The sequence below is a fragment of the Eleginops maclovinus genome, chromosome 13, assembly GCF_036324505.1.
Source record: "Eleginops maclovinus isolate JMC-PN-2008 ecotype Puerto Natales chromosome 13, JC_Emac_rtc_rv5, whole genome shotgun sequence".
Lineage (NCBI taxonomy): Eukaryota > Metazoa > Chordata > Actinopteri > Perciformes > Eleginopidae > Eleginops > Eleginops maclovinus.
The window spans coordinates 18,263,174-18,551,531 of record NC_086361.1 but is presented as its reverse complement, the minus strand read 5'-3'; the positions used below and the strand labels follow the sequence as shown (position 1 = coordinate 18,551,531).

At 41.0% G+C, this 288,358-nt stretch overlaps 4 protein-coding genes across 5 annotated transcripts in view; 1 reads left to right on the top strand and 3 right to left on the bottom strand.

The window, feature by feature from the left end:
• Positions 1-12,689, bottom strand: part of angpt2b (angiopoietin 2b) — a 25,799-nt gene extending 13,110 nt beyond the window's left edge. Inside the window, exons 1-4 of one of the 2 annotated variants that reach the window (XM_063900027.1) lie at positions 12,476-12,689; positions 5,403-5,577; positions 4,708-5,293; positions 44-199 (exon numbers count right to left, since the gene is read on the bottom strand). In XM_063900027.1, coding sequence (XP_063756097.1) covers positions 44-199; positions 4,708-5,028 — 477 coding nt within the window. In that variant the 5' untranslated portion in view covers positions 5,029-5,293; positions 5,403-5,577; positions 12,476-12,689. Of the gene's footprint in view, positions 1-43; positions 200-4,707; positions 5,578-12,475 lie in introns of both variants that reach the window. The other variant, XM_063900026.1, reaches the window with a different exon arrangement.
• An 11,141-nt stretch (positions 12,690-23,830) lies between these two features.
• col9a2 (procollagen, type IX, alpha 2) lies at positions 23,831-40,321 on the top strand. Its single transcript, XM_063900025.1, has 32 exons — positions 23,831-24,024; positions 25,075-25,149; positions 26,347-26,382; positions 26,492-26,554; positions 28,226-28,279; positions 28,473-28,508; positions 29,948-29,971; positions 30,070-30,123; positions 30,229-30,282; positions 31,309-31,359; positions 31,440-31,496; positions 31,591-31,644; positions 33,092-33,145; positions 33,236-33,289; positions 33,744-33,797; positions 33,884-33,937; positions 34,028-34,081; positions 34,174-34,227; positions 34,320-34,373; positions 35,174-35,218; positions 35,306-35,359; positions 35,451-35,504; positions 35,584-35,637; positions 35,721-35,792; positions 36,161-36,196; positions 36,327-36,371; positions 36,759-36,791; positions 36,930-37,076; positions 37,160-37,214; positions 37,306-37,494; positions 38,000-38,077; positions 39,126-40,321. Exons 1-32 carry the CDS (start codon positions 23,953-23,955, stop codon positions 39,329-39,331), a joined length of 2,076 nt encoding a protein of 691 aa, XP_063756095.1. The 5' UTR covers positions 23,831-23,952; the 3' UTR covers positions 39,332-40,321.
• A 1,037-nt stretch (positions 40,322-41,358) lies between these two features.
• col16a1 (collagen, type XVI, alpha 1) lies at positions 41,359-101,586 on the bottom strand. Its single transcript, XM_063899410.1, is given in 72 exon segments — positions 41,359-42,611; positions 43,289-43,366; positions 43,451-43,624; positions 43,761-43,824; positions 44,060-44,254; positions 45,999-46,043; positions 46,128-46,163; positions 46,291-46,380; positions 46,982-47,032; positions 47,118-47,171; positions 47,321-47,374; positions 47,583-47,627; positions 48,857-48,901; positions 49,012-49,065; positions 49,167-49,238; positions 49,319-49,381; positions 49,465-49,500; positions 49,583-49,636; positions 49,754-49,798; positions 49,884-49,937; positions 50,043-50,096; positions 50,174-50,227; positions 52,175-52,219; positions 52,811-52,855; positions 52,969-52,991; positions 52,994-53,033; positions 53,120-53,161; positions 53,355-53,480; positions 53,609-53,659; positions 56,994-57,044; positions 57,753-57,815; positions 57,956-58,000; positions 58,335-58,391; positions 59,175-59,201; positions 59,662-59,706; positions 59,804-59,872; positions 59,987-60,040; positions 60,121-60,156; positions 60,436-60,477; positions 60,589-60,642; positions 60,751-60,873; positions 61,743-61,850; positions 62,813-62,848; positions 63,769-63,912; positions 63,995-64,045; positions 64,353-64,385; positions 64,387-64,407; positions 64,488-64,523; positions 64,875-64,919; positions 65,139-65,267; positions 65,510-65,545; positions 66,545-66,580; positions 67,225-67,347; positions 67,438-67,473; positions 67,565-67,609; positions 67,904-67,930; positions 68,191-68,286; positions 68,383-68,427; positions 69,358-69,420; positions 69,553-69,591; positions 70,193-70,237; positions 70,383-70,415; positions 70,724-70,759; positions 73,626-73,658; positions 75,788-75,856; positions 78,745-78,825; positions 79,685-79,966; positions 80,612-80,735; positions 87,937-88,054; positions 88,139-88,207; positions 95,960-96,079; positions 101,310-101,586. Coding segments are annotated over 71 exon segments (4,764 nt in total). The 5' UTR covers positions 96,036-96,079; positions 101,310-101,586; the 3' UTR covers positions 41,359-42,417.
• A 45,494-nt stretch (positions 101,587-147,080) lies between these two features.
• Positions 147,081-280,492, bottom strand: adgrb2 (adhesion G protein-coupled receptor B2). The gene is made up of 35 exons (XM_063899841.1): positions 279,595-280,492; positions 245,394-245,477; positions 243,499-243,687; positions 234,721-234,882; positions 228,783-228,947; positions 228,206-228,370; positions 226,206-226,307; positions 224,707-224,813; positions 223,588-223,782; positions 223,043-223,111; positions 222,388-222,496; positions 222,090-222,236; positions 217,722-217,809; positions 216,859-216,961; positions 212,310-212,353; positions 199,332-199,458; positions 190,208-190,311; positions 189,792-189,894; positions 189,205-189,355; positions 187,076-187,145; positions 185,079-185,145; positions 182,172-182,257; positions 179,602-179,700; positions 177,022-177,121; positions 175,140-175,211; positions 172,835-172,927; positions 171,355-171,627; positions 169,243-169,282; positions 168,824-168,838; positions 166,766-166,929; positions 165,958-166,677; positions 163,608-163,643; positions 161,375-161,488; positions 151,976-152,029; positions 147,081-150,238 (listed from the first exon to the last, which is right to left on the bottom strand). Exons 1-35 carry the CDS (start codon positions 280,481-280,483, stop codon positions 150,062-150,064), a joined length of 5,283 nt encoding a protein of 1,760 aa, XP_063755911.1. The 5' UTR covers positions 280,484-280,492; the 3' UTR covers positions 147,081-150,061.
• Between the last annotated feature and the right edge of the window lie 7,866 nt (positions 280,493-288,358).

Sequence of the window (288,358 nt, the reverse complement as noted above, 5' to 3'; positions counted from 1 at the left end):
ATGCAAACAAGTGGCCCACTCAAATGCTTCCTGATGGTCTCACCTGGGTCTCAACGTCTGTCAGTTTGCGGGTCTGCTCCGCTGATTGGCTGAGAAGGTTGGTTCCCATTTCCAGCATGGCAGCAGTCTGCGTGTGTACCGCGGTTCTTTTCATTTCCTCCATCCCAGAGCGCACATTTTCCTGGATGAAGTTCTCCAGCTGTACGGAGAAAACAGCAGACTTTGAGAATATTATACGGCCTGTGCGATTCTCTAGTTTCATTGAGGTGATAATCATATTTAAGGAGGTAATATATCCACTGACAGCTTGATGCATTGTGAAAGAAGCAACCTTGGAGTGATCGGTCTTTTTCACCTCAATCTTTTCCGTTACTGTCATTCACTCGTGGAATATTGTACCTTTAGGGCACTCGCCAACCATCTATCCATCTGCAGGGCTGCCTCAGGCCAATGCCATCCATTATATAATCATATAAAAAATGATGCATTGTTACTGGCCTTTCCATGGGATTTAAAAAAGGCCAGTGATGATATTCACCATAGTTGTACTCAGGACTTCAGGGACAGTCGCCTACACTCTGTAGTCAATCACTTAGTCAGACCGAGAATTATTGGTCATAAGTTGGAGAAAGAGTAAAAATAGGTTGCCATCTATCTTAGCTCCAATAAATCGAGGTTCTTATTAATGTGGTCAGTTTGACCAAACGGCATCTGCGAGACAAATTTGGCTTTCCCTGCTATAAACGATTAAACTTTGTTTGCCGTTTAACAGGCCTGTGCCTTGCAACAAAGCAGCGTATAATATCGAACCGAAACACATTAATATTTATGACTCTTTTGTGGAGAGAAAAGATCAGACTGTGCAATGAAGACTCCACGGAGAAAAGTATTCAATACTATTGGGGTAATGAGTGGCGATTCACAAAAATCGAAATGAATTCAAATGAGACTATGATTGTTTTGGGGGTTATTTTCCAAGCAGATTTACATTTCAGAGAGAAATTGGATTGTAATTATACATTACACCAGGAGAGTGCTTTCTTCATTATATTATGCAGTGCAACAATACTGATCCAAGTGAGCGATACAGAAATAACTGCAATCAAATTGTTTTCCTGCTAATAATCTTCCTCTCTTTGTCTCTTACTTGGTCTTTCTTGCTTGGATTTCTCTCACTTACTCCCTCTTCCTTTAAAATCCCTCACACTTCCTCTGTCTTGCTCTGGAAATCCAATCCCTCACATTTTGCTACTTAAGGACAACTGAGACTGTAGAAAGAATCTTTCCATAGGAAGGTTTTGAAGAGATTACCAAGCGGATTAGAGTCAATTTCAAAAGAAGAATCATAGATCTCTGCATCATAAACAGCCTCATGTTTTGAAGCCGCCATCCTCCGTCTGTCCAGAGTGTCCCTTTCAAAGCCCTTTCTGTGATTGAGCTCAATTCAGAGGTCTTTGTACGCCCATCTCCACTGCCAGTTGCATTAATTGCAGTTCTGAAAGATTAATCACATTTGGGATGTAGCATAATCTGCCTGATTGTCTCTTGGAGGTAGAAGCGATCATTGCTGAGAAAATGACTTGAGTTGATATCTCAATTGTTAAGCGAATAGACACATTTGTTCTCAGATATGATTTCAAAAGAGAAGGATCAACATATGCACGGTGTTCCAGCAAATAACAATGATCAGAAGAACAGAAATGTGTGTACCATTAAATGGTAGCTTGATTCATGTGTCGGGGCTTAACGCCATGTTGATCAACTCTTCACCAGGGCTAGATGCATTCTTGGCCTTGATGATGTATAAATATATTGTGTTTTTACTTCTCCTGGTTTCTAACCATGCAGATAGCTGTGTTAGAAGTCCCGACATTGTTTTTAGAAAAAATAAATTGCAGTAATTCATTAAAGTATGGTTTTCTTGTAAATGTAAAATAAGCTACAGCACTGTATTTTGTACAAATATTCCAGGCTTCTAGTTAATGCCTTTACACCTGATAATGCTGTGAAAATTAAGATGGTTAACATGATCAAAGGTATACATTTTAAACATCAGCATGTTAGTATCTGGACACTACAGTTTAGCTCAAAGCACTGTACAGAAATACAGAGCAATTAGCATAGCGGTAGACTCATTTTTCAATTCTAGCACTGCAAATAAATTCCTTTCCCTGCTGTCATATTAGATGCAGATACCGCTAAACCTTGGCCAAAAAAAAAGCAAACCTATCTCATGCCAAGATACCACTTTTTTGTCTTTCTTATTTATATGAACTGACCTTTAAAGCCACTCCAAGTCACGTAGAAAATGTACAACATGACAAAAAACGGTTTATGTTTAAACCAAATTTGTATTAACGACACCAATGGATCACGTGAGTAATGTGGGTGACATACTTCGAGGGGTAAGGAAATGGGGTCACCTGAGGGTAGCGTAGCCACCTTGATCTATATGCAGTAATTCAGCATTAGCATAATCCAGGAGGCTCTTAAAAGTACTAACACAAGCACGCTCACATCTTTTTTTTGCCAATCCCTCAGGGCTGCAGACGGCCAAGGGACTAGATGTGGGGCCGCGTTGGGAGTTAGAACAAAAGAAAAACAAACAATGGCTTCATCTTGGCAACACCGAAGAAGGATCATTAATACAGTCCTGTTGCACTCAGAGGTTCCTCAGTGGAACATGCTGCATTGGTTTGTGTCTGCTGCTGGGTTTGTGTGTGTGGGTGTGTGTGTGTGTTTTCTTTCAAGGGGTTTGGGTTGAAGGCTCACAGTAAGGGTCATATCATCCCGGGGGAGCTTTGAGTGAGCTCTTACAAAGTTCCACAGAAACACACCGACACACAGTTGCCAGGAGCTCTTCCCCGTGCGTTTCACAAATTTCACCTCAGATTTATGCAGATTAAGCTTAATGAGCTCCACAAGGTGCTGAAAGGGCTTTACCACCTGGGGGTCAACAGTCAGTAATAACCTTGTGCGAGTCTAAAAAGAGGCTCTCTAGGGCTGTGCTGTGTTTATGAGGAAATCTCACCTACGGTACGATCGTTTACGCATCTCTTCGTCCTGGTGGGGGTTACTTGTTGAAAGGTTGGATCTTTGTATTCATTCCAGACCTTATGTTGAGGAAGTTTGGCCACAGAGCAAGGTATATGTCAGCAGAGCTTTTACTGAAGAAGGGGGGGCGGGCTGGGGATTAAAACTGTATGTCCTTCATGGCCACTTAAATCACTGCTCTGGTGGAAAGGGAGTGAACATGCTGCAGAGAATATGCACAAGATGAGAGCAAAATGTGATGCTTTGCAGACTGTACGCATTAATAATATAGTGTGCGCACAAGAGAAAGTGTGTGATCACTAGTTCTTCCTCACACACTGAATGTGGCCCCATGCGGCGTTGATGCTTCCCATCTCCCTTTCATAGACCGAGCATCAGACAGAGTGCACACTGGGGAACTGTGTGTGTGTGTGTGTGTGTGTGTGTGTGTGTGTGTGTGTGTGTGTGTGTGTGTGTGTGTGTGTGTGTGTGTGTGTGTGTGTGTGTGTGTGTGTGTGTGTGTGTGTGTGTGTGTGTGTGTTCTGTGTGTGTTCTGGGTGTTTCTGGGTGTGTGTGTTTCTGGGTGTGTGTCAAGAGAGCTACGAGGGGGATGGAGTTTGAGATCTGGTGGTCGCCAAGTCAATGTGTGAGATGGGACACAGTTGTCATCCCAGAGGAGAAAAACTGTCCAGATAGAAGTAAAGGAGATGGATAGAGAGGGACAGTGTCAAAGAGAATGCAGGAAAAATGGAGACAATCCTACGCTGGGTGAAAGTTGGGAGTGACAGAAGCTCAGGAAGAGCTCTGGCAGTCATAAAACCCCATTTCTAAATCCTGAAATATAATCAACATGTTTACTTTCAGCCAGCCAATCTAAACACTCCACACAAACCCGTATAATCGGCCTCCGGATTAGTGTATACCATAAATATACTGTGTGTGAAGCAGACAAGAATAGAGAGACGGGTGGAGAGTAGAGGCTTGTCAGTCAGTCTGTCCCAAACAATGGCCCAACACTGATTCTATGCCCTGATGACCTTAGCAATGAAAACACTATTGTGAAGCCACTTTTAATCGCATCACTTCATTTTAGTCGGTCATAATCCAGGCTAAATGTGACAGAAAAGGCCAGCGGCAGTGCTGAAATGTGTCTCCAGCAGATAAACAATTTTTGTTTTGTCTGACACTGAGGAACTTATTTTTATGAGTTTGGTGCACAGTTTCCAGCCAACTTTGGCTTACAGTCGGGCAAAAAAACACGGGTCAAAACGGGAAGTGACTGAGCGCTTGTTGCCTGTGGGGGGACGATACTCATTTAGAATCTGTGTGATGCATATTTGGCACTGCCTGATAAAAGCAAACTTATTTCATCTTTTCTTTCTCCTCACATGCAACAGGGAGTTGCTGCATCCCAGTGGTCTTAAATATACACTTGTACAGTACTCCAGACATTGACATTGAGCCAGACATGCATCATAGAGGAAATCCTAGCTAAGCACTGAACTTATCAAAAATGAGAGCTTGTCAACAGATGTTATCAGGTGGTGTGGACACATGCCTTTTCCAGCATTTCCATTGACAGTTAAAACTTGACATGTGAAGAGGAGGGAAGAAGAGTTTGACAGCAAAGAGGGAGAGAGTACTTTGTCTTTGTCAACCATTCAGAGATCTTACCTTCTGCAGCCACTGTGTGTTATTCTCCATGGCACTCTCTAGATTCTCGAGCTTCCTCTCCTGCAAGGAAGGCCTCTCCCTCTCTTGGGCCTTACCTGGCCTGGATTGGCTTGTTCCAGGCCCTGCCTCGGGCGGGGAATCCCTCTGGAGGGTGTTGGTGACCTGGAAGTCCTTTGAGGGTTGGCAGTGCTCCACCTCGGGGAGGACGAAGGTGTAGCTGCAGCGGCCGTGCTGCACGTGATGCTGTTGGCGTTCTGAGCCGATGGCGGTGGCCAGCAGGTGGGCCAGGTAGGCGAGGGTCAGGGCCATCAGGCGGCCCATGTCAGGGGAGAGGGGAAGGGGGAGGGAGGGAGGAGAGGGGAGGAAGGAAGTTAGTAGAGCAGAAGGTGAGTTGCTTGTTTTATCCTTAATATCTCCTTTATCTTTTTGCAGTCATCTCTTTAAACGTCCCTCAAGACTCTTGGCTCTGTCTTCTAAGTCGAACTCCTGCTGCTTCTGTCTCCCACTTTTTGTTCTTCTCTTTTGGCTGGTCCTCCTCTCTGCCGTGGCATCCAGAAGTTCTTCTTCAGCCCACTTTCTGCTCTTGCTGTTCCTCGTCAGGGTGGACAGAAAACACACACAGGAAAAAGGAGATTGCTTCCTATTGCAACTCCAACCATCCAGACCAGGAAACCAACAGCAGGCTTCCCTCTCACCATTTATCTCTCCTCTGGAAACTTGACTTTTCTTACTGCGTTCTTTTCGAGCTGCATGAGCCCATGTGTTGGTCTGCAGCGGAGGGGAGAGGAGGGGTTGGAGTGGAGAGCGGCCCGTTTCAGGATGTTGGCTGAAGTGGTAAAGCTCTTAAAGTAGAGAGAGAGAGAGAGAGTGCTACACACACACACACACACACACACACACACACACACACACACACACACACACCTCTCCTTAGCACATAATCACTCAACCACCCTTCCCTTTTTCACTTTCTCCCTCCCTCCTACGGTACTCCTGTTTGCGGGGGTTAGAAGAACTAAGCTATACAAACACACACAGCTCTCCACAAGAAGTAGAAACTTTCTCTGACAACCCCCCCCCCCCCCCCCCCCCCACCCTCCCACTCACTTTCTTTATCTTTGTCTTTGTATTTGTTTCCATCTGACGGTGACATTCTCTGACATCTGTTGCTGCTTTTGATGCAATGTCCCCTAAGTTGATATTGTTTTGTTGCAGTCTGAGAGTGGGTTGAATCTGAGTTTTATTTTGGAAGAGAACTTGGCTCTTCTGTTTTCACACAGGCTGCAGGGGAGCCCCGTGTCTCTTCCTCTTGTTGCGGGCTGAACCAACACGGGTCTGTTTACTCTGGTTTGTCTGTGTCCACATGGCTGATGTTTTTACCTTGTGTATTTCAGTGATGTTGACATTTAAATCCCTCATTTTGTTCAAGGTAATATAATCATTGTTATACGCAAGGTATTGTTAATGTATGTTATTTAGAAACAAGGAAAATGTTTTAAGAGTATAAACTGTGAGTGGACGTCTCCCATTACAGTGTTGTAATGGCATCTAATGTCTGTGATTAGCATGTATTAATCCCCCCCCCCTCCCATTTCTATCTGATTAACTGTTAAGCCATCTATTAAAAAAATAGTGACCACCTACACAAATGACATCACTAGGACTGATAAAACACACCTTTGTAGAATGAATTGACTCAAATCATTTCACAAAACCACTAGTAACACAAACGATCATGTCTTTGCAATTATACATTTCAGTTCAAGGTTAATGTCATTAATACTTAGTCTGCTAACTCTGTATCTACATCCAAAAGCAATGTTTATCAAATCTACCTTGAGGTTGATGTTCTTGTATGTCTCTTCTCTTTGTTTGTATAGACTTCGGTTGATCCAGACTGTAAGAGGAGATGAGTCTCAATACAGCTGGATGAGCTACACAATGGTAGGAGATGGTTTACCTTTTATAAGTGTGTATAGAGTTGTATTTCTTCTTTATAGATACTAATCACAAGAAACATTGGCCTCATTCAGCTTGGCATCCACTGTGTTCTTTACCAGCTAAAGCTGCCCCTCCATCACTTTCCATTTCCCGCAATCTATGGATTAATTCATTATACTATCACTACACTTTTTCTGATGTATCACAAATGCTCTCCTTGCCTTTTGTCCCGCTGCGCTATAAAAGATTCAATCCACACAACAATACAGACCGTCCTCTAAATCATAGTGTGATTGGACGTACTCACAGCAGGCTGCCAGACTACCTTCCTGCTTCTTTTCAATCCTCTCCTGTGACAGTGATCAAGAACCACAGACGCAATCCAGAGAAATAAAAACTCTCCGAGGATAACAGGAGAGGAAGTTGCCCTGACACACATCCGACATGAAGGCTGTTTGTTCGCTTCCAGTGATCAATACTCCCATTGAGGACCAAACCACTATTAGACTTTCAAATTCACAATGTTCTCTCTTCCTCAGTTTTGGCTCTTTCTTTTTGCACTTTCCCATGTCAATATTGCGTTAGGAGACAGTCTTAATCCTGCGTATGCTTTTCATGCACCGTAGGGTCGTAGCCTTTATCTCTGATGAGCATTCCACACTGCCACTGTTGTGTGGATGCGTAATGAACCTCCAGCTTTGGAGCCCAGTGTGTGGCCCCATCGCTCAGCATACCAGTAACTTTAACCTTTGGAGATATGCATCAGTTCGTATTTTTACATGTACTGTATATACAGCAGCCACCTTGTGAATACAGCACGATTGATTGGTTTTTCTTTAGGTATTTCGATTTTTCCTGTAAAAAAAAAGGAAAAGAAAGAGTGTTGTACGTCAGCAATGTGTGGTTTTCTTTTCATCAATGCATATTTCCTCTGTAGACAATGGTCAGACATCAAATTGACTTGTATGTTAATTTAATTAACTGCCTTCCAACTACTATTTACAGCAGAGACATTTCCCGGTAGTATCTTATTCCTGCCACGTATAATAACCAGATGTCCTTCTTTGTCCGGTGCAGTCCCACAGTTGTGCAAATTTGGAAACCTTGATACCTTGATATGAGCCAAGGAAGATAATTGAAAAAACAACATTTTCCAACAGTGAAGATTTATTCAGGGATGTAAACACGCTGATGTTTTTATGTTTAAAACCCCATTTAAATGTGAGGGTTGTCTGATGTCTACAGCAAGTGTATTGCGTAACAGGACGCAATAGAGTAATGATCTCGTGCAAACTCACTGACACAGTAATTCCCTTGGAGAGAAATGTGAATGTTTTCCCCCTTGTGGCGTCTTTCCGCAGAATTAAAAGAGCACATTTTATTGCGCTTAGCTCTTCATATCATATAAACCAAGAGGAAAGATGGGATTAGATGTTTTTGGCAGAGATGAGAATGGAGCAGAGGTAAAACAAGTGGCAGTCTTATTTTTGGAGATGGCTCGAACAATGAAACTGCCTCAAACCTGTAGTGTCTACAGTGATGCATGTAGCATAGTAGTGTGTTGAATTACAACATGACTGTAAATATTTAGTATCAAACAGCCTGCTTTCACTTACGCAACTTGATGAGAGCGGAAGTGAAGAGTAGTCGTTGCTGAGTGCAGAAAAAGATTTTGACTGCGATCCAATATTCTTTCATGAAAAAAATATCTGCTCATAAACCAGGCCTACCTCCCATTCTGAGCACTCATGCTTATAGTTTCTCGCATAATACATCCATGCATGTCTGTAATGATACATGTAGAGCAAACACTAAAACAGGCCCTTGTCTCTTTCTCACATATTTCACATGCACAGTGCATATCTTCACGCTAAACTTTGGTAAAGACTGAAGAATCTCAACTTCTAACACATGGATTGAGGCCAAATTTGTCATTTTGAGACATGTATGCTTCCCTGACTTCCTCTAGTTAATCTGTGAGGTTTTATGTGATGGATTGCCATGACCTCTATGTCCTCCTGAGGATGGATTTTAATAATTGTATTGACCACTTCACTTCCAATCAAGTCAAAACCTTTTATTTATGAGGAAAATACCTACAAAAACGAGTTCCTATATGCCTCAGCTGTGGTCTGCCATGACTCTTAGTCTTGTTTAACTGCATGGTAAATGTTAAATCTTGAAGTTCTCTTACTTAATGATCATCAATACTAACATATTCAGCAACAAACATACTCAAAGCTCCTTCATGTGATGAGTTATATGCTACAATAAAAGCCAGTCTTGATATATTTTCACATAAGTCATCTCCGCTATTTTAAGGTCTGTTCCAGAATTTGGAAGGAAACATCTCATATACTTGGTTAAGTGCTTTGTTTGTTGAAATGTACATTTCAAAGATAAACACCTTTGCTGCCATATAAAACAAAGTATGATGTAAAAAGAAATTGCCTGAGGCCCGTAATTCATAGTTTGCCGAGGTTTAACACTCTCTCAGGGGAACGCTTGTTGTTTATTTTAGTGTCTCCTGTCAAACCGAGGTATTTCCCGCTGCTCCCTGAAGGCCCTAAATCAATCCGCCGACTGGATTTGAAGGTGACATTTCAGTCTCCCCTCCCCTTTGGTCCGTGTCTAGCGACTGGGTTTCTTTCTCCTTTGCGCCGCTTGTCACCCAACCCTGTCCTCTGGGAAAAGATCTACAAGAGTGACAGCACAAAGTGGAATAAAACTTTAAGGAACAAGAGGGGGAAAAAAACAGTTCTTAAACAATATGTGGTTTTGTTTTTAGAATCCAAACTTGCTGAAAGTTTTTCCCGTTGCTGATCCCATCCATAGCCTCTCGCAGTGGGACCCATCACTCTGCACAGCAATCCAAACTTTCCTCCTGGGCAGGGTGGAAACACCAGAGAGAGAACAGAACTGCCCCAAATTCCACTTAAAAGTTTCCCCTTTTAAGGCCCGTCCGAAACACTTAACATCCTCATCCACTCTCATCTGCTCAGGCTGTCACTCACAAATGACCATCTGTTTAAGATCCTTCTTTTTGCACTGGTTAATGACAGAAATGTAACTGTCCTCTTACTGTCTGCAGTGAGTTAATAATATTTATGATTTGCAGTGTTGACGATGTTAGCATAGTTTTACTGCGTCCCCGGTTTCTGGGAGAACAAGGAATCCAGGCAACACAGAGCCCAGGGGAGCTGTTCTGAAAAGAAAACAGCGCTTAGCTCTGCTAATTTGTACGGGAAATAAGATGAACTTAAATGAACCGAATCTGACAAACCAAAGAATAAAACAAGTCCTACAATAGTCCATTAAAGACATGCAGTGAAGCTAAATCAAACTCCTTGTGGTTCAAATCACTCGGGCAAAGGTGCTTTAAGATGACATAATCACAAACTGACAGGTCCAGAACAAACAAAGCTCCCAATTGAGAGCTGGAGACTGAATCGTAACTCAAAAGCCATGGAGAGTGATTCAACCCGTGGACCCTTTAGATTGTGTACACAATGATACGCATTCATATCCATGGAGACTAAACAAATAGAGCGGTCGGTGTTCTTCTTTCACGATGCACGATAGTTTTTACTCTCTTGACCCCGCCTGTTGAAGCAACCAGGCTATTCCAAAGAGGGCGCCTGTGCACTGGCAAGAGAAATCTAATACTGACCATAAAGCCAGACCTTACTGCAATAAAAATAAAAAATAAATGTAGATGTGTGTAATTGACTGAGGCCAATGCAGACAGAAAGAAAATGCCGTTGACAAATGAGCACTTGGGAATAAACAGTTTCTCAGTCATGCTCCGGCATTCAGTCAAATGTTAAAAGTATGCAGGTAGCGATGGGTGTACATATGGGCCTGCCAACCACTCCAGATAGACAATTTAACAGCCCTCATAAAAACAGAAACATTAAGCAAGGCAGGTCCAGATCCATGTCTGTCTCCCATCGACCTTTCCCATCCGTTCCCCATTTGATCCACTTCTCTTGAATGAAAAACGTCCTGACTTTGCTCTCTCCGGCTGCTCTCCCTTTATAAATTTCACCATTTAAATTGCTATTCCTATCCGTCTGTGACACATACTGTCAGCTATGTGAGATCTGCCTGCTACGCTGCCCAGAGAATCATTATTCATAGCAAGCTGTCTCTTGTAAAACACCACAAGAAGCCTGGGTGTAATTAATTAGAGGAATAGGCAGATGAACACCGTGATGTGACGTGTTTTTACCGCTGTTGCTTCCTGCCCAACTTTTAACTGAATTTAGTTTGATGCCCGTTAAGTGTGTGATGACTGCAATGAAGAGCTACAAATGGTGATGTCACAACGGAGGCCAAACTGTGAGCCAACAGGAACATTGTCCGCTTCACGCAATCACAGGTCATGTCACCCATGCTCCTGCAACATGTCTGTTTCCATTCGTTTCCCTCTCTCTGGTTAGAGAGGTTTTCAGTGGCTCCACACATGATTCAACTTTAAAGACCTATAATGTTCTTCACATGTGATTTTCAAACTGGTGTGTGTATGATTAGGAGGCACCTCTCTCGTTGTGCAGCTAGATTAGGTAATACAAAGTATTTAATGGATAAAAGGCATATTGGAAGCAGCTGCTTTCCCCAAACGGTGTGGTGTTGCAGATCAGGAAGTCCGCCCTGGTGCCCAATAGCCCAACTGCTGCTACCTCACAAGGTATTGAAAAATGTGTACTCAAGGGTGTGCAGACTTTAATCAGTTTGCTGAAAGTGAATTGTGTTGCTGCTGGGTCACGATATGTGTGAGACATGTGTTACTGCTTTGTAAAAGGATCTTATAAGGTCTGTGTGTTAGAGATACATACACGCTGAATATGGCGTTGCATGTCTGTACTTACATTAGGTATCATGTTGAACATGTGCAGTGTAACCTCTTTGACCCCACACACACTCAAGTAGTTAACTTCCTTTTCTCACCTGGGTGCAGTTTCCCACTTTGTACCTTTTCCCCCCAAGGGCGGCCTCCGTGTGTGTGTGTGTGTGTGCGTGGGTGTGTGTGTGTGTGTGTGTGTGTGTGTGTGTGTGTGTGTGTGTGTGTGTGTGTGTGTGTGTGTGTGTGTGTGTGTGTGTGTAGACATATAGCTTTGTGTTGGCATGAACACATACATTATAGGCCCCTAGTGTCCGGTCCTGGGGGTGCTAACATGGTCACTGATTGGACCTCATTAGTGTGTAGCCTTCCAGAGGACTTTTCATCAATAAGTAGTTGTGTGTATGTTTTTGTGACTGTGTGTGTGTTTTTGTGACTGTGTGTGTGTTTTTGTGACTGTGACTGTGTGTGTGTTTTTGTGACTGTGACTGTGTATGTGTTTTTGTGACTGTGTGTGTGTTTTTGTAAATGCATGTCAATGTACATTTTAGCATTAGCGGAGGCTAGTTTGGCCTATGTCAATAACTAGCTTTGACTTCCATTTGCTGTCTGCTCCTGTATTCAAAAGTTATTGCTTTGAGACTAAAAAAGAAAGACATGTGCAGCCTGCAAGCCTCACAGAAAGCAAACACTTGCTGGCACATTTCTGCCTAACTGGTACGGAGCATTTGCAGCTGATCTCACATCCTCTGGTTTATAGTGAGTGTTATGATGCTCAAAATGTCATTTTTTTAATGCCATACTGAACCAAAACTCCAGCCACAACATCCGACTAAGATTCTAACACAGCATCAAGACAAAGTGTTTCCACGCCGGTACCAGAAAACACACAGACTACATTCATGGATGTGTACACGAATATCGATAATCCTACAATCTGACACAAACACACCTGCAGGACCATCTTGACTGGATCTCACTGACCTGTTCAGAACATTATGTCCCCGTGAATTATGGTTTAAATGCTTCATCCGTTCCCATTAGACTATCCATCACACCGAGGCTCGCTTAGTCATGGAGCAGTTTCTTCAAGGGGGGACGAGAGAGGAAGGGAGACAGGGAGACATAAGGAAAAAGAGAAATAGTGAAAGGTTAAAAGCAAATTACAAAGAAAAGGTAAAGAAAATGGAAGTATGCATGTAGAAAAAGAGGGAGGGAGATGTTAATTTGACTCAGGAGGGAGATTTAATGTGTGGGAGCAACAGCAGCAGCGCAGAGACGGGGCAGAGAGAGGAGTCATTTAGACAGATTGATGGTGATGAGGGCGGGCTTGAGATCTCTCCAATACTGATAACTACTCACGACTGCTCTGACTGAGAAAAAGAGCTATGTGCGTTTTATTTTTCCTTCTCATTTGCTCACTGCCTGCTCCCCAGCTCTGGAAAAGTGGACTTGACACCAGGTGGGATCCAAACAATATTAAAACACAACATTGGCCTGTTTAGACTTGCGTAAACTAAAACACCAATTTCAACACTGCCTCTGAATACAATTCTGGGTCCCAGGGTTGTTTAGGAGTCAGTTTGCATTTGCTGGAAGGTAAAAAAAAAGAAAAGAAAAAAGAGCTGCGTCGAGGACAAAATGTCCTACGAGTGCAATGGAGCGTGGGCTGGAAAACACAATGACACACGTGTAAATATGTGCTATAACACATGCTCATTATAATCACCATGGAATTGTCCCGTTACCCCTCAATCAAACGTGTTATTAACCGTTTTCACCGCTGATTAAATATGGAATATCTTAGAACTATTTTCTTCCATGACCAATTTTCCTTCTTTAACATCAGGGACACAATAACTCCTTGCAGTTGATATGGATTTTCTTACTGAAAACTGTTATTATTTACAGCCTTGATTGTAGACCTTGTCATCGTCTTGTTTAAAGAGAAGAACCTCCCACACTATTGTAATGGTTTTCCTGGCAACAACTGGTACAAGGAAATTGAACTTTGTATGTGAATTTCCCCTTTTGTTGCAGCTATTTTGCACAGTTTTAAAATCAACAAATGTCTATGTTCGATTATTGTTTTACTATGCAGCTCAGTGGGATGTTTGAACTAATCGAATTTCAGGAACATGTTGTACCACAGCTTGCTTTTCAATGTCACTGCAGACCAGCCGGGTCTCTATGTGGAGGAAGCGTCATGTCAGATGGAGGTGTTAGAGGAGAATGTTGTCAGCATTATGGATCACTGGCCACAGAGGGTTTCAATCAACCATGCAACATAAGGGGAAAAGGTATGGCAACTCTCACCAAAATGTCAGTGACAAATAGGCAGTGTCGGAGCTCTGAAGGTTGCATGTTATTGGGAGAAGAGGGAGTAATGACAAGGAATGAAAGAGTGGTAGATAAAGAGATGGATGAAGCTGGACAGGGGACCGAAAAGAGGTGGAAATGGTCATAGATAATGAAAATGTAGACAAGGAAGAATGGAGAGAGTTCACCAAGTCCAGAGAAGGAAGAAGTTGGTTGGGGTAAAAGAGGACACAAAGCCATACGTTTAGGGCTTTCTTATTGTACAGGACCAGCCTGAGGGATGGGATTTGAAATCTCAAAAGTTGGGTGGAGGAGGAGATGATCATGGGAATGTTACAGCTGGTGTGTTTCATTAAAAACCTAAAATAAATAGGAGATGCAGCAGGTCATGTACTTTTCATTGAGGCACCTATAGAGAAGCATTACACCCTGGCTTTTGCTCATATAACATAACAATATGTCTGAAGTACGAAAGAAAAAGACAGTGATCTTTAAATATAGAAGTAGTACTTGTGTCTAAGTATAAATAATTATATTTCAGTGTGTGTTGAACATGTTTTAGCTTTCATCACCTTACACTTTAGGAAAAGTCAGCATCTAAACTTAAATACTTCTTGACAGTGAGCTGGTCATGAAGCATCTGGTGTTACTCAAGAGCCTTAATGTGTGCAGAGAAGTTTGGTCATCAACAAGTTTTCTTAGAAATTACAATTCAAACAATGTCAGCATGGGATCTATGGATCACTGAAGACGGGGATTTGATTTGTGTTTAACCAGGTGCATCTGTAAGTTTGTAAGCCATTTAAGTTTGATATATTTTATTATTGTGCACAATGGTTTCCAAATGTGCCCCTTTTTTTAAAGTAGGGCTTAAAATCATACATTTCTTAATAATCATTTCTGATTTATAAGTTTGACCGAACACACCAGTGATTGTAGCAGGTCCAGATGACTGAACCAGACCTATTCTGGCCTCATAATATTCCAGTTCATTGGCAGGCTTTTGTTTTCAATATATTTGATCTTTCCCAATTTGGGTCATACAGATAACAAAAACAGAACTTACTTTCAATGTCATGTGACTCAAATATAGCCAAGTGCAACACACATTCACTGAATGAGACATATAAAGTCCTTTTGGCTTTGTGTTCTCCCGCTTGTAGGGCTTCTGTGGATTGTGCAGAGATAGCAATATTTCTTTTTTAGATATGTCATGCCATTCCCATTGTGAGGTAACCCAACTATCTATCTAACAGCACTTATTGAAAACAACATTTAACACACATGAAAGCAATCAGTAATTACGAAATCATGACAGACACGGTTCATTCGAAACCTTTCATCCGTGTTGGCCAATGTAAGTCCAAATTTTGCTTTGTTTAGCTCTGTGTTTGGTCTCCATCAACTCCTAGAAATACAGTATATCTAGCTCTTTAGCTGCTGAACGTTACCATATGTTTACCAGCTATAGTTGCTGCATTTACTTTGTCTGATGTTTGTTGCTTGGCAGGAAGTGTCTTGTGGGTTTTTCACTTAACATGGCTGTAAATGAGGGTACTAGACTGAATCAATACCAATAACACTTAAAGATGGGATCAGATTTCAGCTATTTCACAAGACAATGTTCTCTATTCATACCTGCTTTGTGTCTGCCTTCTTGAAACCCTCGAACCAAAACAAAGAGCTGAAAGAGGCTAACACGTTTCAAAGAGCTGAAAGGAAATGCATAGTTGGGTGGTAGTTTTCTGTGCTTTGGTAACGTATTACACATATTCATTTGAATTGATATGTAAATGTTGATTGGTGTAGCGTTAATGTTTACCCGAGAGTCAGCCCTTATTACAGCAGATGATTAAATGTGGTGTGTGTGCGATTTTTAGATTGGTTGTGTGTTTTGAGGGAGCCCTGGGCTTCATAGGGATCATGAAACATGCCAGGGATTAGATATTTATTGTGCCAGGTGTATATTAACCTGGCAATTGTGTATGTTTGTCCTTGGATGTACCTTACTATATAATATAAAGCAAAGGCTCAAGCAGCCAGCTGGACGTTTCTGCTGTGTAGCATTGTTAATTTGAGTGATAACCTGGACCATTTTTGGTTTCATTTGTATAACAACGTATATGAAAAAGGGAGGATAAATGGTAGAAAATACATGCTACTACTTGTTCAAATATGAATAACGTTCATGCTTTATTCTTTGCATAATCCACTCAGAGCTGGTGCTGGAAAGTCACAGCAGGCGTTCAATTTAATTACAGTTCCCTTTAACAGTTTGAATGTGGCATTGTTAACAATCCATTGGTGCATGCCATCCAGATGTGATACACTAATTATGATACGTCTCTGCTATTTAACAACTTGATTTTATAATTAATGCAGAAATTGACTCTTGAGATTATCATCTATTTCACCGATAAATGATCCTTGAGGCGTGTTAGAGGATACTTGTATAAAGACATGATTAAAATAGAGAGTTTACTTTGGTACAGTTTCCATCTCAATGCAATGGTTTTCCGATTGAGTGTGGTAATGTTTACACAAACAAACACAGCGGCCCATCTTTGATCTCTGAGGACTGGGTTGAACAGATAAAGCTGAAATAGAGATAGAGCTTGTCTCCCTGTCATGACGGGGAGTTCTTTCTCTTTCTCTCCCTCTGACAGAATATGTAAATTGGCATATTTTTATTCCTGGGAGCCAGCAATAGCCGAGGCCCGCATTCTGTTTGTCCACCCGCTTAATTCTCAAAAATGCCTGGAGGGATTTTTTTTCATATTCAAACTCAAGAATTAAACTGAAGAAACTGATTTGATTTTCGGGGTCTTCTCATTGTCTTTTAAAAAAGTGTTTAACTTAATTCCACCTGTGTCACCAATCTTTACCACTCGGTTGACGCATGTTATGCTGGAAAGGTCCACTAGATGTCCCTGTGTTGTTGGTTTTTTTCAATAGCACAGATAGCAAGTCAGCTTGTTCACAGGAAGTTAGCAACAACAAAATCATTAGGCCTCCGTTTAGAGGGACTTCAAGACAACTCTTTCTTTCAACATAATATATTGTTTAAGGGCTTGCTGGTTATAATTATGTCACTTGATACACAAAAAGAAAGATTAAAAAGGGTGCAATCATTTTCTTAAAACATGCACTATTAAACGGTTGGACGCGTTATGGTAAAGGTAGTGAATTAAGCTTAAGTCATTTAAATAGACTATTTTCTAAAACATGATAAAAGTTCAGATTTTTTATTAAGTTTAAAGTAGGTTTATCAAAGTGTTTTTAAATACTTTTAAATAAAAACAACTAAAAGTTAGGAAAGTGAGACTGAGAGTGAAACATTTGTGTCCATAAACATAAACAATGCTGCCGTTCTCTAGAATGAGTCAACAAATGATATGGTAGATCCCCAAATGGGTTGCCTGGCCATTTTAACAACTTATAATATCATTTATACATTTGTCGTGTGGGAAAGGCTTAACTTTCCTTTATTTTGCTTCTTTTTTTCACATTTCTGATTTTCAATATTCTGCTATTTGAATTATGTATTGCGTGAAAGTTATATTTTCCTTTATTGCATTGCAATTTCTGTTTCCCTGGTCTGTGTGTGCTTGAGAAAGAGTTGGAGAAATTAAATGACAAGTGTAATGGGCTCTTTTGAAAGCTTATTGTACAAAGACCTCCTCAAAGTCTAAATGCAGGAAATGGGGTTGATTACAGCCAAACTGCATGAAATTATCCTGCCTCCTGTTATGTCACGGCACCACTTCATCACAGTTCCATCCCATTCATCATCATACATACGGTAGGTAATAAATGACATCATTTAGACAGCTTTTGAAGGATTTCGCTGACAATAAAGATAACACACATCAACTGTTATCTTAACTCAAAAGAAGGACACACCAGCTTTCTGGATCAACATTATGCTTGGACGATGCCCCCCTTCTGTCCCACATATACATCATTAAAACGGAGACCACTGAATCATGGTGCATTTTTTTTAAAGTCACTCCTTGGGAACATCCAGGGGGGCAGAGAACTGGATAATTCATGCCCCTTGTTTGGTGGTATTTCAGTTCAGGATTTCTGGCCAGCGCTCCATGTGAATTTATTTTTGAATTCCATCGGTGTAATGACAGTTCGCGTAGCTGGACGGTTGTCAACCTCAGCACAACATTTCTCATTTTTCTTGTGGAATGTATTGCAGGTCCAAAAAAAAAACGCCCCAAGCTTATTCTTGTTCTTGGCTGGGTGTGGAAAGCGTTGCAGAAGACAATCAGCGGGGTGTAAGTGCTCTGTTATGCTTCAACAGGGCAGAGGAGAGTGAAGGTTAGCATACTGAGTTTGGCTTCCCTACAAGAGAGTGGCAGTACATATTTGTAAGGAATGAAAAATGGCTGATACTTTATTTTACACTCGAAAGAAAGGGGAGCATAGTTTTGCTGTTGTAGATGTACTGGAACACAAACATGAGGAATACTTGTCAAAAGTGAGATTAGATGATCAATACCACTCATACACACACTTAATATAAGCTAGAGATGGTTAGCTTAGGTTATTACAATGACTGGAGGCAGGAGGGAACAGCCACTTGAGCATATTTCTGTCCAAATACAAAAATATCATCTACGATAACCTTTCAAATAATGTAACTCTGGCCAACAAAGCATTTTGTAATGGTCCATTACCCCCGCAATTGTCAAACTACTCCTTTAAGTGCCACAGAGTGCAGCAACTCAAAATGTGTGACACATGCGTGGCAACCTAATCTCTTAAAAAGCCTGAAAACATCACTACTACATAATCTGCCTCTTTCCACTTTACATCTGCAACCGATATGTTGTGATAATTGGGATTTACTGTTTGTTATTTATGACGTTTTAGGTTTGGAAGTCTCACAATAAAAGCTCAAATAGGATTTAAAGGCCGGAGAGCTTCATGCCAGACCACCTCCACAGGCCAATATATTTCACCAGTTATGTTTGACTTTCATCGCCTGCAATCAAATTCAGAGGAGGCTGGGAAAACTTGTGGAGCATACAACTATAATAATGGCTATCTAGCTACTATAATAGTGTCAGAGGATGACACATGCTTGTGTGTTAGCCAATGCAAACACATGAAAGCAACAGTAACAATCTGCCGCCTTTTCCACATCATCCCTTATCTTTGATGAGCTGGAGTGCATCTCGGGGCTTTGGACTGAGGTAAAATCAGTGTGTTGCCATGCTTTGTTGCTAAGAAACAACTCGCTGAGCTCAGTGTGGGATCAGCTGCTGCTAAACGGTGTGTTTTTTAAATCCTCCCAGCCGCCATCGCATTGTCAGCCTGAGACTCTGGGCCAGTTCTCACCGTAGTTGGGTCTCACCACTACATCAGGTTCAAGTGCGCCATCACGCTTTGGGAGATGCCCAAACTGGCACTCCCTGAATTTATGAATGCCCTTTCAAACATTGGATCTTTCAAAGTGGGTTTGCACAACAGATGAAGATGTTTTCCATGTTTTAGGGTTGAAGTCACTGAAGAATGAGGAATAAAAAGTCTGAAGGCATGTGTGAACATTTATATTCGCTGCACACACCCTTAAGTAAACTGCACATTGTGATGGACAAGCAAATTGCACCACAAAATGTCTTCATTTGCGATAATTTTGCACGTCAAATAAGCTTCAGTGAGATTTTCCCATCGAGAGAATAACCGCTAATGAATGTGTTTCATGCAGATGGACGAATATCCTCAGCCTGTATATCATCAGTGTGTCAGTGTGTACCTCTCCTCCCTCCGCTCTCACTGTAAACTTCTCCTTTTCAATGGAAGGCCTGACACACTGCGGGCCCCGAGGTCAGCCTGAAAAACTCTGCCGTGCTGTTAATGGCCTCCTCTGTTATCACTTTGCCGCTACTCCTCACACCTGCACTCAAGAATAATATTTACCCTGTCTGTCATCATCACATGGTGGGCTTGATTGTGTGTGTGTGTGTGTGTGTGTGTGTGTGTGTGTGTGTGTGTGTGTGTGTGTGTGTGTGTGTGTGTGTGTGTGTGTGTGTGTGTGTGTGTGTGTGTGTGTGTGTGTGTGTGTGTGTGTGTGTGTGTGTGTGTGTGTGTGTGTGTGTGTGTGTGTGTGTGTGTGTGTGTGTGTGTGTGTGTGTGTGTGTGTGTGTGTGTCTTCCTGTCCTTGCGTCAGACTTTAATGATGACTTCCATTCTCCCCCTTTCTCTCGGGCGTCTTATTAGAGGGGGAATGGCCACAGGCTGTCGATGTGAAATGGATCTTTCTCATGAAACAACTGGGAGCAGAGAGCTGAATACCAGCAGAACCAAAACCTCCCTGGTCACTCATAATAATTCAATTAGGCTCTACTTAAATGCATGAGCACGCGTGTGTATTCGTGTGATTGCTTTGCTCTCTTTTTGTGTGGGGGCTAGATAATAACTAGGTGGGCAGAATTATTACTCATTGGTGGAATTTGGTTGGCCTGCATCTCTCCGTAAGCTGTGATAAGTCTGCTCTCTGCTCTTGAAACAAGATGTGATTGCTTTCATTTAGGAAAGTAACATTTAAGCCATACTCCCCTGAGAGTTTAAACATGAGCAGGGAGAAAGACGGAGCGAAACGGGAGAGGCCAATGTTTTTTTTGTCTGTTTTCTAAGTTTGAGCAGGCTGGGGAATCGCTTGTAATGAGAAAGACAACAACTGGATCATGGTTCTTTTCAGCTTTCTACCCGTGAGAAGATCGGCACCACATTACCATGCATTTGATCTCTCAATTTTCCTGATATTCAAATAAAGGAATTAAAGGTACATATTTATATATGTACATATACATATACAGATGCCTTTAAGAATATATTATGCTTTATTAGACCCCCTCTCGAAAAGGCTCAGTATGCGGTGATTGGCCAGCGTTTCTGAGCATTGCAGGGTAAGCCTGTAATGGCACTGGAGCAGCCACTTTATACCTATATCAAGTGATATAGTATAGTCATGACATCACAGCCTTATAAAAGACATGTTGGCTCATTTAAAGGCGCAGCTTCTGGATATGGACTGTGAATTTCTCCAAGGATCTTTGGTACATTGACTGAGTGATTATAAAAGACATGTTAATCTCACATTTACAAAGACCATTGTTCAACATTTTAGGAAGTATTGGTTGTTGCTTTTCTTTGCTGAGTCCTTAATACTCTTCTCTTCAATATGGAGCTAGAGCCAGGCAGAAGCCAATTAGATTAGCATAGAGACTGAACACAGGGGGAAACAGTGAGCTTGGCTCCTTACCAACAAGTCTAAAGCTCAATAACTAACACTTTGTATCTCTTCAGACAGAGAAAGGCTAGCTGTTTCCCCAGGGGTCTTTATGCTAAGCTAAGCTAAGCTAAGCTAAGCAGCTGTTTAGCCTCTTATTTTGCCTACAGGCATTAGAGTGGTATTAAGAGCTCATTTAACACTGCCTGAAGTCAAATAACCAACATCCAAAGCAATGGGAAATATGTGTTTAACAGTGTGTTGATGTTTTCTGATATTTTAATTGTTGCTGTCAGAAATGCCGCCATCAAACAGACAAAAACTGTGCATGCAAACACTATGTAAATGTATATTTGTTTACGTAAGCACAGTATATTAACATAATAAGTACTCACACATTCTAATAGAACAATAATATATGAGATTGTTTTATATCCACTGTTTTCAAATCAGTTTACTTGATCAGTACAGGATGCATCAAATTGTTAATGGATCCAAACCAAGCTCTTCCTTGGTGTTGCAATCTTTAACTGCCTAAAGGACGTGACTCAAAAGGACTACAAGAAATGAATGACTTTTTGCGGAACTTTTCTGATATTGTCTCTTTTGAGATGAACTTGTATGAGAATGGCCAACCGTTCATGGTTCACTGGTGAATGATGAGTTTGGAGATTATTAAAAGCCCCTCCTTTTTGTCCAGCTCTAAAGCTGACTGTCTATATCTTTTAATACTGCTACCCACAGCTCCATTCGTTAGACTGACTTTATGAATGCACAGAAGGAACATACAGTTGCTGGAAAAAACATAAAACTAGCTAAAAAGTCACTGGTTGAATTGAAATATATATCTGCGTTAGCCAATACGCGGACTCACCGTTTTCCATCTTTTACATATTGGTTTTGATGTGCATGCTTTTGTAAATACCTTTTTAAGTCTGTCATTTGTAAAACAGCTTTTGAATTTCCAAACTGCTACAGTGGCTGTGTTGTTACCATATATGTTTTTCTTCGTAATAATAGTTTTGGAGGAGATGCATGGATGGGCTGTTAGTGTTGCCATCTTGGAGACTTTCCCGTCAGATTTGGCAACTTTAAAGTTTGTGTTGCAAACTACTCTCATGAAAAGTACCTTGACAACATTAGGCTGATTTTATTTTGTTGCTTGAATGATTTGGTTCCTCAGTGTTACCTACTCAGACTTTAATGTACCTACGTAAACACAACTGAATGCAAATGCATGCGATTCATATTATTCTACTTAATAACAACCCCTTGTTAAAAATAAAGTGACGTTGGAAAAGAAGTGTTCACTAGGCAATGGCCAATGTTTAATTGTTTTTAGGCAAAATATGAAAAAGGCAAAAACATTACCGAGTTAATGTGATTAATGCAGTGCAAGTGAAAATGCACACACCACATACAGTGCAGGAGCCTCCACGGAGCTGCCTCCTAATTTATTTAATGTGGTCTGCTGAGATTCCCCGTTGTGCGCAATAAATCTCAATTTGCTCATAAATGCAACTCCTCTCAGCATCCTCAGTACTGTCTTTATCATCCCTGAGGAGAACAAATGTGATGCATAATTCCCGGTTAGAGCAGGGGAGGCCTCCATGGCAACCGCACGGCTCTGCAGTTCTGTAAACGTGTATCTGCTGCCATCTAGTGGACACAAGCACCTGATGTATTAGGTGTAATGTGTGGTATGGCCAATAGGGGTCACTGTTCTGTCTTTATTCACATTTCCACGAGTTTGGTTTATTCAGCCTCAAAGGGCCACTTTGGATTACTGTGGGAACTACATGCACTTATTAAAATGACCACTAGATGTCAGTATATTATTTACTCAGAACATGCAGTTGTGATATTATAAAATATATTATATTATATATATAATAATATCATTTTAAATATTTAAATTTACAATAATATTTGTCCCTTTATGTGTACAAGTGACAGCCATACTTTCTGTTTATTTAACGTAATACTCCATATTTCCCATCCTCCCTATCCCTGATCAAATCTGTGTTATGTATTTTATTTTCAGCTTTTTCTCATCTGTACAACACACCCATGGATTGTTTGGGAGGTATTGAAACAATGTTTTAAAAACAATTTTCTCAGAGAAGTTGTAAACGTAAAAGGCAAAAAGGTGTTCTAAAGCCTGTGGTTTTGGTGTTTTACACAGGTTTTACTCATTGGGCCTCTCCTAAATCTTTGTCAAAAAATATGCCGATTATTTAAAAGCAACCACTCAGAGAAAATCTGCCATCCAAGCGCATATTCAGACAGTTTCCCTCAAATGTTATGTGAAAACGTAACTATATATAGGTGTATTGTGGGTATAGTCCTCCTCCAGTGCATTGTGGGTAGAATCCTCCTGCAGTGCATTGTGGGTAGAGCTGCCTTCACTTGTTTTAAATCTTTGTATTTTTTCTTTATATTTTATATTGTGTGTGTGTGTGTGTGTGTGTGTGTGTGTGTGTGTGTGTGTGTGTGTGTGTGTGTGTGTGTGTGTGTGTGTGTGTGTGTGTGTTTGTGTGTGTGTGTGTGTGTGTGTGTGTTCAGTATTTTTCAGAGGCCTGCTGTGAGGCAGGATTACACCTCTCTCTCTGTCCACCTCCACCCCTCCTCATCCATCCCTCTCCACCCTCACTTCTCACTCCCCTTGCTCCTGAGTGGATTTTTTTTCAGGGCTGTGCACATAGCCCCCCCAATACCCCCACCACCCCCCCACCACCACCAACACCACCACCCCCCCCCCCACTCCTGCCTCTCGGACAGCTTTGCTCCACCAGTTTCTGCACTGTGCCGGCCTGGAGAGGAGTAAGAGAGCGGAAAGAGGAGAGAGAAGAGTGGATTTGGTGAACCGAGGAGAGACAGACAGGGGAGAGGGACCATGGCTGCTCTCTCCGACTTGTTGAAGACCTGGGTTATTCTGCAGACCTTGTGCCTGGCTCTGGCCCAAGTGGTGAGTGGCTCAGGCTTTATTCTGGGGTTCAGTGGGGTTCAGGGCCTCTGGAAAGTCTTGTTGTTGTGTTAAAGGTTGTCTTGGTGGAAGTGATCTAAATGCTGCTGGTCTATCTGTGCTGATCATCTTGCTTTGTAACATGCATGTAAAAGAAAGATGCTTGAAATGTGTTTTCTGCTGTGGAGAAAAAATGAAATCGGAATATCTCCCGTGGATTATCATCCTTATCGTGTCTGGACTCTTATCTCTTCTGAAGATTAGACTGAGGAGATACTGTTGAAGGCAAAGATACACCATTACCTGGGTTCCTTTTTTTTCGGCCTTGATGATTTTTGTCTTTGAAGTTCGGAGCGAAACGTTGAAGATTATTTTGGGTTTTCCATGGCCGTGGCAAAGATGGACATCAGTGGGCATTGACACATGCTAACTCTGTTAACTGAGCAAGCCCCTCTGCAAACAGACACCTATGTGAAATCTACTGGACGTCTTTTAAGGATTATTCATGTTTTTATTCACGTTTTTTACTTGAAGAAACGGATTTTAAAAAGCTTGTATCACCTGACAGAATTGGATGATATTCATCAGGCTGTGGAGACATAGGGAGGGGGTGTTTGGTAAGGTGGGGGTTGTGGAGGTAAACAGTGCCAGTCTCATGATCCCTCCTTTCACATTCCTTTGTTTTTACCCCTCTCACTAACCGATTGTATTCAATAATATCCAATGTTTCTGTATGTAGGTTGTGTGTTTGTGTTCTATTAATGTGATAAACACAATAAAGTTACATTAAATCTGCCAAAGTCATATAAGTTAGTTAACTAATATCATTTTCAATTTATTTTTGTGGGTTTTTTTCATTGAGTAAAACATGTTTTCCCTTCTTTCGACTCTTGATATTACCTCTTACAGTGTCACCTTAAAGTTCATGCTGACACAGGTTTATACAGCTTATAATATTGTTACAATATATGTAACACAGTACTTTAAGATTCCCAGTACTGTGCTTTGTTACTAATTACATAGTCTCAACATGTCTTTCTGCCTGTGTTTCAGAGGGGTCCACCTGGACCTCAGGGCCAGTCCGGCCCACCAGGCCCCTCCGGTACCCCCGGGTCAGACGGCATTGATGTGAGTATCCACACAGGTTTGCCCAACAGATCTGTCACAAAGAGCATCATTGTGCCTGAGAAATACCTTCATGTGCTGCCCCGCAGTGCTGCAGTCTTACCAGCAGAGGGCGCTGCAAAGGAAAACACAGCGGCACAAAAGAGCTCTGTTCGCAGCAGAGAGAGGGGTCTTTGAGAAGGGACCCTTGCCTCAATCATGGGTTTGTGTCACAGTAATGTGATACATTTGAGATATTTCAGGGTTAACTACACACAGGCTGTATAAATAGGCCTTTTCCTGCTCTGCTGGGCTAGCAGAGCAGGAAAAAGACTGCCTGTAAAACCCTGATGTTTGTCCTGATCCAGAAGCAATTAGTACTTAATATGTTTACTAAAACAACTCTGTTATTTTAACCTGCATCCTCATTGTCCCATTTGAGTTATCACTGATGTGACTGTTAGCCTCAGTATTTGGTGCCACAAGAATGCAGCTGGGTCAAGTTATCACATGAACACCTCCCACAATGTGGAGCCTTTCCGCCAATACTCTTTAACAAGTTGAGTCTCTTCTTGGATATTACTTTGATAGAAAAATCAGCAAGAAAAATGTGATTAGACCTCATCTAAAGTTTATTTACAACATAATTACCTACATTTTCATCATGTGTCTCTGCCTGGAAGAATCTCTATGGAGTTGAAAATAACAACATAACAAGTTATACAAAAAAAAGTTGGAATCAGAACTTTATTGCTAAGAAGGTGTTCACATATAAGGAATTTGATTTGGTGTATTGGAACATAAAACAGATATAGTCAGATACATTTAAAAAGTATTGCAAAATGTAAAATACAATTAAAAGTAATATATGTTTTTAAATAATATAACAAGTCTTACATTGTACCTGAATGGAAGGTCAAAGAAATGGAAGACAGACGCTTGAATCAATATCAAAAAACAGAGAAGAAGCTCTTAGATTAACTTAAATAAAAAGTTTCTGAGTAATATTTTTGAGAACCTGCATAGTGAACCGCAGGGCATTGAGCCTCGGTCTCCTGTCAGATTTATCAGTGATGAATTACATTGGGGTGATAGTTAGACTCAGATATGGGAAAATTAATGAGTTTTATAAATGACTTTAAAAGGTCTCATCATATTCCTGTACTCTTTTGAATTAACCCCAAATACCCAAACATCAACACCTCCTCTCCGTCTCTGCAGGGAGAAAAAGGACCTCCTGGGCCCCCCGGTCCCCCAGTAAGTTTCTATTGCACTGTTTGTCAGATTTGATATCCCAAACATCTTTTTAGAATTTGATGTGTACAGACTTCCTGGTTGTGTGTGACAATAATGTGTTTAATTGTAGGGTCAAAAGGGAGATTCAGGAGAGCCAGGTCCCAATGGAGTACCAGGAGAGAACGGCATTGATGTAAGTAAACCGACTATAGAGAGAGAAACCATTATTTATTTATTATGTTGTTTAACGATTGAACACTATTGTGTTGTATTGTCTTTTAAAGGAGGTATAATTTGTATTCAGAACCTGAATGTTGCACCTGAAAATGTAATATGTAAATCAGCTGTGAGCTGCCTTGGCAACAAAGTGTTTTTGTTTATGCCAATAAAGCTGGTTGAAAGGAACAGAGAGAGTGCAACACAGAGAGAAATGGCTTTTAAAATGCTAATGCAATTAAAACCAAAAACAGTCTCCCAGTCTCCCAGACGTTCACTGTGAAATTCACTTGATAGGAGGAAACGAAATGTGAGTAAACAAAACTGATAACAATCCCAAAGCAACAGCAAGATCAGCATAACGTTACTGAATTTAACAGAACTCTGGAAATGAACCCGAATGTATATCATTTTTAATTTGAATGAAACGTTACAATGGTTGAAGTTATTTATATACCTTAATAAAATAATCAGCAAGAGAATTTCAGAAAAGGTCCAACATTTAAAGAGGTTTACATTCATATAGGCAGGATGTATTCCAATGATCACAGACCATGGTATCAAACTTAAATGGGGACACTGTTATTACTGGATTGGGGCCGTACAGCAAGGTTTTGATGAAAAGGTCCCTGTGTTATTTGTATCAATGTTTGCCGGTGCATACATGACGATGCACATGTGTTTGGAGTGCCAAAATATACATATGTATCGACTGAGAGGTGTTATTGTGGAGACTTTATTCGTGTCAAAACAGTCCTCCTCAGCAGTGGAGTTTGTGGCTATTTACACGTGAGGATACTGCTGATTTAAACCATAGCATATCTAGGACTTCAAAGTAATTGAGTAAGCAGTATTTGTCAAAATGTCATGTCTACTTTCAAGGAACATTTCTCCTGGATTATAGAGAATGTTTAGCTTTGAAGATGCTTAATGAGGAAGAAGATGTAGTATATATATTTCACTTTAAGCATGCACACAATGGGTTTAATAAGAACTTAGTAATTACAGCTTGTTTTATCATTTTCTTTCCAGAAAGGTGATTTGCAGGACTGAATGAAAGCCTTGTGAACAAATTATAAGCAATGCATGATTAGATTAATATAACAGACTTATGTCAAAGCCATTATCTTGACCTGATTGCTATTAAGTCTGAGGTAATCAACAGGTAGCGAGGAGCTGCAGATGTAGACAAATTATCTGTTAATTATTTTATAGCTTCAGAGCACTTATTGATTTACTTCATATGAACTTAGATTTGTGGTGCAGCTACACTCTGGGTTGAAGGTGAATTTAGTGCCAATTCCTCTTGATCACATGCTTACAGCCCCACACACACACACACACACACACACACACACACACACACACACACACACTCATGCATTCCTCAGAGATTTAGTCGGTAATCCGCCCTGGAATCTCAATCTCAGGTTTGTTTCCAAATTAATCACAACAACAGTGTCAGCTCGGATCAAATTTGTGATTAGCCCTTTGCATAAGGTGAATTCAGGTTTCATATAGCCTGTGGAAAGCACAGTGGTGAATAATAATATCATTTTAAACCTCTTCAATGTCTTTTCCCGCCCATGTTGCCCTCTACATATCTATTGTAACCTGCCTGCTAACATCTCTTTCTGTTTCTCTCCAGGGTCTGATTGGAGCAAAAGGGGATAGAGGTCCTTTTGGAAACCCTGGCCAGAAGGCAAGTGTCCAACCTCCACCTGATAACCTGTTTTACACCAAAAAAAGAGCAACTATAGGGGTCGCACACCCATAAACCTGTTAAATGAATGATGAGCATATTAACCCCTGTTAACCAAAGAGTAAGTAACTATTAATGTGAGGTCCTTGCAGGTCACTGCTGTAGTAATAATGTTGTTGTCGCTTACCTGCAGGGTCAACCTGGACCCACTGGGGAACCTGGTCTTCCTGTAAGTACATTATTTATGTATTTGTCACCTTTTTGCTGTCATCATTAACATAAGTGAATCTCATTCTGTATGTGTCGGAATAAGTACCCAGACTCTTTACTCTAACAGGACCTTGGGTGTTTTTTGCCCTGGATACAATTGTCCCATGCTTTTGAGCCTCAGTGACTAATGGGGGTAACCATTTTTAAACGAGTCCAGTATTGAGAGAGATTGCTGCTAAACAGGCTGCAATCTATCACGTGTTGCACTTTCGTACAGTCAATGTACGTCCTCTGAAAGTGCTTCACTTAGCCACTGACTGTCGGACTACACGTGAAGTACAGAAGGACATATTGTAATGTATTGGCTTTAGCTTCATTCTGTCTGTTATTCTTGCGGAGAGAAGTCTTGTTCATAAACTGCATGTCGATACAACAGCGCCAGTTTTAGCTAAATATTATTATTTTAGCTTCATTTGGGTATTTAAAATCTTTTATCCAGAACTGCTTTCAACTCCTAGTTTTCTAAAACACTACAAAGAACTGCTACTACTGCTTTCTTTTTTACAAGGGGTCACAAGACAAAAAGTGCTGGAAACCACAGGCTTATTGCATCAAATTGTATATATAGATGAAATGTATTATTAGAACATAATTCAGAATAAGAGGGAAGTACAGTACCTGAGTAAAAGGTACAATATGACAAATTATATAACAGTTTATCTTAAGAAATTGTCAAAATACTAAAGGCTAAATTATGCATTTCTTAAGTCACCTCAGTTTTCTAACAAACATATTCTGAACCAACTGGTCTGATAGTGGCAACCTCCTGAGTCTCTGTCTTCATGCATGGATGCCTGACCAGCTGTGCCCGCTTTTGGGCTTAGTCTCCCCAGATGTTTCAGATGCCTTCTACAGCTGACGTAAGCCTCACTTCTACAGAGAGGGATGGTTATGCGTTAGATATCCCTGCAAAAACAAACAATCAATATACCATCCCATCATCTGTAGCACAGCCTAATACCACTAGGTGGAGCTCAGAGTCCATCTCAAACTATCAAACATTAAGTCCAGGTTCATCCAAAGTTACGCTTGAATCCCTTGTTTAGCATTAACAGGCGCACTGTTTGGGGGTGCTGTGCGTGAACATCCAGCTGCCTGCGCAGCTCAGACAGGAGACCCTACCCTATGGGCCGCTCTTCCTCGAAAAAGGCTTACTCACTTAATTACTTTGTTTATAATTAATTCTGAGCAAAACACACAGCGAACATAAAGTGATTGCGCTCTGCGTCTCTGTTCGTCTCGAGCACTGTTTACCCGGCGCTCTGACACTGTACACAGGCATTACTGAATTACTGATGCCATTCATAATTGGCTTTCACTGATGTTAATTGATACTTTGATGGATTGGTTCCACTCGTTATACAGTAGTTTAACCCCTCGTCCATTCTGTCCACGCAGGGACCCGGCCTTCCAGGACTGGCTGTAAGTAGCCCGCTTGGTCTTTATCACTTAATTGCTTTTTGATGTGTGTAAATCATTTTGCGGATGCTGGGATGTTTATGCACTGTGTCTCTGTCTAGGGCGCTCCAGGGCCGATCGGTCTTCCAGGTGAAATTGGAGTAACGGGACCAAAGGTAGGAAACCAACTTCACTTTATTTCACTGCCTATGTCACACATAAAATAAAAAAGTGACTTAACGCTTTAATTTCTACCCTTAATTTCCATCTGTTTCATTTAGGGTGTCATGGGATCATCTGGAGCTTCAGGACTTCCTGGACCTCCTGGCAAGCCAGTAAGTTGTCAAGGGAACATCTTATACGTCCTCTGTCTGATTCATAGCGGAACAAGCATGAGCTTGATGTTAAAATAAAAAAAAGACGAGATAAAGAGGATGGATTGCTATTGAATAACAGAAACAAACAACATAGAACAACATTTCAAAGTGTAACTACTGTATAATTCTCTGCAGGTACAGTATATATGTTTTTTGACCCAGTACAGAACTTTAAATACACTTCTTTGTTTTTCCCTCTGGTGGACACATATGCATATGTCATTACTAATATATGTGCAATAAGCTATTACTGGCTGATGGATAACAGTGAGTAAAACTGTGTTGATTGGACAAACCTAAACCATGTGTCATTGAGGTCGGTGACATCAGGCGGGAAAAGAGTGAGAGCTGAATGAGCTACTAGAAGCCCTTTAAGTTAAATTCACTGTGTAGTTATATTGCAGTCACATTGTCTAGATACCTCTAAATAGGATCACTGTGCCAAGACAAACTCAACATGACATCCACTAAAGCTATATTGATGTGTGCTCTGTTCTCCAAAACCAGCCGCAATGTACGTGCTTTTATAATATGCTCGATGATAGCTTGACAGCTAGCACAGCCACCGTGCTGCTTCATAAGCAGACAGCAGTGGGGGAAATACCTCAAACTGTTATGAGTGGTACACTTTCAAGTCTATTTTTCACCCGTGTGTGTTCTCCCCTGTGTGCATCCCTGTGTGCTTCCAAGGAGTGGGTGTGACTTCACAGAGAATGATGTTCCGAGCCCAGGGGAGTGTATTTGTTTAGCTTTAGTGCTGTCCTAGGGTAAATAAACCCCCATTAGATCAGTGGGCTGTCTCATCTGACTGTAGCAGGAATACATCAGTCCCCTGAACAGATACTTTACTTCCTAATTCAATCTATAAACGGATTGAAGGAAAGATGAAGGGAGAAATAGATAAAGAGAGTGCTGGCTCAGCTCCTGGGAGCAGGGGCCGCCGTGACCAGGTGACTATCTTCATCCATCTGTCTGTCCGTCTAGGGGCCTCCAGGGAAGTTCATCGGTGGAGAGGAGGGAAGTGCAGACTTCCAGGTAAGCCCTCACATCTTACAAATCTATTCTGACACAACCTCGCTTTTCATAATCCATATATTCCCTTCTCCCAACAATAGTGCCCTCTTAACTGTCCGGCTGGACCTAAAGGCCCCCAGGGACTGCAGGGAGTCAAGGTAAGGATTTTGAAGCCGGCATTTATTCAGTGAAAATAATTATGTTACATTACAAAATTGTTATGACACCCTACCTACGTTTTTTGACCTCTAGGGACACAAAGGACGTGCCGGAATTCTCGGAGAGCCTGGCAGCATTGGAAAATCGGTGAGCTCCGGATAATGGATACACACACACATGCACTCAAACACCCTTACATGTACATGTGGCGAACCCCCCTACCATTCAGGACCAGCCAAGGTGAGGATTAGCTCTAATGAAGCCCCCCAGAGGCACATGATTGGCACTTATCTGGCTGCGATTAGTCAGACCCGGGCCTGCAGTCAGCATGCAGCGAGCCAGATGAAAGGAGTGCTGAGGAGCCAGGTACACGGAGAGGAAGATGAGAAAGTCAGGGTTCACGCAGCCCTCTCACTTCGCTGTATTAAGCACAGTTAATGAGCACAGTAGGCTCTAAGGGAACTGCTAGACAGGCCCCAGGAATTAGCCTCTGATCTTCCAACAAATGTAGCCTCTGGTACTCCACCCCAACTCAGGGTTGCAAGGTGGTGTGGCTCCCTCTTTCCAACGCAGCATGAGCTGTTTACATCCCCACTAGCTGTTCAATTCCAAACTCAGATACCTTTTCTACTTCTTATATTACTGATGATATAAGTAAGTAATATAACTAAAGGTGTTACTGGTGAGTAAGACCAGTAACACCTTTATCTTTAAACTGCTGAAAAATAAAACTAGACTAGCTTAAACTAGCTAATGACTGAGGCTTTGTTTTGGAAGGATTTTACCAGATTTATACCGGACAGTCCATGAGGGTAGTAAATGAAGTCACTTTGCTAGTAGACTAGATGAGCTCAGATTATAAATGTTGTATTTTTATGGATAAATAAGAATAAATGGTTTGCCTGTCCCTCTCAAAAGTTACACCGTACATCGACTGAAATGTAAACAAAAAACAGGTTGTATTTTTACAGAGTTATGTATATTCTGTGGATGTTTCTAGCAGGTAACAGGTGCACCGACTTCCAGTGAAAGCAGGTGTCTGTCTTGGCTAGGAAGTAGTTAGAGCCATCTAATCAATGGAAACCACTTCTTGCCATTTTTAAGTGTGAACGTGTGTTTAAGGTGGGCGTATTTTTGTCCAGACCCAAGTGAGCTATTACCCTCATGCTAATCTAAGCTAATCACCATCTGTCTCCAGCTGCTTAAAAAACAGACCTGAGATATTGACTCATCTAAATCCTATGAAGAAGCTAAAAAGGTGTATTTCCAGCTATCCACTATTCTTATAATAACACAAGCATTTAGAACTGGTTTAGCTCCGTCTATGATGGTTAAATGAGCTACAGGTGTGTCTTTCCCCTTTTAAAATTAGATGACCTTTTTTATCAAACTTCAACATGACCATATACCACCATCAATGATCAGTTCAGACATCAGAAGCAACCAGACGCCATCATGAAATGGTTTCAACTGGATTTCCTGTCTGGTTCAGAGTTTCCTGGGTCGAACTTTGTGGACAGTGTCACTAAAATAAAGAGAGCAGCACAGAAAGAGATGAACTAATCAGCCTGTTCTCCTTCCTTTCCTCCACCAGGGTCCCAGGGGAGAAATTGGCATCTCTGGGGAGCAGGGCATTCCAGGACCTCCGGTATGCTAGGAACCTTTTAAAGTCACTTTGCAGAATAACATACATATTGTATGATCTTGATCTGACAGAAGGTCCTTGTTTAATTTTCAGGGTCCGATGGGTCTGAGAGGTTACCCAGGAATGATGGGTCCTAAAGGGGAAGCCGTGAGTAACACCATTCTCTCACACCTAACTTTTTTTTGTCCTCTTTCTCTTTGGTCACGAGGCTGTTCTCGTTCTAAGATGAGCACCAAGAAGGCACACACACAGACCTGCCCCTGCTATACAAACACCATCCATTACCAGCAATGGGGACATATGGAAATGATGCTAACACAAATCTCTCCCCTCCTCTAATGAGTTGGGGTTGTCTGGGTCCACGGTGCCTCCATCTGTAGTTAATGATCCGATGTAGCCATCCGTCTTACTGTTAACATTAGCCACGTTAGCCAAGTTAGCACCCCGGCTTAGTGCCAAAGCAAAAGTGGCTGTGTAGCTCCCATTAGTGAAGTGAGTTAAGCGCTTATTACCCCTTTATCACAATGAATAGTAGGCAACTGTGACTTAGCATCCTCCCTGATTTCAAGTGACAGATTGTGCTTTCTTTGTTTTCCCGTAGGGGCCCAGCGGCTACAAGGGAATCAACGGACCTGTAGGAATCCCCGGGCCTCCTGTAAGAACTCACACCAACATTCTAATGAAATTAAGGAAAAGTACCCCCAGTAAGCCTTAGCTAATCAATCTTTCTTTTGTTTGCAGGGTGAGGAAGGACCCAAGGGACCACCTGGAGAGGCAGGTGACAAGGGAGACAAGGTAGGTGACCCTCTTAGTGTTTCCCCTTGAAATGTACCGTCCAAAAAGAGATGGAATATCTGCTCACGCCGGTTTGGTTATCTTCTGCAGGGCAGCCGAGGTATCCAAGGCCCACAGGGCGCGGTAGGCAAGAAGGGAGAGAATGTGAGTGAACACACTTTTGTTTGTACACTACACAGTCGTGTTCAGAAAGTCTGCCAAATGAGCTCCTCTGACTCCTCTGCCTGCTTTTTCAGGGTCTGCCGGGCATTGACGGAAAGGACGGCACACCTGGTATTCCTGGAATCAAGGTAAGGTTCTGCCAGCCGCGATAATGATGAGAAAACCCCAGTCGCAGCAGAAAGACGGCAATTTAATCTTCCTCTATTCTCCTTTTCTGCAGGGCGGCCCGGGCCTGGCTGGGATGCCTGGCGCTCCCGGTCCTCAGGGGCATGCGGTGAGTGATCCTTCAGTGTTTCTTTGGGGGTTGGGGTCACAAATTTCGCTAAAGGCACCTGTCTGTAAAGGCTTGTTATCATGCAGAACACGTAGCGGGTCGATCTGTTCTCCTCCGTTCAACAAAGCAGCGTGAAGCAGCCTGTAATTTTTGCGATGTTTTGTTTTCTGGGCACTCATCCAGGTAGCAGTGACCCTGTGAACCACGCTGTTTTAGAATTTAAACCACCTTGAAATAGCATTCTACCTCCCAACACGAGTGATTTATCACAATCAGCACTGGGTGTGTGTGTGTGTGTGTGTGTGTGTGTGTGTGTGTGTGTGTGTGTGTGTGTGTGTGTGTGTGTGTGTGTGTGTGTGTGTGTGTGTGTGTGTGGTGTGTGTGGTGTGTGTGTGTGCGCGTCATTCTGACTAAAGGGTAATGGAGCATGAGATGCACACTTTGCTGTGTGGTCACTGCAGTGACACTGAAGCTGCTGCAAACTCAAACACTATAAGTTACCCTGCTTTATGCCCTACTGCAATGTATACCCTCTCTCTACCACACACACACACACACACACACACACACACACTCAAAATCTGTGCAAAATCTGAGCAAGGTAAGGTGTATGCCAAAAGCTGACTCTGCACCTGGACCTATTTCCAATGTTTTTACTCTATTAGACATCAGCATTATCTCCCACATACTAATATCCATATCCATTACCACTTGCATTCTCAGTATAATTTCTTGGATTTCACTCATGTAAAATACAGGTGTAGCTGTTAAATCATTTCTGTGGTTACTTGTGTGTGCAGGGATTACCCGGCAGCCCAGGGACAAAAGGTGGACCCGGAGCTAATGTAAGTAATAATATATTAGCCTTTACTACTTGTCCTGGTTTCCTGTTTCTTCCAATACACACCTCATGATCTCTTTTTGCTCATTAGGGCGAGCCTGGACCTCGGGGTCACGTTGGCATGCAAGGCGCCTCGGGACCTCTGGTAACTCACAAAACATGGATTTCTATCAGATATGTGTGTTTTTGTTTTGTGCATTACGGGGAGTAATTGCTCTTAAACTGTGTTTTCTTAGGGTGAGCCTGGTGTTCCTGGCGAGGCCGGTATGGAAGGCGTTCCCGGACCTAAGGTATAATCCAGAATCGTCACATAAAAGCTCTAAAAACTGCAACTTTGAAAGCGAACTCACCTTTTTTATTTTTGTACAGGGCGACAGAGGCCAGCGGGGAGCAGTGGGTCCACAGGGAGTAGTCGGCAAGCCTGTAAGTCACCTCTTTGCATTTCGTTACATGTTCACTCACCTGTAGCTTCACCTTCCTTTATAAATTCTGATATCTCTTAACAGGGAAGCAAAGGAGAGAGAGGACCAATGGGTATTCCCGGTGCTCAGGGTCTCGGTGGAACCAAGGGAGACAAGGTGTGTGTGTGTGTGTGTGTGTGTGTGTGTGCATAATAAAACACATGTATTGCTTTATGAAACAGGGCAGTCACAGCCAACATTCAAACACACTTTGATTACCCGGATGTGTCCATGGGGGGCAGTGTTTACCCGTGAATAAAAGTCACACCAATCCACAGTAAATCACAGAGCGATATAAATAAGCAATATAAATGATAATCGGAGCATCCTCATCTTCTATGTTTTAGAAATGAGACAACATCTTTCTTACTTTGTGATCTGCGGTGTCACGGCTTGAATCAAAATTTAGTTCTTTCTTTTTTTTGAGCATATTAAGATACAGATTTAACCACATTTACATGTACTAAAACCATCTTTCTTTCCAGGGTTTCCAAGGAAAAGTCGGGTCAAAGGGAGATGATGTGAGTAGCAGTTTTTTAAAACCGGATCGTCTGAAACTTATCTCACTTTGTTGTATTCCAACTCCAGTGCTGACAAATATTTCTCTGAGTCAATCCGTCCTTTTTATCTTTTTCTCTCTGTCGCTTTTAGGGTGACCCCGGTGTTGAAGGATTGGCTGGCGAGAAAGGTGAAAAGGTAAAAGTTGTTTTCGCACAACCTAAAGCTGTTTCAAAACTTTTTGAAGGAAGTCTACAAAAACCTGCCATCTTTGAGAAAGTCTGAAGATATTGACATCAGAGCAGACGAATATATAGAGGAAAATGTACTAACCATACAGATGTTAAGACTAAGAGAGGAAGTCTGTTTGTGAGCTTGTATGCAAATCCCCATAATAGTCCAGATGGCAAATGAGCTATTTACATGACAGTGAGGCACTTATGCACGTTGGCTCTGTACAGCAGCGTTTTACACCTTCATATACCATATTCATTCTTGAATTATGGCTCAATGAGTGTCTCTGATGCGGAAATGATCGATGAAAGTGATGAATGTGAAAATGACAAACTCTGTTTCCTGTCTCAGGGTATGTCTGGTGAACCCGGGCCCAAAGGACAGGTGAGGATGAATTGTGTGCAAAAATTATGTCTTCTCGTAGCATTTATTCCCTCCTTTTCTCCACAGTGGTTCATTTTGACTTTAAATATCATTGCTTTTCATTTAAACTCTCCCATGAATTTGCTCTTCCCTTCACAGCAAGGAATCAGGGGTGACACGGGACACAATGGACCCACTGGAGACTCCGGTAAACCTGGAGACCTAGGGCCCTCAGGACTGCCTGGCCCCAGGGGATTGAACGGAGAGCGCGGAGTACCCGGCATGTCCGGCATTTCAGGGCCACCGGTGAGTTCAGTTCTCTTTCTATCGCTTTTCCGATTCGCGATGCCATTTCTCTGTAACGCTCAACCTCCTCTTCCTCTCTCCAGGGACGCGATGCATCTGACCAGCATATCATCGAGGTGGTGCTGAAGATGTTGCAGGGTGAGTGGCCAGAAATCAGAGGGTTAGATTACTCTCCTCTCCTGTCTTTAAAGGTAATTAAATCATCAATGTGCTGCTGTCTCCGTTACAGAGAGGCTAGCTGCTGTTGCGGTGAGCGCCAAGAGGGCGGTGCTGGGTGGAGCAGGTGTGATGGGACCTCCTGGGCCCCCTGGACCTCCTGGATCACCTGGTTCTCAGGGCCCACATGGCTCACCCGGATCCCGTGGCATTCCAGGCATGATTGGAGGGCCTGGACAGGTCGGAAACACCGGACTCAAAGGTAGAGAGAGACAGCGGAGCATCAATATATTTAAATATGATGCTCACCAGGTTGCAAGTACAGCTTTTATAGCAATTTATTGGTATCAGCTGATGCCTGCGCTCAAATGACAAACACTAGTGAAGGCCGCTACAGCTAATATCATACATTTTTGTTTACACATTTTCATTAAATCTTTATTTGTTTTATTATCTGTAGAAATGTACAAACTTTTTGTTACTTTTTATATATTGTTTTATTTTTATATATTATTATATTCGTATTATTCTGCAGGCAGAGCGCATATAGAGACAAAGCTGACTATAAATAAATATTCATCCATGCTCAGTCATTTTGTTTTATTAAGTTGTTGTATTTAATCAGATGTTACGAGAAAACAAAAATTATATTCAGGCATGAAATATTCATCACCAGCTTTCCTGCTTTCTTAACTTCAGCAACCTTTATTCAAAACCTCATATTGTTCAAACACTTCTTCTGAGCTCTTCCTCCTCTGACTCCCCAGGAAAGAGAGGAGCTAAGGGAGACAGAGGAGATCCTGGTAAACCCCATCCAGGAGCCCCAGGACCCCCAGGAATACCAGGTAAGAGCTGTCACAAACACTCCATTAATGCACACGCACAGAATGTAAAACAGTTCTGCTGACGAAGAGGAGAGTGGGGGTGCGATAACAAAGAGCAGGTATTACCGCTCCTGCCACAGGAGAGGCGGCTCAGAAGCATTTTAAAAGCATCATTAACTCCGGTCATTTAACAGATACTCGAGGAGGAAAATGTAATAGGATTGCAACAGTACACACTTATTCAAACAGAAAACACACTCCCCTGTGCCCGCAACTTAACTATATGCATACATACAAGCAAGAACACAAGGGTAATCAGGAGTGGAGATTTCCAGAGGTGGGAGAAGAAAATCCTATATTGAAGTAGAAGTAGAAGTAACAGAGTGTAGGAATACTTTGTTACAGGTAAAAGTCCTGCAATCAAAATGTTACTCAAGTAAAAGTACAAAAGCATTAGCATCAAAATAAACTGAAACTACCAAAAGTAATGCCATCTGCATAATAAGTACTTTAAGTATATTTAGAATTGTTGTACTTTTACTTGTAACAGATTTCTCCTACACGCTGATAGTTCTTATTTAATTTTAAGTGGGGGAGTACTTCTCCCACTTCTGGAAATCTCCACTCCGGTATATATGTATATAGTTAAGTTTTGGGCACAGGGGAGTGTGCTTACTGTTTGAATACATTTTTACTGTTGCATAATAATTCAAAATACTTTTTTCAGAAAGAATACATTGTATGTTTTGATTGTAATTATTGATGTGTGTATCACGCTGGTGCAGCTAGTTTTAATTTATTGCTAAATGCTAATGTGTAACGTCATATTTAAGTTTTGATCCTTTTGTTTATCGTTAATCTATATCTGCAAAGTAACTAAAGGTATCAAATAAATATAGTGGAGTTTGAGTACAAAGTAGCATAAAACTCAAGTAGTACAAGTACCACAACATAGTACTTAAGTATAGTACTTGAGTAAATATACTTAGTTACTTCCCACCTCCAGATTTCAGTTCCTGAACCTGGAAATCCTCTTAATTCCCTTTCTGATGACCCCTCCCCCCTATAGGTCCTCCTGGTGTTGATGGTGTGGCTCGGGACGGTAGGCACGGCGAGAGAGGACCCCAGGGATCAGCCGGAGAGGCCGGTTACCCCGGTAAGGCGGGTCATCCGGGTCTCCTAGGCTACTGCGAGGCGGCCATGTGCCTCGCTGCATCGGCGTACACCTCCCCGAGACTACAGGAGGCCGGCCGAATCAAAGGACCCAATATTTAGAGACCTGCCTCTCCATCAGCAGCTCAACACCTGGGAGAGAGGGGGCGGAACAAAGAGAGGGAGGGAGACCACAACACCGAGGACAACATCGAGGACATAAATAAAAAAGTGACTGGATGTATAGCCCCCCCCCCCCCCCCCCAGCAGAAGTTTTTGAATGGCGGGACATACTATGATCTTAATCCCCCCCTCCCCCCCACATCACCATGACAACAGCAGCTCACAGTCACCCACAGTGGAAGAAGTCAGTGTCAGTCCCCTCCGAACATCCCAGCCCTGAAGAGGGACAGATCTAAAACCAGGCGTGGTGAAAGGTGCTTCTGTTTCACCGTGGTCACTTTAAATGTTTTAACTCATGCAATATTTTATTTTTGAGACTTGTTTTGAAGTTTAGCTGCGCTGCCTCTTTTGCGACATCCCACCTGATGCCTTAAAGTGTAAAAAAAAAAAAAGGACCAATAAATGATTGAACTCGACCCTCCTTTCTGTACTGTATTGTAAAATGCTTTCTCATCTGTAAGCCAAATCCTTAAATCACCTCGTGTACATTCCCCCCCAACCCCAACCCCGCTTTCGTTTCCGGAGTCTCATTTTTAGAAACTAACGACTAGCTTGATCTCGTCCTCTTGTTGCCTGGCAACAGAATATCCCGATGGACACTCCCATCTCCCACAATGCAGTGCTGTAAATCTTTGTAAATGTGTGTTGATTATAATGTAGGGGAAGAAGGAATGGGTTACGATATGCACCAACAGAAATGCTGTGTTAATAAATTCAGCGAGTAATAAAAAGTTCCGACAGATATTTAACGACTTTTCCTCGAGACGAATCCGCCGAATGTGCTTCCTATGCCACTGTCAGCCTGCACAGGGCGTCAGCTGTTTAATGACTGATTTACTTTTCATCAACAGAAGCTATTTATTGTTCTTCGTATAATCATCTGTAAAGAGGTTGTTTTCTGGCTGTTCAGTTTAACCCAAACCAATAAAGAGGAACCTTTTATAAAATCGAACGCTTTTCTGAATCGTGTGGGGAATGGACACTTTCACTTTCATGTCCTTTTCTGTTTCTCCTATTTAAAATCTTTGATAGTATCAATTCATGCATGTTCTTCCAAAGCTGCAGATGCTCAGCTTTTGTCAACATTCTTCCTTTGGCAGAAGTTCCCACCATACTACAAAACTAGACTTAGGTGTCTAAAAAAAAAGGACCGCAAACGCAAAACATACTAACAGGGAAAACAATCACTTTTATTTTACAAATGCACCTCAAAATGTATGTTCTTTGTCAAAGTTGTCATATTACAACATGTTAGGCACACAACTTATAGACTTGAGAGTTAATTGACACAAGCAGTGAAGTAGATAAGTCCGTTTGTAAAATGTTGAAGTACTTTAATTTACCTGAGTATTTTCAGTTCTTTATAGGCTACTGCTTCTCTTCTACATTTATTTGACAGCTTTAGTAACAAGTTACTTTTTCAATTTGGATAATTAGCTAAAACTAAATATAAATCAATTATTAAATACACTTTATATACTGCTGATGTATAATATTCAGCAGCTGTTTATAAAGCTAACGAGCTCAAGATGTATCGGCTGTGATTGTCATTGAACAATTCTAATGGGCCACTTACTTTTGGTACTTTGTTATTGTATATTTTGGTGCCAGATGCAGGACTTTTTTTACTTGTAACAAAGTAGTTTTGAAGTTTAGTATTGCTACTTTAACTAAAGTGAAACATCAGGGTGCTTCTTTCAGCACTACTAATAATGAACTTAAAACAACAAAAGAAACACCACCTCTGACATGTATGGAAACGGAACAAGGAAAACTATGGAAAGAGACAAACACTACCGGGTCAAAACATCCAAAAAGAATAAGCAAAAGACGATAAAATGATGCTAAACAAAGACAAGTATAACTTCACTTCTAGTCAGGGTCCAGATCTACGCCAAATGTATTAATTCATCTAAAACAATGATTTGGATGTTGATGCGTGTTCACAATGACAACAGGAAACAGCATCTTTTGAAAAGCAATTTAATTCAGTTTAAAAAAATAAAAAACAGAAGACAACCCCAAAATACAGCAACAAGTATACGTACTACAACAAACATGTGTGATGCTTTTCAGAATATGTTCTCTGTCCTTGTGAAAGCTTGGTGCTCAGTGTTGCGTTACAGTATCTCAGGTAAACGGACTCAATAATTGCTCATATTTCTTTAATCAAAAACCTGTAGAAGCAGACGGATGGCTTTTACAGCTACTTGGAATACACAAGGAGATGCTTTTAAATGGCTGTATTTAAAAAAGAATGGAGTTAAATGACACAAACGCAATTTTTCTTTATAAATAATGTTCTTTTGATGAACACAATATTCAATTGACGTTAGAAAAATATCCTTTTGGCTTTTTTGTATTGCTTTATAAAGATTGACAATGACAAAAATAGGGGCTAGCCATGCGTTTGTCTTCCTTTCTGTTGAAAAAGTATAAAAATCCACTTTATATAAATATAAATATATACAAAACAGTCATGCCGATCAAAAAGGGGTATGATTGCAGAGTCAGTTTCTACAGAATTGAAATACTTTTCGGGGGAAATTCTATTACAAGTCAAATTCAAATGTGTGTCACAGCACTGAGACAGAATATTAGAAATGCATAGTATAACTCTGAGTGTGATTCTGTGAGCAGGGAGCAACGATATGAGAGGTGCGAGCAAAGTGCCGCCGTAATTGTGTGTATTCTCCCGCTACACGTTTAGACAAAGAGAGTCGAAGAAACACAAGAGGCCAGAATTAATCAAGGAGAAGAAAAATAGAAATTCTGATTCCTGTCACCTCCCATGGGTTGTTTGAAATTGTACAAAAGGTGTGAAACATAGCGAGAATAAAGAGGCAATGAAAAGAACGGAGAAAGAATGATGCTGGTGTGTCCCTGCAGGCCTCATTCCAGCGGGGCCCTCAGAACGAGATTGTGGATTTTTGTACCATTCAACAACAAAGGAGCTCCTCGTGGTCAGATTAAAAAAAACTTTGGATCAAAGTCTTTGGCTTCCTGTCTACTCCAATACTAGCCATTTACCATGGGCCCTTGACCTGTGGGCCCTTGGGACTGTACTCTACTTGATGGCTCATACAGTCCCCAGGATTACACCGGCCATCGTTTCCTTTATTACCCGTCTGTCCAGGAGAGCCCGAGATCCCAGGAACACCCTGCTGGCCGACGGGGCCTGGGGGGCCCATCTTACCGTAGCCTTGGGGACCAGGTACACCTGCAAGAAGGGAAATAGAGGGATTGGAATGAATGGGCACGATGCTACTTATCAATAACAAGACTAACGTCAAAACACATTTAAAGGTAAGGTAAAAGAACAGTCTGGGTGATACAGACATGTCACACCCTAAATTCCTTATTATTTAGCAACAACAAACAAGTAAATAAACATTATTTTCTCTCCTTTATTAAGTGAGCATGGGGAAACATTGAAGAACACTTCAACATGTTTGATAACTTGATGTGTGCATGGTTGCTTTTTCAACCAAAACCACCTGTTGATCCAAAATAAATAGCTGCTTCATGTAAAGTGATCCAAACTCGAGGATGATTAACAGATTCATAACGATGACACATCACTTTTATAATAGCTGGCATTTAACCAATCAACAACAAATGCAAACTCAGTCATTAGCATAATTGATGTGATGTGAGCCAACTCTGATAGCAGGGTTTGGATCAGGTGTAGGTGGAAGACTATTACAGACATAAGTGCCAAAACAAAACGCGACGGATTAGGCAACTTCTAGAGCACTGCAAAAATAATTGGCAGCACTGGGATTGTTTTTTGGTTGGATAAAAGTAGTTTACTCTGGTTTGCTTCTTCAGAGAGGCTGAAACACAATATGGCTGCCTTTACTACTTCCTGATCCCTGGTCCAGTGGGGTACATTACCTGGAGCTCCTGGAGGTCCTATGTCTCCCATCTCTCCTATGCCCTTATCTCCTTTTACTCCCTGGGGTCCTCGTGGTCCTGTTCAAAGACACATGAGATAAAACGTTTAGCTAATGACGACACCCTGTCACTGTTATGGCGCTACAAAGACTGTCGGTTTACCGGGGAGGCCTTGTCCTCCTGGTCGTCCTTGTCTTCCAAGCTGACCCGGTAGTCCAGGTGACCCCTGGCTCCCAGGAATACCTGGAGTACCGTCTTTCCCTGGGGAACCGGGCCGGCCTGGGGATGCCACCGACTCTGGCATCTGCATGCGAGACAGGTAGTAGGCCATTCTCTCTGGGGAGGGAAAACATGCATTAAAAAACAGTGACTCCACAGAAGCAGTAACTAACAGAGGAGTCCCAGAGGAAACAATCTAGTCTGGAAACCGCAGCATTATAAACAACAACATCAACATAACTCATGACCTCACCATCGAAGATCTTGACGACCTGCTGGCGGATGAAGTTCTTGACTTCATCATAGTTGACTACAGCCTGTTTAAGAACCGAGGACAAAGAGAAAATGGAAAGGGTAAACAATAATCAAGGAAGATAATTAAAAACTGCATTATTTACAAGAGCAGATGGAGCTACTGAGCGCCTCTGGCCCCTGTCCTCTGTGACATCCCCTTTACTCACATCCAAGCTGGGTGTTGCATTATTTGGAGAGGATTAAACATGAAATAAATGTATTTATGCTACAGTGCTGCTTGTGTGATCTGTCTCTTACATCATTTCCTGGTGACCCTGGAGATCCAGGATTTCCAGGGGATCCGTCTGAGCCGGGGCTTCCCCTCTCCCCTCTGGGTCCAGCGGGGCCCATCATGGGCTGAGCATCCTTGGCGTGGTAACCTCCGCCGCCGGGGAGTCCGGGTCTCCCTCTCTCCCCTGGAGCACCCCTCTGGCCCGCAGCCCCAGCTTCACCCTGTGAGACGGACGGTAATGTTGGTAGATAAAACACGATCTCTTTCTCCAACATTCGGGCAGTATTAGTACGCTGGATGAGAAGCACACACCTCTCTTTATCGATTGTTTTCTTTCTATAGGAACATTTTATTGCATTTTTGCTACTGAAATGTCTTGGTTTTTTTATAGCTTCAAGGTCATGTGACCAAGTGACTTTATATCATATATATAAAATATTTTTATTTTCAAATATAACCAATTGGCAACGGAGAGTGCTTTTCACCATGCCCTTTAAAAAAAGAATATTCTAGGTTTTTTAATATATTTTTGACATACGATCCCTTATTGTTTATCTGAGGTCAACATATGTCCAATTTTCTTATAGTTTGGCCATACTATACTGTACATATTGTTTATTTTTTTAAAATAAAGTGTGTTAAAAACCTAGTATAGCAAGTCAAAGAAATATAAAAACACAAAAGGTTTGTGTGTCGAAAATACTCATCGTGTCAAATATATATAAAAAACGACATACTACTAATGTTCTAAAGCCATGGAATAGTAAACAAACAAAGTTAAAGGGTCATAAATATCATGAGAAAAGTCATAGAATAATATTATATGACTTATTGTCTAACTTTAGTCAGAAAATTCATAGTTCATTATGTCACAAAAAAGTACATTATGATATAAAAACCCTCACATAATATATCTATATATGAGTATAGTATGTCAGAACAATATCAGAATATATGATTAGGAGTGGTATAATTCTTCTCACTTAACTCTTAAGTCACAAAGCAAATGATTGACTACTATGTTTTTCCTTACTCCCTATTTCCTAAGCTAAGCTAAGCTAAGCTAAGCTAACTGTTTCCCGACTGTAGCTCATATTGAACAAAGAGATAGTGGGATCACTCGTCTCATAACACTCTCCGCCTTAATTCTTGTCAACTATTGTATCCTTTGTCACTTTGCTCTTTCTGTTAATTATTCCTCGGACTATGAGAAGCATAAAAAGACTATCCTCAACCCTATTCCAGAGCAGCCCTTTCAGACAGCTTTCGGTACGTCTATATCATTTTCCACACAACAGGAGCCCACAATTGGGGTTGTTTGAATACACTGGGGAAAAAAAACCCTCCTGCTACATTAGCGACAGTGATTTATCAAGGACAAAGCAGCCCATAATGGACGTCTAATGTTTACACGTCAGCGACAGACAAGCGGCTCTAGAAATAGAGAGGAGGGAGAAGAATAGAGGAGTCCGTCCTCGTCTCTCTCCTCTTCTGTGCAGCTAAAACCCTGACAATGCTGTCCTGTCAGCGTGACAAATGGCCTCATCTAGCATCTCCCCTCAGGCTTAATAGCATTATCCCAGAGGCAGGGAATAACTTTATCACTGCATCCACCTACAGTACTGTAAGCCAGAGTCTGAGGAGCGGTCCAACAGGCTCTGCTGCTGCTGCTGCACGGGGCCAGAGAGAGGGGTGAAAGGAGGTGAGGAGGAAAGAGGGTGTCTGTGGGAGGGTCGGAGGGTGAGTGAACTGATGGCTGTGTTAAGTGTGGGTGCTTAGTGGGCCGTAATGGAGAGAGGAAACGTGTTCAGCACCATGGTCTGTAGACCTTGAACTAAAGAGAAGAGCAATAGGGGGCATCTTTGTGCATCCAGATTCAGGTCTACGGAGGTAATAGAGGTTGATCAGTTTGACGACACAAAATCGACCGTGTAATAAACTGTACTACCTCAAATTGGCTCCTACCTTTTGACCTGGCTGCCCATTGTCACCTGGTAGGCCTCCGGCTCCCTGTCAAAAATGAAAGATCCATCAGAGGAATGAAAAAAGAAGCAGATCACCAAAACAACTACACCAGATTTAGACAGTACTCACATCTTTTCCAGCTGCACCATCGCTGCCTGGCTCTCCCTGAAAGACAAAGTCAAAGCAGGACAGCAAAACGTGACATATATTGGCATGTTAGCAGCTAATATGCTGTTTAATTTGATTTCTGGAGGAATTATTTTGACGTTAACAAAAGTATAGTGGTACCAACCAGAGGCCCTGGGTGCCCGGGGGGTCCAGGGGCTCCTCCCATCCCTGGAAGACCCCTCTCACCAGCCTGGCCCTTGTCTCCTTTTATACCCTACAGAGGGATAATGGAGAATTTAAAGTCTCAGAAGCACTTCTATCCACACACACACACACACACACACACACACACACACACACACACACACACACACACACACACACACACACACACACACACACACACACACACACACACACACACACACACACACACACACACACACACACACAGGAGGAGTTTTGTTTTGAAACAAAATTTTGAACTGAGCCATGTTGGTTTTCAAAAAGCTGACTTTTCAAAATGAAACAGATCACTTTTGAGTGTCACACACACACACACACACACACACACACACACACACACACACACACACACACACACACACACACACACACACACACACACACACACACAGCTCATAATAAATCATTTTAAAACAATCTTAAGGCAGATTAATTTAAACTTGTGGTTTTTTTTTTTAGTAAGATAGCATATCCTCATTCTGGTCATCATCCGTCATTTTTTCAGTATGCTTAGCCTCTGTAATGATAGCCTGTAATCATAGTTAATGTGCCTCCAACAAACATTAAGCTACTAAAACAACTCATGTACCCCTTTTGCAAAGGTAATCCATTTCCTATCTGTCTCTTACCAATCCTGATGGACCAGGAGGTCCTGGTGGTCCAGCTGGACCTGAGGATCCCTAATGAGGAAAATAAACACACATAATTCAAGTTCAACACACCAACTTACTGGATGTACAGTAAAGGTCAAGGCAGTGAACTTACAATGTGGCCGGAGGGTCCAGGTCGGCCCGGAGGTCCTTGGGTACCAGGGTCACCCTAAAAAGGTCACAGATTGACCTTTAGTAATCTCCAGAGTTGCACCGACTATGATTCTGTTTCTTTAGGCTTGTATGCAGGTTAAACATTTGCTTTTTCATTTTTATTCAAATCCACTTGTGGTAATGATAAGAAATAGGAATACTCACATCATGTCCTGTCCTGCCTGGAGGTCCAGAGGGGCCTGAAGGTCCAGGTTCACCCTAAAGGAATGAGAAAGGAATGAAAAGGCATGAGAGAAATGTACTAGTGGAGACTCAAAACAATGAGGTAGTACAACACTTGTGTCATGACTTAATTATGAGTTTGATAAAACAACTTGGCCCTAATCTACAGGCAGAATACATCAATGACAAGTTGTAATACAGGAAAGACATAGCATGATGGCAAAGCAATGAGTTTTTGGCTCACCTTCTGTCCAGGGAAGCCAGTATGGCCGGTTTTCCCTTTGAATCCCTGAGGGGAGACATCAAAGAGAATTAGATTGGTACAGTATCAAAATTCACAAAGTTGATGATGGCAAAGAACAGGCAGACGTGTCTTTGAAATCCCAAACACCTGCTTTTGGGTGGACCTCAAACTGAGATACAGAGAGTGAGTCACAGAGATTAAATAAAAGAGAAGTTCACTACAGCACGTGTCAGTGTCGGGATAAAAAATGGAAAGATATTATTGGTGATATGAAGCTTCGCAGCTTCAAATGGGGTCACTAGTGACAGCGACCACATTAACAAGACTCCTGATTGATGAGTCACAGTCAAAGCTAATTTGATAAGGTCGCTGTTTTCAAAACTATAAAAGTCAAGAAACAATTGATCACACCTGTCTGGAAACTTTCCTATACATATGTATTCATGATCAATCCAAAATGCAAGTCACAATCTCCACCCATGGTTGGCCATCTCTCCATTAAGAGCTCCAGATAGGTTTCCAATGAAAAAGGTTTTGTCATGCAGGCTGATTTCCATACCAACTTGTGAAACTCAAGGTGAGCCGTGGCAATGCAATTCTAAAGCATTGCATAAAAAAGGTATGCCTACCACAATGTATCCAACAAAACAAGCTGCTGTAGGTGAGACAGACAGAGGGCATTGCTGATGGAATATTGGGACAACATCTGCATTTATCTTTAAATAATTCAATGTTTGCACATAAATAAAAGGCTACATGCTAATGGCTCTGAGAGGATGTATTTAATCCCAAGCATGGTAACACAAAGTATAGCTAGGGTTAAGGTAAGGAAAAGTATATTACTATGAAGGCGTTTGGTAGAGAACATTATATCTGAGCTGATAATGGTGCTTAAGGGTAGGTGAGGTGATAAATTAATTACAAATTAAAACCAGATTCCATGGCAATCCGTCAAATCGTTTTTGAGGAAATGTATTCAAAACGACAAACAGAGAAGTCACACACAAGCAAGGCTAAATTCTCAGTATGCATCACTGCGGAGATGTACTGAATTAAAACCTTTTTGTGTTTGTTTATTTATTACTCTCTAACTGTCAATGCTTGTTTTCATCACACATATTACACAACGTCAAAGGGCAACAAATCACTCATACAGATTGGTGGATAAAATGCATGATTTCTATTAGGATCTGGTTTGAACAGCATTTTTATAATTAGTGATGTTCTATGCACTGGTTACATCAGGGCATGTAGATGTAAGAGGTTATTCTTACTGGGATTCCTCGTGGTCCCACTGGGCCTGGGGGACCTGCCTCTCCCTGACGAAACAAAAGCCAGTGTTAAAGGTCAACTGTTGTATGTATTTAACTAAACCAACTATAGCACGACCTCAGAGTGTGTTTGGACATTCTGCCAGTGTATAACTTACCCGCAGCCCTGGTTTCCCATCTTTTCCATCCAACCCCTCAATGCCAGGGGGGCCCTTTCATTGAGACGGACAGAGAAGGCAAATGAGGATTCAGTTTATGGATTGTTGGAATGAGTCAAACTTGGATAATATGCAGTATTCGATCATGCATATACCATTAGTCCAGGCGAGCCTGGAGAGCCTCGAGATCCAGATGATCCCTGAGAGCCGTGAGCGCCATCATTTCCCTTTGGAAGTAGTGTTTTTGAGTTTAACACATGATCATTTTGGAAGCAAAAATACTGCTTAAAATGTGAAGTGTACTCACTTTTTCACCTTTGAGGCCTGGGAGCCCTTCCCTTCCACTTTTGCCGGCAGGACCTGGTCCACCCTAAAAATACACAGTGGCAAAAAGTTACTCCAACTAATCCAAGGGCCAGAAATTGTCATAAAGGAGGTACAACTTTTACATACTGGTGGTCCTGGGAAGCTTGGTGGTCCTGGGAAACCCTTAAAATGAAAAGAGTAACATATGAGTATGTGATTAATTTCTTTATACAGCTGAATTTTTTCTGTTATGTGTTTTATGTACCGCATCTCCTTTGGGACCGACCGGCCCCGCTTGTCCGGTGTCTCCTTTGATGCCCTGCAGACACGGATAGGATATAAATTACTTTCTGTTTACGATGAAAAAAGGTTTGTGATGATAAATGAGGTAGCCAGGCTTGAAATATTGCTGTGCAAAATGTATGATGAAACTGACCGGTAGGCCGGCTTGTCCTTGGTACCCGGGTACACCAGGCGGACCCTGCAGAGGTGAAGGTAATGTTAGCCACTACCACTAGCTGCAGATTCATTGTGCAATATATGTTATTGATGGTGTAATGGCTTACTGATTCTCCTTTCTGACCAGCGCTTCCGGGGCTCCCACGTTCGGCCTTCATTCCCTGACAAATACATATGGAGAGTAAATCAATTTAACCATTAGAGATGGCAGGTCACTGTCAATCACATCCTTCTTTTATAATGAGGAAGAGGTGAGAGCAACTTACAGGAAGTCCAGGCGGTCCCATGCTTCCCGGATAGCCAGATGTCCCAGGAGGGCCCTGAGGGGAAGATCATATAATCAAAAATTAAAATCTACATGTTATGATTTCAGGGAAATTGATTGGCAGATACTTACCTGTTCGCCCTTCATCCCTGACAAGCCTGCTGACCCCGACTCACCCGGCTGTCCCTGAAAATGATGAGTGAGGAATGATTATAAAATGAGATAAAGGATATGTATGATATGATGTGATATGTATGTTCTCCTGCTGGATATGAGCCAAGGACAAGGCAGGTCAATATCAAAGAGAGGAAACAGCTATTCCTATCATTAATTCACCCAACAGACATTATTGGATTTTTATTTGAAAACATAGGCATTATAGTTACAGCTCATTTCCAACGCCAGTACTTAGAATTGTCTTTCAGAAGTAACGTAGTTAACCATACTCTAGGTATTTTCTTTTCTCCAGAAAAACGTAGTATGAGGGCACTAACGTCACTTCCGGGCAAATTACGGCCCCGCCCACTTTCCAACTAAATAAATGCATTAGAGCGAAGCGGAAAATAATAGTTTCTTTATGTCTTAAAGCTGCTGAGTCATATATTGCACCTCAAACAACAAACAAATCCAGCGTTATGGGTTGTTTAGAAACGATCTAATTCAGGATTCACAGTTTCAGTGTAAGCCTGCTGCCTGTCACTCGTCCACCGGCAGACCCACCGGACATCCATTCCCTATTTATTCGCAGCCCCTTAAAGGAAAGATGTCTCTGCCGTCTGAGAATTGTTTTGACGCAATTTTCATATTTTTGGATTAATCATACCGTTTTCGATGAACAGAAACATTGTTTTCTGGCATTACTTTAAAACATTAACGGGGAAAATCGGCATTTTTGGTATCAGGGCGAACTCCGAAAGTAAGAAAGCACAGCGCCCCTGTTACCCGGTTCAGACAAAACCCTGCTGTACATTTTGTGTACTATTTTACGAGAAACAGAAAGACCTTATTACAATTTTGGCTAGAAGGCTGCACATTCAATACGTTAGCTCTCATTTATTATTTTCCAATAAGTTATACAGTTGTGTTTCCCTCCTCTCTTCCTCAAGTAATTTATCACTTTGAGACACCGAACAAACAACGAAAATATATGGGGTTATTTTTTTACCAAGCCACACAATATTGTCATCATACTGCACAATTTACCTCTGCAATGAAAAACATGTCAATTCTGAGAAAACGCTGCATGTTTGCAAACATTAATATGCACGTGCGAGTGTGATCTGTAGCCTAGCAACAGCTGCTGTATGCGGAAGACAGATGAAGACTGGAAGAAAATAAAAAGTTGTATTTCTGAGTAGATAGAATATCAGTGGGTGCTTTTTTTTTGGTACGAGGGATAGGTAATTACTTGTTTAACTAACTGTGCATTTATAAGAATTGTCCCTTAACAATAAATAACAAAATTAAGTAAACTTGAAATTGTTTTAAGAATTTCCTATTGAGATTCAGTTATTAGAGTGATGGCTGAGGGTTGTAATTTGGAGAAAGTAATTAGTGATTGATCATACTGAGGAGACACTAATTAGTAGCTCATCAGTGAATATGAGTGATACATTCAGCAGCAGCTCACAAACGGCATCCACAGATTCAGCACGGCACACAGCGGACGCTTACACCTGCTATAAAGTGCTACTAAGCCGCAAATGGATTCCATGCAGCGCTCGCACAGCTCCTTCATTTAGCATCTCTCTTCTGCAAAAACAATAAATCTGTATGAGGAGGAGGAAGTGGGGGAGGGCTCTGCCTGCACAGCAGCCCCACTCTCCATCACTTAGATGGCGGAATAATTGAACAACTGGAGAAAGAGACGACCAAATCGCTTCCTCATCTGAAATAAGTTTCATGTAAGAGCCACGAAGAGAGGCAGGGAGAGAAGGCAAATATGGCATAATCAAGGGCTGCTTGACTTAAAAGATGAAGGAAGCACAAAAGACATCCAAAAAGAAGATTTGATTAACATACTAATCGATAATATTTCCACACATTTAGACTTTTACTTTTTCCATTACGGATTTAAGTACAAGAAGAGATTAATTAAATGAAAATGTGTTTTAATGAGTGATTCAAACTTACGGGTGTACCAGGTGGGCCCTGGGGACCTTGGAAACCAGCAGGTCCCTGTTGACAGAAAAATGAAATAATTGGCAAGATGAACTCAGTTATCCAAATAAATGGAATCAATTTTCTCCTTTTAAAGCTTGTTTTAACTTCCAGAAATGCAGTTTTTACTAGAAATATCGATAGTCTCTTATGTTGGGTCACATTGTACCGTACATAATTTCCAGCAGGGGGCTCTCTGAAATCATGAAACATGACAAACACAAACTCTTCTCAATTTTAATCTGAAGCTTTGAAACAAATCCCAGCGGTGCTGTCCTAAAACTTTCAAAGAAAAGAAAGAAATGAAATTGAAAATCTTCCCTGACAGAAGTACTGGCTCACTTATTCAGTGATTAGAAGGCACTTTATAGTTCTCAAATGTCTCAGAGTGACACAAAATAAGTCTTTAAAGTGCTGGAACTGCAGATCTACTTCCCATTAGATGAACATTTTAGAATAAGAATCCACTGCTCTATAGTGTTGCCATAAAGAGGGTGATGTGTTTTGAATTAAACCATGGTAAAATACTTAGCTTTCTCATAAATAAGCTCTGTGGGAGTCATTTCTCTGGAATTTAAAGATAAGAGGAATTCTGTTGCTTAATCTCACCATCATTCCTGGCGATCCAGCTGGGCCTCTCTCTCCTGGTGTACCCTTTAGCAGAGATAAAGAAAGAAAACTGTTGTGAACTCATTTTCAGTTGCATACAAAGGCAAACACAAATACACTATCATGTAAAGCTAAAGGTATGTTTGCGTTAGACTTACTGGCTCTCCTCTCATTCCTTCTGACCAGGCATTCCTGGAACTCCGGGTGTTCCCGATCTGTCGTACTATAGAGTAAAGACATAAATAAGTTAAGAAATGTGCATTTGTTTCTGTGAATGTCCTCAGACTGTGACAAAGACTATTAACTGACCGATGGTTGTGTTGCTTGGTATCGTTGCAGTCGCTGCAAACACTGGAAACACACAAGAGAATCAGAGTAAAGCCTCAGAACTGGAGCTACACGCTGTCAGATGGATAGCTACATGCAATGCACACTCAAATACAAATTAAGGTTTGCATTCATAAAAGCACAAAACAAACACAGTAACACATCTATTAGCGATGCTTTAATGTGATTCTGGAAATGAGGAATCTTCATGTCTCACCTTGTCACAGCTGTCCAGCGGGGTTACACCAGGCTTACCAGTACCCTGGTCAGCTGTATCTTCCTTGAAACTACCTGTGCCTGGCACTCCAGGAGATCCTTGGGAACAGTTCCCTTCACAGCGCTCCTGGGTTGAACACAGATAGTATCATATATGTATATATATATATACACTGTACACAAAGTGAAAACAAAGTCAATGGATACGATAAACGTGAATTCACCAAAATATAATTTTGTTACTCAAGCACTTACATCACCATCTCCTACATCTCCTTGAGGCAGCCGGTGTGAATCAGCCAAGTGCTAGAGCAGGGGCAGGGAAACAAGTACAAATTAATATTTACTTCATGGCATCAGATACAGTAATTAAGGAAAATCCGATCTTTAATAATCAACAAATGCAATAAAGATATCCCAATGTTTTTACAGCAAATACAGTTTAAAGACAGCTTTGAAATGAATCAGTTTCTTTGATGACTTCACAATTGCACAATGACACACACCGTTTTCCAATTTTAGGTAACTCGTGTATAATGGTCTGTTAATAGCACGAGATTGATTTTGAGTTCCCGTACATGTTGAGTGATTCATGCTCATTAAAAACAGGATATATCTTTGCATTCATAAGGACCAAAAACAAGTGGATGATATTTGAGTTCATAAATTTAACTTTTCAACAGCTCCAAAAAAAAAACTGGTACAAAGTCTCACAATCTTTCCAAGCAACATGTCGAGGACCATCTCATTCAGTATTATGTCAAGACAAAATAAAGTACTCGAGATGCAGAACAGGCCTTATTAAAAAAGATACATTTTAAATTGTCAAGAGTATGAAACAAACAGGTGTGTATATAATGAAATGATAATTAGCTGAATTCTGTTTAGCTGACTTGATTTCAGTTTCCTGGTATGACTCATGCTCGCACACGGTCACTCTATCTAGGACTCTTGAATAGAATAGAGCCATCATTAGTGTTAATAATGAAATCTCTGCTTTCCCACCATAACTTTATGAAAAGTCTGCTTTGAAAGGGGTATATTTGAGGACATTCAACCCCTCATTCAGAAAGCTGTACAGTTCTGAAAGTCCTTGCTTCTGTTCGTCCTAACTCGACAATTTCATGGTTGGTTGTATAAATCCTTTTTTCAGACAACCTTACTGAAAATCTAAATATAAAGGGGCCCTATTATACTCATGTTCAGGTTCATATTGGTATTTAGTGCCTCTACTGTGACATGTTTCCATGCTGTAATGTTCAAAAAGCTCTTTATTCGTCTCATACTGCCATTTTTACACAACCTCTGGAACTCTCTCCCAGCGGTAATCTGCAACATCCCCTCTCTTGACGCCTTTAAAAGGCCCCTCAAGTCTCACCTATTTGTCAAAGCTTTCGGCCCCCAGTTTATTTGCTGTTTTTGTTTGTCTGACTGCTTTTTTCTGTTTTTGTTACTCATGTGAAGCGACGTTGGGTCCCCTGAAAGGCGCTATATAAATTAAAGTTATTATTATGATTATTATTATGATGTGCTGCAGCACCTCTTTTCACCCTCTGTCTGAAACCAGAGCCTAGTCTGATCTGATTGGTTAGCTGGCCAGCGCTGTTGTGATTGTTCAACCGCTTAGAAATGTTTCCCTCATAGGCTATCACGTACAATGTGTTGCAGTGCTAGCAAATAAAAGTGTTACATAGTGATGTCACTGTGTAACAGAGTGGGAGAGAATCTCCATCTGGAAGGAACTTTGGGATTTTAGCCTTTGATAGGACCCCTTTAATGTTTTTGAACAAATGAAACGTAAATTTAAAATACAGTGGCCTAACCTTATTCACAGAACTTTAGGTTTATATTTGAAGGATTGTATGTGGTAATTCTGGAGTCAACAACTTTCACTACAACATATGCCAAAACTTGATTCTCATAAAGTGGCACATGTGCACTTTGTAATAAAATAAAAGCAGATATAAAAACAAAAACAAAAAAATCAGAGCCAATTGCCTTGAAGCTGCAATTTAATCTGCCAAAACCTAAAGTCTGTTCCAGAAAACCTTTAAATACAAGAATGTTGCACCAAAAAGTAAGACAGACACATCTATTACCAAACAAACAAACACACACAAACACACACACACACAAACACACACACACACACACACACACACACACACACACACACACACACACACACACACACACACACACACACACACGTTGGATATGTGAAGGTACACATAAGGGAGAAAAAAACGAAAACACTCAAATGCCTCAAGTGCCTGTTTATACGGCGTTCTGAGATAAAACCGGTCACTCAAAAAGCCCAATCACATATACAGTGAAAGGCAGTCTGCTCCCTATGAAAGCAGTGGGAACCTTTCCACTGAGATTCTTTCAAAAGCACCTGGCCTTGTTTCAATGTCATTACAAACCCATTTTACATTTTTCAAGCTGGAGCCATTAGCTAGAAGGCTATTTGATGCCGCGCGCCATTGGCTTTTTTTTTTTTTTTTTTTACGGGCACAAGGATTCGTGCATTAACAGACTTGCTCCAAAAGAAGCTTCTCTATAATTATGTGTCACTGTTCTATGTTCACTTCTGCCACTTAGAGGGATCAGAAAATTGCAAACTTTGTGTTTTTTTCTACGAGCAACTAACTAATATGTTTCAAAGACAAATACATTTGTGAGGTTTTATAGAGATATGCTATAACTCTGAGTGGCATAATACCTGCAGAACCACGGGAAAAAGAGGCATTAATAAGTCTATATACCGACATTAAGGTCAAACTAAGACTGGACATGTCTGTGCATATTGATGTCAGATGGATTCAACTTTTCCACTGAAGTTAAACTCCTTACAAATATGTATTCATTCCGCGAAAGCGCTCTAAGTGCGTCTCTTCCTAACCATGATTCATGGATACTTTTAAATACACACAGATCATGTCCCTCTGCATGCCTGTAGTGATTTTACTAGTCGAGGTGTTGCTTTATAGTGATCAATCAACACCTTTCTGTCGGAGTTTACTTAAGTTCAGTCTCAAATCATTTCCAGAGTGCTCCACGGAGTTTCTAGTCCCTCCCTTCCTGCCGTTAAACTACTACTTTAATTCCTGTTGAAGGTGAGATTCCCCTTGAGTGCTGGCCAGGAATCAGCATCGATGTTCCTTTAATGAAATTAAGCCATCAGCAGACTTGAAAGAAACAAAACTGACACCGTATACAGTTAGAATCCACTGATGACTTCCCAGCACCTCACTTCTCCACTTTGATGCTGTCTTTGCACTTTAAGTAAAGTAGCTTTGGACACATGAGACCTTCGGAGATTTTAGAACAGATCTGACGGTAGATGCACAACAGGTTGAATACACGTAATGTGGTTTTCCAGCATGTTTGAAGTTCTAAAAAATAATAAATACAAGAATATGCGGGAGACTTATGTCCACTCCCAAAGTTATACATTCATTTATACAAATTTTACAAATCATAACCCTGTGTCACTTGCTTTGTTCCCTTAAATGAATGATTGTAGCCTTGAAAAACTTACCACTACCTTCTTTATAATCACCCCTTCCTGACATTTTGTGCCTTTGCATAATTTACTGAGCCTCCTCTCCTTCCTTTACTCTCTAATTTTACTTACGATTCCAGGCAAACCAGGTTTCCCCTGTATCCCGTCGTTTCCAGGGTTACCCTGAAATGAAGGAACTGAGGTTGAACTGGTTTGATGCCAATCAAGAGGCTAGCCACTCCCATCTCCACCAATGGCCAAGGCAGAGTCACAAGGTCATAATAATCACACCTGCTCCCTCTACGCCAGGTCTTATGAAACTTAGTATTTAGCATTCAGCCATTGTTACAAATGTACCCTTGTCAAAGACATGACCTCTTCCATCACCACTCTAGATGTCTTTGTACACCTTTTACTTTCCCACAGATCACAGTAACACCTTATTTGAAGGTCTGCTCGAGTTTAGAAATGAATCATACTTCAGATAACCACCGGCTCTATTTTTTGATATTTATACTTCAGACCTTCAAATAACTCTTCATGTCTTGACATTCCCAAAGCTTGCTCAGTAGCTTCCCACAAAAGTTAGAGCTTTAAGCACCTGACTGGTCAGTATATATCATTTGATCCTGATTTCTAAGCCTATTTTACACCAAGCTGTTGCACCCAATCAGAATTTGATGTTGCTCCATCTCCTACATGCACATTATGAACGTTATGTTCCCCATTAAGTTGCAAAGCATGTCAAAGCATTGCCTTTCTGAAGGACCCCAGTAGCCCAAGCTGAAAGCCTACATCATGAGTAGCATGTAGTTTAATCCAGGCTAAATGACCAGCTGAATTACAGTTAGGTTACACCATCACCTCCCTACTGGCTCTTTTTTCTCTTACCTGTACTCCTTTTAACCCATGAGGCCCAGGGGGGCCAGGGGGGCCAGGAGGTCCTGGTGGGCCCTACAACACATAAAGACATAGCCACACAGCTCAACACAAATTAAGAATTCTGTGAAGAAACTTTGCAAGGTAACAACAGAAACAAAGCCTGCAATCGAAGCCCGAGTTATCAGACATGACAGCTGGCTGACGGATCAGACCTGGGGCCCGGCCTGCCATGTGTTTATTGCTGTTCCTGGAGCTCCCTGGAAGGCAAAAGTAGTCAAAATCAGAGGAGCAGTGGTTCTTGCAAAACATACAGACAGCGCACAGTGTAAATTTAGGAATAACACGACAAATGTCAAAGAACAAAATTATGCAGAAGGGAAATAACCGAGCACAAACATGGGTTTTTCTCAAAATGTCGCCAGTGGAGTCATAATTAACCGTGTGAGTGTGTGTTTAATAAATCAATGTGCATTCAAACTCCTGTTGCAAGCCATCAATCCACTAGATGAAATAAGTGTAGGTCTAGATGTGTTTTCAGTGTGTGTGTGTGTGTGTGTGTGTGTGTGTGTGTGTGTGCCCATTTCTACTCACAGGTCCGCCGACGGCTGTGTGCGAAGGCATTATGCAGTTGCACTCTCCAGGTTCACCCTGAAATATACATCAGGAAAAGAACAATTTAAAAAGGAAAAATGACACTTTTGCAAGATTTTGAGCACATGCTGCAAAACCTCAGTCCTCGTTCCGCATAAAAAATTCAGAACAGTCGCAATTCTTTGAGCTCTAAGGACTATCTGTTCAGTTTTGATATCACAAGAAAGTCCAAACTGCAGGGACAAAATGATTTTTTCATAATACTTTGTGATCTGGAAGTGTTGCATTACATGAAGTGTCCCTGAAACTTTAATGTAGTGAAGAGTAGAATGGGATCTATGAGGAAGAAAGGTGTGATTCACCTAAAATCTGTAACACATAGAGCCAAAGACCTATCTTGCTTATACTATCTCGGAGAGAAGTTTTCTGTTCCCTCCTTCACTGTTTGCTCCTGTCTCACATCTTACAACCCTCCCGACCCTGGAGCACTGCCTCCACCGCTTCTTCATCTCTCCCACCCTCTCAGTGACAGGCTGGACTGGTGGCTCTGATGAATGCAGTAATTAATAGTCTCACACAATTTCTCTCTTAAGGCCCTGAAACTCCTCTTGTCTGCCAGCAACAGTACACTTGTCACCTCCTCTGCTACTCTATCCGTGGCCTGGGGCAGGTGTGGGTTTGTGTGTAAGCGCGCACTTTTCTGTGTTTGTGTGTGTGTGTGTGTGCGTGCGTGACACAAGGAGAACCATCTCTTGCGATTACCATCTGTTCCACCCCCTTATATTCAACCCCACCTCCCCCCACCCCGATCCCTTCATCCAAACAAAACGGTAGACTTACCTTGTCCCCCTTAGCTCCATCATATCCCTGCAAAGGAACACACACACACACACACACACACACACACACACACACACACACACACACACACACACACACACACACACACACACACACACACACACACACACACACACACACACACACACACACACACACACACACACACACGCACACACACACAAGCACTTAGTTACTCTTGCTTTGTTGTTCCAGAAGAAAGCTCACGGGGCAGTGAGCTGAGCGCAGATCAGGGGACAGAGGATGAGATGGGAGCAGACATTGCCTCTGTTATGGATCGAGGCAGACATCCTTGGTTACAAATGACGCCTAAATCAAGGACAATTCCCAAAGAAGCTCACAGAAAAAATGAACACAGGAAACAACTCGAACTTTACCACTTTAATTTCTTCAACGTTTCCTCAAATTGCTGAGAAACAACATGCAAATGAAACAATTAAGACAATGGAGGAACAAAACAACTCACAGGTCTGCCGTCAGCTCCTTGAGGCCCGGGTAATGCATCTCTTCCCTGGAAAAGTACATCAGAATAAGATTAAGTTTGACGATATAACAGAATGACATAATATATTCATATGCATATGTAAAATTATGCATTTATGTCTAACCGGGGGGCCTTGTACTCCAACGCCTGGAGGCCCCTGTGGTCCTTGACGCCCGACTTCACCTCTGGAGCCCTAAGAAAAGGAAACACTTAGTGTCACATAGTTGCATTGCTTCAAACTGAACTCAGTAATTTAACTGCATCTTGCTACAATACATGTGGCTTCCACCTTGCTACTTTATGCTACCTTTTCTGCTGCAGGGCCAACAGGTCCAGTCAATCCTCTGGCTCCAGCAGGTCCCTGTATAAAATAAACAGATTACACCACAGCCTGAAGACACAGAGTAGAAAAAGTATGACTTAAAATATAGCTGCACTTACTACAAGTCCTGAAAGCCCTCTTGGCCCCTCTTCACCCTACGACACAAACAAAAAGGCAGGCAGGGGGTTAAGATGTTAAGGTTGTTCAGGGAGGATACAAAGTATATTTGGTGAGATGGCCAGACTCTGATACAGTGGAGAAGAAGTAAAGACCAACTTCTAAATAACAATAAAGCAAGTAGGATTCACAATACATCAATGGGTGGGAGGGAAAAATTGATATTTGTAACCCTAATGAATGAGTACAATAACATCACATCCACTAGAGGCTGTGTGTATGTGTGTATGACAGAGCGGCAACAGCATCAGTCTTACTTGTGGTCCCTGAAGGCCAACTCCTGCAGCTCCAGAATCTCCCTACAGGGGGCACAAGACAACACAGATAAGAATCCGTCAGTGATTCATGGTCAGGCACAATCCTCCAGATGTATTTATAAACAAGTTAACAGAATAAATGGACATTCACACCTTGCCTCCTTTGGGACCAGCGGGCCCCGGAACACCGCGTAAGCCTGGTTTTCCCTGAATAGAAAAAATGTGCGATGATCAGCTATGTTCATAGAGCCAGAAGCCACTTATATAAATACATAATATGTACATTATACGAAAATAAATATAAAAGTTCCACACATTTTTGCCAGGCTTCCCATCCCGAACAGGACCTGGATCTCCTCTCTCTCCTTTGGGGCCTTGCACAGATACACCACCACCCACGTCAGTGCCCAAAGGAGGACAGCTGGTACACGCTTCGCCCTGGGGAAACAGAACAAATCCAAACCATGATCCAGGGACCTTTTTGAAAACGATCTTATATATAAAAATGCTAGAGCCGCCATTTTGCCATATAGTTTCCATTTAAAACTACTGGACACCATCATAGGTCTAGAAGTGGGACCAGTTATGGATAAGATAAGTAATGGATAATGTGGAGCGAGGCGGTCATAATGGGGAAAAGCACACTCGACAGGCTGATCAGGGAGCCCACGTGAAGCAGAGGGATCTTGATCAGCTTGAAAGGTGTTCTTTTCCTCTTATTACACGGCCAAATACTTTATTTTATTTTTTCAAATATTTTAGTGACTCAAAAATTATCGTAATTCTTCCGCAAAAAAAACCATCTAGAACTGCGACAGCAACAACTTTACTGCAGCACTGATCGAGGATTTCTAACTGTTCAAGTCGGTTTCCAGTTTCTGATCCACTAACAAGTCCTTAAACACTGCAGAGCCCATACGGTGCGTCTGTTGGTGTTTACTTCCTGTCTGTCTTCGTCTGGTGATTTATCTGACGTCCAGCGCTCCGTCTTTTAACCTATTCTCCTTTCTCTTTCTTGATCCTCCTTAGCAACGGTCATTATAGTCCTTGACAGTGCTCTGTTATACTGGATTAACATGTTCTGAATTGACCAATCAGAATCGAGTATTCAACTAAGCCATGTAATAACACCTGTTATTAGAGGTCTGAATGGATGGAGGGCCAAAAGTAAAAACTAAACAGACGCAACTACCTGTAGATCTGTGAGCCATTTACAATCGAAGCAATACATATTATTTATAAAATCTGTTGACAGATACAAAAGAGATGCAAAGTCGACCTAAGTAAACTGTTCAGGTACTCCATACCTTTTCTCCCTTCAAGCCCGTCAGTCCGTCCTGACCGGGCTCTCCAGGCAGTCCTTGGGATCCGGCAGATCCGTCCAGTCCCTTGACTCCTTGATCCCCTTCTTCACCCTGGAAACATTGAAATATGATGACTTACTAGACATTGCTGCTGTATAAAGGCCGCTGTTTAACGACGTCCAGACCCACAGTGATAGCAAGTCAACTTTTAAACATTGTAGGATTAATAATATTAAAAAGTTTTGCAAGAGTTTCATGAGGAAGGAAAGAAACTCAGACCTGTTTGTCAATGTTTTTCGGTGAGAAACAATGAATGTAAACAGAAACTATTTGTTCATAAGTTTGTTTATAAGGAAAACTCCACAGGGTACGATCAATTTTCCTCCGCAATCTGTTCTGCAGCAGCCGCTGATAACAAAGGGAAGCATAACTTTAGTTTTTATAATTGGCTGGTTTGAATTTCTGAGGTTGATTGTGAGATTTCTATTACCGTCGAATAGTGATGTGAGTGGTATCAGCCTTAGAAATCCTCTCATGCCGCTTTGAAGTCGAAGCAAAAGGATTGAGGGAGAGCTTCAAGGTAATTTAAAGTAGACGGTCTCTGTTGATGGCAGATTTATTTACCCAGTTTTTCTTGGGCTTCAGCTATGTGAATGCTCCAAAAAACTTGGGAAGCTGAAAGAGTGCCTGGACTGCTTTGAAAGACTATTCCATACCATGTGTGGTTGTTTTCCTGCACATCCTTTTGGTTCCAGTAGAGGCCAAATTATCAAGTCTGTCTGTTTCTAAAGGCAAGCCGTGACTCTGAAGAGTGTAACTCCTCCAGGTAATGAATTCTGTTATTTAAGGCTGTCTGTATTGGGTGTGTGCGCATGAGTTATTTATAAACCATACAGAATGCCCAAGAGACATTGATTAGTTGGTTTCAATTTCCAAGCTGAAGTGAAGGTTGTTTAATGTGGTGTGAATTTGTTGCAGGGTCATTGACGGAATACACAGTGTGAAAATGCATATACAGTACAGAGCGGCTTTTTACAGACAAGATCTATAATTAGTTTTGACAGCAAAGTTACCTTTTCTCCTTTTGCACCAGCAAGTCCTGGTGGGCCCTGTGTAGGAAAATAGAAAGTGATGTACAAATGAATAAAAATACAATACAAAAACCCCATGAGCAGTCATCAGCAAGTATCGTGCAAGCCTCTATCCGTTCAGGTAAAAATAACTGACAGAAAGATAACCGCAGAGGCGCACGGCAAGTAATTGGGAGGGTGACAGAAGCCAACAGAGATTTATTACTCTTAGTAACAATTCTTGCTGTAGGAGGAGAATTCCTGCATATCCTATTTGTACAATAAGCATTATGGTTGATTCTGCCTCAGGGTGAAATCTTTCAGCATTTAAAAACGTTTCGCTCATCCAGATGCTGCTTAATGGCTTTTATCATGGCAACAAAATGGGAAAGCAAGAAGCTGCTTTGGCTTTTTTTTTATTAAAAGGACTTACGTTTCTATCATTCATTCAGATAAAGTAAATTCAGATAGGTGGAATATATTTCAGTTTTAGTAAAATAAGGATTTGGTTCTATAGGAGCTTGATTTGGAGTTCACCCCCATGTTCTTGAGTCATGAGTATAAAAACCAATACAATGAAATAAAAGCACATAATATAGTATGTGATAACAGAATGCAATGAAACAAACGCAATATTTACAATGTAATTAAAAACTTGAAATGAAGCGAGCAGCAGGATTTAAAGAGAACCTGTTTTTTTGTTTTTGAGCATCATACTCAAAAGGAGGGACAATTTTCTGATCTGAAAATTCATGATGTGTGTTTCTCTGTGTTTGCGGTGTTGTGCATGCTCAGATACCATCACTCCATTTCCTAGCCCCCATTGATCGATCTTGCTAGTTTGCTTCCATTCTAAGCAATGCCACAAAGCAAACACTCCAAACTAAGATTATCTACATCTTTATTTTCAAAAATCAGCTTGTTTGTTTGTATTAATTTCTTAGATTTTGCACCGGTACCTGTTTGCCGTCAGCTCCCTGACCCGGAGGTCCAGCTGGTCCTTGCTGGCCTGGTTCACCTGGGTTGCCTCGAATTGTGTCAGGCATTTTGTAGCTGGCGGGTCCGCTGCCAGCCTCGGCCGGCTGACAGAGACCACACTCGCCCTGGGGAAGGGCCGGGAGTCAGGAAGGTTAGTTTGCATGACAATCGAGCTAAATGAAGCAAAATCGATTATTTGTCTCTTACCTTTTCGCCCTTGGGGCCAGTCTGACTAACACCGGGCGGTCCTTGCTCTCCCTATCACCAGATAAATGTGATATTAAAAACGGATCAAATGAGATGGAAGTATTTAATGGATGTATCATAAAATATGTGCATACAGATAAGATGCTTGTGAATTCAACTGTAAAAGAAACATGTGGAAAATATTCAATATCCTTGAATTTTTTTTTGCTATTAGCTCAGAGTGCATAATGAGCGATTTCCATCTAGCAATCTTCATTTTAGGAAGCTCTGAAAAAGTTCTTGAAAAAGCTGAACTTTACTAACTGATGTTGATCAATGTTCATCCCGCCACAGTCACAGTTTGACACTGCTCTCTTACCTTGTCGCCTTTTTGTCCATCCTTGCCACCAGGGTCCCTTTGGTCCCTGCTTTCCCTGTCACATGGACACATTTCATTTAACAACTCTGAATCAGGAGGTGATATTCTCTTTCAAAGAACTGAATCTGAACTTACCGGCTTACCATCAGCTCCTCTGCTGCCTGCGCTACCCTGCAGACAGGTAAAAAAAATAATCACTAAAGCATTGTAATTGATCAAATGGATGGGTACTTTAAATTGGTAATTCCCATTTCATAGTTAAGGTGCACCCTACAGGCAGCCATGTCAGATGATTTGAGATTTCACAACCTAAGCTTTTCACTAATAAGTTCCCCGCAGAGTAGAATCCCTATGGCAGACAGTTTTGGGCCCTAAAATTAGCGCACTGCTGTGATTATGTTCTTCGTGAAGTCTATTACGAGCCTCTATCCTACTGAGTGAGTTCCCCTTATGTAAGCCTAGACTGCAATTGAGGTCACCGACTCTCAGAGCTGTTTTTTTTTTTTGTGTGACATTACTTACCTTCTCTCCTCCAAGTCCAGGTGATCCTGCGTTTCCTGGCCCCCCCTGTGGAGCGGGAGAAATTAAAACGATACATCATTCTAATGCAGGTGCTTATCGCTGCTAACACATGCAAGCAAACACACTGACGTTAACAAAATCATAAAAACCATTACCCCATCCGTGTTCTCCTACCACGTTATTGCTTCCTTACAATAACAAGATGAAACTGTTTCTTATTGTTTCACCTCATCAGCCCTAAGATCACATGAGGAACAGACTTACTTGTTCTCCTTTCTGTCCGATCCCAGGCTCTCCCTTCTCACCCGTCTGCTTCAGGAATTGGCGCTCGACACCGGGGAGGAGGTTAGCGGGTAACTCTCCGAGAGTGGGGCACACAGCACACTGCTCCCCCTAAAGCACGTAGATAGATGACATGGTGGTGAGAGAACGTCTCCAAAAAGTATCCACATTTCAGCCTCATTAGCTCTGAATCTGAAGAATAAAGCAACACGGTAAGAAAAGTTCTGGTGCAACTACTACAAGAAAAATAACATACCCAACAATAAGCTCACTAATTAGGGTACTCTAAGAGACAGCCGGATAAAGAAGTCTGCACCATAGGTTGTTTAATCTCAAGCCTAATAAAAACTGACCTTTTCTCCTTTGATGCCAGATGATCCTGCTTCCCCCTGCCAACACAAACAGAAACAAAGACATCAAAGATAGCAAATTAGTCCCAGCTCACTCAGGTGAACATCTTTGCTTTGACATGTTGTGTCTTGATGTGGAAGCTGCGGTACATCAGTGTGAGGTAGTTGTGAACTTCACGTCTTGAAAACTAGTAGTTTGAATTGCATTAGTTTGCTGGAAGGTCAACCACATTCATATTTGCATAGTGATTCAAGGAGTTTAGTGACCACTTTATGTAGTAACTCATTAAACTAAAAACAGTTTGAGGCCTTAAAGGAAATGATTGATTTTTAACAGGTTTTGTGACCATTGCTTCTCTGAAAATCTTCGATTCTGCAAGATAGGTTAAGTATTTAGTATGTAAGCTGTTCAAAAAGCGCAGGTTGATCGTTAAAATGTCACTTTACATGATTGGACAAGACACAACATTTTTTCAGTCAGACAAATGCTATATAAAAGTGCAAGTTAAATACGTGTTTTATTAATGTATTACAGTTGGGGTTAGGGTTTTATTTTGGTTTATAAATGACCTGTAAACAGTTAACTCAGCTCTTTCCTTTTTTGATGATTGTACCATTTCAATCATCTATAATACAAACTTGTTCAAACTACTTTTCTAAGTGCGTTTATTTAACCAAACTACTTTGTCAACATTTTAAAAATGAATACCCTGCAAAGCTATACTTTCAAAGTAGCTTTCCTAGCTTCAAGTACAATTACACATACGTGTGAGTGTATCAGCAATGTGAGTGGCTAGGTGTGGGGAGCAGGTTAATGTATACATTTGCATATGAGTATAGACCTACTACATTTGTAGGGGTACTGAATGTTCTTTTTTGGAATTCAGTTCAGCTAGTTTGCTTGCATCTGCTTTATAAGAGCCTTCTGCACTGCTGATGCCAGCATATCTGAATGTGTATGGTTGCAGATGAGTGTGTATAGGTCACGCTTCCACAGAATATGAATGAACCATGAGCTGTAAAAGAAAGACTCCATACCTTCTGTCCTGCCTTGCCATCTGCACCCGTTTGCCCCTGGTAAATATGGGGAAAGAAAAAAAGAAGAGAGGTAGGAGAAGTATTGTCGGTTACACTTTGATAGAGAGAGGTCATACTATAGCTCACTCTCTCTGTTGCTCTACCTCCTTCTCCCTCTGCCCTAACCAGGTATGACAGATGGATGCTGGCATTATTGGAAATCGTTGCACAGAGAATCTCATAAGGCTCTAGATTTATATTCCTTTTTTCCCCTCTACAAATCATTCTCCGTTTCACCTGCTGCGGTAAGTGGGAGGATGCAGAATGAACAGGAAGAGACACACGAAGCACAGTCCAGAGAGAAAGATGCGTTTAGATTGCAGTACTAAAATGATCTGCGCATCGGAAAATAAACCTTTGACAGCACATCATGCTCTTTTTGTCCTTGAACTACAGTGAGAATTACAAGGGCAAATACAACGCCCTCAAGGTGGAAATAAACGCTACATCTTCCCTGAGAACGATAAGGAAAATATAATATGTACACACTATCAAACAAGTGCTCAAGGTTCAATCGTCAGCTACAGCTACGACTCGCTCGTAAAACATGTGGCAAGATCGTAAAAGTGTTCCGCAGAATCAGTCGGGGTTGGTTCGGAATACATTACAGCTCGGCATTACGTTCAAACCGCTGTGCTTACAAGCAGTCCCCTCTCTCCTATCCCCGTCGATCCAGGCTCTCCCTTCGGGCCCGGTTTCCCTTGCAGAGCCAATGTGTTGCCCAGGTCTGAATGCAGCACGGGGCACACTTCGCATGGGTCCCCCTGAAGATTGAGCCAAACACACACAATGAGGAGGAGAGAACACACAGGTATGCAGATTTAGAGATTAAAAGGGACAAAGTTTGCCGGTACCTTGTCTCCTTTAAACCCCCCTGGTCCTCTCGGTCCCTGTGAAAAAATCCAAGTCAAACACTGATTAAGCAGTTCAGTTACTGTATATTGAAAGCTGAATATGAATCAATGTTTAAAAGGTTCTTACTGGATCTCCGGACGATCCATCTATTCCTGGAGGTCCTTCACTCCCCTGTTAACACAAATCACTGCATTTGTCTGAAGAGTATTGTTGGTTATCTTCAAAAACTAGTTTGTAAATATTGGTTTTGTAAGCCTAATGACGACAAGAATCCACAGAATGTCAATAAATCCTTTAATTACAGTCCAAACATAAAATGGAGTTATTTTATTTATATGCATGTCAGGATCGTTGGTTTCACAACATTCCTGAGCTGAGGCATCTTTTCCGTAAAGTTCCAAATATTGTCTTACGAATGGAGGACATAAGTAAGATCTATATCTTATGTCATGTGCCAAAACCTACCGTGTCTCCCTTTGCACCACCAGGGCCCTGAAACAGAAAAATAAAGTGCATAAATCTTTTCAAAAGCCATTTTTAAGATGCTTTATGCTACTATCAAGGATAATGAAGGCTGCACTTAAGAAGGAGTAGTGCCAAGTCCTGCCCTGCACTTTTTAGAGCATCATCTTTAAAAAAAAGTACTGGTCCAACTGAATCCATCTCTAAGTGTAATGATATTAGAATTACACCTTCCAATAAGAGCACATAGAATTAGTTAATTTCTTGAATTGTTAGAAAAACACACTTACTGGTGGGCCTGGCTTTCCAACTCCTGGTGAGCCTGGATGTCCGGTTCTCCCTGGCTCTCCAGCTAACCCCTCAGGACCCACCAAACCTGGGGTACCCTGGGAAAACAAGTTCAACACAGCTTTATTAACACCCAATCCGAACTGAAAGTATTTGACTGACAGGTAGAGCTCCCGGAAGGAATGCAGACAGACCTTCTGTCCCTTGGGGCCGACGACACAGACGGACCCTGCCCGACCCTGGGAGAAGGTGACATACAGAGAGGTTAGAGAAAAAGCATCGGTACGGTAAGAGACATCATCAGTGTCGGCCCAGAATCATTAAGCAAGCTCTGCAGGAATCTTTCGCCAAAACGTCTTCATAAATAAACATTATATAAACACTTGTTGATTCCCCTCATTTGTTTGACATTTTCCAATTGGAAATAGACAGAGGGTGATTGTGTGTGATGTATTATCGTCAGCGGTGCATAAGCAATATTTTCAGGCTGCCTGATTCAAGTCACACCAACAAGCACATTCATATTAATAATGTCAGACAGATGGAGGGCTTAAGAAAAACATCTCCCCTCCAACCAAATCCGTCCGTCCACGGCCAGCACTTAGCCTGCTGAACGGCTAAACGTGAGTGTCTCTTGATGCCGGAAACCGAGGGGAATATCTCTGAGCACACACACGTTGTAATTTGCTCCTCAAAAACTTTTCATGCGTCTACAGGATCACCGCGCTGAACAGGGGAGATTAAAAGGTTTAAGTCGTACTGAATAGGCTCCTGCCTGTGTGTGAGACGAACGGCACAGTCAATGAGGCAGCATTGATTGTGCAAGCTTTGTTGCTCTAGCCTAATCTAGCAGGCATTACAGGCCGACTTAACGCCATGGGAGAGGGGATGGGGGGGAACAGATATCAATGGGAGTCTTAACACCGTATAAGTTTGCTGAATATCCTCTCTTAGCTTGATAAAAGTGGCTGTGTTAAGTGCATGTGTGGGTGTATTAGTGAGGATGCTCATTAAAGCATTTGTGATGAAAATACATATTTCAACACAACCGTTTGAATTAACCTTGAAGCAAATTTAACACCCTTAGTGTTTCTCATTATGGAAACTCTGTAAAACAAAGTAAAAGAGAGCATAACACAGAAATAATACACAATTAAAAATACACCTACATCCCTCCCTGGTGTGCCCGTGAGTCCCTGAACACCGAATTCTCCCTTCTGACCTTTCGCTCCCTACACCAAGTAGGGGAAAAAGAAGAACAGAGACACAAGTTGAAATAATAAGGGCATGGAAATGATCTAGATGAACATGAAAAGGTCATATCTTTATTATTCATCACTGAATGTTTCTTAAAAACCTTTCACCTTGTACCCTGTTGCTTCGCCCCAGTTGGCGGGCAGTGCCTGTGGAGAGGAGGAATGGAGACGAGACCCAGATCAATGACCTGGCTCTAAAGAGACATCACACACACACCACTGGAGCATAGCAAACAACAGTGACCAGCCTGCATTCCGTATGGACTCTCAGCAGGACACATATGCTCCACACACACACAACTGAAAAAAAACAAGCATGCAGATACTTACAGATGCATACTCACTGAAAAACTGCAACGTTGACTTTAATTAAACATATTATGTCAACAAAGTTCATTGAAAGCAATAATATTAAGTTGAAATAACAAATATTATACTTGCTTTCAACTAACCTAATGTGTTAAATTTGTTGACATACTGTAAAATATTTATTTGAGTTTTTTCAGTCGACACAAATCAGTTGCGTCAAATGTATACTTATACGCAGTAAATACTAAAGCGTGCACACACAATGGTTAAACAAACATGCAGAGCACACACGCATTCCCACTCTATTATTAATACTGGGACTGGATGCTTGAAAAGGAGGATTTTTGGGCAAGGATCAAGCTAAATAGCTGAATGGTTGGCGAGGTGGGGAGGCAGTGTGCTGTGGTGCTGTAACCTGTGGCAGAGGATTGGCACTCACCAGCTCGCCTTTCTCTCCCTTCTGGCCCTTGGGTCCTTCTGTGCACTGAGGTTAGAGACACTTGGTTGGCATGTATCATCTCACAACACTTTTTCGCCAATTCTCAGGTTCAAACAGTGACGGATGCCAAACAACAAGACCATTTTTTTCCTGTTAAACAAGAGACGCAGTGGAAAAAAATAATACTTACTGGACCTGAATGGGAGCCAGAACAGCCGTCACCCTAAGATGGAGATGGAGGATGAAAAGAAGAATGATTGCGTGCGGGTGAGAGTAAGAATCAGCCAACGACTAAAGAATGCATATCAGCTCAGTGGTGGATTGGTCCATAGCCAGCGTGATTTTAGACCACGGCAGCATCAAAGTGTGTGTGTGTGTGTGTGTGTGTGTGTGTGTGTGTGTGTGTATGGTTCAGTGCTAGGCATGTTTGAGCATGTAATGACATCACACATTCCCCTGATATTTGTCTGACTACACACATGTATTGGTGTGTCTGTTTGCATTTTGTACATCTTTGTCTTTAACACTCACCCGGTCGCCTTTTTCTCCTTTCAGCACAGAAGCTACCTGCAAAACACACACACACAGTATACTTTATACACGATCTAATAGAAAGAAAAGATCAGGGATTCTTACATACTCTTCCCTGTTCAGACTACAGACGGACAGAGAGACGCTTAGTAGTATACTCTATATAATGTACAGAATTAAAAGGAAGTTTGTGTAATAAAATAGGCTGTAGTTTCTGTATCTGCCAGGTGGTGGCACTGTTACACAAAACTAAACTGTGTTGAAGCCCTGTGTTGCTACAGTGCAGTTAAAAAGGATGGGAGGTGGACAAGTGGGCACACACACACACACACACACACACACACACACACACACACACACACACACACACACACACACACACACACACACACACACACACACACACACACACACACACACACACACACACACACACACACACACACACACACACACACACAGAAAATACAGTCCTACACAGACACACAGACACACAGACACACAGACACACACACAGCTCTCTTGGGAGATGGAGATCAATAGGAATGTCTAATTCCCACAGCACAGGATAGAGGAGACCAGCTGCTTCTCACAGGAGGGCACACATACCCAAAAAAGGGATAGGCATTATAAATAACTGAGGCATTTTTTTGCGGAAGCGAGTAATTAAAGCCAAATCCTCTACCCGCTGTTTCTGGGAGTCATGCTTTCACACACCAGGAAGTTTGCATAGATTGAAGCAGTGACTACAAGCTTGCTCGGACGACGAAGGGGGCTAGTAACAGAGCGGAGACAATGTGTAATTCTCCCTCGTCAATCCCCTCCCCTCCCTCCACCCTCCCTCCTACAAGCTACAGATCTATCAATGGCTGGCTCGGCCGGCTGCGGTGACGAGTCACTCTTTCCCAGCTCCTGTCTGGCTGTGGGCTTAGTGAAGTACTCTTATAGTTTTGTTTATAACATTGATTGTATTGTTTACTGTACATTCTGATTCGAAATGGAACATTGGAATTGCTGTAAAAGGGCAGCGTACTTTCTCTGTGCATTATAAAAATGGCACTAAAGTGACTCAGCCCACATTGACGCCTTTACAACTAACAGACCGGAACAGTATGTTGAATTGGTACGTCCATCAGTTTTTTCTACTTCTACAGTAAAATATGCAGTGGTTATCTCAAAGCATCTCTCTCACCTTTTGTCCGTTTGTTGTCCACAAGTCTCCCCATTTTCTCTGTATTTTCTCCCCCTAGTCCTCCCTTTTTTTATTCGGGCTTATCTGTTGAGTACCATCTGTTATCCTGGGACCCCTCTCCCTCTCTCCCCTCTTTCCAGATGTTTTGGATGTAGATCTCTGTCCTCCAGGAGATTAACCCCTCTTCATATGCATCTCTTATCTGTTTCCTTTCTTATGAGGGGAATTTGTGTTTTGTGATGGAAGGCTACATGAATAAAATGTAGATTTTTTTATCAGCATTTGAGTGCTTTTTTTCCCACACTTTTTTAAACTTATGTCACTAAGTGAAAGTTTCAAATTAATTGGTTGTCTTTATGAATATTAACATATTATGTAGGCAGCACAATTCATAGACTCTAGAGAATGGGTAACAATCCACATTTAGCTGCTAAACGCTCTATTATGTGCGCTCTGTAAAGTCTAGGGGAACTTCTGTTCGTCATCACAAGCAATTATTTTAATGTTTCACATAGCCATTTTATCCATTGGTTATCTATATTATTGATAAGTGGGGTTCAAGTGCAAAACTCAGTATAACTGGCATCCTGGTAGAGTGCCTTATTTAAGTATTTAACATCCAAATAAATACACTGACTTTTTTAAAAGTCAGCTTCCCAATACACAGGATCCTGTTACATCATGCATGCCAACACTTTGCTCGTTGATTAGATTAAACATCTCAAAGGATATTTTGGCACCATCATCCTGTCAGTAAGCCATGTTTTTTTGGTCTTAAACATCCCAATAGGATAATTGTTTGGCATCGTCTCTCTAGCTGCCAGGACTTGACAGAACAAGGGGCCACACCTAGCACATTCATGAGAATATAAAACCAGACCAGGAAGCAATTGATGTAGCGGTAACAAGCTAAAGAGGAATAGCTGAAGCAGCATGCCATGAACACCGGAATAATAATTGGTTTCTGAGTGAGCTTTGCAGGAAAAGCCAACTCTACCCGTTATTCAGACCAGTTATTAGCATAATCCCATTAATAAAAAAGCCTTTTCTCGACATCTTTATCGGCAGTTGTGTCGCAGGGCATTATATCAGGTTTTAGTATCAATGCAATCCTATGGGTAATTTGCCTATTTTTACCCTGGAAAATCCAGCCACCTGTGTAATATGACCAAATTAAATCCACAGAACAGAATAAAAGTCACTTTGCATGTGTTCGCCCCCAGCGGTGAAGCAAGCTGTGCGCTCCAACCCTGGTAATAATCTACATTGAGGAAGTCAAGGGAGGTGGCCAGCCACATTAGTACACACACAGAAGCAACATAATGAAGCATCTAGAGTTTTATGTACTATTTGTGAACAGAACATGCCTATTGTAGGTGAATGACAAAATGAATAGGCAGCAGCAACTCCCCGACTGAGACCCGGCGTATAATGAGGTGTAAATCAGCTGTGTATATGTGAGGGGGGGAAGGAGGAAATGGAGATAGACTTATGCTTTTATCAATCCCTTATGTACAACACGCCTACAAGTGTGTACTTCCTATTTGAATTTCACACGCTTCCTAGACTTTTGGAGTCACTAATTCAAATGAACGTGCCTAGTTTGGACTGTAGCAGCTTGAGGCTTGCTTTGGGGCAACTGCCTTGGTCGAGGTTGTCTCATTAGAAATTCAATACTGTAAAAATGAAGTGTGTGTGAGTGAGGCTTACTTTCTCTGCCAGATCCTTTCTTGCAAAAATATCCTATTGGATAGAAAAGAGGGGAAAATGGGAAGATAGAAAATGTCAGACCTTTCATTTTTCACATCATGAGGAACATGACCTCAATATAACTGGCATTGTTGGCATCACATTGATCCAAAATGGTTTCTTTCCAAGTTTAGTCACTAGTGTTGACAGTTCCACTGCCAAAACCCCTATTCACTTCCGCTGAATCCAATACCTTTGATGAGCATTCACAGAAATATTATTTTGTCTGGTTTTCATCCTTTTGGCAGCACTGTAACCTACTTATTCTTTCAGCCCTAATTCTTCCCTAAATTGTTTGAAGAAATCAATTTACTTGTTGAATCTCAAAACCTTTTAGCACCTTGTATAGTCCAAGTCACTAGCACATGGCGTGCAGCTAATGGTAGTAATATCTTGAAGAGGTTTCCAGGAATGGCAGGAGTTGCACTTGAAAGTCTATATATTATCAACATAATATGACATATTTCACATACGCAAGCTGTGAACTTCCTGTTGCATGTGTGGTGCACCCCTGTAAACCTTGTTTTGATTACATTTAATTGCATCAGATACACAACAAACAGAGGAGAAACAAAGACCATCTTGGTTTCACACACGGGACATTAACAGGTTCCCTTTATTCTCAGTGAATTAAAGAGATGGAAGCAGATGAGCAGAGAGAAGCACTTTATCCAAGAGCCCAAAGGCAATGAAAAGATGGACCCTGCTGTGCACAGACTCACAAATCAGACAAGGAGAAAAAGAAGGAACATGGAGGAAGGACTGGAAAGCTGAACGGAAACAATTTGTTCCAGGCAGCAAGTTAGAAGAGGGAAAAACAACAAGACCTCAACATAAAAACTCAAGTAGAAACACACTGAGAACAGGGATAAAAGACACCAAGAAGCCTGTGGGTCCTCTGAGGAGCAGATGACCTTTTAGCTAGAAGCTGGGCTGAAAGCAAGAAAAAAAAGTAGGTTTACAATCCTGGAAGGTAAGAAACAGTGTGGGTGAGATGTGTCATACCTCAGCAAGGAGGTTAGTGCTGTGACCCACACGAGCACATGAGCAATGGTATACACAACTCTCCAACAAACCTGACTCGACTAGTAAACGAAAAGGTTATTGTTTGACATCACCAGAACATGCAGTTTGCTATGTGTCCAATAAGTAAATGAATCCCATTATGCTCTTTGATCAGCTTGAGGGGGGAGTTATGACTATCTTACTAAACTAATGTTGAACAGGAAACCTTGTTCAAACCAAAATAAGTGGATTTAAAATTCTAGTGGAGATCCCCCAGAAACCAGATGTGGCATATATGAAGAGTTTGACGGGATTGTTTGAGTCTTAGCTTTAATATTTCACTCAGAATGAGCATCATGTTACTTGCATAAAGAGTTAGACGGAATATGCAAGAACATTTCTTTAAAGAAGTCAGCCATTTGGGGGAAATATGCTAATTAGGTTGTATAAATTAGTCTCAAGACACAACTTTCACTGACTTAAGTAGCATCCGTTTAGGGCAGATTTGACAGACTTTGTAATCAGAAATGGAAATTCAACCGCTGACCCCGGTTTACCCTCCTTAGTCATTGGCAATTATGTACGTCACTTTTGCTGCATACAGAACATTCCACATGCTCAAAGTTAAGTATTTGGAATGTCACTCAGTGAGACTTAGCTTAATAAAAATGGCTTTATGGCTCAGGGACATCTGGCCTGCACACTGGAATCTTGGCTTACATTGATCATTTACGGTGTGGAGCTAACAAAAATAGAAACTCCTGTTAGTCAGTGCATGTATGAGCACGTTGAGAAATAGGGCAAAAGAAAGAAGAAAAAAAAAGAGATGGCACCACTAAAGAAAATAGGAAATGAGGACAGAAATTTGTCTGGGCTGCGTTGCACATCTGTGAGGAAGATGTTATAAATAGGCATGGAACAATAAAATAATAAACATCATAATACACAGATTAAAACAGTACGAAAGCTACTGAAAGCAGAGGAGAGCGAGATAAATGATGGCAGGCGAGAGAGCAAAACACAGACTGTCTAGTGTAACTGTGTTTATACTTTTATGAGTTGTTGTGTGACCACATATGATTTGCATCGTTCAAATGTGTTTCTTTGTGTGCATTTACCTGGTTAAAAGTGTTTTCCAACAGGTCATTTTCAGCAGCACGGCGACTCTTTGGAGTTTCTGGTGGGCACTGCCAACAAACAGTAAACATATGTTAAGACCATGAACAAGATAACTGAACCTCATTTTCAAACTGTTCATAAGGAGGACATTTGATATTAAAACCCACTCATGCACTTCTCACAACGACTCTGAAGTGTCCTATTCTCATTTATTATTTTGGGCAATTTATCCTTAGGTAAGAACAGGATCATCCACGCAAACTCAAGAGTACAATTGGGCACATTTGGGAACTAGCATTGTTGTGCTAATTGTATTTCTGCAGTTACCATGGGTGCTATTTGGCTGTTTTAACAGCGTTTGGATTGGAAAGTAACTGGTTCCCACTTTCCCAGGGAGGATTGAAAATGTGTTTGGGACTCAGTAAACTCGCTATTGATGCGTCAACGGAGCACACCCTATTTTTACACTGGTAATAGTTCATTGTGAAACAACAAATCTGTGTTAAAATCGTCAGGAAAGCCAGCTAACATTAGCTGTTAGCATCTGGTGTACTGAGTTTCCATGGTGCATTTAAGCTCTGTTACGTAAAAGTCTGTGTTTGGCAAACGTAATTTATAACGTTATCATGATGTGTTCAATGTAGTCATGTAACTTTTAGTTTTAGGCGACAAACTTAAATCCATACATTTGTTGGCAAAGGATGTTTTCACAGCATTATAGAATATATATTACAAGAAATAAAGCCCTGTAAAACTTAATTTGAAAAACAAAACCAAAAAACAAAACAGTTACTGCTGAAGGAACCACACTTACAGTATAGGAAAACGGGAAATATTATCCAAAAACTATTTAAAATGCATGTTTAAATCTAAACACATGTACAATTCATAATGATCACATCTGAATAGAACACACATACTGTATGTTGAACAGAACCCAACATATATGTAAAAGAGAAAAACATTTCACACGTGTGTACCATGTTATGATGTACGCATTGTAGCAGCAAGGCCATGAATTCAATGCAATTAAAACCCAGCAGTTTTATCTCTTGCCATTATGTTACAAGACGCTATTAACTTCATGGGTGTGTGAGCATGCGGCTGAGAGGCTTAATATGTGCATCCATGCTCTTCAATTTTTAATTTTCAAACTTAAACACAGCTTGCAGGAAGCCCTGCAGCACACATGCCTTGAGCAAAAGGGAAAATATTTTCTTCTATAAACCATCTAATCAAAAATTCTTCAGCATTCATTCCTTCTACCATAGGACTCAGTTTCAAACTTCTTTGGGAACTTCTCACCCTTTTTGTACCTCTCTGAAAAATTCATTTGGTAATAAAAAAGACACAAACGCATGCACACAAACACGCAAGCACAGTCACCCTGGAGAATTCTGAAAAAAAGTTGGCTGAGCATAAAAATACCTTCAGCTTAAAAATAAACCCCAAGAACTGGCTGTTTGCTTTTCTTTCCATACCCGAACAATCACTTGCTCTGTTTTTGTCTGTCTAACAGAAAAATGCTATTGTATTATGGTCCAATGAATCACTTTTCTATTTCTCTGAAGCCTGCAAAAAATAACTGCACAAAAATACACATCAAAAGAAAATGGGAATGGGATAGGGAAAATAAAGAGAAATATAAAGAAAATACATCTAAAAAAGTAGAACATCATATATCTGGCTTGGGTCCAGCAGTGGCTCAGTCAGTAGGGGCTTGGACTGGGAATCGTAGGGTCGCCGGTTCAAGTCCCCGAACAGACTTGAAATATGGAAAGTGGACTGCTACTTGGAGATGTCCCAGTTCACCTCCTGGGCCCTGCTGTGGTGCCCTTGAGCAAGGCATCGGACACCTCCAATCCCTGCTCCCCGGGCGCTCCACGATAGCTGCCCACTGCTCCTACTACTAGGATGGGTTAAATGCAGAGGACTAATTTCACTGTGTGTGCTCTGCTGTGTGCATGTATGTGACAAATAAAGAGGGTTTCATCCTCCGATTCTATCTTTCATCTTCCGATTCTATCTGTGGGTCGAGGACAGAGCAGGTGATACTTTTAATTAGGCTTTGGTCACACCTTTGGAGTACAAACATATTGGCAGTTGATGTGACATAATTGCACACAATGGAATTACTCTAAGCCCCAGTCAATGTGTTACCTAATACTTTAAGTAAAACAAACCCTCAGAGAATATATTATTAACAAACAAAAGACAGGCGTTTGGTAGAAACCTAATTTAAAAATAGTCGTAAATAGAAATGGGCTCTCGATACATTTCAAAAAGTTCATTTTTCTTTGTGCCCACCTAAAATGAGTAATAGGAAAAATTTGGGCCTAAAGCATTATGATGACAAAGTGTTGCTGATTAGAAAGAATAAACCTCCAGAGCAAATGCAGAGTTTATGATAGGATTGTTTATGATTCATTTAAAAAACTCACTCTTTTTTGCAGCAACTGTTGCAAAGAGAGAATAGATCATAAATACATTAGGCTTCACTGAGGTGTATACAAACAGAGTGTCAGGAGCCTGTTGCCTGAAGGTAAGATTTGTGTAAGCCTGAAACCTATAAAGAAATAATTTTAAAGCCACAGGAAAATATTTCTTACTGATAAGGTGGTTGATAATGGGTGTGTTTGAAACGGCATAAGATGTGTAAGAGCCTTGTTGAGAAACATCAGATTAACTGGCTTTCATCTTGATTTTGACTATTCAAGAGTAGAATCTAAAATCTGGGACATAAGAGCTTTAATCCACCTACCTCATCTAAATTGTTGCCAAAAAGCAAATGATGTCCCCAAATGGCTTCTTTAAAAAAGTGAAGTTTTCAATTAACTGTACAATTTTTACCATTCTGGGTCCATGCAGGAAAGAGAGCACATTGAATACTCTCTGCTCCACACAAATTCATTGCGTCTGTTAATCCTTGATCATGAGTTAGGGTTGCATGTCTCACCCGTGCTCCAGGGATCTCACAGCAGGCCTCCTGCAGGGCGAGGAAGGGGTCACAATACAGCATCACCTGCTGAATGTCCATCTAGGGAAGAGAGGCAGAAAACACGTATATTTAGCATCCATTTAACCCTCCATAAGTCCTCTGTTTTGTTTGCCTCATAATGTAAATAAAGTTTAAATTAGGTAGTAAACAAGGCTGAGAGCCAATTAATTTCTCGTTTATATAAAGTATTAGGAAAGCACTTTGTCTAAAAGTCTTTGCATGTGGGGGTAGGTTTAACACTTCATCCCAGCGCTAACAAAATACCTTGCCTGTTTTCTAACTAGGCCGGTTAAATGATCATCAAACTAAGTGCCTGGATTACTGAATCAATTCAGCGTTAATAGTCTAAGCTCACTACGGTTCCATTCTCAGGTAGTATGCTCATTTTTTTTAATTAGTAGTGAAAGAGATTGCCTCTAAACAAAAGGCACCTCAGGGCGATAGCCTATGGTCTTAAAATGCACATAGACAAAGAATTCAACAGCTTTAATGGGAGGATGGTTTACTAGAAATATTTCACTCTGTCCTTCCTGCTGGAAACAGGGAGGTATAGAAAAAGCCTGGTTTGTTCAATTCTTAATGCCAAGGGTAAACTGGATTACATTATGCAACAAAGCACTGCCCCAGCATGCTCTATGGCAGAGGTCCCAATGAGGGAATTTGGTTCATTCAAAACCCTTCTGAAACAGACAAGTAACCATTTAATCTTCGAACAGAGAGGGACTAAAGGTCACCCAATTCCAAAAAGCAAGTTTAGATGACATTTACATTGTAGCTTAATCTTGTTCAAAAGCTCTTCAATAGCAAAGATAGGGCAGACATGCACGGAATATTTTACCAGAAGCTCACACAAAATCTCCTTGCATTTTAAACTATTTATTTTTCCAAAGAGTCGTACCTGCGCAGGCCCAGCATCTGAAGCCCGAATGCCCAGCAGAGTGTGTCCATCAGTGGGGAGGACTCCGCGGGGCTCTATGGGTTTGGTCTCAATGGAGTTGCAATCCACGTGGAGGGAAGCAGCTCCTCGTTGCACGCTGAGGGCCACCTTGTGCCAGCTGAAATCCATCAGGGCCTCTACTCCCTCCCCGGTGAAGACGCAGCTCACCTGGTCAGCTGCTGGGTCTACCCCCCTGGAGCGCAGGGACAGGGTGCCATCGGGGCCGTTGAGGTCTACAGAGAACTGGGTTTTGACAGCAGCGCTAATTAAACACCAAACAATAGGACAATGCATAATAGAACTGAACTCTATCTTAAGATGTAGCTCCCATAAAAGGGTGATAATTAAAAGCTGCGACCTGCTAGCAAAGCTGTAGAACACAGTTACAGAGATGAAGTAAAAGGGAAGACATATTAATTACACACGCATTCAGTACAGCCAATCAATCACTCCTAATGAGGAGACCTGGCCTTCATCCATCATACACATTGAGTATTTAAATCTGGCCTCAGACTCTCGGTGATTATAGGGACTCTGAGGGACTCCAGTGCTTCATCATGGAACACATGTGAATAACAATGAAGGTGAATGAATGAGTAGAGCAAAAGATGATGGAGGGAGGAGCGACGGAGGGACGGGGGAGCGAGAAAGAGGGGACTCGGATGAAGAATAAAGAGAGGACAAAAGACGCAGGGAATGAAAGGGAGAGAGAATTGAAAAGGTGTCACGAGAGAGAGAAGAAATCGAAGGGGAAAGTGGATGACTATGCAAAAGAGCGATGAGAGACAGGAGGAATGAGTAGACAAAATTAATGGTGAGAGCTGGAGGAAGAGGCCAATGGAATATGAGGAAACAGAGGTGGTAGTGGTGGTGGGGGGGGGGGTGCACCTGTGGGTATCCCTGCTGATCAGAGATCTGGAGAAGGTAGATGGTGTCTCTCAGGGCAGCCCTCTTTAACGCCAGGGTGAAGATCAGGGTGAACTCCTCAGGCAGGCCATGTGGAAACACCTGACTGGAAGAGAGAATATCAGAAGTCAGGGACATGTCAGTCCTCTATACAGTGAAAATAATGTCCGAAAAGTTTACAGGGTGCTTCAGATGTGTTCAGCGGGGTTATCTTGGCATGGGCTTGAAGACGGGAGCATAGAGTGTTAATACAGCGGAGATTTTCCAAGCATAAAAAGTCTAAAAAGCTGCTATAATTTACTATATTTATTCATTTAGTTTGGCTTTTAAACTAAGACCTTATACCTCATGAAGCTTTTTCCCTTGAAGACATGTTGGACAAGCCAATATTATTTCTTTATACACAGTGCTTTCGTACTATGCATCTTATTTGGGGTTGTTACCACATTTAGTGACCACCTCTTGCCTGTTTATGACCAGTTTTGTGCATTGTGCTAGCCAGCCTAGCCCAGAGGCTGGGGTTCACATGCAAGCCTAAAAGAAACGCCCACATTTCTGTTTGTAAGGGAGACATTTTAAACATTATGAAACACCTGTTTTTTGGGATTTTTTTTTTGCAAAACGTTCAAGCAGACCTTTTAAAAAAGTGGTAGATGGAATGAATTAAGGAGGCAGTGTTTGCGTGTTTGAACAAGCCTGACACTAATGAAAGACGTCAACGTCAATGGGAGTACGCACGGCTGCATGTAAACAGGTATATTAGTGGAATGTTCATTTTCATCGGGCATTTAAACAGTCTAGGAAGAAATGGCAAAAGTTTAAATCTTGTGCATGTACATATAACACTGATCCCAGCTCCACTCTTTGTATTTATTTATTTTGATTAAAGATACAGACATATAAAGGACACCTGCTGATGTTACTTCTGAAATAGCAACCCTAAATAAAATCCCATGATGTGTACCTAAGTGTATAAGAACAATGCCAGACATGTCAATTTACGAATGTAGTAAAAGTGACTGTATTGGATGTATGTATAGAGGTGCAACAGGGATGCATCATAACTATATACAGTGGGGCAAAAAAGTATTTAGTCAGCCACCAATTGTGCAAGTTCTCCCATTTAAAAAGATGAGAGAGGCCTGTAATTTTCATCATAGGTATACCTCAACTATGAGAGACAGAATGAGAAAAGAAAATCCAGGAAATCACATTGTAGGATTTTTAATGAATTAATTGGTCAATTCCTCTGTAAAATAAGTATTTGGTCACCTACAAACAAGCAAGATTTCTGGCTCTCACAGACCTGTAACTTCTTCTTTAAGAGGCTCCTCTGTCCTCCACTCGTTACCTGTATTAATGGCAGCTTTTAAACTCGTTATCAGTATAAAAGACACCTGTCCACAACCTCAAACAGTCATACTCCAAACTCCACTATGGCCAAGACCAAAGAGCTGTGAAAGGAGACCAGAGACAAAATTGTAGACCTGCACCAGGCTGGGAAAAGTGAATCTGCAATAGGTAAGCAGCTTGGTGTGAAGAAATCAACTGTGGGAGCAATTATTAGAAAATGGAAGACATACAAGACCACTGCTAATCTCCCTCCATCTGGGGCTCCACGCAAGATCTCACCCCGTGGGGTCAAAATGATCACAAGAACGGTGAGCAAAAATCCCAGAACCACACGGGGGGACCTAGTGAATGACCTGCAGAGAGCTGGGACCAAAGTAACAGAGGCTACCATCAGTAACACACTACGCCGCCAGGGACTTAAATCCTGCAGTTCCAGACGTGTCCCCCTGCTTAAGCCAGTACATGTCCAGGCCCGTCTGAAGTTTGCTAGAGGGCATTTGGATGATCCAGAAGAGGATTGGGAGAATGTCATATGGTCAGATGAAACCAAAATCGAACTTTTTGGTAAAAACTCAACTCGTCGTGTTTGGAGGAGAAAGAATGCAGAGTTGCATCCAAAGAACACCATACCTACTGTGAAGCATGGGGGTGGAAACATCATGCTTTGGGGCTGTTTTTCTGCAAAGGGACCAGGACGACTGATCCGTGTAAAGGAAAGAATGAATGGGGCCATGTATCGTGAGATTTTGAGTGAAAACCTCCTTCCATCAGCAAGGGCACTGAAGATGAAGCGTGGCTGGGTCTTTCAGCATGACAATGATCCCAAACACACCGCCAGGGCAACGAAGGAGTGGCTTCGTAAGAAGCATTTCCAGGTCCTGGAGTGGCCTAGCCAGTCTCCAGATCTCAACCCCATAGAAAATCTTTGGAGGGAGTTGAAAGTCTGTGTTGCCCAGCGACAGCCCCAAAACATCACTGCTTTAGAGGAGATCTGCATGGAGGAATGGGCCAAAATACCAGCAACAGTGTGTGAAAACCTTGTGAAGACTTACAGAAAACGTTTGACCTCTGTCATTGCCAACAAAGGGTATATAACAAAGTATTGAGATGAACTTTTGTTATTGACCAAATACTTATTTTCCACAATCATTTGAAAATAAATTCATTAAAAATCCTACAATGTGATTTCCTGGATTTTTTTTTCTCATTCTGTCTCTCATAGTTGAAGTGTACCTATGATAAAAATTACAGGCCTCTCTCATCTTTTTAAATGGGAGAACTTGCACAGTTGGTGGCTGACTAAATACTTTTTTGCCCCACTGTATATGCACTTGAGGAAGTGTATTTGTACATTGTTCAATTAAGACATGTACATATGCAATCAGTGAATACTAATTTGACTCTGGGATAATAACAACAATATGTCAACTTGACATAAAAGCAGTAGCCAAGGAGCTAACATCACATGCAATTACGTTTTTGACAAATTAGGAAAGAAAACGTCTGGTTTCACATATCTTCGACGACCTTGTGAGCACAATGACAAAGTTTGTTTACTGGTGTGAGCATGTTTATATTCTACACAGATTTTCGTTTCCTTATTTCTGTCCTTTTTTACTTTTATCCTCATGTTTTGTGACCACAGCCAGCACTACAATACAATGCAAAGCTGTGTGCTACCCCCAGCCAGCAATAATTTTCCTATCAGATACAGTCCAGCGCGCCTCATCCCTCAGTTTTGGTCAAGGGCATCTAAGCACACAAGTATACGCACAGCAGAATATTCACTGCATGGATGTGTGTAGATGTATTGAGAGTTGAAGGGTCCACAAACAAGCCCAGTGAAATGCATGCTCACTGAGATGGTGGGCACTTTGAAATATTCTCTCTCTCTCTATGCTCCATTTCTCTCTCTCTCTCTCTCTCTCTGCTCACACAGATACACACACACACATGCACTGAATTGTTGATGCTGGCAGCTGGTTTCCCGCTTCTAGAAGTGGGGTGACAGTGATTTATGACTAAGGGATGATCCAAGGGAAAACAGCCAACTACAGGACGTCAAAACAAAGGGAAGATGAGTGGGAGGAAAAATGTGAGGAGGAAAAAAGTTAAACATGGAGACCTGCAGAGAGAGAGAGACAGAGACAGAGAGAGAGAGAGAGAGAGAGAGAGAGAGAGAGAGAGAGAGAGACAAAGAGAGAGAAAGACAAAGAGAGGCAGAGGAGGAGAAAACGATGGTGAGGGAAGAATAAATTCTGCGTATAATATCAAAATCCATGAGAGCTAATCAACCCAGATCACAGTTGGTAAATTGAAGATGGAAAGAGAGAGTGTGTGTGAGAAAAAGTAGATGGACAGACGGATCGAGAAAGAAAACAAGTTAAAGAGTGGAATTGCATTGCTGTTTATTAGTGACATAAGCTGCAGGGCACACAACCACTCTCAAACTGTTGACTTTAAAGTTGGAAGTACCTCACCATGGCCTTTAACATTGAGAGTCCTGGAAAGAAAAAAACACTTACACCCCACAAACACACACACAAACACACACACACATCTCCACAGACATGCAGTGGGGAGATAAATCACTCAGTATGGGCCAGACAGATTCAGATCTAGCCTCGCCTGACTCTGAGAGAAAGTTACTTCTGCTAGTCTTCTTTTTTTTTAAAGGGAGGTAGAAAAAAGTTAGTGTGAGCCAGAGGGACGCAGGGGATGAGGGGTACGGGAAATCTAATGTTGATAAAGCAGATCTCCGGTTTAAGATGGAAATATCACCTAGGGGGTTGTATTGGAGGCACCCTTGTACCGGGTTCTAACTGAGCTGAAATCAATTGCCTACAGTGGAGAGGGTTTCTATCCCTGAATAAATTACACACTCCTCCCTGAAAGGAATTCTAAACAACTAGGAGGTGAGACATAAAAGAAGCTATAGTGGCCAAATGCTGTTACACACATCTTCTATTTGTTGTATTCCCAACAGTATGAATACATAAAGGAAACTGACTGTGCATACAGCGGCGCATATGAGAACTGCAGTCAAAACTACTGACTACCACAGGCATTGAAGCTCTTATGTCCCAGGCTCCTCCTACAATGCACCACACAACTTCATGACTTTTATGTTTCTTACATGTTCCACAGCTTTTAAATTGTGCTGTTGCTTATTTTTACCATTGATGTTTACTTGATTATATTTTCTTAATGTGTGCTTGCCTCTTTATCTAATAAGTTAGTCTAACATATCCCCCATCTTTGTTTAGCATGTTAGCATGCTAACATTAGCTAAATACCTAAACTCAAAGTTAAAAAAGTCAGGGTAGCGCTAAAAGTCATTAGGGTTCATCCTCTGGGAACCATCAATGTTGAAGATTGGCAATTATCCAACTTTAGCGGATGTTAACTGAAATATTTTTGGGAAAAGTACATGACCCTCTCCATATTGACTCATTTCACTGATCTGCCTACTGCATGTACTTTCTAAAATAAGATCACTATTACTATATTTTATTTATATCCCTACTATATGTTTACTCTTTTCAGATCTTTTCATGGTCAAAGAGATATTTCAACAGAATCCGTGCTCTTACCTTTGCCACCTAATCTCTGTTATACTGTATCTGTGTTGAGCTTTCAACAGAAATTACATTTACAGTCGTGGTTATTGGGTTACTCCCTCACAAGAACACCAGCCAAATGCTTAAAGTGTAAATAAATTGTGGCATATTTGCTATGTGATAATTTATCAAATGCATTTTAATTCCGTCATAAATCTGTTGGCCTCGAGCCATCATATCACAGAAATGCCGGCCCTCTCTCCTACTCACTGTAGCCGCATATAAAGCAATAAGCCCGAAGCAATCAAATCATATTTTGCTAAGATTAAAATTCATATGACCAGCTGTGACTGGTGCCCATTTCACTCTCAGCGAAAAGTAGTGAGAGAGGCGAGAGAAGAGTAGCTTCATCTGACTGTCACTCATCTGTGTTAGCTTGGATTAGCTGAATGGATTAGCTTCTGATACAAAGCAAAACGCTGCTTTCCAATTACTATACACCCGCCTCGCACTTCAGTCAACCTCAGTGGCGATGAAAAAGCTGCTTGAGTAAGAGGGAGTCCGTGGTGGATGGGAGCCATGTTTTATACTGTACAGCTTCAGAAATATATACCGTATATACACTGGGCTTGGAAAAAGGGAGGAAACATCATATGAGGCGCTGTACAAACAGAGAGATTTGAAAAGAGGAGCACCATAACACACAAGCACAGCACACACTAACTCATACTATTACTGAGAGAAGAAAGGCATGGAACAAGCCTGAGGGTTTGTTCTGATGCATTCACTTATTGCTTGGATTTAAACCTTTAACCCTCCTGTTCCCTCGCTGCATCTCTCAATCTCCCATCTGTTCTCCGCCTCCACTCTTCTTCTTTAAAAGTGTGAAACTATTCCATGAAAAAAGCCATTTCAGCAGGCAAAAGTTTAAAAAGCAAAAAAAGAAAGAAAGGAAATATTATAACTGGCTGATGGGGATAAACAGTCCTCTGCTTTTCCGTGAGGAGGAATCTCCCCTGATACGGTTTAGTCATTTTGAGACAGCAAGTTCCACATATAATGAGAGGCACAGTTGAAAGCAGCCGACAGGCATGGCTGATGTGCTAACATTGATTATTCTCCATCTGAGTTTAAGAGAAGTCACCCAGCTATCATTCTTTACAGAGAGGGCTGACAGCAGAGCTCTTGATGGCATCCTCAATTGAGTAAACGCTGCACCATAACCTAATCCCAAACCAGCAGCAGAGCAGAGATAGAAAATGGTGTTCCTGTCCTCTCTCTGTATGGTTAGAGGCAATATAAAAACTTCTTGTATTCTCCTTTTTGGCTCTAAAGATGCTGATTTCCTGAGAAGTGACAGGTTTTTTGTGTTCCCCGCTTCTTTTCCTAAGGACAACTTGTCTCTAAGCCTGTGACAAACAATATATGTGACACTTTTAGAACACAATGTCTCTACGGAGTGTTTTGTAGACAGATTTATCGGGTCTTCTAGCAAGTGGAGCTCACTGTGCTGGACAGAGTGATAAAATACTCTGAGCTGACCCAATTGACAGAACAGCTTTATCTGTGGGTAGAAAGAAGCTCAGCAGTCTGAGAACTGTCAATAATCTGCAAGGGCCGAAGAAGAGAAAAGAATGAAATACAGACAGCGCATAACCCTAATAACCACTTGTCACGCAATTCCAAACACAATTTACACCCAACTGCTGTGTAATAACAACATGAAAACTCAGAAAAGCATAATTACACCATGTCAAGCTGCAAAATCACATTGTGCAAGGAAGTCGTGCTCTGCCTGATTTTATGGCTGCAGGTCTCTTCGCCCAGAAACAAGTTTAGAACAAGTTCTACCACCATTAAAATCATATGCTTGTAACTTTTTATTTCTTTACTAGCATCATGGCTTCTAATTGGGGCATCACTTCTACAGCAAGTAAGAAGACATTTCATGTGAAAAGCAGTTACAGTAAGTGTACGCGGTCACAACCGGAAAACCAAAAGGCTGTTATTGTTCAGCTTTACAAGCCAGTGTCAGTGACGAGGGGAATAAAGTGGTGTTTCTGGAAAAGAAATCAGAGAATGACCCTTGCTGTATGGTTTGCCAAGAGTCTGCTTTTTACACATCAGCCATTGGACAGCGCTGACATGTTGAGTTAGAGTTCAGAGTCTGCAAACTCTCTGCCTTATTCTTTGTTCAGACTTGAAAAGAGCGAGCCTGTTGACGCTGCCCTGTAGCAAGCTGAAAAATCCAGCAGATATTCACTTTATTTGGCTCCTTGTAATATATTCTCCACCACCTTAAGCTGTACACAACATATTAGTGTGAGATCTCTTTGTCTGTAGGTTGCTGGAAGAAGAGTAAGCAGCGGCGAGAGGCGTGTAGTGCAAACTCACTCAGTCGGTTGGAGGAGTGCAGTCTTTCCCAGGCGGAGGATGGTTGGTCCTCGAGGGTTACGGATCCTCTTGACATCTTTATTCTTGAGCAGGGAAAAGCGCCTCACCAGATTAAAACCTGAAAAAAAAAATGGCATTTATCAGCACCCATGTAAATACATCTCAGAGAAAGATATGAGTCTGTTTGGTCTCGTCTTTTCACCTGTGATATTCTGCCTGGTCGTCTGCGGAAACTTCCACTCTTCCACTTCCAAGGAGGGGCATGGTTCTTCTGTGGAGACAAACAGACAACATAGGAATACAAATTAGATCTGTTAACTGTTTTGAAATATGTGAATTGGAAGATAATGTTCTTCAAATGCTACACAATATTTATTATGTATGTCTGCTTTTTCATTTTATCACCGTGGGCTTTCCTCTATTTTAAATGTTAAATGTGCTTTTTTTCTAGCACTGTCCCCCTTGCTGTAACGACGAGAAAATTATTTCTGATTCTGATTTAAGCACAAGATTTAAGATGTTAGAAGAGCACATCAGTCTATCGGGAAGTTAATTTAAATACAACCTTTCATTCTTACTGCCGGGGGACATTGAGTTTGTGCACGAGAACGGACAACTTTTAAGTCACATTTGAAAGTAACAGAAATATTGATCCCGAAGAAAGTAATAGAGGGGAGTTGGTGGGGGTGAAGAAAGTCAAGAGTATAAAACACAGAGAGCGAGATAAAATGAGGGCAAAGCTGTGTAGAGAGGAACACAGCCCAGGCTGACAGGTTGTCTTGCACCAAGCTTGTCTGTCGCGGTAGCATCCGTTTGATGGATATGTTCTCACCCTGTCAGGGGAGGTTACTGAGAAAAGTGTAGCCTGTCAGAGCGGCCTGCCTCAGTACAGAGAGATGTGAGATGTGTGTAAAAAACAGGGCTGTTCAGGTAGACAAAGACCCTGTGAATCACTCTGATCCACAGTTAATTGATCTCTTTGGGGCCAAAGCCTCGAGCAAGACGTTCTACAGGGCACTGTTTTTCAAAAGATGTTTTACTTTATTTATTATAACTGCAGAGAATGTGAAAGCAGGTGGAGCCCCGCATTAGCCAAAAATAAAACTGTGTTGCTGTCAGTAATATTCTAAATCATTAATGTGTGCCTTCTGTTGAAACTGAAGGTTAGGTATTTTTATTTAACCTCGTTCAATGCTGCCCCATGGACACAGATTGAACATTAAACGAGCGACTCTCTCTTCACTGTATCCAAAGTGCACTTGAGTGTGAAGGTTGGTGTCCTTTTTTTTTAAAATTCACCATAAAAAGTAGAGTGGAAGAACTGGGTCATGAAGGTCACTATGGATTTGTGCGGTGGCTGCCAAGAAAACAACAGTCATTAATTGTTTAAAGTAAAACTAAAAGTAACCCTATTGCTATCTGCCTTCCCGGGATGACTGCGCCGTCCATCTTCCAACATTTCTAATTTTAAAAAAGAAAGCAGGTTTTATGTGATATTTACTGAAAATGATTTACAATATCGAGAAGAGCAATTAAGAAACTTTTAGGCAATCCCCTCGCATTGTCACCTGCTACCCTATTTTTCTATTGAAATAAGGAGGTGAGGATGAGTCAATTTGACTGCCCGATTAAACATTAAGTATTATGATGCACTTCAAACAGAAGTAATGTTTTCGCCTCTCCTAGCGAAATGGATTGAGTTGTTAAGAACGTCTTTTTGATGAAACAGCGAGTGCACTGCATGCAGAGTTGCCTCGCAGCGTGCAGCGTCTGTATTTCCAACCCCAATTTCACTTCTGAGACTGAGAGTCACATAAAAATGAGGCAAAAGAACCCTAATATAATAGCTTAAATAATAAGACCCAACTGACTTTAATTAAGAGTTTGGAATTTAATTTCACGGAGGCTCGGCTCAAGAAAGAATTAAATCACATTCGGCGCTTCATCACCTTTTATCAAGTTCATCAATTGACACCCTGCAGCTTCTGCTCATAGTGGTTTTAAAAGCACAAAGACTGTTTCAAAGTGCAGCACATTATATTAGAGCCTGGCTGCTTCCACAGTGTGCTATTATCTTATTGCTGTCTGAAAGTACAAATGAAGGTGTGCAACAGAGATGTCAAGCAGCGCTGTTGTTGTGACTTCTGAGCAGATACAGGGGAGAGTACAGGAAGTATCCAGCAGGCTTCTGAGCCCTCTGATACACACACACACACACACACACACACACACACACACACACACACACACACACACACACACACACACACACACACACACACACACACACACACACACACACACACACACACACACACACACACACACACACACACACACACACACACACACACTTTATGTATACCTTGACTGGTCCATCTTAAACCATCTGCTGACTCAGCACAAAGTGCACTCACTGCAGCCTCACAAATACTCTGCTATTTTTGAAAAAAAGGGAAGCGTACACACACACGTGCACACACACGTGCACACACACACACACACACACACACACACACACACACACACACACACACACACACACACACACACGAAGAGCTTTTCTTCAGATCTCCTATTGTAGTTTGAACAAATGGTAAGCTCTACCTTTCCTCTCTTCTTACTCTTTTCTTTTTTTCTGCTTCCTTTCTGTTTTGTTTTTCATCACTGCCCCATTTTCATCACACAAAATCAAGATGAAGGCTTTGTCAGGAGTAATCCTCGCTGAAGGCAAGCGGGGAGCACAATGAAAAGTCAAGCCACAGAAGGGAGCAGAAGGTGGAGAGAGAAGGTAGAAGGAACACAGGAGAGCAGAGGGGGAGAAAGAGACAATGATAAATTAAATCAGATGTTTTTAATCCTAAAGTTTTGACTTGTCAGGATGTATCAGGAGCTTTGTTTACTGTTAGCAACTGTCTGCTGCAGCCAGAATGAGAGCGCTGTACAGAGATGTTAGTTTAAACTAAACCATCGGTTGTGAGCCAATAAACCAAAACAAAGAGCTGAAAGACACTAAAACCTTCCATAGCAGGAACTCAAGTCGGGAAATCATTCTCTCTGGGTTTGTCCCTATGAGTAAATATAAATTGTAACATGATCCATTGTTAATAGAAATACTGATAATGCATCTTTAACATTAAATTAATATTAATGTTGCTAAAGGTTGCATAGAAACAGCCTGCCCGAGAAATGGATTACTGTACTTTGAGAAACACCAGAATAAGACCACATTTGCACATAGTAAACCACACTGGCAAATAAAGAACTTTAACACATTTGTGACCATTTGTACAGTAAAGCTATGAATCAATGTTGATGTGTATCCTTCTCTCACTCCTCTAAATACACAGCAACATTTAATTGATGCTGTGTTCACGGTTTGAGACTCTTGCACTGGTGGGATAACGAAGCTATTTCTACATAATGGATGATATTTTGGTGGACTGGTGTGAATTCAGGCAATTGGCAGTTTGGCAGAGGGCAAACTGCGCAACTTGAACCCCATTTCCTCTCAAGCTGTGATCAAAGGAAAGCATTTGCTTGTTGACAAGCTCATTAGCACAGTATAAGAACTGCATGTAGCCTAAAAGAGATTGGATGGTCTTGGCCTGGGATCACTTCCTCTTTGATGGGTTGTGTTTAAGTCTTGCCAAAGCAGGTAATGATGTTACATTGGCAGCACACTGTTGCGAGTGTTCCCCCAAGTTTCCACATTGCCAAACATCAAAAATAATCAGGGCATTTTATGTGGTTAGGGGAATTAAACACTACATTTTGATCTTTGCAGACTTGCACTCAACTTGGAGGGTTTACATGGGAAAGTTGTCATATCATTGCCAACGCCCCAAGTAATACAAGTTGATCTTAAGCAAAAGGTGTCACTTAAAAGTTCACAATATAAAAAAAGAACAATGCACAGTTTCATCTCAACCACTGCAATACATTAGCTAATATACAGTATGTAATGTGTGACCTTTCTTGTATGCTTTGTTATGTAGTGTTGAGCATTTCTTGTAATTAAATGTGCTCAATAAATAAAGCTTGGTTCTCTTGGTATTTTACAATAACAGAAGAACAAGGATTCAATGGGCTTATCTACCAGTTCCTTGTTTTGGCCAGGGTCTGCTGAAAGCAACAGCCCCCTGAGTTTTAATACTGTTTCCGTATAGCAGCAAACAATTGGCAGAGCGCTTTCATTAGGGAGAAGAGGTCAAAAGTGTGCTTAAAGTGTCAGAGTGTTTGGTTTGCAATAAGAGAGGGTATGGTGGTTATTGAATAGGATTTTCAATGTGGCATTCCAAGATAATTGGACCGGGCTGCTGCTCAGCAGAAAGTCAGACTCTGAGGGAGAGTCTGCCATGTCCCAGAGCTATTAAACACATGCAATGTATGGAAAGGTGTGGGGCATGCTGGGTGATGTGGATGAATCAATATGAAGATTCAATGTAGCTTATGTGAGCATGAAATGAGGGGTAAATCTAACTAAGAGTATGATATAAAAAAGATGGAGGAATTGAGAGAGAGGGAGTTTTTTTACTTGCCCTCTTAGCCAAATGAGACGAACAAGAGAGAACATTCCACTTTTTCTTTTCCAGAGATAAAACTGTCATACAATAGACTGGAAAGACTTAAAATGCTGTACTTAAGAGGGATGAGCTCACTCTTTCCCCCCTTTGTAGGCCTCTGGCTCACATTGAAAACACAAATCCAAGCTCAGACAGACACAAACTGGACTCATGACACACACTTTTATGAACTTTTCAAAACAATAAAATTAGACGGTACATGCAGAGGTCTGTACTCTTATTAAAGAAGATTGTGTTGTTTCACCGTATCTGGTGCCATCTTTGAAAGAAGCAAATTAACGTTTTTACTTACATGTTTTTTTTTATTTTAAGTTACAGGTCTTGAATGTTACTTAGCACTGCTGTAATAAAGTTTAAAAGTTATTTCACGCTCATTATGCTTTTTGTGAGAAGTACTGATAACACTTCCATTTCATTTTAAAAAAAAAGACATTACAGGTCATGTTCATTCAAGAAACAGTCACCCTGAAGCAAGGAAGGCTTTAAGTTATATAGTTTTGTGAACGTACCGATAAACACACCACAAAAGACTGCAATATTGCCCTCAAGAATTTTTTTGAAATGAGTTGAAAGAGACATTTAATGTAACCTTCACTTTTTTTTATCAGTGCCTTTATTGTTCAGCTATTGTTCCATGTATTAAAAGAAGATTGTCAGAAAGAATTTCCTTTAGTTTATTATAACTTAATAGGCAATTTTAACAGTATACTAAAAGCAGCAGTAAAGCATAAATTAACACAGTTTGATACAAGTTTATTTATTGAAAGTAATTAAGCTTATGCAATATTGAGCATGACTGCATATTCCATGTCTTCCTTACATCGTGAAGCCTCATTTACAAGTGCAAGTCCAAGTTTTGCTCAAGGCGACTAGAAAACCTAAATGTAATTCGTCAAGCCTTTGTTGGCTGTCCTTCCCCAAATTCAAATTACATAACTGATTACTTCAGACTCCCAAAACCACTCACATACCATATTTACTACATTTTTGATTCATTATGCATTTGTGGCCCCTAACAAGGATGGTGGATTGGTTCCCTGTTTCCTACAGATGTGTGGCTCTGTGAAGTAATTGCATTGCAATTACTATAGAGAGGAGGTTGTATTACAGAGACAAGTCACTTTTTCCATGACATACGCAAGCTACATGCATATGGCATTAGGCTCAATGTTTAACTAGACTGTGAAACGAGACCCTTTCATGGAATTTTTACATCACTTTCATTCCACTCATATCAATTATTTAAAAAATACAGTGTGGACTATAAGTAAGAGGCTAATCAGTTCTAAGTGAAGAAGAATAAACAGCATATAGGATATTCAATTTCATTATTTATAGCCTAACTTAAACAACGAGCTTTACCACTACAGCTCTGTGATGGATGTGTGTTTCTGCTTCTTGCTGCTTGTTTTTTTCTAACTTCTGATTCTGAGCAAATGAGATTATTACTTCTACAAATCATTGGCACCAGAAAACATACAACTTAGCTCAGACACACAGAGGGCAGCTGAGTGAAAACAAATCAATACACAAATCCATTACTTCAGACTGCGTAGGGTCTGTGGTGCACAAAAAAAAACCCATATCAGCAACACTTTACCAAAGGCAGAGAATCAATTTAATTTAACTGTGGGGACCAGTCTCTCTCGCCGATACACTGCAGAGCTGCAGTGCAATCACCCAGGTCGACGCTCAACACTAGTTTTACTTAAACCTGGTTTCAAGCTGTAATGTCAGCAAAATACCAGTAAGTAGGGATTCGGATGAGTCAGAGCAATGTGTGTGTGTGTGTGGCTTCAGTGACAAAGTGTTATAGCTGCACTTGAGAAAGCACTTTTTTTTCCAAACACTGGGGGAGAGGACTCAGGGGAGCTGCAAGCTGACTCAGTCTCATCTGAAAAGCTCTGACTGGGGTCTCCCTAGAGGGACCCCCTCCTACACAAAGCTCCCTTCAGATTTCCATGAGCTAGGGGGGATTGCACGACCTCCCAAGTGATATCACAGAGCCGAGCCCCATGAGAACACACTGACAGTGTGATGAGGGAGTATGACAGTTATACAGAAATAAAAATAAAACACAAAACAGTAAAACTGGTTTCTCTTCACCTCTCTGCCTCATGATGTCTAAGTTGTCTGTTTTTGTCTGTCAGACAATCACACATACCAAAAACTCAATGAACATGCTGGCAATGTAATGTATGCACATACAGACATTCACATCTTAAAAAAATAAATCACATACACAGAAACTCAGTATGATTGATGGCTCATGAAGAGGAACACAACCGCACATGGTAAACGCACACGCCTCCTTGCCACAGCCGACCACACTGCCACCAACTGCTACCAGCTGGATATGCACATAAGCTGTAATTGCTGGCCATTTTCATTGTAGCATTGAGCCCCAAAACACACATAGGGTATAAACCGACACACAGAAAGACACTATCATCAAACTCAGATGGTTGACATTTGGTCAAACATACTTTTCCAGATTGGAGATGTGTCTTAGTTATGGAAGTTCCAATAGTTTTGTGACTTAGTTTTATAAGAAGTTAAATGAGATGAGATGAGATAATTGAGATACAATAATTGTTCTGTGAAGCAGTTGTTTGAGAGAATTTGTTTTTAGTTTTTTTTACACATTTGTTTTAAATGCAGCGTGTTTCAGTTTGATAGAGATTCACAGTGGCTATAAATGTAATGTATTGGTTGAGTTAGTACTGTAGATCCAGAGTGGAATAATGGTCCATCTTAGTCTTACTATAAATCTTATTTTCATACCTTTTTATGTCCACATTTTTGGAAAGCGTATTTGTTTTCTTTCCACAAGTTACATATTAACATTGATACTGCCTTTATATATGTAAGGTATATTAAATTAACAGCTAGCAGCTAGTTAACATATGTTAGCATAAAGCCCTGTATAGAGCTAAACAGTTAGCTTAGCTTGTTTTAACGGTTACAAAGGACAGCCTACTAGCATCTACCTTAGTAAAATGTTACAATTGGTTGTTAAATCAGTACAAAAAAGTGTAAAAATTACAGGTTGAGGTTACGTGGGTTTTTGGTCAATTATTTCTTGGCAAAGAGACTTCCACTAGTTTGACAGTCAACCAGAAGACACTCCAATCAGTGTGTGGATGCTAACATAGCTAGTTTTAAAGGAGCTAGTACGCAGATTTTGTGACAGAGCTAAGCTAGCTGTTCATGCTAGGCTAAGCTAACTGGCTGCTGTGCTGTGGCATGATATTTAAAGGACAACATTAAGATTGGTGTCCATCTTCTCGTGCATATATCTCAGAAATAAAGAAAAAAGCACAAGTCAAACTATTGATGTCATAAAGCAAGACATTTTCTTTTTTATGAATGTCACTTTTTTTAACCAGTGCAAGTTGACATTTTGTAAAACTCCAGCGGGGGAAAGGGAAACTCACCTTGCTCTGATATCAGCGTGTCACATGATCCAAAGCTGAGCGCCAACAGCATCAGAGAGGAGCAGAGCAGCCACATGGTTTCACTCCACCGAAAACACCTCACGTCACCTCAACCACCAGCTGATGGATGAACAAATACAAAAAGAGAAAGTCAAAAAAGTCAAATCTTTCCTAAATTTTGTCATAATGCCACCCAGTCTGCTCACTCTGCCGACAGCTGCACATTATGCTTGACTCCTAAATAGACGTTCATGTATATTTATGATGTCACAGTTGATGTGTTGATTATGTAGTATGATGCAGGCTTTTTAGTGTCATATGAATTAACCAGAATGTCCCTCATTAAGGAGTGTAACTCTATAAAGTCAGATCATAGTCATTACCCTGTCCATCTGGTTGGCCTTTGACTGGGCAGCTGCTACACACAAGCACTGACACACAAGCATGTGAATATATCTGAGATAGTGCACTTAAAGGGACACACACACATTTTAAAAGTCAAAAACAATGCCTGCTGCTGCATGAAATACCAAGAGAACAAAGGCATAGCAAAATGCACACATGAAAGTAAAATGATTTACATGCAGTCTGGTTGGTTCGGAGTCAAACACACAGTGGGGCCAAAACACACAAACACATCTGGAGACTATTCCTCTGGAGCCATGGTTGTGTTGCACCATTGCACCAGATGCTTCCACGTGGCTCAACAACAAACACACACACAAACTCGGGCACAGATTAAAATATGTGCCACGTATAAATAATCATTATATTCAGCCTCCCCACTCCTTCTCCTTTATTATAACCCCTTATACATAACACACAAGAATGCAAGTCCATAAACACACCAGCACCACCCATTCCGACTCACATAAACACATCCCACATGACCTGGACTTGCCACCAGCATATTGTGAGGACCCCATAACTCTGCAGTGTTTACAGGTACAGCAGAGCCCTCAAGGCAGGCAAGCGAGCAGACTGTGTCTCTGTACACACCTGTCCGGTCTGCCAGGAGAAATGACCCCCACACTCCCCTGGGGTTGCACAATGTAGTGCTCCTGCCCGGCAGAGGACACTGTGTGAATACCATCCAGCTTGACCTGACTGCAGGCAGATTGCTGCTAACAGACAATATGGTGGAGGACAGTATGTTAAATTATGTTCTGAAATACGAAAGACAGCTCAATGTGCACCACATGGCCAATTATGCATTTATGTTGGGGACTGCTGACCAAAGGTGAGGTGGCTTTCTTTGTTTTGTACGATTTTAAACAGGGCAAGATACCATTTAATGAAGTAGTACGGTCTTTGCAAAATCTATGACACCATTTCACTGTGTGCACAACTGCTGACGACATTTTATGTGAAAGTAGCTGCAAACTAAACAGCAAGAAAAATAGAAGTAAAACAAAGTTTGAACTGCAGTTGAATGGGCGTAAGGTTAATCAAAGCTTTAGACGGCTGGGTTTGAGCAGTCTAAAGCTCCAGCCATTATTATAGGCTTCATGCCACATGATTACAATAATAAAAAAAGTTCACACAGTACATAATACATAATGCATCACACTCCAGAGAACACAAGCTGAGGGAAAAGTTACAGCTCATTGCTATTATTATCTGGCCATAATCCAAAACAATTTAATAGGCTTCCTAATATGTGTTGCTATGGATGTCTCTCTTTCGTCTTCACTCTCTGCATTCCATCTGCAGCTTCACGGGCCACCCAGCTGGCTATAGCAGATAAAGGCAGTATCGGGTTAGGCCACAGGGCTTGGCCATTGGGCTGGCCATGAGCCCGGTAAGCAGGCATGCGAGTGATCGGGTCACTGAGTACGAAGTCAATACAGGAAGGAAAACAATGACAGATTTGAAAGTCTTCCAGCACTAAAAGCCTGAAGACAACACTGGCGGACGGAAGTGATGACCAACATAGACAATCAAAACACAGGCTTCATCATTAAGCATTTTTTCCACCCCGACAATACAGACCTGTTCAGTGGTTCTAGGGGTCATTTTGGCTCTCGTTCCAAACCTATTGACTAGTTTTTATTTCCAGTACAGCCACCAGTTCCAGTCGTTTTTTATGGCTTGAATACACGGACAAGAGCGGTACTGATGCTGCTATATAACAATCTAGGTAATTTGTGCTCAATGCTTAGCAATTTTTTCTGTCACACATTTCATCATCATTGCCACTGCTTACAGATGGAACCACATCCCCAACACAAGCCTGTTTAGAGAAACACACTCTGACAGAGTTAAATGAAACATGTCCTGTCTATGGCCTGACAGGAGAATTGCTTATTAGCCACCCAGACACGGATGATTAAATAACAGAGAACCAGCAGCCCAATGTTTAGACTACTTTCCATCTGTTTAAATGGGAGAACCCAGCAGAAATGTGTCAGCCATGTTATATTTGAGGGTTCACTGGCTTTCCAGCTGTCTCTTTCAGCATTCTGTTGCAAGATGGATGGACACCTTACTTTGAAGTTTTTATTTACAATTTACCCTGCTCTATCTTACACAAACAGTCAAGATTGTTTAAGGTGCAGGGCAGTGAAAACAACTCCCTGATCTGACTTTGGGGTTGTGACCCTGATTGTATTCTCCAGGGAAAGCTTGGCAGAGGATGTGTAGGAAAGTGTACTTAGCGTTGAATGGAATGCAGCCATAAAACAGAACGTTACTCAGATTTTATTGTTGGTCTGTCTACAGCCCTGTGACCACAAGAAGAAAAGAAGTCTACAGTCTTTCTGCGGGACTACAAGACAATACTTAAGGCAAATTAAAGGCTTCAAACTGGCCACGAGCGTAACAAAAATGAAGTCATCTGCTGCAGTCAGCGATATGTCAGAGCAGGCCCCTCTTGGGACATCTGCATGCACCCAAAAATTGTGACAGATCTGTTCCCAGTACTATCAGCAGAATTGATCATCAAGAGTAAACTGGACCCATAACTTCTTAAGTACTCATTAGAATTTGACAGAAATATTATGCTGACGGGAATGGCAATTCTTTTGCAGCCCTTACAAATTTACTTCTAACATAAACATTTACGTTTGTCCAAATGTCATGACAAACAAACCAGTAGTTATTCAGACATTCCTATCAAAATCAAAATGTAAATCTCATGGTGGCGCTACCGACGGAATAGAAAAAATCAGAGGATCACCTCAGTAACTTGGTAGACTGTTCCAGCAAGCAGCTTTTGAGATGTTTCACAGGATGAATCAGAACTTTCTGCTTATAAGGTTTTTTTAAATTTATTTTTTTAATAAGAAATATCAGGATTCATCCTATTGGGACCATAAATATCTTCAAAGGATTTCATGGTAATCCCTCAAATAGCTGTTGAGCTATCTGGTCTGGATCAAAGATGGACCGAAAAAGCCCCTATGAAACTAGCATGGCAAAAATAATGATGTTAATCAGTCAATACGCTGCCATTTTCATGTAGCCTGGAGGTTTTTTTTTGGCAATTTGGAGGTAAAATAGCATTTATATCGGATTTCTTTGACAGAAGCTTCTCTTTACTGTAATTCTAAATGTCATCAGGAACAAAACAACTTTCACACTCTTGGCTCCTGGAACTTTTAATGTGCTCAAGCCAAACCTTACAGTGCATCGCAGGCCTGTTAAGACGGAGAACTTGGAGTGAGTAATAGTAACTTAAGATACCCTGAAGCGTTGATAACCGATCCAGATTTTCACTGACTGGGAGCAATAAAAACTCTCAAAATGGTGAAGGCAACTTTCTAAAGCTGCATCACACTGAAGGGAAACTGAGGCAAGTTTTTACTAGTCCTACTCACTGGGCTGTTCAGGGCCTTAAATTGCATATTTGTGAATGAGAAACAGGCCAGCTAAGTTGCACATTCTGAAAAAAGAAATTAATGTTGAATACATGCAAACTTCCCTCAGGTCAGAGTTGTTTTAAAGTTGCCATGCCATGGAAACTTTTGATCCACGTACATTAGCAATGATGTAAAATGATGCCTACTCTAATGGCGTGATGGCCTCAAGCCTGTGCTATGCATGATTAAATCAGACTTCAGCAGGCAGATGACCTGCTGAAGGATGACTATTCCGGCTTAATGTTTACATCACTACTGACCTCAATAAGCAAAGAGTCAAGTGGATCATACAATTAGCTGCAGGCACATAGGGCAAGCTCAAATTGGAAGCGGTAAATGGAAAAGATGCATGACCCACAGCTAAACACTGCACGTGTAGCCTGCAGCGGGTTAAGTGAGCAACACTTAATGTGTAGTCAAATTCAAGGACGCCAATTTGTAATATTTACTGGGTTATATTCCCCAAGGATTGAAGGAGTAAACTGCAGGGGAAAGAGTCCCTGTAGATACTTAGCGTTCCATGCTTTACGGCTTATGTTTCTGTTGAAATGACCCATCAAAAACATAATGTTTACCAAAGGTAAAGATGTAGAAGCGAAGCAATACATAAATCGTATTTTCTGTAAAGATGCAGCTGTCTGGTATGAAGATTCAGAAAAAACTTTCAAGATGTGTGCAAGGACAGGATGCAGAAGCCAACAAACATGGGATGGCTGAGTAATGAGGAAAACAGATGTGCCTGTGGCATTCAAACTTCCTCCTCAGGCACTTTCCTTTTTCCCCCCAGTTGGAGGTAACAAGTAAGAATTTGGACACTGATCTCAAACTAAGGCAGAGTAAGGCTTAGCCATTACTTAGTCTGAGTGATATGCATTTTGCAGATCCAAACAGTGCTAGTCAGAGGCTTTTCCGAGCCGCAGGGGTTGGATGGAAGCCACAGTTTTACAGTAACCCTTAGTTAGTGTGTTGAATGAAGGCCTGACTGAGATGTGATAGGAAAATCAGCATCACCTTTGCCAGCAGCTGTAGGCTACTCACTAGTTGTGGTTCAAAAGTTATTTTCAAGACACAGTAAAGAAATACAACAATTCTACAATATGTCAGGGCTTCTCAGCAGATACACATTTAATGATCCCCACTGGGAGAAAGTGAGTGCATCATGCTTATATTTTCTTCTCCAAATATCATGACATGTTTGGCATTATTACGGTAGTTATAGGGACTTGCACTGTAACTATGGTGCCTAATACTGACTTTAAAGAGAGTTTCGTGTATATATTTGCCCTCTGCTGTATAATACTGTTCCCCTGTGATTTAGCTTGTTGTTGTAATATGAAACTACTGCAAAAGTTTTAGCATAAAGTTCCACTGCAGTCACTTTACAAACTGTTGTCTACGTTAGTAATTATACTGCGACGTTAAAACGTGCATCCCTTGTACACTGCATCGCTTACGCTTCCATAAAAGTCCACAAAAACATATATAAATACCTTCAACTATTGATTAATCCACAAATTTGCGACCACATGAATCCGGAAATAAACGCGTTATTATCCAGGAAAATCTCGTGGGTCGATGATTGAATTGTAATCCAGTGTGTCTTTTGTATGGTTGACTTTTTTTTTTGAGGCTTCTTCCACGGAGAAAGGAAAGAAGAAAAAAAGTTACTGCAAGATTGTCCGTGTCCAACTTTTCCCCTCCCCTCTTCCGCTGCTGCACAATCCAAACCCCAACTCTCTCCCTCTTGTTCTCCCCCTTTGCTTTCTCTGTAGTCCTCTCAGTTTCTCCTTACTTTTTTTCCTTTTAGGCTCTAACTCTCTCCCCCTTTGCCTATATCTCTTCCTGTCTCGTTTCAACATCCCCCTTTTTTCTCTCTCTCCCCTCCTCTCTCTGTGGGAGATCCCTCAGAGAAACATGCAGTGACATCACCTTGTCCACAGTTCTGGAGAAAGAGCCTGAAGGCATCTCTCTAATCTTTCTACCAAGATCTTCCAGGCCTCTACCCCTCTTTACCCTCTACTACACCAGCAGCCTCACCTCCTCACTCTTCCTCCCCCTTCATCGTTTGATTCATGGCTTATACCGGAGGGGTAAGGAACATTTCCACTATGTCTGGGTTAAGGCACTGTATTAAGACAAGAAATATGGTAATGGCAGCAACGGCTGGTGCATTATTGAGAATAATTTATTCCATTAAAATTAATGAACTTGATTATCATACTTGCCTTTGATTGACGGCGAGGTCACCAGCTTCCATATTGTTTTAGCACTGGGTTTTATTGCATTCAATCCATAAATTGGCCCTGGTTGCCTCCCCTGACCATTTAAAAACACTCGTCTTAATGGCCACATAAATTCATCCTTTATTATCAGTAAGTAAATAGTTCAGCAGGCAAATAAATATCACTTTGAAATTTGATTTATATGGGCCTCCTTCTCTGATGTGGCTGTATAGGTACTGAAAAGCGCTCACATCTTCAATTTATTTTTGTCCTTTGCTCTGGGGTCAACTTCTCTTTTAAGCCATTATCTTTCACTTCCTTATTAGCTTTAGAAAAAAGAAACAAAATTCAAATGGCATAAAAAGCGAGGTGGATTAACAACTAAAAAATAAAATCAAAGCCTCTGTATATCTTATTAATGACTTGTGCAGCTGTCCTGCAATGCAAACCTACCAGATGTGACCTTTCTGAACCAACATCAGTGTAAACTAATTTGGACACCACATGTGGGACATCAAGTGTTTTTGCATGTGTCGTCACAAGTTCGAGTGGCACAATAACATGGAAGCCAATAAAGGCTCTAATAATATCATGGGGAAATGAACACCTCACATTTTTATTTACCCACTGCTGCCATTAACGTCTCAACTTACATACCAATGAATAGCTTGAAAACATTGAACGCGTGGACCTGTATGTTTATGTTTTGCATCATGATAAGACAATTATTTATTGGCATAAAGCAAAGTTTGTATTTTTCAAGGTTAACTTCATTAATCCATTGTTGATCAAGTTTGAAACTTAATTTACTTACGTGAATGTGTAAAGGAACTTCAAGGCAGTTTGTTTAGCATTTTGCTTTAAGTATCATGTGCCTGTTGCAGGTATATATAGTATATCCCCACATCATGGCTGATAACAACTTGAAATTAGCTATAGCACTTTCACAAACAAAAGAGTTTGTTTGAGAGACATATTAGTAAAAGGCAGGAGTCCACGGTTAAGAGATGCAACTTTTATTGACTTCTTTATAAATGCATGGTTTCAGATCTGCAAAACAAGTGTAGGATAATTATCATTAAATCAAATATCTCAAAAATAAATTGTCCATGATAAAGGCAAATCACATATTAAATAAAGACATTAACTTACAGTACAGGATGCACACAACATGGCGGATGTGCGCGCGTCCTGTCAAGGTGGGACTGCCTGCCTCCCTGCATCTGATGTGATCATGTGATCTCGTGATGGGCTATTCTGACAGTTAGAAAAATACATATTTCATACAGGTCCACTTTGCCTCCAAACATTAAGGGTTCAATCCCATAAAATGAAAGTACATGATGCATCAAGTTTTCATCTCCAAAACAGCCCATTGAATGAATCTCCATGCAAATATGATGAAGGAAACCTATTGCACAGGAATATGTGCCCTCTCACACCGAAACTTTCTTTGTCTTTAAGCTTTACAAACACTCTTTGACCGTAATGGACGTGTAGCTATTTGCCTGATCCACTTTGTCAGCATCGATAAATGTTGTTGATTAAGCAGCAGAGATAAATCACTCTGCCAAAGTTTTCTACTTTATAGCACTCTGTTCAGAACTTGCCAATAGAGAGGGAAATTGCACATAATAATTACTAGACCTTTCCTTCAAAGGTACTATGAATGTTTGTGCGTATGTGAGAGGAAGAAAGAAGACAAAGGATTGACAAGAAAGAAGCAATTATTTTGAAGGTCTCTGTATTATACATGAAAAGATGGTGTTTCAGAGCCCTCCTGAGAGCTACACACGGGAAACAGATTTGTCTTCTCTTCCAATTCTTCACAGCTCCTCTCTGCGTACAAGAAAATTAGGCCACGTCACGGCATGCGTCTACTTTTTCAATGAGAATTGATGTAAATGCTCCAGTTCACATGCATATGAGCCATTCATATCCTCGCCTGGTGGGACTAAATTGGAATGACAACCCTGAGAGACATGATCATAAATGCTTCATCATAAAAAAGGGAAACCAAAAAAACAATAAAACAAAGTAAAAGATTGCCGTGAAGGATCGAAGACTGAGATATCTTTGTAAAAATTCAGAGCCTTCGGGTAGGCGGGGGTTGCGTAGAAAGCATCTCAAATCAGTCTGCACTGTTGTTCAACAAAATGACAGGAATCATGTTGAATATGGCCTGGTTAGACTGTTAAACTGGACTGGTGTGTGTGTATTTTGCATAGGAGTGTATGTGATGCTGTGATCAGTTACAATTGCACATATTGTACAAGGTTGGTAGGTATGGCCGAGTTCCAGCTCTCGACGTGGGACCATCTGTGAAAAGGAGGATCAATGACTTAGTCAAGCGGCATCGTATGGTAGTCGGAAAATGTTCCATGATTTACGAGACGCGGGGCCTCGCTCTAACCACTTTTATTCAGTCAGCACTCTAAGAATCGTCTCACCTTCTGTTCAACTTTAACTCTACCATCCTTTATTTTTAATGCACCTGTTCCATTTTTGGACGCAGCTTCCAAAACAAAGTGGGTCTTCTCATTTTAAACTGTCTCAAGCTCCCAATAATAAAAAATGAGCAGAAAAAACCATCCTGTTTGATTACAACTGAAGACTCTTGAGCGTTCCAAGTGGTGTGGGACTGGAAAGGATGCACCTGTTGTGGAGCCCTCTAGGGGGTACTCCAGGACCAGCACAGGTACACAAAGGAACTATGGGAATGGGGGTCCATATGTGTGTGCACATGTTCCCTCCCACAACCACCATCTCCCTATCCAAGTCTCTCCATCTTCATTCTATCCTGCCCTCCTTCTCCATCCTCCCTCATTCATCTTCTTCCAAGGCCACGCCTACTGCATCCTCTCCTCCTCTAACACCACCTTCATCCATACCTGTAGACATTAGAGGTGGACTTTTCTCTCTTTTTCTCCATCCCTTATTTCCCTCTCCAACATGCTTTCTCTCCCTCAGCAACTATGTGAGGTGCAGGGAGTGGATGGATTCTGGCAGTGTCTTTATTGGCTCTGTTATTTCCACTGCATGCTCCCATGCTCCCCTAAGAGGATGAGGGATGGGCTAGCAAGGGAGCAGTGTGAGAGGGGACAAGAGGGGAAGGGAGGGTGGCTGTAAGTTAGCTTTAGCTTGGTCAGGGTGGGGCGAGAAAAAAAAGAGGAAGAACGAGAGAATTGTACTTAGTCTTTTATTTTTGCCCTACCTCAGAGTTGCAGCCAGTGAACCTTTACATATGCAATGTAAAAATTGGGACATACACACAGCAGATGGGGAGATACACTCGGCGGGTCCCTGCAGCTTTACTGCGGACCGAGGAGTAGATTCTATCTCAAGCATGAGTGCCTATATAAATCAGTCAATCAATGAGGAAAGAGATAGCCAGACATACTTAAAGCTGCACAACACACAGCAGAATTAGTGTTAGCCACTCCTGTTTCCATAGTCATTAAAAGGCCTCAGTACACTGGTGTGTACCAGTAAATTAGCTTAATACCTAATACTGGCTCTTGTTGCCTGATAATGTAACTGAGGCTTCAGCTTAGCATGAATAAAACAGTGAATTTGTGGGTATGTGTGTGAAGAGCTCTTCACTCTGCTGGTCTGCGTTATTGCTGCAATAAGCCATGGAATAAAGTCACGCTCCCACTGCAGCAACAAAGCAGCATCTTAAGTTACAACATGGCCACACTCAGCACACTTTGAATTTAAGACAGGAGAGAGAAGGCGTAATACGTTACTAAAGTCTAATTTGCCTGTCTTGACATCGGGGGGAAGCAGGAAATAGAGCACAATAAAGACAAGGAATGAGATCCATAAAGAGAAGAGCGAAAGATTGTTACTGAGGGAGATGGGGAGATGGAAAAAAAAAGAGATGAGGAGGGAGTCGATTATGTGTGCCACATCCTGCGCCATTACAACCAGCATGTGGAGCCTATTTGGCCAACTGACACATATTCCAACTACAGCATTTTTTCCCCCTCCTCCCGCTTCAGTATTTCCATCCAGATGAAAGGTTCGAAAGGCAGAGATGTGGGGATGGGTCTGTGGAATATGCTGACACAGGCTAATAAGAATAAGAGAGGGGGGGGGGAATAAAAGGAAGGACAGAGACCAAAAAAGTTGTGGAGGAAATACATTAGCTGCAGCAGTAGTTTTCCATTTGAGTCTGGAAAGAGTTTGTACACCTCTCGCTTGGAGCCAGGAAGGTGGTCACATGATCACCAGGACACGCTATGCAGACATTTTCAGGATTTCTAGAAAGAGAAGGATTTTCTTCCTGCCAGGTTTTCCAAACATGCTGCATATTAACATTAGCCTCACCACATGCCAAATGCATTTTCCACATTAAACACAGAAGACCTTCTTGTTCACATTATTCCCTCTCTCTTCTCCTGAGTAAATCAGAAATACTTGCTTTTCTTTCCCCCACTTGTTTGTCACGTGAATATATTTCATTCTCAACTACCATAAAGGAAATGTATATGTGGATGTGTGTGGACTATGTAATGTTTTTCATTACTGATGTTCACATTACTGATGTTCCCGACCAAACCTGTGCAGCCGCAAGGCCAACAAGCCTCTACCTGAGTCAGTCTGCAACACTGTTTAAACATCATGCTATCCAAAATCAACACTAACTGAAGTCTGATGGGGCTTGTTCATATTCCTGCAATATGACATTTACTACAAGATAACACACCAATAATGTTTTTGACAATATGATAAGACAACTGGTTCCATGTAACCTAACCTAAGACACATAGTAAAAGTATACCGTACAATTAAGTATGTAGTGTGGTCCAACTTCCGGGTGTGTATTTTGTCTATGTGTAAAATACTTGGATGTTTATACCAAATGCAAGAATTACTGAGTATGCAACACAGGCTTATTGGCAAACCCAACAGCCCTAAATTGCATGCACATCATTAGATTGTGCAAAGCAGCTGTTTTAAATAGTTAACAGGCATGCAAAAATAATTGCAAGCAAACATGAGTGATGTTAAGGTACATTTACTTAAGTTAAAGTAACTTAACCTTTATCAAGGATTGGTTGGTGGATTGAAGCTGGTTTTGATTCAACAGAATATCTAGTTTCAGGATCATTTTCATTTGGACCACTGCTGGTACCTTGTCACAGTATCAAACACACTTTTTCTGAGGTGTAGGCCATTGCTCTCCATCAGTACTTGAAGTTAATCTATTTATATTTGCGGATGTGCGAGGGAGCCAAGCAGCTCTGTGAAAAAAGAAGCCCTCTTCACTTTGCTGTCTCTGCGGACTCAGGAAGTGATGTCTCTAGTTCAAGGACTGGAGACGGCCAAAGGAGCCTTAAGACTTGGCCAAGGTCGACTGTTGACACTTGCCTCCTAATTGCCTAGGGGCTGTATGGGCTTGCAATCTGCTTTCAAATGCAAAACTGCACTTTAAAAGATTACAAAGACACACCTGGAATACATATTACCAATTTAACATCGACCAATACATTTCTCTCTGTTTATCAGCCCAGATAGTTTATCTTGGTTATAGTGTGCCCCCGCACGTCCCAAACACACACATGCTGCATGAATACCTCGGCAAAATCACACCCTGACTTGCACCAGCAGAAGGAAAACTGCAGCATGAAGAGTTTTACAAGGCAATATAAAGAGGATGTAAAGTCATCTTCATGTCTTCCAGTGACTCTGTAGCTAATTACAGCTGGCCCTAAAGCACACACAAAACACAAAGCACAGCAAGTGTCTGACTCAATCAATATCAGGATGCTTCATGCCACGCATGCTCAAACACAAGGTGTTTATAATCAAATCAATAAGCGCGATATCAGCGTTGTGTATCCTAGCTGTAAACTCTTGGCTATGGCTGTTAACCCAAGGGACCCCACAATGTTGAATGACATGAAAAAAAAAGAGATTTTTGTGTGTGCATAGATTCATCCTGAAGATAAGTGCTGTAGATAAAAAGAACCCCTGTACATCTTTGAGACGTTTCATTTTTGCCTACAGCACCAACAACATATTGAAAATGTAAATCAGAGTAGGAGGCTTTTAGGCTCATTGAACTGTCCGCCAGGTAAACGAAGCCCCCCAGGAGTTCAGGAAACTTCTGACAGCCGATGGTGGCAGGTTTAATGAAAGCGTTGGCTCATTAACATAGGGCTCAGACGGTGGCCTTGTGCTGTCCCTTCCAGACTCGTTATCTCAACAGCTATCCACCATATCCATGGATAATTAGCTTCAGCGCACAATAAAACTTCTAACATTTTGAGAGATCATTAGGTTTGTTTTCGGAGCTCGCTAGCATGTTATCAGCAGGGCAACCGGTACAAAGCATCAGATGGCTGCATGGTTCACCTAATTTCTCCACCCTAATGAAGGATCCTGAACAAAGAAGAAAGTTTGAGTTGGAAAGTCACATTTTTACAAACAGGAGGAGGTAACGATGTCCAAAACTGTATATTTTGTCCAGGCAACTCTTTGACTGTAAAGACATTGTGCTGTGTATACAGTAGGTTACACTATAGCCAGTGTAAATACAATCTGTGCAAAGTTTCACATTTCAAGAAGATAAACCTCTCTATTCTCTCCTTCGTTTGCTTTCCTGCTTTGTTATAGATTTAATAATCATCCAGCAAAGGGCTGCTGGTTGGTGTTGAGCCTAGGTTCCAAGCAGGTGAGCTATCGCTTCGCCAACCATATTTGCTGCCGTGTGACACAGACTCTCAAGAAACACTTTTTCCCTGTCTGCTGCAATGAAAAGAAAAGTGGCGAAACGACACAAACATTATTTCATGCTTCAGTTGTAAATGAACTGTACGTATTTACGAGTAAATGTTTTCAGATGCTTGCTAAATTGCATCAAAGTAAGCTACTTGTCAGACATTTATGTAGCTGCGTGTTGTTGTCAAAAAAGCAAACTGTTTGTTGCCACATCTTATGCTGCCATGTCTTTTCATTTCTGTTAGACTGCTCTGTGTGTCAGGGCGTAACAGACAGGATTTGAAATTGGGTAAGACAGAATAGCATGCTATATTTTCTCTCGTTTACTTTCCCTTTACAAGTAAGTATTGACCAAATTCATTCTTATTTTTGCAACAGACAAATTGTTGACAAAATCTGCACCCCCACTTATAAGGCGAGCCTCAGGATGGCAACTGAAGCTGCAGGCTGCCCCTGCCTTAAGACTTTAGATAAGTGGTAAGAAGTTTGGGATATCTATGCTTAGGCACTTCTCCTATCTCCTCGAAAATATCAGCCCTGTATGGCCATATGATTTATACATTTAATTTGTAAGCCTCTCTCCGTTTATAATCCTTAAATCTGTATTTCCTTGTCTCTAAAACTTGGACAAGTGCACTTGAGCTGCTAGCAACACATGGCAGGGCTATTTTAAACATTATTACTTTTTCAAGATTAAATACCAAGAACTCTTAAGGTATCCAATGCAATGTACTTTTTTACAGATTGTAGACATACAAATCAATGCACCTTCTGCATGTTGGATAAATGGAAAATAACTGAAGACTATGAAGGCTATAAGTAGAAGTGCACTTGGAGGATGCAGACCTTGGCCAAGGCTGTTCCCTTAAGTGAACGAGTAATGTATGTATCCGCCCTGTGATTCGAAAGTGCTCAAAAATGTAATGGGTTCTTCCTTGAAAGAAGGCAAAAATGTAATGGGTTCCTTCCTTGAAAGAAGGCAAAAATGTAGTAAGGTACCTCAACCCATAAAGGACCTATGGAGAATAGGAAGATCTGGTGACCTCAGCATTTGTTAACCCATTACCCTATTGCTCAAAGTACTTTCTCCAGTTTTTTATTAAACCTACAATACTGTATGGGCTTTCCCACCAAACAATACACTCTCGAATTGTTGGACCCAATCTGGAAGTGCTTAATGCATCTTTCAGTTTGTTTTTTCACTGCATCTCAAGAACTTTGAAGTTAAGAAATGTAAAACTAAAATGGAAAATGTGATCACATCTGCAGCTTAACAATAGCAGCTTTAGTCCTCTTTTAGTGTCTACACTCCTTGAGATCATTCATAGTGCCTCTGTGTACTACTCACAGCCTGATGCAACTTTTAGTTGTTGGAACAAAAAGGAATTGAAGCCAAAAAGATGCTTCAGGTTCAAGCTTTTAGTGTGAAACATGAGATCTTATGCAGAGGCTGTAGACAGATGTTGTAAGCACACTCCATCGTTCCCTTTCTTGTGTAAACACATTGAGTGTAAGACAATGTAGATAAGATTTATCTGTCTTTCATCAAGGTGTAGGCATACCAGGACAGTGCCTTTCAATTGGCATTGGTCCATGTGTACCTTCTCTTGTCCTCTTTGATATACATCAGTACACCTTTCAATTAGTTAAGATAAGCTAGACCTCGCAACAAAAGACTCAGTGTGTGTGTTTTGCCTTAAGAGTGTGTGGCTTGTTCAGGCAAAATCATACAAGTTATGTAACGCCTGACATATAAAGACCTGATATTCTCTGAACGCTTTATTCCTTCACATTGTCCTGGTCATTAAGAGTCTCAAAGGAGTTTAGCGTTGACCTCTTCAACCTTACAGAGAAGATATTCTAGCTATCATCGCCGGAGATCGATGATGGTGCCAGACAGAGAACAGAGAGGGGGCAAATGGAGAAAGACAGACAGAGGAAGAGAGATATAGAGAGAAAGAGACTGTTCCACATCAAGTTCTAAGCTGATCGATTCCCTCCTAACAGGGCCTAGTAGTATTGATTGTAGTGTAAGTAGCTGCCTCGCTGTGGCTTACACTGAAGCCCACACAGCACTGCTGCAATGGTCCACTGATACACAATAGAAGATGTTTTAATACCTAGTCTATTTCACTCAGTTGTTGTCATTATACTCACATCATTTGCAATTGTAGGGCCCTTATATGGCAAGCATGCCGTCATATGTGCAATTCCACACAATAAATTATTTGCTACCCCACACTGAAGTCTGCACGGGACGGGGGGCCTATTATCTTTGCAAATGCTCACCCCCTCACGCTTGTGTGTGTGTGTATTTTTTTAAAATCTTTGCACTGCGTGTTTGTGTGAATGCAAATGTCCTTTGAGCCCCACATTTGGAGGGATTTTCTTGGTATATGATTTATGATGTATTTTCAGCACAGAAGGAAAGAAGACAAAGAGACTGAGGAATACAGAGGATGATCTGTGACAGAGGAGACAGAATGCAGGTCAGGCCTCCAAAGATTACTGTGTATAGGTGGTCTAGGCAGCACAGCTAATTACACGTGACATAACTGAATAAGCTGTTCCACTTGCTACATTTTATTAAAGGGAGTAAGAGGCTGCATGCCTTATTTCATTATTCATTGATTTTAATGGATATTTCACAGTGAAAAGACAGGAAAGAGCAGAGAAACTGTCCACTGGTGAAACAACCTGGCCTTCAGAAAACTTCCACGTAATCAACTTATTGATTCGGAGGAAAACGACAACATGATCTTTTGGGCGACCCATTCTGAGTTATATTGTACAACCCAAGCTGGGAAATGGTTTTATCGGGAGATTGTACTTTGACAGAACGTAAATGTCTATGGGCTAGAGGGAGGTACAAAGTGAGGTGAGATCTCAAGGCAGCATTGCTCCATTTACCCAACCACTGAGGCAATCCAGTTTTACAAATAACAATAAATGTTGAACGCGAGACAGTCTCCTGTGCCAGAGTTAGAAGGAATCACTGAAGAGGGTTTTGTTCAGTACAAGGCACTGACTCAGACCTCCAGCTGTGTGAGCTGTGATTCTAATCCATTCATTTGTTTTCCTCCCTCCTTACAAGGCACTTGCCAAATATGTTAATCCACCCAGATATGACAATTTTCACTGCAGCACGGAGTGGGATTTTCTCAAAGCAAAGACCACAGACCTAGTACAACAGTATATAATTGTGTTATAAAATGCACTGCAATACATATAAGCTCTTGTTCACACATCCTGTCACTCACATACGAACACCTTCAAGATAATTCTTCATTCCCAAATTTCCAGAAATGTAAAGGCATACATACAGTACGCACACATTAGGTGAAACTCCTCTGCGGGGGTGAGCATTGGGAGCAGCTGTTTTTGTGCATCTCCGGGTTGCTAGTGTGAATTAGAGAGAAGGCTGCTCTGCCTCCTCTAAATGTTTCATGATGTTTACCAGGCTGTTTGTTCTGAGCGCAGATCAAGGACGAACCACTCCCACTGGCACCCACCAAAGGGGCGCAGAGTGGAGGAGGAAAGGAAACAGAGGTTGATTCATGAATTTCAGTAAGGTTGGATTGATGTTTCGATGGACAGATTCAGTAATGGACCCTGAGATGGACGGATACAGACATACATTACACCAGGAAAACACCTTATGTGTAATGCATTCTCCATTTGTAGCACAGCAGAATGCTATGCTACAAATGGAAGCATCAAAGAAAGCAGCGAGACGAACTAATGGTAAAGAAATCGAGCAGACAACACTTTCAGATGGTTTCTCCTCTGGGAGACATTCATAGTGTTGCACTCACTTATTACACAGGAAAAGACAGATCGACAACAGTTTGACAGTTCAAACCATGCTTAGACTCTCACCTTAACACCCCTGGCTAGCATTGATACACTGCTTAAGGTGTGTGAAATTGGGATTGTCAGTTTTGGAAAGTTACCAAAATTGTCTTTTGCAGACTTTCTAATTCCAATTATCGAAAGGCATGGGGTGCAGAAACATTTCCCAAACATCCAATCAGCAATGTTTTAAAATGCAAAGGCAGTAATGTCTTAAACCTGTTAATAGAAAATAACATCAGTATTGGACACTGTTCTTTTTTGCAATTCCAGGTTACAATTAAAAACAAGTTACGAATGCCAGCGTTTTATCAATCAGCCAGTGTAATTTGGTTATGGTTAGGAAACAGTCGGATCCCTGGTTAAACCACAAAGTGCGCTTAAGATTTCAGTATTAGTTTGTGTTTGCAGGCATATTTTGTTACTTCTTCACAGAACATGGATAGGGGACTCCCAGTGTTCACTCTTTTTCACTCTTTTGTTAAGCTAGTTCACTTAAACTCAAGGCTGGTGTGTGAAACATAAAAGACAAACTTCCATGGCCTTGGATGTGATACAGACAGGTTTGGATGGAGGGGAAAGAAAAAGCCGAAAGAATCCTTCATCATGGATATCATTCCTAGCATAGCCGGGTTGCAAACAGACCACAGGTTGCTCCCTCTACATCCTCCCATGTGCCATGTAACTCAACAGATCCAAGATGATGTGGCTTAAAGTGGAGTTACACAGAGGATGCAGTATACCTTGCTCTCTTGCCTTCTATCTAATGTGAAACAATGAAAAAGAGCCCATTAGTATTCCAGGACGTAGCCTTATCTCCCATGCTATTCCTCTTCTTTTTCTTAAGCTGCGACGTTGTGCAAATATTTCCTCCCTATGCCATTTTTCATCGTTCTCAATCCCAGCCCCTCCTTCTCCTTCCTCGCTCCTCAGACAGTGTTTAAGACTATAATTGACATTCTCAGACAAGATCAGTGCTGACCTGGAAGCGAGTGGGGGGCGTTTAGGCGGTACGAAGCTCACAATGCCTCTGCTGTTCTGCCGGTAATTACACCCGGGGCACGGAGATCGGAGGCTGCTTATTGAATTCATATAAAATAAAACTTCGGGAGAAAGTGCTAGCTGAGTGCTGTGCCACCATCCAACCACCATCACCCGACCCTCCTCCCTTCAACCCCCAGCAGCTCATCTTCAGCACGGTTTCTCATAATTCACTTACTGTCATATCTGCTCCCTCTCTCTTACTTGCAGCCCTTTTCCCCCCTCCCTCCTTCCCTGTCTTTATCACGTTCCTGCCTGGTTGCCCTTTCTCTTGCTGTTATCCCCTTCAACCTCTGGAGTTTTGTTTCAATGTTTCAGATTTACTCTCCCAAAAACTGGGTCTCTGTGTTATTCTCTGGTGTGTATTCCTTTCTTTCTTCTCTATCTCAGCCTCAGCTGTGTTTCTACCACTGCTCTGCTTCTGTCCTCAGCTGGCCTCTTGCTCTGTCACTTGCTATTTGGCTCAAATGACATGCTCTCCTTTTTTCTGTCATCATCATCTTGCATTCAACATTATAATCCACTCTTTGCATATCTTTATTATTCTAAAGGTCACGACTGGTGCAGAGGAGCATACAGATTACTTTATAGTACTATGTGAACATTATAACAGTGATTTCAAGCATGTTTGCAATTTCTATTCCCTGTGAGTTCAGTACCTGAGGAAAACATGCTGTAATTGTGTCTGTTGCACTGCAGCAGTTTATCCCTACTCCAAGAGTTCTGCCACCTGCCACTGGGGGGCGATATGGCCATATGCTTCCATTTATTCACTGATCTGCAACTGCAGGTCTACAGCCTCTACTGCGCCTCATGCACAGTCCTCAGTCTTTGGGTAGCTGCACCATCCCATGGGCTCCCTCCTCTCCATCCCTCTTTTCCCCCTCCATTACCCCCCACACTTCTTAAATCAGCTGCGATAAAAGAACTGACGTCGGATTGAAATGTCAGAAGTGTATCTCAAACTGCCACAACATTAACCTGTTCACCCTTAGGTGCCTTGCTTTTCTCAGAGGTAGGAGGGGGGCTAAACTAGGGTGGAGGCAGGAGTAAAGGAGTAGGACGTGGTGCAAAGGGAGAAAGAGAATGAGGTTGGGTGAACTGCCATTTATTAAAAGCCCTCATAGGTTACGGAGAGCAGGAAGATATACAGGCAGGCTGTGGGGGGGAAACAGGCTGCGTAAGCAAGGTAGACAGGAAATACTCTAGGGGAAGGAGGGAGGGAGTAAAAAAAGGGGGGAGGAGGGGTGTAGAGAGTGCAAAAAAGCAGAGACAAGCCAGAAAAAAGAGGGGCAAGAGACTTGACTGAACAAGAGATGCAAAGTCAAAGACATGAGGAAGAAGAAGAAGGGGTGAGAGGTGAGTAAATTCTAAAGGAGAGGTAAGGTAAGAATGGGGAAGTCAAGTAATGTATGGTGATGGTGGCAGAGGTGAGCACTGATGTGGAAAGAGAGCGAGTGGTGATACAGAACAGAGTAGATATGTGCTACATCTCAGTAGGGGTGATTTGGTTGATAATAGGCTGATAAAACCACCGCCTGCTCTCAATGCCTGTCATAAATCTTTCATTGTTACTCTCATCTCCACTAGCCCCCCCCACCCCACACTTCCCCCGCCCACCTATTTTTTCGTTTTTTACTTGTATAGCCATCTCATCGGCCTTCAGCCGTACAATACAACTGCCACGATTGAAACAGGCCAGTGATGCATTTTTTAAATGAGCACCACAGGGGGCATGTGGGAAAACAATGGATGAAGCCACGTGTTCCCGAGACCAATAGCAAAGCCCATTGTCTCCGAGTCAAAATAGATACGACTCTGAAATGAGCAGTGTGAGGATTTTTGTGAAATAGACTGAAGGGAAAAAGGTTTCAGAAGAAGAACAAGTCCTTGGCTTTGACATGGAGCCCTAGTATTAATATTGCCTAGCACAAGGATTTGTTGAGCACCATCACTACTCAGGTGTCTCATACTTCTCAACGCCCGCTGCACTTTCACCTGTCCTTTTAGAAATTCCTTCTCTTAATTTCCTACTACTGCACTCGACTCACCTCTATCCCTCCCTCCTTCTTTCTTTCATTCTCTTCCTTATCTCTTCCTCTCCCTTGACACCACAATAAATCACGGGCGCTAAGATGGTCTTGTTTGCTTTGGGGGGTAATTATATGTACCGTATGTAAGCTCTCAGGCCATGATGAATTAGCTGCACTATATAGGCCACTCCTGACTGACACAGATGGCACAAGCATCAGCCATCACTAGCCTAGTGGTGCTTTTCGAGACAGGTAAACAGGTGAGAGAGGGGGATGGGAATATATATGAAAAATGGTAATACAGAGGAGAGAGAGAAGGTGTGGATTGTTGTTAGCTGATTAAATGTAGCTAGAAGTTGTGCAGTCCTGAAACTACTGCCTGAAATCCACTTCCAAGTATTTCTAACTTTTTATTTTAACTGAGTTCAGCTACGTGCCTCGTGCACCCAACAGCAGATACTAACAGTAAGGCAAGGCAAGTTTATTTATATAGCACCTTTCAACACAAGGCAATTCAAAGTGTTTTACAAACATGAAAGACATTAAGAGCGTTAAAAAATAGTGCAGTATAAACACATTATAAAAAGGCATTTAAAAGCAAAGATAATGAAATAAACACAACAGGTATAAAATACATGAATAAAAGTCACAGTACAGAATAAAAGTCACAGTGCAATGCTACATCAGAACAGTTCAATTAAAAGCAGCGGCAAAAAGAAATGTGTTCAGCCTGGATTTAAAAGCAGTAAGAGTTGCAGCGGCCCTGCAGGGTTCTGGGAGTTTGTTCCAGATATTTGGAGCATAATAACTGAACGCTGCTTCTCCTTGTTTGGTTCTAAGTCTGGGGACAGAAAGTTGACCCGTTCCAGAAGACCTGAGAGTTGTGGATTGTTCGTAATGTAGCAGGAGATCAGAAATGTATTTTGGGCCTAAACCATTCAATGCTTTATAAACCAGCAGCAGAACTTTGAAATCAATTCTTTGACAGACAGGAAGCCAGTGTAAAGACTTCAGAACTGGAGTGATGTGATCCACTCTCTTAGTGTTAGTGAGGACTCGAGTCGCAGCGTTCTGAATCAGCTGCAGCTTTCTAATGGATTTCTTAGTGAGACCTGTAAAGACTCCGTTACAGTAGTCCAGCCCACTGAAGATAAAAGCATGGACAAGTTTTTCTACATCCTGTTGTGACATTAGTCCTTTAATCTTAGATATGTTCTTCAGGTGATAGTAGGCGGGGATAGTAAGCGGCTAGCTTGGTAAGATGGTGGGAAAGTTAGCACCAGAGAAGATAAAGATATTTCCTGCTAAGTTTTTTGAAGACCAAAGCAGAGGCACATAAAGAAAAAAGAGTGAATCTTGTTGACTCGTTGTATTTACTAGGTTGCCAGAAACACAAATCCAAAACCTATGTTGCAATACCTGCTAGGTGTCGATCACGCTAGCAGTTATAGCCATAGGAACTTTCCAAGGCTATAACATGCCATTTTTGACTTCTACTCAGAGAAGAAAACAACAGCAATATATGCCCTTCGTATGGAATACATTTTACATGTCGCAGTAGGAACAATCTGGCCCTTTAAATATGGAGTTCTGATAACTGTTGCAATGTCATGGCTTACGGAAACACGTGGATACAACCAAACATCGTAAGCATTATTAGTAACAACTTTTTCTTCTAATACAAGTCAGTACACCATCCCTATATATGACCAAATGGACCCTATTTGTTGTAACTGTTATTTATTTATAAATTCTACTCTAAATAGCAACAAGAGTATTCAAATGTATGTTTTAAAGAGCAACCTTCAGTCATATGCATGCATCTTCTCCAGGTAAAATTGAAAAGCCTCATCGATGTAAATGAATCAAAACAGATATTGTTATTTAATAAAATGAGGATATTTATATTTAAATTTCCTCCCAGAATCAGAAAAACATTGGGCATATCCAAATAACACAATATCTAGGCATGTCCCCGCCCAACTTCTATCTGCTACCTATGTAAGACATTACACTGTTCAGCTAAAGCAAATTGTAGCTGTCATCACATATGCTGTAAAACCGTAGCACTCATCTCCTGTAAATGGCCTCAACAGTTTAGTGCTTACAATTGGGAGCAATCTCCCACAATTCCTAAATGTACAGCAGTTCGTAGTGTATTGGGCACGCTATTCAGAATCAATCTGGCCTATAATAATTTCTGAACGGCATCGATAATGTATCACACTGTAAAGAAAAAAAATCTTGTCACTGACTGCTTTGCTTTCTGGCAGAATTAATCGATGTAAGTGGATTTTCTGAGAGGCTTTTGGACCTTTTTAAGTGCCGAAAGATATAAGATACATTTGATACTTTGTAATAGCTGAGGCTTTAGTGAATTAGCATCCCTGGCCTCTTGTAGAGAAGAAAACCCCATTTTGAACGCAAAGTGAGACCCTCATTGACTTCTAGCCAAGAAAAGAAGACTCCAGTCCACCTTTAATGGGATTTTAAACAAAGACGGAAGAGGGTTGAGGTAAAGTGTCCTGCTTTGCCTGCAAACTCTCCGCTCCATGCCAGCCATTGTCGTCCCTCAGCTGACAAGTGATGTTCAGTGTGTTCCAAACACCCGGACTGAATGCTCTATCGTTTCGTGTCAGCCGGCCAGACAGCGGTAAGGAGGAGAGGGAGCAGGAATAATGCGGCTGGACTGAGGCATACGAAATGAGGGAAGAGGGAGAGATGGAAGAGGGGCTGCGGGTGAGGGCGGGGATTGAGGCAAGTAGTGAAAATACATTTATCTCCTGGCATATGAATCATCTTTTTGCCATTCCCACAAACTCTAACCAACCCCTCCCATCCAGCCATGCATAATGTTTTTCTTCAGCACTGGCAAAGGTGCTTTGTGAATAGCTATGTGAGAGTGAATTGCAGGAAGGGAGAATATGTGAGCGAAAAAGCCTTTCTGACAGATATGGCAGCCTCAATATGTCACTGAGACACAGTACAGACACACAGCTGGACATTCCCTAATGCAGATCTGAGTTGTATTTATGGCTGTTCTAATGGTCACCATAACAATATAACACATTGTGGATATTTTCCTCCCTAGGAGCTACCCACCTGCACACACAATTTGTCACACAGGCATGCACACACCCAAACTGACACTGAGGTCAGGATAAAATATTGCAATTATTAATTCATGTGTGTGTTTATTTGTTGTGTGTGTTAAGCTGTGGGCTGGTGTTGGTGACTTCGCTGTGTTATTCGTACAGTGTTAAATGGGTTTCACCTTACCTTTGGGATGGATCTTTCCTCTCGTTGTGTCTCTTTGGCTGTGGCACCACTCTCCCTCATTGTCTCTTGCCTGCCTGCTCTCTCTCTCCTTCCCCCGTCCCCTCACCCTCTTTCCTGACTCTCTCTCTTCCTCCTTGTCTCATTGGCACAGGCCTACCCTCTCAGTGGAGGTGTGTGCACATCCAGCTGGTGTGTGTCATGCTCTGCTGCCTGGTCCCGCTCAGTAATGGCCGCGGTGGCCAAAAGAGCAGCTGGACACGGACACACACACACACACACACACACACACACACACACACACACACACACACACACACACACACACACACACACACACACACACACACACACACACACACACACACACACACACACACACACACACACACACACACACACACACACACACACACACACACACACACGAGAGTCAGTCATTCTCAACATTACCATATTGTCTTCTGTCTCTAAGCGAGAAAAAGGGCCAAAAGGGTTGGGGGGGGTGGGGGGTGGGGGGTATATGTGCTGTTGTTTCACCCTGAAGCACAATCCAAGTGCCTTGGAATAGCTTTCACTGTGATGACCAATGGCTCCTTTCCATTTCCATCAAGCCAGAAAATGCCACGGGACTAAAGGTTTAAGCCTGAACTCACAATTGCTGGATTAAAGCCTAAACTGCAATTTGTAACAAAACAGTACCAATCACACGGGCTCTGTAAACAAATCCATCTTAGTTACAAGTCTCACAGTCGGTCTCACAGTCGGTCTCACAGTCGGTCTCACAGTCGGTCCCCCACCCCCTGTTTTTTTATTCCAGCGTCTGATAACATCTCGATTCATCTTAGGTCAGTCAGGTCCGGGGGATACTTAGAGAAATAAATCCCAGCAAAACCACAAACATTTAAAGAGACAGTTCACACCTGAATCTGAAATAAATACTCCCCTAACTTTTGGTGCTTCTTTATCAATCTAGCGTAGATTGTTTTAATGTGCTCCAAATGTTGGAGGTATTGACTGCATAGATGTCGGCCTTCTCTCAAATGTAATACAACTTGACTTTGTGGTGCACAAAGCACCAATAAAATACCCCAAACTCTTACCAAAGCAATTGATGAGTTGTACTTCAGGTAGGAGGAAACGATATATCTTTGATTTAGGGGATAAACGTTCCCTTTGAGCAAACCAACCAATTGGTAAATGTAGACTTTTACTCTTAATTGCAGTGATTCTGAAAACCTCCAGTTTTTTTTGTTTTTTTTTTCTCTTCTGCCTCCATTCCTCCATCCTTTAATAGGATAATGGGTGTTTTGATTCCATAGTGTACAGTGAGACAGTAATGGTACTATTTAGTTAATGTTGTGGAAGACTGCATTTTTAGTCACATTTCATATGAGGGTTTTACACACTGTGTGGGCATCAGCGGCTTCCCAGTGTTTCAAGCTGCAACAGCAGGGTCTGTCACGTTTCCTCTGATCTGTGGATGGTTGAAAAAAATCTACAATCAATTTGAGTCATTCAACATCAGTTTCCATACACTGAACTTTCCATCAAACACCTAACAGGATAAAGATGAAAACACCTGATGGAGTAAGCAGAAACGTAACAGGCATATTCAATGTGGTGATTTGTTGTGATTTGATTGCATGATTAAAGAAGTTGTTGTGTCCTGATGTTTACTGTTGAATTCGATAAAAAACATGGTCACATTTTGGGCGTGCATGTGTACTGAAAGGTTTGCAGCAGGTTCAGTAATTTTTGGCGTGCATGGACTGAAAGGTTTGCAGCAGGTTCAGTTCAGGTTCAGTCCTTTATTTTTAAGCGCTTTGGTCTGCATGAACACAGATTATGCTCCACATGAAAACAGCCACATATTTGGTAAGGATCATTTCATACTGTGTACTGACGTGTGCCTTGACAACTTGAATCCATCATGGTCTGTCTCCCCTTTATCTTTCTGTGACTTTAATATTCTCTAACTATCAAATCGTATTTATATGAGTGATAATTCCAAACCCAGTGACAAATATTTAGCGATGCTTCTGCCTAGGGAACTGGCAGGTGCACTCAGAGGAAAGGCAATGGATATTCTCTCAGAGGACAGACTAGACTTCACTCAGGGGGATTACAGGTTGGCATTGTGTCAATGTGAAAATGCACCCAAACTTTGATTTCACACACTGCTGTAATGTCGCAGAACAGCCACACACAGCCTACCACAGGAGCTCATTTGATTTTACATCACTTGACTCTTTTTAATATCTATAATCTGATGTTCTTAATACAATGTAGTTGTGTAAGTGCTGTTGTTTTTAATCAAGCAACAAAAACTTCAGGGGGATGAATGAAATCCTTACCATTGTAATCATCATCATCCTCATTTACATCATCTTCATCATCATCATACGATATATTTATTAACACTAATCTGCCTACCATTTTACTATTATTCATTTATCCTAATTATGTTATGCTATCTTTCAATATATTTCCGTTCCAACATAAACATCAGCATTGTACAGAGAGGGAACATAAAATAAATAGGGTAAAGGAATAAATAGGAAAGATCCCAAGTACACAAACACATATTTTAAAAGTGCTCATTGGAAGTAGCTTCCGGATTCATTCGTTGTTTTGACACTTCAAAAACATCTGACTTTGTAAATGATTAACGAGTCCCAGATCAAGATCATATTTTATAGAGGAAGCCGTTTTTGCAGCCATAGCCACACGGTCTGACTGTGTTACAAAGCATCAAAAGGTAGAATAAAACAGACTTAAAAAAGGGAAGGTAAATGTAATGAACCAACGGACACACGCCAACCGTACAGAAAGCAGAAAAGAAGACAAGACAAATACAAAGAAAAAAAATAAATGTGTAGTGGGGGTTTTGTGATGAAAACACAAGTACACTCAGAAAGACAGAGATAGAGGACGATGGTTGAAAGGAGAACATAAGGTCACAACTATGAGTAAGAGCAGGGAGTATCAAAGATGAAAGAGGCCCAGCGTGGCAAGAAAAAAAGAAAAAGAATAGATGAACAATAGATATGAGGTGGACAAGATGGAGAAGTATTACATGCATTAATGTCAATTAGTCATTGTTGTTTTTAAGACACATTTTGTTCCCTCAGTGAGAGTTCTCTGTATCTCTCTAACACTCTTCCCCAGAGAGTGACTGTCATTCAGACTGTCTTTTACTGAGGGATTATTTTAGTTTTCCCATTCTCTCTGCTGTAGAACTCATTTTATAGAAGTGTCACTGTCTACTCTTATCCATTTTTACAAGTATATTTTAATATAATACTCAAAAGCCACATTGACCGAGTTTAATGTTGAGTTATGGATTACTGGAATCTTCTTTCATACATCCCTTACCTTCAGAATTGGAGTCCTGCTTTTCTAAAAAGTTACTTTTTAGAGAATGTTGTAGTTTGCTTATTTACACAATATTTGTGACCAAGATAGCTATTTACTCTCTTGCGAGCATTGACACACATTCATAGAAGAGCTAGAAGTATCCTTCAAATTTGAATCATTGAAAATGTATCTGAAAGATAAAAAGCTTACTGATTGCTGAAACCTTATATTGGATTCAGCTGAACCTCTGGCTCCTTGGTGGATTGGGTCTCTCATTGCATAGCCAGTGTTGAGAATAGTGTCACATACATCGACCCAAATGACGTAGAATAATACACTTTTCCTTCAGAGTTTTCCATCGTTCACTAAGATACAAATATTTCATCTGGCCAATTTGTGAGAGATCAACAGTGTTGCAGTAATAGTGCTTGGTCTCTTCAATGGCTGCTTCTTATGTCATCTACAACTGCATCTAGGATATATGAGGTCCCTCCCTTTCAGCTGATTAAATCTCTGTAGCCATTATACAGCAGCAGGAGTGATGTGTTCGATTTGCAGCCTCTAATTTGAGGGATGTACTGCAAATTCCTAAAGTGCTGTAAAATTAGGCAAACTTTAAACACTGGGGATAACTTTATCACAGTACATTATAAAATATAGCATTGAGCTATAGAAAAAGATGCTCTTCCATTGGTAAGCTATTTCTCACGGATACTACTGTAGGAAATGTCTGCCAGAGTTTAAAGTACGATCATAGAGTACATAAAAGAGCTTATCATAAAGTTCATCCCTTTTTCCTGCCCCTTGACTGAACTTTCCTCAAGGATATGAGCAAATTTCTTCAGACATCCTGCAAACAAACTATAAAAACATGGCATAGTCATGACCCTGCCACATCTGGAGGATAGTTAATAAAGGTCCCTCTAGAGAGTCAGCTTGTACTCAAATATCAGGAGTCAAAAAGATCCGTCAGGACTTATGTAGGGTTGTCACAACTCCATATTCGGGAGGGGGGCTTTGAAAGACAGGCGCTTCAGCATAGCTTTTCAGGCTAAATAATTAATACAGCTATTCTCAGAGCGAATGAAAACAAAAAAGGTAATTTTTTAAATTAGCACTTTCATGAAGCTTTCCATATTTCCAGTCCCAACAAAGAGAGTTGTTCAGTACAAACACAAACAAATCTTTATCGACAAGACATAAACTGAGTGCACTGAATCATTGTCAGTGACTGAATCAGTAGCTTCCAGCAGTGGAGAAATTTCCACCACTGACTGTGAGCACAGTAGGCCCACATTACTTCCTTGTTACAAAGCACATTGAAAAAGGCAGCCTAAGCCACAGAAACAGAACGGGATGACAGTGTCTTATTTAACATGTTGGTGATCTATTCAACTGAAGTACAGCGCTTGTATAGACTACTTTTGTACTGAAGTGAAAGTAAACATCAACATGATATTTACTGAAGACAGTCAGAATTTGCACTGAAGTATAAACAGTGATGCGTTCACTGTCTTTGTACTGAAATGACTTTAAATGGTGAAGTGTTCAGTTACAGACGAATAAATGTAAATATGAATGGCGTTGTGATTGCCTAGCCTTGGGGTAAAAGGCCTATTACTGTACTGACTCATGGCAGAATAAACCATTGCCATATTCACAGCAAAGCTCACCTCACATGTCAAACTCCCCTTCTTGCCTGCAAGACCTCATTTGGATGCTGACACCTCATCAAACAACTTGGCGATGGGCACAATAGCTAGTCAAATCAAGTGAATGAGTAGACCTTGAGTCAGTAAAAAAGATTGAGGATTAGAGTTCATTACATTTCCAGGAATAAGAAAAAAGGGACTTGATTGAAGAAACTGCAATTCATTCCAATCCCCAATTACTTTTTGCTTTTCTATTCCCAGCAATCCCAATGGCGTTGTCCCTCTCAACAGCTTTGTATTAACTAAAACGTCTCACATGCCGTCTCTTCTTCACCTCTAACTCTCCACCAAAAAGTTCTTTCTGCTTCTTAGTAATTGTTGACCATGCATGGGAAATAAATTGACTTGTCAGTGGACGATTGCTTACGTGTCGGTTACCATCTCATCTTTTTCCTTTCGCCTTTTCCACCAGCTAGCCTCTCCTTTTTTAAAAATCTAAATACGTTCATTATTTTAAACGCTTATTTCTACTTTACCCGTCTCTTATTCTTTTCTCCTCCTATGATTTTGGTTATCATTTTCTTTCCTGACGGTTCTGTATTACCCTCCCCTTCTTCTTTCTCTCTTTACTCTCTATTCCTCTCTCCCTGGCTGTGAGGTGATGTATGGTCCCTGTCAGCGCTGGAATCAATGGGATGCCGGTTGTTTTAATTTAGCCTGGGAGCCCAGCGGATCCAGATCCTCAGCGTCATGGAAGAGCGATGGTAGTGGCCTTTCTCTCCTCTGCTTTTACTCCCCTCCCTCTGTCCTCCCTCGCTCGCTGCATTGATCAACACTTAACTCCCGTTGGACAATGCTGCGTGGAGGCCCACATCATCCGAAGGCCTTAGAAAACAAGTGAGCTCACCTCTTGTCTGTTAACATGCTTCGGATTCGCATCAGTACCAATCGATGAGTGGCCACACAATCTGAGGTGCCTACAGCTAAAGCGTGATAGTGTTTGTGTGGTAAAATGCAAACTGAGGGATTTGGGTGAAGGGTGAAGAGTTAAAGCTGCCTCCATGCTTACAGGCAAACACATTCAAAGTCAATGATATTTTATCTTTCACTGAAATATCATTCTCCACTTAAAATCCAAGCCTAACTCATAGGATATTTGCTAAGACATGACAGTTCTGCTTTGATAAGTTGCCTCAAGCATGCAAGAAATCATCCTGATGGACTGATAAACAATTGATAATGGGCTGAAAGGTAAAAGGTTGGACAAGCTTCATTTGAGCCATGATCTGGGGCTCATCAGCCATATTTCTCCTGACAGTTTCTCTTCTTTTTCTGTCTCATATCATTTTCTTCCCTTTCGTCATCTCCCCTCCATCGCCACCCATCATTAATACAAATCATCTCTCCCCATATTCCCCAACGCCAGGCTTGAGCGAAGGCCGTCATGCAAAGCTCATATCGCGGGCTAAAGTAATTAAAGTGGCTGCTTTGAAACAAAAGGCTGAGCAGAGGAGAGGCTTTGGAGAAAATGAAAGAAATGTGCAGAGAAAGAAGGGGAAGCAATCAGAGAGGTGGGTTCCACCACAATGGCTCTGTTGATGAGAAATGTGCTGACACACGGGTCATGTATTATTAGGTTTTTACCAGATGTACGCATGATGTGACACAAAAGCTATGAGGGGTTTGGTCTTTGTTCGAGCCACAACACATTTGCATTCATGGAATAAAGAAGGAATAGATCCAGTTATGTAATAGAAGAGATGATTGTGTTGCTGTTAAACAATGTACATACGTATTATTATTTTCTTTCTGACTCTAAGTCAGACTCTTAAACTCTCAAAGTATGAGTGGACAAGCTTGGCTTGAACTGACTTCCTCTGGTAACTGGAGTTTATAAGTTGAGAAAAATAAAGTTAGTTACACTGCTTGGCATCAAAACTGACTGACTATTTTTTAAAGCTGTGCTACAACAGAATAATTAGCTAACTAGCCTGAAAACCGATGTAAGCAATGACCTTTTCCCCATGTGGGTGTGAGCAAAAGTAAAAACCATAGACTGTGGTAAAAATACAATATGCAACGCACAAACTTCCTAACTAATAGGTTTTCCCAATTACATTGTGGAGGGAAATGTATTTGCTCGCCTGGCTTTATGTTCCATAACAATGTGGTTTCAAATGAGTGAAGTTCTGCAAATATTCATTGCACTGAGTTCAAAAGAAAGGGGTCAGGTTGCATACAGAGATAAACAGGGCCAGACTTAACCTCTGGAAACTGTGTCAGTGATTATAAATACAGTAAGAAGAAACATATCGAGAGAGGCAGTTCAAAGATTTTGCTGATTTTAAACACTACATTCAAACACATGCTGTGATGAAATGCTGTCTTTGAAACCCATTTGCATCCTGAGGAGGTTCTGAAACACAGAAATACAAGTGAGTGCTAGGCATGTTGTTCGCAAAGTTGTCATGTACGCACAAAAGCATTAAAATGAATGTTTGTTATCCAAAAACAACTGCAATCAACGCTTGTCTGATACAATAATTGAACGAATAAAAGCCTGAGACAAATCAGTGTTTGTTCTCAAACTTGTACTTTAAACAAGCCAAACTATGTGTTGGTCAGATCCACTTCCCTCCACAAACAGCTGTTTTAAAAGCTGTTCCATTCTCGGCAAACAGCTGTTTCTTTTCGTTTGTGAGTCTCTGATTAATTAATGTATTTTTAGGTTTGAAACAGTAGTCATATGTTGTTATTAAGCTTTTCTGAGGCTCTGGATTAATTAAATGGATGTATTTCCGTAAGACAAATCGCCCTCGCAATTTTTCAAAGCCTTGTCCCTTCATCCTGGCGCCTTGACTTAAAAGCTGTTCTGTAGCTACTGAATAGTGATATACATCAGTAATATAGGGTATGTTTGTTTCAATGCATATGCTTTGCACTACTTCTGTGTGGTTTGAAGTCATGGCCCTCCCTTTTATCCAATCCGCTCCACTATTTGAAAGGTGACATGGAGAAAAACATGACAAGACACGGCAGAAAGATGACAGTAAAGAAGGTGGCAGGAGCCATTGGCTGGAAATTAACATGGTGGAACATGACAGAGTGAAAAGAGGAGGGTTGGCGTGACTTTTGATTGATGGTTGCAGAAGAGGGGTATTTAGGTGAAGTCACAGTAGTGTCAGAGAGCACCTGTGCCGCTCTCAGGTCTGCAGTACACTCCATTTAACATTACAGCATTATGTATTTGTCAGAGCGAAGCAAGCAGAGGAACTGTTAACTGTTATTTCAAGCTGTCAGCTTGGATCGGTGTCACACAATGCCTCATAGGGCTTCTCTGCGTATGACACAAGAAAAGAAGAGTGTAGGTGGCGTATAAAGAGGAACAGACATTCAGAAAGACAGATCCAGCATTATTAAGAACGGGAAAGACGCGTTACAGCTGTCACTTTAGAGAAAACAACTCAATCATAACTCAAACAATTGAAGAAGTTGAGAATTTGGAAATAACAAAGTCATCCCCGTTTCCAAAAAATATTACAAAATCATGTTGTTATGATCTCAATATGTGTACTTTCCTTAGACCTTAAAAATGTAGGTTAAACAGACATAACAGTTTTGATTTTAAAGGGTCCATGGTTCTTACTCCTTCCCTCTTTCCATCTGGGTTAGCAAAGATATGTAGCCTCTTCCCTGCAGCCACCATTTGTGACATAAATGGCACACACTTTAAAGCACATAGCAACCCTTAAGAAAATGTCAGGGGCTGCAAGGCCAGACATTGTGCTTTAAAAAATGTGCTTTGCGCCTCCAAATAAAATGATCTGTAGTTTAAATCTAATTTCCTAATGTAATTCCTACTTGCTCAACACAGGAACTGCACAGATGGATGGATGAATATTGTATATATAGACATAGTAAACAAAAAATAAGGCACTTGGAGAGCCCAGACCCATTAAGGCAGTTTCCATATGTGAAAGGAATGCTTGTATCTGCTCCTGTGATACAAACACGCTCAGTAATATAAAGGTTAGATGGATGCCAGCTGTTAATAAGTTTAAAATCAATACTGAGCTGAAACAAGCTTATGTTTGTCACCAAAATTGTTCAACAGGTACAATCAATGGCGCTCAGTTTGTTTTTGAAGAGTGTGAAATTAAATGAATGGTTTCCCCTTTATTTACTTACATAGAGTGATTGCCATCTCCAGCAACACTCTGAATCAAAAGTAAAACTTGTGTACTGCTTTTTTGTTATCAAACATGGGTTGATGGACACTGACATTGCCTAAACTGATGGTCTACAATGTGTTGAAAATACAAATCAAACACAGGCTTGGACAAGCTGTCAGGAGAGTAAAAAACTGCCTGAAAAATACTGAACTGAGAGAGATCACAATAAAGATATAACACTGGATTTTCTGTGATGCGGTACGTGACTTCTACTCTGCTGTTGCCTTGGAGACAGGACACAGGAGTGTACAGAGCCATAGACACATGCACACACATACATGCACGCCCCGTCACATATAAAAGTATACCCATAGTGCAAAGAGAGGGCAGAGGAGGGGGTAGTGGGCAGTCTGACATTTCAAGTTGAGTTTCTCCTACAGTGTGGAAATGTCATGTTATTCGGCTAGACACATCTATCAAAGTCAGGAGGTGTTTCCAAACAGTTGACAGTAAAATAATTAGCACTTCATTACATCACCTGTGTGTCTGACTCTTGCCAAAGCTTCCATTCCTTTCCTCTGTTCTTGCACACACAAAGACATAAAACCTTGAATGGGTAAATCGGTGTAAATCGAGTCATTTCAAACTCTGAATACAACTTAATTTAATCTGGCTTCGTATGATTAATAGCAACATCAGCATCGACCCGACACAGTCTTCCATTGTTGTTGATGTTACCAGCGTTACCGGTTAACGTTGATGTCCGTCCGTCCGTCCGTCCGTCCGTCCGTCCGTCCATCCATCGTCAACCACCTACCCAGAGTTGGTTTACAGAGGAAGCTGTTCCAACCATGACCCCCAAACTTCCATTTCCTGGCCACATTTAGCAACCTTACCAGTGGCCAGGTGGCATCCCTACTTGGATCCCAAACCACCTCACCTGGCTCCTTACGCGAAAAGGAGCAGCAGCTTTAATCCAAGCCCCTACCAGATGACTGAGCTTCTCACCAAGGGAAATGCCAGCCACCTTTTGGAGAAAAACTCGCTCGTATCTGCGATATTGTTCTTTCCACCCCTCATAGCTGACAGTAGGAACAAAGAGGTTAAAGACCAAGACGAAAAAATTATAGCACCCAGTGCACGCATTGGCATTAGAAAAACCTGTCAATCACAAGGTAGTCACGCCCTAAAGTATACCTTTATTGATTATTATTATAACCTAAATGGGACAGGAAGACTTTAAACTAGCTATTGAGACAGTAATGTATCAGTAAAATGTGTATTGAGGTAATAATTCAAACGAGAAGTAGGGTCCTTTTTGTAATATTTTTCTTAACAATAACACTTCTTTTTGCAACAAGTTGAGTCGCCCCATGCCGGCCATAATAAAGAATAATTTAAGGCACCTGGCAACACTTTTCAGGCATGGAAATTGCCTCTTGGCTGGCACAAACATTGTTTTATTCTCTAGTGAAACATTTGAAAACCAAAAGAGAGCCCCTAAAGAGTCAATAGTTCTTTTGCAAAAACTTCGCTGACTGAGGAGAACCGGTATTAAAAGAAGCAGTTGAAAAGTAGTCGGTGCTACACAGTGGGAAGTTGCGCACTCACGCACTCACAATTGTTTGCTGTTAGAAATGTCAAGAAAAACATCACGCTGTCAGTCACATAGTCAATAGGATATGAGTATACATTATGTTATGAAACAAGAGTCCTCTCTCTGCAAAATATGCCACCATAGGACACAGCATCCAGAGCACAGCGGTGCCCCTACGGCTAGCAAACAGTCATCACAATCTGTAGCTGCAGGGCTCGAGCACCCCTCCAAGAGTCATCCCCCCATCCCGCAACATCATTATGTCCGGGTAGGTTGCTCAAAGGCCATTCGCATCCATTTAAAAAAAAAAGTGCTTGCTGGGACACAATGCGATATTATTACAGAGGAAATGTTGCGCCTGCTGCTTTGCCCAAAGGCATGGATATGCTTGTCTGCAGTGGAGCAGACCACCCAGGGCAGTGCAGATATTGGAGGAGATGGAGAGAGACTTGTTGTGGCAATAATAAATCTGCGTCACCTAAAAAGAAAAATGAAAGACGCATAAAAAAAAAGCATAGCATAGAGAAGTTTTTCTGTTGTCTTTAATGTTGCCTTAAGCCCTTGTAATGAATCAACCATGTTTAAAGTTATTTTGGATCTCCTTCAGAAAAGGAATCCATTATTCAAATGTATGAAATGTTAAAAGCTCTGAAGGGTTCCTGTTTTCTTCATGTTAGCTTAAAAACCAATATAATAATGTCTGCGTAAAGTACTAGTGTCTCATTCAAGAACTACAATCTGAGTCAAGCGACCTACATTAACAGAGCTATAGTGTGCTTTTTAGAAAATGATAATGCCACACTCATTTATGTTAGTGACTTCTAGGAAAATAGCTCATAATTTCCTATTGTAATCGTACATATCAAGTATGCAGGTAATTTGGCAAAGTGTCTTTTAGGAGGCACAAACATTACAGTGCCCATTATGTTGTTTGGCTGTGTATTTTGCTTGTTCAATAATGTAGACTAAAAATATAAAGATAATGCGAGGCCACATCAAAATAGTTTCAAGAGGTACTTGCAGAGGTAAGAGTCTCTTTTATTTGAACAAGAAATAAAAGCAACACTTCTGAGTTGAACAACATGGTACGCAAAGGAGGACAACGCGTAATGACCTGGGTTATCTGCAGACTTCTGCTTTGTGCCACAACGAGCTTGATCTTTTTATAATGAGTCAAATGCAAAATGAATGATATACCTATAACAGTAAAACCACCTTTGGGAAGTGCTAACAAGCAAATGTAGCATTGTAATCAGTCTTGAAGTTAGATTACTTATTTACATCTTCAAATAAGCAATCCATTACAAGGACTTAACAGTGACATTTGAAATTCTTTCTTACGTTTTTCATCTGCAAAGCCCCTGCATCTGTACAGCTCAACAATACTGGTGGTGAAGTGCAACAAGAAGGAAAACTGAAGCAACAACAGCAAGCTTTCAGTTTGACTATGCTACCAATGTAAACCGTTGAGTCTGCATCTTTCAGTAGGAGCCTTAATGAAATCCCTATCACCCGTATAGACGGTTCTACATACATATGTTATTGCAAAAGGATTTCATTTGCAGTATTACTCAAGTTGAGTCATTTTCTCAGTGCGTAATGCTGTAATGTAAGCAGTTACTTTTAAAATACTGTTACCCAGCAGTAAGGTTTTGAGACCATCAGCTCAAAGAATTGCTTTTGCCTAAATACAGCCTGACAGAGCTTTTAGCATACAGACTTGTCTTGGTAATAATACATTTCTATAATTATGCCATCACCAGCATCCTTACTGAAGTGTAACACTGTGAATAATGTGAGTAACTTGATGCAAAAGGTTTATGTGTCAGCCTGTGTGGCGGAGCGGATCACCGAGTGACTGACTCCGCCACTGACAGTGGGCGACACACACACACACACACACACACACACACACACACACACACACACACACACACACACACACACACACACAATATGGCATATATTTTATGTTCTAGAAGAAAGTCAACAAGTAGATAATGCCCTATGCTGTTGAAATGGTTTACTAATTGAATGACAAGCCTACTGGGAGGGGCTATGTGTGTATATAAGGGACTGTCTTGGGACTGAAGGGAAGTCTGATTTTGTTTGCAGAGAACGCAACAGCTCCAGATTATGGACATTATTAGACAACTCGGTTTAATTATTTGTCAACATTGTTTTTCAAACCTGTATATGTTTGTTTTTGACTTAGTAAATAAAGCAGCTGAGCTCAATTTTTCGACTACGCCAATGTTTGTGGAGGGTTAAGAGAGAACCGCGTCACAGCCTGTCAGAACCATTTCTACAGCATGTTTAGGTTAAATATACTTCCAGGGTAGCTTGATCATAACAATTAGTGACATTTGTCTCAATATGGACAATGCAATGCCACTATTGCCAACACATTGATGCAACAAGTGAATATAGCTGACAGTATAAAATATTCAAAATTGTTGAAGGTTGAAAGAAGCTGGCTAGAAAAGTAGATTTGACAGTACGCACCATGACTCTTGGCATTCAGTAATGAACTATCTGATGGTGGATCTTTCCCGTGAGGGTTAGATGAAGGACAGAGGCACACAACCACCTGCATGTGCAACAGGCTGGGAGTGTAATTCCCAGATAAATTCGTCACTCGTGTGGAGGCGGCCTTGCTAGTGCAATCCCATATCTCCAGGAGCGTGGCACTGTGGCTTTGCCATGGTTGAGAGGACTCTCCCCCAGCTAGCCATCAATCTGTGGTTAGCCACACTGAGAGCCAACAGGAGGCTCTCTCTGCCTTGTTATCTTTATGCCCCCCATTGTAAGAGAGCTGATTAAAAAGGTGCTTGACCTAAAGTGGCTTCCCCTCGTCTCTGCCTCTTCTCATTTTATTTTGCATTTTTCTCTCTCATCCTCATTCCCTTTTATTCACGATGTTCCTGCTCACTCTTTTTAGCCGGCATAACGCTTCACTTCCTTAGTCGTATACAATCATTGCCACAGCTGAACCACACACACATAGACACACTCATAACATATAGGAAAAGGAAAGGTGAAGGTAACCTGCTCATGATATGGCTCTGATCAAATTAAAGAGGCAGTTTTTGGGGAATTCATCTTTCTGTTGCTGCTGCTCAAAAAGTGTATTAGAGGAGAGGATGAAGAATGACTTCCATAGAAGAATATTTTAATTGCATTTCATTATTTGTAATCATAATTATGAAGCCATATGGCTACTATTTAATGCTATTATTATTAGCTGGACTTATAAAAAGGGTATACATATTAGATCAGATATGGGCACAATACGAAAATTGAGCAGTAGAAGAGGAATATTGATTCTATTTCACTCATATTAATAACCCTTTTTAATATCAGGGGAAATGCCTTGACAATCACATTACCTGCGCCTGCCATTTTCCATTGTCAGACCCTCCAGACACCGGGGAATGATCCAAAATGATTAATGAATGTCCGCCATGACAGTCTGGGCTCAGCGACAGTCAAAGCAACACCTTCCTGTTGGGGGAGACACCGTGGCAGTGCCTAGGGAGAGTCTGGAGGACAGATGAATAAATGAGGGAGTCATGATACTTCATTAAAGTGATACACTTGGATGAATTCTCTTTTCCCCTCTCTGGGCCTCTCTCCCTTTCTGCACCTCTGTTGCCCTTTGCTTCTCATCTTGATGTGACGTCCCTCACTTTGTACCCGTTCATCTATTTTCTCCTTGCACTGTCCACTGTTATACTATGTTATATAAATCAGAATGTCCTAAACTGGCATATGGCAAAATGAGACATCAAAAGTATGTAACAAACTAAACAATCGCATTGCCATTTTCAAAATATATTATGGCTATAGCTAAATGAACAGAAGTCATATGTAGTAACAAACGTTGGTTTTCGTATGGGAAAAATAGGGGGGTTATGAATTTAAACACCTAGTTTTTGGGTTAAACATAACTGAAGCTATAGCAGATCAGAATGAGTGTCTTAGGTAAACATTGTGTAAGTGTTTTTTATCAAATTGCACTGAAAATAATTACCTTGCCTTCAAGGATTTTCAAGAAAGAAAACACATTTTTTGTCAAAAAGTAAAATAGTCACATAGTTTGCAGTACTGGTTGAGCAATATGCAATGTGTGAAGAAATAGTTTAAAAGAAATATAATAAATGAAACACATATCCTTAAAATAGAGCAGAATAGGTCTATTTGTATGTGAGATATAATTTGCAGTCTGAAATGGGTTTTTGTCCACAATGAACTCTAGGGAATCATATGGGTTGTGCTTCTCTCTTTTTAATGCAGTAGAGTATGTTTGTTTGCCAACACCATCAACACCGTGACTCCCTTTCTATCCTCTCCCACTCTCTCTCTCCCTCTGTCTCTCTGTCCGTCTCTTCCATGAGCCCAGCTTGGCCCAGGGAGCATTATGGCTCGCCGGCCAAAGATAGTTCCCCTCATTCTCTATGTCTGACTGGCTGCTCTGCTCTACACCCCAGGGCTCTCCAGTGAAACTAGCTGGGCATTGCTCCGCATGACATGTCCATTTGCGAGAAGTGCCCTTCCCCTACTTGCAAAAACAATAGCCCCCTAACCACAGAATGCACAAGCTGGGATATGGTGAGGAAAGGAATATTGTGAGACATTTTAATACTCATGCAAAAAGATAGATGCTATATATGGTTTCCTTTGAAATCTCTCAAATCAATTGGCCTTTTGAGCGTTTATGGTGCATAACATTCATGAATGTTTACAGCTCCCTGACCTGAGGGATGACTTGCACATTAACATGTCACTGGGGAGGCGTGAGATGTATTTGCCATGTTTTTCCTCCTCTGCTGGCAGATGCTAAACCACCCGATGCAATGTGAGAGTCAAGGGAAAGTTTAATGGGGAAGGAAGAGAAAATGCGTTGTCAAGGTAACAAACACGAAGCCAGACCAATTAACTAACAGTGAAGCAGAAGCCAGACGAACCGAAAATATGAAACATGTCATATGTACTTTTACAGCATTGTGGAGGGAACGTGCTGTCAAAATGTTGTCCAGTGGTTTATGTTTAAGGTCCTCTGGGACAAATCACTCCGTCATTCACGTGTCATTGGACATGTTATGAAAAAACAACACTTAACAGTGGCCTCTAAAACATTTGATTACTTCTCGTGACCTACATCGGGTACCACAGAAGCCCCATATATCTCACAGCCCATCATGAGGGGCTGAAGGACATCTAAACTGCATATGCCCGTTTCTATCGTAAACATTACGTGAAGAGGCCAAATGGGAAATGTTATCTGAACATACCATGATGATTATGACAAAATACTTTAGATATGATTATTTAATTGCTCCATAGTTCGTAATTCTGATGTGTTATGGTTTAATCTTCTAAAACCAGATAAATAAAAGTGTTCATTAAAAGTTTTAAACCAAACTACTGTTTTATCATGAAAAACAAGTATAGAGGCTCGGTGACCAAAGCTAATGCTAACGTCAGAATACTAACATGCTCACAATGGAGTGATGCTGGATTGAGTCCTTAAATCTGGAAGTGAGTCAGCGTTCACTTCCGGCTTGATGTCTAAAAGTATCTGAGTTTTGTCATTGTGTTTTAAATGAAGGCCTGAAATAAGGTATCTGGTTGATGCAAACTAAAAGGATTTCTACGGATTATAATAAATCTGTAACCTCCACCTGTGAATATTGAAGCATTTTTAAAATGTTTTTAGAAGGTCGTTGTCCACATTTGTAACTTCACTTTTGCATCTTGTAGATTTATACATTTATAGTAATATAAAGTCAGGTCACACTTAGGGGAAGGACAAGGACAAAAACCAAATAGTAATTTGGAAGCTTAGTGGTGGTAGCATTGAAGTCGTACTACTGTGGAGTGGTTTGTTTATTTTGCAAAGAACTCTTTACACTGGTGTCCATTTGTGAAGATTATCATATTATCTGGACTAAATATGACGGTAATGGCGGTGGGCAATTTGATATTGAATTTCTTTCTTAGCTGCAGAAAATGCTGAAGACAAATCCATGATATCATATTCAAGTTGGATTTTCTGTAGAGTTAATTGAAAGTGGAAAATACAGGATTTCATTGAATGGGCTCTCCATTTGACAGCTTTAATAGGCACTATGATGATTGCTTTCATAAATCCAATTGCTATCCACAAATAAGCTCACTTTGATATGCAGGTTGGACAAATAGCAACCTTTAACAAAATACTATTTAATCCTTTAAACTGCACATAGATCAAATTTGGGGATATTTCACAACAGCCAAAAACAGAGTTTTGTGTCTCATCAGCCTTTTGAGTACTGCTGAATTAGTCAAGGCAACAATAAGGCTGAACAAGGCAGATTTACAATCAAATATTAGTAGTAAGTATTATTTTAGAACATCCTCAACACAAGCAATTTGTAAGAAAATGGTTTTCAATGTACGGCAAGAGACAGTTATGGAAGCCCACAGGCTCTCGTTTAAATCATTTGTAATATTACATTTCCTGACATCCCTTTTTTGGCTGGTTGAAGCAAACTGTGGCGTTATAAGTGGCCTGTTAAAATGAGCCTAGCTGATTCACGGGAGTTCTGTAACAGCCTATTGTACATGGAAACACTACAGACCTGCTGGGAGCCCAAATGTTGCATCGACCCGCTGGTTTGGATCTCATAGAGAAGTGCTTAATTGGTTCCTCTAGTGCCACTTCGGTGCTGGAAGAGTAGGACACTACTCTTTGGTTTAGCCTTTCAAAAAGACCCCGATGATCCTCCTGGTGTGGCGGAGGCAGAATGACGTCAATACTGACATCGGCTTGGAAAGCTTCGACAGTTGGTTGTTGTCTAGTGCTAGGCAAGAAAATGAGAAACGAAATAATGAATGAATACCAACTATGTTGTCCTAATGGTACAATTCCACAAAGAAGTCATGGTGACATTTGTCCATTTCTTACTATTTTATCAACTATCATCAGGTGCCTAATGAATACCACTATCACAAAAGTAAGGAGCTCATTAACAAAACATTCAAAGGTAGCTGTTGACACTCCAGTTAAAAAAAAGAGGTCCTTCATGTATTAGATTTGAAAGTTTTTAGGTTTCATTTACGATGTGACGACTCACAAGAATTGATTTCCCTATCAGTAATCATAAGAAATATTGTATGGTTTAAGGTCTATAATTAAAGTTGTCTGGTCCCCACATTGCTAACTGTACCTTAAACCCTTTAGCAAAAACAACACTGACACTGTATTGCTACGGTGCTTACGATACCCATAGGCTCGGGCAGACAGCATTAGGCTTGCAGGAGAGATCACGGTAATGGAAACTGTTCAAGGTTGATACTGACACTTTGCTATAGTGGGGAAAATGACTGAAGATCCCTGAGCTAGTACTCATGTACAGATAAAGGTTTACATTTTAAGGTGAAAGACTTTTTCTATTCTTGATTGCAAACTCATACTTTCACAGTATATTCAAGATATGTGGAAACATGCTAATCCTACCGTTTTTAAAAAATTTTATCATCAGAATTGGGTTTGATTCTACAGAACGTATTCAAATCCCATGTAGTTGTCATACAATTAGGTTATTGTAAGCATCTTCTGAGCGTGGTATTTTTTCTTGTATATTGAGGAGCCTTTTGTGTTTCCTTAAACATGAATTTCAAGCACCAATTTCTGTTCCAACAGATGATGATTAAGCAGGACCAGCACCAGCTGCTGCAACCTCGCTGTATAGAGCCAAGAGCATGGGCGGGACGGTAGTGGGGTCGGGGGGGGGGCAGCAGCTCACATTAACGTCATCTTCACTATTGGCCGTTAAAGACAAATTATACACTTTGACTATGTAAGCAGGTTTTTATGGCAGTGTAATTGATTAAAAAACATGTGTGTGTGACTGATTACATTTGAAAGTCATTGAATGTTAAAAAAATGTACCATCTGAGCCATAATACTGCAGACCACTGAGGAAGTAGACACTGCATGCTGGGCCACTCCTTTATACATTTAAAGACTATAGCAAAATATGGTTTTCAGGGTTAGTATTATGAGCAATGATGGCATGGTTAACACAGGGAAAAATAAATGCTAATGATTTTTACACACAATGTGTTCCACAATAATAACTATTGCTTCTTAGCTGACAATGTATTCCCACTCAAGGTCCATTAGTTTAGTTAGTTTCTAAAATACTATGCCTGTGGTATGGTGGAAAACTCCAGTACAGCAACTAATGGACCTTGAGGTCAGAAGTCAGAAAGAGCATTGAACTTTAAAGGTGTCATAGAAGGCATCTATCTGGTATTTTAAATTGTTCTCTGATGTCTACAAAGAACGTATAACTGTGGTTGATCCAAAAAAAGGTCCAGATGCGGTTTTACAGGCTCACTTACAACCCTATGATTTGGTCCTAGAATGAAAGTGCTGAACTGCCTTATTTGCGGACTCATTTAAATAATTATGACGAGCTCTGCTCTGATTGGCTGGTTTACAAGGAGCAATCCATGGCTGCCTCAGAGCTCGCAGAAGTAAGTGAAGTTCGCGAAACTGTGAGAGATGAACCATGGAGGCTATTGGCATCCAACCTGACATGTTTGAGCCTTTATCGGAGGAGGAAACCGATGAATTTGAAGAACAGCCAGTTGGTCGGAGAGATTGGAGAGCAACGTTACGGAGTGGTAAGTGTTAGTGTTAGTGTTTCCAGCAGCTGGAGTATGCAAATGTTGGGGCTGGACTACCGTGTGTGACGTCACACCGCTGTGATATGCATATTCATGATTTGCACGTGAAGGAGGAAACAATGGTGATTGAGGTTCACGGTATGTCAGCTCAATGTACCGAACTCTCCTTATTCAACGATGCCAAGCTAAATACACTTTTCCATTCTATGGCACCTTTAACATAATTCTTTGGGTTAAGAATACATTATGTGCAAAATCAGACCTTTAGCTTGATTAAAAAAACACATTTTTTAGGTTACGAAACATTCTTAAGACCATTGGTATTATATCAATACACATCCCAACAATATATTAACATAGAGGCCTTCTAATGCGAACAATTTTACTTATTCTACCTTAGAAATGACTGCTGTGTATTTCACATTCTTTACAGGGTTTGGACTGAAGTAGAAAAAATTTACTAATGCAGAAGCATATCTGGTATATAACCTATACCTCTATTAGCTTGCTTTTTGATCCAGTTTCCAAGACCTCCCAACCCCTTCCCTGCTTTTATAAACAATTTTGGGCAAGGAGTAAAAGCTGCTTCCAGTTTCAGCAGCATCTGCAGGTCAGAGAGAAACTGACAGGGTATTCTAGGAAACTAATTAAAAGGCTGTTTAAATGCATATCAGCTAATTGCTTTACGAGGCACGTAAAAGGCTGACATTTAGCCAAACACATATGTCTTGGGTTTTTTATGGGTTTAGAGAGACCTTTGAATGCAGTAAAATAAATACAAATTATATGTGCGTGACACTTCCTACAAACGTTAAGTCACTGCGAGTATGGCAAGTGTCCATGAAACTCAAAAAAGGAGACTGTGGTAATACTACTTTTCTTGAGCAGCTATAGTACGTCAAAGGAAACTAAGCGTGAACATTTTAATGCCATTTTGAATAGTTCGGTAAGTGGATAGATGTGATGTACAGCCACAGGTCATTTATTCTTTAGAATGATATGCGGGGTAGTACGCACTGTAAGACTGAAGACTAGAAGTTAACACTTTAAAATGCTGCTTTTATTCAACTGTATCAAGCTACTCAAGTATGTTTTCAATTCAGTAACATCACGAACAGTCCTGGATATTGAATATATGTGATGTAGAAAAAGGTCTTTTGAAAAGATTATATTACTCAACTCAAAACATTACAGTTAAGTTTGAATCAAAGAGATGGATGTAGCTACAGCATGGACTGAACAAATACGTTATTCAGCTGAAATGTTTAATATTTCAAGTACACACTGCTAAGAGTGAGTGTGCAAGGAAAGCATACGTTCTGTTCTTTTCCACACAACTATTTGAAGTCCAACAGGCTGTACTTTCCTACCCCTTTAAAGATTAATGATGTCCTTGGAACAAGTTTCTTTTGGTGAATGAACAGAATCTAATGTGAGCAGCCCGTGTGCATCAATCACACCATTAATTAGCCCTGTACAAATTAAGGAATTTTCACATATGCTGAAGGTACCACATCTCCTCGAGTTGGATGAGCATGTGGATATCTTCGTGTTCTTTTTAATAACTTTTCAGTTCATCCTGCGTCTTGTTTTTCAGACTTTTAAGATGATGTTCAGGGTCACTTTTAAAACTGGAGACTTTGCTCAGGCAGCGCTAATGCATGTTTTTCTTTGACAACTCACAGTGATTCATCTGTTATACACAAGGGGTGAAGGAAGAGGCAGGCATTTTCAGGCTTAATGGCATGGTTGAACACGGAAATGTTCTCAAGTGGGCCGAATGGGAATACTGTATGGAGCTGCTGAAAATTGCTGTAATAGTCAATCACCTCGCTTCTTTCTATCCATCTAACGCTGTTCTCAAATAACAAGAAATTGTAATAATGACTTATAGTTAGAATTTTAGAATATCAGAACATACTGTGCATTTAGTTAGCTGAGTCATTTCCACTGGTCTGCATTTAATGAACTTGTTCAAATATAGCGGTATAGACTGTTGTCACCCAATGGTAGATTAGTGTGGCATTTCTGTCCTTTGCAATCTTGTTTTTTTTTAAACCAGAATTGATACGAAAGGGTGGAGCCTAGCTCAATGTAATTCAAGTACTCTGTGATATAGTTGAAGTTCTTAAAATAAAACTTGGAGAGGACGGAAACCAGACATACCCTGCACAGCCTGTAAATCACACAGCATCCTAAAGTATAAACTCCTTAATAGTCAAATTAACTTTAAATTGGCCGATAATTTACAAAATGAACATACTGCTTTACTAAAGGAGACCTGACACTAATAGTTGCACTTTTGCATTGGCTTTACACCTGGAATGGCCCATGGGTATAGCACTGCATTCAACGGTAAAGCCCTATTGCTAAAAGTGTGTTTTCAATTTGAACATAATTCAACAATTACCTATAATAAAAAATAAAAATATGTGTAAATATGAGTGTAAACGTGTGCGTATACATATACATTTCTCTCTCTCTCACACACACACACACACAGGACGTATCGACTGTGACAAACGCCATACCAACCCCGTACAAAGACGTGTGTGCGTTGCAAATCAAAAACAATTTTCCCAGTTGGAATGGTTCACAAAGAGGGATGGCAGATAGGGAACGAGGGAAGGAGATGGAGAAATCTATTCCTGTATTGCCGTGGGTTGGCTTGACTTGGCTCAGAGAGGCTCTTTGAGTGGGATCAAATAATATTTCCAATCCCTCAGGGGTGAGACGGGGTCCCTCAACACACATGGCTTTTATCTTAGGCCACTCTTCAAGCCTCAGAGCGTTATCTACGGGAATAGAGGGATAAAAAGGAGGTGACGTGAGATTGAGGCATCCAATGTACATTATCTGCAGGTTGGCGAGAGTATTTATGTAGTGTATTTGCTTCCCAATAGCCTTGTTTGGAGGTTAAGGAGAGTGCCATGTATTCAGTTAAGTATATACATGAATGCAAACAGAGAGGGAGGGAGAGAATAATGGGGACATGGATAGATATCTTGGGCATGAATTTGTCATGAAATGTCATGCATTCAATGTGTAATAAAAAACAGAAGCTATTCATATTCTGCTCAACACTCAATACAATATGACTTCTATTACTACTCCAAGTTCCAGAAGGATTACTAAATTGTGTGTGCGTCTTGCGGGCAAGCTCCAGAAATATAGTGTTGAAATGCTACACCACTTCTCTAGCTCAAATAATTATGCTGTTATGTTTTTTGCCAACTTGTTTGTCTCTTGTGTCACATCGGGATAGACATGCCTGCACATAAGTACAGGGGAACAGTTTTAAATGACATATTATAAACACATCTTTAAAGCGCAGTATGCAGACACTGTCATCAAAAGTAGTTGCTCAAAGCATCTAAACATCATGTTTGGGAAATATGAATTTACCCTGACGAGAATTACATTTTTAGATTGCTCCGACAACAGATGAATTCCACAAGAATGCCGTATTTAGCAATGTTGACAAAAGAGAACACATAATTTGCGCATCTGCTCCAAAATGTATGTTAATAAAGGTGAGAGAGTTACTTTCTGTAATCCTGCTGACAAATTCACTTCAAACAAAACGTCCTTGGCTGAGATAAAAATGTTTGGAACGGTGAAATTGTGCTCTGCAATTCAGATTGAATATTATTTATGTATACTATATGAGAGGCCTTGAGATACTACTGTGAAGACAGAGAACATTTTGGGGGGTTTGTGTAAAATCTGTACAATTTCGGAAGAATTCTACCTACATATAGTAAGCAATGATAAAAAGTATGACCTCATATATTACTTACAATGCTGAATTTGTGATGGGAAATAAACAGCATTGACTGTCAGGTATCCTAGCTTAGCATACCTGTTAGTGTATGGCTCCTTCTGAAAACACAAATTGCCCACATTTTTACATTTTTACATTTATACCGGTATTTAAAAAGTTTCAGAGTTTATTTTTACTCACAACATCACAAGATTAATATCAGTTTTTTTTCATCTCACTCCTACAAAAAAGTTCAATTAAAATGTTATACTTCTCCTGTAGAATCCACTCCATGGCCCTCAATCCTGTTGAAATGGACTTTAGGATTGAGCCAGCAGAGCATCTACCCCCAAAAAATACACACACACACACACAGCTGAAAAAAATGATCAAAGTGCATATGGGAGGCATGGAGGTGGTCGCCCTCATTTGGACTCCTCACTACTGACCGCTATTGGACAGTTGGAGTTCGAGAGGCCGGCTTGACTGTCTCATTATGCTGCCACCAGACCTGTGTGGGGGCACATCACGACTCATCACCCCCCTGTCTCTGTCAGAGTTCCGCCTACACCCTGTCCTCTTGCAAAAGGCCCAGATGTTTAAAGCTGCCTGCACAGCCTCATCCTGTGTGCCTTTCTTGGTTTTTCTTCCTTAACTGTTGCATGCCAGAAAGCTAAGTAGCTGTTACATTTAGCTAGTCCTAGTTCCTGCATTTCTCAACATATGAGAGGGGCTGTGGTAGATTGTATTAGGCTAAGCCTACCACTAAATTATGCCAGCGTTTCGAGAAGCTCTTGGCAGTGTGGAGAGGCAATTCATTCTGACTAAATGTAGGTTGCCATGATATGTGAAGAGTGCTTTGTGGAGAGAGCTTGGTGGAGCCAAAAGAAGCTTCAATGAGTCCTTTACCTCAGCTTTGAATAAATCACCCTCAAAGTGTCAAAGACCACTTGTGTTTTATCCCGGTCTGTATGATAAGGACTTGGACACTCGATAGATTAGCAGGGCCATCATTTGGATGAGGGACAGCAAGGGCATTTCATATGGACAACCATCTAACACCATTGTGAAAAGGCACTCTCCAAGAAACATTCTTGCTGTGCCGTCAGCACCAAAGAACCAAGCCAAACTGAGATGTTGGCATTGCAAAGCATTCAGGGAACTGATCCATAACAGCACAGATGAAGAACAAGCTGTTTAGTCAAACATCAGATAAAGAGATGTCAATGGCAATGTCCAAAAGGTTTATTCAAGGCTTTAACTTTGATGTAATCCTTTGCATTAAATCCTTAAGATAACTTCTAAGGTTTACTTTTATCTGCTCTTCTGTCCACTCTGCTTGTCCATACCATCCTCCTCTCTAATCTGCCTGTCTGCTCCATTCTCAGTGTCCTCTCTGAGCAGCATGGCACCAGAGCCAGTGGGACACAACCATCTGTCAGCAGCAGAGGAGGGACAGCCAGACACGCTACAGCCATTAGAGCAATGGATTTCCACTGTCTCCTGTCTCAGGACTATAACTTCACCCTTGCATGCCCTGCACTTTCACTTTATTGCAGTGTCAAACTGAGACATGTCACTCCACTTGTAGGGTGTTGCAAGCTCCCAAGGTACCTCACACTGCCACTTTGCACGAATTCCTCAATGTTCTTGCAGTGTTCTTTGTTTTCCCTCCCTGTGGTATTTATTTCCTTGTATTATGACTTTGCTTGTCGATGTAAGTCCTTCTCACTCTCAATCTCCCCTTGTTCTTGCTTGAAATTATCTTACTACTGAGACAAAACAGCCTGAGGCCATCTCCAGCAGGCAGTTTTTAAAAAAAATGTCTTTTGTTTTTCAGTATAAACTGCAAAAATAAACAAAACAAAACAAAAGATACCAGATGGTTGATTTCAGGCTTCTTCTCAGAACCCATGGAGTAGTTAAGATTTGCCTCTTTTAAGAGAGTTACTATACTTGTGTAAATCCTTAACATCAGCAAATGTTTTGTATTCATTTTTATTTTATTTTATTATGTTTAAAATAGTTTACTGTTTATATCAATATGGTATATGGTTGCTAGCTATTCACCTTATTTGTTGCTTTGCCACCAACCTAACTGTAAATATGGTCACCCATAACGTGCAACTCAAGTTAATTTACAGTAAAGCTACACACAGTGATGTAATGATCCTTTATGTATTACACATATGACTAAATAAGGGACTGGGATTATAGTGTTTCAGGAGTTAAAATGACATCATTCCCTAAGAAAAGTCACTACATATACAGTATACAGTATATCTGATAAGCCAGATTTGCTTTTCGGGGGGCCCTAGGATACATCACCACATCCTGCATTATTTATTTCCCTGTCGCCCCCAGGTTTTCTATCAAGTTCAATGCAGACCGCAGCAATGCTGGAATAGCTCCTGATGGCCCTTCTTCTTCTTTGAGTCAATTTGTTTGTGATGAAAAAAGAATGGCTGTTATTATTAGTCAATATCAGCAAGCTCTAATGCCTCAGATGGTGCAAAACGGTGAAACCTCACCTACTATTTTTGGTGTAACTTTACTAAACTTTCTTACGGTTAACCAAACAAAACTGCTTGGTTAGGTATAGGAAAATATCACAGTTTGGAGTTGAATTAGGTATCTTTTTTTACCTGACGTTGAGTTATGTATGTATCCTAGATGTGTTAAAATAAGTTCAAATAAACAACTGTTGTTTTGATTTCAAAAGGGACAGCCTCTTCCTAAAAGTCCTTTAAAAGCCGTTCATCCGGTCTGTTTTTACACAACGTTACCAGACTTTATGAAGTTGCTCCTGTCTTAACTATTACGGCCAATAGAGGTTAGTGTCGTCATTTTTTTTGGCGATCAACCATGTGACCAGATAACTGCCTTTTGAACCCACTAGTGCAGGGGTGTCCAAACTTTTTTCACTGAGGGCCACATAAAGAGAAATACAAGAGTGCTGGGCCCCTCACTAGAGCTGAGGTATATTGCCTCATGAATGAAGTTATAAATGAGCAAAATCAATTAACTACATTTAATTTACTTGAGATTTGAATATGCTTTAAGAAAAACAAACTAACAAACAAACAAATACATCCCAGCTGTCCATAGGGTTTCATTTATCTTAGCTCATTCCTTGAAAAAGGAGCTCTAGATTGTTTATAATAAGGGGAAATATGAAGAGTATATTACAAGCTTGGTATGCAAATAGGTTAATGGGATTTTTTTTATGAACCACGATTTGTTTTAAACTTTAAATTAGTGAATTTAGTCAAAATGTTGGCTGATTAATACATGAATACTATTGTGGAATATCAGTTTACATATATATGTATGAAGTGCAATGTAAGAAAGGCACAAGTTTCAGGTGTAGGCCATATTGCATTATACTTTTTGAATTTGCTGGAGACCAATTCAAAGTGGACAAAGGGCCGTAGTTGGCCCCCGGGCCACAGTTTGGACACCCCTGCCCTAGTGGGTGTAGCTGGCCCAATTCTAACCCATATTTTTGAGGCTGACAACCACTGAGGATTGGCTAATAAGCGGGTGCTTGGATGTTCTCTGTTCTTGGTGTCCGTAGCACAGCCCATGCTTTCTTTTTTTTAGGGCGGTTGACGTCACAGTTCTGGCGAGTCTTTTGTGCAGGGGTCCCTGGGAATAGAGAAACAATACACCACAACAATGAACGCTTTGTTTGCTGGGTGTATCAAAAACCCACAGAAAATAATAATCCTATCAGCTGGACCATGCATGAAAAGTGTAACTCTTCCTGTTGCGTCACTATTGAAAAGCCACATTTGAGCACTCTGCATTGCTCGTGTTCGATTCAGCAATATTACAAATTCAGCCCCCTCTCTTCAGAGCAATTCAACACACTTTTGTCCCAGTGCTGTCAGGGACACAGTAGCCTGTCCAGTCTTTATTGCAGATATAGAGCAAAAAAGCCAAGACAAGATATTTCTTATGGACCCTGCCTCAGCCAGTCAAGTTAAAATGTGTTCACTCGTCCTCCAACTCATGTCTGACCACTCTCACTTTGTCACCACTCTTATTTTTAAACCAGATCTGTCCTCAGGTCACTGGTGACATGCCAGTACCACAACTTAATTACCCACAGACCTGAGGAAAAAAATATAACCAGAAGGGAGGCCCTCTAATCACTGTGACTCTCCTGCCAGGGGTAATGTGAAAAGCTTATCCTTGCCTTTATCCGTCACCATGCATCCTGTCCTTGGGGTCACCTTCTTTATTTTCTTCCTCCTCTGACTTCCTTGAGAAAGTTCCAGTTGGTGGCCTTTCTCTAGGGTGAGTGATGGCAGCTCCACGGGCAGAGTCAACCACATTTAATTACCCACAAGCCTCTCGGAGGGCAAATGTGGAATGACTGAGGCATGTGACTGTTGTCATTTCCTGTCTCTTGTATCTTCATTTCATCACCACTGACTTGAGTGTCAAGGCCCATCTGCCGCGACAGTTTTCACCATGTTAGATATCAAAACCATTTTCGTGGAAATCGCATTTAGAAACTGTTATTAGCATAAATATTCTTCAAAGTTGATACAATTTTAATTAAATAATCACTTTAAGTTGACATTTCCCTCCCTTGGCTATCCCAGTGCAACACGACTTCAAAACCCACAGAACTGCTCCTCTTACATTTTCAGACGGACCAGCGGGGGCTCTGATTGGTCACAGTTAAGCTTCAATGCTTCTGGGTAACAGAGTTTGTCATGCCCAACACCCAATGTGAAAATCTGGGATTGCGAGTACACTGCGAATCACAGCAGAGCCTAGTTGTTCTCATCTAGATGCCCTTGAAGCAGCGTGTTCATGCACATATGAGACACTGAGATCAATTTGAAAATTTATTTTCATATAAAAAGACACTATGAAAACATTAGAGGACTACTTTGTACAATCTTATGTATAAAAAGAACAAAAATGAGAGAGAAAAGGGGAAGGGAGGGGTTTTCAGTTATAAATCAGCTGGATTGTTGGATGGTTGAAGCAGGCGATGAACACCTAATCATCAAAAGGCCGAAGAGTGGAGGTGAGGTGAGTAAAGTACGTTTATGAGCTGGCCTCCGCCTTAAGCTGAAAATTGGCTGTGTTTCATATTTTAAGTTTGGCAAGATTCAAGCACACAAAGGAAAAAGATGACATACTCAAACCGTCAACGTCATGTGTTAGCATTCGCATTATGCCAGAGTGAATCATCAAAGACAAGACAGCTGTACAATTGTGTGTGGATTCCTTAGTCATGATCAAACATCTCATTCTGAAAAAATGAAGCAGCAATCTAACTTACCGTTCCTGAAGATGAAAACCAGCAAACTCCAGGTGAAACCTGTCACATTATTCAAGATAGGAAAAAAGCTCACAAACGGAAAAAAGGTAATTAACAAAATCTCATAGTGCGCTGCAATCACACATTCACATTTCTTTCTTTCTTCAAATCCCATTTTTAAGTAACCATGGGAACAAGGCTTTGTAGAGAATTCCTCTATAACATTCGCCCTTAAACAGTTGTATGTATACACAATGTTTTATCTATGTTAAGGTCAACTCCGTTTCCCCTGAGACTGATGTTTCCGCTGCCATAGATTAACGCCCGTTGAATGAGACCATGTGAGACCGCTGCTTTTTCTTTTTTGGACACACTCTACAGTAGATCTGGATCCCGAGCCTCAGTGAAGGTCAGGTGAATGTGACCTTATTGCAGTGCAACCTGGGGGCCGAACCTATCTCGCTCCTCTGAGAGGGAGGGGAGCGTTATGTTTGTCTATCAGCTGATTAACTTGAAAGGTTAGGATGGCCGCACTCTTGTCTCACCATCTGCGCCATGCCGCAGTACTCCCACATTAGGGATCTTTAAACAGATGGTTTGAGGGCTGCATCGGAAAATGTCAGGACAAATCGCCATCCCCGGATAATTACTGTTTTGAGCGCTCCCCTCCTTAATCTGCATCTCTTCCTGCCTCAAGCTTCCTCATTATATATGTTCGGATCTTTTTTTATCCTTGGCTACCATTGTCTCTTGCGCTACTTTCTCCTTAAATTGTCCCTCGTCTCTTTCCACAGACTATTGGGAGCAGCATTGAGCATAGACAGAAAAAGTTATCGAACCATCTATTGAATGCATCCTGCACCCTGACACTTTCTCTATGTGTGGGGGGACGATGTGCTAATGTAGCAACAGCAGGAAACTGGTTGTCCTCTTGCAGCGACCGAAGTACGGATGTGGAATATCAAGCAGGAAGCATCACCACTGGCTTTTTTTTTTTTGGGTGGCTGTTTCCTCTCCAGTCTGCCACCCTGTAGCCTCATAACCTCTGTGACTCCTTCTTTCTATTACCCTCTCTCTTTCTGCAGCTGCTGTGCTCACAAGAGCAGGATTAAATGACAGGGAGAGGTATCCATGTGGATGAGGAATTATACATCTTGCTTCACAGCTAACATTAAGATTTCATGCCTCCTGGTAGCACGATGGTGGGCTGGCAGCCGGAGAACAGTAAAAAGTGGTAGACGAAAGCAAAAAAAAAGATATGTTCATCTTTAAATAAATGGAAGGTTTCTAGAGTAAGTAGAAACACCTACTAAGGTTACGTGAAGCTAAAAATCTACCCTCAGCAACAGGGGAGGGCGAGTTAACAGTTAAACGGATTGGTGGTTCACTCAGCGGCATAATCGTACATTTTTGCGGTATGAAAGATGCTAAACAGAGCCTTTACGGATTCCATTTGGGCTGAAAGTGACTGATATATTTCACTGTGATTGGTGATGGCTGAAATGGATTCAGGTGCTGCAATCTTTAAAGGCTTTTATCTCCAAGCACTAGGGGAAAAGAAGGAGATGCGAGAATCTGCATGACGATCACCGTCCTTTTCCCTCAAGGTTGGCTAACATGCGGCACATGTCACCCTCAGAAAGTAAGCTCACATGTTCATTATGTGCTGTGTGTTCTACATTTTTGAAAGTTTCACATGGGTTAATTCTGACAGGAAATGAAAGAAAGAAAAAAGGCAGCAGAAATGAAACCAGTCTGAAAATAAATCAATTCTTCTTGAACAGTTGTTTCAATCATATTATTTTTTCATTTAAAAGTTTCAAACCATAGAGGACATTTTTTTTTAACTAAACCATAGAAAATACAGAAAAAAGGGGAAATACAATGTTGACACAGAATGTGAGAAGAATGGATGGATGGGATTATTGAACTGGAGCCTGAAAAAAAGCAGAGAGGATAGCACATATCAATGAGCACCCCTTTTCTCCTGTAACATATCCCATATCCATCCAAAATGATGAAAAGTAAAAAATTTAAATAAAAAAGGAAAGACTGAGAGATAAAATGCTTCTGTCATTCATTAGAAGGGGAAATGGAAATAAATGAAAGTAGGGTGCCTAGGGGGGCTACCAGCGTGAGAAACCTCATTGAGATTGTTTTCCCTTGCTATAAAAAGAACTTAACGGTGCAGAAATATTCTTTTTTCCCCCCTAATCCTCAAACAATTGAAAGAGATTTTCTTTTTTCTCCAGAATAAAATCAAGACATTTTTCTCAGAAATAAGTTTTTCATAGTTTTTGTTTTCAAGTTCATTTAAAAATCTGTCTCAGTCCCAGACATGTCGAGCCCCTGTTCTCTTTCTTCAATAGTCTTTGCGAAAATATAGGGTAGAACAGTCTTCTTTCCATGTCTGTCCACTGCAGCAGTAAACAAATACAGTAACGCATCCGAACAGAGCACATTGCAGGAGACGGGGAGCAGTGTGTGTGAGATCTTTGCAAGAAATCATGTAGTTATGTATAGCTTTTCAGAAGTTCGAGAGTGCGTATTTCAAGTGAGTGTGTTTACGTATGCATGTGTGTTCACACTTCAGTCTGGAAGTCTCCCTCAGATGAGTCAGGCGTGTTTGCGGAGGAGGAGTCCCAGTTCTTATTGTGCAGTTCCATCCGGTCCTTCTGCTCCCCAGGCACGATGGACAGCTCAGGGGTCATGGTCTTGAAGCTGTCCCACGAGCTCTGCTCCTCTGGGGTTGACTTGTCCTGATAGAGAAGAAGGACAACGAAAAGGGCCATGTAAGGAAAATTAAGCTCCTTATTCTGGCACATTATTAAAAAAGAGTTCTTATTCAAACAACCTGGGTCTTATTTTGATGGTTTGGACTCCATTTCGTCCGTTTTAATAACAGTGTTTACATCGTTTTTGTGCAAGAACCACCAGAAGTTAGGTTAGTGAAACATATTTCGAAGAGAAAATTAAATGACTAAATAAATAAATGTGTGTTGTCCGTTTTCAACATTCATCCATGTACAAAACATCTTCATGCAAGGCCAGATTAAAAACCTCCAAAGAGGGCATCTTTTGTTAGACTCTACACACTTTTTTCTTGGTGCATAACTGTTGCCTACATTTCCCAAAATTCCCAAACCGGTAGAAATTATTGCCAACACTACAAAAGAAAAGTTGTAATAAAATGAAGTTCCTATAGAAACCGTTGCCTTAGCCTTTCATGGCCATTATGCAGATTTGGAGATGGATCCATAAATATGCACTTACAGAAGCTATATGTGATCCCTAACCTTTGCAAGTACCAGCACACACACATATACATACACTCAGAGGCCAACCAATCAGTGCCATTTCTTGGAAGAACACTAAAAAGCATTGCCATACATACCTGTAATCCTAGGCTCCTTTCTACTGTGCCTTTTTATCATCAAACTACCACTACGATACCTGTCCTTCTTTATCTCCCACCTCTCCCAATCAGTGACTTTCAGACTACTAATAGTATGAGACCTTCTGGCCTGGGGTCTGTGATCTCCGCATGTGTTCCGCAGAAGGGCCCACCATGCATGTAAAATACATGTTCGGGGATTAATTAAAAATGGTAATTGGAGGTAGCATTAAGCATCAGATAAGGGCCATTATTCAAATCAGACTCGTTATCTTGCAGAGATAATGATTTTGCAGATACGAGCGGGGAAAGACATGAGGGATCGCTGGCCCACATGACTCTTGGTGGCGCGAAAAACATACACAAGACAGGAAAAACAAGACAGACTACATGTGGGACAGGATGGACCCAGATGCTGCAGGGCTTTTGGAGTACATGAATTTGAATATTCACATTTGCAGGAGGAATATTCACAGAGCATATCCGGAAATGTGTGCTCTTTGTGCATTTGTACTTACGTTATCCATTCTAGAGAGCACTACTGTATATGCTCCTCAACTACATCTTAGGAATGCTATCTACTTCTTTCATCTCTTATTCCATAATCCCACCTGCTTTTTGCCGCAACCATTATAAGATACTCACGTTATTCTCTTTGAGCTATTCCAACTCTCAATCCCTGTCTAGCTCTTCAACAGAGACAGACAAACAAACCAGTCATTGATCTGCAGTAACACAGCACTCCCTTGCCCCCCGCCCCTTGCAGTGTGATGATCGTCGCTGGTGCGCTAGAGGGCAATATCTGCCTGATTATCATTCTCCATGCGTCACAGCCTGACAGTTGGTAAAATGAATACAAAAGGCATAATCTGGGAGCCAATTTGCATGCTAAATGCTGGCGAAGGAACATTTTGTAATGCAGGAGTGTGGGTAATGCTGCAGTTAAGCCCAACTTTATCCCTGGGAGACCAGGCTAACGCGATTGTGCTGCTACTGCGTGTCTATCCATTCCCTTTCGCCATCTCTGCCTTGCTCCATTCCATCCTTGCCCCAAAGACCAATCTCATCCCTCTCTCTCTCAGCCAGAAACCCCTCTACTTACACTCGACGAGTTCTTTTCACCTCCGGCAGACGAAATGCTCCATCGCTTTTCCCTCTGTGGTGATGAAATGGGAGGGAGAAGACAAGGAGGGGGTGACGAGAAAGAGGTAGAAAAAGAAAGAGAAAGAAGGGAGGGGGGAATCACAGTCACTGACAACTCTGCCCTGAAACAAAAGCATTGTTCCCACACCTTCTGCAGGTGAACAGGCAGTTGTTGCTTTGTGCTTACACCTTGCCCCTTCTTTCTCTCCATCTCTCAATCCCCCTCTCCAGCTCTCTCACGACAACATATAACACACACAATATGCACGCATGGACAGAAACCAGTGATCAAACACTCAACGTGTGGACGTTTTTTTCGCACATTTTCAAACTGTGTTGGAACAGGCGATACTTTTATCCTCCTAACCTGTCAGAGATTAGAGGAAAACCTGACAGAGCAAGGGCAGAGTGACTGCAGGAAGGATTCTACATGCTATGCACCACTAATAGCGTCTACAAATACTAGAAAAAGGGATGAAAGAGAAGACGGTATGTGGGTGTGGAGTGATCTGATTCTAAAAACGTAACAGTGAATCTGCTGTGCAGTGCTAGAGGCATCGTAGCTCATGTTTTCTAAATAATGTTGAAAGAAGATAACGAATGTGGTTATTAGTGCAAGGAAATGCTATCTACACTATCTGCATTATTGATTTGATACTGTATGTGTTAACACAACACATAAAATAGTTAAAGCTAGGCTATAAAGTGGACATTGCTGACTCTGTAGGTTCCGCCTAAGGCTTGAACACATAAACCTTGCGTCCCCTGCTGTAGCTCTCCAGACCTATCTATCGTTTTTTTATTTATGTTCCTGCCTGAAAATTGCTGCTTTATGTGCTATGCTTTTGTTTGGGAGGTCTGTTGTTTTTTTGTTCAACATGTGCAGGTGAGGTAACAGGTTTTCCTTGTTGGCTGGTCGAGGTGTGAGTTTATGATGAGTCCAGCAACACTTGTGCAAAAAAAAAGAAAAGGAAAGGTCTGTATTGACATGTTATTGGTACTTTCTATATACTAGTCTGGGATCAAATTGATTCCCTTGAGAAGCTCCAATGACCTGGTTAATAATGGCTTCATTGACTAGAGCTTGTTTTGCAATTTGTAAGAAAAAGCTTCTGCAGTGCACAAATGTACGTTTATTTCTTAAATGTAAAAAGCAGCCGACAGAATTGAGCTGTTTGTGAACGTGTTTAAATGGGTGTTTGTGTTTGGGTGGTGAGAGACACAAACACACGCTTTTTTGTGTTGGTGTGTGTGATTTAAAAAAAAAAAAGAACCCCTGCTGAGATTAAAAACATTTGTAGGCTGCAGCACATTGCCTTTGGATGGATTTAACTCCATATGTGGTGTGTTCATTAGCTCTGCCTACATGAGAGGATTTATAGAACATTTGAATTTGCATTATTATTATACAACAGCTGAATTCTATAAGATTATATTTCTCAGTGGCATCAGTGGATGTAAGTACTATATAACAAATGAACATGAGGATGGAGTACATTTAGCTCCACTACATTTATCTGCTTCTTTGGTAACCCTAACGTAATATTATATTGGTAAAGATTAAACGGATAACAAGAGATCTTGAAATGAACGTATCGACTATATCTCTGCTTTTATTTGTCACTTTAATGACTCAACAGAAGCAGCGTTTGTAAATGTCATACCACCTCTAAAACATTCAAAGATGTCAGGCCTCGGCAGCTTATTGAACATTGTGTGCCATTAGTTATAGGCTAATTTAATGTCTTGACATTTTCAATCACCGTAATGAGTGTCTTTATACTTCTGCCTCGTCAGCATTCAAACAAACGTGATTCAAATATTTAACCTGTAAAAATTGCTTTTTGTGCTCCATTGGTGCTTGTAATGGAACTGGCAATACAGGGTTTCATTCACCAATACTGTACCTTAACAACAGGGGGGGGGGGGATTACGTGTATGTTGAATTAACACAAGTAAAATATCCATCCATTAGGCGTAACAGTTACAAATTTGAAATGTCTGCCTAATCCCCCAACCCTTGAGGTTACAGGCAAGCGACAAGAGAGAAAAAGCAATAAGCTACAAGCATGGCACAGCTACATGAAGGCGAGTTTGTTTAGGGATATAACTTGTTAGAAAAAGATGCTTCTGCACAAACATCTAAAGCCATCTCAAGAAGCCTCTGCTACAGTGTTGGTGGATGAGGCCCACTCTCTGCCACTCAGAGTCCCCCTCATTTGGACCATGGAATGGAAATTGTGTCTAGATGTGGGTGAGCATTGTGTCAGGCTGTCTTTGGGAGATGATGGGGGAGGACAGGTGGTTGTGGGTAAGTGGGTTAACTTTACCTTTGTTGACTTGGATGCCCATGGCTCTGCTGACTGTCTGGCTACATTCATACTGGGACATGAGAACAAGCATGCAACACAAGGCCCAGTCCGCCAACAAAGCACACACAACGGGAAACAAAACAAAAAAATCTGAAATGAATAAAATGTGGCAGTAAAGTAAAGAAAGGACATACACTGAGTGTCACATAACACAAACTTAAATCACAATTATACACAAAGAAAATGAAAGCAACATCAAACAATATGAGAGCAGAATGAGTGGATACCAGAACATGACTGTAGTGCTGCAATTGTCAGTGGGCTTCGGGTCATTGAACCAGAACTGGGCTTTTTCAAGGTGTTAATGTGTGTTCATTACATTATATTATTGAGAAAATTATCCAAATTGCCTATTCAGTACCAGCATAATTTATTAGAGGGCACTAAATAGCCTAGCTGGGCATAGCGGTCTTTAGGAACATTTACCCCTTAGCTGGGAAGAAATCTGTGTCACAAATAATAAGGCCCTTCAAAAGAGACCAAATCTGGAGAATGTACAGCAAATAAATTCCATTAGTGCAACACATTGCGAACAAATGAGCAATCAGACACACAGGCTTGGTTTCTGCTGTCTGGATCGGTGCGATGTAATCCAAGGCCAGTGCCTATAGTACAAACATTTCCAGCTAGCTATTTGGCCCTTTTCACCTCCCTTTAATTGGCCCAAGGACACTAAATGAGCTAAATTAGTATTGTGCCTCTTGGTGCACGAAGCCAGTGTTAGGCTTGTTCCGCCTGGGCTAACAGTCCCCTCATTAGGCGCCACTGATAGAGCCAGTGTGCTAAAGTTACACTCCGCCAACCCTCAGTTTTCATGGGCAATTTGTGTGGAAGGATGAAAACAGTTGATGAGTTTATGCTTGGCACGGAGAAGGGGGCATGGAAATAATTAAAAACAAGCTAATGAGAGGAATTAATTATTCAATTAATGCCTCAAACGTGCCACCGAGGGCTGAGTTTAGAGGCAGGAATGGGAAAATGACAGAGACAGCAAGAGAGAAAATGTCAAGCCGTGAGGATGAATAGAGGGGGGAATGAGATATGGAGAGGGAGAAGGAGAAGAGGGGATGCCTTGGTTTATTGCTGGGATGTGAAACTGAAGCCCTCTAGCTTAATGCTAGAAAATTGACTATCGAGACCTTCAGGGTTTCCAAGTGCAGGCAAATTGCCCTTACTGAATCAACAAAAATGGAGGCTTTGTCATTCAAAATTATACATCATCATTTGACATGACACATTCTCCAAGCGTGCACATTACCTTAGCTACAATCCCCTTAAGTTGCCTAAAAACATGCTAGAATATCAATAACAGCCACTAATGTTAACTGAGGAAGCATAAAGAGAGCACCTTATGTCTCAGCTCTCTTTTATGGGAACGGATAACAGGAGAAACCTCTTAGACCAACAATATATTTCCATATGTAGCCATATACACTTACATTTCACCATAGAATTCAAACACACGCCTAGAGCCATTTCCTTTGAATTGCAAATACATCTTTCATAATCGAAAATTTCCGCGCTGTCCTCGCTCTGATCTAGCATGAGTGAATTCATAACAAAGTAGAGTACTTGTTTCTTTTGTCTTTTTCTCCATCCCACTGCGTTCCGCACAACTTCTCACTGTCTATCTGGAGAGCGAAGCCAAGCACGCTTCATTAAATCAAGAACACAGCAGACGACGGGATGGAAATACATCCCATTTGAGAGCTAAAAAATGCATCAGCTAGGCCATTACGCAGAGCAAACTATCTATTTCTCCCTCGCACACATCGTCCACCCCACACACAGAGAGGCACAAAACTGCATCACTGGGCACTGCATGCAAATTTGCGTTATGACCTGCTGAACCCTGTGGAGAGGATAGAAAATGACAGGCTAACTCAACAGTGAAGGAGGCCAAGAAGCAGTTCTGGATACAAACATTAGCGCACACAGGATCGCTGTTACATACCGAGTTACAAAAACACTGCATTCACTCTGTCTCTCGGTAACCCCACTGACTCCATTTGTCTACTCTCTCCATTATGAGACACACAACGCAAATGGACTCCATCACCCTGCTAGCCATATGGCCCCTGCCTGAGCATCCACTGCACTTTAAACAAAGGATTTAGATTTTTTTCATCATTTGCATTAATGTGAAGCCCACTTCAATCTGGCTATAATACAAGTGTTACTCTGCAATATGGTTTTCTTATGAGTGCAGACACTTGTGTATCCATACCAAGACAATTGATTCAAGGTCAGTAGCTTTTGTTCTGATGTCAACAAATGAATAACATAGCAAACAATCTACAATCAATCAACATTAGCTTGAAGTGACCTCTAACTTGGTAGCAACATTTCAGAATGTATAACAGTTGCTATGTATCATGCTGCATTAAAAATGCACACAGATGTCTGAAACTGGCTGGAGAAATATATGTTTGTGTAACAGCCTGCAACTGACCTTTGTTAGCGATTGTTTATCAGTTACACATTTTGCAGAGTAGATTTTAAAGGTCACGCATATTATTTTTCGAAAACAGAATATGCAACAGAGGGCATTTATATCATATCGGAGTAAAGGAATAGCTTCAAGAGGTGCCTAATAGAAAAGACAAGTTGATTTCCAACATTGACATTAATGGCTAATGCCTTCTCCTTCTTGGACAGAAAGCTCTCTCTCGTTTACATCTATACAGCAGATAACATGTTTCACCCAAAAGCCTCTAGCTATCAGGCCATTACCAGTTACTGGGTAATATACAGTTATCAGTAGGAGGAGTATGGATGGACAAGGAAAGACAAGAACTCAAGAGATTGAAGTGTGTGGATTGGCACACGTAAGGCCCAAGACCACTTTAAGCCCACTGCACTTGAACAGAAATTGGATAAGAGGTGCAAGTAGAAAAATAAGTGTGTTTGGGAGACATTTTCTGATATCCACTCAACAGAGATCCTACCTTTCCAGAGAAGCAAAATGAATCAGGTTCCTTCTGACCCCATAAGTCTTTGTGATAATTCTCTCATACTGTAGGCACCCACACAAAGTGCATCATGTTTGTCCCCTTTTAGTGCCAAGGAGCTAGTTTATGGAGTATCATGGTTTATGAGGTGATTATAAATCGGTTTGGATGGGTCATTGTTTTTATGAACTCATTTATCACTTGGTTATAGTGTTTGGGTCATAAGGTTTAATTCTGGCACCAAAATGGGAACTGTGACTGAATGGATTGTCTCACCACACACATTGGCGCTACAGGAATGGACAAACAACCCCAAACAGCGACCAGAATATCCCCCCAAAAATATTTGTTATGTTTTTGTTTTATCATGGTAGATAAATCCAGTCCTGCATCAAACAACCTTACAAATCCATCTCTGGTTAGTGATTCCAGATTGTATATTTAAAAATGAATTTGTACAGCACTTGATGCAGGTAGGGGTGCATTCATAACGTGAATGCAGAAGCAAAGGAGGTAAAAGCTTTGATGCACTGAACTGATACACCACCACACCACTAGGGGAAAATCTAATATTTAGGCTCATCAAACACAGTCACTCCACCATGAGACAGCGCTGACGGGTAGTAGATGAGCAGCTACATGGACTCGGATTATAGTTTGACACTGTCTTTGTGACTGTTTAAATACAAATACTCAAGAAAAGGCTTTTCACCAAACATGTTTTGAAGCAGGTATTACTTTACTAGAAATGAAGAACCTCACTCTAAATTGACTGTTCACTTAACTCCCGCCCCCACGCTAGTTGGGTAGCTTGAGTAGCTAGCTTAATCTGGAAGTCCCCGACAAGAAATGTTGGAATGATTATTTAATTGCAACTGCTTAACTTGCATATATGTATTGTACAATACGTTTTCACTTCAGACGTTACAGGATTTAAGGCTTTTAGGATGAGGACTTACCACTGTGTTTGTCAAACTTATTAGTATACCAGATAATGTTGGCTGAAGCTACTTTAAGGTAAACTATCGGGAAACCTAAAAAGGGCACTGAACAGAACTGCTAATGTAAGCCTAAACTCTGTTATTGCTAATTGTAAACACACAAACTAAAGATGTGCTCCTTAGCCTCAAGTAATGTTCAGTTACTGAATGTGGTAAGCAAGTAAGGGGGACAGGCTTACGGAAACAGCTTGGAGCAGATGAACACATTTTTTAAATCCATTCCTTACTTTCCTAAAAAGGCTTGAAATATAGATACCAATTTTTTAAATGCTGAGGACCTTACATGTGGGAAGATCCAAACTCACAGCCCTGCTCATTAACAGTGGCTAAGCTATGACTGGAACATTTCCAATTTAGAGCCGTTTAGTGAACAGTCAGTTTCATATAAAATGTACATTTTGGCAGCCCCAACACATATACAGTACAAACAGTGGCAAACTATGATACATATAGTCACATGTAGTGCATCCGGTTTAGAGTGAGTTAAGTGGGCTCTACTGCACAAGGTTTATGTATGGTTTATTATGTCTTACGTTGACTTTCTTTGTAAATGAGGGAGGCTCTTCGTACGAGCGATGGCTCTGTGTTGTGCCTTGGTGGTGGGGGAGGGGGGACCTGTGTTGGACGAACCGTCCGGGGTGGTTAGAAGGGGTTAAAGTTGTTCATGTTCAGGTTAAAATAATGTTTAGGCACTTTGAAGAAGAGAAAGGCCTGCAAAAGTCAAGGGGGTTAATGAGTTTTCGAGGCGTCGTTGCCTGAGGTAGTTTGCTCATGGTTAGACAAGTAAGGGGGAGGAAGTTCTCCCTTCTTCTAGTTTTGACTTGAACTGGCTATCCTCCCACGTCACTACAGGTGAAAAGCTCAATAGTGCTGGCCCTTAAGTGACTAAGTAAATTGGCCATACAAATTTAAGGGTGAATATAAAATTCTAAAGTACTGTGGGAGTCCATCCGTGAGAAGATAACATAGTGAAATGCAATTATGTTTGCAATTAAATCACAGCACTCGTCTAGTAAATGTTAAAATCACTGTCGGTGTCTGCTATATGGGATAGAAAGGCGGTTATTAAGGGTATTATGAAACAATTATATCATTACTCATGCGCTCTTAAACATGGTTAATGTGCTTCAAACACAGGCAGTGCAACAAACTGGTCTCAGACATAAAACAGATGAACATACAAAAAGAGAAAAAGATTCAGGCACGCACACAAACTCCAGCCTACAACCACGCACACAGGCAAGCAGCCACACTCGTACAGTAGGCACCCTGATATGCAAGTGTACGGACACGCACACCCACACACACTCCCTTCTCATCTCCATAATTACTGTATAGTCAGCATTTCCGTGTCCGGGGGTGACTCTCAAAGTGAGATGTTGACAAGAGCGGAGCTGAACTCAAGCTTGATCCTGTCAAAGGCCTGACACTGATAGCATTATCCATGTAATTATTCACAGTTAGGTGAACTGCCTACTTACTTTTAACATAACGGATTTGGATGAGCAAGCCATATCTATGCTGTCCTTTCATTTCACAATTTACAGTATGTGACGTCACAAACCCCGAGGAAATGTGTGTTCAACTTGTCTTAATTACCTCAAATAGAGCTTATCTATTATTTTTGGTTGTGCTTTCATTTCTTTTACGATAGGGTGTAATCAAAAAGCACACCTGCACACCCTCTGAGGCACATGAGCATTCTGCAGCACAACAGGTAAGAACCACACTCTAATATACGTCTGATGCCTGCCATTTTTCTTCTCTTCCACTAAGTGTTTGCTTGGAATTAATGAATGGGGAGACGGGCAACACTTCTGAAAGTCTTGATCAAGATGTTGAGCAAATGAGGAGTGAAGGAAAAGGCTGGGGGTCTGGCATTGGGGAATGGCAGCGTCTTTGCACATGTGTGTGTATGTGTACAGTATGTGTGTAGCTACATGGTGTGGGGAATGTGAGCGATTTAAGGCTGGCCTCTGTTGCTCTACTGGCGGTGTAAATTAGAAGTGCCAACATGGTGCCCGATGCCAGGGGAAAGTACACCTAACAAGGTTGGCCAACTCACACGGCTCTACTCACTGAAGCTCCACAGATGATGGAAGTGGAAGCAAATGCGTGTGTGTTTTAATCGTAATGCAACTGGCCTTCTGAAGGTCAGTGCCGAGTAAGCAGGGATTCTTTCGTCTGCTGCTAATGGTTTATTAATGATTCAAGGATACTTCTGTGTCTTATGCACACACTCGCATACCGAAGCACCCAACTGACGCGCATCCACCTCACACACCCCACACAGACACATAACAAAAAAAACAATGCTACGTGGAGTAAACAGACAATGAATCCTAAAAACAAACAGAGTTGTTGTTGTGACACAGGCATAGACAAATAACTTGTGTGTGAAGGCACAACCGTGTTTATCAGCAATGCAATTTTGTGAGATGATTTGGTAAGAGTGAGAAATTGTTTCACAGGTATTAAATTGCTACACTTTCATTAAACAGCTTTGATTGATTATCCCTCAGCTAACAGATTAAGTGATCAACTGTTTTGACAGGTATTTAATAAGGCACCAACCACAAGTGAGAATAAATTAGGTTCAGGCCAATTACTGCAGGTATAAAAAGATATTTACAGTAAGTAAGCTGGAATAAAATGTGCCTCTACAGTTTTATTGATGAGGTAGTTATTGCTCGATTCTCCACGGATGTGATAATAAGTACAGCAGTGAATTAATGAAATGGCGATGAAAATATACTATAAACACTATGCACATTAAATGTTGTCTAAGGCAGCAGCTTAGCTGGAAAAGAACAATGAATACAGCCACCTTCATAAGTACTTCATGTTGGATATGACTTCTTCTTTCTGTGATGCTACGGCAATTTAAATCTCAGCGGAAGTCAGCATTTGATGGAATTTGTTTCAATTCTTTAGTGTTAAAGGGGTTGGGTTTTAGGGGTTGTGAAAAAGTGCGTAAGGGGTGGAGGTGCATGGATACAGTAGGTTCCATCCCGCGTTTGGGGAATGATCTTACCTTGAATGTGGACATGGCTGGGTCCCTGCTATACCTGTCTATGGTGTGGAACTTGGACGAGTGGTTGAGCTCATGGTACAGCTCAGAATGTCTTTTGCGAGTGTGCATCACTTTCTGGAAGGGAAGAGAGGAAGGGACAGCAAAAATGAACCAAAAATCAGGAACGAAAAAAAGCAAAACGAAGAGGGGGGGGGGGGGGCCATAGCGGCAGGCAAGGAAAGGGAAATGGGTAAAAGGCTGAAGGACTGCAGTGATGCCAGCCGTGAAAAGGGGGTTAGAAGAACGCCGACAGATCGATCGATTGTTGGCTCATGCATCATCCACTTCCCCAGTCTTTAAGAATTTGGCAACTGGGAGTGCTGCAGAGGAGTCTTTAAAGTGAAAATTTGGAGAAAATGACTGACAGAACTGCCATTGCTCAAGACTGGGCCCTGCTAGCTGGCAGTCCTGTTGAATCAGGATTTTGTCTATCTCATTAAATGCCTAAAGGAAGGGCTGATATTTAACTCTCGCCCTATTGAGATGATATTTGACAAAACTGCCATCCCTGAGTTCTGAATATGTCTGTCTAGAAGGCAGCTAAATCCAGATCTATAAATCTCTGATAGCAAACTACATTTGTCAGCGCCACTGCTGTTGTCTCTCAGTGCTAATGGGCAGTGCTGGAGCTGCTCGGCAGTAGCTAATCGTCAAAGCAGCTTGCGAGGTTGAAAGTGACACAGGGGCAAGATGCCAGCACTCACACCCGCACACTTACTAGCCAGGACTTGCGCTCAGCACTGGCTCCAATTACTCCAGAGTGGTCGCTCTCATTTTTGCTCAGCTCAGAAGGTGCTACTAGTTCCTTGCTTTTTTTATGTGTTTATTTTTTCTTGTCTGAGACACATTATCAAAGGTTTTATTTATGTCCGATAAAACCTGCAACCCTGTTTGACAACTGTGACATTTAAAGTGAGTTTACGAATGTTAAGCAGCAAATAACCCTATGAATTGGCCAAGGTATCTACAGTAGATATGCTGACATCGGCTAAAGTTAATGTTTGTTTGGTAACAGTACTAGCTAACATAATCTAAGGTTAGCCAACTCACCAGTTTGCTGATTGACATTATATTACCAAGCTGAAATAAGTTACAGTTAAGCTACACTTATTGGTAGAGTTTATGTGGCTCTTTTAAACTAATGAATTACTAATTATTATATCCTGATGATCGTGTTACAGTGAACACAATTTCGGACCCAATTTGTTGTCATTTCCTTTTATAAACGCAGAACCCGAAAAGGATCCAAAAGGTGAGCTTTAACTATCCATAATGATACATATTGTAGTTTATATAGAATGTATACAAAGTAAATGTTTGACGTTCTAAAGGCATGGGAAAAAAAAACATGGATGAAAATGGGATTACCTTCCATTAAATCATGGAAGTTCACACTTTGCTATATTAGTGGTAGTTCAACGTCAACCTCTTTCTCAAAGTCAACAGTCAATTGATGAGAATAGAGTTGATTTCCAGGAGAGGCAATCTTCTTCTAAATTCATGCAGCGGCCAGAAATGACTCCATTACACTATCTGGATGAGTAAAACAATCAGCCAAAGTCACTGTTAGTAGCTTGTGACCACACATATCCTCTAACCTATATGCAGATATATCTCCATGGTGGAAGGTGAATGTCCAGTCTTTTCAACAATCTGTGTGAAACTGAATTCCCGCAAAAAAAGTGCAATAAAATGAAGGTATTTTGTTGGAATATGCTATAGACTGGAGATTCACAGGACACCCAGGTGTTTCTAACACAAACATACTCACACAGTGCCAAACCATGTTGTTCCAAGAGAAACCGTAAAACCAGCCAAACAACTACAGCCATAAATGTGTTGACCCATAAGTGAATCACTTGTATTCATTCAGACACAAAAAGCACTCTACTTTGCTGTTTCTTTAACCAGGACCCCCAACATGACCATTGTTTGATTGTATTGTTTTCCCTTTTATTTGATTTATAAATTCACAGCCTCTAAATAGGGACAAATTGAAGGTCATTGTTGGAGAAACAGCATACTAAATCTAATCTATATCTAAAACAGCCCATAGTTCTAAATGCAAGGGAGACACAGGTGCGAAGGGAGGGATTTAGCAGTGCTTTTTGCTCCTCTATGCGTTACTCAAGTCCTGGCAGAAGCACAAGAAAGCAGACAGGCTGATGACAGGGGGTGAGGTCTGTGATCTTACCTCAAAATCCAGCTCAGAGTACCGTACTCTTTTCCTCTGGAAGAGGAGGGGAGGGGGCAGGGGGAGAGAAGAGAGCATCAATGACCAACCCCTCCACCACGAGAGAACTTAAGACCTCTCTATCTAAATGCATCTGTGGATCTCTGTGCCATTGTTCCGTCACAAGAACAAAGCTAATATGCATTGGCTGCCAACAAGACAGAGAAACCCTTACAAATGACAAGGCAAAATACAAATTATTCAGTCTATTTGAACGTAATGAGATTAGTGAAGTGGAATAACCCATAATTAGAATGAAACAATAATTTCTTGGCTCACAAACTCTCAAATACAATCATTACAAACCCAGCATAAATCACCTCCTCTGCTATTTTTTTTATTTAGACATTTTGATAAAACAAGCTGCAACAAACATATGAGGAATGGTTTTCTTGCTCTAATCTTGTTTGGACCCCACCACTCTCCTCTTAAGTGCTTCTGCAGCTATAGCAATTGGCACACAAGCTGTGAATTGAACAGCTGCAGACATTTCCAACTCATCTGGCCCTGACGTTGCATTGCATTCCATCTCTGACTTCCTATTTGGCTCTCGCCGACTGCCAAATTTGCATTTGGCAGCGGAAGGAGCTGCTCTCTACAGTTTGTAAAAAGCTGATTGCTGATCTAATGCTATGGCAGCCAGGTTTTTAGAATGTGAACACATGCAAACAGATAGAGAGGTTAAGTTTTTCTCTGCGATGTCCTATTCACTTTACTGCTCATACAACACAATGAATTGGTGTCCTGTCAGGAGAAATCCTTACCTTAAACAGAGAAATTCCGTGATTGAGTTTGCTTTGTAATATGGTAGACATGCAACATGCATATACCTGTACAGTATATTGCATGTTTTGGTGGGCACAGACATAAAGCAGTCATTAACTCACTCATACACAATTCAAGAGGAATCCCCGACGATATACTATACAATGACATGATGGTCCTATAGCCAACAACAGTCACACACTACTTGTTTACATTTGGTTTTCATGTACTTGCATGAAAACAGTGAATCACAGGATGACTTTTCCTCTACAGCTATCATTTAGTTTTAAGGAGATACACATGTATCTTAGAATACTCCCTCCACAGGTTTTTATAGTTCGATAATAAACTAATATGCCCTGTGAACATCCCCTAAGCATTGACTAGATCATTTAGAGTTTAAATGTACAATCCTCTAACTGAAAATCAACAGTGAAATCAACACAGAGTGCATTTGCGTGATCCCTCCATTAGGTATCACCGTGTTTGAGTTGGGGAGTAAAACGCTGCTGTGATTTAATGTTGAGAGGCACGCTCTGATATCCATCTCCAAATCAAGCATATTCAAACAGGGTGAAATTATAGCAGTAAATTACGTCCCGCAGGTTTCTCTGCAGATTCTTTTTTTTTTTTAAATGTCTTGGTATTCATGAGTGTGCTCGTAGCTCTTCAGATTTTTTACGAGTTTTAATGACACATCCTTAACGTCCTCAGCCCTAAGTGAAGCATCTGCACTTTTTCGGTGAAAGTGTCGCTTCCATCTCTTTAATCAACATTGTGAGTCAGCAAGATGCCATTTGGGGAAAGATCCAAAGTGTGTGTGTGTGTGTGTGTGCCTATGTGTGCTTGTTTTTGTGTGTACGTCAGTGTGTGTGAAATTAAGGTGGGCTGAAACATTCACCAGGGGTATTTCCTCTGATCTTGCCTGTCTCAGTCCATCTGCTGTACCACCTTGTACAGTTAGGAGGGGGTATCACACACACACACACACACACACACACACACACACACACACACACACACACACACACACACACACACACACACACACACACACACACACACACACACACACACACACACACACACACACACACACACACACACACACACACACACACACACACACACACCTAAGACAGAGCTGTCTTTCATTGAGAGAATAACTCATTTCAACGCTGATTGTCTCAGTGGGCAGCAATGAATACTACTCAGCTGAAAGAAGCAGATGTCCTAGCACTAACATCTTCCTTTAACTAAATGACTTTGCATTTGATGCAAATGGTTTAATTTGGATTGATTGTTAAAATGTTTCAAACAAGTGTTTAAATCCTTGCATTTACAGGATTGCAGGTCCAACCAAGGAGTTCTACAGAAATCTTTGCTCCCCTGTCGTTCCACCAACGCAACTTCACATATATAGCCAAACCACCACTGCATCCATAACCGTGGACATCAAGTGTGTGCTTAAGTGAAAGGTGAACGTAGTGTAGAAGCTGCACCAACTTGGAACCTCTCCTCCATCACCCCTCAACCTCTCACCCACCTCCAAGGATCCTGCTGAGTGGCTGCTGTTGGCATTGGTGCTACCCAAGTTGCGTGGCAGGGTCCTGGTTCTCTCCACCGTGGATCCCCCTGTCAGAATCTGTCTGACCGACGGCCTCTGGCCCTGCTTCAGCTGGAGCGAATGTCCATGGGAGTGCATGTGTCCTCCGTGGGAGTGTACAAGGCCACCCGGAGCCATCATGTGGGCGTGCCCGTGGGGCATGGTTTTGATCGTCCCATAAGAGCGGTTGAGGTTCATGGCGATGTTCATGTCACCTACGCTTGACGGCACAAAATCCGCTGGGTACGCCTCGCTCTCAGCTGGGTGGAGGGTCAGGGGTGAGGGAGGCGGGGGGAAGGGAGGATCCTCCACTGCGATGTTGAGTGGCTTGTCCTCGCCCCCCAGACCCAGGCCTCCTCCTTGGGAGCAGGAACCTGGAGGTTTGAGACTAACCGTCCTGCGAGGTAAGACCATGTAGTCTCCCTCCCCGCTTCCTCCATTTATTCCGCTCCCTCCTCCTCCACTGCCTCCGCTACAGGCGCTTCCATCCTGGGAGGTGTTGGAGGAGGGGGGCGGTCGAGCCCACCCTAGGCCACTCTCGGTGCAAAGGTAGATTGGAGCGCCGCTACGTTGCTGCCCATGCTGTCTCTGCTGATCGAGGTTCACGTCCTTCTTTAGGGCCGTCTCACTCAGCTCATTCAGGCCGCCCATGGTTGGAACCTTGTGGAACACATTTATTTATTAATTAGTATTAGGACTGTGAAAATATCATCCAAGTCATCAGTCAATGTAAACTTTAATCTTCTACCTGTACGATCAGGTTGGGAGGGGGGATGTTCCCGGGGAGGGAGCTGAAGTTGACCCCTTCCTGATGGGCTGCTAGCTTTGGATCCTCGTCATCATCCAGGGAGATGCGGGAAAGATTGCCAGTGATGGTGGCCGGGTTACACGTGTTGACCTCCTTGAATATGACTGATGTGGGAGGAGACAAGGGAAACCATGGTAATAGCAATAGAGTGGGGGAAAGGGGAGTTGGTAAAAGCAAGAGAAGAAGAAGAAGAAGAAGAAGAGGAAGAGGAAGAATAAGAATAAGAATAAGAATAAGAATAAGAATAAGAATAAGAATAAGAATAAGAATAAGAATAAGAATAAGAAGAAGAAGAAGAAGAAGAAGAAGAAGAAGAAGAGGAAGAAGAAGAGGAAGAAGAAGAAGAAGAAGAAGAAGAAGTGAAGTGTTAATGAGTGAGGTAAAGGAAGAGGCAAATGTTGAGGAAGAGGAACATTGAGAAGGATAAAGAGGAATGAAATTGAATGGAAATAAATTGATAAAGGTTAAACAGATGACAGATAGGCAAAACAGAAACATTCATTAGGGTTTCGATAGTTAAGTGTAATTGAACCTTTGATGTGACTGAGATATATTGCATATTGCAGAGAAGTTCATTTCACTTTTTGGTCTTATGCGGTTCGAAGTTACTAAGATGAGTTTTGTTTCTGAAACTGTGACCTTAAAGTGTTGCTCCAACTAAAAGTGGGTCGGTGTGCCAAGATTTTTATTAGCTTGGAGAAAGCGCCTGAGTGCAAAATGCTGTGTGCCTCCAATGCAATGGAGCCAAATCCCTTCGATGCAGAGTCCTGCTATCTTGCTCCCAAGTTTATTATTCCCTGTGTGTGTCAGTCAGTATACCTATGTTCTTTAATGCATGTGCATCACCGTGTATTTCTGTATTAGCCCAGGGCCTGTTTTCATTTCATAAAACCATGAATACAAACAGAACATAAAACTACTTACAGCAGATTTGGGTTAGCTTTCATGCATGTTGTTGAGGAAATGACAGAATACTATGTAGTTCTAGAATAGCTACTCCAAAATTAACTATGACATGCTGATCAGAGACAATGTTTAATCACGTCTGACATCAATCTATCATCACAATCAAACACAACTCAAACCGTTTCAAGTTCATGCCAGATATCATGCTCATTCTGTCACCATCAGAGGAAAGAAAATGGACTTTGGTGGCCCCAAAATCCAATTCTTAACAAAAGCATGTAGCACAGACCATTTTCATGTAACCAGCATTGATGTGACAAAATGTCCAAAAGCAGCACGTTTCATCAAAAATTGAAGCGGGCTCCTGCTGAGTCTGAATATACCAGCAAGGACACTTGCTGAGTACAAAACCTCACATTTTATGTGTTTTACCGTCCTGTTGGTGCAAAGTGATGTGAAAGGACTCGACAAGGTTTTGAGCCCTTCACATCTGCATCCAACAGCGGAGACCCACAGAATGGACTATAGACGAATCCGGCGTTAGTTTTACGCCATTACTGCGGTGGCATGGTTCAACTGAAGAGTTTAACAGTTAATTAATGTCTATTAATCAGGTTCAAATGAGCATTAAAACTTGGAGGAAATATTATGTTGTAACATTGGTATTTTGGCCAAAAAGTGAGTAGCGAGAAATGTTTGCGTGGGCTCCGTTTTTCGTGGTAGCTGATCGGTCTTCTGTGACTGACAAAAAGATTTATGTTACATTTATACAAATGTCATTGAGCAGATGCTTGTGGATGCTTCCATTGTCGTTGCAGCTGATAACAGCAAAGCAAATAAAAGATGAATAGCCATTTGTTAAAACTCGACATTAAAGTGTTTGTAGAAAAGGTTTTCGTGTATCTTCTGGATTGTTTTTCTCGGCAAAAGTGCAACAATTCTTCATCAAAAAGTCTGTTTACAAGTGAGGTACCAACGCAGTAATGGTGGATTCTCTACATTCACCTACAACCAAGATTTGTCTATAGATTATATTTAGGTTTAGGGACAAACCAGGCAGTGTTAATAAGGTCAATCATGTGCAAAACTTACATGGGTGTCCTCTCTCTGCAAGGATGGAGGGGGAAAGTGACTGTGTTAAAATTTCACAAACACAAAACATCGGGATACATTTGTAACATATCCAAACACAAGACCAGCAGCGAGTGAAACAGGTCTGAACACACTGAGGAGTGTTATTATCATGCACAATTAAACACAGTCTCATTCAAACATATGCTCGCTGAACACACATTGGGTAGAATCAGTGTGATTGATAAGGAATAATAATTGGTGAGCAGCTGTGTGGACATGTACTGCAGCACATCATCTTCTGTCTTTCTATCAACATGCAAAGCAGCAAGCTACGTTGCAGCTCTCCATTGCCTCTCTGCAATGCTAATCCTGTGTTGGACAAAGGAGGAGACAAAGGGAGAAATGGAAAACGAACTCATGTGGAAGGGAGAGCTTACCTGTTTGACATGCCAAGTCCACATCCTTCTCAAAATCCGTCTGAGAGGGAGGCAGGGTGGGAAGAAAGAGGAAATACAATGAGTGTCATTACATTCAACATATTAATAGAGGCATCGGCCTGATGAGTGATTGGATTTCGAATGGTTATGCTGTATCTAATGATGTTTTAATCTGACACAAAAAAAAAGGATTGGATTTGTTGCCATGGTGACACTTCACAACGAAGTCAATTATTGTAGCCCCCTGTGAATGAAACGGTGCCCTAAGTCATACATGTTCAGTTTTCATCTCTTCAGAGGGGATTTTTTCAAGGCCTTTTCAAATAAAAAAAAGAGCAGACAATACTGCAACCACTGCTACTTTGTTCCTTATGCGTATCAGTGCACAGCAGCAGATCTAAACACAGTCTTGGAATGAGACGAGCCAAACCCTGTTACTGTTTTTCCAGGTATGTAATGCTACTAAACGACTCAACAGTTACCTTGCTATCTTCTGAATGCAAACAGGGAGAGTAATTTACACCGCCGCGAAACTATTATCTGCTGGGCCAGTTGAAGCAAAACTTTGCCGCCTTCGAGTCGAGCATTTGCTTGACTGGAAAAATATATTTTGTGCTTTTACAATTCTCTCACACCAGGGACCATAACACAAAACTCCACACAACACTGAGTTTAACCTGCACTCCGTATACTCTTTTTATGTAGATTAGATACAAAATTGATGTTTATTTGCTTTGATGTCGAATTCATTTGAGGAAAGCAGGGTGGCACTTCTCTTTGGGGTAAAGTAAAACTCCCAAACAGTGAGGGCGGTGGGTTGAATTAAAAAGCATTGTTTCCAGAATGGCTATCACTCAAGTTTTCCGAAATTTCAGTGAAAGTGAAGCTCATTGCCATGCAGTTGTGGTCCTCCCTTCTCTCACCAAAGAGCCTCCTCCTGTCCTCGGTGGGATTCATTTACAAAAGCTTTTGTTTGGATAATAAACTACACATTTTAGACATTTTGGGCACGCCACACAGGCAAAGAGAAAAGGAAGGGGGGAATGAAAAACTGAAAGAGAGAAGGAGAGAAAATGTAAAGGTCTCAGAGGAGCAGAAAAGCTCTTAGTACGCAAATCACCCGCATCACCATAAATGGGTCTCTGTTTGGACGAATGACGATATGAAATAAACCGTTCTCTCTTTCTCTCAGTTACTCTCTGCTATTCAAATTGAGAAAAACAAATCATCTTTATTTTAACTATAATATACTCTCTCTATATCACCCTCAGGTTAAGTACACTGAGTCATCAATGCCAACTGTTTGGTAAAAACACTATAAGGGAACACAGTCCTATTGAATTAAAAAAACATCCAATAAAACACAGCATTCTGGGGAGGGTCCTACTGAAGTAAATGCAAAAGAAACCATCTCCAAATTAATTAAAAACACATATTGTCTGCATACCATGCCAAAGTCAAATAGCTAGTTTATATTTATACACCACAGCTATTCCTACTTAGATTTAAAGGTGGAAAATGTAATAGCATAAATACAGGAACAATGGGAAAAAGCTAGCCTGGCACTTTCCAACAGGTAAACAACAGCTTGCTAACCTCACTTATAAGCATGTTATATCTTGTATGTTTACTTGAAATATATATATATATATTTTTAGAATTGGTGCTTTGTAGTTTTACCAGGGTTTGTGTGGGACTATTTTCTGTCTGGGAGCAGTGACCTTTTAGAGTCACAGCAAACCCTAAATTGACACTCTAAAAAAGTCACTGTTACTGGTAAACACATCCATAGTACCCCCTTTAAAAACCATGAAGTAGCAACTCTTACTTCAGATTTACTACAGATTAAACAAAATGTAAATAATGTAGGAGTGAGTTGATCTGTTTTAGTCCTTACGCTAAGCTCAGTTACGCTACGATACGCTAAGCTAATTTAACCAGGCTTCCATCTTCTCATTTACCTCCTGGAAAGAAGTGTCCGTCGAAATGTCTAACCATTCCCGTCACATATGTTCCCTAGTTATTACAAATACAACTTTACAGATTCCACCTTTAATCCATCTATGGGCTTCACTATTCGCAATGACGATGTCTTTTCTATGAGTGACATACTGGAAGGCCTCCGATGTGGTTGTGGTTGTAGTTGACGTGGTTATGGTTATGAGCGTGGTTGTGGGTATTGTTCATGATGGGGCTGTGCTCATGTGCGTGGCTGTGCTCGAGCCCGTGGTTGTTGCTGCGGGGCAGACTGTGGTAACAGGCTTGTTGGCAGGCCTGGTGGCCCGCAGGTGGGAACTGCTGTGGGTGGCAACTGGACGGACACAGGGATGTGCCGACTCGCAAAGAGCCATACTGCGGCCCACCATAGTTCACATTAGGACAATTCTGATGGTGTTGAAGGAATTAATGAATAAAAAGAAACAGACAAATGTTAGAGGAGGGAATAAAGAGGAGATTAACTAATTAAACACTTTTACTGAAAAAGGCTTTCATACGGCTTTAATAAGGTGTAGCTGTAAATCTACATATTTAGAATATCTCTAAATGTCTACGGTTTCACATTCAAATACCGCCAATACAGCAACGACATGAGAGTAGTTATGATGGGTATATTGCATTACTGGTGGCTCCTAATTATCCATCATAATTAATATTCTCAAGGGTATTGTGTTAATTTAACAGCCCGCCGTGAATATGTGCCATCACTTTTAGATAAAACTTTACCGGCCGTTTCCCTCAAAAGAGGAATAGCTGGCACGGCAACGAGCAGTGTGTATGATAACAATACATTTAACTAAAAATCGAATAAGCACAGCTAGAGTGCAAATGTTCCTCTCGGTTATGAAAACCGAGGAAGAAAAGGTGTCATAATGGGTTCTCCGAGCAGAATGATGGCTCCAAAGTTTAATCTTGATAACCTCAGAGGGGCGTTCAGAAAGCCATAATCGTTACCGCAAACAGGTCTGAGGGAGAAATAAAGGGAATGGCGTTCCGAGAGTCACTCATGCTCTCATAGTCGCAGTGTGACCGTACTGACATTGGCGAGGCATTTCAAGTCTATATGATTTATCACACTATTAGCCAGATTTGGAACACGTACAATAACCTTACGGGGGCTCCGTGCTCTCAAATACGGAGCAGGAAGTTTAGGTTAAAAGTAAATAAAAGTGCTGAAGTGAATATTGTGGTAATACACAAAATGCCATGGACAATATTCACATTTTTATCTCGAAGAAAGTGCAAGCATTAAGAAGAAAAAAAAAACTGCATTGAAGTTAATCTAAGCAGGATTCTGTTACATGAGTGGAAGTTTTTGACAACTTTTCGTGTCCAGTTATGACACCCTGGGACGTTTTAGGCTGGGAGGGAAAGTACATTTTCTTCGGTAAATTACAGTTTGGGGGAAAAACAAAAATGCTAGATGCATAATGCATAAACAATAATGAATTCCCTATTGGAGAAATTGAGAGCCAGGTATGAGTTTGAGCACTCATCATGCCTTCTTGTTATTGGAGTTGAAGCTTCTAGAAAGCTCCAGCATCAGAATGAGGCTAATGGATTGCAATGTGGGATGAAATGAAATGCTATTCACCATGATCTGCACCTGTCCATTCTTGCAGGAGTCTGGGGAGTTTTCGCTGTCATCTTTACATCCCCCCATCCTACAGCGCACCGCATCCTGCACCTTAAGGCGTGGATAAGAGAAGAAGTGAAGAAGGAGGAGGGTAAATACGGAGTGGGAGGGGAACATAATCAGGGAGAGGAAGGATGCAAAGGAAATAAGTTGGCAGAAAAACTTTTACTTAAAAGTTTGGCAAATGTTGGAACATGGGGAACTCACTCCCTCAGACATTTTATATTCCTCGTCTTTATCACTGCAATGACAGATGTTCAGTGAATACTAAATTATGTGAAAAAGGCAAACAAAAAAGCTACTGTATATTCTATGCAAGTAGCTCAGCCTTGTAGCTTATGTAACTTTCAGTGGGTTGGTATAGAAAGCACAAAGCAGTTCTTTAAAGTGGCGTATTTGAGCTATGTGAGATCAGTCGCGCTCGGCCCAAATGAAAACCAACAGTTTGGTTTATAGATGTTCCAACCAGTGGGCTTTTTTACTGCCGTCTTGTTGTTTTCTCTCTATCCTCCAAAGTACACCATTCTAAATGAACACACACCAGCCCAGCCCACCGCCAAAGGTCAGGTTCTTGTAACACAGCTCAAATCAAATGGATCCCTGTGCATCGTGTTTCACAACCGACTCTGAGATTCTTTCCCCCCATCGGGCTCTGTATTATAGATACCCTGGTTACTTGCTGAGGAGCAACATCATTTCTCAATATTGCCGCTGTCAAAGTCCATAAGAATCTCATGGGTGGAAATACAAGAGTGCTCGAGTAAGACGCTGCGCAAGAGAGAATGAGAGCATCTTCAATCTCGCTAGGTGGTCTCATCTGTGTTTGTGTGTCGCTACAAATGGAGTGGATTGGAGAAAAATCTATGTCTGATTAATACTGCATGGGCGAGTGTATTGCCTCCATTGTTTCCTTCCATCCAACTCTTCTTTCTATGTCCTCATCCTCCATGGCATATGTTTCCTGTTCTCCGTTGGTGTGTGTCTGTGTGTGTGTGTGTGTGTGTGTGTGTGTGTGTGTGTGTGTGTGTGTGTGCGTGTGTGTTTGAAATGCAGCTCATCCGGACATCAAAGTGAAGAGCTCCTCTATGTGTCCACACCTCTCTCCACCTTGCTCTCCATTTCCTCCTCCCTTACCATCATCCCCTGCTTTGCTTTTGAATCACGTCCCCCTTCGCCATCTCTGCATGCAATTTGTCATCCACTCTCCTTCCTCTCTTGTCACTTAGCTAAGTCCCTCCCTCACCCTCTCTCACATTATACCTTCACATCTCTCCTCTCCTGCTGGCTCCCGACTGATCTCAGCAGGCAAACCCTGCCACCTCCTTCCTTTTATCCTCCGTTGTACCCCTACATGCAGCAGGCACCATCAGATTGCACGATTTGAGTCTGTACTTAACTTCAAGTAACATCACACTCTCAAATGCCTTCCCTCTTGTTTTGCAGCGTAATGCTTCCTCATTTCCCCCCCGTGTTCCTCCCCCTTCCTCCCTCCGGTACAGCACTCCCGTCTGCCTGTTGTTCAGCAGCTACGAAGGATTTACGCAGGGGATTTTCATACACTTACAATAAATAATTCCTGGATTTACTGTACCCTGATCCTTGCCGCTTTTGTGATATTGATTTAATGCAGCTAAGCATACCGAGCATTTTGGAATTCACTTACACCACGAAGTGCATTCAATATCATAATGATCTCTTGGATAAAGGCAAGGCTGTGTGTGGTGTACATGCATCAGCGACACATTTACAGTTGTGGAAAACCGATGACATTGTAAATCCAAAAATTGTGATTGAGTCAGTGGAAAATTAGTGTGTGTAAATGTGTAACGACTACATGTACGTTGACAATGGGTTTAAAACCAAGCATCCCAGGAGACACACACAAGCATGTGGCAAAAAAGTAACTAGAGGGTATTAGTCGGGGATTTATCGTCTTATTCCATAGACCATCTTACTAAGCTCCTTAAAGCAGCCTTGGATCAGATGGACAATGCTGCACTATCATACTGCATTATGTAGACGAAGCGCCACAACACAGGACATAAATACTGTGCTAATCCCTCTTGTGTCTGGTTCGCCTGTGTTCTGCAGAGACTTCAGACTGACCCGGAAACTAACGTGACATTTGCGAACATGAATCACACCTGTCATAGGGAGTGAATGTCGGAGAGGTCACGGTGTGGTACTGAATAAAAAATGGATGAACTCGAAATGTCTGCTATCCACACGGCTGCTTGTCAGACGGAGGAAAAACTGGACTTACCTCTCGACGCATTGCACAGTGGACGGTGATGATGACGAAACCCTGGACGGAGTCAAAGACGGCGAAAAGGACCTGGAGGAGACAAGAAAATGTTGCCTTGTTAATTATGGCACATTATATTATCGAAATGGTACCTAAAATGCAAACCAATGGCACCTGATCAAAGTAACTTTTGTTTTCCAGGTACACATACCCTACAGAAAGTCACATAATTCATTAGAGTTTCACTGATTAAAATGCATTATAATTTAGGACAGCTGACCTTTCCTAAGCTCACTTTTCTTTGAGCAGTTAACTGTGCTAATCTTTCCATCACCGCTCTGACAGATGCTATTTCGGACTTCTTTTTCACTTGGGAAAACTCAAGAGCTGTGTTGTGTTTCCATGGCAACAAGAGACCTGAGCTGCCATTATCGTTCATATCTGTGGTATTATTGCAAAGTTAAGTTAGGATCTTGATATGGTGATTTTATTCATTTATGCACTTTTTTGATACATTTGCGAACAGAATATAAAAATGCCGTTAACATAAATGCCTTGTTTTACCGTTTTGTGACAAGTTGAAAGATGAAAAATGCTCGGAAAAAAAAGAGACAAAAATAAAAAATAAATCTTGTGTCACGCTTGAACCGTCTTTAAAGGCACCCCAGGGTGTTGCGGCAGCCAACTTTGCAAACCCACCATATATTATCATATCCTGTGTTGCTGTGATGCTGTAGTGAAATGACTCAGGGATCATTAGAGAAAACAAGGGAAAGAAATGAGTCAACCAAGCCGTGCTTATTCATAATAAATCAGTGCAGCCATTCATGTTTTCCTTCATAGGCTGTGTCTCTGCTCATGGTCTTTACTTAGTGGGACATAAGTTTGTTCATTGTTTCACACTTTTTCAATGTTGATCCTATTTTTGGGGGTTATTTACACACATGATCATTCATGTTTAATGTGGCCCTGTTATGCTTTACTGGATTTTACTTTTCCTGTAGTGCATAGGGCGGTGGTGGCAAAGTCCATAGGGGCTTGGCCTGGGAACTGGAAGGTCAAGTGCCACCGTGGTGTCCCTGAGCAAGACACTGGTTACCTACACTGCTCCCCGTGCGCCGTACATAATGGCAGCCCACTGCTCCTAACACTAGGATGGGTCAAATGCAGAGACCTAGGGCGGTGGTGGCAAAGTCCATAGGGGCTTGGCCTGGGAACTGGAAGGTCACCAGTTCAAGTCCCCGAAAGACCAAGTGCCACCGTGGTGTCCCTGGGCAAGACACTGGTTACCTACACTGCCGCGCCGTACATAATGGCAGCCCACTGCTCCTAACACTAGGATGGGTCAAATGCAGAGACCGCATTTCATTGTCCTAGTACTTGTACTCTGTGCAATGACAATAAAGTTGAATCTTCATCTTCTTCATCTTCTTCATTATAAAGGTTGTTGTGCATGTAAATGGTCTTCAAAGGCTAAAACCTAAAAGTTTCTCTCCCTAACACTCACGCTTCAATTGGCTAGGCTCCAACACATTGTACGTGACAAGGCAAAGTGACAGAACATCTCTAAGAGGTTGGCCAATCACTGACCAGCTAACCATTCAGAGCAGACTGGGCTCTGGTTTCAGACAGAGGGTAAAAAGAGGTGCTGCAGCACAGGCAGTATGAGAAATGTAAAGACCTTTTTGAACATTAAAGAATGGAAAAAGGACACGGTAGTGGCACAAAATACGAATATGAACCTGAAAGTTAGCATAATAGGGCCCCCTTTAATGTGATAAAATATCAAAAATCCCAAACATTTGCACTTTTTGATGCCATTCACTAATTTAAGCTACTTTTCTATAGTGTATCACTATAGTGAGATACAGTGTGTAAAGGAATTATTGAGAAACATCACCTGGAAGAGTGTGGAGCGCCGGTCAGTTATGGCCAGCACTGCTGACATCCAGGTTAATGCTAACAGGGGAAGAACTACGCAGGAGCTCCACAGAGATGCCCTGTCAGAGAAAGAGAACAAAAGGCAGACACATAGAGAGAGGGGGCAGGGGAAGGAAACAAGGAGAAGGTACAAGGGTTCAGTCTCAAACCAGACCAGCCATCTTTGGTATGTCACACAACTCCATTTCTCACACACACAGATCAGTCAGAGGTTCAGTGGTGGGCAATTTGAAGCTGATTGGCACACCGAGGTTTGCTTAATATTCCAACAGAGATGCGCTAGATGATGTGTAATCATGTGGATAGTTATGAGACTGACAATTGCTCACAATTATAGGGTTGGTGTGCAGCAAGTGTCATGTTGGTGGAGTGAGAGGCGAAAAGCAGAGGGCCAACAGGGAGGAAGAAGACAGGCCATTGACAAGTACTGATACAGGGACCTTCTGAGGAGTACATGTGTGTGTAGGAGTGTGTGCATGTGTAACTCTACAGAGTCAGACACCAATTTAAAATGTTCATGCCTTTTGAGCACATATTCCTAGTTTTACAAATGTCAGTCTGACTGACAGACAGCTCTGTTTAGCTGCGCTGTGAATTATGCAGGTCATTATACAGGGGCATTTCCAAGGCTGTGATTAAAATAGAAAATCAAATGAAAACATGTCCTCTTATTAAAGTTCCAGTCCTTTTTTTAAACCATAGTATATGGTTTACTTCCTCAACATTAGCCTACATTCTATATCTGCCAGTGTATCTCGTAGTAAATAATAAGTGTCTTTAATGAGCTGTTATTTTTAAGTGCCACAAGGTCATTTGGGAGAGAGAAATATGGGGGACGCTTTTGTCACAAAATTCAAATGTCTCCATCTAGAAATAAATTCCCAAGTACTAGTCTGTAAAGCTTTATCACTTAGGTATAAATAGACCCGGCTTACTATATAACAATGCTACAGAGAATGAAGGCGTGTGTAATATGAGAAACACTGAAGGTGAATTATTGTGATTTTCAGTAAATTACAAAAACACCGCACAGACTGTTAGCTTATGGTGAGGATTTCTATAAGCCAATTATTGTGAAGGACCCTCCAGCCAAATAGAATTTTCGCAAGCAGTGAGAAGAAATGCAGTAATATGTGATATAAATGAACCCTAATAATACACTATTATGCATTCAGCAAAGATGTAGGTGGATCTGAGATTGACAAAGATGGGTAAAAGAAAGTCGATAACGGCCCCATGTTTCCCTAGTGAAAACAAGAGACTGATACAAACTTGTTACTGCAAATAGGCAATCTCATTCCATTAGTGTCCAATCATGCAACAACACAACTAAGATCAGAGCTCCTGCTTTAAACAGAGTGCTCCTCTAAAACAAACACAAAACTGTAATGAAAGATTTGCACAAGGACGTAGTTAAATATGCAAAGGATGGTTTGCAAGAGAAAGACTGGAGGAGGTTCTTTCATTAACAGACTGGCTGCTGCGAACATTAAACCATGAATGCAAAACACAACTGTTCAAGAAGAACAAGATACAGTCCACTTAAGAATATAAATAAGTTGCATTTCCTTGTAACACTATATGGCAACTTCTAACATGTTACTAACCACTACACAAATTGCTTGCTACTTTAAGTGTATGCATATAGAACAATGCTATATAACCCTAACCCTTCTAACTCCATTTGTTCAATCAAATAAAACAATTGCATGATATTGATTTCCTACTTAAACAGGTATAGCAGTATGAGAGGGTTTTTGTAATAACATTATATTAAATGTAATAAACAACGCTTGAGAAATGTTGCATTGCATTCCCTCAGTGGGAGATTTGGGGGAGGCGAAATTGAAATAAGAAGGATCCAGATTAGTTCCAAATTTAGGCTGAAATATTTGGTCCTTCAGTCCTTAATATGGAATTTAAAATTCAAAAAGCACCGGATTATAGCATGTTTTCATCGACCTTTTAAACTTCTAAACCTAGTATGTAATACTGATTTCAAAAATCACCCCGCAGAGCCACAACATATATACTTAAAAACTAATTTCTCCAGCTGTGTAGCCATTGCAATAATAATAAAAAAGAAATGCTTTGAACAGAAAGATGTAAGTATGTAAAGATGCTGGTATGTTCAATATTTAAAATGCTTTGCCAGCACACAAACGTACAACCTCACATTTTATAATGCAAGGTTATTCCTGAAATTGTTCTGCCCTGACAAGTTAAGCCTCTACAATCCAGCACTACAAACACGTTAAAACAAACTCTAAAACTGATTTACAATCACTGCCTGACACAGGACAGGTTGGCTGTGCATGACCTCATAAAAATCCACTTTGGATCAAAACATGCACTCATTAATTAGTGGCGGCTTGTTGTACACATTTATTTCCTTTCATTCGTTTTTTTTTCTCACTGAATGTCATCCTGCATCATTACCAACAGCCAGAGATTAAAAGGAGGGAGAAGATTGTGTAGAGTAAGAGACAGAGAGAGGAATGGGGAGAGAGAAAAAGTAGAAAGATGAAGATGGACTAACATGGCGCTGCTGGCAGTCTGGCTGGACATAGCGGTGCTCGAGATCACGCCACACTTGGAGCATTTCAGGAGCAGTCGGCTACGCGCCTCCGCTGGGACACTTAAGGACATGTGCACAAAGACACACACAAATACACACAACCATGTGGGGAGGGAGAAGTGGGATGGGGTGGGGGGTGGGGGGGAATGCAAGAAACACAAGTATCGGTAATGGAAATAGGTGATTGTGTAGGTCGCAGAAAAATAACCAAAAGAAAAGAAGTAAAAGTGGACACAACAAAGGGAGGGAGGGGAAAAGAAAAAAGGGGGTAGGGGTAGGGAGAAAAAAAAGAAAGGCAAATTAAAACCAGATCTTTAAAAAGTAGCAGCAATGAATAACAGTCAGAATACAAAGATTGACTCAGAGAAAGTGAGAGACGCACATTGCAATGTTACAGCAGAATAGTGTGGAATTGCAGATTGCAGTGACACAGACAGGAAATACACCAACTACGTTATTCCACTGCCGGTGTATGAAGGGCTGTGCACAATGGAGCTTTATCAGGGTGCAGAGGAAGAGAAAGACTTTGGCTGTTTACTTACAGTTGACTACTCAGGTGGAGAGAAGCTGTGTATGTGTTCGTGCAACGTGTGTGTGTGTGTATGTATAGCGCAACTGGAGAATGATGGGGCCATGCACGGGCTATGCTACATTAACGTCCCATCACAGCTCATTGCTTTAGCGCCAGCCACATCCCCACGGCTTCATAAGAAAATACATTACGCTAATGACAGCCTGTCCTGTTAGCAACACGAGCAACCACTGTGTGAGGGAGCACTGGGATATGTGTGTGCGCTCCTGAACATGGACTGAGAACCTGAGAGAGAGTGGGCTTATAGTTGGTATGTTTTAAAGTGGGATTGCGTTAGGTGCTTATCTATAGTCAAAGTAACTAATGTAGATGAAGGCACATATGGCCACAGTTTAACAAAGCAGTACCAGCATGTAAGCAAAGCAATGTACACATAAAAACATAAAAGAAAGGCCCCCAACCACTGAAAATGAATATACATGTTTGAGTGCACACTATATTTCACAATATTTTATCCCTTTTAACAAGAAACTGATGCTGCTATCTGTGCTACTGTCAAAACCACCAAACTCCTTTAAAAAAAAAAGTATTTTACCTTTCAGAACACACCACTGCTAACTATTGTTACCTTAAAACCATTGGTTGGACCTCACTAATTAAAATCACACAATTACACACATGATCTAACAGATTCAGGCAGCGTTAGACCAGAAACAGTGTTGAAATTCTAATTTGACCATGTCAAATTAGAATTTTATTTCAATCAAGATTAGCTTCAGTTCCCCTTTGAAAACAGATTGTATATTGGTCTCACTGCAAGGTAAAGTGACAAACATATTCTATATATATATCTATATATATATATATAGATATATATTAATTGGGCCTTTTCTTTAATTGGCTAAAATACTGCTTTATGCGTTAACTCTTGCCTGCTTCCAAAAAACTAGGGGTCAGTCTACCTTCATGTGCTGAAGGTTACACACCAATTTAAGATAAAACCTAATAGTATATACCACACTTCAAATCAACCAAACTACATGTTTTATCTTAATCAGAATACACCAAGGACTCTGCCTGTAAGAGAGAAGGGTGCATCGGTGTGTGTACTGTAGGTATGTTTGAAAACAACAACCGGTTTAATCTCCATTGATTCAAAGGGAAACAAAAGCTAATCAACCCCCTGGAGAGACAATCTGTTTCGTTAACCCTTCAGCTATACACAAATGATCAATTTTAATTTGTGCTAGAGACAGACATTAGACAAATTGTAGTGAAAAAGATAGAGAAAAAATACATGGAATCAATAGGTATGGAAATGAAAACATGGATTTGACTGCGAGTGCTGCGAAAATCCCCACTCAAAGGATTAGTAAAGATGATGAATAACCGCCAACTGCTGTGGTGTTGTGGGTGGATGCATGAGCATATCGTATACAGTACGTATGCATATAGTGTGTGTCTGTTTGTCTGGAAGAAAAATAGATTTTGAGAGTGCATACGGTTCAACCGACATAATCCTGGGTGTTTACAGTATATAACTACATTTCCATCTGCCATTGATCTGCATGTGCACCTATTAATCCATGTCACATACAACTGAGAAAAGCAGACTTGGAAGTTAAAATGAAACGCTATATTTCACAGAGCAACACAACACAACAGATGTCTTCGTACTTTGTGCCAAATTTGACAGTATTTTATAATTCTTTTTGGCGGGAGGCACAGGTGCACAGGTTTTGAGTCCTTTGAAAGCAGTTTGTTACATTAAAAATGACTCAGAGTTTGTGTCTGACAGAAGGTGAGATGTATTTAATGAAGCAAATTTGTTTTCCCCACAAAGAACATTGGATGGATAAGTAAGCACTGTGTGTGTGTGTGTGTGTGTGTGTGTGTGTGTGTGTGTGTGTGTGTGTGTGTGTGTGTGTGTGTGTGTGTGTGTGTGTGTGTGTGTGTGTGTGTGTGAGGTGCAGACAGAGAGTTAAGTATGTTAACTTACCCCGCTCGCTGCTTTTTAGACTTGTCTGAGATGCCATCTCGAGACATGAGCTTGTTAAACACCACGATTCCAATGAGCATATTCACCTGAGAGAGACAGAGAGGACATATTGATCAGGAGTGCTAGAATGGATGCCAACATGCTCACATTTCTTTTCCCCTAATGTTTCAGTTGATTGAAGATGAGTTCATTGTACTGCAGACTAAAAGTGACGGTATCTTTTGCTGTTAGGGTATCAAAGATCAATTTAAGCTGTTTCCAAAAACTCAGCCTTCAGATAAAGCATCATTTCGTACACTTAACTCTTCAGCATCTCGACGTTGCATACAAAGTACTAATCATATGATCCTTAAAGGGGCCAATCACTCTTTGTTTACGACCATATCTTCCTCTGCAGGTTTAACAATGCAAATGTATTTTTTGCAGTATTGATTTTGGCCACTAGGGGCAGTGCAGAGTTCAATGTTGCTGGGCAGCACTCCATTTAGCGTGTGACAAAATAATTGCGCCAACTTAAAATGTACTCTAAATCAATTTTGATTCATATTTTGATTTCAGATATGCAGTGTTAACGTCTGCTTTTATTTCCAGCAAACATTATTACTCCAAGCTTTGATATTTTCTGTGTTGCGGCCACCTCACATCGCCTTTCATACTCGTCTTCTCTTGCTAATGAGGAGCCTGAAGCTAAGCCTGCCAAACATCTGGCCATACTGACCCAGTGACAAAGATTCTGTTAGGCACACACAGATCTGAGCCAAGGCGTGCCACATGTAGACCTCTTCTCTGAAATCCTGGCCATCTGGGAGATTTTCTATGCCAGCGACATATTTATCTAATCCTAATTTCCAACATTCATATGGACTCTTTATGCCACCCCTTTATGCATCTCTGTGCGGTATCTCTGTTTTGCTATTCATCTGCTGCTGCTCTTTGGTGTGTCATCGGCGCATTAGCGAGTAATGACATTCACGCTGTGGTACATACCTACATTGTGTATGCAATGCATTTTGGCTCCTATCAAGGTCCTAAACTAAACGTGTGCATAGATCCCTTCCTTCATCTGTTACTAAGAGCAGCTTCTGTCTGGGCAGACACATTTTAAAGATTCAATGCATGATTGCTTGAAGTCCAGGAATAAAAATAAGAGCTGAGCAGTTAAGGTGTTTCTTGTGTTCAGCTGAAATTCTAGTTTTTACCGGAGCCGGATTTTTACTTGGAGCCAATTCCTTTGCTATATCCACGGTACATCTGGCAGCCATTTGCTAAAAAGTCTTTCCCTCTCTCTGATCTCTTTCCCTCTCGTTTGTGTGTGTGTTGTTGCTGTCAACTACCTACGATGTGCCAGATTGTGAGAGCACTATTGTCATGCCAGTCATGTCTGGCCCCGGCTCTGTGAGTCAGCATCATCCTGCTCTGCTATTTGCCCAGGGCCAGGTTCATTAATTAGAGAAGAGTCCTGTGGGAAGGTCTGTGTTTCTCTGCCCGTCGTCCCGCTCTCATTACAGATGTTTGTTAGAGTGGGGCCCCAGCAACAACACCGGGGGGCCTGGGACCATTACATAACAGCTGGGGTGTGGAGTCGACATTGTGGAAGGTTGGAATCATTCCAAGGAACGCCAGTCACTGACACACAACCTAGGAGGATACATTTCCATGTATTTCTATTATAAATGAATGTACAGTGTTTCAAGGGCAAAGGTTACATTATGACGATGGGGTTGACACATTGCAAGCACTCCTCCCCCAGGAGCACTTAAGTATCAAGCACTTCATTTCCTGCTTTCAGATGAGATTGTATGCCCCAATTTATAGTGAAAAGTCTTATTTATGGGGAAGAAAACCCAAAGTAATACAGCAAATATCCCTATCACATTTTACACCTTTTGAATAGGTTTTGTTATATAAAGCACCCATTCTGTGTGTACTTTCTCACATAATTGTGGGTTTGAATATGCATATGGTGGTTTGCTTTCTTCCAATTATGTAACATCCAAAACACAAGAGCCTTTGGATATAATGATTACAATTCAGAGCTGTTAAATCCAGCATTCACTCATGTAGGAGACTGTCAAAGTGCCACTCTCGTCAGGAATTTAATTCACAATAAGCATATCACTGTGCACACCTGTGACACTGTCTAACCCACGCTTTTTTTACATGTACAAAACAGAGAGATTGTGCAAGCAACGAGGAAATAAAATCTGAACGCGTTAGCAGAAACACAGCAGCAGCAGCAGCAGCAGCAGCAGCAGCAGCAGCAATTACCAAAGCGAAGTTTAGTACCCCATCCAGACTTATTAAGCTTAGTGGTGGAAATATCTGCCCTGGGACTCATTCAGGAGAAATTAACTAATCCCAGAAACAGCCACGTACAGAAACACACAACAGATGATTAAAACTCTCACTGAGATTCAATCAATGCAATCAATGTTGCTGCAGAATAATATAGAGCTGTATATTCACACACATTAGAATATCTGTTTAACACCAATTGGCAAAAGCAAACAAGAAGACACACCATTACGATTGTGGAGCACATTGTTAGTCACAAATGCATGTCTAAAAGGAGGTTTTTAAATGGAGTATAGCCTTGGGTGCAGTGAGTCATGTTTTTAAAAGTACACATAACAGATGATGATTTGGCTGTTGGGCAAGAATTCAGTTGAGGAAAGCTTTTGCCCGCTGAATTTATTTTTGTGTTTCTGGGCTGACATTTTGAAACTCAACGATCAAAGCGCTCCCTCTTATCATTTTGTCATGGCTGCCCCACAGTTACGCAAGCTCACATGTGTATGGGGGAGTAAAGGGAGAAGGGAATCTCTTAGCTAGGAGGCTAACTTAAGAAAATGTTTGCAGAATTACGCAATGTGTCTAGTGGGATAAGGGAATAGGGGAGAGACTCACCAATACAATGACAGCAGCCGGCCCAACAAAGGCATAAAGCAAACCACCCTCCAAGGACAACCAGCAACTATAAGAAGATAAAACAAATACGGGTTTTAGGCATACAATCACAGAAGTACAGTACTGTTTATAAAATGTTCCCCACATTCAGGTTTCACATTTCACTTTTTGTGAGTGGCAAACACTTCACCATAAACAAGTACACAACCAATTAAAGATCCGGAATTTTTCTGAGTGAGATATAAAGCAGTCATTTCTATGCCTTGGTTAAGTGCCTCTTTCGGAAAATACTGCCCTCAGTGCCGAGCGATTTTATAACGTACATTACCTCAAACATAGCCCCGACCTGAAAATGCTCTTGTGGAATTTTATTTGGTGTAAAAGCTGGGAGTTAATGAGTTTAAATGTGTCCTCCAGTTGTGTCATCAGAGCACACTGAAACCCCTGTGTTGTCTTAATTGGTGCTCAATAAAAAGGAGATGAAAAAACACACAGCCCCACAGCTAATTTAAAGCCCTTTTATTAATGAGATGATAAGTAAAGGAAAAGGGAACCAAGTTGTAAACGTATTTTAACGATTATGTGTTTTGATTTAATTGGTTGACTGGTTAAGAGAGAATTTTGTGGGAGCATTAAGTGTCAATAGTGTCTTCTCCTTCATTGTAAACAAAACTACCATAACAAGCTTTACATAATGCCACATGGCTGTCACCTCCGTAAAATACAATGTATGGTATAGTACACGCAAATCTGTTCTTTTTACACGTGTCATTTTACCTATGATGTATTTAGTATGTTGTTCTTAAAGTGTGCCATCAAAGATTCAAGGCTCAAGGCTGAATTGTCTTATGCACAGTAGCTACAGTGTAGATATGGCAATGAAAAGTCCCAGGCTCCTGCAAGAATGCAACATGAAGATATAAAGAACAAATCAAACCAATAAAAATTGTGAAAAAAAAAATAATTCAAATAAAATAGTGTTAGAGAGTGTTGCAAGCTGTGCAATTAATAAAAACAAAATAAAAATAGTACAATCAGTCTATACAGGATATGGTCTATCTAAGAACAGAATGTTAAATTAAATATTGAACAGAAAAAATAAATGACATACTGTTTATTGTAGTGATAGCTATTGAGAAAATACATTGCAAGATGCAAACAGATCATTCTATCTGTTATACTATCTGTTAACTGTGCAATATTTACCTGGCTGCTAGATCTCATTACAGGATGTGTATTTTGTAAAAAAAAAAATTTTTTAAATGCATATTTTATTTTGTAAAGCTGTCTTTGTCTCTGTTGCTGCAGTAGCAAATGTAAATGTCCCCTCTCTCGGACGAGTAAAAGGATTCTGATTCTGATTTGTGTGTTTTTAAATTGGCAAAACAATAACAAACAAAAACATAAATACAATCTCAAATCCTATCCTGGTAGTTTGCTTATGTTTAAGTTGCAGTTCTTGAGTTGCAGATTAGCTGTGTTTTTGACCATTTACATAAACAGTAACTCAAAAATATATTAAAAGACAAACTGAGGAAAAGCTGACTCTAATTTGGACTTATTTGGTCATGAAAAAGTTGCAGTTAAATAAATCAGATTTCCAACTTGTTTAAAGGGACTTTAGTTGTGAGATGTGATCTGAATTTCACCAATCAGTCTCTCTGTGCCTCAAGACAGGAAGAAAGTGGTTATTGAAATTGGATGGATGGATGGTGGGAGTAAAACTGATTGTTGTTTCTTTTTTTGTTGATAAAAGTGAGCCTCCATTAAATCAATAACCTCCTCTGCCAGATTGTTATTTCTTTTTATAATAACACAAATTTATGAAGCTAGAGACCCTCAGGGAGAAAGAAGAGGATACAGTCCTTCAAACAGCTAAGGGAAAACTTTTAATGCTTTGAATGGACGGCCGTAAATGTTGGTAAGTATGGTGCTGTGCTGAGGTATCGCGTCCAAATCCAGCAATGCAGGGGGTCGGCATAGGAAGAGGTACTCACTAGCTTGCTGTGCCGTAACCCCTTGCTCTGGTGAAACCCACTGATACTGCTACTACTAGAGCTGGAAGACCTGCAGACACAGAGAGGAAGATCAAAAGGTGAGACAAAGGATAAAAGGAAGTCTTAATGGGCACGATGATGCATGTCGGCCAAATAGAATACTCCGGTGTGAACCACTCCATATGGCTCTTCCCATTCAAATGCTAAGCAGCCATGCAATAGCGTGTAAGGTGTGCATGTGTGATTGAAACTGACATAGTGCTCTGTAGGTGAGCCCGAGCGCGCTGTATGTGCTCCTTGGCACACAGGGTAGCTTCAGGCGTGAAAACTGGGCTCAGATCCCAGATCAGTGCAGGAAAGGAAGCTATTCCTAAGCCAATCAGGACATTCTTCTTTACCATAACACTGCTATTGGTGACCCACAAACGCAGAATTTCTGTGGGGGAGTAAAGCATGTGAGATTCGAGGAGAGTTCATAAAAACTGTGAGGTATAGCTTGGAGTGGTCAATAAGTCATGCATTAATTAGCTAAATCAAGCAGCTGTGGGTGTGTCTGAATGTGTGTGTCTGCAAATGAGAGGCAAAGAGAGTGAGACTGAGTGTCACAGAGCGCGTGCCAGAAAAAGAAAGAAATATGCTGGGCTCCGTAATGAGCTTGGCTCTGAAATATTCATGTAATTAACAAAGCTGTGATTATGGCTGCAAATGAAAAGCAATTAGAAAAAGTCACATTAAAATTAACAAATAAGATGGTGGGGAGCCAGGCTGGTCCACTGAGCAGCATGTGCTAAGTTACAGACAGACACAACATCAAGCTAGCATTGAGCGACGTAAAATACGGCAAACACACACCTTCACAATCCACACATACACTGAGGGGTAATCTAAAACGGATCAGGTAACACCTTAAAGTCTCCTGTTTCCATGACAACTGATATCAATCACATAAATTATAGAACAAATATTGAAATGGAAGTGAGGAGGATACGCTGTTGTATCCCCTTCTCTCTGCTACACTGTTTCATGCATTTAATGTGCATTTGAAAGCAGATAAGTGGATAATTATGTAGCAGCCACTGCATGATCCCCCGCCCCCCCCCCCCACACACACACACACATTTAGTATCTCTCTATCTGTGACTGTACAACAATCTATACATTCTTCCCCTTATATCAGGTAAGGGCATCAGTGGCTTGGCAGATTAGACTGGTGGGATCAATATTGAGTGAAACGAATGGACGATGTGATTATGTGTGTGTGTGTGTGTGTGTGTGTGTGTGTGTGTGTGTGTGTGTGTGTGTGTGTGTGTGTGTGTGTGTGTGTGTGCAGATATAGTTAGAGGCTGTGGTTGCTATCTCAAAGCATCTTGCCAGTGTTATGCAGATGTTATCATACGTTTCGATTATCCTCCACGGTGCCTGTTGCATCGCACTGTGGTGCATTGCGAAGACAGCACAATAGAGTTGAGGGTGAACAGAATAAAGGTGAGGTACAGCTGAGAGGAGTGAGATTATCTTTACTCTCAATGCCTCCTGTGACGCTTTGTGATTGTGTGCACATGTTACAATTCACAGTCTTGGCTTTATTAGGTAAGATTATATTGAATCGATGTAGTGATTTTGAAACAGCAAATAGTAGGTTACAGCAAAGATAGAAGTGAAAAGAGAGGAAATGAAGGTTATTAAGCGAAACGCGGTCACTTCTACAACACAATTGCCTATTTTTGAATTTTTTTCAAAGCCTGTCTTGCTGCTCTCAATCACACACTCTTGTCACACAACAGTGGTTCAATCAGCATCCAATTCATCTCTTCATTCGCTATGCTGAAAATCCACTGGGACACAACGGACAGATCGTATTTCCTGTACTTTAGCTTTCTTAGTGTTACAGTGAATGCCATAGTCTTTTTTTAAACGCAGTGACCAGTGAGTTTCGAGTCGTTAACGCTCTGGCAAGCTGCAGATGCCAATGAAGGTTATTGCAAGACAAACTTAATGAAGTCCCTCAACGTTCTCAATCACTCCGAGTTAATTCTGTCAATAAAAAGTAACCTTTGAATAAGAGGGTACTAACTTAATGAATTCATTTATAAAAAATGACATCATCAAATAAAGACTGAAGTGCTCACCCCAGCCGAGGCACAGGAAACGCTTGCGAATGAGTCGTGACCTCATTTTCCCAATGACGGCGAGGTAGGACTGCCATGCCTCCGTCAGCACCCAGCAGAAGGACGCCAAGAAGAAGAAATGCAGGAAGGCGGCAGTCACAGTACAAAGGCCCTGAAGGGAAGACAAAAAAAAAAGTCAGGGAGACCATGGAAGACGTTTTACACAGGTCGTGTGAGAGGTTTCAAAATGAATCATCTATTAGAAAATACTCAGCAGAGGGAAACAAAAGCTCCACAAAACAAAGAGGACTGAGGGGAATGTAATCAAGCATGTATTGTTTAGAAGAAAAGGAGTTCAACCTGGCACTGCTGTGTTTCTTATTGTGATCGATACTGACCACTACACAGTGCAGTCTTGCTTAGTCAGGGAGTACTCAGAGTGCTTTGTGCCAAACCAGCCTGCCACTTTGAGAACTCCACTGTATGAACCTTGACAACACTTTTGTTTTTTTAAAGCCTTTGTCGCAGGGGCGGCATTACTGGAATCATATATGTGTTGACTGGGGAAAGTAAATGTCTGTCTCTGTCTGTGTTTATCTGTGCCTCACCTTGCTGAGCGTTTGAGATTGTCCCACCAAAATCAATAAGTTGGAGGCCAAGATGGAGAGGCAAAAATTCACCAAGATGATGGATCTCTCCGAGCGTATGTACCTACAGAGTGACAGAGAGAGGGGACAGGCATTCGAGATAAGTATTAATGACAGACTGACGGATTGAACAGCATCTTTTTGGACATTGGACAGAGTCATTAGCTTGATTTCGCCATCTGTCATGCATGCTACCTAAAACTAATCACCACCCCCCTGCTGTAGTTGAAGCATTTGTTCTTTATTAGGCCTCATTGGAGATTTGGCACAGAAGTGGACATTGACAAACGGCAATTTTATGTATTGGTTGGAGCCGGAATAGTGAGTGAAAACACCCGCTGTCTGCACAGGGGATTTGTTTGTGTGTGCACACATACCTCCAGAAGGCAGCGTAGATTAGCAGCAGGATGAGCAGAGCGGTGCAGGAGACCCCGCAGCCCACCATGAGGGGCACAGAGGGCATGCTGTTCGGCCCCATGTCCTGAGGAGAGTGATAAGGAGGGGGAAGAGGATGGATAGTAAGAGGGGGAGAAAGATAGTTAACAATTACGGCAAAACATTATCCCACAGATCTACCCTGTTTGCTTTTGAAATACGCCAAAAACTAAATGAGTTTAAGTCATAGTGAAATGGCAGTTAGATCATCCCCAGCCTCATCAGACATCTTGAAGTGAAAAGCAATAAAGGAGTCGTATCCAGCACAAATTCTCCTTTTCTAAAACATGTCCACACGCAGTCACTTTTAGTAATGGGTTGGTTTAGCTATTTACCCAAAATCCCATTTGATTGGCTACCTTCATTTACAAATCCCTCAGTTCACAGTGAGTCATCACAAACATTGCAACACGAAGACAGAAAAAAGACAACAACAAAACAACAAAAACTTCATGAATATGAAGGTGAGTTAAAAATCAGCTTTATTTGTTTTCATTAAGAAATCGCAGTGGTTGTAAATATTCTAGATAAAAACCAGTACAGCAAAATAACAGCCAAATGCAAACAACTGTGTTTGCCCGTGACATGTTTGAAGCTATATATATATATGTAGGGTGAACTGATGTTTACCGTCTATACGGGGTTAGCAGGCAAACATTTCTGAAAGCCAATAGATAGATAGATAACTAGAGAGATAAATGGATTGTTGTTTGAGAAAGAGTGAAACCTCACTTGTATGGCTACATAGATTAGAGAATTGTTGGCGCACTTCCTGTCTCGCACTCACAGTACCTATTGACCCTTGCACTACCTTAGGATTAATTGCACCTGCTAATTAAAGACAATTAAGCCTGTTAGATGGAGACGGATAATAACACATAATTACACTAATAGGAAAGTTGCTTTTGTCAGCAGTATCTTCACCAGTTCGATGTCAACTTTTCCAGCGTCACATACAGAGCTTGTTATTATAATTATAGTTTCTATTCTGTGTGATTCACTTTGAGACATGCGGACCTATTCAGGAACTATAGTGCTGCCCAGGTAGAGGATGTACACTGGATATTATATGGAAATGGCAGTTGTTTATTTTGTTTGATGAAGGGTTAGGCTGTACTGCAGGAGACAATTTAGACTTGATGAGGTTTGGACCTTTGCTAGGAGCCAACCTCTTTAAATTGAATTAAATACCCCTGCATTAGACCATAGCACATAATTAAATGATTTAGGTCACAATGTACAGCGGACCTCTGCTTTGCCTCTCTCCCGAGGTGTGTCTTTGAAAGGATGAGGAACAGACAAATGAAGCTGCATGGAGAGCATACTCCCTGCGATGTCCCAAATGGGTTTAATGTTTGGCCTGCTTTAAAGTTCTCAATCACACAATTTACCTCAATTTACCTCCTAGGGAGGCTAGCCTTCCCTTTCATGCCAAAGATTTATCACTACCTCACACACACACACTGCACAAGGTGTCTTTTCTAGTAAACAAAGCACATACACACACACAAAGGCATGTCCAGGCCAAGTAATTGAAATTCAGTGTTTAAGCTGTGAGAATGTGTGTGTGTGAGTCTATTCAAGATGAGTCGAAGGCAGAGGAGGAAAAAGCGAGAGGGAAGACTTTAAAAGGGACTTAAAATTCAAAGTAAAAAGAAGAAAAAAGAGAGTTTTAAGAGAGAAAGAGATAGAGTGGGAAGAGTTTAGGAGAAGAGAAGAGTAGGAGGAGGAAGAAATAGATAGAGGTAAAGAACATGAGAGTCGAAGCTCCTCTTTTAGTGGATTTCCCTGGCTCATCAAAGGAAGCACATTTCTCCAGAGGAAAGTTCAATAGGCTGGATTACCAATGAAGCACAAACACAAAAAGGGAATGGGAGGAGAATGGAGATGGAACATAATCATCAAAACCACCTCATAAAACCACCAAAAAAGGGAATATGACAAGCATCAGCTTCAGGAAAAAAGGAAAGACTTAGAAGAAGAGTAGGAGACAACAGAGAATCAGTGTGTTTGATATTGTGTACAGAGTAAGGTCAAAGAAAACATATGCATTGGAGTTTTTTTGACTGATCAAACACGAAAGAGGCATAGGGAATGACAAGCACACACTCTCTTACACAGGCACACCTATTGAATTTTCTTTTCTTTTAATCTGTCTTTTAGTTTGTCCTAAATAAGCCGTTAGCAGGCAAGTAAAACTCATTTGTAACCCACTCAATATATACGTACATCCTCAAATTTTCCCTCAGCTTTTCATTTTGTTAATCTCTTTTAAAGGGTTTTCTTAACTGGAACGGTTAGGTTATGTGTCCGTGATGATTATGAAGCATCTAATGTCATAATGTGGAAGGATGCTACAAAGAAAGGAATGAAATGTAATAAAAGGAAACGCCCCCGCAAACAGAGACACGATTACAACACATCAGGCCTGAGGCTACAGTGTCACACAAATGCCCTGCTTTGAATAGGTATAATGATATTATGCTGCAGACGGATAGGGCATGTGGATGTGGTTTGTGAGTGTGCAGTACAGTATGTGTGTTAGAAGAAAAAAAAGCACAGAGAGCGAGTACAGATTATAAAGAGTGTGCTCAGGCTCTGCTGTATGTCCGGGCTCCCCTGGGCAGCTTGGCTACCATGTGATGGAGAAGATAGCTATTTTCAGCTCAGGAAGTTTAACCTACTTATCTCCTCTCACTGACACTCCTCCTCTTCCCTCCACTCCTACCTATCTTGCAACCAGCTTCCTCCCTCCTTGCTCCCTCCCTCTGCCTCTCTGTGTCTCCCATTCTTCCTCTTACTTTCTCCCCTACCCTAACCTCTCACTCACTCCCCAGCAGTGGTTGTCTCCAATTGTACTCTTTCACTCCATGTGCATCTGTACCTCCGTAAAGATTTTCCATTAACCCTTAAATTCCCTTCCTAACTGAAAGGAGATCATGAAGATGTACAGTGCTGAGATCACAGAACACAGCACAATGCTCTATTTAAGTAGTAGGCTATAGGAAGACTAACGAAAGACATCTTACATTGTATTACTTTTTCATGTGTACATTTGTTGTACAGTAGTTCCATATAGGCTATACAAACGCGTAAAAAAGCCATCTTTGCAAAGGTTAGGTAACTGATTTTGGTCATGATTAAAACGAGAGTCTACAGCAACGTTAGCAGCTCTGTAAAGCTGCAATGCTCATGCCGTCATGCGGACTCCCAATGTTTACCTTGTTGAGCACTTTTGTTTAGCATGTTAGCAGCGTGTAAATAGGCTTCATAGCATTTCACAGACGGTAAAAGCTGAGACTGTAATTGTAATGTCAGATGTGAAAATATTTGCTAGACAAACACTACAAGTAGTTCAGTCAGACAACTCACGTGTTTCATTAATATGTTTATTAAAAGCAGTATATACTGTAGTTTGAGTTTTGCGTCTAGGCTCGGGCCTCATGACTCCAAATATTAACATAAAACATTGAGTGATGATTAGATAACTACCCCCCCCCCGAGCCTACAGGTGGAAGCTGGGGAGGAAGCTGGGTTGGTGGTGGGGCAGTCGAGCATCTCCAACATGAACACAGCAGCAGCAGCAGCAGCGAGGTGAACGCATTAGGAGCGTGGAAACAGCAGTAGCGGCAGCAGCATAGGCAGAGGTAGGCAGATCCAACAGCTTAAATAGAGCGCCAGATTTAGGAGACTATGTTTGGTTGGTTGCAAGAGTTACGAGGGGTGTTATGTGTGAATGTATCATTGGTGATCGAGTTGACTGCCTGAACTGGCCCGCAGATTTCGCCCCATTTGTTGCCTGATTTCCTGTTAGCGCATCTCAGCATCAAACACCACACAAACAAGGTCAGCTAGCAGCTAGTGGAGCATTTAAACGTGTAGTTTACGCACAGCGGAGGGTAAGAAAAGGCCAAGATGTAGTGAGCATTCCTAGCCCCAAGTGGTCCATGTCAGGAACAGGTAAACACTTACAGAATCTATATTTCATTTTAAGAACTATAAGATGGATGTTTTCAATAGAGCATACAATTGTGGGTTTTCATGCGGTGGTATATATATGTATTTTCTGCAGTATGTCTCATAGTCCCTGTTGGCTGAGAAATGTTTATGTAATGCTGAGTAATTCTTGAGATATGGGAAAGAAGGCGTTTTCAAATATCAGCAGTCATGTACTCCTTTGGTCCCCACACAGGTAAAAGGCTTACAAACATTATACTAGTGCAGACTGCGCCACTGCTGCAATGGTAAACTCCACATCTTGCTTATCTTGTGTTCCTGCTATTCAGATGTCTGTTCTGCTGCCATGGCTCCAGACAAAATGTGATATGCGTTACCTGCATCAATTCAGCAGAGCCTAAAAGGTTTACCTTGACAAGATTCAGGTTTCAATTGCCTCAAGACGAAACCATAAGTCTCCTGGCAGTGAATGACAACCTGTAGAGCTGACCTACTGATTTAAGTCAACATATAAGTGCTGGCCTGATCCTCAGCATTTTCTTTTAACCATCTATTCAAGTTATTTACTGCTCATTGATATACTAAAACAGACCTTGTTGGCTCAAACACATCTTACCAGATTTTTTAATACGTAACTTCAAGAAAATGGTGTATATTTGGCTAGAATACTGTGTCAAAAAGGCCACCACAGCCACAACAACTCTTTCTGATCAGTTTTAAAACATCTACTTACAAAATAAATCTGTCACGCCCACGTTCAGCCATTATGCATCTCCAGCCAGAGAAACACCACTAAATCATTTCAGCTGTTTATCTTCTCCCTTGTCACTAACTAACCTTCAATTAATGCGACGAGGGAGCCACAGATTCTAATGCAATTCCATGCAGTCCCCTCGTAAATTTTAGCAACCCTCATCTTTTAATTACAGTTGACAAGAAGATATTTGCATACTGTAACCTTGTAGTCCGGCTCCATCTAAGGCAGGCCTTATTTTCTTTTGAAATTACATTATAATAGTTATAATAAGTGAAAATTTGAGCCGCCAACCTGTAGCGCTTCAATCATTGCTCTCGTCCTTTCGAAGTCGAATCAGAAAATGGCCATTAATTCTAAATGATGCTCATCTGAGAGATATTTTCATTCTGATTAGGTGCCGGTGAGTGTTAATGACAGTGGAGGAAACAGACTAGAGTACACCCAATCATTTCCTGAGAATGATTGGACCAAAAGCAGTTAGCCCGGCAGGTACAGTAAAAGAAGATGTGATGAATGTTTTACAGCAGAAGAAGAGATCACTTCACATTTTGTTCCTGCTTTGATCCAGTAATTGCCTTATAAATGAGTTATGGAAATGCAGAAGGTACCCACTCTCTCTCCCTCTAGCCAATGTGTGTCAGTATGTTTGTGTACTCATCCACACTGACTGCATCAAGGTCTCAGGTGCTGTTTGAACCACTGACCTTCTCGTTTGAATTTCTGGTTTCCTGCTTAGGCAAGCACAAGCCATGAATCCCACTTTACCCGTCTTAACATGTTTAACAAGGCACAAGCACACTATGTTGAATTTCCATGTCAACGCAAATAGCCCAGCAGTCCTATGTGCTGACAAAAATGAACCAAAGAGGTATAACTCACTTGATTAACTTCTGGCACAAAGTGTTAAACTAACTTTACAAAGCCGATACCTCCTTCAACTCCAAATCCCATGATCCCAATGAGAGCTGCAGAGGCAATGAGTCCACACAAGTCCGTAGGGTTTGTGTTCGCTCTGCAGTCATTCTGGGAATTAAGTGGCTTGGTTTATTGTATGGCTCCATGACCTCCCTCAATCAACTCTCCTTTCTCCCTCCCTCTCCCCCCTCTTTCCCTAAAGTAACAACCTCCGCCTTGTGTCTGATAGTAAAGGACTCTCTATAGACACACACACATACATACACAAACACAGGAATCTCAGAGGCTATAAAAAGTAAACAGGATTAACTGGCTATTCCTTGCTCCACTGTAAACGTCCTGTAATGGCAGCACTGCTTCTAAATCCCTCCATCTCTTTCTCCCCCCCTCCCTGCCTCCCTTTTCTATTAAACATGGAGGTTAATCCTCAACCCCCTCCTGTCTCTGGCGCTGTGGCCCAGGATAAGCTGTCAGAGCTGGGCTGCTGATACTCAGCTCTGCTTTAACAGCCACACAGCCTGGACACAGCATATCGGGTGTGTGTTTGAGTGTCTGCGTGAACATTTTTGACATTTGTGTGTGTGCATGCACGCTTGTGTGTGCCAGGGTGAATCAACGTGCAAACATTCACACCTAGATGTCTTTGCTTGCATGTCTGTGAGGGTGGGTTTTTCATGTGTTGCCAAATTCAATCAGTCTCTCCATCCTCTTTTATAGAATCCAATCTCCGCTGGAATAAAAAGCTAACTCTAAAGGACCCTAAAGCAACAAAGTGCACTCAGTGCTGGCCACAATAGCTCCTGACTGAGAGCCACGGGCACAAGCACACTGACCCATACCTTCCGGTCCTCAGCATTTGGTCTAATGGTGGAACTGGGGGGCTGCATGATGAACCACTAATGGCATTCTCTTCAGAGATATCCCAAATGTCAATGTGTTTTCCCTCCCAGCACTCTTTCACTAAACATGGCCCGACCTGCTTGCTGTGGAAACGGCACAAGTCAATACTGTTCATTTTAAAGAGGAATCACAGGAACAAGAAATAGCGGCTGGAACGACCCACTCAGCTTATAGGTCGCAGCCTTTGTCTTTTTCCATCTAATGGGAATTAATGTTCCCCCGAGTTTTGTAATAGGTTGCAGAACCCTGTGAAGTAATTCAGGCTTTGAGGGACAGAATAATGAATAACCGCATTTACCCACCTGAAGGCCATCACCTTGTTTTGACCCTCTTTACACTTAATAAAAAAATAAAGGAGGGGGGAATTTCCAGGAGAAGAGAAGAAGGGAAAAAACTAATAACTCGTACAACATAGTCAGATTGCTCGACTGACATGCCAACTGAATATTGGAGGTGTATATCATCAAGCCAAAAAGTATATTTGACACTTTTCAGCAACACACTCAAGAATAATAATCAATTTAGTTGTCTAGTGCTTCAAACAAGAACATAAAGAGTACAAGGAAGTACACATTTGGATGGATTAAATGACTTAATACTCCCGAATGAGCATTCATGCAGCTGTTTCATAAAGTGTGGTCTCTCCCTTTTAATATATAGCAATTTATTTAACACAGCTCTGTTTCACGAGTAACAGCAACACTTTTGGACAACTGTCCATTTCTATTTCTGGGGTTTCAAATTAATTCAATGAAAAAGTGTCAGGATCTTTTATAAAGCTGTTTAAGCCAATGAGAATAGAAATGTTTAAAATAAAATCAGAAGCTAAAGGTTATGCCCACTGATAATGACATCTGGAGCTTAAATGAACTAATTTAAGGTCCTTTAAGTCAATGCCGTATATAAATTGTTAACTATAACAACATGTTTTTCGGCTACTGCATTAATTAAGCTTTACATTTGCTTCAGTGATGGCAGACTTCTTCCCCAGAGCAATGGCTAACGTTCATGGGTATCGTAGTATGAAAGTCATCTAACCAGAAATAAGTCAGAAATATTAAAAACCATTTCATAAACTTATAGGATCATTGTATTAACCATGTGACTAACCAATGCAAGGGGATATGCACAACACCTCTGAGTTATATTGCGAGGTAATGTTTCACACTTAAATGTTACACAGGGATAGAGATCCACATTAGCACACAGCTCTTTATTTTAGCGACACTGGTTGTAAATGCATTATTACTCAGTGCATTTTGCACTCTCCTTTTCCATTCTCTCTCTCTTCGTTCTCCCTGACAGCTGACACCAGCCTGCCTTCTCTGTTGGGTTGAACATTTCCTCCATTCCTCACCATCAATTTCAATTTCTGTGACACCTGGAGTTACCCTGCAGTGCTTACTTAGTATCTACTTAGCTGGTTCTATTTTCTATCCTAACCCTTAAAAGATAGAAAATTCTTCTCCCCAAACACGACTCTTAGATTCAAGCATGTAACTGCATTTCTTATTGAATCTAACACTCTCGCATCATTTAAAGCAATCACTACTCTCATTGGTATTCGTATGAAGCAACTATGGAGAGAAATTAACAACCAAAGCTCCAGGGAACATTTTGTGACCACAGCAGTCAAAGAGCTGTGGCAAAAAGTAGGAACAACAACTGAAAGTGTTAACAAGGTGAAGAGAAGGGTAATGAACGGAGGAGGGGAAATCTGAAAATAGCAATGGCAAATAAATCAGAGGCGAGCCAGAAAGTGGGTATAAATATTAAAGTGGGTTATGTGTGTATAGAAGGACGTCGTGAAATAAACAGGTGACTATGTGGGATGTTTTACAATGAATGAACGTGAGTCTGTTGGATGAAGAGGGTGGCAGTGAGAGGAAGGTGAGCTGTCAGGTCTTTGGACATCCATTAGCACAAAATAAATACAGGAGAATGGGTCAATGCATCAGAACACGCATTACCCTGAACTGCTAAAAAGCCTTCTTTAATCATGTCAAACACACATTGCAAGCCACGTGAACTATTTATAGAAGCACCGGTTTATGCGCTGCCGGCACAATCACAGACATAATAAAATGTCTTTCTTTTTCTGTTGACGCCTCGTCTCTCTCCCATCACATGGAAGTAGCTCACTGAACAGCCTGACCTTCTCCAAGTTTAAGCGAGTAAATGAAAAAGTTTCATATTGCGGAGAGTCACTGCCGGTCAACATATTATAACACAAACTGATCAAAACAGCTTCTTATACTGTGACAATCGTAAACATTGATGGATCTGTTTACTCAGCACACTATTTGTTTTTGTAAGCAAAGGAAAATATACTTGGTATAAAGTAAGACAACAATATGAAAGACGAACAAGGAAAGCCTTAAACGCCTGTTCTATTTTAGTGTCAAATCCAACAGATGGGGATGCTATCCAAATCCTACTACTACAAGTCAAGCTTACTGACCTGGCCCCAGGTAGTTGTTGCATTGTTAGCCCCCCTTGTCCCACAAAGTACATCAGTCTTTGCATAGTTGACTCACCGGGTCTTTAGCTTGCTGCGCTAACACGGCGTAGGTGGATATCCTGCTGCACAGGCATTTGGTGTGGACAGTGGTTGACGCAAGCGTTTGGCAGCCTTCTGTGCCCCAGTTTTCTGCGCCAGCTTCCCTGGAGGTGGGGAGAAGGGGGGTAGTGGGGGGTGGCACAGGGGACATAAACAGCAACTGTGAGACAAATACATACAAAAAAGCTGTCAAATGACCAAACACATCCATAGGAAATTCCAATACAAAGAAAGGGTTGAAAGAGGGACAGACAGTTTCAGAAGTTGGAGCATCAAGTTCACCAAGTTCACCCATTCACTCTTTAGGATGAATATGCAGTCATGGCCACACGCACGCCAACTCACTGACAGGCTCTTTTACTCCGCTGGCATTAGAAGCCAATGTCACCTCACTTGTTCTTAACCCCTCTCCGTGTTTGGCACCCTAAACACTTTCTTTCTCATCTTTGTTCCTGTCTTTTCTCTTTTCCAGCTCTTGGAAGAATACCCTAAGAGACTTGAAGCCTTGATGCCAAATGTAAAAGGTTGCATCAGCTAACATTTAACAAAAGACTAGTGCAGCTTAAACAGTGGATGGGGATTGTTCTGCACTAAATGGTCAATTGCTTTGACACGCAACACCTTACTGGGTATAACACTGCCTAGAATCACATACAACCTTGTACACTGTATTAGCCCACACCACCTCCCTTCATTTGCCCCCCTCCCTTCCACTTCCCTCTTTATGCCCTAAATAGAAGGTTGAGAGTAGAGGTCGATCAATACGATTCCAACTGCTCTAATTAGCCTGGCAGCTCAAACTACACATTAACCTTATGTTTAACCCTGGATACACTATTCTAGATACCAGAGATAGATAGACACAGTGTGGGACAGCCACAGTAGGATCAGCTACAGAGGTGTTTGGGCCAAAGCGACCAATGAGTCATGGGTACAGAGGCAACAAGAACTCATCATCGTACAATATGTAAGGAGAACTACGTCAACACACTATTTCTGCCAAAACTGTTTTGGGAATTTCAAATAAGAGACTTCTGTATTGTATTGTTTTCCCTGGGAGGGGCTCAGTTTGGAGAAGGTGGTGTCAAATTACATCAATCAGGCCTTCTTAACATTTAAGTGAGAAACCGGACAGTACTGTGTACATGGTTCATTCCCCACTAATAAGTAAGAACTTAATTATCTCTTCTTGAGCTGATGGCAATGACCACAATCACTTTCGACAACAACAGTGTTGATAGAGAGACAAGTCGTGTGGACTTCAAAATATTAGGATGCATAATATTTACAATCTTCAAATCACTCAGTATTCTAAAAAGATTGGTGAAATTGTATATTTGAGCACCACTTACATCTTGAGGGAAGGACTTTGGTGACAATTTCTGAGAAATGATAAGCTGGCTTGTTGCCTTTTGTATCAAATGCATCTTGAGAAATAACATCCAAAAAAGACATCCCTTTGGACGTAAGAATATTACAAAACTCCTTGAGCTGCCCTACTATGTGGCTATGTGTACCTTTAATATGGGAAGACCCAAGAAGGAAAAATATAGTATACTATTTTTCAAAAACGTACACATAAAAAGTAGATTAAAACACTTGGCAAAAATGGTTGATATTTGTTCTCCAGCTTTTTCTCTACTCTGGAAATAATGATTGATTGTTGACTTTTCTGCTTATATTTATAAGTAGCTTTATTTAACTCATCATCTAAACATCAAAAATCATCGATATTTATCAAAGGAACAAGTTGAATTGCTTCTGCATCTTGACAAAAAAAAAATCCATGATGTTTGTTCTACTGTCGATCAAATAAGGCATCAAAATGATTAAAGAACATTTTACCGGAGCACGACACAATACATCACTCAAGACTAAATATACTTCTACTATGACAGGCCACTCAAACACAATCAGGATGACATTAAATGACAAGAGGGTATCATCCTTAATTCTCAAAGGTATATCTGAATATGAAGAAATGCACACACACAAACACACTCGCTTCACGTTGTCAGTAATGAGATGTGAATGCAGTTCCCTGATGATCATCAACTACACAGTGACACTTCAAACACCGAAGACCCGAAATTGAGTCACAGCACACAGCTTGACAGGAAGCAACATGGTGCCCAGATTTGTGTGTTTCTTTGTGAGTCAAAGAAGTTGAATGAGAGAATACATGCACTTGTTACCTATTGAAATACATCTTCAAAGTCGTGTACATTTAAGTTTTTCAGGTAACATTTATTTTTCTCATTTATCATTTTTTTTACATGTGGTACCAATTGAGCTTACAATGATTCACACAGTGATCACTCAAAATAAATCATGTACGTTGTGTGTGCAAAGTCCCAAGAGATGTCAAGTACAGTTTTAACAAATGGTTTCATCCACACCAGAAAAAACGTAGCCATCTGTACCCTGAGTGAGTATTGTATGCTACATAAGCAAATGTGGCATACTGAATTATGCATGTTGATTGATTTAAAGTACAGAAGATGCACATGTGAAAGTATGCACGTCACATATTCATGCACACAAATGATCTAATGTAACAAGGACAGACACATCAAGTACTCAATGGCAGACTAGCAGCAAACAGGAAGTGGGGATAATGAGAAACTGTCTGACAGCTCACAACAGGGGGTGGCTAAAGATAAACCCAGAAATATAGTTAATCTTTTACCTTTTTGTTAAGCTGCTAGATTTCCAACAACATTGACTCGTATCTTGCTGGGTTTCATTATTGATGTCTTTCAGCACAAAGGCAGCTTTGACTTTTGTATAGTTATATTGCACTCACAAAGTTTGATCTTTGATATTGCAGACAGCGGCTTCTGAAACACACGACTGCTGTTGGCCCCGCTGGGCTCATATAACTACTATATTATCAGTGTTGCTAAGCTGGCAAAGAAAGATTAAAAAGGACACAACTTTTGTTTTGTGTTTTTGTTGTAGCACTTGATTTAGCCAGGAGCTGCGCCGACTACTCTTATCATGGAAAACAGAACCCAGATGTATTAAGAGGTGTATAACTATAGTATAGTTTGTTTATAGCCCAGGGATCCCAATGTATACGGAAAGATATACATGTGGCATGATCCAAACAAATGCTGAGATAAGTAAATTTATTTAACACCATCATATTTGCTGGCATTGCATTATTCGATGCATCTGTTGTTTGGTTTCGACTTTGACAAAAAGTGAAGTTTTATTTGATGGATGATAGAGTGGGTTTTATTCTGACAGGTAGTTATCCCTCAGTGCACATGGGGAGCACACAGATTGTCCGGATTGACTTGAGCCATAATCCAATATATCAATTCAACATGATTACGGGTCTACTGGAATGGGATTTGATCTGTGAGGCTCTAGTGAAGAACAGCAGGGTTCTGATATTAATGCCAATGTCGGCATGCTAACTTGCTCACATTAAACGATCTAAAATGATTCTCGCTAGAAGCTGTGACGTCTAACATGTCCATCATATTAGCACAGAGCTAAAGGACTTCAAACAGTTTTCTTTGGTTATTTGCAAGTGAAAAAAAGGGACAGTGTCAGTTGTTGACAACACACTTGAATGGGGCAGTGAAGTGTGGTTGCATCTGGCGAGAAAGAAAGCAGTTAACAAGCCAGGTGACCTGTCTTAGTTCAGGGTGGCAATAAGTCAAATTAACAAGCTAGGTAATTAGCTAGCTGGCCAATTCCACTATTCTGTCATGCTACAGTGGCTACAGAAAATGAGCCAACAAAGTTTAAACTAAACATAGACTAGAAAGGCTTACCAATACTGTCAGGATTGAAGAATAAGGTTGTAACATTGAATTATTTACTCTGGTTCTCAATGCTTTTTAATGTTACTACAAGTCATTCACCAAAAAACTTTGCAAGTGGGTTTATACGGGAGTTAAGCAGCTGCTTCTTTGATTTCAACTCCTGCTGCTATTTCATTTCCTATAGTTTGTCATGTTAGCATTATGAAAGTAGCTAATTGGCACCAAACACATGCATAAGTACAGCTGAGATTGAAGTACATTTCATGCATTTTCCAGGAAGCTTATTTGGTCCTTGTGCACAATATTGGACATATTTAGCTTTGATCTGAGGAAGATATTAGTGGTCAAATATATACAAATTCATTGTGGAAACGTGAATGAGTGTGCCATAACAAACCAGCCTATAGCTGTCAAAATAATTCATGATGCTGTAATTCAGCACTAAAGCATCATACCTCAAAAGTTTGCTTATACTGTCCGATTGGTTTCCTAACTGTTTGCAGAAAGATGTTGCAAGTGTTAAGAAAAATAAGAAAAATTCTTCCTGAGCCACAGCATAAAGTAACCTTTTATGTCCATTGAGAACGAATCGGCCCCAACCCTTGACGGAAAGGGCAATGCTATGAAAGCCAATTGCAGCCTTTTTAGAAAAAGAAAAAAAAAGGTTAAACATGCTTTGAATTCTTAAGTTGAAGGGCTTGATGCAGGGATTTGAGCTTCATGGAGGTAATGTCACTATAAAAGCTACCTTCCGTTCCAAACACACAAAATGTGGGGCCAATGTTTCTCATTCAAACAGGCAAAGATGACATAGTATCTGTAAGTTAGATGGACGAACACAGACACTAAGCCCTTTCATAGGGGCTGATGTATGTAGGCAACATTTAAAGTGTTGTCACTGCTAAATATTTGAACCAATTTTACATGGGAAAATGTTGTTCTACATAGCTGTCATTGATGTAATAGGGATTAACATTATCAGCTAATTTCAGCTGCTGGCAAACACTGTCAAACCTGATTCATCAGACGACCGAGGACACAAAATACAGTTTAGTAGTAAAATTGCACACTCTGTCCATTGCTCATTGCTGGCAAAATGTGTCATCAGTGGCAAGAAGTACAGGCAGTCAAAGCTATTACACAGATGAAAGATCTAAAAATGCGTACGGGGATAAAGCAAACAGCAATAAATGCAAAGACATGAAGGCATTGAGGGATGACAAAAGAATTTCACACATTGATGGAAATCAATAGCATGCAAATAACAAAACTTATCCTCATTACATAGAATGCACTTTCAAGTCAAATTGCTGTCATGTCTTTAGAAGTCAGAGGTATCCGGTTTAATATGCAAAGCATGATATGGTGAAGTCTCTGAGCAATTTGCTGCATATACTCCTTGATGTTTTATAACGCTTTAGAAAAAGAGAACTGTGGCTATTCATGGTCTGAAACAGAGTGAGAGATAGTGACACACATTGAAACTGAGAGCTAATGAGTCATGTACAGAAAGGCCTAGTGGAAATGAGAGGGCTTGTTGTAGTAGAGAGGGATTTTAAGGATCATGGAGGTAAGTAGTCTAAAGTGGACACAGCTGCAATGGGTTAAAACGTACCACTGTACGTCAGCACAAGGCAAGTAGGATGCTCAGTCATGTTTTAAATAAAGTGATTTACTGTCTTCAATCTTTACCCTAGAATTTAGCATTACAATAACACAACAACATTAGTCTTAATTTTCTTTTTTAGTTTGCCTGATAGACCTCTATTTTGTTCTTGATTAACATCACCGTGTTAAGGTGGGGTGATGTGTAGCTTTACAACTCTGAAGTCTATAGTTCACACATGTAATATTGCATGGTCACACATGCACAAAATTATCATTTGGCTCCCTTTTGCTCACGATTTATGCTATTGTGCATAGTGGCTCTGTGACCCAGTCATGACCTATTACTGTAGGCACTTGATAAGAACAGAGCTGTTGGGAAGGCTTTTAATACCTCCTGTGCACTTACTGTATGACAGGTCAAAGTGGCTGCTGTCCAAAAAGGGCCTATTTACATCAGACCTTCAAGAGCAGAGGTTAACCAGAAGAAAAATAAGTGTAAAACTCTGAAAAGGTTTACCTAAACATCCTTTTCTTTATCTTCCAATACCTCTATGGTGATTGAGTTTGTGCCACAAGGTACAGTAGTACTTCCGATAACTGTAAAGTACACTTAATGAGAAATATACGCACAGATTTACACCCACAATGGTTAGGTCCTCCGGTGGCTTGGCAGTATGGGTTTACATTTAGCCAAAGAATGTGTCATTTATCGTACTGTTATTTGTATTTCCTTTTTTTGTTGAAGCTTCAAATGTTTCAAGGTTTATCATTCAAATGAAAAATATATGTATGTTTTTTTTTCATTTTTAAATATAATTCTGTACGGATTAGTTTTAACTAAAACTCAGCCCATCCTTTGAACACATTTTCACCACACAGCCTAATGGAGGTATCTGATAGTGCCCACATTTAAGTTATTTATTACAGAAAGCACTGTTGAATATCTTTTTTTGTGAAGAGGAATAAAGTTTCCTCATTGACACCACGGAAAAAAAAAGGAAAGAGGGGGAAGAAAAAACATCTATTCTAGTTGATGGAATATAGTCTGTTGAATATTGCATCCCCGCCCGCCAGGGAGCTCGAATGCTCATTCTCCAGAGTCAGCGCACATTGGCCTTTTACTCTCAATACAGCTGGAAAGCACTGAAGCAAATCTTCACGTGATAAAAATCATTTGTACTTACTCAACCTTTCATAGCATCTTTTATGCGGGACTGACCAGCCCACATTGACACAGTGTTCACCACAATGTGGGCTCGTGTTTGCATTTCACAACATGTTTTTGTCTGCATGCATAAATGTATTTGACCCAGATATTAACTCCGTAACATCTGATGTAAAGATGGGGTTTATAACCACAAGAACATGCTGTGAGATTATCTGAGGCTTGCTGTGAAGTTTATGTGCAAAAGCGTACGACTTAAGTTTCTTAATGTTATCCTTTTAGTGGTAACTCAAACATGAAATATTTATTGATGCGAGTTCCATGTGTTATGGAATGATTCTGAATGAGGCATCTCTCACCAGAATACGTTCATAATGATTGTGGCTGCATAAATAAAAGACACAATGAGAATGTGTGTCCTGCACAAGGCCAGAGAAGTAAACACTTAGATTTATTTGTATAGCAGAGTACATTAGGACTTTACAACACTAGTAACTCAGTCATAGCGATTGATTTCTACATGTTGTTCACTGACTTTTAAAATGTAACTTGAATAGATGTTTAACAGAGAAAAGTAACTGTCCTTGCTTAATCCTGCTTTTCTCTCTTGTAGCTCATGTTGTGACGATGTCGTATAAAAACCTTACTTCATGCTTCTTTCATTCTCGTGCGAGGATGCTTTGTTATTGACCTCCACCTCCCTGATCTGCTCTCTGGCATGGCCATGGGCTAATTTATAAGCTTCTTTGCTAGGATTATCTTTCTTCCTGGTGTGCAAGTTAGTAAGCAAACAGGAAAAGCAGAGATTCAGGTTACAGCTACAGTCATAAAGCTTGCCATCCTGACTGCCTGCATTTGACAGAGCGCATGGCTGGGAGGAAAGTTACTACTGCAGGAAATGGATTATTAATCATGATACTAAAAAAACTCTGAAAGGGATATTATTTTATTTTTTGCAACCCAGCATTTAAAAAAAATATATACTTCCCGTAAAAATGTTTTCTCATCTTGTCAGGGGCTCAAAGAGCACTCTTCGGGCCCATGGGACATCTCTGAATATCACAAAGCACTTACCCAGTGCCCTCTCAGTCTACTTGCAGGTGCACAAAAGAAAAGAAGATAATCTGCGAGTCAACAAGCTAAGCGTGAGGCAAATACAGGACTTGACTCAGGTTACATGATCTTGTAAGAGAGAAGTTGCTGCACAGATTCAGTCAGGAGATCTGAACAAAACAGCTACAACATTACCTGGAATAGATTTTAAAAAGCAGAGTTAGATGCTACTTACCCAGTTGTTGAAAAACTGCTAATGAGCAACAACAAGAAGGCAAGGTATTCCAACTGACAGCAGGGAGCAAGTCTTCTTTTCCTCTACTTCTAATCTAAGCTTCAAATGCTAACCACTACAAATGCCTAACATCATTTGTCGCCCAGGGGAAAAGCAGCAGTTCTTAAACTATCCCTGGCTGTACAGTAATATACAGTAAACCATGCCACTCCCCAGGTCACATGATGACGCACTCAATTACATTATGCATCAAGTAAAAAAGTCTAACCTAACAACCCTCACGTGCTTTACATAACCTCATCACCCAAGCAAGAAAGGAGAACTTTTCTTAAGAGCAAGCAGCCCACACTCATCCTTAGAGTCCAGTAGCAGAAATAAATCATATCTAAAGTTCAGATCTGACTACTTAGGTCTGATCTCAACATCTATTTAAAGCACCCAAAGTGCCCTTAAGCTAACTGTCCTTAACAAGAACCTGAGTATTGTTTTCTGAGAATTGAAGCTACCATGTTAAGGCGCTCTCCAAGGACAGTTGTGATAGCTGGGAAATGAGCTGAGAGCCTGTCTGTAACGTCCAATGGAGGCAGAGCCCACATAAGCCCTACTGGCCGACTCCCTCTTCCCGTGCTGACTCGCTCGCTGTTTGACACAGTCTTGATCCCCTCTGCTCTGTCAGATGGAAAAGTGGAGCAAGCCCCTGTCAGTCCTCCACCCCCCCCCCCCTTCTGGTGTCTGCCGTTAAGTGTGTTAGTGTGTGGACGTTTTCAAGCGTGTCTCTTTGACGGCATGGAGGAAATATACACAAGTAATGTGGAAGAGGAAAACTAATACAAGGCTTTCCAGATGGTGAGGCACAAAAGCCTACTAAACATAACATTACAATAGAGACACTGAGAATGTATATAAAATGAATATTTTAGCAGGTGTTAGTTGGTCTTGTAAAATGTACTTGTTAAAGGTACTGGTATATGCTATTTTTAGGCTTAACTATATGCCTTAGCCCCAGGGTTAGGGTCTGTATAGCATTCATGCATTTTCTATACCAAATGAACATGTTAAAGGTCAAGTGAAAATCTGACTCTATAGGCTTGTCATCTCTGGCAAAGGCTAGCGACTTGAGGCTACATTTTTTGTTACTTCCATACAAAGTGTTAAGTATTCAAGAGGGTGAAAAACTCACACTGAATTTATGTAGTGTATTCTCTTCATTCATTTATCTGCTTGTTTGCTACAGAGGAGAGTAATCGATGGCATATAAATGGCCGTTACGCTGCCACAAGAATGATAAAAGTATCATACACTTGGCTAAGGTCAGACCTTGTCGCTATGCCTTTTTGTGAAATAAATGTGATTACATTTTGGCCAGATTTGTGTCCAGCTAGTTCTTGGCAGTGCACAGATGAAATATTCCTTTGACTTTTTACTTTTATTTAAGGTTGAAACCTTTCTCGGTGCCAGAGCCAATAGCAGTGCCAGATCACTCATAGCCCGGAGCAAGCGTCAATCTACCATGTCAGATCAGGGACGTTAAAGCTACTTGTGCTGCACACCAGGCTGTTATTACTGTATGGTGGTGGGAGCAGGGAGGGGTTCCCAGGCCTTTAACCACTGATCCCCGATCAAGCAGAAGACCACTGGGGATTAGAAATAGGATTAAGTGACCCTCAACCCTCCAAAGGCTTACTGTCATCCATCAATCTAAAGTGTATATGTATTAATCTCTCACTTGTGGGACCCATTTTTAAGTATGCTTTCAATTGAGATTGCTCAGTTGTCTGCCTATAATGCATTTGAGCTTTGTCCTTGAAAGTGTGTTGTTTATGAGCTTATTTGAAATTTAAAAAAGAAATATACAATGCATAGTGCATTGTATATTTCATAAATGCCAGCATAAAGCGGTTTGTTCTTCTTCAAAAAGCAGCAGCTATAGAATCAGTGAAGCACAGAGAGAGGCACATATACAAAAATAAGTACCGCACTGGTACATTTAGTATGTGTATATCAGTTGGGCTTCAGCCAGACATCCCATACGGAATTCGAGTGAGGGTCAGAGCTCGGAGATGCCAGAGGCAAGGTCAGCAAACACGCAGCAGCACATCATCATTTCCCATGGAGGAGAGTGAGAGTTATTGAGGTATGGCAGAAAGATGAAACACACTTTGGAGAAATAACCCTATCAAGATTGAAGGTGGAAAAGTCTTCCTACAGACATGCTCAGAACACATGTACATTTTTTATTCCAGGTAACCTTCTTTGCTTCCAAAAATCTGAGCTTCTGGTTTCATACCTTGTAAAACTTTTATGATAGCTAAACATATCAGTACGTATTCGGCAAGGCAAATGAATGAGAGTAGGAGTCGGGCACATAGGGGGATGACAGGGAGACATAGCGGGCGCAGCAATTTGGGTGGACAGATGGTTTCGACATATGGGCCTGTTAGGGGCAAAATAAATAAATAAACACTCACACATAAATACTGAGATGAACTGTGAGTGCCACAAACTGTTGGCCAAGTTAGCCAGCTCAGAAAGAACATAAATGGGAGAGAGCTTACACCAAAATTGTTTGCTGATTTCTAAATATACAATTACTGCTTGAAGAAAAAAAACATGCACACAGATAATTGTGTGGGATGACAGTAGGCTTTAGAGATTTAAGCTTCTGATCTCCGGGTAAGTACACATTACTCCGACATTATAATAATTAATGGAAAAGATACAGGATGCAATCTGTTTTGCTTCTTTAATATGGCTGCTTCTGTGCGAACCAAATACAGTGTTCATATACAGGGGAAAGGTTAAAAGTTATGATCACGTCTCCGAGCTGTACTTCTGTTCTCCTGCTGTCTGGTTCAGCTGGTGCTGTGTTCGCCCTTCCTCCGCATTGCTATCTATACATTCTCCACCTCTTCTCCACCCCCCGCTCAACCTCAAAGCCTGTGGCTGAGTTAGAGAGACAGCCAGGTTGAGAGAGGTGATATCCTCCAGCAAACAATCCGCTGCTTTGTACAACATGTTCTCTGCCCATATCTACTGCGCACGCAGCCTTAGTCAAGATCTGCTGCCCAGCAAAAGGAATCAAATGGAGGATTGTACAGTATGTATTAGTAGTAGTAGTTTGCGATAAAAAGTTGACAACTAATTGATTATTTTTTCATCTCCTACTCCAAAAAACTTCTGTGCAAGAAACAGCATGCTCCAATGAGCTCATACTGTTAGGCACAAAAAAGGTCTCTGGATTAGCCCATAATGTAAACACACTTCCTCAAAATGATTGTTGAGGAGTGATGAGAACAGGTTTGGGAGCTTAAAATAGCTAAGGAATAATCACAATCAATTATAATAACGGGAACATTCTGTTTTTATCGCTTGTATTTCAGTGTCAAACTAACTGGTCCTGGTGAGTGCGTATGTTTTGTGTGTGAAAGCTTCGAACCATCTGCGTCTAACTCCCTGCTGTGTATGTATGCAAACATATTACTTTATTCCTGGCAAAGACATTTGGATGTTTTCCACATTCCTTCCCACTTTGAGTATGAATGGTTGATAGACATCGTTGCCACCTTGCCACTCTATATTCTGTTTGGCTCCCTGCCCTGGTTACGTCTGCACATTTAATTTGATTGCAGCTGTAATCTGCCGGCTAGTTAATTGACTTTGCAGAGCTTTGTTCCTCTCCCACCTTGATAGATGAAGAGGTATAGTTTGATAAGTTACAGAATGTCTTATACTGTCCTCTGAACCTCGGGCCCCATTGTGTGCTTTGGTCTCCTGAGAGCTGCTCCTCTAGAACTGGATAAACTACTGTATAATATTATCCTGACGGGGAAGCTGAGCTGACCAAAATGTTTTGTCATCCATCTCGTTGTCACTGTTGAAAGTTACCTTCAACCTTGGCACCTGTATGGCATGTTTAAATCAAATTAACAATCCAACACTTGACAAATCAATCTCCACCCAAGATCCACTTACTGAAGTGTTCTGGAGCTGTTAAGCATATTTCACAGTCTTCATTCGCAGATAATGTTTGCTCAGTTTTTTCGGGAACTATCCATACTCAGCAAACCTAATCCGCTATTAAGGAACATGTGATACACTCCAAAGCTCCAGAACAAGCCAGAAAGAAGTGGAAATGTTTTTGTTAACTGCTGTTTTCAAGCTCAAAATTAAATGCTAACCTTTATTAAATGCAAAATGTTAACTGTCATCAGTCTGTTTCTGTCCTATCAATATCCTTTCCAGTAAATATGTTTCTGGAGCATGTGACAAGATGTGTCAAATTTGTAATATTTATCCAAAACCAGGATCATTTCTTGATCATTTATTGGCCTAACAACATGTGTAGTGTTTCATAAACCCTACTTACCAGTGAATGTTATCCATTGACTCTGAAATGAGTGGTTTATTACTGTATTTTATAAGAGAAAGGGTTGCATCTGTTCAGCTTTCCTGGCATGGGTAGCAGATAAGGACCATTCAAACACATCAAAGTGTATCGAGACCATGACCTGGTACCAAACCTTAGCTTAATGGTCCTGAACCAGTTTTACTTTGTTATTGACAGAAATAGTCATTACTTTGTGGGTTAATGGTTAAAACAGTGTAATCAATAGTGCTGGTTTACATCATGTAGTCCACTAGATGATCCACATACATCAGTGTCAACGAGTCAGTGTCCTACAGTACAGAAGAAAAACCTATGGCTTCAGGTCACTGGTGGTAAAAAAAAAAGAAAAAAAAAGACTGTTGAAGTTGAGCCAGATTTCCACTGTTCAGAATTACAAATTACATCTCCAACGTGGTTTTGAGTTAAGGAAAACATCAAACAAAAAGGCTTAAAACTAAGAAGAAACGTCTCCAATGAGGCGTTCTGAGTGATGTTTCTTGTGAATTCTTATCAACACAGAGAGAATGGTGTTTGTTCTCATTGACTAATTTAATTAACACTAACACAGGGAACTTCATTAGACTGTTTTCACTTCATTAATGAAATTAATTTGACTGGGCATGAGCACACAAAAAAAGATAAACAGCACCACACACGCTGACAAGTCCCTGCTCTAATGCATCGCACTCTCTCACATGCACACATCAAAATCATTTAGAGTAACTTACGGGTTGCCATAGTCCCAGACAATGCACTGTGGATCTGATGTACCCTGCAAGATACAGGGTGGGGGGAAAAAGGAGGGGGCGGGAAAAGAGAAGATAAGCGGTTATTGCCAGTCGAGAGGATGAGTGAGAGAGGGAGGCTGCATGAAGACGGAATGGCTTTTTGCAAAAGGAGAAAGAGTGATGCTGCATGGGCGATGGAGAGAGGTAAACAGACAATGAAAGAGAAGGATTGAGACAAACGGTGGGAGGGAAGGATGGAGGAAGAGTCATTGTCATGGGACGAAGCAGCAAATAGCTGCTGCTGCAAAAAAAGAGAAGGTGTGTGAGCAATGAATTGGCAAGAGTTAGAGACAAACAAAAAGTAATTTCATGGACAATAATACACAGCAAGTTAGGGTCATAAACATCCAGTAGTGGAAAAGCAGTCAAATTCTTTACCGGAGTACAACCACAGCGTGAAATAGTAAAGTAAACAACAATAAAGCAGTAAAATGCACTTAAGCATAAAAAGTACTTATGCGACAAACTGGTCAAGCTTAAGTACTTAATAAATGCTGCATCTCTAAACATCATCATGTTTATTCAAGTAGTTGATTAAAAACATGGGAAAAAAACATTTTATTTCATTCTAAATCAGGTGATTCTTAATCAATCAAGTCACTGGAGCCAAGAGCCAAGAGCTTGGGGTCAAGGGTCTGGTGAATAATCTGTTAATGAAAGCTCAGTCACTCGTGGTTGAGGAGGAAGACTCCAAAAGACTCAATCAGTGAATCAATCACAGGATCAATCTCTTTAACTGACTGATCACAACTGGTTCCACTGGTGATCTCCAGTGATCGGGCCATTGATTTGTTTTTTAAAGAAATTACTGTGCACTTTGAACCTGCATGCCTCATTTGGTATAAGGATTGGATAGTGATTTGTTTCAGGTCAACTTTGTGGGTGTTATGTCTGGATTCTGGTTCTCACATCGATTCCTGAATCAAAAGCATGAAAAGTATCACACTGGTTCAGTCTAAGAGAAAAAGCTGATGCTTTCTAGGTCCTTTTTCAGGCCTCTTGTGTGACTACATCAGGTACACAAAACTGAGATGCCTTTCTCCCACTGATGCAGAGGGATCCCTCTCTGTACCAGTCCGTTGGTCACTCCTTGAGTCCTGCAATAAGCCCTTTGCCTTTGAGCTCCCCCTTATGGTAAAGGGGATTATAGCAGTAAATCCACAGCCACACTGTTCTGTTCAGCAAAAATGAATGAGTAGACTCATCACAGCCCGAGAAAAAACTGAAAAAATGACCTCTATTTGAATAAAGAGCTTAACGAAGGTTTTCTCTCAATATCAACGCTGTTTAAACGAGCAGACTGGAAGAGAACAAGGCACATTCAAGTCTAAACTATGATTTATTTCCCTAAAGGCAAGGTCATCCCTCCTTCTCCGATTAGTTCATAACTGATCTCCCATGAATCAGCGAGTCGTGAGATCTCTGCATGGATGGAGTTGAGAGGACGGGATGATACAAGGTTTATATACACAGGATCAAAGACTGGGCGACACAGATTGATGGATGACAGCGCTTTGTTCTGCATCGTGCGCAGACCGCCACTATCGCCGACATTAGATGTCCCCGAGCGTGTATTAGCGTAGCGGGCGCTGTTAGCATACAACTATCAATCAGCGTGCATCGTGCCCGGCTGTACGATGCTGCGGGAGTGACACCCATGTACTCCCACAATGTCTGCCTCCTCTTTAGCGCCGATACGTTGCATAATGACAGCGTCTGCTCGACTGATGCCACTCAAAGGGAGAGATGTGTCTCTGACTCTAACAGCTGCACAGTAATAATGGTGTCTACCCTAACAGCTCTGTCCTTTTCTATCAAAGGAACTTCCTTCAAGCTATTTACATCCACAAGTGGTATCCATTGAAGAAAAAAAACCCTAATGCATATTGGCGAGAAATATGTTGATCTGATCAGATGAAAGGAGCAACAGTAAAAGACCTCACTGATCAGGGAGTCTTAAAAGCCACTTAATATCAAAGATTATAGATTCAAGAGATGAAATGAGGTAACCTGCATGATGCCTTTTGACTGATGAAAGCAAACTAGATTACAGTTAGATGACCAGAGAGGCTTGAGGCTGATGTTTGGAAAGCTAACCATAGCTGCCTTTTATAATTTAAAGCCTATTTGAAGGATAGCTAGAGGAGTGGGTGTGGGTCCAATGGTCTACTAAGGGCTAACAGTGATTTATTGCCCTTTTCTTCTTACTCAACATTAAAGAAACACACACCCACACACTTTAAACAACTGGGAAAAGTGTGAGGAGTCTGGAGCAGATGTCCTGTCAGTGAAGACATGACCGTGAACAGAGACCCCTACACTCCCCTTTGAGAAGGAAGCCTGAGGCAGCTGTTTCTACGACACTGCTTCAGTAGCCGGCTGTATCTACACCAGCCAAGGTCGAAGTCAACGGCAGCTTATGACCAGGACAAAAGACTCTGCTCTCTTTTACTTCCATGCCCTCTCTGGTTCTGAAATAGCAGTTCAGCATGTTATGCCTTATGAAGTTCTGACTTAGCTGAGCAATATTGAACATAGTGTAGATAACACTACCTTTTAAGTTAATACACTTCAGCAGTTTAACTGAATGTACAGTTTGCCTCGATCTAGTTATTCTCATTTTATTTCTCTCCTAAATGAGAAGACTTGCATACCTTAGATTAGCATGGAAACAAAAAGTGGGATCAGTTGGAGTAAGCAGCTAGCTAGGCTAACCGCCTTTGCTCCATATTTAAATGAGCACTGTGTAGGATTTAGTGGCATATAGATACTACTTACTGACTACCCCACCACTAACTCTCCCCTTTCCAAGCATGTTGGAGTGGCATTCAGGTAACGTACAAACATAGACCATCCCTAGAACCAGAATGAGTTTTATCCAATATCAGCTGCTGAAACGGGGTGGTGACATATACTCAATTTTTTATGGGTTTTACATTTATGCAAATAAATCTCCTAAATCCCAGACACTGCTCTGCTTAACAAACAGACATAAGAGTGGAATTGATCTTCTCATTTAACTCTCGGGAAGAAGGATAATTGGTGTGTTTGCCAAAATGTCTTAAAACTCCTTTAAGCATTCTAGTCCTTCAGTGCAATACTACAAAAACAAACTATTTGGGCTATAAAAAACATTGTTCTTTTATTTTGCCTTTAAGAGTTGCTAAAACCCTAATTAATTTGAAGTAGCAATTATGGATATGAGGAGTGGTTGCATTTCAAATGAAACCAAATGAATATTATGCTAATCACTTGAATCCTCTACAATGTCATTTAGTTTTTTGTTGTGGCAGAGATATAGTCATTTTCTAATGTAGAATGAATACTTTTATTTTACATCACTTTCGTCAATTATTGATCTATGCTGTATTTGAAGTTTGTCCCTTAAAGCCTGCATCATAATATAGGAACATTCCACTTACCAGGCATGAAGGCCCTAATGGAAGACAGCATTTAGGAGTTTTATGGCTTGAACATTCATGTTGCTTGACATGTGCAAACGTCCTGTGTTGCGTTGGTTTTCGCCATGCGATTTATATATGACTAAATGATACGCCATTTAGCCGAACAGGAATGTCTTACTAATACTGCTATAAAGCCCTGTACTGTACTGCGTGTAGGAAAAGTGTCTGTCCACAGGGTGCCTCTGGTTAGAAGAAAAGAGCATCAAGCTGCTGAGGAAGCACCCGTAGTACCTCTTCTTTGCCAAAAGTGTTAAAAAGCAGAATAATAGGAATATAAAATAAAAAGAAATGCCATAATTGAATACTGATTCAGTGGTTTAAAGCAGGAAGATGGAGTGGCGGGGGATGGAGAGTGAATACAAAGTCTTTTTAATGAAACACTTTGCAATAAAGTTGACCCTCAGGTCCCGAAAACAGAGGAAAAAAACTGATTTCATTGACAATTTGAAATAAATGTGCGTGTTGTGTCATCTAGAGAGAGCTATTAAATATTCAACGTTATGTTCAAAACTGTGCCCACCTCTGCACACAAGAACTGCTAATGAAACCAACATCTTATTGAGGTCATGAAGAGAGCCTCTAATTAAACTTGCACTTAGTCCTTCCCACTGAAGACACCCTGCGAGTCGTTTATAATAACCCGCGGTAATATAAACTGAATTTGCACCGGGAGACACTGTGAAATAAGGAAGTCAAAAAGGTCTGCATTTATTCAAGCAATTCAACGAGCACTATGGCGCTTTATAGCATGCGGCACTTTCTTTCTCATCTGAACTCATGGGTCAGCTGGGAGAAAAGGAATCCTTTATAGCCTTGAACAAATGTATTTTTCTTGCTCAAAATACAAGTACATAACAAAAAATGCAAACTGTTGCTTGGGAAGGATAAGTTGTTTTCTGGTTGTTTTGTAAAGTTGAGATGATGAAAATATAAGAATAATGCTCCAATATTTTGAGATGATCTAGATGACAACACAGGGTTTTTGTAATGCATGAAAACTAAAATAAAATGTATAAATAACTTACATTGAAAAGCGGCGACAGCTCCACCACCACCATGGGCTTGCTGGGTTGCGGTTCCGGTCGTACTGTCACTGTAAGGATCTTGGAGTTGATCACTGCAGGAGGGCTGCAAAGACACGGACAAAAACGTTAACTAAGAACGATACTACACATTCAACTTTGGATTGAATTGTTTCCCTGACTCTTAAAATGAGGGTAAGCTGCTTTTATTTTCTGTTATTTATGAGAAAAAATATATACATGCATGAATCCAAACCAACACAGAAAGATAGCTTGAGAAGTTTTTGAAGTGTCTTGCATAATAAATACATACATAAATAATAAAACCTGGAAATAAAAACCTAATGAGGAAAGGAGTAAAGTCAAAGCCAGAGCCAGTATTTAAAAAAAAAAAGAAGAAACGGAACACTGGACCTATTAGCATTCAGCAGAGCTACAGGGAGAAAAGGATTTTAACAGATCCAGCTCATCCACAAGCAAGAGCACTGACCTGAAAAAAGGAGCCCAGGGCCTGCACAAACACCGTTTCACAGTGGCTGTTAGACAACCTCCTTTTAACTTATACGTTTGCATGTTCTCCTTACGTTTTATGACCCACCAATTTGAGGCACACTGTAGACTTCCGAAAATACATTGCAAACGCAAAAGAAAGATGTGGAGATGCAAGACATTTGTCTGATAACTAGGCCAATTCAAAAAGTGGTGATATCCAGAATAGACATCATGAGAGAGAAAACAGAGGTCCAACTGGATTAGAAGAAAGGGCACAGAAATACAAATTTAAAAAAAGGAGTGAGGGGAATATAAAAGGAAAAGGTAAAAGAAAGGCCAGCGAATAAACAGTGGATCACATGAGAAGTACTCACTTTGGTGCGGGTAAGATGGTGCCCAACGTCCTGTACAAGATGGCTCCGATGACATAATACATCGGAGATTCTGACTCCATCTCTGTCTCTGAAACACAGGAAGATGTGCAACGGATCAGCCAAAATAGATGCTTAAAAAGTCTTCAAAAATCACATTAAAAATCCATCTTTCCATCAATTTATGTTGTTCTGTATACCTCTTTTTATCTTCTGCAAGGACAGGGGTTGCTGAACATGTTTAAGGACAAGTTAGGTCTATGGAAAATAATTGTGGTTCTAAGGTTTAAATGAAAGACTGTAAATTATGATTGTTTTGAGATGACCTCAAATCTTTTTTACCAGGTAACTTAATAATCTATCTATATGCAAAGACACCGAGTAGTTGGTGAAATAAACAAGCACAGATTTCAACTCATCTCATCAAACAGCAATTTCAGCTTAATTTTTATTTACTCCTGAGCTGCCACTGACAAATGCTCTGTTGAATACATCAACATCTGAAAAGTTTGTTAGTTGAGGCACTTGATATGACAGTTACATCTTTCATTCTCAGACTTCTTCTTCCAAGTTAGGAATTCCACAATTTCAGGGGAAATAACCTCAATTTGTGTGTGTGAAGCCACTATTTGTGTACATTTCTTTCCCCTTAGCAGCTCACCTATTGCTTATTAAAAGCCTAATTTCTAAAAAGTCCATTGGTCTGACATACAATTAACTTTAAAACAATTAATGAAAAAAAAGGTGTGTCCACATTCCTTTGACAATGTCTTTTTAATGTTGTATTTTTCCCTTTTCAATTATAATTGTTTTTGATGCCATTCTCCATGCCACACTTCAACTTTTCCCTCCTTTACAATGCCTTGCCTTCCACCACTCCCTTCAGTCTTCCTTCACCAAAAAGAGCAAGGGCTCCCGCAGAGACGTAGTGTCCCTCTGTATATGTCACTTTGTCTCAAGTCACGGAGGAAAAGGAGGCAGAGAGGAGAAGTATGAGGGAAAGAGTTCATGTTGAAAGACGCCACTCCCTCCTTTGCCCTTTCAGGCTGAGAGAAGCGACAGAGGATCATTGGCACAGAGAGCGGAAGAGAATGAGACAGGGGGCTGATGGTATCAGACGTACTGTGTGACTCATCCAAAATCTGTCTGCCTGCTGCCTAAGAGGTAATACTCAGGAAGAGAGATAGCTATGCAAGACCGACAACGAGCGAAAGAGGAAGAGACAAAAAGATCCCGACAAAAAAGGCAATTGTGTGACTGAGGAGGCAAAAAACTGATCAAAGTTACCATGAGAACGCCTGTGAGTGTGATGGATCCTAATTGGACAGTGTCTGCAAAGCCATGCAAATGAGAAAGTCAGTGTATTGTGGGTAAATGGTAAATCACTGTGTGATGGTGTGGCACTCCTAGGCACGAGGATGATTAATACCACAAACTCAGACAATCACAAAACTCTAATTTCCCAGGAACAGACTTTTTTTTATAACTCTTCTTTTCTGAACATGGAAATGATTGGTGGTCAGCTGCAAGCCGGTAAGTTTGCTGAAGCTACAGTATGTCTGCAATGGTGCCTATTATGGGTCAGTCATTTTCACTAAACGTATTACTCCATACTAAATGTATTTAGCTCCTTTTACACAGAGATTCCAGAGATCTGCATGAAGAAGGCACGCCATCAGTGCGGGACCATATTGCGATTCATGCAGGACATGTGTGAACGGGCTTTAGTTTAGTCTGCCTGATTGCCTCATTGTCATTGATCAATTACCCGACTGAGGTTTCCGCAAGTTAGAATCTATGGCCCCTGAAATGTCAGTAGCCTAACTGTGTATTGATAAATCCATGCTGCTGTTAATGTCGCTGACGTAGCAGACTGATTTTTAATTGTCACCCTCTCTCAATGTTGTCAAGAAACTATAATATTCTCTAAACTATTTAGCTGTTGAAAATGAAGAATAATCACTTACTGCCTCTACACTTTTTTTTTGTTGCCAAGAGGTAAACGAGAAGAGCAGAATTACTTCTTTGTGTTAAGTATGAAGCAGGAGCCAGGAAGTAATGAGCTTAATTTAGCTTAATGGTAAAGAGGATTTAAAAAATGTATGGCTCTGTCCAAAATTCAAAAACATGCCTACCAACATCTCAAAAAAACAACTAATTAACACAACTTACACCGTCTCATTGTGAGGTTGCCAAATGCCAAAATGTCATCCTTCTGGTTGTATTTGTGTACGGATGAAATAAGATACTCAGTAAATTGTTCCAGGTTTCAGTGGGCGTATCTCCAAACACTGAAGGGAGCCAGGCTAGCTGTTTGGCTAGCCAGTTTTTAAGCTAGGCTATCCACCCATTGGTTGACACACTGTACTTAAAAGTACAAAAACAAGAGTGGTGTCAAAATATTCCTAATATACACATTAGTTTAATTTGAGCTAATCATCATCGTTCCACCTCACTGGCAATAGTTAGTCACAAATGAGTGGGTCTTTCACACAGTATTATAAAGCAGAAACATGTTGTTTGGGTTCTTGCTGGAATAATATTTCAAAATTAACGGAGCATAACTACATTCATGTACCAGCAATGGCGTATTTGAAATATGAAACCGTTGCTGGATTGTATGTATGGATGTTTGTGTGAACGTGTCTACGAGACCAAGTGAGTGGCTGCATGTGTGTTTGTGTTAGAGAGAGACAGAGGGGAGAGAGAGGGAGTTTGTCACTTCGAAAATCGGTGAAGAACAGTCCCAGGCTCTGCTCAGTGAAGCGATTCATGAACCTATCAATGGGATGCGTGTATGTTCAACTGTGTGCGCACATGCACACACAAAGGTGCCAATGGGCATTTATGAGCATAGTTAAGCTGTCCATCTGAGATAGGCTTTCATTATGTGGTAAATGAACCAATCAAATAGATAGCAATCAACTGAAGACCTCAACTCAAGGACTGCCAATAGGAAGAGGCAGAGTTCCCGCAGGGGCAAAGAGTACTAATAATGCCCTAACTCATCAGACGACATGCAGTTTGGATTAAACAATTTACCAAACAGCATATGCCAAAGTGGCAATGGCATGCGCTGAATATCATATGAGAAAATGGCAGTAAATGTGGTACCGCCATTTGCTTTTATTACACTACAAGCTCTCCATGGGACAGTATATTTAGTGAAACAGAATAAATGAAGACTATAAAATACGGGTGACATACATTGCAACGCAGCAGGATTGTAAACAGGTCTTGCTTTGCACACCTTTGAGTATGCAGTTGCAACCTAACACTAGCATTTGTATATGCAAGCATATGCATTTGCTGTTCCATTAAATCAGGTAAAAACAACTTGGACAAAACACCTCATGGCAACTCATAAACAGCGTTACATAAAAGATGAATGTTTGGTAGGAAGAGTCGAAAAATAACCACACAAGAGACAGAGAAGTAAGGGAGTTAAAGTGAGATGTGCTGAGGTCGGCATACAGGATGTCTTGAACGCCAATCAAAGAGAGTGTGTGTCATCAGAGCGAGTCAGAGGTCAGAGACAGCTCTGCGCTCTCGGCCTACAGCCTTTCTGAACTTTAATTTGGGCATGGGGCGGGGTGCCAGACAGGAAGTCTGCCAGTGTTATTTCCAGTGGGATGTGACCTTTCCTTTTGTCGGTAGCGGATTGCATCTGCCACAGTTTCTCTCTAATCCAAAAAAAACCCCACTTTCTTTCTACCCTTTTAGCCACTGAAACTATTTTAGCCCCTGTATTCTCTCTTCTTCTGCTACACTCTCCTCCAAAGTTTGAAGTGTGCATTCGGACACATTTCTTGACTTTAATTGAAACCACATGAAATTCCCAGCAGTAAGCTTTAAAGTGTGGTTAAAAACGAAGAGAAGTCTTTAAAAAAAGTATTAAGACTTGATGCTTTAAAGGGAATGCGGCACACTTTCTCACAGATGAAAGACCGGCATCTTTTTGAGCAGCCCTCCAGGGTCTCTTTACAGTGTCCAAGTCCTTCCCAGCATTATCCTTCAATGTCCTTGAAAAGCCTTCTATCTGCTTCCATGGGAAACATCTCTGAGTGTACGAATTCACTACGGGATAACATCTTGGTCCGACCTTGGCTGGGGAGAGGGTTGAGCAGTTGATTTCCTCATACGTTCAAGATTCAAGACGAAGAGTGATGATGACAACTCAAAGAGAGCCAAATCAAGGTCATGAGCTCACTGCTCAGACCTGACTTGAGATGGACTTCTGGAACATTGCTTTAAAAATAACATAACCCTAATATTGTTACTAATGGTGGTAACAGACTGGTACAGATTGGCACAAAAAACGCTTGAGTGTGGACAAATTACAGGAAGTGGAAACATGTCTTTGTTTCCTACCTTCAGCCGGGTTGATGAAGACCTCTTTAGGGATGTAGAGCTTGTCCTCTGCTGTTCTGGCCCAGTCCTTCATCCCTCTCCGGCCCTTCATTGGAAAGTTGATGTCGCTGGAAACGGCTGACACTGGCTCTCTCTGCACGGTTATCACTGGACATACAAGACATACCCCATACACTCAATGCAGTTCAACAACTCTGAAAAACTGGTTATGTTTGAGCAAAAAACGATTAAACCACTATCGCAGAAACATGATTAAATACAGTATTTAAAATGGATAATTTGACATTTGTAAACTTACTAAGATTGTTGGTAACCACTAAGAAACTCTGGAAAGGCTTCTGGGCTTCTCCAATGAGGTGAATGAAATCTTCTATTATCTTCATCAGCAAAGCAGCACCGGGAGCGACCTTTGGTTGAAGGGGTGAGGGGTGAAAAAGAATAATGAATAATGTCTTCATAATAGCATAATCCATTGCAAACTTTCTATGAGAAATGTCTCGCCCCTTGGAAAATGTTTTATCTATTGCACTTTCTTGACCACCAAACGACGCAGGATTTAATATATATTTTACTGGGTCCAGATGGGAAGTAGAGATACCTTTACTCAAGGGCTATAACGTGGTCCGACACACAAAACACAACAAAACTGTGCACACAACCACACCTAGTAGAGTTGATATATAGTCATTGTATTAAGTAAACAGTTGTTTTTATGACAAATGAAACGTTTTTCTGGGATGTGGTCATTCCCACATTCTCACACACTGATTCAAAGTTACAGTTCTTAGCACACGCACATCTAGGAAGCTTTGTATGAAGTGTCAAATGTCTTGGTTTTAAAGTTTTTAAACTACATTTCAGTCAGTTTAATGTTGCTGGTGGATTCTTGTAATATTCTTGTCTTAGTCCTTAAATAAAAAGGCATACATACAGTAACACATAAGAGGCCTTACCTGGTGGGCGTCCTCCCATTTCTCTACATTTTCCATGTCCAACATGAGGCTGACTACCTGGAAGAGTTTCTAAACACAAGATGACGATGTTGTCAATGCAGGTACTGTAGCTATTTTTGAAAACACTAACCATTTAAAAAACAATATTTTATTTCTTTGCACACACATGAGACATAACATCCAAAGTAATGAAATAAATAAGAAAAGCATCAGTGACACATTTTTCTCTGAAAAGTCTAGCAGAGTTTGTGCTTTGTACATAGGCATATTGTAAAACATAAAACAATGTCTGTCAAAAAAGTGACTGAGACAGAAACATTTTGTTCTCTTACAGGCAGTGAAAAGAGAGAAAATGCTGCAAAAAATCCCATTTGAGGCTAGTGCAACTATGTAGTTCATTGTTATGCACACAACGTGCAGTAGAAAGTGGAGTCTCTACATTGAATACATTTGGAGGGGTTGCACATGTAACTGTGTGTGCAGCTGCTTGTTTTGTTAGGTGACTTGAGGGTGCTTGTGGAGGAGGCTCAGTGGATTTTGCTTACCTGCACGTCGTCGGGAGCTGGGATGTAGGTTGCTCTTTTGAAGGTGTCCGTCACATTTCGTAGGATCTCCGTGGAAAAGAGAAGGTCGCCACTGTAGTAGCTCCCTCTCTGCAAGAGCTCCAGGAGAGTCCTTACGATCTGAGACATGCCCTCCCCAGCCAGGGTCCTCTGACCCTTCGCGAGATGCTCTCGTAACTACAGTGTGCAGAGAGAGACAGCAATTGAAGGATGCTGATGGTTTCGACCTTGCTTGATAATACAATGCATGCCCATTGGCACTAGCTGCATGTAGTACACATATTCAAAATAAGTAGATGGTAAAAATGGCAGAAACCAAAAACAAACCAAATATCATGTTTCTTTCCTAAGAAATCAAAGGAATTTTAAGGATGAGCCGAAGGGATGATTCAAGAGGAGTATACAGTAGACTATGTACATGGATGGATTTCTGTTCTAGTGCTTAAAATAGGCGAGCAAGCAGCACTCTGAGGCAGAAATTGGATCTCATCACTTCAGAGACAGATATACAGAGAGCGAGACTGAGAATGTGAGATGCAGAGAGAGGGAGAGAGCCTGGAAGAATAGAAGATAACGGCAATCACAGAAAATTAATTATTGACTCCTGGTGTTAATGAAAGGTTGAAACAGAAACGAACAGTGCAATCAGCTCCACGGTGCACAATCCCTGACCCCCATCTCCTTCTGCTATCATCGAGGAGATGAGAGAGGTTAAAGTTCACAGAGCAGGAAAACAGACTGGCTGATGAACACATTCATTAGCTATATTCATTAATTGATAAGTGTGAGCACAAAGCTCTGGAAAAGCTAATTAGAGATACCAGCAAGCCTCGAGTACAGACACTCGGCTCTTTTTTTTGTTAACTTTTTTAAACAAAGAAGTTGAAAAGAGGTACAGGATGGGTGAAGAAGGGGCAATTGAGGTAGAAAATAATGTTTTTGAAAACAGACGGAGCCTTTCTGTTCTCACATATTCAGTAGTGATACAGAAGAGGGGATATGTAGAGGTGATACTGCAAATAACTGGCTGAAATGATGTAACCTGGACGAACAAACACATTCATTTGTTTCCTTCTTGCAGAATAATTTCTAAGTACTTACAGATAAATGTAAATATCTATATTCAAGTGAGACGCATCTGGCGAAGCTCGGAGGACCCCAGAAAGCAACTCCATTATTGTCCAGCATGCAACGACGACTAGCAGATCCTAGAAAGAGACACATAGAGAGAAATAGTTTATAAAGAATCTACAAAGCGTAGGAGCTATCTGGTTCAGGGCAAATATCTATTGCTTTTAATTATGTGTCTAAAGCATTCCTTTAATGATTAATAGCTCTGCTGCTGTTTCAAGGTAAATTATACATAATGCTAAATTAAGAAAGATTTCCATTCTTCGGATAATGATTTCAGTGCCAAAACATAACCATCTAGCTTGAATTCTAAATCTGAGAGTAATTCCCATTCGTCACTTCGGAATAACTCAGCTTGATTAGTTTTTACGAGAGAAGCCTGAGCACATTTACAATCATTTACATCATTTTATGCACTTTCATATTATTAAAAATTAAAACCAAAACGGGACTTATTGTAAATTTGCCTTTTCTTGGAGCAGAATTGTTAAGAATATATATTTTTGCAGCTGCTGCTGTTGTTCTAACATGGCAGACAACAGATAAACCGGTGAAAGCTGCCAAAACATTTGAGTAAGACAAAACCATTTCGCTGGCCAAAGAAGTATGCCCTCTGCTTTCATACTACTAGAGTGACATTTATAAAATGTTAAGTTTCACGGTTAATTTAGCCAACCTTAAATGTAATATTGTTGAAGCTAGAATATTTTACTGGCATGCTACCTGATTCGTGCTTTCTACGCGTTTTGATGTCAGATCCAAGACCATAATTTGATAGAAGTAGAAACACGATGACATCACAGGCACTCTGAACCACATCTGCTCTTGGCTTCAACTCTAAAGAAGAAAGTGTCTACAAGAAAATCAAGGCTTGTTCTTGTTGCAGTTTTTAGAAGTTAAAAGAAAATGCCTGGCAGCCAGCTGCTCAAGGAAGTCCTCAGTTTAAATTAAAACTACTGTCATAAGTAATAAACAAATACATTTGACTTCAATCGAGCTGTACTAATTAATGGTAGATGCGTGAGTTGAAAACCAAATGATATTTCCTTCTGTTAATTTGAGTAAGTGTAGTCTTTCTGTCTCCAAAAGCTATTTCTGCTAATGCTAACTGATTACTAATGTCTGTTTGTGGGGCTAACGGACTATTGCTCTTTTTGGACTTCTTTTTTCTGGGACCTTTTGAAATTCGTCTGTATCGTAAATGCTCTAGGTAACTACCTTTCTCATACACTGTTGGACGACCGCACTACCTCGCAGCCACAGTCGCCCCATATGCTCTTTAATGTCTCGTTTTAGTTTATAATGTTCATGTTACCTACCGAGTTTATTTATGGGGACAGCAAACTTGATCCTACCAAACTTGTTTTATGTAAATTGGTCATTATTTAGTGCTATGTATTTCTTATGTTTTATGAACTATTACATTCCTGGTTGTATTGTGTGATATCTGTTGCTATGTTGTGACTGACCTGTGGCGTTAGTTGGACACTTGTTGTACACCGTTTCTCCAGCTGAGGCCCTTTTCCATGACATAGATAGAAGGTTCTCTTCATTACATATCTCATGAGGAGCTGTAGAGGTGGGTGAGAAATGCACAACAAATAAAGTAAATCAATTTTACTGGTACAAATAGAAACTAGAGAAGATGACCAAAGAGCTGAACAGGCAAAAAATACAAATCAACACAATGCAAGAAAAATAAGAAAATCAATACACATACAGTCAAGGTGTCAAGTTTAAGTCAGTCAAATGCTAAGAAGGAGAGATGGGTCTTTAACAGTGACTTAAAGGATTCTGTTCCACAGATTAGTGACTGCCACAGCAAAAGCTTTGTCCCAAACGTTTTTGTGTTTAATTCTGGGAAAATCCAGGAGAATCTGATTACTCGACCACAGTGTTCTACTTGGAAGTGAATGGAGGCAATACAACCCTTAAATCAATCGTGAATTGACAGGTAGCCAGTGGAGGAATAGAAACAAAGGGGATATGAAAAAAAAAAAAGTTTCCTTGTTCTAAGAAGAAGATGAGCAGCTGCATTTTGAAGTAACTGCAGATGACAAATGTTCTACACCCACATACAAAGAATAAGAGTAGTTAAACGTTTAACTACACTTTTATCCTTTAAAAGGATAAAAGTCTTGAACACACAAAGGTAGTTTTTAAAAACGTATTGGTTCATGAAATGTATAGAAGCTGTCAACAATAATGACAATATTCTTAACAAAGGAAAATTGAAGAGAAAGAAGAGGGCCCAAAATGTAGCTTTGAGGGACGCCACAGGTAAGTAGGCCCAAATGTCAAAGAATATTAACCTCAGCGAATTGAAAAGGCAGAGAAAAGTAATATAAAGCAGAGTCTAGCAGGCAGGCACACAGAAAAAAAGAGAAATCATCATGCACACACTCGCACAGACACATACATCGCAGAAAAAAAGGGAGACAGAAGCACAAAAAAAAAACAAGATTCAAATCAATGTTCTCTTGCAGCAGCTCCCAATCTTATTCCCTTGTACATTGCTCAGTGCTCTCTGTCAGTGTCACTGCCTCAGTACAGTATCTCATTCCCTCTTCATCTTACCCCGTTCTCTTTATTCATCTGTTTTTTCCCCCTCCCCTCTCTTTCATATCCCTGATGAAAAAAAAAACAGGGGGAGTGTGCTCTGAAGATATACTGAGGGGGCAGACGAGTGTTGGCAGAGGCGATGCATAGAGCTGAAAAGGGATGGAGAGCGTATAGAGAGAGAGAGAGACACTTAAAAAGAGAGAAAATATGATGTTCCCCTGAAATGCCAACAGGAAAGATCCGAGTCTTGTGTAAAAAATGGTCTGGAGCTACTCAAAACAAAGGGGTCAGCATGGAAGCTGCATTCAAAAGTTGTTCGCCTTGCAGAGCTCAAAGCAAGCACGTACACATATGACATTCAGGCTTTTACAGGACATACACTTGCATATTTCAAAGCACACACAGCTACAGTCAAGAGGAATGCTTATTAAACCTGCATCGGCTGACACTGACATTGAACATCTCATCTTAACCAGGCAGAGAAACACGGAACGGGTAAAATCAGGCAAGTTAGATTAGTGCTATAAAAACAAAAAGGAGAAATTGAGTATCTCTTAAGTAACCAGAGAGGAAGATATAAAAGCGCCACAAGGCACAGGCATACAAAATCAATAATTTCAAATTCCCAAAAATGTATTCCCTTTCAGATAATAATCTACCATTAGGGGTTCACAAACCACATACAAATACAGAACCCTTTAGTTGTGATGCGAACCACTGGTAATAACTTCCATTCTGCCTGACAGCCTACTGTGCATGTGCATTTTTGGCACAGATGACGCAACCTCAAACAGGGACCCAGCAGGAGCGGCATGCAGAGAAATTGATGCATGAATAATAAGTAGATACACTAACAGGGTTGTCCCTCATTTTCTGAGCTCACACACACACATTCAGAGTCACTGACCAGGGCACTTCTTCTCATTACAGGACCGGACCTCCTCTCCTGAGCCATCACAGGGATAGCCCTGTACTCCGGTCGCCTCACACATCCTGAAGCGACGCTGCCAACCGGAGTCACATGTCTTGCTGCAGAGGCTCCAGTGGTTCCAGTTGCCCCAGTTACCTCCACCTAGAACAGGAGCATAGCACCGCCGGGGAGGATTGGGGAGCAGGGAGGACGTGTGAGAGCGAAAGAGAGCGGCATGTTAGGGGAAAAATATATGGGAGTTGTTGATGAGTAGCACTTTTAGGTTACAACTTCAAGGCAACAATTTCTAGACTTTTTGCATTTTTCAGTGTGGTAACTTAATTAAGTCAACGGGAATCCATTCTGGGCCCTAGGCTCAATGAAACACACTAGTATTTTTGTCCTCCGGGAAACCCAGTCGAAACAAACTTGCAAGGCAGACTAGGTCCCAACCCACAAATTGCTGGTGTGTGGACTAGAATCAAAGAAAACCATACAGATGCCTTTAGATAATGCATGTTTGCATAATTACGTTTGAGAGTGTGAATACTAATAATTCATTTGTACGCCTTACCACTGCAGGAAGGGTTGGTGCATTCTCTGCTCTCCTGGTGGGGGCCCTTACATTCAGCCCAGCCGTGAACAGACGCACTGCAGCGCCTCTGTCTCTGCTGGCTTCCCGTGTTACAGGTCACACTGCATTTCGACCACGGCCCCCACTCCAACCACTGGCCCTCCACTAGACAGAAGGGGAGGGGGAGATGGACGTGGATATAGAGAGACAGGCAAATGAATGAGTTTGATAGAAGAAGATTTTGAGAGACGTGGGGAAATGAGGGGAAATTGAGTCAGATTGGTGAAGCACATTTGTGGGTCAAGAAGGTGCAAAGGGAGAAAAAACACAGGACAGAAACTGTGAGTGGGCTACGTAAACAGAATATACTGTGAGTTTGGTTTTCCATAAAAAAGCAACAATCAAACCTTTCTTTCTTTATGGACATTATAAATATCTGTTGTGAAATGTCCCCATTGCTATTCATATCATGCAGTGTTTTAAAGAGTTCACACAGAGTACAGACTGTTGGGTTTCCATTCAAAGTGTTATTAGAAAGGCTCCACATTTGGATTCCTGACTGTTTATGCAGAAATAGATGAATACGAAAATGAACATCCTTTCAGTACAATCCAGACCTGCCTGTCATAACAATGCATGAATATCAAAAAGATTAACCGAAGCCTGATGAGCACAGGTGTAATCAAAGCCCCCACTGTCCCCTCTAATAAGAGAGCATTCCTGGAGTAATTAAGACGTCAAATGGAATTTCAAAAATGCCAAACAATTATGATCATCTAAAACAGGGAGATTAATCATTAATTGGGGGCACAGTTAAAGATTTCTGGTATGTCATTAACTTCAAAGCTTTAGAGGTTGTGTCACAAAACACAACACAGCGTTCTGCTGAGGAAAGGCACGGTAGCAGAAGAAATGTTGGTGACAAATTTACTGTCGGCAAATATTCTTAATTCTACCTCAATGCATTTTTGATTAGGATCCCTGAGAACCAATTACTAACCTGTGATCATGTCCATTTATATTTCATAATAGTTTTTCATAAAGGGACTTAATATTGTATTGTTGGGATGTTAAGTATTGATCTTTTTTCACACACACAAACATAACAATGCCTCCTCCTGTTGGCAGCAGTTTCACTTTTGTCCTGCCTCCAGCATGTGGACTTGAACTATGCTTTGAATTGTCACATTTTGTAACATAACTGTACACATTTTCCAAACAAAGTGTAATGATTTTACCCTTGACATTAACTGAAATATTCACGCAACTCTTGACTCAGTTAACGTTATCAAGGGGTAATGGTGACCTAGTCAGCAAGCAATTATGTATATCATCTACTTAGATCCCAACAAAAATGTTGGTGGTTTTATCAACTGTGTTTTGCTTAAAGGTCCACTATTAAACAAAATACACTTTTTGCTGTCTTTTATACATATGAATGTGTACCCGGTGTGTAAGGAGACTCACAAAGTGTCAGAAAATACAACCCACACAGAGGGATAGCGGACATGCTAAAATGCATGATCTGTTTGGTATTTTGAGCAGAATGTCAGAGACATGTTTTTTTTTAAATATTTATTTGAGACCTATAATATATGCCATAAAAGAGCACTATTGCAGACCTTTAAGAAGCAGCTCTATTTTGAAAGTGATTGATGGAAATGGGACTGTAAGACAAAACGTTTACAGTAACCCCATATAGAGCAGCGCAGGGTGAGCATTATCTGTTGGTTAACTACAATTAAAAGGCATTTGATCAATCAAAATATCGTAATAGATCTTGAAATTCTGATGTTAATTAAAACCATGCATATGACTGATATCATTTCAAATTGGATTTTTCTCTTTAATGTAACGTTTAGTCAAGCCGAGTTGATGCAGAGGTGTTTTCTGAAAGGAAATATACATTATGAATGCTCTCATTGTTCGAGAAAAGTATTTTTGAAACAGTGTGGAATGAATTAAATCAAGTCAAGTTAACATTTAATCACATTTTAACAGGCTATGAAAAAGAGAAGAAACCTGGTCTGCACAGTTATTGTGTATGTGCTGTAGTACTGTACTGTACAGCAGCCTGTCTGTTTGTGTTAGGAACAGCAATTCAAAGTGAGAAGTGTTACTTGTTTGGGCTCAGCATGATATATCGAGGCACAAATTCTACACACAGGGGCTTTAAGTAGCAGAGAAAGTGAAGTACAGTGCAGTAAATGTATTTGTCTGGTTCTCCCAAGTGGGAAGCCTTTGCCAACTATCATTGGTAATGTGGTCAATCACGCTGTGTGTGGCTTTTACACTGTTCCAACTAGGTGGGGCCAACACTGTTGGTTGGAATTTCAATGTGAACATGACAAAGCAAACAGCATATAGAAAAGTAGCATGGGAACTCTCTACTGGGAGGCTGTTCACCAGTGCCAGTGAAATAAAATGTTCAATGCCCTGCAAATAAGACAGTTTCTAGCCAATCACAAGCAGGGATTAATGTCTGGCTGTTGATATCATATAACTATATAGCTTGCTTCAGATGTTGACATTAGCTTTAAAAGGTCTGCTAAAATCAATTACTCATGTATGACATTTCTGCGGGTTTAACTCTTAATCTGTCGATTGTCGTCATATGTGATGCATCAGCTGCCATTAAAATTTACAGCTTCGCCTTAACATGCATGACTTTGTCTGATGTCTTAGTGTGTGTTTACATACGTGATGAGCCCCTGTGAAGAGAGATAAGACATTTGATTAATTTCTATGTGGGTTTAACACTGTGCAGTATAGACAGTGAGTGTTATATGGCATACTGTCTGACTATGTGCCTTCAATAAGATCCAATGTTACACGCGCACACACACACACACACACACACACACACACACACACACACACACACACACACACACACACACACACACACACACACACACACACACACACACACACACACACACACACACACACACACACACACACACACACACACACACACACACACACACACACACACACACACTCCATTAGAGTTGTATTCTCTATGCATAGACATTTTTGCGAAAAGCCCTATGCTGGTATTCATCATTTCAAAGGACCATTTGCCTTTGAACTCCCATAAGCACGCAGAATCTGTTGTGATAGATTCACACACTCGTACACAAACACATAAACCATACGAGGACACATACAAAATTTTCCTTTAGGCCCTTGAAGGAAGAGCCTTCCTCCCAAAGACCCTATTTCCATCACTGTTCCCAAAACAGCATGGCAAAACATCCCGGAGGCCATACTTTAGATTACGACGTATCCCTGTTTCTTCCTCTTTGAGCCGTAACTTTGCAGCCTCTTTGTGTGGCATTGGGGACAGTTTTGTTTTATTTAAATATTAACCTTATAAAGCCACTGCTTTGAAAAAACATAAAAGAAAAAAGCCAGACAAAAACAAAATCAATCAGTAGGGAGCGTAACAACACGAAATCTTTAGCCAAGAAAGGCTTCAGCAGCATGAACATATATCTGTATATATAATTTCATAAAAAGGAAAATGGAACAGTACTCTTTACCTTAGCAATTACAAATAAAGATTACTAACCCTGAGATAATCGCTTAGCCTGTGAGTGATTACATACTATAAGCACACAGACTAAAAATGAGTCAGGAAATAAGATGGTTATTATTAAAAACGAACAAAGCAGCCAGCAATTTTGTTATAAGCTGTCTTGTAGTTTCTGTCCTTTGATGCCATTATTCCAATGTTGTATAGAAACCATTTATATTCTGAGAACTCAGCAGGCACACATTGAATAACTGGAATTAATATTCCGTTCTAATGTCAATGCTTTCATACTAAGTGGACACCTTAAAGACAACATTAACATTGCACAGTGGCAATGTATGTGCCGGAATTGTCGTTTTAAAGGTGCCCAAAATGCACTTTTTGCTGTCTTTTATACATAAATATGTGTCCCCAGTGTGTAAGGAGAATCACAACGTGTCAGAAAATACAACCCTCTCTCTACAAACGAGCTGATCCAGATCTGCTGCCGAAATGACGTCATAATCGAAATGTGGGCTGGCTTTACATTGAACTCCTGGAAACGGCCCCCCCGTGACACGTCCCAACCTATCATCTGCAATATGCATTCGGCGAGCTGAATCCCCTCTGCAGCACCTCTGTGTGTCTTTGTGTTCAGCAGGATGTCTGCAGGAGGGACTTAGAGTTGTTGTATGATACACACAATGTCTCAGTTCTAGCGGTAAACACTGAGAGGTGTTTCAGAAATAATGCTTGATGTGGTTTGGAACATAATGTGGGGTTTAATCACGGAAGTGTTAAGCTGAGTTTCTCCGTTAGAAACTTCTCTTTTCAGACAGAGAGCTGCATGACGCTGCAAAGGGCCGTGTCCAGCTTCAGGTCAGCTCAAATGCAAAGTGACAGTCACAGAATCAGCACTTCAGGAACAGGGCTGAAATAGAGGGGTATGAGGCATGCTACAATGGGTGAACTGTTTGGTGTTTTGAGCAAAACACTTCACTGACATGTTTTGTATAGATATTGCCCTATAATATATTGTTAAAATATAGCATAATAGGAGACCTTTAAAATGCCAAAGTGTTTTTTTACACATCTAATGGGTAGATAAGTATTACATCTCAAATGTTTTCATATGAAAACCTGCTCTTTGATAGGCTGAAGTAGCTGTTGGCCAAAACCTCTCCCTCTGTTTTGTCAGAGTCTGGTATTGAGAGCTTATTTCAATCGCTAGTCTGTCCTTTTCCACTCCAATGCAGCCTGATAAAGATGTTTCAGCTGGGCAGCCTGAGCCATATTAGAATTAAGTCCCAAGACACCTTCGATACTAGAATTAGATGGGGCTGCACCAGTGACTTATAGCCGTTCTTGACAAGGTATACACCTAACAGGTAATCTCAGAGACAATAGCTGAAGACCTCTGTGGCAGGACTTCTTAGCAATCTAAACCGAGCCAACCATGGAGGAAGCATAGAAGTCCAACCTAAAGGCGTTGCTAGGCTACGACCCTGCACGATGTCTGGTGGTGTGAGAGTTGTAGAAGGGGCATGAATGCAATGGCTGACCAGAGGTGAACATGAAATTGAAAAGTATGCAGGAGATTAAGCAGTGAGCATAAGCAGGTGTAACATATGGGGGTTGTTGCATTCAAGCCATGTCAGCAGAAAAGTTAGAATAAAAACTTGTTCCACTACTCCAACTTGGAGGTGTTCATGCATTAGTCCAGTTTGTTTTCATGGGAATGAAGAGCAATTTAGCTATTTGCATTGTGGTAAGTGTTAGCAACATTTGTCTAGTTCCAAAAATGATTGAAACAATATACAAAGAAAGAAAATGTATACAGTAGCTCTTATGTACAACATCAGACAGAGGTAAGGATGCAAACTGTTAAAAAACAACAAGACTAAGAGTAAACAGCCTCACTCGAAGTAATTGAGGATGCATTTAGGGACAATGGTGCATTGAGCAAATTGCTAACATCAGCAGGCTAACATGCTCACAATGACAAAGCTAATTAATCCCGCCAAAAAGTGTATACAATGTTTTCTATCTTAGTTCAGCATGGTAACTTTACTATTTAGCGCCAATACAGAGCAGCAGTTAAGGCCAAACACAAGGTCAAATATAATTTGAACCTCAGAAAAAGTAAAGCTATAGCTAATTATTGGAGGCTAGGGTGTATGTTTGTTCTACTCAACTGCTCCTACAGTCTGCAAGATGGGACATAAATGCAGCATTAGACCAATTATTAGTAGAGGAGGATGCTATTTGGTCACCTCAGTTGCTATAATGAGAGAGTGTAAATTCAAGAGAAGTCACAGTAACCAAGTTGCTTTTGTGATTTGGAAGAAAAATAATTAGTGAAGCATGAAAAGACAGAGAGACAGGCTGGGTGTTAATGACAATGGGGATGGTACTAACCAGGACACACTGCTATGTTGCAGAGTTTGGTCTGAACCTCGGGATATCCACAAGCCATTGCCGCGCTTCCGTTAACACACTTCCTGGTTCGAGTCCTGGAGCCCCGCCCACAGGTCACAGAGCAAAGACTCCATGAGGACCACTCCTCCCAAAGCCCATGCACTGCAAACACCCACAAACATACGCACAACATGGGGATGGGAGATGAGGTTTGGTTGGAGCATCCCATCGCAGGCAAGAGGGTTAGAGAATGGGAGAAACATGAGATATCAAATGAGAGAGAGCACATTCCTTAAAAAAAACATGAGGCGGCAAACTTCTGACCTCCACAAAAAAAAATATTCCAGTTTCAATGGACATTGAGAATGAAGCCGCGCTTACATGTTGCTAAATGAAAGAGAATGGAGGTTAGGATCGGACGCTTTTTGAAGTCATGCAGCGTGAGTCACAACAATGAAATGAATGTGTTAAGTTTGCTTCTGAAAGTAGCTTTCAGTTACTATACACCGATTCGGCGAAGTGACCGGAAGTAGAGCGGCCGCCATTGATGCGGTGTGCGTGCGGTGTGTATTTCGCGGTATTTCCATAGACAGTAAAAGGGATATTTCGCTGGATTTGTGAACGAGATTTGTGAAAAGCAATAATTATGCCCAGACAGTCTGGAAGGGCGTGTGCCGTCATCGGCTGCTTCAATAACAGCCAAAAGCTGTTATTGAAGCAGCCGATGTGATGTGTTTTTGATGTGATTTTCAAACTCTGACCAGGCCCTTCACATGGACCCTGTAGGTTTTCTATTGAGTCAGGTAAGACATTTTGCAAGGTAGACTTATTCCATGCACAGATCTGGTCTGTACAAGACATTCCAGTCAAACCATGTTTGACTGCCTCCTTGACTTTATACAGTAGTGCTGCAGCGTGGCTGCAGCAGCTTCCTCTGCCAGCCATGCAGTCACACTTCACATTCTCAACATGCCCCCCATCTCTCACTGTAACTTCCACAGTGTGGTGGCTGTGGATGGCCTGGGAAAACCTCACCGATCCTTTCAGTATGACATGGTCGTCCAAAAAGCAATGTAGTATTTGCCCGACCCATCCAGAGCTCAGGTAGTTTTGACCTTCTATCAGTGACCTGTAGTTTTTGTTTTGTTGGTCATCACTGGCCAGCCGAAGAATAAAATACTCCTGAATATCTAAAACGAAGCAAAAAAGTGTTTTTGTTTTTGATCACGTCGCAGCCATATCATGTTAATGAAATGTCATGTAAGCTTGCGTTAGCATGTTAGCTACAACAAACGTCAACACATAGCGATGTGTGTTGACAGTCTATTTTCTTGCTGTATCCTATTTTAAAATGTCATACTTATTGCTGAAACAAGTATTTAATTCCAACATTAATAATTACATTATTTTTTAATCACGTGGGCTGTCCTTAAAGATTAAATGCTAGTTAGCATGCTAAGGTCAGTAAGTCAATTCAACGGAAGCTAGCTGTGTTTACATCTCCTTCTACTTTCCGTTTACTAATATTTAATTATATTAATTCATGAATTAATATCAGTAATTTCAGATACCTTCATCAGTAACTGGAGGCCACTGTCTGACATCGTCCAACCAAGTAACTTTATTCATTTGGGGTTATGGTTATCTTGCTATTATTGATAGCATCAATGACTGTTGAATGGATAATGAGTGTAATGATTGAGCATGCACACCGCAGCAATGGCCCCGTCGCTAGATGGCGACATACACAAATCGCTCACCGAATCGGTGTATACAGAGGTGCCCAGACGATCCAAGACTCCACTGACTTCAGACACCAATTCAAGTATAAATCATGATCTATTATTTTCCCTTCCTCCTGTTTTTTTCAATCTTCATTTCACATTTTAACCTTTTTTTTCGCATCAACTAACAATGAAATATATTGATTAATACAGTAAAAGAGAAGAGTTGCAAAACAATTTTGCAGATAATGAATGTGAATCTTTGTGAGGCTGCTTTACTTACACCAGGTTCTTGCATGTCTTATTCATCAGTGTCCCAGCTTTGTTATATTGTCATATTGTGCCATTTAAGAGAAAGACAAATATAAAAAATATTCAAAATAAGAAGAAATCATTTGCCGCTGTGGAAACCAAACTAAGGGTATTATTACGTTGAGAGAGATGATAGAGGAACACATATACATAATACATGTTTAACAGGAGACACAAAACAAGGAAACAATTACATAATTAATGTGTCAAAAAGAGGAATGACTAAAAACACGTGAATTTGACAAAAGGAGGACAGTAAATGTGAAAGAACGTAACAATATATGGGCTCAACATTTGTATCAGACTTTGGAATAAAAGGTCCAACAAAAAAGGACGTTTTTACTGAAAAACAGTGAAAGGCTCAGCCAGAGACCAGAGGAGATTGAGCCATGTTGAAAGACAGGGACAAAAGAAAGAGGTGAAGATTTGAAGAGATGCCAAAAGAATGATAGAAATCAAGATATAAGACGGGAAGGGAGAGAAAGTTAGAGACAGCAGGATGGAGATTGCTGGTCCTGTGTTGAGCAAAGCTAAATAAATTATGGCGATTAATATTTAAGTCGACTCTGTGAAGCGAGGCTCAGAGGAGCAGGAGTAGAAGGCTGCGAAAGAGAGCAAGAGTTCTATGGTATTAAAAAGTACAGAGATATAGAGAGCTGGTAAATAGTGAGATCATCTCAAGTTAAGTTCAAAACAAGGTATCAGTTCTTCTGTAAGCTGCCCTACAAAATGGCTATGTTGCAAGAGTAGAGGGAGCGGAACTTCACCTTACTTACATTTTATGAAATGCATTTTCTAGCTCAATAGTGGGCTTTGCTGAAATGAAGTACAAGCAAGTTGGTGTTAACTTAGCAGATATATATTTTTAAACAGGTTTCCACGACACAGAAACTTCTAACAGAGAGAATAGTTGTTAAATATTAACCCATACTTCTGTAAGTGTGGCATAGCAAACAGATGGATAAAGCATTTGCTCTCCCATTTTAAATATTGACGACATATCTTTTAGGATACTTCATTAATGAGCTGTTAAATATTGATTTCACGTTGCCTTTCTCGAAAAAGCATAACATAACTCAAGCTCCAATGGCAAATATTTCCAATACCTTTTATCAGACTAAACAACAAAACAGCGCAGGCATTGAGCGTCTGGAGCCAAGTCCTCCCTTTAAACCAGGAAGTACTTACCAGGACTTGAAGAATAATTCAACACAAACGTTGTAAGTAATATATTTTGGAATTTTAAGTCATATTCTGGCCGACCATTAACAACCAGTGCCATCTTTTATGTATTTTAAATGTGGTTCTATAGTCATCCTTATGTTACTGATTTGAAAGCATTTTTTTCTACTAAAGTATGAAAGGCAATGTGTTGTCCTTAAGCATCTCAGCGTAATTAATCTGATATAAAATATAGAAGACAACTTATTTCCAAGTCCTGATAAAAAGAAAATATAATCCTCAAAGTGAGGCAGAGTTCTTGGGTGTATCTCATCCTAAACTGCAAAAGTTTTCCAGAAGACAGAAGTAACGTGATAGAAAAACAAGTTCAAGAATAACAAGTTCAAGAATAAATAAAAATACATTCAATCAGCTCAGTAGGAGCACTTGTTCCATCACTTTTTTCTAGGACACTACGAGATTGTTTGTAGGATATTACTTATTCATTGAAATCAAATCTTCATCCATCAAACCCAGTAAAAAAAACAAAACACAATTCAGTCGCCGTTCTGTTATTCAGCATCTTCACATTTTTTACTACAACACTACAATATTGCTTGTAAGACATTACTTATTCATCCATATTGAATCTCCATCTCTCAAACCCAGAACAAGTTCATCTGAAGCCAATCCATTAGCCAATAAAATCAAGCTAGAGCAGCATTGGGTCTAAGACACATTCATGGAGAAAATATCAATTGAAGTTTGGAGGACATGGGTAGAAGCAGATAAGCAAATTAAAGAACAAAAAACACGATAGAAATGTCTTCAGATACTGCGAGTAGCATTGTATTACACCACCTATTGGTGACAGAGTAAACACTCCCCGTCGAGTGGTATTTCCAGCATTTATTTATAATTATTTTAAATATGTTGTCAGTACTAACAACTAAATTAACATAAAACAGCTCTTTGTAGTTCAACTGTGCACATTAAAAGGGATGTTATTGCCATCAGTGTTGCAGTCACAGAGGGAGATGGAAAAGAGCATGTTTAGAGCAGCAAGCAGAGAAAAATTCAATTAACTGATCAGTGCTGATCAAACCACAGGGTGACAGATCTTTCTCTTACCACGGTCACAAAGTTTATGAACTCCAGATATGAATATTTGCAAGAATTAGGTGAAAAAAACATCTATTTGCTGAAAAATGTGCTAAAAAAAGCAATCACAGACTTACTCCTGGCCTGGGTTTCTAAATCAAATTCGAGTAGGTTCATTCACATTTTTCTTTATTTAAACATATGCATACACACTTAGCAGGGCACACATTCACACCACAGAGAATACAGCTAATGAGGACGCAAAACTATGATTCTCGTCATAATATCTAAGTTCTTATTAAAAATAAGTTCTAATGATGTATGATGTAAGAAGATATTGGCTTTTACTTTTTATAGCTCTTGCAAATTAATATTCTCTAATAGGACACATGTATCATATTGATCCTAGGAATTACCATCATTAGTAGCAGTTTCCTCTGGTCATAGCACAGCAGAGCTGCATTATATAAAGCTGCTTATAAGGCTCTGTGCACGTGTAGCTCTGTGTGTTTTCAATCTGTCATTAGTCGCCGACTGTATCCTCGCATGCACCCTCAGTCTCTTTTCTAAACCATTACCGGAAGTGTAATGTACCAGCGATTGACTATGCACTGACCCAGACACACTGTATTTATAATGCACAATTGTTCTGCTCCATATTTTAAATGTCACTGAATCTATGGTAAATGAGCAGAAGCTAAACGGAACAGAATTTGGGATACTACTTTACTTTGCACGCTTTGGGGCATAAAAGACTTCAGTACATATTTAAACAACAAAAAAAAAAGTCAATTTGCCAAAGCAATTACTACCTAGTTTACTTTGTCAAGAACCAGAGCATTACTTAAAATTGATTATCTGTATCACCTTAATTTAGGAGTTTTATCCATGAGAAAACAAGGAGAAAAAAAAAGAGTCTATTTTCACTTCATTGGTTTTCTGTCCAAGCTACTTTTCTTTGATGTTCCCTAACTTGTGCAGACACACATACACGCATGCACGGAGATGTGCCCAGAGACATATCCACCCACACTCCTAAAATGCACATACATCTAAGTCCTAACTTTTGCACAAACACAAATAAATGTTAAAAAAAGCCGAAAATAGAAAATTCTGGCAAACTGAATTTAAGTATGCAGACTGCACTCTCCCCACCTCAGGATGCTCTGGGAGAAACTGTGAAAGAGTGCACATGTTTACACTCATGCTTGCTTGTGTGCCTTGTATACTTTTGATTGCATACATGCATATGAAACAGAATAGACGATGTTTATTAAAAACATTTCCCTTCCAGATCTCTCAGATAAATCAGTGAGTTGGCTCGATTGGCTGTCATGTTCCGAACATCAGGGTTGAAAAGGCCCAGCTCATGCTTGAATTTGTGAGCTGTTTATGTGTGTCATTTTCTCTCAAAGTCAAACTGGATATGTTTGATCTTAGAGCATTTGATGTTTAAGAATGGGAAACATTATATTGAGATTATTACATATGGATGTATTGCTTTTTTTATGCTTTGATCAAAGACCAACTAATCGAACAAACATGTTGATATTACCCCCAGAGTGAATCAGAGTAAAAAGAAAGATTTTTTTTTTTTAAATCAACCACATCAAGTTCATTAAACACTTTTATGTCTCTTTGCTAACACCCACGCATACTAAGTCTACTTGAATTTGGTGTGATCCCATTCAGGCAATCCCAGAGGTGCCCCTCCACCCCTCCAGAACCACGTCAAGAAACATCAGAGGAGTGGGGGAATAAATGAAATAATAAACGGCACATAACACAGCAACCAATATCCCATCAAAGGAGCGGCTGAGGATATTAATATCGACACTGAATGGAAAATGAGGCACTTAGACATACAAATCGCGTTGCCGCATTTGCATAAAAACAACATTAGCATATGCACCGACAGGGAAGGGAAAAACTTCTTCTCGCTTCTCCATTTTCACATTTTCTTTCGGGTTTGAGAGGCTTCAATAACCACTGAATGACACCTAAATCTTAAGTGAAAGCACAAATGTGCAAATATTTCATTCAATAAAGTGTAACGAACCTACAGAAATCGCAATTAAAACTCACTGAATTGCACTTGAAGAATAATAGTAAGTATTTATCTTCTAAATGACAATGGCAACACTTTCAAGCAACTTGTTGTAAGGACCTGTCTAAACATGGGGCTTTTTATAGAGGCTAAAGCCCAATCACCCCACCCTATGTCTTGACAATGACACTCAGACAGTAGTCGCTCGTTTTTTGCTTTGAGTTATCTGTCCCCACAGAAGTTATGGGCTCACACTTTCAATAAATGGTCTGTCCTCAAACATATCACTGTCTTTATTGGAATGGCTGTGTATGGAGGACATTGGTGCTGTTTTTCTGTGATGCACTTTCTTAGGTGCCACATGGATCAGAGCATAGAGATGGCAAAAGAAAATGGAGGATCATGTTTTCTTCTTTCCATTAAGGAAAATATTTGGTCAGGCACCTAATCACTGCCATATTTAAGTAGCCAAGAACGAGATTTCCAGGTTTTGACAGGTTCACAGCTGGAAAAAACATCCAAAGTGAGATTTGGGTCCGTTGGGGAATTTATTCATGTGAGGCACCATGAAATTAAGCAACACCATGTGAAGCTACCTTGACTGACTCCATTGTGGTTAAAACTGTACCGCCAGAGCCTTGATCTTGAAAGAATACTGCATCGATTTAACTTAGCACTAACATAAGACTCTTGGGCTCACAATGGACAGTTGAAAAGTATCAAAATTGATGCAGCAGAACTAGAGATATTGCCTTTTTATGCCATACATTTTTCTCCCCTGTCAAGCCTTGGCACATACGTTTGCCAGTAATGCAACTAAAGTGCCAACGGTTCGGTCTGAGTTGCGGGTGTGTCACGCTATATTTTACAGAGCAACACTGAACCTTGGTCCTTTCTGAAGCTGAAATGACTGAATCAGGATTTCATTTCAAATGCAATCAAGACAACCAATCAAACCAGAACAGGACGGGAAGTACTTCAAAATTTCATCTTGTGAAGACCTACACAGGCAATCAAACCCAGAGCAGAACTCACATTATTCAGAATGAGAGGTACACAAGTTCCCTCAGTGACTTGATCTGGCTTGATTGTGTTGTGTGTTGCTGAGGTGCTCATCATTTTTGATCCAGCCTTTTTGGAGAAGGGTTGAAGGGGCTGAATTGGCAGAGCTCGCTTGCATATGAACATTTTACTTGATCAGTTAAAAATGTTTTTGAGCTGCTGTTTAATCTAAAATGAAAAACTGATTTCTGTTAAGTGGAAGCAAAAGCTGCAGGTGCTGTAGTTAACATGTCGTTGATGTTTTAATTGTAATGCCAACATGCATTATTTTATTTTAAAATGTCCATGTTTGTTTAGTAAGTCTTACTGTTCATTGTAAATCAAACATCTGTTAGGTATGCTCTTTATTTTGTTTATTATACTAAATGTATGCAAAAGTAGATACAGAAAAGACACTGGAAATGTGAGCTATGCTGAACGAAAAAGGTGAAAGAGGAGAGCTAAATATAGAGAATCCAGGAAGTATGAACTTCTGAGCTGTGGAAAGTCTAATAGACTTGCTGACATTGAGCTTAGGTGTCACGTCTGTCTCCCCCTCTCTCTTCCTCACTCTTCGTCTCTCTTCCACGCTCAGCTGGCCAGCAGTGTGAATCGAAATGACAAAATTAGATTCTCATTCTGTGGGTTCTTTTCTGCTTGGTTAGATTGTGTTTTGGCTGAGCAGATCCCATGTGATGTGATTGTGTGTGCGTGTGTGTGTGTGTGTGTGTGTGTGTGTGTGTGTGTGTGTGTGTGTGTGTGTGTGTGTGTGTGTGTGTGTGTGTGTGTGTGTGTGTGTGTGTGTGTGTGTGTGTGTGTGTGTGTGTCTGCGCTCGCGCATGGTCATGCCGCCTACCTTCCTTTAAAGTGACAGAGTTTTCACACTGTCATTATTTTTCTTCAGTTTTACAGTTTTCCTAACACATTCTAAACAGACAAGTAAATGCTGCATGGGTGAGTGAGGCGCTAAGAACAGAGCTTATGTTTTAAAACTGCCTTTAGTCAAATTTTACATTTAAAAAAAAACAAACCAAACCGTAGCCTTGAGTAAATTCACATAGGCCTACTGTATGTATTTGGTCATTATTTTTGCAACAATGCTAAACCTTTTTCATTTATTTTTTGCTTATAATCCCTCGATAAAAGTCAGGGGGCAAATCCCACTATACCAAATGAGTAGAAAAGCACCCTGTAGAAGTCACCAGGCACCGAAGACATTAAGAAAAAGAGGCTCCCTTGGCAATTATTTCCACCCCTTGCTTAATTAAACGGCACCGAATACAATGCACAAAGAGAAAGATAAAAACCTTATCATTTTGCTGTAAGAAAACATTTTCTAACCAGTTGGTTTCACTCAGGGATTTCAGGAATACTGAAAGTTAGTTAACATACCTGAGCCTGTGATGCCAGGATCGCCCGGACAGGAAGCGGTGTTGTTGCACATGCGTGTTTCCCGCAGGGCTCCGCTGCATAATGTCCCATAGGGAGAAGAAACGCATGATCGCGTCCTCACTTGCCAGCCTTGCCCGCATGTGAGAGAACACACACTCCACTGTGACCACTCCTCTGCCGCGGGGTCGCCTAAAGAGCAAGACGGAGGTGGACAGAGACAGGGTAATTCTCAATGATTCCAGTGTCATGATTTTAACGCTTCTGAGGGAGTGAACAGATATGAAAAGGTGAAGAGGAAAACGATTTTAGCTGTAGAATGACCACAGCTGACTGGCACAACAACTTATAGTAAAAAAAACAACAACTAAGGGGTTCAAACCAAAGCAATAAAGCATGGGTGATGCAACAGGTGACACAACACATCCATGTATCTCTGGACATGCATGTTCATATTGTCTCGTTAGATTTGTAACTGTTTATACTTTGTACTTTTTACCATGGGAAACACAGCCAAAAAAGCCAAAACAAAAAAGGAGCTACAGGAACATTGAGTGGATAGCACTTAACTCTAACTTCATGTTGGCAATTCTAGGTTTATTTACTGAAATAAAATGAAAACCCCTTCAGTAGGACCGCAGTGACACGTTGCAATATTACAGTGGTACAATAAAAGAAACAACACCACAAAAACTAAATCGTAATGCATACATTTGTCCAGAGAAAAGCCTGGGACTATTCAACAGACTCTTTCTATAGTTATAGGATTGTGCTTTTTTTCCCCACTGAATAAAAGCTAATGATCTTATTTTTAACTGTGCTTACACAGTTCAATAGTACAGTTTTGTAAATATATAATTTTGACATAAACTAACTTGTGATGCCATGTCATTATCCAATAATCTGTGTGATATTCCTGCATAAAGTGCACGGGGGATTGGATTCAATCTCCTTAATGTGAATAAACCTTGATTGAATATTCATAAGGATGATGATCCTGTTACGGCTTCAACCAAATTAATACTCATGGAATTATGGTAACACAAGATCTCCCAGATAAGCCAAAAAGGATTGCTTTAGTTGTTAATTTAGTGGCAAAGATTGGGATGGTTTGTGGGTGATAGTGAGTTCTGCAGGCGGCTGCGAAAACACTCCCATTGTTCCCCCCGAGTGACGCCCTTGACAGCGAAAAAACCAAGTGTGAAGTCATCGCGCTTCTCTCTTCTCTAAATTCTTTATGAGCGCCGTGTCCTTTCATCGAGGCGTCATCACATGGCAAAGAAGGAAATCAAATTAATTGCATGTCCGTTAATCGCATTACATCTTCATTAACATGCCGTGAGTCAGGGCTTAAGCTCATCACACATGCCTGGAGGAGTGGAAGAATGGGGAGAAGAGGGGAGGGGATGGGGGAGTGGGGGTAGAGGAGAAGGACAAGACAGAGCCAGGGGTTTCCCTTGAGGTAGGGACTCCCTCCTCCACACACTGGGAGCTATGAATATGGAAACGTGTGTGTGTTTATATGTGTATGCATATGGGCACAAATGAGTGTATGACCTATTCTAATGTGGCTGAATCAGCCACCATGTAATGCCATGTATGTATAAGGCAGATTCCTCTGCATATATAAGCTACATGTGTCATATGTAATATGGATCATGTCATAAATAATTCCATCAGTCATTTGCAATCCTATTCATTATGTAAGATTTTAAAGTGTCACACACGCAATGGCCAACTAAAGTAGCCGCCCTGGAGATCAGCCAGGCTCCGGAAGGTTAATGCATACAAATTATTTATAAGGATTTTTTTAAAATTTAGTGACATACACCGCCTGTCAAATTCAAGTTGAATTCTTGTGTCCCAGGCTGGACTCATGCACACATCACATTACTCACCAGTTTGTGCCTGAAACACACCTGGCTGGTCAGCTGATCGAGGTCTCTGGGTCTTCACTTTCAGATCGTCATCATCATATGGGTCTGAAATGGAGAAAAAAAAGGAGAGATTTCACTTACATGTACACTTCTTTTCAGCACGTATTGAACGGCACAGCTGGATATACAGTGGTATGCAAAAGTTTGGGCACCCCTCTGAGATTTCATGACAATTTGCTTTTCCGTTATAATAGAACATCACAGCAACAACATTTGTTTTCCTACAAAGATGTAGACGTTTTAGTGTTTTCCAGACCAAAATTCTTAGGGTAGCATTACATAGTTTTATTATAATAAAATAAAATGCAAAAAATGGGATGTGCAAAAGTTTGGGCACCCTTATAAATAGCATTCATTTCAACACCTGTACGGATTTATAGCTGACAGGTTGCTGCACAAAATTGCTTTGATTAGCTCATTAGACCTTCAATTACAAAGACAGGTGGAACCAATCATGAAAAAGGCTATTTAACATAGGTAATAGCTGGCTGTGCCTGGCCTAGGTTCTTTCTTAGGGAGTGGCAAGATGGGGACCTCAAAACAACTCTCCACTGACCTGAAAGCTAAGATAATCCAACATTATAAATTAGGAGAAGGGTACAAAAAATTATCTGACAGGTTTAAACTGTCTGTCTCCACAGTCAGAAACGTAGTTGTGAAATGGAAGGCCACAGGAACAGTCCGTGTGAAGGAAAGATGTGGTAGGCCGACAAAAATAGGGGAAAGGCACAGGCGAAGGATGGTGAAAATGGTCACAGAGAAGCCACAGACCACCTCCAGAGAACTACAACAACATCTGGCTGCTGATGGTGTAGTTGTTCATCGTTCCACAATCCAGCGTACTTTGCACCAGGAAGAGCTCATTGGAAGGGTGATGTGCAAAAAGCCTTTCCTGAGTGTTAATCACAAGAAGAGTCGCATGAGGTATGCAAAAGCACATCTGGACAAGCCAGAAGCATTTTGGAACAAAATACTGTGGTCAGATGAGACCAAGATTGAGTTATTTGGTCATAACATGAACAGGTATGCATGGCGAAAAAAACACACTGCATTCAATGAAAATAACTTGTTGCCCACTGTAAAATTTGGTGGAGGATCTATCATGTTATGGGGCTGTGTGGCTAGCACAGGTACTGGAAAACTTGTTAAAGTTGAGGGCCACATGAATTCCTTACAGTACCAGGAGATTCTTGACAAGAATGTTCTAGAGTCAGTCACAAAGTTGAAGCTACGCCGGGGTTGGATTTTTCAGCAGGACAATGATCCTAAGCACCGATCAAAATCCACCAAGGAATTCATGCAGAAGCACAGGTACAATGTTCTGGAATGGCCATCCCAGTCCCCAGACCTTAACATCATTGAAAATGTATGGATTTATTTGAAGAAGGCTGTCCATGCACGGAGGCCAAGAAACCTGACTGAACTGGAGACGTTTTGTGTGGAAGAATGGGCCAAAATACCACCTGCCAGGCTTAAGGGACTTGTCTGTGGCTACAGGAGGCGTCTACAGGCCGTTATTGCAGCAAAAGGAGGCAATACTAAATATTAATGGAATTATTTCTTAGGGGTGCCCAAATTTATGCACATGCCTATTTTTGTTTGAATGCACATAAACATGTTTCTGTTTGACCAATAAAAGTTATTTCACTACTGAGATGTTTCTGTTACCATAAGGTATAACATATGTTAAAATGAAGTTGCTGCTTCAAAAGCTCAGCAAGTGACAAACTGATGCAGTGGTTTTCCTAAGGGGTGCCCAAACTTTTGTATACCACTGTATGTAATGCAGCATGAAGTCAAACTCTTAAAGAGTATAAATAGTGTGTCGATATCTACATCCTTTACTACAAACATGTGAGCCAAACAGGTCTTCATAGGCATCGATATCTACTTTGTACATTCAGAGACGTAAATAAGGCACGTTCTTCTGTACACCCAAACACGACTTTGGCAAAATAATACACAGACGCCTACATTCCCTTGGCTTGCTCCCTGTTGCAGAATATTTAAAGAACACGGCGATACATTTCAGCACACATCGTACTGAAATGTCACAGAACGTCAAGTCTACAGTTTAATCTCAGAAAATCAGGAGGATGCTTACCGTCTCATTAAAGGCAAAGCATGTAATGTCAATTTAAATGTATAGGTTGAAATGCAATGGGAGGAAAGGTAAGTAAGCAAGCTATAAAAGAAGCCTTGACTTGAAATCGTAAAAATATTTAACACATGTAATACACTGGAGAAAGGCCTGGATATTTATCAGAGAGCTTATTTATATTGGAACACCTCATATACATGTAGAGCAATAAGGATTTGCCGAAACAGAATGATTGCCTAGAGAAGAAGTAAGGAGAAAGCGAAATCATGCAAAATATCCAAGTCAGTTTTATCTCAATTGGTACAAACATACGGAGGCGCAGTCTGTTCTGATCTGTGCAAATGGATTTGTAGGCTTAGTTTCAGCTACTCAAGTCTTAATCAACTCCCTCGGCACTAGAAACAATCTTTGATTTAGTAGATCTGTTTTTACTTGGCTACTTGCCTATGGGTTTTTCTGCAGAGCTTGACTTGACATGAAGCAGCTGAAACATACAGTACACAAGAAATGTCATATAGTGTGTGTGTGTGTGTGTGTGTGTGTGTGTGTGTGTGTGTGTGTGTGTGTGTGTGTGTGTGTGTGTGTGTGTGTGTGTGTGTGTGTGTGTGTGTGTGTGTGTGTGTGTGTGTGTGTGTGTGTGTGTGTGTGTGTGTGTGTGTGTGTGTGTGTGTACGCGTGTTAGATTACAAAGTGCAAAAGCGATCGACACAATTATCACATTAACTTCAGTCAAAATGTTGGCCTGGGGAAAAACACAGACATGCATGTGTACAAATCCTTGCATCCCATTACACACACACACACACACACACACACACATGCACGCACGCACACGCACGCACACACACACAGGGGTCTGATTGCTCAAACGCCCATCGTAACCAGCCCTCTAATTTGGCCTTTTGCAAAATAACTCTTTGAAAGGAATAAAAGCATTGTGTTTGTTATCGTCTACATCTCGCCTTTTCATCGGTGCTGTCTAGCTCTCCCTCCCTTTCGCTTGTTTTGTGTGTCTTTCCCAGCAGGACCACTTGTGCTTTAAGGCCAAAGAAAATGTTTTATCCGTGAAACAATGTTATAGTTGTATTTTCGTGCTGTGTAGACATCATCTACATCTGGCCCTTGTTGAAACAAACTATTACTTCGTGCATGTGTGTTTTTTCTTTCTTTTGAGGCAAACAAAGATTAGCCAATGGTGCAACAGCGCTCTTAAAGTATTTTTTCGAAGACACCATTTTATCTAGTCGAGTCGTTGCCTAAAAAAAGACTTCTGGAATACTGTTGCGTTTCATGTGACAATCAAACAGAAAATAGAGCTGCACATACCAGCAGCTCTGGGATTTATGGGTTTTTATTAGACTTACTCGGGTCAGAGCACAGTACAAACGCCCACTTGCTGAGCTGCAGGTTTTACAGCAATTTCTTACACCTAAAACCTTGTGCCAGGATATATTGCTCCTTCAGTACTTGATATTTGCAGCTTGCATCACCACTGTTCCTGGCTTAATGCATTCATCTTCACTATCATCCCCACCATAATAACACAACATATCATCCTAAACAAACGACATTCAGAAGAAAATGGTTCACACTTTTGTTTTACGTACGCAAAACAAGAAGCGAGTTTGTTAAGGTCAACTGCATACTGAATGGCTTCTAGATTGTGACAAACTTCAACAAGATAACTAACTCTCATGTTTTGAAGGCTCAAGACAAAATTCCAATCCCTGTGTCTGAATCATTTCATGGCAGAATCGGCCACACATTAAGTTGTGTGGGTGGGTGTACATTCAGCGCTTCTGGGCTTCTGGGCCACAGAGGTCAGTGAAGCAGGACGGTGGAGTAACGTCTTACATAAAATCACCAGTGAGGACAACTTTCCTCTATCTCTTTAATATCTCTCTCCGTCTCAATTGGTTATCTCCCTCCGTCTCAATTGGTCTTCTCTCTCTCTCGCTCTCTCTCTCTGCCAGGTCTACAGCGCAGAGGAGGATTTGGATGGACACCGCTGCGGAGTCCGGCACAATCGAAAGTAAAGATCAATATGGATAAACCCCTCAGGAGTACTGACCTTTACAGTCCCTACGTTATTGTTTAATGTTCTCGAGCACACTTTAATGGACACATCGTCGCACACTTTATCACATCTTCTTGCCCTCTCTCATCCCTACTTTGTTACACCCGTTTCAGCTGTTCTTCATCTCCAAAGGAATCTGCCTTCCATCTAGAGCTGTCAGTATCACTTCCAATGGTGAGGAGGGTCGATAATACTATCATTGGTCAGGAGCAGATGTGGAGATTCAACATTTGAAATGAAGCCTTAGTGTCATCTGTCAGGAGTGTTCGAATCTTGCCCTGACAAATGAAACGATCACTGTATTAACAGTGCAGTGCATAGATCATATAAAATGTTGGGTCAGTGTCATTTGTTATATAAGGTTTAAGGATATTTGAGTCTACACAAGTCAAGGTCTAAAGGAAAGCAACTTCCATGAATCTGCCTTCATACAGTGGATAAAACACAATCACTTGTGAAAATGAATAAAACTGATAACCGGATAACCATTTGATTTGTTTGATTTTTCAGAACCTATCTGCTTAGATGAAAGCAATGCTTCCCAAAGTCATTCAAGTCTTTGCCCTTTGGTGATTTTTCTCTTTCTTCACAGACAAAAAAACTGTTGATAAAGTAGCATGTATAAGGACCAAGTCACGTCCACAGTGTGGTGATCGCTATCGCTCAGCAGGCAGCTTTTTCAGCTTCCTAAAGTCAATGCAAAGAGGGACAGGACACACACAATGAACACACACAAACGTCAAGACATGAATACACAATGTTGGACATATTAAAAATCACACACGTAAGCAGTGTCACCAAATCTCAAATATACCTTCATGTGCTCAGACAAATGATGAGAGACAAACACACACACACACACACACACACGGAAGTAAATATGGCTGATAAATAAACGTCATGCAGTAAAGCGGTTTTGAGCCTGTACAAAGCAGCAGGCTGGGGAAAGGGATTGGGGCAGAGCCAGTTAGAGCCACAGGCTCCTTTGTCAGACTGAGCCGGGATTTAAGCCTGCTGGGAAGCCTTTATATATGTGTGTGTGTGTGTGTGTGTGTGTGTGTGGCAGGAGAATGCATATGTTAACATATAAAACAGCTGTGTTAAGTATATGGCATGCACAAAACAGTGGCACGAGAATGTTTGCAGTTGACTACTGTCAGCTCTTTCAGTGCAGTGTGTATGATTGAATGCACACACTCCTTAACACGCACAACAACACACACTCACTCCCGAACACACACAGAGCAATTTCTCAGCCGTACATCAAATCTGAGTTTATAGCTCTCTGGTGCTGTCCATTTACTCCAGGGTCCATCTGGGAGAGTCCAAACTGATAGAAGCGCACCATAATGGACTTTTTATAAGCTACTGGACAGACAGACCCACTCCATCTCCCTCCCTCCCTCACTCCTCTCTCACTTCTTTCACACTCAGCAGCAGATATGAAAAGAGACGTTGAATCAGTTTGGTGCAGGAAAGCGTCTGCTTGGCTATAGGGGCCTCAAGGTCATTTGCGTGCCCTCAAAATGGATTCAGAATCTAGTTTTCTCATCCCCTTGGGCTGGCAGCTTTGTTTCACACCTACACACACACACACAACATATATACACAAATCCTCACAAGCCCTGGTATACTTCCAAACTGCTAAATTGGCTTTGTTTCATTTCACTTTCATTCTGAAATCTCAAATTGCCCCTTTTCCCCGTTTTTCTTTCTCTTATTAGATATTTTCAAATCTTCCAACTCCCACACCACACAGTCATTTGGTCTATCGTTCTGCCCTCCACCCCCCCCATCCCCCGTCTTCTACTTCAGTCTCTCTATCTCTCAGTTCCATAACAATATGAGAAATTCGATGGATTTAGACTCCAGTGGACCCCGAGGAAAGCTAGAAAGCTACAATCAAAGAGCAATCAATGCAGGGATGGCCAGAACAACTCATCTAAAGCAGGGCAAGCAAGATTACTGTGTTGCATTTGCCTGATCAATTGCAGACAATTTCACCCATGGTTTAGCATGCTTGTGCAAGGAACTATGTGCAGTGCGTTTGCAAAAAGAGAGTGAAGAAGGTTTTACAACACAACCAGAAAAATGTTAAATTAAATTATGGAAACTTGCAGCAAAGGACATCTTGCTCTCCATATTTTCACCTCAGTCTGACTGACATGATTCTGCTGACTTCAACATCTTATTGTCTTCCAATTCAATCCTCAACTTCAATGAATTCAAAGGTGAAACTCAAGCAGACGAGAATGGGGTACCTAAAGCAATAACCAATAAATAAGAACAGTTTATAACCATGGTAGCAGCTATGAGAGTCTCTACTAAGCCATCCTCCTCATAGTGCTTGGTCAGGGTATGGCCATATTTTTTAGTACGCCTCCTCACATGATGGATATCTGCACCACATCTCATAGCCACCCTCTCAGTAATTGTTGACACTTTAGATTAAAAAAAATGTCAACTTGCTGGTGACAAATGAAAAAAATGTCCGACTGCCAAAGTTGGATTTGTAGTTTGGAGATAATGAATGTACAACTTTTCCTGGCAACCAATCATATACTAATGAGAAGTTTCAGTCTGGGAAAAAAAATCACCAACCAACAGACCAACAATGCCATACTAACAGATGTTAGCATGGCTAAAGACAAGCTAATAGCGTGCAGGTTCATGTATAGGGTTTATCATAGTATGTAGATGGAGCAACATAACAATTAACTAACAAGCTTCTAAGCTTTACACAAACTTAGGACAACATGTCTTGTCACATGTCCTTCCCCTTATTCATTTCGTTAATTTTTGTCTCCCTTCTACAGATCTCCCAAAAGTACCCCCATTTCTTTTTTAATATGTCATTTTACAGACATTTTACCAATCAGGACTTTAGATTTTCATTCCTAGCCTATAGCTTTTGTGAATATGACATTACAAAAACATACCGATTTCACATGACAACAGTGATAAGTATATAAATGACACAGCCGAGCGAACAGATCGATTACTGCTCACATTTCCCTCTGCAGTGGTATGCTGTTGCCGTAGCAACACCGTCATGCTGACGCTGTAAAGGAACGGAAGGGATGCTGGTGTGGAGGCTTGAAGAGGAACTGAGGGATGGAGGGAAGGAGGTGGATTATAAATCAGTGTCCAATCTCGGCCGAAAGTCCTGCGTCTGGGAGGTGAATGGAGTCTGAGGACGGGTGCTCTTAACTGTGGTTTACAGTGTGAAGGCTAAGGCATCAGTATTCCTTTATCTTTTCCTCTGTCCTTTTTCCCTGCTCATTTGTTGGGTTGCTTTTATGCTCCGTTTATGATTTAAATACGTCTTTTTTCTCCTTTCTGCAGTCAATTACTTCTTGTTTAATTTTACGAGTCTTTGAGTCTTCCGATCTGTCTTTCTTCCTCCTTTTCTAATTTATGTCCCTTTCAATATTTCTTATATTTAGTGATCTATTTTGTTTGTTGGCTCTCAGCACTGATCTAGGGCTTTCCACATGTGTGTTTACAGTATCTGCATCTTTTAGCACATGTTTATGTGTTTATTTATGCACAGCATTGATTCCTCTTTGTGTGTGTATCCTATTAATAAGAAAAATGGGATGCATTCTATGACTGCAGCACAAAATGAGCCACATCTGTCCACAGGCTGAAATGTATTCATGCAAGTGTAAACCCCCATGCACACACATTCACAAACAGGCATCATTTGCATGGGCACTTTGCCCACAGGCTAAAGCAACCCAGGGCATACTGTGGCAGGTGTTTTTCATGAATCATAAGAGAGGGCCATGAGAAGAGTGTAGCCAGACTTTGGCTCTCCACCTGATAGAAGGGCATAAGAAATGATACTCAGGGGTGACTCTCGCCCTCAAACGCTCTCCTGAGTATACAAACACTCACACACCACTTATCTCTTCTGTCAACTACTTTCCATCAGGAGGAAGGGTCAGCGCAGTAGGACAGGGGGGCAATGTACGCTTATTGCACAGGGACATGCACCCCAACACTTATGTTCCCACACACACCGAGGCATTCACAGACATGCTTGGCTTAGCAGGGGTATTGCTCATGTCCACAGCAAGATAGGGAACTGACTCAGGCCTAGTTTCTGCCGTTTGGTTTTTCTCATTAAGGTGAGTTGGAAAGATGAACCAATGTGAGAAAAGAAGGGGAAAGAAATTAAGAATATTCAAGAAGCTCAAATGTTAGTAACAAAGTCAGTACCACAGTAGTGTCCTGGGTTTCTACATGATTGGTTATGTTCATTCAGGTGGAACTGAGATCGAGTTGTGATTTGAAATCTGAACATATTTATTGTTGTGGTAAGATTGTTGGAGCTGTGGTTTGGTTTATCAATGGATGTCCTCGTTTGTGTTGTACATGACTATTGTGCTTCGGTACAGTCTAACACAGTGCTTTGTTTAGTTTTACAATCTGTTCAGCTTTACTTTGGTCTGCTTTGTTACAGTATGTTCTGTTTGGTTCCACATGTGTACTCACCTTTAGATATAGAAACTCTTCAACTGAACACTTATGGCCTCCATTACATACTGTAGATTTGCTAGATTGTGTAATTTCTCTCAACATCTGGAAAATATTAGGCTATGCCCTACAACATGTTCTATAAAACCAACACACATTGATGCGCACTTTGTGCCCATTCAGACGAATACACAACTATGACTTCATGCTCACCTAAAAAGGCACATGCTCGCTCACACAAACACGCTGACACACACCCACATTACGCACTCCTGCACGGCCCCATTTGCTTGTATAGAAATATGATATTTTATTTTTAGATGGAGACTTTAGTAATCCAACATACAGAATCTCTGAAGCTGAAGTACATATCGACGCTGTGCAGAACTTGTGTTTACAATGGCATCAACTGCCTCTTTCATCCTACACAAACAATCTATTCAAGCTCTTGTTGATGTTGATTTGTATAAGATTTCATGCACAGAATGGAATGGCCGTGGGGGGGTTGACTTTTCTTCATTGGTGCTTAGATTATATGGATATTCCCTCTGATAGTTGAGCCAATTTCTCACATGTAAATGAATCAATCTGTCATAAAATGTCAACTACTTGATATAAATATCTCTGACCAAACTCCCTTACGACAAATGGATGTCACTGCTTAGCTTATCATTATTTTTAAATATTTATCCAAGGGGCTTAAATTGATCAAAACTAAATTCATATTGAAAGCACCCTCTGTCTGAAACCAGAGCCCAGTCCGGCACTGTTGTGATCGGTGAACCACTTAGAGATGTCCCGCCCCTTAGCCTTGCATGCAAAAAAGTGGTGGTGCACTAGCCTATAGAAGATAGAGTGTTGCGTAGTGATGTCATTATGTCAAAGAAGAAAACAGAGGAGCCCAATGGAGATGAGGGGAGGAAGTATGTTAGAGAGAAACTCACTCTAGTGTGAACTTTTAGGATTTTAGCCTTTGCAGACGGTCTACATGCACGAACACCTACAGTGGGGCAAAAAAGTATTTAGTCAGCCACCAATTGTGCAAGTTCTCCCATTTAAAAAGATGAGAGAGGCCTGTCATTTTCATCATAGGTACACCTCAACTATGAGAGACAAAATGAGAAAAAGAATCCAGGAAATCACATTGTAGGATTTTTAATGAATTAATTGGTAAATTCCTCGGTAAAATAAGTATTTGGTCACCTACAAACAAGCAAGATTTCTGGCTCTCACAGACCTGTAACTTCTTCTTTAAGAGGCTCCTCTGTCCTCCACTCGTTACCTGTATTAATGGCACCTTTTTGAACTCGTTATCAGTATAAAAGACACCTGTCCACAACCTCAAACAGTCATACTCCAAACTCCACTATGGCCAAGACCAAAGAACTGTCAAAGGTGACCAGAGACAAAATTGTAGACCTGCACCAGGCTGGGAAAACTGAATCTGCAATAGGTAAGCAGCTTGGTGTGAAGAAATCAACTGTGGGAGTAATTATTAGAAATTGGAAGACATACAAGACCACTGCTAATCTCCCTCCATCTGGGGCTCCACGCAAGATCTCACCTCGTGGGGTCAAAATGATCACAAGAACGGTGAGCAAAAATCCCAGAACCACACGGGGGGACCTAGTGAATGACCTGCAGAGAGCTGGGACCAAAGTAACAGAGGCTACCATCAGTAACACACTACGCCGCCAGGGACTTAAATCCTGCAGTTCCAAACGTGTCCCCCTGCTTAAGCCAGTACATGTCCAGGCCCGTCTGAAGTTTGCTAGGGGGCATTTGGATGATCCAGAAGAGGATTGGGAGAATGTAATATGGTCAGATGAAACCAAAATAGAACTTTTTGGTAAAAACTCAACTCGTCGTGTTTGGAGGAGAAAGAATGCAGAGTTGCATCCAAAGAACACCATACCTACTGTGAAGCATGGGGGTGGAAACATCATGCTTTGGGGCTGTTCTTCTGCAAAGGGACCAGGACGACTGATCCGTGTAAAGGAAAGAATGAATGGGGCCATGTATCGTGAGATTTTGAGTGAAAACCTCCTTCCATCAGCAAGGGCACTAAAGATGAAGCGTGGGGTCTTTCAGCATGACAATGATCCCAAACACACCGCCAGGGCAACGAAGGAGTGGCTTCGTAAGAAGCATTTCAAGGTCCTGGAGTGGCCTAGCCAGTCTCCAGATCTCAACCCCATAGAAAATCTTTGGAGGGAGTTGAAAGTCCGTGTTGCCCAGCGACAGCCCCAAAACATCACTGCTTTAGAGGAGATCTGCATGGAGGAATGGGCCAAAATACCAGCAACAGTGTGTGGAAACCTTGTGAAGACTTACAGAAAACGTTTGACCTCTGTCATTGCCAACAAAGGGTATATAACAAAGTATTGAGATGAACTTTTGTTATTGACCAAATACTTATTTTCCACAATCATTTGAAAATAAATTCTTTAAAAATCCTACAATGTGATTTCCTGGATTTTTTTTTCTCATTCTGTCTCTCATAGTTGAAGTATACCTATGATAAAAATTACAGGCCTCTCTCATCTTTTTAAATGGGAGAACTTGCACAATTGGTGGCTGACTAAATACTTTTTTGCCCCACTGTATATAACACACTACAGGAAAGGAAAACCCCAAAAGGGCCCCTTTAAGTCTAAACATTGATATCTTTCTGAATCAGAACAGTTTTTTCTTGCTGGAATTCAATATTCTGAACATGGTTTTCCTGCTCTTGCGCATTATCATCTGTGATATGCCTACTGGGTAAAGTCGAAGTTATACCGTGACGTATAAACATTAATCACAGAGGTCCTCGTTCATAATAACTCTCATTTACAGGATTAATATCTGGCATTATCAAATTTGACTCTGCCAACTTTTCCCCCTGGTGTGTTAGAAAGAGGGATTTCACAACATTGGCGTACATGCAGAGGATCACATTCTGTAAAAGTCCAATCGTAACTTTTGAGCCCACATAAGCTTTACGGATGGTGAAAAAGTGAAGGGATGGCTCAAAATGTAGACATAACCCTGACAAAACAACCAGTGGTGGATGAAGCAAGGAAAGACGGAGAGATAGACATGGCCACACACATACTTGACACTGCAGGCAGAAAGATCAAAGGAGACATATTGAACCGTAACACTGTTCTGATACGAAAATGTGTTTGTCTTGAAAACTGTCGAGTACCAACAGATATTTTATGCAGTGTTTGCTTGCACCGGTATTAAAGCGTTCATAAGTTCTGACAATAAAGCTGTTATTTATACTACATGTGTTCTTTGGTCTACAAGTGTAATGCAACAGCTTTCGAAATCTTCAGTTTTTTTTTTCCATTCCCCATGCACCTATACGAGGAAGATGAAGCTCTGTCAGAAATGCCTTCTTGCATCTATAGTACAGTTGTATTAGTCTGTACTTGTGTTAGCTAGGTGTAGCATAATAAACTGTATGCAACCCTTTAGTTATTTATGCTGGCAACCATGGCAGAAATATGGTCTCCATGTGAGTGCAAGGATTTCCCTCAATACATCAGATATTGAGAACAGTCATTTTAACTGTATAATATGGCATATAAATCAATGTATGAAGTCTACTCTTTTGCTGGTGGTATTTAGGGAAAATATTGTTTATTAAGTAAAGTATAAGGAACAATTTACTGATTTACTATGCAAATAACTAAACCCAGATATTGCTCTGTCACTTTTGAAAACATTTCTGCATTTTTACCACGGGGATAAAATGTTGTGTATATGTACCAACAACTAGATTGCTGTAGGGATTTTAACGCCCCAAATTTTGAGGCAACCATGCTCAGTTAAATGATCCTGCCGTGAATCATCAAATAAGACTCTGTCCTAGATTTCTGTATGGTTACTCGAGCAGAAGCAAAGTCTGTGTGGGTGTGCGCGTGTACACGTGCATATATTTTGAGTGTGTATTAGGGACTGTGCACCCCTCCACAAGACATAGCACAATGTTCTTGCGGGAGAAGATTAAAACAAATTGAATATTCTAATATTTTCTTGAAAAAGTTGTCTGCTTCGTGTCCTCCATTGACTTCCCTGATGTCCTTTTGTGTTTCACTGAACTGAAAAGTACAAACTTGTAACTTTTTTCCGACACATATTCAGATGTCTCACCATCTGTCATTTTGAAAGCCTTGTTTTTTTGGTAACCAGTGCTGATAATAAAAGTGATAACTTCAAAACAAATCTTAGTATTCTGTACTGTGAAAATTTAGATAAATTGTCAATTCCAACGAGAATAGGTAATCCTCTGCCAACATGGTTAGCTGTTTAGGCGGCTCCCCAGAGCTCCTTAGAGCTAATCCTGCTCAGAGGAAGTAAGAAATGATGGCTGGCTGGATAGTCGATGGCTATCAAGACCAGAACAAACATACTGTGGGATGTCGCTGTTGCTGTTTTTGCTGAATACAATATTTGTTGCTTACATAACTGTAAGAGCTTTATAACGAAGGCTCTGTTTAGTGAAATCATGTTTATGTTTCCTGAAGAACAGGACACATGACGTGGCACAACATGATTTAACGCAATGTGGAGAACTAAGTCAGGTCTACAGTAAATACACTGCCCGGCCAAAAAAAAGTTCACAAGCCTGTGGGGGGCAGTGCTATGATCTGGGGTTGCTGCAGTTGGTCTGGTCTAGGTTCATCAACGTTATGGGCCCAAAGAATGAGGTCAGCTGACTACCTGAATATACTGAATGACCAGGTTATTCCATCAATGGATTTTTTCTTCCCTGATGGCACGGGCATATTCCAAGATGACAATGCCAGGATCCATCAGGCTCAAATTGTGAAAGAGTGGTTCAGGGAGCATGAGACATCATTTTCACACATGGACTGGCCCCCACAGAGTCCAGACCTGAACCCGATTGAGAATCTTTGGGATGTGATGGAGAAGACTGTCGCAGTGGTCCGAATCTCCTGTCATCAATACAAGATAAAAAGAAAAATGAAAATAATCAAAGCTAAAGGCGGTCCAACGAATATAAGAGTGTGACCTTTTTTTTGACAGGGCAGTGTATGTTGTTTGATACTTTGATAGAAAGTGCCCTACAGGAACACAACACACATTTTTTAGAATACTGGTGGGAGCAAGATGCATGGCACAACACTAGCATCCTGCTTAGGTACAGTAAAGGATAAAAAATATACTTTCATTTTCTTCCAGCATGCCTCGCGGTACCATAAGACATTTCAGCATGTTCCAGTGGGACTCAAAGCCCTAAACCCTGCAGTGCCAGACACAAATATCTCACTGAGCTGCCTGGGTGTCTTTTTTCTCCTTTCCCCATACAGATAATTTACATTATGTAGATTATATAATAGAAAAAGCTTAATTTTTTCACTACCCTACCTTGGAGGTATGTTTATTTATGATGTCCTGGATCAGCTCCATTATATACAATTTTAAGATAATTCAAAGAGCCATGGCATATCACATACCAGAAACACACAACTAGTGGAAGAGCTTATACTGTAGCTTTAAATTTCTCCTATTTTGGAGGTACGATTTTCCTTGTGTCAACTTTTATCACAGCATCTATTTTAATGCCCTAGTGCTTCACGGCTTTTATTAAAAATAAAACAACAGATACACTGAGAGCCATCACATTCTCATCCCTGATAGGCATGAATGTGCCTCCCCAACAACAAGTATCTATCATTATCACTCTTGCACCTGCTGTTACACCTGTGCCATGACACTCACTGGCCACTGGCCCTAGTCGGCACCTTGCCCAATCCTTGTTGTCTGACTGCTATTCTATCACCTGCCTATTACTCTTCTTCTGCCAACCCCTAAGGAGACATACCTTGGAAATCATTACTCTTCCTCCCTCGCCTTCTATTGCATTGCATTGCCTCTTTCTAATTCCTAAAATTGTCCAAATGGTCGTATTGGCACAAGTGAAAGCTTAGCCTTACAATGTCTTCTTTATCTGGCTTTGAATGAAGCCAGATAAAGAAGAGACCTCTCTGAGGAATATCACAGAGAGCTGTAAAATTATTAGATGTTTTTACTTTTATTTTTGGACAAATCAAAGAACATTGCAAGCCCTTTGTTGCCCTTTTAATAAATTTGTTTTTTTTTAAATTGGTGTTAAGAAAGTCTTGCCTTTTTCAGAAGGAAAAACAAGTATAATGCTAAAGACTATGATAACCAATAGATGAGAGAGAAAACCATACAGCAAAACAACTCTGACACATACCCAGCTTCAAAGCAGTAAGCAAAAAATTAGCGTTGCCTCACAGTCTGCTTTCCACAGATTCAACAGATGGTGGATATTATTTTAGTGCAAACACAATGAGGTCAAAAAATAAGCTGAAGGTATGCTGCTTTCACCCGATGTTAAACAAAAATGAATGCTCGATTTGAATGCACTGCAGCATTTCTATGGTAAACAAGTGGTTTTGTGCTACCAGGTTTCAGTTTTACATCCATTTGTGTATTCTAATGAGTGTTTGTGGCTGTCATACAATGCTGCACAAACAACCTGCTGGGAATTGAAGAAATGCAGGGAGTTAAAATTGCTACCAACGCATTGCATCATCATGGAAATTCACACTAGCAGCTCAAGAAAATAAATCTACCTGCCTTATCGCATTTTATTCACTGGAATTGACTTTCTCCGTCCTGTGATCGACACCCTTATTTTTGCTAGACCTTATAACCCTTATGTCAGACAATTTTCAGATTTTGTTATAGCGCTACTAGCTCTCTTTCTTTGAGTGTGTGTAGTTTGTAAGTATTTTGTCTTCTTCCAGGACTGGCTTCTTATCATGCTGCATTCCTAATAACTTTTTCGTTAAGTTTGTGTTGTTCCCTGGCTTTTCATATGACTCTTCCAACTTTGTTTCTCCCCTTATTCGCCCTCTTCAGTATCCATAAGTCTGTCTCCGGGATTTCCTGTGTCAGCTGAATGTCGCGCTGATTAATCACTTGATTACTTCTGGCCAATAGTCACATTGATTAACTTAGCCCCATGATAGCCTTCTGGTAGACTCCCCCGAGTGTAAGGACTCTTTTCTGAAGTCATGACCAGGGGACTTCTGTGCAAGCTTCTTATACGGAAGGTCACCCATGTGTGTGACATCTTGGAGTGATAACACACCATTGAGCAAAGAAGATTGAGCTGCCTTTGTTGCAAAGAAAGAGACATTGCCTTGTGTTCAAGAGTACAAAATATATTCAAGGATGATGTTCTAGATCAATACATCTTAAAATCATGTACAGATTATTGATTATGTGTTTGAGTTGCCCACTTTAAAACTAATGTTTCAAGTTATCATTAAAAGCAAAAACAGAATGTAAAGCAATATTTTATGAAGCTTGCGTTCGGTCCCATCATTTCAATACCCTATTTCTTTAGAAACGTCTTGAGCTGCAGTGTACTGCATCATCCACACACATTCAAGGACCACCGTTGCTTTATGTCAATGGCTCAGTCAACAAAGCTCCTGCAACTTCACTTGAATGCTTCTCAAAGCGCTCAATATCAAAACACATCGACACACACACACACACACACAGCTCCATGGGTGGTACATGTATATGTTAGAGCAGGAGATCATAAGTGAAATGAAAACACAGGGACAAAGAGAAAGGAATATAAGCTGGATAATGAGACCTGAAAGTCTGCTTTCAATGCCTTCCCTCTCCCAACAGGAGAGCTATCCGCAAATGTGAGCATACATGGCTTGTATGAGGACCTCTAAGTTCCAGAGCGAACATGATGAAGAACATCGAGGGGAAGAACACGGGGAAAAGAAAAGGGGCATCTCGCTTGACAGTGCTCATTTACAGCAGTGATTGAATGCTCTGGAGGTGGATAGTATCGAGATCTTGAATTGAAACAGCGAATGAATTGTAATAATTCTCCCATTAATAAAACAACAAAAAAGCCTCAAAAAGAATCATATGCAGTTCAAACAACTCTCTAAAGTACTTGCACTCCTTTTCAGTTTTTTGCTTTTATGAATGGAAATATAATATGACTGATACATCCGTCCCTTTTTTGGAGTGTTGTTTAGTCAACCCTTGGGTAGTCCAAGGATCATTACCGTTGTAACGACCCCTTAAGCCAAGCGGTTGATGAGGGACGGGACAGCTGTCCGAGCGAACCATCACGAACTGGCTCCCAGCTCTGTTACACTCCATCAAAGCCAACAGCTGCAAGAGCTTCTTTTCCTCCTAGATTGCTGCTGCACACTCACAAGTGTGTGCGCCTGCATCTGTGTGCGTGAGTGTGCCTAGGGAAAGGGTAATGAGGACCGCTGGGGCTCGTTTAAAAAACCAGGGTTCACTAGCAGAGAAGCGAGCTGGAGCTCCAACCGTCCCCGGGCGCGGGGGGGTAAGGCGGAGCAGCTTCAGTACTTCCTAGTCTTATAATCTCCGGCCCGCATCGCATCAAGACTCAGCCACAAGCTTCATATCCCTCACCCTGACCCCTCAGCCTCCAAAGGAGCTCACCACCCTTAGCAGACCAACAACACTGTGCACTGTGTGAGTGGCGGAAATGTAGTTTGGCTCCATACCGTCTTCCCACCTCCACATCGTGAGGTCTGGAGCCAAGTTTTCGACACTAATGACCAACTACAGTACGCTACTAAAAGCAGTTGCAAATAATGTGGCTTGTACAAAATTGAAAAGGAAGAAGCCCTTATTTTTGTTTATTCATCTTATGATAATTAAAAAGGATTGCCGATTTTAACATAATTCTCAGAAAGAGAAGAGATTATTAATTCCAGAGTTTCCCTATTAGCTAATTATTCCCATCCGCAGTCCCTGGATAAGAACACACAGAAAGCTGAAATTAAAATGTCACGCACACTCACAACATACAGTAAATACCGGTACATTCATCCATTCAAACTATAAAATATGAATCAAAAACCTGAATCAACGTCAAATTATTGTTGCCAAGAAGGGTTTCTCAATTTCCTTTTCTTGCACCATGGGAAAAACAGTGGAAGTCTGTTCTAGCTCAGCTGGAAGAATATTCCACTGCTTGATGGTGGACATGAAAAGCAAATTGAGTAAAGGCAGTGTGCCGCAGTGGGATGTTTAAGTCTGAGTTTGGAGCAGATAGAGGGATTCTGCTCATTTCTCAGACAGAGCTGAAAAAAAAAAGAGTATCAATGGTGAAGGAGTAGCATTGAAAATGACTTTGAATACCAAGGGAAGTTATGACAACATTTGAAAACTTCAGATGTTGTAGTTGGACAAAAATTGTACAATGGTAGTGGTTGTCCGGAATGTGACTCAACTACCATTGTCATAGTTTATTGTTGACACCTTGCTACCAACTTTTTGCATTTATTTTCCTCAGTCTAAATGAGTGCACACACACACACACACACACACACACACACACACACACACACACACACACACACACACACACACACACACACACACACACACACACACACACACACACACACACACACACACACACACACACACACACACACACACACACACACACACACACACACACACACACACACACACACACACACACACACACACACACACACACACACACACCTTTCATATTGATTTCCCACTGGCCGACCAACTGCTTAGCTATCTTTGTGGTGACAGGTTGACCCATGAGGCCTGTTAGAGGCTCACACACGCACATACGTACACACACATGCGCACACGAGGAGGGAGCTATCTTGCCGCCTTTAGGGAACTCCCCGAAGCATGTATTGACCAGCGAGAGAAAGTGGCTATTAATCTGACAATGGCTTAAAAGCCTGTCATCGTCTATTTGTGTGTGTGCGCTTGTATGACCTGTGATTACATGCGTGTGGCTGCTTACTGTATATGCATTTACAGACGTGATGCACGCTTCTGCTAATTCATGCATGAATAAGTACATGTATTTCTATTTCTTTGCATGAATAATAATGCATCTAACTGCAATGTTACATAATATTCCTTAGTAAACATCCAATTAAGACATTAATCCAGACAAAAAAAGGAAAAACTCCCCTTCATGTGTTACGTAATTAATCGTTGAGTCAAAGGTCTGCCGTCTGACACCTTTTAAAAGGCAAGGTGATCCCGTCTAACCTTCCATTCCAGCAAATTACCATCATACTGTTACTCCTGCCAGTTCAACACCCCAGAGGCAAACCTAGAGGCCTGACAGAGCAACAAGATAATGAGAGGACTGAGAGACAGACGCGGAGGCAGGAGGAGGAAAAAGGGAGAACGAAGGCCATGCCATGACTCGAAACTGCCTGTGAATTTGGGTGCATCTGTGAGTGCTCTCATGGCTCCATCCATCAATTAAAGCCTTAACTCTATGATCTCCGACTCTTCATCTTGGCAGCAAAGACACTTTTTATTTGTTAAGCATTAAAAAACCATGCTGCAGGAACACAAGGGTGCTGTGAGGTCAGAGACGGCGAGGGAGAGGAAAGATCTGTCTTATGTCGCTGTGTTTCTCTGCCAAGAACATCAACTTGGAGGAATTTGTCTCCGGAGCCTTGTTATTGTCGACTCAATGTTAGAGGCCATCGTGTTTTGAAGTGTCACACATGCGCACCAAACTGATGTGCTTGGATTTCAATCAGCTCACATAAGCACTGGCTGCTGTTTTCAGTGTTTTTCCTTCACATAAAAAGTGTTGTACGTCTTTTGCACTGAAGTAAGTGTATCCTTTTTCTATGTGTGTGTGCTCGTACCTAGAGCGTACGTGCCTTTGGCGTGTCCTTTGTGAATGATGGCTTTGCTAAAGTGCTGCGAACAGAAACATTGGTTTGCTACAGCCTTGATTCATTGCTGGTGTGAGGGAAATTTGCATAGCAGGCAGACTCAGGGCAGATCTGGGCTCTCGTTAGCCGGGTGGCTAGATACTTCATCATTATCATCAGGCCTGCGCTTTTCATTCCAGCCACTGTGCCCTTGCTCATAATCTTCAAGCGGGCTTTGCAGAGGAGAAAAAAATAGTAAAAGCCTAGAACAAATTAGGATGCTCTGCCTTGTGGCAATGCAGTGTGGGTAGAGACATTTTTCTTGTATCAAGGCTCGCTGGCTGATCAGTGGTCAATCACCTGCAGAAGGGTTCACCTCAGTTTGTTATTCTGTCTACACAGGTACACATTTTTCCCTCCTTCCCCCCCACTATTTGTCTGTGTCTCTCTTCCTGACAGGCTTGCTGCAGCGCTTTCGGGGACAGTGCTTGTTATTGAGGACATGCTGACGAGTGTCGATCGATACGACGACCAAACCGCAGCATCCGTCTGGGAGCTGTGTGTGTGTGTGTGTGTGTGTGTGTGTGTGTGTGTGTGTGTGTGTGTGTGTGTGTGTGTGTGTGTATCCGTCTGTGTATGAGCAAGATGTTTTGGCACTACGGACAGATCCATGCGGATGCCGCTGTCATTCACTGCATTGTGCCCTTGAGGTTGTCAGCTCTCATTGCGTGTGTGTGTGTGTGTGTGTGTGTGTGTGTGTGTGTGTGTGTGTGTGTGTGTGTGTGTGTGTGTGTGTGTGTGTGTGCATGTAATGGATTTAGATATCAGTTTATTGGGGATTATATGGACAGCTTCCCCAGCTATTTTTCTCTATGAATATTTTACCATCATATAAACAAAATGCAATTTCAAGGCAGCTGTGCACATGACACAGACAGAGAGGGCAGAGAGGAGCGCTGGCTCTGTGCCAAGCCTGTTTTTCTATCAACAGAAATTATAGGTGGGGATTAGAGGAGGTCAGAACAGATGCAAATGCTCCCGTTGAAGAACTTTAACTAAAATGTGCGTTCCAAAATACCTATCCAGTTCCACTTGACCACATTTGAGTGAGAATTGGCTGCAGTGGCATAAAAGTACTTGCAGCAGGGTGCGAGAGAAAAAGGGAAACGAGACTGAGATGGAGACTAAGAGTGTTTCTTCTTCCCTGAGTCTTAAATCCGCCATGGGGAACTGCTGTAGTGTGACAGTAGGCTTATAACAGCCAGTGTGTCGATAAATCCCAAGCGCATTTATTTCCCGCAAGACCAAGGGAGCATACCTAGCTTTTTATCCCCTGCAGAACAAAAAGCCAAGGTGGTTTTTTTTCTTCCTATTCACTTATTTGTCCCGTTATTTTTATATTAATGGATTCACACGCATCATAAATGTTGATTGTATTCCTGGAGCCTGGACGGAGCGTGGGCATTATATATGGCATGTTTGTGGCCTCCTTAACTTTTCATATCTCTCTTTGCTGCATGTTTATTAGATGGGAGACCTCTTCATTTGCATGATTCACGCCGGCTTATGGACCCATCAGAAAGAATTGTGAGATATTAAATTCCCTCCTCAAAACATAACATTAGATATGCAGATTACTGTATCGTTCAAAAATAAAAAAGGCAATAAAACACTAATGGTGGCCTCGCAATAATTAGAAAAAGGGCTAATGGGATCATTATTCAAAGTTGTTCTGACAATTAGGCATAGCATGTTTATCTGAAAAGTCAAAGAAATGTCTCGGAACCTCGCTAATGGAAAAGTCATTAATAGGGGAACAACTTGTGACTGTGGTGACTTCTTTTGTTCTATTGTTTTATTTGAAGCAACCCATGCCGAGCATTATTTCATTATTCATGTACGGCGCCTTTTATGATATTAATAAAGCATGCTACTCAAAGAAACAATAAAGATAGAAAAAAGAAGGAACTGATTTGATAATAACCATGTCCGCATGTGAGAGGTTACTATTCCCCTAATCCTAAACCTTGCAAAAACACACATGCTTAAAAAAACAATGCCACACACACGGTCAAGGACATTGTTGAAGACAATCCTTTTTCCCCGCTTCTTAAACCACCACATGCTGACGTCTACGTGTGTGCTCCAACACACACCCACACGGCCACCCACGCCCACACCCACACACACACACACATACACACACACACACACACACACACGCTATAGTTGACCATGGTTTCTCCTCACTGGTCCATTAGACTCCCATGCAGATGATACCATCTCTGCTCGGCATGCAAGGAAGCAGGCAGTGATGAAGGAGGTAGGGGAGGTCTCACAGCACTGCTGGAAACTGTCTGATGGGGAGGGGGGAGCGTTATCTTGAAAGCAAAGAGCCATGGATGAGTGGACTAGAACGGCGGGTGTGGAGAAGGTGGGTAAGGGAACACACACGAGAAACCACCAACACACAGACACATGCAGTCAGACAGTTTCCCTCGTGTTTTTGCTAAACTCGTGGGGCAAGATTTCCTTGTCTTGTAATGATTTCTAAATAGGGCCTCATTGCCTAGGGAAATATTTAATTGCCACACACCGGCTGCTGATGCTAATGCGTGCCGACAAAAGAGCGCGAGAGGCAGAGAGAGAGGAGCTTGTCCCACTTGTTTTCAAAGTTACTTTGCAAGGGCATGAGCGACTGTCACTCAGTGGTCAGCGTAACACATTCGTGTGTCTATCATGTTTCAGGGGTTTTGTTGTTTTAGCTACTGGAAGTGGCTACTGTTTGTCCTCTAACTCACACACACATGTCCTCCTTCCTGCACTGCGTTGCCAGATTCCTTCACAGTAAACATTACGTCTCCTGTGTTGCAAGCTTGTGTGTTTTTGCTTACTCTAGTGTGTGTATTTATTTGTGTGCATGCCCGTGTGTGTATGTAATCTTGTATTTCATCAGGTGTCATCACTATCCAGTGAGAACCAGCCTCAGGAGGACGACCACGGTTCTTTTGCAACCCTTATTGTCACTTTACACAATGGCTGGAGCACAAAGACAATGGTACATACAGCACTGCAGACACACACATGCATGCACGTAGACAAAAACAGGAGGCTTGTGTACACACAGGCCCACAATGTCATGCTCTGCCATGGCATGTGTGGGTGTTTGTATTATGCGCAGCTGTTTTTTCAATGAATATGTGACATAGACCCGCTCCCAGCAAACAGAGAACAAAACATCTTCATACTTCATGGCTAAAGGGGAAAACATAGTTATTTTCTCTTCAGTATGTGAAACACAAAACACAATGTCTTATTATGGTGGCTTGTATGAGTGAACAAATCTCAGGGTGTGTGTGTGTGTGTGTGTGGGTGTTCTGGAAGTTTCCCTTCCTGTATTAAGATAAATAGCAGTGTCCATCATGTAAGGCTGTGTCTGGCAAACAGATTCCCCTCACGTCAAGCCAGATGAACACAAATGAGTTCCCTAGAGGAGACATTTCAGAAGGAAGAGTGTCCCTGTGACACTTATCTGGAAGGACATATCACGGGTAAAGAGGAGGTGTGGGTGACAGGCAGAAAGTAAGCACGGCTGTAACATACAGCAGCCCAGTATTTAACCACGGAGAGCGCTCATGACTACATTAAGTCGCAGGCCTGTGCATTGATCTTAAACGCAGTGCAGCAACAGCATGGATATGAATCTCGTCTTGATAATGTGATTTAAAAAAAAAGAATGCATTTGCATAATGTCAGGCTATTTGTCATCTGCCCCTTGCTGCTTGGTATCAATAACTGCCTTCTGTCTGTCACAGAATGTCTCTCCTGGCGGCAATAACATCAGCTCACTTCTGGAAATGGATGGAAGCTACACCTATAGCGCCTTCAGAATGGTATTAGATAACCACGGGTTGTCAACGGCTATGGCACTCTCAGTATCATTCCAGCTCAGAGGTGACAGGTCCCACGCACACTAGATCACCGTGCTGTACCAAAAGGTAATTATGCCTCCCCTGTAAATCTTCTCGATGGCTCGGAAAGTTAGATCATCTTTTCACACGCCTGCATGCGCACATATTGTCGGGGATGCACACATGCTTTATGTTGCTCGCACAGAAGCACAACTGGAATAACCGCTGTGGGTTCAGGTGGCCATTGGTTTGCCACATGGGTCACAAGTTTGCTGTGCTTTGCACGCCTGGTTACATCTATACAGTAGCTTGCATGCTATCCACCATGTTCACAAAATATTTAGAACATTTTTACATCACTGACTTTTGAAAAACGAAGCTAAAATCTTTTTCTCATCATTTAAACCAGTGGTTCCCAACCTGGGGGGCGCAGAGGTACTGCATGGGGGGGTGCGTGACGTTTGAGAGGAAAATGTAAACAAACATTGGTTGCTTTTTGTTATAATTAAATACAATTATGAAATAAATAGAAGTTATCTTGCACATTTTACCGAACCAACTACGTACAAATGGATGTTCTAATCATGCAAAAATATAAAATTATAGTTGGATCTTTGTCTTGATATTATTAGTTGAGAAAATGTAATGTTTGTGCAATTATATACAATTAATCTTAAAAATGTAGGCCGGAACCGGTTTAGGGGGGCTGGAAAATATTTCCAATTACCCAAGGGGGGCCTGACTGAAAAGTTTGGGAACCACTGATTTAAACCATCGCAGTCAACCAACGCTCTTTGAAGATATCTTTAAGAATGGTAGCTTTTGAAGCAAGGTCACACACATTTTCAAGAGGAGTGATATTGTTGGCAGTGACTCTGTGGATTTTTGCAACAAATTTCGACACATCGATCAAAATACCTGCCTTACAAATGTTGTGTAAGACCTCAACGTTGCAAACAAAACATTTAGCTAAAAACCGCTAAACCAAGATGTTCCTGTGTGTTCACAACAAAAAGAAATGTCCAGAAGATATGTTCTGATTTCTTGATAGAGTGAAAAGTGTGAAAAGTAAACTCGCTTTTCCAGCCCCAGACTGGAGCAGGGATCACACTGCAGTGCAAAGCTGCCTGAGCAAAGCAGTGGAACAATAGAATCTTATCATACAGGTGAATCATCTTCCTCCCAAATGGTTTCCTGAATCAAAAGCATTGCTCCAAACTGCATGGCAAAGCTCTGCTTACACAACAATGCAGGAGTTTTTGTTTGAGATACACAAACAGCACTTTTAAATACAACCACAGTGACCACACAGCATGTCAAACCTGTCACAGAGATTTGCATGCTGGAGTTTGACATTGCAATATTTGAAATCATCATGCAACTGGAACTTATACACACACAAGAACACACAAGCCTGCAGGGATTGTATCATACGACCATGGGCACAGGTGCACTATGGGATGCCTGTCTATTTTCTGCAGTTAATCGATCACACGTAGCCAGTGGAGCTTGACTAGGAATCACTGGGCCAGAGAGTGATGCAGACAGTCTGTGTGTGCGTGCCTATGCGTCTATGTGTGTGTATGTGTGGTGCGGTAATACATCTCCGTACTCCATTATCATCGAATTGCTCTACGACCACTCCAGTACTCCATGAGCCTTCTGAGACTGTCTCTAGCTCTGAAGCTTTTTGTCATCCGCTCATTCCCACATAGAGAATCGCACTCACGCCTTTCTCTCCTACACACACACAGTACAGTGTCCCACAACGGGTAGTCATCGGAGGAAGGGAAGGTTCTCTAGAGGTTAGCTAATTTGGCCCACTGGTGCTTTAACCACATCTCCCCTCGCTTCACTTAATCTCACATGCTCACTTGTCGCTCTCAACTTCCGCTCTCCTTCTAAAATATCCTGCTCACAAATCTACTCTGCCCTCTCTGCCGCTTGTCTCTTAACATCATACAACTTTCATGAGGTGCAGACAGAGTGATGGACCTTATTCGAAGCCGACCTTTGGCCCTCATTCTATCCCCTTCTAGGGCTTAAATCCTCTGGGATCTGTGAGAAGTAGGAGGGATACGTATATACTCTGCTGTACAGTAGTCTACATGCTGTATATATGTTTGATGGGTTTTTACAGCATGTGATTGTCTTTATCTCTCCAATATCTTCAAATCTCGAGGTTACCTTTAAGAAAAGACACTAGGTATTTTGACAGGCACCAGTGTTGTATCTCAGCTTGTTTCAGTGGTCTTTTTATAGTCCATCCATCAGTTTTGCGACTTTATTATAGGAATTTTAGTTCATTTCGGGACATGTTTCATTAGGTTAGGGAGATGCGTGACTTGACAAATGTGGGAACCTTCTGCATGAAAATGTATGCAATGTAAGTACATTCCTTCTAATGGCCATCAAAAGGAGTAGAATTGTATAGAAGTAGTAGGGATTTATTACCTCAGTAAACATTTTTCAAATAATTTGATGCTCTCAAACAATGGGTTCACGTCTTCTGCAATACAGAATGATGTTCATATTGCACATTATGGTGCAATTTAGAGTAGAATGAATGCAAAAACATTGCTATCACCACTTTTTGGACTGAATCACACACAACATGCGAAACATTTTCTTTATGTTAAGTTATAAATACATATTCTTTGTGCATATGGACGTAGAATAATTTGGAGTATATGCAGGCGTCAGAAAGTAGGTAAGAATGCTTAAACTGCACAATATTAAACATTTACAACAGAAAAAAAATAGGTTTATAGTTTTACTCGTAAAGTATTGCCAGTGTATGATGTAACAAGACAAAGAGGTCTATTTATTGCAAGGTACACACTATAACTTTTACTTTATTTTGATTTATGACATTTTTAATAGCATCAACAGGAAGTTGGCCCATGGTGCATTGCCTCTGAAATACTGCCAAGGCCAGGCAGTGTACTGTATAGCAATCCCTACAGATCTGCAGAGCTCTATTGAGAAAATGGGAATGGACAGCAATGGCAAGGTGTGTATGTCTGTGAATGTGTGTGTAGGGGCTTTTTCTGGAGCATAAAGGGGCTCAGTGCTCTAAGAGGGAGAGAGCCATAGCTCATGAGTACAGAATACTAATCCTGTTGCCACAGACACCCTGAGCAGAAACAGACACACACATGCAGTTTTGCTCCATTCATTTAGGAAAAGAATCACTGTAGTGCACAGCAAGCAAGTGGCATTTGTCACCACTTGTGCATGTGTTCATTGTGTTGGTTTAGGGTTATTAAAACACCTGTGCTGTACAGTAAGGCAACGCGGCGTGAAAATAAACACCTCTCCTGCCCCTGCCGCTAAAGACACACACACAAACTTCTCTCCGCTCTAATTACCAGGAAAGCAGATAGTATTCCATGAGGAAGGAATAAGTGCCTGTGTGTGTTTGCCTGTTAAGTGACGGACCGCTGGCTCCTGCTCAATGCAAGGGTGATCTGATCCCAAGGGTCCCAGCCAAATCCCAGTCCTTTCTCTAGGTTTCTCTCTATGTCCCCCCCCTTTCTTCCTCATTGTCTCCCTCCTTCTGCTTATAAAACACAATCTGTGTTAATACTTATTCACAGTGATTCCGTGGATTTACCGGTCTGTGTGAGTTTCCATGCTTTAGTGTGTGGGTGGGCACGGAAAATAATCTGTGATTAAGGTAGCAATATTTTAAATATGAAGACTTGCCAGTAATTACAATATGAGATAAAGGTAGGGATGCAGCAAACACTCAGCTTTACAAAATGCATGTATGATTAAGAGTTGTATAACCTGGATTGCATAACAAATGTGGTTTCAAGCTTTTGTAGAAATTTTAATAATGTAGATATGTATGTATAGCTGTTTAATGCCACCCACCACCACAACTTTAGGCCACTAGAAAATGAAAAGATAGAGTAAGAAAAACACTGCAGATGAAAAGAAATCTGTATGTGATGTAATACACAAAGCTACATTGCATGTGTATTGGAGTTACTGGACATTGCCTTGACTCCTGACTTAAAAAAAATATGACTGGGATATACATTGCAGCACCGAGTCCTTTATGGTCCTAAACCAGACCACTTCACAATCTAATACCATGCTCATACAGTACAACAGACATTTACTAAAGAGTGTCTGCAATTAGTGTTTGAATGCACAAAAAACTGATCTTGTGCAACAATAATTTTCAGTAGCGACTACAACAAATTCATCTCTTCATTAAATGCAATTGCAAAAGAAACCTGGCAATTTGAAATAGGAATTTTTCGGACAATCCATCCATCCATCTTTTCCCGCTTATCCTTATCAGGGTCGCGTGGACAATATGGTAGATAAAATGTGCGCATACTGTCTATTTTTCATAGCCATATTTCTGAAGCTAAAAGTTTATTTTTTTTTATGTAAGACGGTATTTGATTGCTAAACATTCTAACTGTCATAAAGCAAATCATAGCATGATAAGCAAAAGTGTAAGAGTGGAAATATCAACATACAGAGCCCTCTGATGAAGCTTCCAAATTCAGCCCCCTAGTTAATGTTTGCAAGCCAACTAATTCAATTAAAAGGCTGTAATGTGGTTACTGCAGCATGATGGATGAGCCAACACATAGAGGATGGTGTAATTTCCTTATAAATGATTGATGGATGATTGAGAAAAATTGTGTTAAGACCCTTCGCTACAGTATGTACAGATATTCCTTGGACGAATGAGCCGTCTACATGTCAACACAACCATTGACAGCTGATAGCAAGAGGAAACCAAAATCTGTTTCCTGATAGTTTAAAAGCTAACCAATCTCAACCACTAGGTTAAAAGAGGGACAGGAGGCATCCATCATCGGTCATGGTGACACGTTTACTGCAGTGCTAGCAGTGCGGTAAATGGCACACATGAAGGCAGCATTAGCACATGTATGTCAAAACATAATGTGTAAAACTAAATGCTTATATCGCAGAGATCAAACTCAATACAAATATAGCAGAAAAAGAACATATTGGATAAATGTTTGATAATAGCCACCCTTGGTTTATCATATTGGGCTCTTCTTGTTAGTTATAAATCTGACAATTAGCTCTGAAATCTCATATGTTTTTCTGACACCTGCTGTTGCAGTTGGTGAGCATTTGTCCTCCTGTGCTGTGTCACTGCTATACGAGTGATTTATGCATGAATCATAACTGGAAATTGGCCCACATCACAAAACCATCTCTATTAGTGTGATTTGATCCAATTCATCTCAATACAAAAACACATCACTCAAACCCGCTCTCAACAGATGTCTAGTACAGAATGGATTCCACATGATTCTTTAGGACATTAAAAGAAAATAAGCGCAAGGGTTCAACAGCAGTCCTTGCTATTGCTAACAGAACACATGTTATAATGGACATGTTAGCGACTCAATATGAACCACAGATTAGGCTGAGGGAAATGGCAGGTATTTGGTTATACTAGAAGAAGGAACCCTTAACACCCGGAGAGGGGAAATGTACATTCTGCATTTGACCCACCCTAGTGTTAGGAGCAGTGGGCTGCCATATGTACAGCGCCCGGGGAGCAGTGTAGGGAACGGTGACTTGCTCATGGACACGTCGGTAGCACTTGGTCTTTCGGCATCTTGGACTTCGCCACCACTGCCCCAAAAAAGTGTTGCACATGTTTTTTATAAGACATCATGACGGAAGTAGGTAACAGGGTTATTTGAAGGGAAACATTAATGTGTGCAGTACATTAAAAGGCATTATACCAAATGTCAAGGCATTACATCCAATAGTTCTCAAGTCTATTAGATTTTAAGTTAGATCAAAACCTTACCTAAAGAAAATGATTCTAAATCCAGTCTAGTGTAATCATAGACCATTCATATGGTTTCTATGTATGTGTACTTGGAAGGAGATTATGTGCTTCCTTTGTATGGATCAAGGTCAATGTGCTTCCCACATAAAGCACATACACCTTGATCTTTCCATTCAGTATAAAAAACACAAAGAGAGTCTTTATGTAGAAACCTTTCACTGAAGAGAGGTATAGTGTTTGGGAACACTATCTTCTTCTGCCGAATGTTGGGTAGTGATTATGCCGTGCTGCTGTTTCTAACTAGAATCATATTTTGGTCATTTTTTTGTGAACACACAGCATCCATCACTGGTCACATAGAGCTGATTGGCAAGGTTGAGGAAGGTGGACAAAATAATGTGTGTAGGGCTTACAGCTCAGCTGTCATATGCTGGTTATTGTGGAAAGCTGGCTTGACTTTTCAGTTTCAGAACTAGCCTTCCTACTGTTCAAACAGTAAGGGAAGTTTGTCTGACAAAACATTTAGGCAGTGGAGTTTTGCTGTAAATCAACCACAAGCTCAATTTGATGTTACTGACTTATTAAGGCTGAAAGAAAACCAAGGTTTTTGTAAAGGCAAAGAGGGAAAGGTAGCACAAAAATCAATACAATGAAAGTGTTACCATGGTGAGGAGAAGAAAATGAGTGAAAATGAGAAGGTGGTACACAGTGGTATATTTGGTTTTGTGTCAAACTAAATTGAGTGTCAGTTATGATGTGTGTCTGTGTTAGGGCTGTTGGAGGGTGAGCTCTGTTGATTGACAGGAGAACCTGGGGATCTTGTTTTTTTCTTCAGACCTAACATTCAGTCGCACAATCTCTGTAAAAACAAATATGTGTGTATGGGAATGATTTCACAGTATGTTGTTCCTAAGACTTACACCATATGCGAGGTTACAAATAATTGAAAAATGTGGCTAAATGTCTCTAGTGCTTTAAAATGCTGATCTATGAATTATATTGTGAGTAATACACATACTTAAAGTGACATCGGCATGTGTCCAAAGGGGTTTTTCTACTTGAATGCTTGATTTAGTAAAGACAAATATAAACAAATATGTGTATCTGATGCATATTCGTGTTAAAATAACATAAAAGCAAGCAGAGATACATTAACTCAATGAAATATATGGAAATAAATAGCAACATTGTTAAATATAGCATAATTTAGCTTGCATTGCCCCTTAATACCTAATTTATATGGAAATGAGTCAATGTCCATTTAAAGATAAATATGTGGTTCAACTCTGATCAGTGTCATGGAGTAATAGATTCACATATTTGATAGATAAAGACCTAGGAACCCTATGGCTAAAATTACAAAAATAGCACAGAGCAGACACTCCAGAGCAAATCTTCATAAAGATGTTTACTTTTTAAAGACTTACTTGTTGGGAGGGAGGTTGAAGGACAAAAAGAACTTTACTCTGAGTACCTTTTGTTACTAACAGATTCAACTTGAACAGACATTATGTCATTTCGGTTAACGTAATTGCATGCAAAGAAATGTTGGTCATTACCTGTTTGATGTATACAAAAGATACAGTATTATCATCAAACAAAACCTCCTCTGAGTCACGTTGTGACACCTGCAATGAGGATTTCATTGATACAGAAATGAAATGAGCCTTTTGAAAGTCAGTCAGTATAATGGAGAATTGTCCAACACAGCTCGAATCACAATAGGAAGATCAAAACTTTGCTGAGCAGTGTCTAACAATGGTTAGCCTTTGTGTCGAGCGAAACGTTCCACTCAAAGACAAAAAGAGAGCCGACTGTTAATCAATGACTGCGTCTTTCAAGCTGCACGACCTTCTCCTGTACTAAATGTCCTTTGGTAAAGGATACCCTCAGACTTTTCAAAATACATAGGCCCTTTTGATTTAATAAAAACGACTTACCTACCCGCTAAATATAAAAACACATCGTATCGATGCCCTTTTTTAATAATGAAAACTGAATAGAACAAGAGTTACACTCAAAGAATGAAAAAGCGCTTTTCATCCAAATCACTCAATAATCACACACACCCACACCCACACCCACACCCACACCCACACACACACACACACACACACACACACACACACACACACACACACACACACACACACACACACACACACACACACACACACACACACACACACACGAGAGCTTCAATGCTAGGTGCTCTCTCTGACAACGAGAGCAATTTGTGGTTCAGTAAATGTTTCTCCATGGATACTTCAACATGAAGACGGAAAGGGTTAGGGATCAAACCGCCAAAGCTGCGATTACATGATTTTTTATTGTTGGATTTATTCTGAGAGTTCACATGACAATTATGTTAAGGCTACACATATTTCCTGGCCTTGTTGTGCATCAATTCTCCAAAACACAATCATTTAGTCACATTTAATGCATCTAGTAAGGGCTGCAATCTTCATTTTACCCTTCCTGTCACACTACTTGACCAGAGAGACACCCCGATAATGTTGCTGTTTGGCAATCAGTAACTGAAAAGGTTTAATTCCAAAATTGTGAGCATAAACTTTTTTAAATAAGGGGGTCGTCACCTCAGAGAGTATCAGAATCTTTAAAATAATCACTTTGAATGTGCTTTATTATGTTGAGGCACTCCAGTCAGGTGTTCGCTTACATGCATTGAAAATGAAGAACAGTAAGAAGGGTTGAGTCAAAACATGAGCACAAGATTACTCTAAGTAAAAGGGGAGAGAAATAATTCAAGCCTTGCTTTCAAGAGCCTCTGACTCAGCAAGAGTGTTGTTTTTCTTTTTTAGAAAGGGAGAGAAGGGGGACAGGAGGAGGATGTGGGCAAGATACTGGCTCTCACCCTAAAAATGCAATGTTAGGTTTACAGTATTTCTGCTATTTTAGGGTAATTAGGACATGGGGGAATTGTTTTGAAGAAAACTGCCTTCCAAACTCAAAGGCTTCTTGTATCTTATCAAGGGATCTTTGCAGTTCACAACGGTGTCTATGAGTGTTGAAAGTTTCATCATAGAAAGACCAGCTGCTAACCAACATGTTAGCAACATCAGTGGCTTTGAGGTAAGACGGAAAAAAGGCTAACAAAGCTTCCAGCCAATTGGCATGAATTCAATATTCTCCTGACACTTGGCATTCATTTACCCAGCGCCTCTATCCTTTTAGCTTTTGTCTCAAGTATCAGTCCTACACCATGTTTCTGCCTCGGTCCCTCTTTCTCTCTGAGTGTATTAGATGATAAAATCCCCCCCTGCTGATTGAATCCAGAGAACGATAACCTTCCCCTTAGCAAGGTAAGACTCCCTGGAGCTCTCAGTATTTGTGTAAGTATGTTGTCAGTGTCTTGCAATAGGAATAACTGGAATCTAATTGGCGCGGTTCACTCTGCAAACATGCCAATAATCCACCAAACGGAAAAATATTAATAAAGTAATACAGTGAACTCTGAGAAACTACAACATCTCTCTGTTTATCCACGTACATTCACTTCTACATTAGTCTAATTTAATTACGTTAAAGGAAATACTCTGGTGGCGGTGATGAACTAAAACGGATAAGGAAGCTTAAGTACAAGCATTAGTCCATCTCTGTATGGATAAAACACTTATCTATGTTGCTTACAGGCACACACACACACTTATACACACACAAACACACATATTTATGCAGTTGCACGCATATTCCTGTGTGGTTCTGAATGTTTGCGAAGGGATTGGCTACCGCGTGTTCAATTCATTGATGTATGAATGACCCTGCACATCTGTGTGTGTGCATAGGTGTCAAATCTGATCTTGTCCTAACATTGTAAACAGACGGTTACACACACGCACACGCACACACGCACACACACACACACACACAGATACTGAAGTATGAGCCACACCTCTCGGCCACATGGGGGAATCTCTAAAATATAGATCAGAGGGCTGAATTTCTGACAGACATTTACAAAGGGCCACCTTTGAACTGTTGCATTTTTCTTTTTAATTAAAGGGCAACAAACAGAATCCAAATAATAAATTCTTTGTTAAAAAGAAGCACCTGACCTCCCTAAGGTCATATCAAAAGGCAACAAAACAAGGCAAATCTATATTATTTATAATTTGTATATTTGCGCCTGCAAAAATGGACGTACACAACTGTTTCTTTGAGGTTAAATGATGTCATGTTTTTTTATGTATCTGCTACCATCAGTGTAATCACTATAACACAAGTATGACTAAGATTAAGTACCTCAATATCGATAGTGAAAAAACACCATGTCACCTAAAATATCTGTAAAATACTGGAATAATGGATGATGGAGGAGTGAATTATTGTACCAGAGTGTGTTCATACACGTCTCCATCTTCACACCTCACTGGTTATACAAGGCCGTAAACGAGCTGGTTATAAGAGGGATAAGTGTGAGCAGTACTGTGAGCCATTTTGTTTGGTTGCCTCTTAGTGAAATGCTCTGGGTGAATGTTAGCTCCTTCTAGTAAGTAAGCAGGGATGTTGTGTGTGTCAGGCTTTTATTTAAAAAGGTAAGAATGGACAGACTGAGGCTGTAATGCATCATCGCTAACAATGTAGGAGCAATGAAGAGTTTTCCGTCTTGGTTCAGACTAAAGAGCCTCTGTGTTAAAAGCACAACTCAAAACCCTTAGCCAGACTTTAGAGCCATATTTAGCTACGTAAGTCTGCTTTGTGGACACACTATGTGCGGTTCGAAAAGCACTTGTATTTGCGGCGTGAATATGACACAAAAATAACAGCCAACTATATCGGCAGTGAGTGGAAGCAGCTCCCACTGTGCACACACACACTAGCCCGCTTTCGCACATCCACAAACACTTTTATTCTCAAAGTACTAACAAATAAAATGGGAAATGTTAACTTTTAAAAGCAGGGAATTGAAATCCTTTTCTAGTATTGGTATACGGCGCAACACTTGGTACTATTTATAAGTTATATCCATCTATAGGGCATTAATCAAATGTTCAATAAGAAACACTCTGATAATGTTTGACATAGTCCTACCTTGATGAACATCTCGGGGTGCTATGGCGATTGCTTCATTGGAGTGCAGCTCAGTGACGCAGCAGTCATCAGGAACAACCGAGCCATTGCTGAAAGTGTGGGGCGTCTCCGGGAGCAAGGGAACAGGTGGTGCCATGATGTTGTGGTTTGGACAGATACATCCCGTCTGCGTCATCCCACAACCATCTCCGTCAGAAACCTCCTGGTCTCCATTGTGACCTGTGCGTAAACACTCCTCAAACCATCTGCAGAGCACGCCGCAGGTAAACTGACTGGAGTTCTCGTTGTTGATGAGCAACACCTCTACCAGCCTCAGCTCCAGTAATTCCTTAGATAACTGAGGCTCGTCTGCAGCTGGATGTCTCGTTAGACATAGCTGGACAAAGTTCTTATCAAACTGTAGGAAGGAGTATGGTCCCTCTGAGTTGGATGGGCTACCACAGAGATCAACGGTTTCCTGATCCTTGGCAGCGGCTGTTTGTAAGTGAAGGGGACAGCTTTGATTGGCAAGGTGGTGATCAAGGGAGAGGAGCATGGGGCAGTGTGTCCGGCAGATGATAGGGTGCCGGGTGAAGCGGAGGTAGAGGGAGTACTTGGTGGGATCAGGGTTTTCCAGGGACCAGGAACAGCCTGGCGCCCTGGAGGGAAAGAGCTCCCTTAGGGAGAAAGACCCATAGAGCACCCCAGCTACAAGGCTGGAGCATGGTGAGGAGATTGGCGAGGGGGCCCCCTCTGCCCCGGTGCTAGGGACGCCGTCGGCAGCCCCATAAGCAGCCTCAGCCAGGGCAGAGAGAGGAGCTAGTGTGAGGGCAGACAAGGCAGCCAGGGCCCCAGCCACAGCCAGGAGAGAGGACAGCACAGACAGACACACCCCACCAGCAGTGTTCATCCTATGACATTCGTCCTGCAGAGGAAGAGAGAGCAGAGAAGGCGGTATTAGACACATCAGGAAATATCTTCAACTCAATAAAACCAACATAACAAGGGCAAAAGAAGAACTTAACAGTATTCCAGTTCAACTCGAGACAAAAGAATCATGTCTGGTTGGAATTAGGACACGTTTCTGCCTCGCCTCAGAGTATAACATAACCAAGTTTACAGCAGCAGTTCTCATCGAGTCGTTCTTCAAACGCACACATAGATATGCACTGCCAAAAACAGAAACACATCCCTGCTGGGCTGGATTAAAAAGGGTTGATGACTTGGCTTTTGAGACATGCACTTTGGGGCCTGTGCTACCCTTTCCTGCTGATACTTGCCAACAAGCACACAGGCGAATGCACGTACACAAAGACACACAGCACCGCCTGCCGTGCAGCTCCCCCAAGGCTCTGGCAAACTATTACCATCTCCAACACAGTAAGGGTCCACCAACAGCCTGATTTTCATCACACAATACACACACTCCTGACACAAAACCCATAAACAGCATATACATTGCTAGAGTACTTTGCCTGAAGCTACTTCAATACCCACCAGATTTTTGTATACCCCTTGTGTCTGCTCCATCACCTGAGAGTCGCAAGTGGTTCTGCATAAATGTAGTTTGAGATGAATCTGTGGGAGACTGGAAATGTTCGCTGTACTCTAGTAGCAACCCTATGTCATGATACCCAGCCAACCAGATGGTATATACTGTAGTTACTGTAACCTGGTTATGGTTGGCTGTTTATCTGTCTATGCTTTATATGTTTAAAGTTGTAATGACATCTAAAGGAGCACTCAAAGACCAATCTGGGTTTATTTAATAACCTAATAAAACATTTAGTAACAAAAGCTTCTCTTAACCTAAAGCAGTAAGGGGTATACATTACTCCTCTTGCTAGTTAGCTAAAAATGTTAAAAGGAAGCAAAGCTATTACACATTGATTGTCTACTGTCCTCACACTACCTTACTTATTTGGACAATACAACAAGGCTCAGATTCAAAACAATTCATGCAGATTTTGGTAAGATTTTCTCTTGTTCCCGAGGTCAAGGTCAAGTAACATGTGAAGCAGCCTCGAAGAAGCAGGTGTGTCCTTTTAAGTATTCCACTTCCCCAAAGCCTAGGTTAATGAAACGCAGCAGCAGCCTGTACTTCACAGGATTTATCCAGGCCTGTTAATGCTCTAAGGCATTAGACATCTACAGTAGTCTACAGGCCCTAGATAACAGTGGCTAGGAACTGTGGTTACTTTACCATATCACGAGATGCCCCACAAAGGTTGGACATTAAGAGGCACTTGGGCTTTTAGGAGGGTGGTGTTAATGAGAGCTGGAAATACATGGAAGGCAGACTGCTGACGGAGGGAGGCTACAAAGCAGGGGAGATGGACGAGGTAATTATTGCAATTATACTGGAATTGTGAAAATATGTTATAAATGTGCATCATTTCAGGGTAAAATGCATCCTGCCGATGCTGGCTCAGAGTGATAAACAATGCAGAAAAACGGTTTACTGTCACGCTCAAGGACGGTACATATGCACATAGTGTTTCTGATGGACACAGGTTGTCTTTTGGCAGACATTAAATGTGTAACACTGAGTTCACAGGATGGTTTGTGCAACCTCTAATTAACCTTGCTGAGCAAAAGAAATAGTGGAGTATATGAAGTAAAATTAGTAGAGCTGAATGATTTTACAGTGCTGCTAAATTGGGTGGCATGTTAGTGAAACGAGTTGCTCAAAAGGAACATTTTAAGTGAGGATTTCTTCCTCGTTATTTGGTAAGTGAAGTAGATGTCAGCGTAGGGTCATGATTGTAATTCAGACCACAATACATAAAGACATTGTAGTTGCTTTAACTTATCAGGCAGTGATTATTGTGGGAGAAAATTCTACTGTGAGACAAGTAACCATTGAAACACCTTATGTCCTGACCTCTTTTTTCAGATAATTTATCCTGCTATTATTTCTCTGCCTTTCTGTTTCTGCTCAGACTTGGCTTTCCTTTACAGAATTCTCACCTGCAGATTTTTTACTCTGAAAACATGACATAAAGGCTTTTTGAATAGCGTTGGCTCTGGCTGCTGTGACACTTTGACAAATGCATGGCACTGTTGGGAAAGCTAATGTAGCATGTTGTGAAATATGCTCAAGGACATCATGTCGTCTGGCATATGATGGGGTTATAGACTTTGTCACTTGAACACGCTCAGATACTTTCAAACAAATATGCTACGATATAACATCCATACAGGCTCCATCGCAGCCACTGGCACATATCCCGCTAACAATGTGTCACTGAACCGTTAAATCCAGGGATTCACTGTGGATGTAATGCAATATTCTGTAGTACAGGATATGACAAATAGCGTTTCTCGTTTTCCCCATGGGACAGAGCTTATTCATATCAGGTATATGCTTTAAAACGTGTTTTTTTTTCTCTTTACAAAGAATAGAAGTCTATCCCGACCTATCAAATGTGTGGATGGATGGCGTTATAAGCCAAACCATGCATAGGTTAAACCTTCCGCATATTTCACGGATGAGAATGAGTCAGAAGCGTTAAGCAAATTGTTTTTGGGACAATGGACAATGAATATTCATAGATCCACAGTCTGTGCAAGAGAAGGCCCTAAAGTGCTGTCTTCATAAGGCCATTCTGTCCCACTTCACTCCAAAACAGCACTTTACTGTCGGCAACCATAAATATTAATTAGCTTTGCTGTCTTCCCTTCCCCTTCCACCTTGACATTAATTTGATCACAAAATATATATATCCCTCATTCTTTTTACTCCATGTCTCATCTCGGTTTCATTCTACAATGCAGTGAAGTGACAAAGTGACTCGTCCTGATTTTGTCCCTACTGTAAAACTCATTCAAGAGAGAGAGAAAGTGCTGGTTAAGGACTGGAAGTATCACTGTTTCCAAATAAGGGATATTTAACCAATATATGATAGCATTAAGTAATACACTCTCCTTAAAAATGTTTTGTGTACCGAAGCAACTTAGCAACAAAAGTCCTCTTGAAATAAAACTTTCAAAATGTCTCCCTTCTCTGCTCTGCATTTATTCAGCATTCGAACAGACTCTGAGACTAAATAATGTTTACTCTAAGTTCTCCCCTACAGCAAATGGGAACTATCACCAATTATATTATAAGCCCCACAGTGTTGGTATACATGCTGAAAAGTTTTAACAGCTTTGGTTGCGTTTCTGTAATGTGCTTTGGAGTGACTGCATAATAAAGTACCCGCAGACTGAACAAACGCACCCCTGATGAAATCATAATGTTGATATTCAACCATTTATGCTTAGGAATTAGGCAAATCAAAACCATGACCACAGGAAATTCAGAACATTTTAAAAGTATAAAAGATGTATCTAGTTAATCTTTAAGCAACGACATATTTCTAACTGCTGTTAAAAGGCATCTGATATGCTTTCAAAGCCATAGATCAGCGACTCACTTGCATTCTGATCATATTTCACCATATTCAACATACGCGAAAAACCAACACAGCCCAAGAGGGTTTATACACGGTTATGTTACTTGTTTTTATCTTTGTGAGCTGTAAAGAACAGACAGACTTGCTATCGTGTATAAATGCTTTTTAACAAAGAGTGGTCTTTTTTTAGATTCTAACTCCCTGTATAAAGTAAGCTATGGAAGAATCTTTTCATGAATTGCTATCCGTGCATTGAAGTTCCAGTAAACCTTTTTGTTCCGGCGAAATAAAAGAGGGGAATAGCTTGTGGGAAACAGACGTAACAATACTGTATCCCTGCTTCTGTTTTGGGAAATGCATTTCAAGAGGGTTGTGATAGAGCATCTTAAACCCCCCCCCTCAACATCTCCACCCGAACCTCTTATAATTATTGCACACATCTAAGTGCACAGGGGTAGAACAATGGTATTGTATTTTCTCTTGATGTGGAGTATTCCTCACATGTGAAGCTTTCAGCAGAGATCAGAACTCACATGTCAAACGATGCACACTTACGGATCCATGTGCAAGATATTGTCAAAAATGCAAGACTGTATCCTTGCACCAAGGAGTTGCTTTGTACTACTGATAAAAAAAGTCAAGTAATGTTCCTCTCTCTGCCTTCCAGCATAAAGTCCTCATCTCTGCCCCTTCTCATCTCCAGCTTCACCCCATTCAGAAATGTCAGCCTTCCTCAAAGTCAAACTTAATTTATTTACTCGCATCCATGTCTGCTCCGTCTTTCATCTCGATAAGATCTTGCAGCTGCAAACCAGTATGGAGAACCAATATTGTTCAACTAATATAGCCCGGTTGACATTTCAGTAGTCAGTATTCTGTTTGTCCTTTTATCAAGCTCACTCTGGCGCAGTGCTTTTAACTTTGCCTTATCAGTTATTCACAAATGGCAGACAAGCCGAGAGAATCTCATGCTGTGAAAAGAGACAGCAGTACTAAGCCCTTCAATCACAGCAAAGGCCATTTTCTTCCGGCTATGGCATATGCTACACACACAAACACAACCATGCACTAATACATATTCATAAATTCCCGTCAACTTGACATGTACATAGGACAAGGCGTAAACCATAAGTGTGTGATGATACTGAGTAGGGAATTAATTATGCATTAATAAGTCAGGTTGAGAAGTGGGGCAACCGATGGCATACATGAGTTTTAAAGAACAGAATCCACAGAATGACACGAAGACAAGTGATGGGAGGGCGGGATATCATTGTACACTTTGAAAACAGAAAAACACTGATCATTGCTATAAAACGTTTTGCTGGTTTCTCCTACGCTTTGTTAAAAACCCTTCTAAACAACGTTGAGATGATGAAACCAAAAAAAAAAAAAACTGTAACAGTTTCATTTGAGAGCTCTGAGTTGTGGATTATGATAAACTGTAGTAGCTTCACAGCAGATGGAGCTACTAAAAACTGTAGTAGTACTGATGGAGGTGGATGGATGCAGTGGATGTAGCTAATATACTAACAGAAGGTAAAGGCATTTAAATGTAGTGGAGAAAATGACCACGCATCATCATGAAATTCTTCTTGTACTGCGTTTAACCTGATAAAATGTGTGGATTAGGGAGGCAAAGCTTCTTTAATTGCTTGGTCTCCTGGATGCAAACCGTTTGTGAGATTTGATAAGTTAAGAGAAAGGTTGTGAAGGTTTCAGAGGCAGCAGTCAGGGAGAAAAAAATACATTGTGTTATGATGTCAATGGAAAGTGACTTAGTTTTATACATTTCACGACTGCAATTTCCACCAATATGAGAACCATAAAATCTGTAATCAGCAGCAGAACAGAAACAGACAGTATACATGCTCTGAATATGAGCCCTGATTAAACAGCAAGGAAATGACCACCACTGCTGCCAACACCACCAGGGAGCTTTTTTCATGGGAGTTTGTAAAACCCAATAACAACCGTCTGGAGCCCTATCAGCACTGTAGTTATTATACAGTAGTCATTATCCATACTAAACAAACAAACAGAAAGACTGAAAACTTCATTAGTTGTATTGTGGTAAAAATTCATTGACATGTAATCTCACGTTGCTCTAATAAAACCACACCTCATTAACCAAGCGCTACACTAATATATTTACACTGGAGCAAATGCATTTTTTCAATACACACAATGGGGAAACATTTAAGTTAATTAGTAGATGGTTTCATAGTCTTTAAAACATCTCTGCTATGCAACGTTAGGTCAATATGTTTCAAACCACACATTCAGTATTGATCCGTGTTGCACTAACCGAGGGAGATATTTATAATGAAAGCTATTCATTTCACATGAGGGAATAAACAAGTTGAGACAAAATGATTCGACAAAGGGAAAGTTTTCTTGCATAGCGGCAGTATGATTATGGTGTTTTTGTTTTTCATTGCTCCTTTCACAAAATAGAACCCCACATGAATATGTTCTCTAAGTGCAACACTTGTTGAACAATTGTTCACCAAAGGCGTAATAAAAGGATTATGATGAAGAGGATGTAACAAGGCTGAAAGGACTTTTTATTGGGACGTTTTTTCTCTCCTTTGCAGATGATACATTTTAAACTAAACAAACAAAAAAATGAATCATGTATGAGAGGTTGTCTAAGTTAAAATACTAGAAAAATCCACTTACAATCACATATCTACTTAAATATCCAAATATTATTTCACAACAATTTAACACTTCAATCTGATACAAACTGAAAACAAGAGAACAGGATGTCTGTCAGGAGGCTAATTCAGTTTGTCAAACATTAGCCTCAATTACAGCAATAATCACAATCATCAGGCACAGTGTCAATGTGAAACAAATAAAGGATGTTGGGGATCACAACGACTCGCGTATCAGGTATTAAGACAATAAGCATTAATTCTATTGTAAGTTGGCTCCTACTTCCAGGACTTGGAGGTTGAACTCAGTATGTTCCGACCCTTTTTTTGTAGGACAGATTTGTATGACACAGGTCTACTAAACACTTTCATGTTGGGCTTGTTCTATATTTGCATGCGATCACAGGGGTAATCCCTGGATGTCAGCGTTAGCACATTCCATAGTGCAGTAAATACTCCTGCTGACTGTCAGAAATATTATAGAAGTATATTTTCTTGAACTGAAAATACACCTTATGTCACGGCATACTTTGAAGCATCATGGATGAATAAGGTTCAAATCTCTACTCAGAAACTGACAGGATCCATTCTGCTGTCCACTAAAAAAAAGAAAAGTGGCACATACTGTATACCCTTAAGGAGTTTTCATATTTCAATAAATAAACACTTTAGTATATAAACTGTATTATTCTCATTTCTTAATATTGCATATAATAAAATGCTTAAGTCTTACAAAACTAAAAATGCTGCCTTGAAATTGGTAGGTCTAGGGTAGCTGACTATTATTTCTTAATAACATGTCAATTTCAAAATAAAAACTTCCAAAGTTCTACTGTAAACTGGTAATGTGTGTGACTTATCAGCAAATCCCACAATATTGCTTGACATACATCCTTTCTGTCCATAGGATAAACAGCCATCATTAGCATGTTCAATGATCTTTTAATAAAATATAGAGTTGTGAATCGATGCTCTTTTTTCGAAACTAAGAATCCTAATTCCATTGTCTGGTTGACTTGTGCACAATGTGTCGCTAAGGTCAAGCTGTCCTTTGTCCAGTTGTTGCTCATACTGAGACATCACACTCTATTTGTGCTAATAGACTGATAGACTTTAAGCAGAACGTAGATGAACAGATGCAGAAGCATGTGTGAGGCTTGACCCTACAAACCCCAACACACCCACTCAAGCATCTTCACACCCTTAACCTTGTTGTCAGGGTGGCAGGAAAAAAAAACTAAATGTCACCATCTGTTGAGTGTTTGGACAGAATTTGATGTGACTCGCATGCACACACAGTCATATCCCATTGAACCGAAAGTAAAGCAAGCTTTCCCAGTGTGTGCAGAACACACTGGGATGTGTATGCATGTATACATCTGCATAAATCTGTGTTTTACCATGTGTGTGTGTGTCTGTGTGTGTTGAGGGGTATCCAATGAGAAGTTGGAAAAGGGCCTTGTAGTATTGTGGTGGGCCTGGAGGGAATTTGGGTTTCATTGTGAAATAGAGAATCACAGACTGAGGATGAGTGTGATCGGCTTTCCTCTGCAGCATATCCCTGCCAACAGTTCAGCTTACACCAGATCGTTTTCTCCCCCAAGAAAACACAGATGTATGGTATGGAGGCAGGGATACAGAAAAAATGGGTGTGGGATGCAGAAACACAGACAGAACACTTTGAAGGAAATGTACTTCCCTTTTAAGTAGTCTAGGAAATGTCTAACA

Coding starts and splice junctions, on each gene's coding strand:
- col9a2 (XM_063900025.1), top strand. CDS start 23,953: ATGGCTGCTCTCTCCGACTTGTTGAAGACCTGGGTTATTCTGCAGACC. Junction 34,082..34,173: donor TAGGCAAGAAGGGAGAGAAT/GTGAGTGAACAC, acceptor CTGCTTTTTCAG/GGTCTGCCGGGCATTGACGG. Junction 37,077..37,159: donor CCGGCATTTCAGGGCCACCG/GTGAGTTCAGTT, acceptor TCCTCTCTCCAG/GGACGCGATGCATCTGACCA.
- adgrb2 (XM_063899841.1), bottom strand. CDS start 280,483: ATGAACACTGCTGGTGGGGTGTGTCTGTCTGTGCTGTCCTCTCTCCTG. Junction 199,459..212,309: donor GTCTGGGACTATGGCAACCC/GTAAGTTACTCT, acceptor CCCCACCTCCAG/GGAAGCTGGCGCAGAAAACT. Junction 150,239..151,975: donor GTGAAAAGAACTCGTCGAGT/GTAAGTAGAGGG, acceptor CTTCTCTATCAG/GACAAGTCAACCCCAGAGGA.